At 41.0% G+C, this 282,340-nt stretch overlaps 22 protein-coding genes across 35 annotated transcripts in view; 9 read left to right on the plus strand and 13 right to left on the minus strand.

Moving 5' to 3' along the window:
* Nucleotides 1–15,699: 15,699 nt before the first annotated feature.
* On the plus strand, nt 15,700–51,033 carry LOC113166887 (prickle-like protein 2). Its single transcript, XM_026367086.1, has 9 exons — nt 15,700–15,853; nt 41,200–41,384; nt 45,383–45,496; nt 45,590–45,727; nt 46,174–46,377; nt 47,142–47,328; nt 47,976–48,130; nt 48,273–49,074; nt 49,165–51,033. The coding sequence occupies exons 2-9, from the start codon at nt 41,253–41,255 to the stop codon at nt 50,115–50,117; spliced, it is 2,685 nt and encodes an 894-aa protein (XP_026222871.1). The 5' UTR covers nt 15,700–15,853; nt 41,200–41,252; the 3' UTR covers nt 50,118–51,033.
* A 1,057-nt stretch (nt 51,034–52,090) lies between these two features.
* Nucleotides 52,091–58,283, minus strand: LOC113167088 (periphilin-1). The gene is made up of 7 exons (XM_026367474.1): nt 57,928–58,283; nt 57,117–57,197; nt 56,932–57,035; nt 56,610–56,818; nt 55,114–55,172; nt 53,368–53,526; nt 52,091–52,558 (listed from the first exon to the last, which is right to left on the minus strand). The coding sequence occupies exons 1-7, from the start codon at nt 57,964–57,966 to the stop codon at nt 52,382–52,384; spliced, it is 828 nt and encodes a 275-aa protein (XP_026223259.1). The 5' UTR covers nt 57,967–58,283; the 3' UTR covers nt 52,091–52,381.
* Nucleotides 58,284–58,625: 342 nt separating this feature from the next.
* LOC113167087 (receptor-type tyrosine-protein phosphatase V-like) lies at nt 58,626–63,833 on the plus strand. Its single transcript, XM_026367473.1, has 11 exons — nt 58,626–58,760; nt 59,258–59,329; nt 59,596–59,695; nt 59,786–59,876; nt 59,974–60,050; nt 60,165–60,299; nt 60,693–60,815; nt 60,953–61,113; nt 61,257–61,392; nt 62,021–62,091; nt 62,220–63,833. The coding sequence occupies exons 2-11, from the start codon at nt 59,325–59,327 to the stop codon at nt 62,434–62,436; spliced, it is 1,116 nt and encodes a 371-aa protein (XP_026223258.1). The 5' UTR covers nt 58,626–58,760; nt 59,258–59,324; the 3' UTR covers nt 62,437–63,833.
* Nucleotides 62,906–69,095, minus strand: LOC113167086 (glutamine-rich protein 1-like). Its single transcript, XM_026367472.1, has 12 exons — nt 68,856–69,095; nt 67,918–68,206; nt 67,732–67,827; nt 67,492–67,632; nt 66,628–67,404; nt 66,338–66,515; nt 66,065–66,219; nt 65,827–65,941; nt 65,334–65,442; nt 64,976–65,124; nt 64,800–64,890; nt 62,906–64,261 (listed from the first exon to the last, which is right to left on the minus strand). The coding sequence occupies exons 2-12, from the start codon at nt 68,170–68,172 to the stop codon at nt 64,075–64,077; spliced, it is 2,253 nt and encodes a 750-aa protein (XP_026223257.1). The 5' UTR covers nt 68,173–68,206; nt 68,856–69,095; the 3' UTR covers nt 62,906–64,074.
* A 1,354-nt stretch (nt 69,096–70,449) lies between these two features.
* Nucleotides 70,450–77,303, minus strand: qars1 (glutaminyl-tRNA synthetase 1). The gene is made up of 23 exons (XM_026367019.1): nt 77,106–77,303; nt 76,241–76,391; nt 75,829–75,938; nt 75,662–75,737; nt 75,509–75,573; nt 75,342–75,395; nt 75,205–75,268; nt 75,006–75,080; nt 74,812–74,897; nt 74,630–74,716; nt 74,447–74,546; nt 74,277–74,355; nt 73,954–74,193; nt 73,757–73,849; nt 73,509–73,646; nt 72,736–72,823; nt 72,486–72,632; nt 72,288–72,389; nt 72,113–72,205; nt 71,646–71,773; nt 71,502–71,568; nt 71,286–71,411; nt 70,450–71,152 (listed from the first exon to the last, which is right to left on the minus strand). Exons 1-23 carry the CDS (start codon nt 77,214–77,216, stop codon nt 71,102–71,104), a joined length of 2,331 nt encoding a protein of 776 aa, XP_026222804.1. The 5' UTR covers nt 77,217–77,303; the 3' UTR covers nt 70,450–71,101.
* Nucleotides 77,304–77,569: 266 nt separating this feature from the next.
* On the plus strand, nt 77,570–80,427 carry ogg1 (8-oxoguanine DNA glycosylase). The gene is made up of 7 exons (XM_026367021.1): nt 77,570–77,934; nt 78,034–78,392; nt 78,489–78,668; nt 79,177–79,355; nt 79,612–79,759; nt 79,860–79,909; nt 80,003–80,427. The coding sequence occupies exons 1-7, from the start codon at nt 77,825–77,827 to the stop codon at nt 80,201–80,203; spliced, it is 1,227 nt and encodes a 408-aa protein (XP_026222806.1). The 5' UTR covers nt 77,570–77,824; the 3' UTR covers nt 80,204–80,427.
* Nucleotides 80,428–84,437: 4,010 nt separating this feature from the next.
* Nucleotides 84,438–99,722, plus strand: LOC113166855 (proline-rich transmembrane protein 3). Its single transcript, XM_026367031.1, is given in 5 exon segments — nt 84,438–84,870; nt 92,073–92,926; nt 93,031–93,297; nt 93,299–93,364; nt 95,870–99,722. Coding segments are annotated over 4 exon segments (3,132 nt in total). The 5' UTR covers nt 84,438–84,870; nt 92,073–92,142; the 3' UTR covers nt 97,885–99,722.
* Nucleotides 99,723–100,119: 397 nt separating this feature from the next.
* On the minus strand, nt 100,120–102,245 carry LOC113166849 (cytosolic sulfotransferase 3-like). Of its 2 annotated transcripts, XM_026367026.1 has the most exons (8): nt 102,160–102,245; nt 101,834–101,972; nt 101,602–101,730; nt 101,396–101,496; nt 100,844–100,970; nt 100,650–100,747; nt 100,404–100,578; nt 100,120–100,302 (listed from the first exon to the last, which is right to left on the minus strand). In XM_026367026.1, exons 1-8 carry the CDS (start codon nt 102,178–102,180, stop codon nt 100,190–100,192), a joined length of 903 nt encoding a protein of 300 aa, XP_026222811.1. In that variant the 5' UTR covers nt 102,181–102,245; the 3' UTR covers nt 100,120–100,189. The 2 variants fall into 2 exon arrangements, with proteins under 2 accessions (XP_026222811.1, XP_026222812.1); XM_026367027.1 differs by lacking the exon at nt 102,160–102,245 and having other exon boundaries at nt 101,848–101,940.
* Nucleotides 102,246–103,837: 1,592 nt separating this feature from the next.
* On the minus strand, nt 103,838–107,380 carry LOC113166853 (cytosolic sulfotransferase 2-like). The gene is made up of 7 exons (XM_026367030.1): nt 106,909–107,380; nt 106,678–106,806; nt 105,738–105,838; nt 105,531–105,657; nt 105,348–105,445; nt 104,420–104,594; nt 103,838–104,320 (listed from the first exon to the last, which is right to left on the minus strand). Exons 1-7 carry the CDS (start codon nt 107,045–107,047, stop codon nt 104,208–104,210), a joined length of 882 nt encoding a protein of 293 aa, XP_026222815.1. The 5' UTR covers nt 107,048–107,380; the 3' UTR covers nt 103,838–104,207.
* A 2,253-nt stretch (nt 107,381–109,633) lies between these two features.
* On the minus strand, nt 109,634–112,454 carry LOC113166852 (cytosolic sulfotransferase 1-like). Its single transcript, XM_026367029.1, has 8 exons — nt 112,384–112,454; nt 111,806–111,944; nt 111,576–111,704; nt 111,268–111,368; nt 110,812–110,938; nt 110,601–110,698; nt 110,343–110,517; nt 109,634–110,262 (listed from the first exon to the last, which is right to left on the minus strand). The coding sequence occupies exons 1-8, from the start codon at nt 112,402–112,404 to the stop codon at nt 110,150–110,152; spliced, it is 903 nt and encodes a 300-aa protein (XP_026222814.1). The 5' UTR covers nt 112,405–112,454; the 3' UTR covers nt 109,634–110,149.
* A 2,764-nt stretch (nt 112,455–115,218) lies between these two features.
* LOC113166851 (cytosolic sulfotransferase 1-like) lies at nt 115,219–120,255 on the minus strand. Its single transcript, XM_026367028.1, has 8 exons — nt 119,917–120,255; nt 118,714–118,852; nt 118,484–118,612; nt 116,939–117,039; nt 116,367–116,493; nt 116,196–116,293; nt 115,926–116,100; nt 115,219–115,801 (listed from the first exon to the last, which is right to left on the minus strand). Exons 1-8 carry the CDS (start codon nt 119,935–119,937, stop codon nt 115,689–115,691), a joined length of 903 nt encoding a protein of 300 aa, XP_026222813.1. The 5' UTR covers nt 119,938–120,255; the 3' UTR covers nt 115,219–115,688.
* Nucleotides 120,256–121,077: 822 nt separating this feature from the next.
* Nucleotides 121,078–125,318, minus strand: LOC113166847 (cytosolic sulfotransferase 1-like). Of its 2 annotated transcripts, none has more exons than XM_026367024.1 (9): nt 125,175–125,311; nt 124,770–124,841; nt 124,553–124,681; nt 124,225–124,325; nt 123,716–123,842; nt 123,545–123,642; nt 123,275–123,449; nt 123,063–123,182; nt 121,078–121,644 (listed from the first exon to the last, which is right to left on the minus strand). In XM_026367024.1, the coding sequence occupies exons 3-9, from the start codon at nt 124,629–124,631 to the stop codon at nt 121,367–121,369; spliced, it is 978 nt and encodes a 325-aa protein (XP_026222809.1). In that variant the 5' UTR covers nt 124,632–124,681; nt 124,770–124,841; nt 125,175–125,311; the 3' UTR covers nt 121,078–121,366. The 2 variants fall into 2 exon arrangements, with proteins under 2 accessions (XP_026222809.1, XP_026222807.1); XM_026367022.1 differs by having other exon boundaries at nt 121,080–121,644; nt 124,770–124,908; nt 125,175–125,318.
* Nucleotides 125,319–125,912: 594 nt separating this feature from the next.
* Nucleotides 125,913–132,608, plus strand: wdr46 (WD repeat domain 46). The gene is made up of 14 exons (XM_026367020.1): nt 125,913–126,660; nt 126,799–126,951; nt 127,165–127,245; nt 127,328–127,440; nt 127,528–127,615; nt 128,127–128,188; nt 128,360–128,464; nt 128,576–128,726; nt 129,146–129,381; nt 130,036–130,189; nt 130,837–130,984; nt 131,185–131,375; nt 131,502–131,615; nt 131,714–132,608. Exons 1-14 carry the CDS (start codon nt 126,604–126,606, stop codon nt 131,831–131,833), a joined length of 1,773 nt encoding a protein of 590 aa, XP_026222805.1. The 5' UTR covers nt 125,913–126,603; the 3' UTR covers nt 131,834–132,608.
* Nucleotides 132,609–132,687: 79 nt separating this feature from the next.
* b3galt4 (UDP-Gal:betaGlcNAc beta 1,3-galactosyltransferase, polypeptide 4) lies at nt 132,688–136,601 on the minus strand. The gene is made up of 2 exons (XM_026367025.1): nt 136,485–136,601; nt 132,688–136,328 (listed from the first exon to the last, which is right to left on the minus strand). Exon 2 carries the CDS (start codon nt 134,820–134,822, stop codon nt 133,692–133,694), a length of 1,131 nt encoding a protein of 376 aa, XP_026222810.1. The 5' UTR covers nt 134,823–136,328; nt 136,485–136,601; the 3' UTR covers nt 132,688–133,691.
* Nucleotides 136,602–137,867: 1,266 nt separating this feature from the next.
* Nucleotides 137,868–148,171, plus strand: nr2c2 (nuclear receptor subfamily 2, group C, member 2). Of its 4 annotated transcripts, none has more exons than XM_026368463.1 (16): nt 137,868–138,029; nt 139,629–139,753; nt 140,082–140,177; nt 140,413–140,613; nt 140,739–140,844; nt 140,989–141,168; nt 141,362–141,518; nt 141,642–141,732; nt 142,000–142,145; nt 142,496–142,673; nt 143,335–143,456; nt 143,626–143,797; nt 143,938–143,977; nt 144,161–144,298; nt 144,460–144,565; nt 147,328–148,171. In XM_026368463.1, the coding sequence occupies exons 2-16, from the start codon at nt 139,694–139,696 to the stop codon at nt 147,500–147,502; spliced, it is 1,968 nt and encodes a 655-aa protein (XP_026224248.1). In that variant the 5' UTR covers nt 137,868–138,029; nt 139,629–139,693; the 3' UTR covers nt 147,503–148,171. The 4 variants fall into 4 exon arrangements, 3 of the variants coding, with proteins under 3 accessions (XP_026224248.1, XP_026224249.1, XP_026224250.1); XM_026368464.1 differs by having other exon boundaries at nt 139,669–139,753; XM_026368465.1 differs by lacking the exon at nt 143,938–143,977 and having other exon boundaries at nt 137,869–138,029; nt 143,626–143,765; nt 147,328–147,502.
* A 2,116-nt stretch (nt 148,172–150,287) lies between these two features.
* mrps25 (mitochondrial ribosomal protein S25) lies at nt 150,288–152,508 on the plus strand. The gene is made up of 4 exons (XM_026368026.1): nt 150,288–150,512; nt 151,053–151,159; nt 151,234–151,321; nt 151,981–152,508. The coding sequence occupies exons 1-4, from the start codon at nt 150,379–150,381 to the stop codon at nt 152,168–152,170; spliced, it is 519 nt and encodes a 172-aa protein (XP_026223811.1). The 5' UTR covers nt 150,288–150,378; the 3' UTR covers nt 152,171–152,508.
* Nucleotides 152,509–154,641: 2,133 nt separating this feature from the next.
* On the minus strand, nt 154,642–159,419 carry LOC113167422 (rabenosyn-5). 2 transcript variants are annotated; one of them, XM_026368024.1, is made up of 12 exons: nt 159,339–159,419; nt 158,313–158,601; nt 158,000–158,134; nt 157,805–157,905; nt 157,635–157,680; nt 157,380–157,541; nt 157,006–157,268; nt 156,748–156,818; nt 156,556–156,642; nt 156,374–156,476; nt 155,977–156,081; nt 154,642–155,883 (listed from the first exon to the last, which is right to left on the minus strand). In XM_026368024.1, exons 2-12 carry the CDS (start codon nt 158,473–158,475, stop codon nt 154,771–154,773), a joined length of 2,349 nt encoding a protein of 782 aa, XP_026223809.1. In that variant the 5' UTR covers nt 158,476–158,601; nt 159,339–159,419; the 3' UTR covers nt 154,642–154,770. The 2 variants fall into 2 exon arrangements, with proteins under 2 accessions (XP_026223809.1, XP_026223810.1); XM_026368025.1 differs by having other exon boundaries at nt 158,313–158,623; nt 159,339–159,405.
* Nucleotides 159,420–160,362: 943 nt separating this feature from the next.
* Nucleotides 160,363–162,735, minus strand: trh (thyrotropin-releasing hormone). Its single transcript, XM_026368556.1, has 3 exons — nt 162,634–162,735; nt 161,950–162,157; nt 160,363–161,485 (listed from the first exon to the last, which is right to left on the minus strand). Exons 2-3 carry the CDS (start codon nt 162,137–162,139, stop codon nt 160,869–160,871), a joined length of 807 nt encoding a protein of 268 aa, XP_026224341.1. The 5' UTR covers nt 162,140–162,157; nt 162,634–162,735; the 3' UTR covers nt 160,363–160,868.
* A 21,049-nt stretch (nt 162,736–183,784) lies between these two features.
* On the plus strand, nt 183,785–219,303 carry tmcc1a (transmembrane and coiled-coil domain family 1a). 7 transcript variants are annotated; one of them, XM_026368140.1, is made up of 8 exons: nt 183,785–183,838; nt 184,855–184,935; nt 193,605–193,654; nt 194,824–195,110; nt 213,295–213,552; nt 213,681–214,372; nt 216,123–216,258; nt 217,026–219,303. In XM_026368140.1, the coding sequence occupies exons 3-8, from the start codon at nt 193,648–193,650 to the stop codon at nt 217,338–217,340; spliced, it is 1,695 nt and encodes a 564-aa protein (XP_026223925.1). In that variant the 5' UTR covers nt 183,785–183,838; nt 184,855–184,935; nt 193,605–193,647; the 3' UTR covers nt 217,341–219,303. The 7 variants fall into 7 exon arrangements, with proteins under 7 accessions (XP_026223925.1, XP_026223922.1, XP_026223923.1 ...); XM_026368137.1 differs by having other exon boundaries at nt 193,605–193,650; nt 194,202–195,110; XM_026368138.1 differs by having other exon boundaries at nt 193,605–193,650; nt 194,207–195,110.
* A 1,650-nt stretch (nt 219,304–220,953) lies between these two features.
* On the plus strand, nt 220,954–275,602 carry plxnd1 (plexin D1). Its single transcript, XM_026367503.1, has 36 exons — nt 220,954–222,579; nt 224,372–224,548; nt 227,463–227,594; nt 228,353–228,453; nt 233,235–233,364; nt 235,037–235,214; nt 235,472–235,580; nt 239,795–239,894; nt 241,408–241,506; nt 243,048–243,137; nt 243,474–243,582; nt 244,678–244,835; nt 248,390–248,535; nt 252,108–252,213; nt 253,571–253,710; nt 254,030–254,209; nt 254,618–254,702; nt 254,904–255,173; nt 257,395–257,544; nt 259,595–259,709; nt 260,286–260,393; nt 261,944–262,056; nt 263,063–263,167; nt 264,279–264,409; nt 265,121–265,319; nt 265,413–265,559; nt 265,735–265,891; nt 266,270–266,373; nt 267,701–267,764; nt 269,047–269,081; nt 269,711–269,815; nt 270,008–270,171; nt 270,264–270,411; nt 273,258–273,398; nt 273,510–273,584; nt 274,596–275,602. The coding sequence occupies exons 1-36, from the start codon at nt 221,365–221,367 to the stop codon at nt 274,710–274,712; spliced, it is 5,703 nt and encodes a 1,900-aa protein (XP_026223288.1). The 5' UTR covers nt 220,954–221,364; the 3' UTR covers nt 274,713–275,602.
* Nucleotides 275,603–275,671: 69 nt separating this feature from the next.
* On the minus strand, nt 275,672–278,891 carry LOC113167115 (rhodopsin). The gene is made up of 5 exons (XM_026367506.1): nt 278,531–278,891; nt 278,170–278,338; nt 277,810–277,975; nt 277,104–277,343; nt 275,672–276,735 (listed from the first exon to the last, which is right to left on the minus strand). The coding sequence occupies exons 1-5, from the start codon at nt 278,889–278,891 to the stop codon at nt 276,616–276,618; spliced, it is 1,056 nt and encodes a 351-aa protein (XP_026223291.1). The 3' UTR covers nt 275,672–276,615.
* Nucleotides 278,892–279,622: 731 nt separating this feature from the next.
* The window catches only part of ift122 (intraflagellar transport 122 homolog (Chlamydomonas)), a 21,195-nt gene continuing 18,477 nt past the window's right edge, over nt 279,623–282,340 (minus strand). Inside the window, exons 24-29 of one of the 2 annotated variants that reach the window (XM_026367505.1) lie at nt 281,711–281,876; nt 281,510–281,627; nt 281,300–281,428; nt 280,644–280,720; nt 280,357–280,518; nt 279,623–280,259 (exon numbers count right to left, since the gene is read on the minus strand). In XM_026367505.1, coding sequence (XP_026223290.1) covers nt 280,173–280,259; nt 280,357–280,518; nt 280,644–280,720; nt 281,300–281,428; nt 281,510–281,627; nt 281,711–281,876 — 739 coding nt within the window. In that variant the 3' untranslated portion in view covers nt 279,623–280,172. Of the gene's footprint in view, nt 280,260–280,356; nt 280,522–280,643; nt 280,721–281,299; nt 281,429–281,509; nt 281,628–281,710; nt 281,877–282,340 lie in introns of both variants that reach the window. The other variant, XM_026367504.1, reaches the window with a different exon arrangement.

A 282,340-nucleotide genomic window follows, 5' to 3' on the forward strand; every position in this document is an offset into this window, starting at 1 on the left:
ATTACCTGTATTTTACCAAGTAGGTGCCCTCTTTGTAGGACACACTACACACACACTATTCCTTTTTCGTCCTGTTCAAAAAGCTTTGCCACTATTTATTCATTCTGTAGGCTCAACCAGAGCGCTCATAATAAACATCGCAGGTCAAAAGAAGTGGAGGTTCTCTCAAGCGAGGTGCATGAATAATATTTAAATATCGGCACTGTTTGAAGCTGGCCCATTCTGATGTGTAAAAATGTATTAATATTGATTATGTGAGTGTGTCCTACATGAATGGAGCAAACCTCCAATGTGGTAGTAATCTGCAAGATTATCTTTAGTTCTAAACAAAACTCTTATTCCTGTGTGCCTGTACGAGCAGCACGCCGCAACTCATCCAATTTTCCAGCGCAGATTAGTTTTGGTGGGCCAGCCTGCTTGTAAGTTTTGCCGGCTTTAATCATTGCACTCATAATGATAATGTGGCACGAACAGTGGAAAGCTGGCAGAGATGAGAACATTTGACCAAGATACGCATCAGTGGAGCTGCCTCCCCAAATTTGTGAAGTTTGTCGCCGATTTCGAGGGAGTGATGGGGAGAGGGAGTTTCAAACATGTCTGAGAATTAACACAATTTCCAATTAAGGCTTTCATTTCCCTAATGAGAGGGAAGAACTAGTGCAGATGATGAATTAGGAGCCAGAGGAGTGTGACTGGATAGAGGCTAGAGAATTTACACTGCATTTTCTCTGGGCAATCTGACCTGACTCCTCTGGACCAGACTATTGTATTACCTTGATTTGTGATTAATGTTTTTGATTTTCCTGTAGGTGTAGGTTTGTCCTAAATACCAGAGATAACACTGAAAGGGATCAAACCCTCTCTCTTCATCAGAAGAATTTTGTGTTTTGCTAACTCACTGTTATGAAAGACTCCAGCATCTCTTTCAAGGCTACAGAGTCTGACAGCTATATTTCAGGGGCCTGAGCTAGAGGCTGAGAGTTGATTGAAATCTGCTAGTTAGCCAGAGTTCCCTGCAGAAGCAGCAGGACCAGAAGGCATCAAGTCTGTTTATTAAATTACTTAGGGGGATCTGATGATCGACATAGCAACTTGCCTGCAAGGAAATTGGCTGTGAAAGCACAGGAATCATGTGACTTGGTCTGCAGGTAAATCAAGGAAGGAAGAACATCACTGCTTAAAAATCAAACACACTTAGAACAGAGCTTATTATATGAGCAATTTAGAATGAGACTTTTCAGAAGCAGGGAAAATTAATAATTTGACTCATTAGGGGCATATGAGTACATATTGATTCATTAAGTAGAACAATAAACTGTCTTATATATCATTATAAACTAGGGGCATAGTGTCTGGCGTGCACTGAATATATAAATCTCCATTTTCTAGATCTAGATTCTCAAATGTAAAGATTTGCTATTTTTTATTATGTGTTTTACAGTTTGTTGGACAAAATAAGCAATTAGTGGACAGCAACTACAAGTACAAAATATGTCAGCTAACTTAGACATTCCTAAATCTTATAGCTTATGAATACTCTATTAACAGTTTAATCAGTAATGGGAATAATTATTGCAATTGCAGCTCTACTTAAGTCAATCTGCTGGTCATTACTGCTGCTGTGTCTGTTTATGCAGTTTGCTTCTACCTGCTACATCTGCTGCTGTTTACGCCTCCTCCAGCCCAACCTCCTGCCCCATGGTTCTTATTAATCATACATTCGCTGGCATTTCTTGCCTTGTACATTATGTATTTGCCATGCCTCAGTGTTACATGGCTTCTGATTTCTGCTCCGTGGACATCTGTATTTTCTGCTGCTTGAATGCTGAGTGGAGCATCACTGTTCCCCATCAAATCCAAACATAAAGCCATTTCACTAGAAATGTTCCAGCCTTCTTTGACACAAGTTTTGCCTCATTTTTAATTCTGTGTTGACTGTGAAAAGAGCTAAATATAAGCATCAAACATTGCAGACTAAGAACAAAAATACAGAAACAATGTTCACTGTGTTTTTTGGCAAATATCCCTAAGCTGAAAATGTAACGTTTATTTTGCATTAGTTACATGACAGCTTTATTATTCCTATGACTGGTTTGACAGACAATGACAGGAAATAGCTGCAGAGATGTACAAACATCTATATGAATAACCCTCCCTGCCTTTGGAGATGATGATTATTTCTAACAAGGACGGATGTTGCTTTCATTTTTAACTTCTCTCTGTCCGTCTCCGAAAGGCAAATGCTCTTTACAGAACGCCTCATGTGTTTACGTGTATTGGCTGATCAAAGCTGGATCAGATGAATATTTATCTCTCCCGTGTGCTTTCGTCTGTGCGTTTGTGCATGTGAGTGAATTGAAAAGACTGTCTCAGCAGTCATAAATGAAAGCTGCACAGCATCTTGAGATTCTCCTCATGAGTACAGGCTGTAGACATGTAAAATCATGCGCTGCATACATATGGTACATCTCTCTATCACTTACAGTACAGATACACGTAATTGTGCTTCTTCCTTCTCATCCTACTCACTCACTTAAGGACACTGCCTATACAAACGTGGACAAAATTGTTGTTATCTATCCATTAAGGAAAGAAAAACCCACAAAATTAATTAAATGAGGTCACTAAATTAAGGTGAAACTGACAAAAATTAATGATAAATACAAATTTAATAAAGACTTACTTGTGAAAATCAGACATTGCTTTTAAATTGTAGTTGAACAGATGTTTTTTCAAAATAACAAACTAATGAAACTGGCCTGGACAAAAATGATGGTACCCTAAAATTTATATTTTGTTGCACAACTTTTGAGGCAATAACTGCACACCAGCGATTTCTGTAACTCCTGAGACCTTAAAGGGAACCTTCTCCAGACTGCATGTTTCAGCTCTTTTCACAGATGTTCATTATGATTTAGATCAGGACTCATAGAAGGCCACTTGAGATTAGTCCAATGATTTGTTCTTAGTCATTCTTGGGTGTTTTTAGCTGTGTTTTGGGTTATTATCCTGTTGGAGGACCACAATCTGCAATGAGACCAAGCTCGTTTTGCTCCAGAATGCCTTGACAGTCTTGAGATTTCATTGTACCCTGCACAGATTCAAGACACCCTGTTCCACATGCAGCAAAGCAGCCCCAGAACATAATTGGCCTCCTCCTTGCTTCACAGTAGATACAGTGTTGTTTTCTTTGTATGCTTCATTTTTGCGTCTGTGATCAGAGAGCTGATGTGACTAGCCAAAAAAGTTCCAGTTTAATCTCATCTGTCCAAAGGCCATTCTACCAGAAGCTTTGTGGCGTTTCAATATGCATTTTCTTGCTTTTTTATAATTTGAAGTTCTCCTTGGTCGTCTTACATTAAGTCCACTTTGGCTCAAACAGTGACTGATGGTGCAATCTGACACTGATGTACTTTGACCTTGAGTTCATCTCTAATCTCTTTGGAAGTTGTTCTGGATTCCTTGTTTACCATTTGTATTATTTGCCTCGACAATTACTCATCAATTTTCCTCATGCAGCTTAAACGTCTGAATAATATGTGCCACTGTAGTCACAGGAACTGCTCTCTGAGGTCCATGTTCAGTGTGGTACACACGATGAGACCAAACAGCACAATGATCACTTTTCACCTTTTAAATAGACAGACAGACTGACTGATATCAAGTATAAAGACACACGTGATTCTAATTACAGGACATACTTTAGTTTAGCATGTCATATAATTCTTTTCTAATGGTACCCTCATTTTTGTCCAGTCCAGTTTCATTAGTTTGTTTTTTTAAAAACTTATGTTGAACCACAACTCAAAAGGAGTTTGAGTTGTTTTTCTTTTTTTTCTTTTTGTTTTTTTGTAAATTTTTGTATTACTATTTATTACTCAGTGACTGTTTGCCTTTCATTAATGTAAGGGTACCAACAAATTTGTTCACGTCTGTATCAAATAATTCCTCTTAAATGAAAAAAACAAAAACAAAAACAATAGGATCCCAGCTTGGCTTGGAATAGAACTGAATAACCCAAATAAATGCTAACATGATCATCCAGTACTTAGTTGCGTAAGTGTTAGTACTCAAGTACACAGAGTGGTAAAGTACTGCTGTCCTTCACCCTTGTTCTCAGTTCCTGTGATTGTGCTGCTGCACAATCTCACCTCTGTACTTTAGATATGTTTGTTGCTTGTCTAGGAAGCTGCTGGCACAGCACCTCCCCAAAGCTCTGTGCTCATCCAGGAGACAGAGCTCCTCCCTGTCTGCTAAAATGACCACGTCTTAGAGATCATGGTCAAACAGTGTGCTCATGTCTGCTGGGCTCAGAGTATTACCCTGTATCAGTCTGCCCACTTTAATATTCCAGACACCCACCATACGAGCAGCTGCTGGTAACACAGTCTAAATTCATGCCTTGCTCTGGCCTTATCCTGGCTTTCACTGGGCCTACAACAACAAATGGTGGGTTTATGTACTATGCTCAATAAGTAAAAGTCTTACTGTTGGTTTTGTTCCACTAAATATTAAACAAAGAATGACTTTTACTTTACTTAATGATGATCCAGTAAAAATCAGTGGCTCAAAAAGCATCTGACAAAAAAATGCAGCAGAGCCACTGTGATAAATCACGAGTTATTAGAATATTAAATACAGCCTGGCAGCTTGGGGTCCTTTATCTCTTCTTTCATACTTCATTCTTTCATACTTAGTTACATAGTTAATTTGGTTCTGTGTACATTTCAAAATCAGAAAGACTATTAGACCAAAAGCTGCTATCTTTTGATTGGACGTCATGTCTATTTTAGCATAAATACATTACAAGCCCCTTCAACAGCAATAGTGTACAAGCAATGTTACCTCAAATGACAAATCCTCCTGTGCTGAATGTGTATGCTTCTTGTTACTGTACAGTTGGAGGAAGTCTCTAGAGCAAGCATGTTTTAGAAATTTATCTGAAAGGATTTATCTCCACTTAAGCCATTCCCTGTGGTGGCAGCCGCCTGGGCTTCAGTGGCAGTACAGTCCTTTGATGTCAACTAGCACAAAATAAAACATTTACTCAGCTACATCAAATATTGTTTTTCAAGTCCTCTAAACTGATGCTCAGAGATGATGAGATGGGCGAGAGAAAGAAAGAAAGAGAGAGAGAGAGAAATTCACTCACATCACTCGGTCCTACTGGTCCGCAGCTTGCACTCAGCTGTTGCTGCAAAATGTGACGTTCCTTAATTAGTGTGATATTTTACACACTGGACTTTGAACTTATTGCAATTTACTACAATTAAAGAGCAATGTCACCCCAGGTCTGCAATCACATGGCGTGGGTTCTTCACCTGATGCAAAGCGATCTGATCCTCTATCGTAGCGTATTTTATAGTTCATTCAATCATTGGAGAACCTGTTGGTAGAAATCTAAGAGAGAGGAATATAAATATTATAACTATAAATCATTTACATCTCATAGTGGGCTACATTTTTTAATATTGCTCAACAAATTGAACAACAAAACAGTTTATGACCAATTATGACCTAATAAACTCAACATTTGGGCAACATTTGACCTGAACCTGTGGTTTAGCTTTTTCACCTTTGATGGTTCCTCCTTTCCAAACTCTCTTTGCACAGGTACAAACACACTTTCCAACATTGTGGTAAATTTCCTATTCAGGTAGTTGGCAGGCTGCTGTCTTCACTATGATTCAGAAATTAAGGCTGACATTTAGAGGAAAGAATATTTCTCCATCCTGATGAAAAAATAATAGTTTGTCTTTGGGGATTCTTCGGTGTTACCAGTTATTTATCTTTTAGAATAACTGACTGTTATCTGTGTGACTCCAGTATATGTTAATGTACAAGCGGCACTAACTGAGGCTTGTGCCGATGTTCAATAATCACAATGTCATTTTAATTCAATTTCTTTGATTTGGTACAATAAATAATTTTCTGTATTCCTAAATATGTATGATTTACACACTATAGAATGTGATTCCACATGAGGCAAAAAAAAAAAAACAGTGTCAAATCATAATACTCCATCCACAAGTTTCACAAATGGGATTAACATGGGATTCAACATCATGATGTTGACCGTTCTGCCTGGCAGTCGACTGGTTTAGTCTAAACTCGATATTCAGAAACCTCTTTTGTTTGAGCGACGACATGCTTCTACAACCTGTGCTGATAAAAGGAAGGATCCACGCCTGAGTGTTATTCCATTGATTGAAGCACCTTCTTAATCTTAATTTCCCCCTTTAAATAACTGAATAATCATTGAGGTTCACATACTTTTGCTACATACAAATATTCAACATTGGAACTTTTAATCATGATAAATAAATGATTATTTGTAACTTCTTTCTAATTTGTCTAGTTTTATCCTTTTATCTGGTTTAAGTAAAAGTCTGATTCTGTTTTTATGCACCAGAGTAGAATCTGGACCTTGATTTAGTATTTTTTGCCAAACTAGTGCAATTAATATTTTTGCTAATTATACTCTCATTACGGGAGCTGGGCCCAAAGGAGTGCTTTCATTATTTACTGCATATCCTACAAGAGACATTGTGAGAATGTTTAGTGAATCCTGCCTGTAAAAACTGCAGCTCTCTCCATCTTTTATCCAAAATAGGAAAATGTAATAAAACTCAGAAAGAGGAATGATGATGAGAAAGCCTATCTGGCGGGGAACATGACTGTGCTTTTTCCCACTGACAGTATCATATGACCCCTCCACCCTGGATATAACGTTATTTGGGTGACCTGCCCTTCCTGCTTGATGAGGTAACATCCTACTGAAGCTGTTAATCCATGACCGTCATGGAAACTTGCCTGAGAGCAGACAGAAATAGAAATGCAAATGCTGACAGTTTCATAACTCTCATATAGAAATCATTATCCTGATCTGTTTAACGTTATGTGCCACATGATTTTGTGCAGTGTAGTGTAGAAAACATATGGTTTTCATCAATTCACTGTGCTTAATTAGTATCCTATTTAATAGCAGAATATTCATTCATAAACAGAACATATGGACAGTCTCTGTCCTCTATCCTTTGATTGATTGATGAGTTGATCACATTTAAGGAGGAATTCGTTTGTTCAGTATCATGCCATTAGTGGATTGGAGGGTTTGGAGTTGCAGATGCCAAACACATGCTGCATATGAGATTCAATAAGGGGCCATTTACAGCCCTCACATTAGAGGCAAATGGCAGTATGATAAAATCAACAGTCTCACCACATGTGACTTGCTCTTTTACTGTACTTTGCAGCAGAGAGGATCAAAATCAGAGGTTTCCAGTTATGCTTGTGCAGGCTAATTTGTGCATAGATAGATTAAAGTCGGGCCTCTTGTATAGCTTTGCTTTTATTAAACCTGCTACTGCGCTCATGGCTAGAGATGAGACAGGGAAGTCGACAAACATTTAATAGCCTCTCGTGTGTTTCATGTGACGGCAGCATCTTGTGAAAATGGTGACAGATAGGCGGAGAGGGCAGACTGCCCACAGAGTCCATGTGCTTCCCATCTCCTCCATTGAACATGTTGTCATTAACTGTCTTATCTAATTACTTCCAGCAAAAGTGGATGTGACTTGTCTTTAGATTGCCGCACTGTTGATGTGGTGCAGTGGTGCTAAATGCACAGTTAGCAATAATTATCAGAATTATTGATTTCTGTTAATAGACAAAGTATTGTTCATTGTTCAAGAAAAGATCAAATAGCTGCAGCCAGACTGGATCTTTTGCACTGTGACAGATGGAAAACGGCACAGGATAAAGAAGATGGCATCTGAAAGAAGAACAGCTAGAGACCTTGCCTGTCGTTCCTGCGTTATTCGTTTTAATTTCATGCTCTTGAATGAGAGATCTCCACACAAAGGATTTTTTGTGTGTGTGTGTGTGTGAAAAAAGACTCACATAAAACAACTGCTGGGATTTTGAAGCTAGAGATAATAAACATACAGGAAGGCAGAGTGCGAACTGCTTGTCTCGTATGCGCTCCTGCACAGTGTTGTGCCCGTGTGCATGTGTCTGTGTTGTGCCAGTCTTTCAATTGAGTCTTCTTATTTGAGGGGAAATGACAGCTCAGTAACAGGGGAGTTAGATAAAGGATGATAACATATAAAGATGTCTGCTGGTTGACACACTCTGCTCTACGACATTCTAACACGAGTCCCTCCGGATGAGTGCTGTTTATCAGTCGAGGGCTTTAAAGAGAACACGTGAACATGGGGATATGTACAGGAGATGTGAGTCGATTGAAAATAGTTCGAAGACATAGAGGGATCATGGAAGGAGAATGATGTTTATAAGTAAGGAGAAGAAAGCCTGTTCAAGAATTTCTATTAATTTATTTATTAGTAAACTTGTGTAAATGTACTATACATCTGAGGTTTTAGCACACTAATTCTACCCAGATCTTCTTTTTCAATAGTGTGCTGTGATCCAAATGCTTTTACTGGTCCATGAAAGTGGATTATCTACTGCATGGCTCTCTTCCTCATGGATTGTGGCTGTTGTGCACTGAGCCAACAGGGAATCAATGGCTCATCTACGGAAAGCTCTTAGTGGTCTTAAACAGGAGTAGTTATGACCGAGAGTGTGAACCCCTTAGACACAAAGATGCAGATGGAATCCACAATAGCATCAAATTGAACAGTGTTAAACGGCACATACAGTATTTTAATGCTTATTCTCTTGACTTAAACATGAAATATTGTATTAATTCTTCAAATGCATCTAAGTGACACACAACTGTGCAACATTTATCAGTGCAAATATCTGCAGTACTAGATGTAACTTGAGTCAGTTGCGACAGTTTACGTACATTGGCTTGGATCTCATTACAATTATTCAATTATTACATTCAGTCACACACAAGTGGAATAATTACCTCTTTCAACTGGGTCTCGAGCAGTATAAAAGTGATGAAACATGTAAAGTTTTAATGTTGTTAGACTCTAGTGAATTTTTTTTCCCAGGAAATATTCATAGACCTCTGTCAGCTAAAAGCAGGCATGGTAATTGGAATTGGGACACTGGGATATCATCACTCCATCATAGTCCTGACACACCTTGTAAATATTCACACTTCGTGGCACAGAATATTGCTATCTGGAAATGGTGATGTTTTGTTTAGAAGGAAAAGGTCATTTATAAAAAGAAATAACAGGACAAATAAAACGCAATATAATGTCTCAGGCCTCACCTGTACAGTAAAATGTGTTCCCACCCAGAGGAAATAAGTATTTCTCATGTTTTTCTTTGTGTGCGTTGTGTTTTCTGTATTTGCTGGGAAGAGGAGGGCACTCATTCACCCTTTGAACACTAGTGTGAATTGTATCTGGTCTCAGGTGAATGTGACTGTTTGAGTCAGTGAGGGAATTCTTGCTATTGCTTTTTTATATTAACACATAAAACTACTACTACTAACTAATCTTCAGAATTATTTATTTGAACAAATTCGTCCTCTGGAATTTAATTACATATTACAATTTAATTAAAATAACAATTAAATAGTTGATAAACAGGAAATACACATACAACCAAACAACAAACTTTTTTTGTTAGTTTTTTTAGTACAGCTGTGTGTTTTGCTTAAATTGAACTTGTCATTTGCTGTCTGTCATGTTACTTAACTCGAGCTTTTGTTTTGAAGGGAGTCTGATTGTCAGGTCTTCTTGTCACAGTGACAGTGAAAGATGAGAGTCCTGCTTATCACGCTGTAGAACTGGTTGTGTGATCAAATCAAAGGGCAAGCAGGGTGACGCAGGCTCTAATAGAGGCAACACATCACTGTCATCCTCATTATCTCCCTTCTCCATTGACCTCATCACCTCAGTAACACTGCTCACCCAGCACAATGGGTCATTAGTCTATTAAAAGTGAAAATCATTTTCTCACTGTGGAGCTGGATCATATCTGTAGCTGGAGCTAACTGAACTCAATACAGTGCACATACAGTATAGCAGACATGTCTGTAGCCATAGACATTGATGTGGACACACAAACTGTATACGTTTTATCCTACTGAACACCTACAAATTCACCCACACACTCCATTACACCACTTTCAAAGCAAAGCCTTTAGGCTTGGGTCCTGACAGCTTTTGTCATCCCCTGACACCGCAGTGATGGAGCAGATAAAACCCCCGTGTGTCTTACTCCCAGTTCCCCAGAGCATAGACATTCCCTCAGTAACTGAAATGAAGTATGGCAGGATGCCACTCCCCGCTGCTCAGAGCATTTAACATCAGGATGCTGGTATCAGATGTGCAGGTCCTCAAGGGAGTCGGGGAGTGAGCCAGTGAGCTGTAGGTGAAACATGACAGAGACCCAGAGTCCCATATGTGGCGTGAGAACCTTGAAACCTTGACAAAGCGATACTGCCCATAACAATCTCCTGTGTATCAGATTTTCCAGGTTATTGCATTTGTGTCCAGTGTTGCTGACATTTTTATCGGAGGTGAATCATCTCCGTTTGACACATAGTAATCACTGAAATCCTTTTAATTCAATCTTGCTCACCCAGAAATGTCACAAAAATTACACGAGGAAGAGGTTACATTATGTAGTTAAAGATGCCATTGATCAGGCTCAGGTCAAATAATGTGGAAGAAGTAGCCAAGCAAACTGATATGATTGTGCTGTTGTACGGGCACAATGGCCACTAATGAATGCATGATTGTGAATAACGGTGTTAATGGAAAAAAGGCCAAGGCTGCTGCTTTAATGTAACGGTCCATTGTGATCTGCAGAAAAATGACAAGAAAATCGAAATTGCTTTTGACTTGCATAATATTTTATTTTTCTTCATAAATAAATTTCAGATTCATCATAAATAGCTTGAAGTCTTTCCAACATATTTCCCTTCCGAAAGTTGTTCAATTATATGTCAAGATCAGAGAAACATTACTCCATTAATATTAGGCAGCGCAGTGGTATGACTAATGTCTTCACGTCTTGCTTGATATTTTCAAGTCTCTGTTGTAAATGTCAAACACAGTCTTGTGTTGTTGTTATGCCATCTATCACTCTCAGTTGCTTTTACAAGGTCCAGTGTTGTATAAGGATGAGCAGAGAACTCTTCCCAGCTCTGTGTTTGACCATGAAGCGAATATGTTCTGCCTCAGTCATATTTAAGTCCGCGTGCTTCTCAGTTGCTTTTATGACACAGCTGTGAGACATTTTGACAAACGTCCCCCGAAAGTTTGATACACACATTTACAACCGGCTGCACAAATTACTGCCTCCTTTTACAGACTTTGTTGACTAGAGGCAGTTGAGATCGATGTCAGCGCAACATTAATCTTCTGTGACGTTGACTCAGAAAAAAAGTCGTCCCTGTAATGAGCTTTTTCAGAATTATGTTTTGGTCTTGCTGTTTGTTCTGCTGTGGTGGAAAGTACAGGAACTAAATATATGATCTAAAATACTGCACTCAAATTCAGATTTGAGGTACCTATCTGTACCTTTCTTATACACCATACAGTCAAGCTGTTTTCACAATAGCTCAATAGGGTTGCAACTGTGTTAGTTACTCCTTTATAGACAGAATGCCAGCTGACTGCTTCTTCCCTAAATAGTGCTTTATCCCTGACTATGTACAGCACAATACCCTCCACTGCAATGCTGGTGAGGCATTTAGAGACAGTACAGAGGTCATCCATGTTTCTGAAACTTTTTTGTTTTTATTAATACACATAATTTAAATGATTCCATTCTTTTCATAATTAATTTAATGCTTATTTAAGTTCTGCATATTTGTGTCTCAAATGTAATTATTAAATTGCTGGATTTTATTTTACTTCTGATGCAAAAACACAAAACAAAAAACAACATATTATCATTGCTTTATACAGTATAGCCAGCTCTCTAAAAGTTTGTAGTAGTATTGGCATTTGAACTAACACTAAATGGGTCAGCTGAGGATCTCTGAGGTTTCTGTTTCTTAAACTAGTAACTGTAATGTATTTCTCCTCTTCACCAGTTTCAGGACATCCCACTCCTCCTTCTATGCAGTTAGAGCCAGTTTGCACTGCTCTGTGAAGGGACTAGTACAGAGTCTTGTATAAAATCTTCAATTTTTTGGCAGTTTCTGGCGTGGAATAGCCTTTGTTTTGTCTTTTTTCTGGTGATGTGGCAATTTTTTATTTATTGCTATTTTTTCTATCGAATCTTCAAGTGAGATTTATTGCTTCTTTAATTAGCACAACAGTTTTCATCTGTGCTAAGATGATTGGAAATAGCTTCTAATGAGTTAACTTTTTAACAGAAGATAAAACTTAGCAAACATAATGTGCTCATGGAATACACGACTAATGTTTTTCCTGGAAATAGGCCTCTGCACTCTATATAGATATTTAATTAAAAAAAACAAAAACCAGCCATATCCGGCTACAGTACTTATTTTAAATATTAACAAGGTTTACACTGGCTGGTCAATTTTATGTATTTTTAAACGAAGAAAGAATTTTCTTTTCAAAGCAAGAACAGAACTTTTACACCGGCCGCTGTAAGAAACTGAGTACTTCTTCCACCATTCATGTACAGTATGTCTTGTTGTAGGTATTTTATTTATAGTTCCTAAAAAAAATAAGATACAACATTCTCCCTATTTATTTCTCCCCCTTTAATTGTTTGACTTATTTTGAATAGCTACACCAAAATAAATTAATTCTGCCCTTGAACACAGCAATTTTTTGTGCAAATAATAAAATTAGAGGATAAAAAATGCATGTTAGCAATGTGCGCAGCTCAGCCTTACAAACATCAGGACATTCTATATTTATCTATTTTCAGCCTGCAACAGAAATTTGGAGAGGAAATTGCTTTAACAGCTACACTGCAGCATTTCTCTGAGTCATATAATTCTCCTTTTCCTGTTGTTCTGCTCTCAGATGATCAGCTATTGATCTCTTTTGCCCCCCATTTACCTTGGTTGTATTTCCTCACCTACACCCCCTGTGGCTGATATAATTTGTCTTGCTGGACCAAAGATGACAGATTGAGATATCTGACCACAACCATTTGGGGTCTACACTTATTTATTGAGTTATTATACCTGTATGCCTTAAGTATTGTGTTCTCAATACTTGAGTATACTCTCATGTTTGTTTGTTTTTTCCTTTTTTTAAAAAATATTTCTTTCTTTCGAGTTAAATAATTTTAACATTTTACCACATAACACATAATTTTCATATATTTTCCACAATTAAAAAGAACTCCAGTTCTTACAGAAGTCTTTAAAGAGAAGCACAATGATTATACACATTAAAGTCTGTTAACCTATCATGCTTGCGCAGTAAATTTATTTCCAAAACTTTAATGACTTCCCTCTTTTTAAATGTACAAATACTAGTGGCAGTCATCTGACTTATGAAAAACTATGTAAACCTTTGGAATAATGATCTAAAAAAACTAACTGGAGTTTGGTGTTAGCATAAATTAAGAAAACTGGTTTGGAGGTTTGGACCAGAGCTACTTTTACTGACTTTGCTCCGCACAAGACAAATGTGCTTATGTGAGCCATGCCTCGCCCAAAGGCAATTGTTGATTGACATAAAGCTACAAAGTGATCTCAAAGACCCTAGAAATTCACCAGTTTACAATAAGGCAAACGATCTAGAAATGGAGACACTCTGGGACTGTGGCTACTCTACCACGAAGTGGGTGGTCAGTCAAAATGACCCCAAGAGCACAACAAACACTCATTAATGAGGTAAAGAAGCAACCAAGAGCGGCAGATTTGAAGGCACCCTTGAAACTCTCTAACATCTGTATTCATGAGTCTACAGTAGGTGAAACATTGAACAAGCAGGGTGTCTATTGCAGGACATCAAGAAGGAAACTGCTGCTTAGTAAAAAGAACATTAATACAGACCTGAAGTTTGCCAAAGAGCACACTGACGCTGCACAGCAGTAAGAGCACATACATCTGGCATAAAAAGGTCACTGCATATCATCATGAAACCATCATCCCAACCGTAAAGTACAGGGGTGGACACATCATGATATGGGCCTGCTTTGCTGCATCAGGGCCTGGCCAGCATGCAATGATTAAGGAGAAGATGAAGCGTATAAAAACATTTTTCAGCTTAATGTGAGAGTGTCTGTATGTCAGCTGAAACTGTAGAAGTTGGGTGATGCTACAGGACAATGACCCAAAACACCAAAGAGAGTCAACAAAAGATTGGCTTCAGAAAATTATATTTGTTAATAGTCTTGATTTAGATGAAGATCTGATAAGACTTTATGAGAAATTAATGAAGAAAACCAAAAGATTCACATCCTTTTTCTTGCCACTGTGTAGATCACAAAACAGTGTTTTCTGTTATGTCTGAAAAGAGTGATAAAATATTAATATTGAAGATAATAGGCAATAAGTGTTAGTTAAAGTGTTAAATTATATTTTAAACAGCTGGAGCACAGACTCCGGGCTTTGTAAGTATAATCTTTGCTATTATTTTACTTTCTAAAAACTGTCATCAGTGTAGTTCACTTTTATCCTCTTCATATCGTCCCCTATCAAGACAGAAACCATGTTTGATACAGTTGTTATTTGTACTCACGATACAACCAGACGGATCTAAATCCAAATGAAAATCTCTTGCGGAAAATAAAAAGGAGTTTAACTTCTGGAACCTTGGATGCCCAAAATAACTCTTCCCACTTCACAACACAGAAGGGCACTTGCCACGACAGTCAGTACACATCACAGATCAGTGCGTAGTTACAGATTGCACTCAGCAGCAGCAGAGCAGTGACTTTGGGCTCTATTTTAGAAATTGTATTCATTTTCCCAGGAAAGTTAGAGAGGTCAGTCCTTGTTTTACTCAAATGTGGCTGCGGCCTTGATAGAATGAATCATACTGAATACAACAGTGAGTCACACCAGAGTGATGCAGCGATGAACACTGTACGTTTATAATCCATATATCATACTGTAACAGGTAAAAGAGACATTAGAGCAACATCAGTACCTCCTTGCCTACTTACAGTTATATGAAATAATTGTTTACCTTGTTGGATAAAGCCTTGGAGGCAAATGGAGAAAACATTTACTGTGGCTTACTGTTGTCATTTTAAATAAATCCTGTAGCAATTTTCTTCCACAGTCACCAGATTTGTCCTGCCCAGAGCAAAGTATGTCAAGTCCTCCTAGACAATTCTCCATTTTATTTTCATCTCTTCAAAACAAGAGTGCATAAATACTCCTGTTATTCTAATCAGAGACAGTGCCCTGCTGTACGATTGGCTGATAGCTGATGACTCATTTCAACAGGCTGGTGTGGGGCTGGCAAGAAGAGGGTGGATGGGTGGGTGGGTGGGTGGTAGTGAAAAGGGGGAGCAGGAGAGTAGAGCTTTCTCCCACTGCTTGGGTACACTCGTGTGCATTGTTGTCAGAGTGTGCTGTGTCTCACGCAGAAACACACAACATTAATACTTGGAGAGGGAGTCACCTTAGTCTATATACACTTTCTTACTGATTCTCTGCTCATCTCCCCTCTTACAGACGTGAGGAGCAACACAGACTGAAGGAAAGAGCGCGAGAGAGAGAGAGACTTGTGCTGATCACTGAGTCTGCATCACCCCCCCCCCACCACCACCACCACCACCACCACCACCACCTCCTCCAGTCTTCTCTCATGCTGCTACAGTACGTACGTGTGAAAGGCAGAGAGAGAGAGAGAGAAGCAGCGGAGGCACAGCTGCTGTTTGTCTCCGAGACTCAAAGAGAGGAGGAGAGTGCCGTGAGCTGTGCAGTGCAGAGCAGAGCCGCTCAGTCCTCTGGTATGTGTCCACTGTGAGCGACTCAGTCCAATCCCCGTGCACCTCCACCGCTGTCTGAGCAGCCTCACACTAACAGGTGAGTCTTTGACAGTGCCACTTTGACTTGACAGACCACTGTGATTATTTTTAGGATTTTACAGGCAAAATGTGTTTAGCTGTTGTATTGGGTTATTTTTTTTATCTCAGAGTGTTGGTAGCACATATTTAGTGATTGAACAAATGCCAACATGGTCAGATGAAAGTTTTTCCTAAAAAATGAGATGTATCCACCATTACTGCGTTTATATGGATGTGGAGGGCGGAGGTGCCATTACATGTGCGTTTCAGTTTGTGTGAAGGTTTGTTTTGCCTCATGACTGTGGAAGTGAAAAAAAGACCAGTGGGACTTGGGGAAAGCGTTGACTGTGACAGGAGTGAATGTGTCTGATTTCATCCCCGTTTCCCCATGTGTAGATCCATGTGTCCCTGAAAGAGAGAGTGGGTGGAGTGTGAACTGTTTCAGATCTGCTACTGTTGTCTCAGTCTTGTTTAGAAACAGGAAGAAAAACACACACACACACACACACACACACACACATACACAAAGAAGACTGTGCCATCTCAGATGCTGCGCTTAAGGCGGGCTACAGAATTTGATAGGACACAGATTGTGCACATATTTCGGTGGGTAGTGTGTGTGGACGCAGCAGTTTATCGACAACTGTCAGGGAAATCTGCAGGTGTTTACATTTCAGATTTAGGCTGTTTTTCCTCAGCTTAGTTTGAGCCTTTTGTCTCAACTGCGCAAGAGAACTACTGCATCCATCTCTATTTGTTGGAGCACTGACAGGATGCGATCACTGTGTTACAAGATTCTCAAACAATATTCTCAGTTCAAAGTATAATCGAGAGATTTTCAACGTGTTGGCTTGATTTTCCAAAATGATCCATCTGATGAGCAAGATTATGCCAGATTTTATGTTAATTTGATATATTTATAGTTGTAATCCTGATTTTATTATTAGTTGATGACATGTCCACTTTTTGAGTGACAGTTGTCATTTATCGTGTACATTTTCGTCATATTGATGAATATTCATAATTGTTTTGGCCACGACTGAGCTTCATCCATGACTTCATCATTTAGTTGTCACATGAAGCTCTGTTCTAATCTGTCACCTAAACAAACCATTTCCAAATTCCGCACCTTCTCCTCCATGTTAGTATGAAACACTTGTCGCTTGTACTGTTGCATCCTGGGATGTAATTTGTGTGTAATGGCAGCTCCAGAGTGTTTACTGCAGGAAATCAGCAGGTTGGTCCAGAATGATTTCCTCCGGTGGACAACTTGTTGATTCGACTTCAGTTCTTTTCAAGTTTTCTCTTAATCTGCCACAACATACTTGAAGTCTGTTTCAATTGTATACAAAGAAATGCAGCCTTCTGAATAGGAGCATATGGCTGAATGAGATTTCACAGAGAGACATTGTCAGTGTGTAGATGGTTTAAACCCCTGAGCCATGACCGTGATCTCGGCTGCCATTGAGGGCGAAAAATCCCCTCAGTGTTTGTCTTCTTCACTGTGGATGCTACTGTTGTTTGCCTCTGACTGTCAGTCTGTCACTGGCTGTGATGTTGAGGAATCAGCCCCAGCTCCCTATTGACCCCGCCACATTCCTTTATCACCAATATATCTATCCCCTCATCCATCCGTCCGTCCATCAATCTATCCGTCCCTTCATGTTTCTCCCACCGGCTTTCAAGTGTTTGTCTCTTTGCCTCACACTGCACTTCCCTCCACCCCCCTCCGATCTGGTCGCCACAGAAACGGCTGATTCAGGAAGGGTGGGCGGGTGTCTCAGAGCTCTCGCTGCTCTGCCCCATGTGGTGCTTTCACAGTACATTTCTGCTTCTGTGCTGCTTTTATGGCCCTGATATGCTGACAGTTCAGGTGGCTCAGTCAGATGTTATACAATCATATCAACTACACAAAGGCTGTTTGTTCATTTCCCTCAAAGGACATGTATGGTATTTAGAGTTTAGCATTGTCATTCATGTTCAGTTTTTCTTCTAACAGTGGAGTGATTACAGAGAGCCTCTTCATTGCCCGCTGACAAATCACTAGAGCCGGGAGGTTTCTTTTAAAGGTTTACGTTGCTGAATTTGTGAAGACTTTATTTTTGATTCTGACGCAAATGCCTGTCTTTTGACTGGCCCTCTAATTAAGTATTGACTTGATCCTGGGAGATTTCAGACTTGTTTTTGCCCAAATTTGTATCCGACACTTATGTCGCAGTCTCACTGCGTGTGTTTAGAGACTACACTGAGGTGATTAATAATGTAATATACCATGACCGAGTCATTTAATAATAGATATGCTATGACCTTTCTCTTACATAAGGTCGACGAAGCAGAAAAAAAAAGTGTGATGGAGTACCAGATTGAAATGAATAGATGGAAATGAAAAGAAAATTCTTGGATAAATCACCCCCTTCTTACCCATGTATTACAGTAGCCCTCCCATTCAAAAAATAGCAAGCCACAGATAAAAGATTTGACTCTGTAATTATAGATGGATTTATTAGAAGTGGCTTTTTGTTTCTGTGCTGTGGTTTTATCCATTTTGTTGCTGTTTTAGGATAGCTCTGGTTGCCATGGGGACACTTGTACAGTAGCTTAAAACACTGCCTTTTCTGAACAGGAAATGAAACCTGTACTGCACCACAGTCAATCCAACCAGGACCCCATGAGCTTGTTCTGCTATGCCTGATTAAATTAAAATGGGAATTTGTATTCACTGAAGAGATACGTTGACGGCAAGCATGTACAAATCTGTCATTAATCACAAAGTTGTTCTTTCTGGAATATTATCAATTTATCTATTGAAAAAAGTTATTGACAATTAATACTATTGTACTATTTAATATAATGCAGACACTAAGGTCTCAAACCAACAATGGGATTGAGAAAAACAATTAGATAATTCTACCTCACAGACCCTCTCAGATTATGTGTTTTCTTTCTAGGTTTAGGGCAAAAACAGTATGTATATATGCAGGCTGTAGTGTTTTTTCCACCCTGCAGTGTTCAGCCATTACAGTCAGTGGTGACGCAGCCCGAGACTCTCACAGCACACTGCAGACCCGTCATGAGACACAGCCAGAACAAAGAGCACATACTGTCATCTAAGAGAAATACTGAGCATGGATGATGACACAGAAGCCTCCTTTCCAAAATACATTAAAAGACTGTACGTCAGGAGAGGCCATGTGCTGCTACTTATACGGATGCTGGCCTAGGCACCTGTGGGACCACTGTGTTACTGGATACCTCAGACAGAACACTTTAAGATTAATTTGTTTTCATTGAATATATATCAATTTCTAATCACTCTTAATGATTAGAAATGTATACATTTACAGGTTTAAATGTATGAGCAGGAGTTCACAAATGGCAACAGCCATACCATCAGAAGCTATGTGTCTGTGACAAAGCCATAACTAAACCTCAAAGGTAAGTTTATATAAGGATCAAAAACACTTGATTTCATATTTCAAACACATTAAGTGGATGTGTAAAAAACAAAAAAACTGAAGGAAGACATACATCATTAAATAATGTAGGCACCCCACCCCTGTAAAATATGCATTTGACATACACTACCACTCAAAAGTTTGGGATCACTTGCAAATGTTTGCCAGAGAAAATAACTATTTATGCAATTTACAACATTTTTATCTATTTCTCAAACAATTAAAATTAATCAAATGATTTCTAAAGACTGATCTACATTTTTGCATAGAGGCCTATTATTAACAATTATCAGTTCCCTGCATCAATCTCCTGCTATGGCTGCTAATTCAAGTTAATCATTTTATAACAGTTGTACTAATGGAGCAAACAAGGGAGCCTGGCATTCTTTTGGTTAGTTTAGTATCTAAACATCAGCAGTTTTTTGTTTACATGGTACAATAGGTACCAGTAGCCAGAAAGAGAGAACTTTCATTAGAGACCCGTCAGTGTGTGCGTCAGAGTGTGTAGTTTAAGACAAAGACACCTCACATGTCCTCAACTGGCAGCTGTGCTAAATAGTACACTTCAAACACCAGTGTCGGCATCAACAGTGAAGCAGAGACTTGCCAATAAAAACAAAATACAATGGTGTTGTCTACAGCTGAGTCCGCGTTTGAGGTCTTCGGATCAAACAAAAGAACATTTGTGAGATGGAGAACAAATGAAAAGATGCTAGAACAATGCTTAATACTATTAGTCAAGCATGCTGGAGGCAGCGAGATGGTCTTGGGGTTCTTTGAAGGTGGTAAAATAGGAGATTTGTACAGAGTGCAAGGGATCTTGATGAAGGAAAACTATCAAAATTGAAAGCTAGAATGCCTAAGGTCTATCAGGCTGTAATTGCTGTTTTGAATGATGAAGGAAATGTTTGAACACAATCATCATTTCCATCAAAAACATTATTTCTACTTCTGACAATGTCAGAGTTAGCTACTATATTTCCTAATCAGACCAATTTTACGTGCGTTTCCTTGGAAAACAATAAAATGTCTAAATGATCCCAAACTTTAAACAGTAATGTATATCAAAATAATTCTACAGTGGAAAGAAAAAGTATGTGAACCTTTTGAAATTTCATGGTTTTCTGCATTAATTCATCATGAATGATGATGTACCTAAAATAATAACACCAAATAAATTCTGATCTTGTCTTTGTTGAGAACAACCATAAAAACCTCATAGTGATACTGGAAAACGTATGTGAACCCCAGCTGGTTCAGCTGATGTACAGACATTCTCACATTATCCTGAAAAATGTTTTTTTACACTCAGTCACTGCAAGCTGGCCAGGCACTGATGCATCAAAGCAGGACCAAATCATGATATTTCCTCCACCATGCTTTACAACTGGGATGATGTTTTCATGATGATATGCAGTGACCTTTTTACACCAGTTGTAGTGCTGTGTGTTCTTTCTAAATAGTTCAAAACAGTTTCATCACTCCACAAAACAGTTTGCCAAAACTGCTGTGGAGTGTCAGTGTGCTCTTTGGCAAACTTCAGGCATGCACCAATGTTCTTTTTAGTAAGCAGCAGCTTCCTTTGTAGCGTCCTGCCATAGACACCCTGCTTGTTTAGTGTTTTACCTACTGTAGACTCATGAACACAGATGTTAGCCAGTTCCAATGATCCCTTCAAGTCTTTGGCTGTCACTCGGGGTTGCTTCTTTACCTTATTAATGAGTGTTCGTTGTGCTCTTGGGGTCATTTTGACTGGCCGCCTACTTCTTGGTAGAGTAGCCACAGCCACACTGTGAGGTTTTTATGGTTGTTCTTAATAAAGACATGAAAGATTTGATTTTTTACTTTTAATTTAGGCACATTGTATTTGTTAACTCTTGACTTAGATGTAGATCAGATCACATTTTATGACAAATTAATACAGAAAACCATAAAATTTCAAAAGATTTACATACTTTACCTGCCACTGTATGGTCTAGGCACAAAACCTTTCTAAAAAAATGTATTTGACCAACAGTAATACTGCATTATACTTATGAGGTCAAATACATTAAGTGTTAAAATGCAGATAGAAACAGCCCTGTTTTTGAATGTCCTCAAATTTTTTGAGGGCACTTCCCATGTTGAAGCCTTGAGTACTCTCTGTACTCATACCCCAGTGTCACACACTGCTCCAGCAACTAGAAGATAAAAATGGAGATTTAAAAATGTCACTTCAAAGGGTGTGACATAGGCCTGTAAACTAACTAAAGCTGCAACATAAGTAGACTTGGTGAAACATTGCAGACAAAATAAAACTGTCTGCATAATAAAAAGATCTCCTGTTAGAGATCAGCAGCAATCTGATCTGTTAAAGGTCTATTCATGTGCAGTAGCTTGTCCCTCTCTGACAGAGAGCCTTATTTCTGTCCAGAAACTATTAAAAAATACATCAGTGAGGCTCACTGCTTCACTGGGTGACATGTTCCTTCATTATTATGAACATACATACATAGTTTATTTTGAGTCAGTGCCACATACAAAGTTGCTGTTGGTAACAGAAAGGCAGAGTATCAGTTACCTTATCCTTGTCTGTGTTGAAAAACCATCAGGGACATATAGAAAGGCGAAACCAGGGATGCCATGGCTCCATCTAGGAACTCTTTAGAAGACCTAAACCTTGACTCAGTAAAACCTGTGGCACATATCCATCCAAAAAAGACTGGATACAGCTAGAAAACACAAACATGTCTTAGTTTAAAACTGTCGATGTGCTGAATAAAAGAACACACACTCTTTACATGGAGTGAATTTGCGTTTGATATTTTTGTTTTTGCTGACGCATAGTGAAAAAGCACCAAATCTAGGCTTAGCTGTGCTGATTGAAAAGATTGTCTAGCAATGGAGCTCACTGTCAAGGTTCAGAGATAGTTCTCCTTGGGTGCTTCTTTAATATAGTTTCTCATATTCCACTTAGTTGCCACCAAGACTGATTTTTGTCTTTTAACTGAACATGTTGAATTGGGTAATGTAGGTAATGATGCCTTTGTTAAATATTTCCTAAATGTTACCACAATTACTGAAAATAACTTCCTTTATAATCTTGGCAAGTCAAAAGAGGCTACTCAAATGCTAAAACGAACCCTACTCAGTTCAAAATACACGGAGACCAAATGAAAAGAATCACGCATTATGTAATGTTTGAGCTGCACACAGCTTGATTTGATTTCCATGTGGAGCGAAAGGTGAATATTTAACCTCCAACCAGTCATTATTACAATCAAGCTCCTCTTGAAGTAGATCCTAGATGATTCCTGGCGGCTGCCTGCTGTCTGATGACTAATGTTCCCCCAAGCGCCATATCAAAGCGCCTTAATTGGTTAGAATAAACCAATCATTAACTTGCTCATTAAGGTTTATTGTACTGTGACTCAAATATAGCAAACTTCTATAATTGTTCCCAAAGCCACGTTGTGGTCCTGTCTGCGACATTATGCAGGACTCATCAGCAACAGCATCCTGACTCACTTAGGTTGTTTAAAGATTCCTTGGCACTTAGCGTCAGGGTGTTTCTGCACCGATCTCGCTGTTCTGGCCAGAAAATCCCATCTGGACCCACTCTTGCTGCCATCTGCTCTCTTATTGGCCGGTCCCTTTGACAGTTGTGAGACCTCTAGTTTAAAATGGGCCCCACACACTGTTGTTGGATGAAGAAAAGAAAGGTGAACAAGAGGAGGAGGAGCACACACAGGCAGAGAGATTCATAGCGCTTTGGGTTTAAACTCGATTCATCACAGTACATTTCTTCAGAAGCCGTGGCACTGCGCGTCTCAGCAGTTTCCACCCAATCTCTGTGTATCTTAGAAAGTGCTGACTGGCTTACGATTGGGATCACTAAGAGAACAATATGCAGCTTATGCTTAGTCAGAAAAAGACTGCTTCCCTCAAATTAAAAGTTATACACAGGAAGGAGCTGAGGGGAAAAGAGAAACAGCGGCAAATGGAAGCCTCAGCCAGAGTGCAGGTTTATGGATTATTGCCGGGGGAGAGTGGCAGCGTGATGTAAATGCCATTGCGGGTGCCGTTGGTGTTGATTGTGGTGCTAGTTTGGCCTGACTGATGAATACGAGAAAAGTTAACTCTAGGGGAATCATCTGTGGTGCTGCTGGGCCCTGAGGTTTAGAACTCACTCCATCCTCATACTAATGGCATCATTACCGGGCCTCTGAAATGGCATTTTCTCACTCATCCATGAGTATACACACACAATCCAGCATGCTTACACATGCAAAAACTCACAGATGCGGATAAATACCCAAGGAAAAAATATAATCAGTCGATGCAAGGAATTGATTTATGCACTCATTCATGATTATAGATGGTACTGCTACTTCGGAAAGTAGGAAAAATGAGTTTACTTTCTCCATCTTTCATAGATAAGCCATGTTGAGACAGAGCTCTTTCCATTTGATGCCAATTCAATATGTATAATGTGTACAATCTACAATAGTATACTCAAATGCTATTATACCAATGAACTAACATTTTTTAAAAATGCTTTTGTTGTTTTCAACCTCTCAAAAGAAATTGATGCTTATTCTCACGTTTATTAACAAACACAATAGGATGAAAAAAAAATTAACCCCTTACTGGCAACCTGTGAATTAAGCAATAATAAGAATTGCATAAGCAATTATTAAATGTGGATTGTTACACATTAAAATGTCATTTGAGTTTCAAGTCGTATTGTATTTAACAGCTATAGTTTAAATTCTCAAAAGGGTACTGAAGACTTTTTAAAGGAGAAAGTTTAGAATGAATATTATATTATTGCTCTTAGCTTTTATGAATGGGTTCTTACTCTTTGTTGGTTCTAAAAAATATTTAGACCAATAGGAATGTTTTAAAGATGCTAGGCCTCAATTGATTTCCAGGTCACAAAGAAAATAAAGCAGGGGGAGACATAAATATGAGCTGGCAAACAAAGAAAAAAAGAAAAAGAAAACATATCAACCTAAAGCCTCGGATCCAAATTCTCCTGGACATTTACAATGTGTCATCTCCATCACCTTCTTACATTTTCAAAATTTCAAAATGGAAGAGCGTACAGACAAAAATGCACAAATTTACACTAACAGTCAAAGGTTTGGTTAGAAATTGCCTTGTTTTCATGACAACATATGTTTTCTGCTGTACATATTTGCATAATGGTGTTCTAATGATCGAGTAGGATTTTAAATTAATAAACTGCATTAGCAAACACAGTGTGCCAATGGAAGACAACACTACCATTTGCTGATAATGGACCCCTGTATGTCTATCTACTGTAGATATTTCCTGAAAAAAAGCAGCCATTTCTAGCCACAATAATAATTTCTAACATTAACAATACCTGTACTGACTTTCTGGTCAATTTGATACTTGGAAAACAAGAGTAAACAAGTGGTGCCAAACCTTTGTTTGGTTGCATATAGCTATATTTTTATAGAAATACACATTCACAAACTTTCACACTATATGACTTGCATTATAGTAGAAATCTTTTTTCAATCAAAATCGAAGAGTTATCTTTTTCACAGTTCCATCTGTCTTCTCAAATCAGCCTCACGACTTCGTCTGATACCTTCTTAAATGTGTGAGTTTGAAATGGTATTCATTCTTGGAAAAACTATTTATTATTGGAGTGGTATAGCCAAAAAAGTGATTCAATATATTCTATCGGGTGGTTTTTAGGTGGAGTTCATTCCTACAAAAAAAAACAAACAAAACAACCAGGAGAAAGAGAAAAGAGAACTTTTAGTCTTGTGCTTGACTTTGGATTATACCCTCTTGCCATAAGTATTTCCATTATTCAATGATGACATTAATGCTGCAATAAAATAACAGTTTTGCTACTGTTTAACCTTAATTACAACAATTGTAACATGCTGATCTTTAGCATTTGCTAATACTTGCTAAATAGTACTAAATAGTAACAATATTTGTCCTTTGAGAACCATAAATCTGTAAAAGTGTTGCAGCTATATCCACCAGATATATGTTGAGATAACTCAGTTCAGATAAAAGTGTTGGTCTGACTGACAGACCAACGCTGCCGCCCCCCTCCCCCCTGGAAATAGTTAGAGGCCCTGTGATTCATAATTTGCGTTAATTTGATTTTAGACTTCCTCACAACACAATTTATATTATGTATGTAATTGTTAAAACACCTCTGTGCCCTGGAGATGATGTAGGAAAAGTAAACAGTGCCTGTTTAGAGCCATTAAATCTTCCAGCCCTACGAGGCTGCAGTGAAATCACTTAACAGACCAAAATCTTTGGTTTCCTCTTATGAGCTCTGCGTCACTCCACACGGCTCTGACGAGATCAGAATGTGATGCAGGCAAAGCTGTTAACTATCACGCCTCTTCTGAGAAAACCACACACTCAAATACTTCAAGCCAACAGATCCTCTCCATTGCTGCACCACCTGCCTCTTATCAGCTCCTTCATCGAGCACAATAAGATCACTGCTGATCCTCTTGTCTCAGCCCATGGTGTAACAACAGTGCTCCCACTGCAGGGCTCAGCTGTTTCCCCAGGGCTCCCCAGAAGCCAAGAGTATAAAAATGTGCTCCCCGGCCGTTTTGCCTCTCCTTCTCTGACTTTTTTTTTTTTTATGCACACAGCCATCTTTGCTCTTTATTGTTATTGTAATCTGGGTTTCTGGTTGTTTTCTGTAAAGAACAAGGTTGGGGGCCAGTAATGGAAAGTAACAAAGAACATTTATTATAGTACTGTTCTTCAGAATACTTTTGAAGGACTTGTATTTATTTAGTTTTTTCAATTCAATTTTACTACATTACACAGAGAAATACACTGTTGTACTAGTATTGTACTCATGTATTTGACTTACAGTTGACTACAGTTTTAAGGTCAGTCCTTTAGACCTGATCCTGGTCCTGCCGTGTTTCAGTCTATGAGCAGTTTCACCAAAAGAACATTTTAACTCTACCTCTACAAACAACCTGTATTTAATGTAACGTTTTACTTACTTCCTGTGCTGGCTGTGTTAAACCTATACCGTGTGTGTGTGTGTGTGTGTGAGTCCTGCCCTGCTGTGTGGTCACCTGTGGCACAACAAATAACGGGCCCCTCATTTTGGGCTTGATTTGTGTTTGCTTACTTTCACTGCTCCCCGCTAGCTCCCTGAATGTTTCACTGGGTATCTCTGATTTTGTTGTTGCCTTCGATGGCGGCTGCTCATGCCTGCCCTCTCATCTGGCTGGAGAGTTCACAAAAGTGGGGGTGTTATGGGAGTTATTTTGGTCACAAACTCATCTGGAGGACCATCAGGGGAGATCCAGTGCCACAGAAGTAATTGAATTTGAGGTTTCAGCTAATGATTTTTCCAACAGCGGGATGTTGTGTTGACCCCCCCCCCCCCCCCCAACCACACACACAAACACACACACACACACACCCTTCTCCTGCGCTCACAGTGTCATGCACGGCCTGAGCAGAGCGTCTCTCAGCCAAGCTCTACATCATCCAATAATGGAACTGGAGAAGCTAAGTACCTCCTACTCTTTTAACAGCCATGATTTAATAGCACTTGTTAATCTAACATCACGTATAGAGCTTTCCATTTTGTGTATAATCTTACAGGAACAGATGTTATATTAGATTCATTGCCTTTGGACGAGAACGGCACTGTTAAAAACCAGTTAGAGCCTAATGAATCTCAATAAGCCGAGGATACTATATTATACCTTCACATATGAATCAGTTATTTGGTTATTGTGTATTCAACTAGTAAGGACATGTGTTTCACTGTTTAACCAATCTACTGATATCTTGTAGTGTTGTTTGCTGACAAGAAATTGTCAAGCCTCAAATTAAATGTCCTCTAAGCTTATCTATGACCACAGCACTTAGTTGTATTTGTATATATGTACAAAAAGTAGTTCATTACATATCCTAAATAATATATGATATATGATTGATAAATGCAATGCACATAATATTGACCATAATATCCCACAGTATTAAAGAACAATATCGCCATTTATGTAGGTTGCAACAGGTCTCTGTAAAGCCAGAAACTGACATCTGAGCTCATACAGTAACACGTATAATTAGCTTGAACATCTGTAGGACTATATTAAAGTAAAGTATGTCTTAACTATCTCTGTAACCTTTGAAGTACAGAACTCTGTCAGACTCCTTGCTGTTTTTTTTTTTTCTCAGAGACAGACTGACAGCTTTGAAGTTGCTCTTAAATTTGAAACAACGTTGAGTCCGATTCGTCTCCATTTCAGTCAGGAACAGACCTTTTCCCCTTGGACCTCGCATCTACTCACCTCCATTGTTTATCCATTTATCCTTTTTATGTTGCTCTACATAATCTCCATCTCACTTTCTGTCTTTTCTTTACCAAATCTCATTCAGTTATCTGCTCTCTATTAAGCTGTACTTAATATATTTATTTCTCTTTCCAGCTCACATGCAGCTCTTATCACAAATTGAGTGGGTATCATAATTGTTCCTCTTATCCCACCCTGGCTCAGCCCACTGCGTGCGCACACACACACACCCACACACACACCCCAACACACACACACACACACACACACACACACACACACACACACACACCCTGGCGCTGCGTTGTAACCCATTTAGGTGCAACATCTTGTCATTGCCCTTCAGCTGCACAGGCTCACTGCTAATGGGCACCAGGCTTTACTCATTAGTTAATTATGTTTTGTGATAATGTCTACATCTTTGAGCTGTTAGCTGAATGGCTTTTAGACTAATGGTAACTGATCACCTCTGTACACAGACCAGAATTGGCTTTTTTTTTTGCACTTGTTGCATTGTCATGACTTTCCATTATGAATGAATGCTTTTTTTCTGACAAGCTGCTCTTTGTCTTGGTGAACTCTAGTGAACTTTTTCACAGCATCCCATAGCAGTGTGGTTGAGGTCAGAAGCCAGGAAAAAAGCCTTCATCAGAGATAATGGTGGCACCCACCTGTGTACGTGTAATCATACTCTTACCGGTAACTGCCCAATATAATTTTCTTCTCAGCCTGTAATTCCAGTTTTCCAGTTCGGGAGGTGTAAGTGATTCACAGAGGCTCCGTGAGAACACCTGTAGCAGCTTCATACACAGATTTATTCTTGTCAGAATCTTTGTTCAGTTTTGACTTGATCTATTGAGATCTGAGATCGATTTGTCCCATCTGATTGTCTGCTTCTTTTGTACTCTCTCAGTCAATTTATATTTCTTTGTTCATTTTGGAACCACTCTGTCGTGAGTCATTATATGTCCATTGTTGATCGCGTTGCTGCACAAAAGCACTAGTTTTCAAATAGGCTACAACAGTGACGGAGGGCATCAAATGAATCATGCCATCAGTGGCTACTCGCCACACATTTTTGGGTTGGTACTCAACTTCACATACTGCATTCCCTTTTTTTTTTTAATCTAAGGTATCAGTGCCAGTTTCCAAACAGATTCCAGCACTTCTCTCGTGATTCACAGTTCACACTGTTTTTTTCACTGCACATTGACCTACTACATCTTCTGCACGTCACAGCACAATGATGTATGAACATTTAAACAACATTCAACATAGTGTCCAGCTCAGTGCAAATCATTTTCAACCAATTTGCTGTTTCTTAGAAAATATTGTGAATATTTAAGAAAGATGCTTCCAGTATGCCACTCCTATTTAATTGTGCCACAGAGCAACCGAGTACATTGTAAAGGCCTCAGTAAACTCCTCTCCATTCTGAATACCAAAAGATGTCTCTTTCATATGCACAACATTTTACACATGCACAGAGAGCAGTAAATGCTTCCCATATGGCAGCATCCACACATTTATCAGCCCTTCTGCGTTGGTTTATATAAAAAAAAGTTTGTGGCTAGTTTGCTGCCAGTAAAAGAGAAATTATGGAAATGTATTTATAACATTATTTGTGAAGAAAGTGCTGATACGTGAAATCCACACAGTGCTGTCACTTCGAAATCACATTTTTATCAGTCATAGATGTCAGAAAAGAAAAGGCTTTTTTACTCAGTTCAAAATAAATTACCTCTTCTATAATTATTCACAGTGTGAGTGAATAATTGAACACTGGTGAGAGTGAGAGTGAACACTGGTGTTTCAGGTATGCCATAGTCAGTGATGGATGTAACAAATGAGCATAGCTGTAGGTTTTGAGTGTGTTTAACTCAAGAGTATTAACAAATATAATGTGCCTAATGTAATAACACAAAAAAATCTAATCTTTCATGTCTTTATTGAGAACAACCATAAAAACCTCACAGTGCAAGTGGAAAAAGTTGGAGGTGTAGACTAGAGCTACTCCGACTGACAAGAATCACTCAAACTTTTTAAGTTTGCGCCGCACAATAAGAATACGCCTATGTGAGCCATGCCTCGCCAAAAAGAGCTTTCAGAGGGTCTGCGATTTAGAAATCTTCATTTACATATAGCTGGTCTACAGTTAGGCAAACAATATACAAATGGGGACACTTTACCAAGAAGTTGGCAGACAGTCGAAATTACCCCAAGAGCACAACAAAGAAGCAACCCCGAGAGACAGCCAAAGATTTTAAGGCATCATTGGAAATAAACATCTGTGTAGATAAGTTTACAATGGTAAGACATTGAACAAGCAGAATGTCTATGGCAGGACACAAATCTTCTGCTCACTAAAAAGAACATTGCTGCATGTCTGAAGTTTGCCAAAGAGCACATTGACACTCCACAGCAGTATTGGCAAATTTTTTTGTGGACTGATGAAAGCAAGATTGAACTTTTTGGAAAGAACACACAGCACTACATCCGACGTAAAAAGGTCAATGCATATCATCATGAAAACATCATCCCAATCATAAAGTATGGTGGAGGAAACATCATGATTTGGGCCTGCTTTGCTGCATCAGGGCCTGGCCAGCTTGCAGGGATTAGGGGGAAAATGAATTCACAAGTTTATCAACAAATTATTCAGGATAAAAACACACAACAGAAAAACACAGAACAGAATGGCTCCACATTTTGTCGTTGCCAAGATAGAGCTCAGACCTCAACCCAAAAGACATGCTACAGAACAACTTGAAGAGAGACGCAACAAACATAAGACGGGCTTCAATTCCTCCTGAACGATGTGCAGGTCTGATCCACAGCTACAGGAAGCGCCTGTTTGAGGTTATTGCAGCCAAGGGGGGTCAACCAGTTATTAATTTTAAGGGTTCACATAGTTTTTCCACTATCACTATGAGGTTTTATGGTTGTTGTCAATAAAGACATGGAAGACTAGAATTTTTTGTGCTATTATTTTAGGCACATTGTATTTGTTAATACTTTTGACTTGGATGAAGATCAGATTAGATTTTATGACAAATTAATGCAGAAAACCATGAAAATCAAAAAGGTTCACATAATTCTTCCTGGAACTGCAAAAGCTCAAGACATTATTTAGTGGTGTCTTCGTCGAAACCCCATGTTACTTTATTTACAAGTGGGGAAAATTCAGTGAAATGTGCACCTAGTTTCTGAGCCATTACGTAACTCTGACGTTACATAATAACCTGTATAGCAGGACACTTCACTACAGGTTAAACTGTGAAAGTAACATATTGCTTTGATTCAACGATAAAATACAGTAGCCTCTTTTCCCCATTACTCTCACACTGGAATCCATCACAGTAATGGAGCAATCTGGCAAAACAACAAGTAATTTATGGGGGTTCAAGCCCTTTTCCCTCACAGTATGAAGACGACTCAGGAGTGTGCCCGACCTCTGATGCTGCACTAAGGCTTTTGGTGCTTTTCTGCTAAAGTGTGCCCAGGAAATTGGCTCAGCTTTAGGTGTTCAATTTGTCGCTGCCATGATGTTTCATGTGAAGATAGCAGTGGGAGGACGTGTAAAAATGCATAGCAACAGACTCTTTCTCTTCCTTACACGCTCTCTCCCTCTCTCTCTCACTCACACACAAACACACACACACATACGAGCACAGACAAATAAATATGCGACTGCACAGATATAGCACATGTTACCCCACTCCCGAACACAAAGCCTTGTGGAATAATAATGGCCCCATATTAAACCCTACACCCTCAGGCAAATGATGTAAATGGCATCACACAACAGGAGTCGGTCTCAGTTTGTGAATCACCAGCAGCAGCAGTCGAGGGAGAACATGTGCCTTTGCCCAGCCAGCTGCACCCATCGCACAGGTCACAGGCTCAGTCTGGAAAACCGATCCACTGTCTGTGGATTGATCCACTGTGTGTGTTTGTGTGTGTTGCAGTCACTCTCCCGTGGCAGCACGCTGCTCCTCAGCCTTCGCTGCCATCACGCCCGATCACGACTGTCCGTCAAATCATTTGGTAAAATTACCACAAAGATGGGAAGGCTTGTGAACACAGGCAGTATCCATTTCCCTCATCCGAGCTGCAGGATTGCGCCTGTGCAGCGCTGTAGAAGTGCAATTGGCCTGTTGAAACCCTGCAATTCTATTTCAGGCCATCCCACACACAGTGGGAGAGGAACAGAAATGTGTCACCCTTTAATTACAGCTTTTCAGGTCCTTGTGAAATTCTGTGCATCTGTAGGTAAGAGAGCCCTACTTTGGATTTCAGGAACACACCTCCAGCAATTAGCACATCAGGGACATGAACGGTTGTGTGTGTGTGTGTGTGTGTGTGTGTGTTAGTTTGTGTGCTCTAATTGGTTTGATTTAAGCATTTTGGTTTATTTGTCCATATTTTCAGGATCCACAGCTACAGCACATGAAAATTATGTCCTTTGATGACAATACTGCTAGTAATGCTGACGGCCAATTTCAGTGTGTGTTATGTTCCCAATTATATCACCAGTACTGTCACCCACTCTGAGCTTTTCTCAGTCTGTTCTGCCAGCTGAACCACCAAGCTTTATTCCTATAGGGTCAACCCCTTTCAATTAATTTCTTGTTAGTCCTGATCCAAATAAGCTGCAGTAAGAATTTAATCCTCATAACTGGATTATGAGCTGATTGGTGCTACAAGAGCACTGTTTATTTTTGAAATGAAGGGTTACGTAATTTTGGTTTTGATGGTGTATTGACAGCCAATCAGAGCCGATCGGTTAACGAACAGTTAATATCCGAATCTGGGAGGACAATGATTCCTAGTTTCTGACAGGAGATGCGACTTACCAATGTATTGGCTGTTTTTATTATTGTGTCCTTGAAAAAGATTTTATACATAGACCTCAGAGGACCACACACACACACACACACACACACACCCCTCCCCTTCTGTGTGCATTAATATTAAGATACAAGATGAAGGATTGAAGGACAATTTGCTTGAAAGATTGTATTTTAAATGTCCACCGTTTCTTCTCAGTAAGAACCACTCTAACAAAAAATCTCTTTGCAGTGGTACACTCTATTCTTCTAAAACGAACACACACACACACTCACACACACACTGTTCTTCTACATCTGTGTTCCTACATTTAGATAAATGAATAACATATTTCCTGTTGAGCCTCTTGCTCGGTTGCCATGCTGTTCTGAGTTTTTCCCTTTGATTGTTGTGAGTGTTGGACACAGGTTATCGTGTTAACTCAACCAGCCCGACTCCATGGCGACCGGTTCTCCGTGCTATTTTCCTGTAGGGAAGGTTACTGTGTTCTGGCACATTTGTTCCCCACTGCGTGAGATAATTCCCCTGTCATTGTAGGACGCACTAAAAAGGCTAGAAGTTAAAGGACAGGGAGGAGTGTGAGTGTGTGTAGGCAGTCTGTTGTGTGCGTATGTCTTAAGCCTTGTATTATTAATCAGCAATAACCGTGAGTTCAGCAGGGGAGGGGAAAGAGGCCGAGGGTTGACATTTTGGGCCGTTGTAAGTCCAGCAGGGAGGCTCGCACACCAGCATTAGTAGAGCAGTAGGTTACTGTTTCAGTCCTGCCCACAGTGCTTTGTTGTGTTACTGTGAACCTGCTAGGGTGCAGGATGCCACTTGTTTCAACAGGAATATCATCCATTTTTTAACCCCAAGATGTACCACTGTATGTTTCTCAGCTCAGAATGTCAGTTCACACTGTACCTGTGCTGAAAGCAATTTTCCTCAGGAAACTAGCTGAAGTGAGGAGGATGATACCAGATTTCATCCATCTGTTGTCCCATAAAACTGATCATATAAGTCGATTATGTAAGTGAGGTAAGAGACGAGCCGACAAATTAGTTTCGTAGTGTTGCTCCGGGAGCCGAAGATGAAGGATCCCAATAACAGATTATGAAAAGCAGTATTAATAAATGGATATCAAAGCATATCTGTTTGATCTACCTTCGTGTTTGGTAAAAGCAAAAGGATGATCTGATAAATATCCAAATCCTCTTGTTCTACTTCAAAACACCTCCAGGTTGTTGTGATGTCAAAAGGCACTTATGCAGATAATTACCATTAGAAGTTTACTAAGAATGATTAGAAGAAATTTTGTGAAACAAAGAGGCGCAGTCTTTGAATGCTTACCCCATCATGCGTGTTGAATTGGCAGACAGAAGCATGTCTTCACTAGAAAGATAATAACTCAGAGCTTTTTCAGTTGTGTATTACAGGCAAATTTGTACAACAACTGAACAAACATTGCCAAATGTAAGCTGCTGATTCTGTAATGGTTTTGTCTCGAAGTCCCAGTTTTGCATTTTGATTCCTCGCTCGGTATCTCTGGATAATTATGTTGCCTTAGCAGTTTCTGGAAAATTAAGGATGCCTGGCTGATGACAGGATACAGTACATGGGAGTTTTTATGACATGACTTTGAAACATCCACTCTCTGTCTGAGCAAAACAGAAGCATGTTAAGACCAAAAAAAAAAAAAAGTCCATTTCAGTTTTTCAGTGGTTGATCTTTTCTTCATCTACTCTGCGCATCATGTATTCGTATCATGGACTAAAGTTCTCCCAGGGACATGAAGTGTTTGATGTTTTACAGAATAGGCCTGGGTGCACACTGAACCACTACTACATTTTTAACATTATGTGCACACAGAACTGATAATGTATTGAGTACAAATATATCCTCAAACGTCCGACTGTATAATATAATATCAGAGGTGCTGAGCCTGTGACGTAGTTGAAAGTGCTGCCGTTACTAAAAGAGAGGATGCATATTTGTCGCATCTGATTGTAGTTGTTTCATGCACTGAGTAAGTGGTAAACAGCATTCCTAAATCCTGTTGAGTCCCCAACAGAGTCCACAGGCAAACGATGATGAATTGTTGTGTGCTGGAATAATAATCCCACACGGCGTTTGCTTACAATGAAATAATTGCCTAAACTAGCTGACAACCAACAACCTGTTGGGACAATTATTATCCTCTTTTGTTTGGCTTTTGTGTCTTTGACAGTGTATGTATTCACTCCTCTCCTCACCAGCTTTCCAGATGGCACAGTTTCATGTTGTACATTTAATTTAAGGATTAATTCAAAGCGCTAGTTGAGCTTGTTGATGGGAACTATATCCATAAAAAGCATGATGGGCCTATGTATGCTTTCTTTTTGTGGGTTTTAAAGAGGGAAATTGTCAACGTACAGAGGCAGGGGGTTTGTTTAAAATACAAAATTGTAATTGCTGCTGGCATGCTGCACAGTGGTAATAGATGATAAGCATTATTTCTGCTGTCGTGGAGGGCGTATAGTTGATTTTGATTAGTGTTACTCTCACTGTAAAGAGTTAATAGAGCCTTGGTCAGGCTCTGTGCTTCAGCTGAGCACCTCCTCTCATGTCAGCTTTTACATAAATAAGAGCTTTTTCTCTCCATCACTCCCGCTCCTTCTCTTTCTCTCATGCACACCCACACAGAGCCTGTCAGAGGCACATGAGGATGGGAGGAGGAAGGAGGGAGGTGGGTGAAGCATGACACGTGAAAAAGGAAAAGCGTTGCTCTTAACACTGCATCTACAGCCCTCTATCTATTGTTTCTCAGTTTTTTTCTCTCTCTCCTTCTGTTTTCAGACACCGTATGTATTCAAGAGTATTTTCTCTCACTGAAATCCGAGCTATTGTGATTTAATACGCAAAGGCTCTTCTCTTTGTTCTCAAAATTACCCAGTTTGTTATGAAAATCTTCTCTCCTCTGGCACTGAGTTGAAGGCACTGCTAATTGGATCTAACTGAGGGAGACGCAAATTATGAATTTGGATTTAGTGATGATTTATGATATGTAAAACACAATAAGCCTGTGTACACTATCTATTATATAACATAGTATATAAGAAAAAAACAGAGAAAGCTTCATGCTTCCCAACAAACACTATGGTCGAAAGAAAAATATTATAGCTCTCTCTCTGCTTGTATTTTATTGTGAAATCGATAAAAATCCTACATTTTTTCAGACACTAGTAAATGGGTGTTCAAGACTTTGCACACCAATCTGTTGCCATGGCAACTTGCAGAGTTTTTCCAGCTGACCTACAGTTGGCTGACTGCTGCCTCACCGAGGTACAGTTTGGATGAGTTGTCCTCTCCTCCATATTCGAGTCACTGTTTATGGATAAAAGAGTCATTTTCAACAAAAAAACGTGTGTGTTCCCAAACTAAACTTATCGATTGATTGTGAGTATTTAGGAAGAATTAAATGCTCCAAACAGGTTGCTTCCAGCAGAGTAACTGTAAATTTAGTATCTATAAAAGTATCATATTGGTCATATAAACTGACTCAAGTTGTTGTGAAAGAGATTTTTTTAATCAAATCAAGTCAATTTAACACAAAGTCAGAAATATCTTATTTTTGGTACAACTTTAAGTCAAAAGACCTTAGGTCAACTCTAAAGAAATAACAAGCTTTAAAGTCAGACGCTGGCGCGACAGTACTGACAACAGCAGTTTGCTAAGTGCTGCATCACTTGTGCTTTTATTGGAAGTGAATTTCACAGTTGTTTTCACTTCGCCATTAAAGAGTCTCTGTCTTAAAAATCATAAAATCTACTTTGGCTCAGTTGTAATTAAACACTAAAACACTTTATAGGCACCGTTTACGCAATGTTGGGCAAGTTACTTGAGAACTGTTTTCAAGTCATTATTCATTAAAGCACAATAATGGACTACTTTACCAAGTGCTATGCAGCAAATGGTCCTGACCTCCTGAGCAATTATTTACCCTGGATGACCACTGAATGTACCTGTAAAAAAGATTTGGCTGGAATAAAAGTACAAATCTTAAATCAATTTATGTGGAGTCACATTTCTCTTTCTCACATTTCTCTTTTAGTTAAAGCTACACTGTATCTTAACTGTATCCTAAATCACCCTACCCACTGAACACAGAGACTAAACTGATATCTACGCTCCATCAAACTCTCATTAAGGTGGTGAACGAGCCAACCCCCGAATGTCAAAGTAACAAAGGCATTGCTGGATAATTACTGTAAGTGTAATATAATTACTGCATATCAATTTCTCACTTTACTCTATTCATTATTGAAAAAAAGTAATCAGCTTACTGTAATGCATTACTGCACAACACTGTGTATTCTCATTATTTTAAAATGCTCAATACAGAGACTGTAAATACAAAATGCGAAAGCAGACGCAGACTCAGATGCGGTTGTTCGTGTGTCACGGTATGACCCTGCAGAGAGAGGTTATAATTTGCACATCACCATCACAATAAAAACTTAAAATCATAAAATGTACCATGATGATATTTGGCACATTGTAGTCGCCCTTCCTGACCCAGAAAGCGACTCTGGTATCATGTTATGTAAATTCAGGTCTCATCGTGGTTTAAAAGGTAAAATACTGAATAAAATACTGAACAGAAAATGGAGGGGAAAAAAATGAGATTATAAGAGAGTCTGTTTATTTAAGTCAAGCCAATCATTTCTTCAGGTGATTTCACTGGTTGGTTGAAAGTGCATTGATTAGTAAAAGACGCCAAACACATCACTGAATAATACAGTTTACATTTAATGAGCTTCTCAGTAAATATGTAATAGTTTCACACGTTATAGTGGAGAAGTACATTATTTTTAACTAATCACAAGTTATAAAATAGCTTAATGAATGTCAGTTAAGTGGTATTTTCTCTAGTATTAAAATGATTTTGTGGCTTTTTAACAACAAATAAGATAATCAGTCTTATAGGGACATAAACTCGTAATATGGTTTTCATCTATTACATATTACTATGATGGATTAAAGGAATGTTGTGTTTACTCTAATAAACTATAAAACAGACCAGAAAACAACTCAATACAGAACTGTAAAGATGTGGGAGTAAATACCAACACCATGTTAAAATTCATTTTAATATACAACAAAATACCAAGTGGAGAACAGTGAAATATTCCTTTTCTCCCCAAATATATTACCAATTCTTTCTGAAGTGTGAATTACCCAAAAGTATGCCTCCTCCAGGAAACAGAAGTTCACAACTCGTCTCTGCTCTCCCCTTGTGTTGCTGGGGAAGAACAGAGGAGTGTGTTATGACTAACCAGTCGGCCTGGCGAGTGTGTATTACGTCAAAAAGTCACACACTCATCAGCAGCCTTCTGTACCAGCTGAATGTGCATTCAGTCAAAAGTTTGGGTGTAAAGACGACACATTACGCTGACACAGTTTGACACTAAAGCTGTGTCTTTGTTTAACAATGCACTGTGGAGACTTACTGTACATTTCAATAAGTAGGGTGTGAAGGGACCATTAATCAAAGCGCTGGTGCGCACAGTGACGCTGCCATTCCCTCGTCCTAACAATGTGTGTGCAAAATGAATTTCACATGCTTCACAATGGTTTCGCTCAGAGTGAGACAGAAAGAGGCTGAGCCCGACTTCTGTGACAGCCAATTTGCTACTTTATTGTTAGAATGAATTTCGAAGCATTGACTTTAAAAAAGAAAAAGGAGGTTGCAGGCACCTGCGCTCTTGATAGCTCTTTTTCAGAGCAAACATTTTGACTCACCGTAGCAGGTAAAATACAGGTGTAGGGCTGATCATGGCTCCGTTTCCTTTACACAGTAAGTCATGTCACGGAGTTCAGCATGCAAACAGCCATGCCCAAGGTCATTATTGATGCCACTCATGTTAAAACTGTGGTTTTCCAGTTAATACATATCAAAATGTCTCCAGTGAGAAATCCAACTTGATTTATTCAAAGGGATATTGCAACACCAAGGCAAATACAGTTGTTCTGTAAATGGGATCATGCCTGTGCTTTAGCCCAGCTCAGCAGCCAACACTTACAGCTTCACGGCTTAGCACAAAGACTGGAAGCAGGTAAAAGCGCTCACCTAGCTCTACCAAAAGGTGACCTCCAACACACTGTATCGTGTTGTGTAAATGCTCTATGCACAGTACTTTTAACAGAAAACAAGACATTGTTACTTAACAAGGAGGTTGTTGTTAGTTATCTGGGCCTGTGAACAGCAGCTTCATGAAAGTTTCACCATGAACTTGCTCACTTTGCACACATCATCAGGGGATGTTGCTAGCATTCAGCAACATGTAAATAAAGTGATATTGGAGCTGTTATACTATCTTTTGGTGAAGGCTAGAATATCAAATCATGAATCTGAAGCTGAACTCTGTTAAAACAATGATGACTAAAAGTGCAGCTGTGTATCAGCTGTAATATACATTATGTGCATTAAATATGTTGCACATAGATGATGTCTGCTGAGCTATTACAAACCACTTTACTGGAAATTATATTTATATACTGTGTTGCTAAACTGTTTTCCTAATTACATTATGTTATGTTGACGAGGTAATCGCTGGTTAGATGGTGTTCAACAGCCACGTTTGTTTGTTTTTTAAATAAATAAAGTGCTATAGTGGAGTTGGCAGGATGTAGTCGGGGTTGATGGCAGTCGTACAAAGAGCACGTCTGCCACGTCGTTTGTGAGTAGGGTTAGGCAGCAAGTGCTATATAAAGCTGCAAGTTTGAATTAACATATTTGCCAGTTGCCACAGTTCATTAGAAATAGAATCCTAGCAATTATGTTTCCTTCAAAATGTGTTTACTGTTGCAAATTAGGTGAACAGTAGTGTGCAAAAGTCTTAGGCCGCCATTATATTTGTTGTTTTGGCAGTTTGGCATTAATTAAACATAAAATGACAGACAGTTATTTAGCGTGAATATGAGTGGAAGCCCTGTCAAACTCTGATGAGAAGTTTCTCAGCAACCAAGAAACCACTTTTTGTGTTCTAATGTAGACACTGAGAAATAAAAACAGCATTGCCAAAAACGTTAATTTAATGGTGGTCAAAGACATAATTTCTAAGAGACATGGTTGGCAACAAACATTATGAGCAATTCTTTATTTAGGTTTCGTTTTTTAACAAAAACTACCTGCATGAGACTGAACCAATATGATGACAGCATAATAAGAGCGTAACATCATAGAGATGTGAACCATAGAGATCTGAACTGGTGATGTGCATTATAAAAATAGTGCGCAATGAGTTAGGTTAGAAAAACAGAGCTGAGCTGTAATGCCAGTGAAAATATATATTTATATTTATTCACAGTGACTCCAGGAAGTTACCTGGCAATGAAAAAGTACTGCACGTAACTGTCTCCATATTAACTGAGCCAAAAACTAGAGTGGTATTGATCTTGTCATCTAACACTTGACAAGAAAGCAATTATCTCTGAAATGTCACTCTGGTCTTTTAACCGACCAAAGAATACAAGTAAGTAGAATGATTCCCATCTATTTATCATGAAAGCTTTACAGTTAAAGCAAATGCCAGTGCAACAACTCCGATGGTAGGAAATGATAAAGGACAGGACACAGTTTAAATTTTATCTAGCCTCTACTGATTTCATATTGCCAACATCATCATCAGCATTACCACGTTTGAACTGACTATACTTACTAACTGGTGCAACAGGCTGCAGGTTTCTCAGCAGGCCTGCTCTCTAATGAAGCGCAGCCTTGGGCCAGGCTGGAGGCTCAAGGTTACATACCTGTGATCTCTCCTCACAAAGAAAATCAGCAGCACCCATCTTAGAGAGATAAACAGTACTCAGCTCTGCTTGGATGGAGGCTGACTCACTGGCTCAGGCTGTGGAAATGTCTGCTGTTCCTTGGCCACTGCTTAAGCTCTGGTTTTCTGTGATTTCTAATCTGCAGGAAATAGTGCGACTGCCTGAAACTGCCGGAAAAGACCTGTCTCGTGTTATGGGAGAAATCAGCGTGAATCAGAAATGTCACAGCCTGTACACACTTTGTCGCCGGCCGTCCATGTTGTGTTGTTTCTGTCAGTGAGCTGCTCTGACCTTGACACATGACCTACACGTCTAATCTGCTGTTTTGGTTTTCTGTACTCGCACATCCGCCGTGATCACATTGTTCTCTCTCTCAGATTGAATTACAATGACCTCTGCAAGTTTAATGATCACCATGGATTTTTCCTGTTTTACATTAGGACCTGACATTATTAGAAACCGCGATTGTTTCCTTCCACTTTATTTGACTCCGATGTCTCTCCACTCATCAGCTTTCAAAATTACAAACCATGAGATGTAAACAGAACCCATTCTTGCTCCTGTTGCTGGCTCACCAAACAGTGTAGTCGCCCGTACAATGAGTTGCATTTTCATACTTGTTTGGTGGAGGAGTCGATACCTAGTCCCGTTAATTATTCATGTGTCAGTAATGTGTGCAGCTGTTCTCCGTTCAGACAGAGAGGAGGAAGATCAAACTGATCTCTAATCCATACATAGAGCTAAAGCAGGGAATGCTGATAATTACAGACATTTGGTGATCTCTACTTTTCCTCATTTCATTTTCTCTCACTTCAAATTCTTCGTCAGGTCAAAACTGTGCTGCTTTTTAAATTTTCTGTAAATATGTGAGGCTGAAAAGTTTCCATATGTTTTTTCTTTCTATAGCTCTGGCCTAACTCCTTTCCTGTTTGCTACCTCAACAGGAATACCTGTGTCCACTGAAGCGGTTTGTGGAGAGGAGTATGTTGTGACAGCCATGTCTCTGGAGATGGAAAAGACCATCACCAAGCTGATGTACGACTTCCAGAGGAACTCCACTTCTGATGATGACTCTGGATGTGCACTGGAGGAATACGCCTGGGTTCCCCCCGGCCTCAGTCCTGAGCAGGTACCCAAGTTCTACAATCTTCTTTCTGTCATGTCACAGATATTCAACTGGCACGTTTGGCAACTCTTTCACATCCCGTATACGTGTTTGATTATGTTATGCTCGTTTTTTGTCCAGCACAGTGAGACCATGTCCAATTGAACTGAATCGGTCAGAACAATTGAATTATTTGGACAATAAAATATCTGTGGCATTGTCCAAATAATCCTCAGATGAAAGATTCACTGATCTGAAAACAAGAAAATTATTATTTTAAAATCCCCTTCATGGTGTTTAAGTCTCCTCGTTTTGGAGGGAGGAGAAGGAAAGGACAGATGACATACAAAGCTGTTGGGCATTTCATGAAAGAATAATTGTAAGGACATTTTTCAGCAGTCAGCGTTAAAGCCGATGCTGTGTAGGACCCAAGTTCACAGTCAGACAGAATGACAACCATAACCAAAATCATGACTGGGAACCACAAACTGATTAGCTGATTGCACTGGAACAGATGCGAAGCGATGACTGAATTAAGTAAACGTCTGAGTCGCTTAATTAAATGAGTTCAAAATACAATATTTTGTATTAGCCTACTGTATATTCAAATAAATGATAGTTTGTTTATCCAGCAGGGAGAATAAACCGATGTCTTTAATCACCAAAAAGTAGTATATGATTAGTTATATCAAAAAATAGCAAACATTTACTCCATACTCCTGTATGCATATATTATCAATTCCCATTTAATGATGCCTTCTTATACTAAGCTTCAATTTGCTCTGTAATTTTTTTGTGTATTCTTGCAAATTTAAACCCAGAGGATTGGAAGTCATTTAAGTCAGTGAATGTTTGGATGAATTTAATTGAAAATGTGTGGCAATTTGTTTGTGCAGCAGGTTTCACAATTCCCTGACTGAACTCATTTGCAGTTTAAATGCATTTTAATTGCATGCATGACCAAGCTAATGTAATCAATTGTGCACATCGAGAGGAAGAGAGCGCCTTATCATTTCTTATTTTTGGGCATTGTTTTTGCTTGTTCTGACATAAGATAAACACGATGTGTTCAACTATATTGGGTGTAAACACTTAGGTCTTTATTTAGCAAGAGCAGCACTCTAATGCAACAGACCTCCGAGGGCTCTGTTAACAGATGACAGACTGGGCTGATAATAGTCATTTTCTCCAGTCAGCCATCTTGACAGGATGCTGAAAGAGGCTACAGCCTCTCTCTCATCCAACAGGAGGTGCAGACAATTGTAGCTGCCTGTTGCTTTTTTAATGCACTTGAATGTAATGAGATGTAATCCTGTCACTTCTGGTTTCTGCACTGCACGATGCCATTAATGTGACCTGCATTTTAAACTAAAAGTCACCACTTCAAGTAGCTCAGTCCATGAAGCTGCTAGAACTCGCAATCCCCTGTTTTGACTGAATCTATGTCACAGTATGGTTTATTGTGTCAGGACCTATGTGGTTTATTACTCATGATAAGGGACAAAAGTTCTTTACCTGATGCCCCCCGCTGAACTCTCTACTACTGACCAATTATGATCCAGTATACACTAAAGCACTTGTCATTCGTCATGCTTCTTAAATGTGATGATATTCTACTTTTCCTTTTACAAACCAAACAATCAATTAATAATAAAAATAAAGTAATACACTGCCCGTCCAAAAAAAACGTCACCACCTGGATTTAACTAAGCAAATAGTTAAGAGCCTTCTGTTGGATAATTATTGCATGGATGATTATGTTTCAGCTGGCAACAAGTTATTTAACCCTAAATGATGCAGTGTGTAGCTTTTCATTTCTTAAATAACAACGTCAGAAGACACATCCTGTGGTCATGGAAAAGATGTTAATCTGCTTAAGAAGGGTCAAATTATTGGCATCAATCCAGCCTCTAAGGACACTAATGAAACAACTAAAACTGGGTTAAGAACTGTCCAATGGGAGAAGGTCAATGAGTCCAGATTTACCCTGTTCCAGAGTGATGGTTGCATCAGGGTCAGAAGAATGGGTCATGCCTAGTGCCTACCGTACAAGCCTGTGGGGGCAGTGCTATGATCTGGGGTTGTTGCAATTGGTCAGTTCTAGGTTCAGCAACATTATGTGCCAAAAGAATGAGGTCAGCTGACTACCTGAATATACTGAATGACCAGGTTATTCCATCAATGGATTTTTTTATTTCCTGACGATATGGGCATATTCCAAGATGATAATACCAAGATTCATTGGGCACAAATTGTGAAAGGGTGGTACAGGGAGCATGACACATTATTTTCACACATCGATTGGCCACCACAGAGTCCAGACCTTAACCCCATCGAGAATCTTTGCAAATCTGGACAAGAATGAATATGTGTGTGGTGGACAGTGTATGATATACTGTATAACAGTGGATATGGGCCATTTTTCTGTTTTGACTACTTTTGATTCTTTCAAGTACATTTTCCTGATCATAATGAAAAATTCAGAGGTAGCAACTGGAATACTTTTGGATGGATCGCTGAAAACATCACCCTGTGCTCTTGAAAACTGCAATGGGCATTTGTCATCAGAAAAGGAAACAATAATGAATTAATCAATCAAATTCTCAGCTCAAAACATAGGAGAACTTTGTTCTCGTTCATTCCTTAAAGCGTACACATTTCCTCTTCTTCTGAGCTCTCTTCACTTGACTCTAGCAGATTTTAGGGAGAAGTCTCTCACTTTAAATTGCCCTGATTTGGTGTCACCCTTCACAGCACAGAATAAAACAAGTGGATGGGCTACAAAAGAATCTGAGAGTCAACACTCAGAGATGCTCTTCCTTCCCCTCATGTTTGCCACCCCACTGATTATGTAAATTGGACCACAACAATGTCGGCAAAATAGTTTTTTACACTGCAGTGAACACTAGATCACTTTGTGTCAAAGGCTATTTTGCTGAAAATCAGAGACAAGTGACAAGATTACTTTCATTCCGTTTGAGTGTTTACTTCTCAAACACCAATCAAGGTTTTTCTCTATTTCACATCCTAACATGCAAAACAAAAAGAGGTTCAGGCCACAGATATCAAGTGCTACTGCATCATGAATTCTAATTACAGTACCAATATGGATAACTGAGATTTCCTTAAAGCAATGTGAATATTAGCTGTTGAAAATTTAAAGAACCTGATGTTGCTCAAGGCTGGGTCTGCTGCAGCAGCACACGGCTCATTGTGCCACACACTTTCATTTGCAGACACTGATTTCCAAGGGCAGCGATGGCTGAGGGCATGAAGACCCATGATAAATTCATTTGAAAGTAATTTCAGTTTTATTCAGGTGGGTTTGTCACCATGAATTAATAAAAGAAGGTAATTTATGTAATCTAGTATGCTGTTAGCTTAGCATAATGAGCACGTACTGAATCGGACAACGCTGTGTAAGTGGGTTTTATGTCATAATTAAAGCTGCTTTAATCAGTCATTTTATATTAATAACAGATCATGTGATAACTTGTATGACGTGGGTGTGTGGTTGATATAATGAACTCAGAGAATTATCACCCAAATCTGCATTTCACCTCAGATATTAGGGGCTTTTCAATGACAACTTTACTATTTTGGTCTCTTAAAAAAAAGAAGAAGTAGAAGAAGAAGCACAAAATGTTCTAAAAACATAAAAAACTACCTGCCTGCAAACAGAGGCAGATATTTATTTCAGCATCAGTATAAATGAAAACAGACCTCGAACACAACTTCAGCTGAAGATTAAAAAGCCCACCTCAAGTGTTCAGCCTTGCTCATCCTCTGAGACGACTACTGGACAGCCTTCTTTTGCTGCACAATGTCCTGCATTCTTTATTTAGCTGTATCTGGACCTGTGATGCTGTTACTTCTCTGTCTGTTAGTAATCAGGCATGATGATGTTTTTACTATTGGTTTTCTTGATCGTGCTTTGGATGAATGTGTAAATTTGTTTGTCATATCAACCAAGTGATAATATGTTAATGTCAGAACTGCATCTTTGACCTTGATTGTTTCAGGTGCATCAGTATTATAACTCCTTACCAGAAGAGAAGGTCCCCTATATAAACAGCCCCGGAGAGAAATATCGCATCAAACAACTGCTCCACCAGCTACCACCACATGATAATGAGGTACATAGTTTATATCATATCTTTTATTATGACTTTGAATCACTGAAGCATTCTGCTTTTCATGCCGACACCTGATGACGAACTGTTGTTCAGGTGCGTTACTGTAATGGACTCGATGAGGAGGAGAAACGAGAGCTTAAGCTCTTCAGCAACCAGCGGAAGAAGGACAACTTGGGCAGAGGCAATGTTCGTCCTTTCCCCCTCACCATCAGTGGAGCCATCTGTGAAAAGGTAAACCCCACAGAACGGCTTCATTCCCTTTGCCCTTTTGTTCTCATGTTCTCTCAGTCAAGGCATCAGTGGTCAACCCAGCAACATTTCAATCTGTTTAAATGCACAGATTGTATTTTTTAATCTGTCTGTACATCTCAGCTCATGTATAAAATTTATTCCAGGTTCTGCATGCCTTTTTTTTTTTTTCAGATAGATGAAACTGATGTGCAGAAAAAAAACATTTCACTATTTGAAAAGATCATAGTTATTTCTAGTACCATCTTCTCACCCTCCCTCTTCATATCTTAGACTTTCATTCCTTTTCTCTGCCTCGTCTCCCTCCCCTTTTTATACCTTCTCTTTTTTATATGAATTCTTTCCTCTCCTCTTCTTCTTCTTCTATTTAATTTCTTTCCTCTGTTCTCCTTTTCTCTACTCCTCTGCTCCCCTATACTCTGCTGCAGTGTGGTGGTCAGATAAACGGAGGAGACATTGTGGTTTTTGCTGCCAGGGCGGGTCATGGAAAATGCTGGCACCCTCATTGCTTTGTCTGCAGCATGTGTGAGGAGCTATTGGTGGATCTCATCTACTTCTACCAGGATGGCAAGATCTATTGCGGCCGGCACCATGCCGAGAGGCTGAAACCCCGCTGCTGTGCCTGTGATGAGGTGCGCCTGCCTGGGCCTGGAGCCCTTTGAGTTGGAAATGACTGAATGGTGCATGGCTCAGAGAGTTGGATGTGGTTAAAACTGGTCTGGAGAGAAAAGATGTTTCAGTATTCTTGCCATGTCCCTGAAAGTTTGTTTGTTTGCTAACGATAATGTGTGGCAAGCAGGTTCGAGATACCTGTAATAATATATTTGGCCATGGTTCCTGCACTAATAAAGTAAACAAACCTCACCAGACTTCAAAGTAAAATGTATTAGTTCACGTGTCCATTTATATTTAATATAGTTTTAGTTCAGACAAGTACAAGCCCTACTCTCATTCAAAATTCTTACTTAGTACAAGTACTGAAGTATTATTCTGTTACTAGTACTACTACTACTACTATTATACTGTAAATGACGTTATTAATTACAATAATGGAGTTAGTTTTAGGTTTTCACTTTTAAGGGGTCATATGGCAAAAGGTTAAGAACCAATGTGTTAGGGGTGTGTTTATTATTTTCATAATATTTGTGTTCAAATATTATGAAAATATATGATGGACTTTATGTAACATAAACATCAACAGCACCCAAGGTGATTTTACTTCCTTAAAAGAAGCAAACATTACAAGTCCCCCATGCAAATAGATGCAAAACTAGCTTAAAGCCAGTTAAAAGTTAAAAGGTTTACATGATTGCTTGATTTTGTGATTTCAATTCAGTTTCATGGAATAACTGCGTAGGATATCTGTGCTGATGAAAGTAATATCTGGGTCACGCAGATAATCTTTGCTGATGAATGCACCGAGGCAGAGGGCAGGCACTGGCACATGAAGCACTTTTGTTGCTACGAGTGTGAGACCACCCTCGGCGGCCAGCGCTACATCATGAAGGATGGACGACCACACTGCTGCAACTGCTTCGAGTCACTCTATGCAGAGTACTGTGACGCATGTGGAGAACACATAGGTACAGCACATTTCCTGCAGGGCCTTTTCTTTTCTTTTTACTGCTGCTCTAAGTCCTCTAACACATATGAACCGGGACCAAAACACATGGACGTGTTTTTCTTACGCTCGCATAGCATCATAAAAAGAAAAACCTCTGACAGCCGTTTATTGTAAGTGTGGGTGTTATCAGCTCTGTGAGCCTTGTGTGCCACAGCTGTGGAGAGGCGGAGCCAGTGCAGTGAGATGTGGATAGTTATTATCACCAGCTCCAGTAACAGTGAAAGAGTGTGTTACAGAGGATGCTCCCATGTTGTATCCAGATGGGAGCTGTGAAAGATGATTACTTCCCCTAGCCGGGGAGCAGCACTGGTGAAATGTATTTGTGCAATCTTACAAATCGAGTGATAAGGTATGGGCAAAGAATCACAAATGTCTTTTTACTCTATCTCAGCACTCTGAGCAAATCTGGCAAAAAAGAATTGAACCTACTGGCTAAAGTCAGTCTATGGCCTGTGTTCATTAGCAGCAGCCATTTAACAGCAGTGTTGGAGATAGCTGCCATCACATTACCATTTTTATGCAGTTAAAGTAAGACCCCTAGTGTATTTACTAATAAACTTGTTTCAGATATATGCCAAAATTCTGTATTTTTCCATCTTACCAAAGGCATTGACCAAGGCCAAATGACGTACGATGGGCAGCACTGGCACGCAACTGAGGAATGTTTTTGCTGTGCCCATTGCAAGCGCTCTCTGCTGGGCCGCCCCTTTCTGCCAAAGCAAGGGCAGATCTTCTGCTCACGTTCCTGCAGTGCTGGACAGGTAAGAGGATCAAAATTAGAACTAGAATTATATTTATTACCATTTTTAGGGCATTTTTAGTTAACTACCTACAGATTGTTCCCTGATTTTTATGATATCAGCTGAATAATTGTACAATATCTGTTTATTTTGACTCAACCAGGATCCAGATGAATCCGACTCCTCAGACTCTGCCTTCCAAAGCGCCCGTTCTCGTGAATCCCGCCACAGCACCAAGATTGGGAAAAAGGAGCGCAGGAATGCTGAGCAGGAGCGGCGCACTGCTGAGGCCCGCCAATCTGCTCCTCCACCCATGCCTGACCGCCTGTCTGCTGAAATTGATCCTCTGTCTGTTCAGATGGACCGTTTAAGCGTCTCATCTAGCCAGACCCCAAGCAGGACACCTAACCGTACGCCCAGCCGCACTCCGAGCCGTGCACCGAGCCTTAACCAGGTGTGGATGAGCCGGGATGAGCCTTATGTCCCAGCTGCCTATGAGGGCCCACAGCGGGACCCCTCTCCTAGCCCTACACCTATACATTTGCTGGGTCAGTGTAATCCCAGACAAGGCTACAATCCCAACACAAATGCTCATCCTACAGGCCAGAATCCTGCCAACCAGGGAAAGAGGCCTGATTCCTGGGGGAAGGAACAAGGCAATGCCAAGAGGACCCCCATGGCTGCTCTGAGGGGCCACTCCTTTAATGAAAACTGGATGCACCACAGCCAGGATGAGTTTAGGCCCAACAAGCTACGCACCCAGATGAGCTTCAATGAGATGTCTAGCCAGAACCAGGGCTTCTCTGACAAGAGGAGTACCAGCCTGCATGGATTCCAGAGAGATGGCAGACCCCCGCTGACCAGGAGGAACCCCATCAATGCCATGAGCTTCAATGAGCCCCTCACTCCTCTAGAACAGACCCCTCGTGGATCTGTGGACTCCCTCACCATGTCCAATGCTACAGGTATAGTGGTAAAAACAACATACTATAACAGAAGATGATGTACTTAGCAATTGATATGAAAATTTGACAAATGATTTTTGATTTCAACAGGTAACTCTTTGGATGGGGTCAGTAAGCGTCAGGAGCATTTGTCTAGGTTCTCCATGCCAGATCTAAGTAAGGATTCAGGTGTGAATGTGTCTGAAAAGAGCAACATGGGCACCCTCAGCTCCTCAGTCCAGTTCCACAGTACAGAATCACTATCCTCCTCTCGCCCCTACAACAACAACATGTATACTCCACTGAGAGTTGGCTACCCGCTGCAGTACTGGGATGGTCCACAGCCACTGGGGTTCGACAGCAAAAGTCGCGTTGGGGTGATGGGCAGCAGTGGAAACCTGCGCATGGCTCCCATGAGCGACAGAATGCCCCGCAGGCGCATAAACGGACAGGAACCCGTGTCCCAACAACAGCAGCCACAACCAAGACGCCGCAAACACCATCATGGGAACCATGGTAATGGGCTGCATCGTGGTGGTCGCCACCACAAACGCTCTCGCCGTTCTCGCTCTGACAACGCCTTGCACCTGGTGGCAGACAGGCCCGCTCAGATGGTGGAGCTGCCCTACCGCCGTGTTCAGGAGGATTATGATCGCTTCCCCTCTGGTCATGCTGCCCGGGAGTTGTATGGTCTGGACCCAGGTGGGTATAGACAGCAGTCCCACCGGCCATGCCCCCGCACCACTTCTGATCTCACGCTGCAAAATGCTGGTTGGCAACCTGTGGGGCTCGGTGGGCCTTGCTGGGGCGATGGTTACATGGAGGCTGCTGATCCCTGGTGCTCCAGCTGCTCCTCTTCCTCTGAGTCAGAGGGAGATGAGGGTTATTTCCTGGGTGAACCAATCCCTCGGCCAGTGCAGCTGTGCTACATCAACAACGAGGAGCTGCGCCATCGCTACAGCCCCTCTGGCATGGGGGGCCATCACGGACCTCTGCATGGACCGATTCATGGCCAACTGCACACTCGCCAGAGGAGGAAGAGCAAAAACTGCATAATTTCCTAGATATAGAGCAAAAAGATGGTGAGGGATGAGCAGGAGAGTGAAAGAGAGACAGAGAGAGAGGTAAGGATGTGGTTAAAGCAACAGAGGAGGAACAGAGGGAGTGGGAAGGTGAGAGTGAGACAGTTGACAGTGAGAATGAATAGAGTGTGCATGTGTGTGTGTGCTTTTGTGTGTTTTGAGGTTAAAGAGAGAAGAAGGCCTATTTTTTGTGCTTGTGAGCTTACACAACTCCACACTGGGTAGTGTTTGTGTACACCTACACAGAATGATCTAATCATGAGAGGAAGCTCAGCTGGCTTACACAACATAAATGTTTACAATGATGGAAACCAACTCTACTGATGGTCCTAGGAAGCACTGATGAATTCGACTACTAAATATACTGTGGTCAAGGTAAATAACATGATGTATGTGCGTGTCTGTGCGTGTGTCTATGTTACAGAGAGATTGAACATTTCCTTTACACTTTGAAAAGGGAAGTAACACTGGTCAACACTGCAGTGATCTGACTGTTCATGTCGCAGCTCAGTGATCCAAACCCTGGGCAGTAAAACTTACTCTTTGTGGACAAACCAGAAATTGTGTTGGGATAGTGAAAGCTACGTGCTAGATTCCAAGCTATGTTATTGTTTACCTCAGTGGAATCCAAATGCTGCTGGAATATAGTGTTGGCTCGCTAGCCCTGTTATCACCTTGTACAAATAGTCTGAACCTTGTGCTCTACATATCCGGCTCTCCATGCTTTACCAAGGACAGAGCGCCGGTCAGCCTCTGCTCCTTGACCATTCAGGCACAGTAACGTCAGGTATGGTCCTGTTTTCTCTTCTGCAACATGCTTTGTTTTTTGAAAGTTACCTATAGATGATTAAGAATAATAATAATAATAATGAATCAATGCTAACAATAATAATAATAATAATAATAATGCAAACAATAATTATAATAATATTAAAGAATAATACCTTTTAAATGTATATATAGTAATAAACTTAATAAAGTAATGGATGGAGTAATGTAAATGTTATGTACATATGGTCTTAAATATTTATATATTTTGTAACTAAAGAATCATTATTTGTATAACATGATGTAGAGATAGGGAGACTTGCATGTTAATTTGTTGTTGTTGTCTCATACTGAAAATAAAGTGTAATTTAGTGAACAACCATGACGTTGTATCTGTAAGTTGCATTGAATTATATATATATATATATATATATATATATATATATATATGCATTTTCCTAACCATGACATACAAAAACTTGTGCTGTGGAAAAGGTCTGCCACCCCTCAGGTCTGCCCACAGGTGCATTTGTTAATCTAGAGGATTATGCCAACAATTCACCTCCATGCAATTGGACTGCTTTCATTAGACCCATCATTCCTAGTAAAACAGCTGTTCGTAACTCAGGCTTTCTGTTTTAATTGGTAGTCTACAAGCCCAAGCTGAGATATCCCTGACGACATTGTTAGTTGTTTTGACAGGGTAAGCAGGACTCCTTACGATATGCACAGAACAGGACATTTTACAGTTGAAAAATAAACTTGGACGTCTGCCATGTTCTTGAATAATCTGAAACACAACTTCAGCATTGCTGGGCTAATTTATCAGCTTACAATTACACTGATATCAGTATTTGTGCAATAAGCCTCTATCAATCATGCACTGACAGAAATGTGAGAGTTCTCTTCTCTGAAGAATCAAACACAACGTGATGTCCCACTATTAAACAACACATGGACCTGTAATTTTTCTAACCCAATATAGTGCATTTCGAACAGTATCCATCAGTGTCTGGCATCAAAAACAATCTGCAGAGCTGTTAATTACAAAAGTTTTTCTCACCCAAAAATTAGGACATAAACCCTAAACATGTTGTGGCCTAGGCACCTATTGGCATGTGGATATATTTCCTGCTGTCCCCTGATTTTGGCTTGCCCTTCTACTAATGAATGAGTCAATGAGAAAATATTTTCAACACATATTTATTATGCTGTAGACAAAATGAAATTATCCAAAAGCAACGACAATAAATTAAGCATGTCAGACAGTCATCAAAAGGCATTTCCGACTTCTTCAGGGCATTTAAAGCAGGAGGACCAGCGTAATTTTTAATCATCACAGTGTCAAGCAAAAACAAAAAATGACAAGCGGTATCAAAGGTTCTTATCAAAAGCAGGAAAGGCACTTTGTTCAGGCAGCAGATTCAATGTACAAAATTACAAATGTCAAAAAAGGAAAGTTGGGAGTGTGTGTCTGATTAGTGCTCCTTGGAGTCATAGTCCTCTATAAATTTCTCCATGGCCTCAACACAGCGCTTACCGATATCCCTGAGGTTCTCCTGCAGCGAGGACTGGATGGGATGCTCCAGGGATGGATCCTTTTCTATAAGCATCTTTGCTACAAGGCCAAACATTTCACAGTCCTCATAGTACACCTGAAAGACAGGCATGGCCGCGGTTTTAGGATGGACAAGGCACGAGGAGTTGTAGGAAAACACACAAAGAGAAAATAAAATGGGAAGAGAGCTGAACAAATGAATTGAGTGAGAAGTCTTGTCATACATTTCCAGTTACCACTGAATGGATTAACAATCTGTGGAAATGTTCACATGCAAACTGTTCACAAGTATTGTGTGTGTCTGTATTTTTCTTTTTTTGTTCTATTATTATTATTATTTTTTTTTTTTTTTTGCATCAGCTACCTGTTACCACACTGCCTTTGCTCGCAGTGCCTCTATAATCCTGCAACCATGGAGATATGAAAAGCAAGGAGCCATTTTTTCCTTCAAGTGGGTGGAAACGCACACAGCATCTCCAGCACAAACACACAGTCGATGAGCAGAGCTTCATGTGATGTCTTTCACATTGAAGACAGCATTAAAGCATGTGTTGCAGCCTCTTGCGGTGCAGGTGAGCCAGGGTAAACAGTCAGACTTTACATTTTAGCACAATTAGCAAAATGAAAGAATAACACCATCCATCATGTCAAGTGATAAATAAGACCTTATTTGTCAGGCTGAGAAAAGGTAAATACAGTAATGACACTCAAGTTGCCTCGGGCTCAGCAAACAAATCTCTCTTTTTTTTCCTGTCTAATGTCTCCCAGCACTTTAGAAGATCTTTCCTCTGTCAGTCTTTCTCTAATCCTAGCTTCTCTTATCTCCCCTTTTCTTCTATCTATTTGTAACTATCCCCTCTCCCCTGGTGTGTGCGTGTGTCTGTGTGTGTAGTGACAGTCCTCTACCTCATCTATCTCTCTCCTCTTCTGTTGGATGGCTCTGTCTCGTGCCACCGTCTGGCTCACAGTTGAAGGGAGCTCCCCGTCTCTGCTCCTCTCCCTTTCTTTGCTTTTTGCCCCCCTGTGATCTCGCTCCCTGCTTTGGTTTCTGTCGCTCTGACAAATCTGCAAAAGAACACGAGACCAGAGTTGGACTGTAGTAATGAGACAGTTGGCTGAAACCATGGGTACAAACACTGATGATGACTGGGCTGCTAATGACTAGAAGATGACTAAAGTGAGGTTCCACATTTCGACTCGTAACAGAGGCATGAGGACTATACATCCAGAATTTGTTGTGACTGCACATGTATTCAGTGACACGCAAGTGTTCAATAAAAGGGCAAGATTGATGCGATTTTGGAATAATAAAAAAAAAACATTATGTGAGTTTCGTCATAAAACTGACTACTAAAAGCAGTGCAGCTGTAGCCTCCAGCACGCTATGTCTCTGGCCTCCCAAGGTAAAGACACAAACAAACTACTAAGCACGACATCACATAAACTGTGGGAGAAAGTGCCAGTTGTTACAGGAACCTACTAACTAGCTCTGCTCAGTTGGACCAAAAACTACAACCAAAAGAAAAAAGAAGAGTGAATTTGCCAGCAGACAACTTCAAGGAACCGTTTGTTTTAGAAGAGGATAACTTGCTTTGCTATTGGTCTGTTTCCTGAAGTGAATAAAACTTCAACAGCATCAGAAAAAAAAATCATAACTAATCTGATGAAAAATAAAAAGATTTTATTTGTTGTGTTAATCCTTGTAATAGCAGAGCTGTTAATCACTGATCTGTACCTCTAGGCAGCTCCTGGTTATCAACACAAACAAAAGGCTGATTAGAAAAATTCCTAAGCCTCTTTTCACTTTGGCTTCACTGCAGCAGTGCCCAGCAGTGATTCATCATGTGCTGCTCCTCTCCACACTGTGTTTAGGTCAGCCATCCATGCCATCATTTGATTTCAGCCTTTTCTGCTGCACCTGGACTGCCTGCATTATAGCTACATCAGTCTATGCTCTGAATTCACGTCTGATGAACAAACAAAAACACAGCTAATATGGATTTATATGTTTATTTTTAACATTACTAGTGAGGTTGGTGGAGTGGCTGGTTCGTTAATCAATAGAAAATCTATCAATAACTATTCTGATAATCTATTAAATCCTGTAGTTTTCTCAATGTTTAGTGCTTCTTACTATTTTAGACTATTATAAAGTGAATATCTTAGGGTTTTAGACTGTTAGTGGACAATATCTACTGATCATTTACTAAACAAGATATTGAGAAAATGATCAGCAGCTTAACTGATAATACAAATAACTATTTCTACCATGTTTTAGTGATGTTTTTAATTATTTTTTCCATTATGTTATTTTATAAGACATAAATAAACTATAAAAATTCACAGTTTAAAACATTTTATTTTTTGATATTAGTTTAAAAATGTGCTGATTGGCTTATTGTTGCAATTATAATTCACAGCAAAAACAGAAAAACAGCCATTTCATTCCAGTCTCTGTAACCTTTGAATGTTTTCATTTTTCCATTAGTGTAAACCGTCATAAATCATATTACAAGGCATTTAGGTTGCTGCACCAAATAGCATTAATATTTGTGATGGAAAAACAGGATTAAATCGTTTTAAGGAATGGATGGAACATTTTATTTATAACAAAACTGGAAAGCAGGGCAGGGTGCCTGCTTGTGAACTTACAGTGAACTGCATGTCCTTGTCTCTGCTGGAAGTGGACCTCGGTAAGAAAGGTCTAGAGGCTGGAAAACATGAACCACAAGGTCAACACCAACAAGAGTATGTATGTCTAAATGTCTAAAACAAAATGATTGATACACATTAGAAGGATCTCCATGCCTACAAGTCCCCTTATTGATCTTTACAGCCTCAAAATCATTCCCAATCATTTTTTTTAAAGTATCTGTGTCTAAATCAATATGACATCAAGCAAAATCCACTGATATTTGGGAAATGTGCCTCACAGCGTTGGACTGCAGCATTCCGACGTAAAGCTTAGCATAGCTTTGTTATGGTTCATTATATAGTGCTGGCTAGTCTCTCCCCTCTCTCTCCTTCTCTCATATACACACAAATCGGCGATGAGTCACCATCATCGCACCATCACTCAGGCACAAAAAAACCTGTTCCACACTCACACATACACAAGCACACACCTCCACAGTGCTGCAGTGTGCGCACAGCTACAGTGCCTGAGTGGAAAAGAAGATGAAAACATACAGTACCAACAGCTCAGGCATTTGACAACACACCATACCAAGTTACTCTACAGAACCAAATATCTGGAACATTCACGTATCATTATTGGTGCAAAAACCAATGTAAAATAGCCACGATAGAATAAAATCTCCCCAGTTTACTTCCAGGGATAATTTTAAAGTGCTATAACAGTACTGTATATAATAAATCTATAAGTGGCTAACTAAATTACACAGTTTACATGAGACAAACTGAGGTATACACTCTACAGTTTGACTATTATCAGTTTACTGGTGATATAATCCATGTATCGAGTCCAGAAAAAAAGGCTTCTAAGTGATCAGCATTATGTAACACTGATTTGTTGCGACCATAGTGCGACTACCTACTAATGACTAAATACTAAGATGAGCAAATATAAGTAATGCTAAGTGGCCATGAAAATGTTTGGTGAATGCCTCTGCTTGTTTATACTGCCACACAATGGTCATTTCCTGAAGTGCAGGAAGGCACTGTAAAGCTAGAGTACGCTTTGTAAATACAACATTAACATGTACAAATACATACAGTTGTAATTTAGAATATTTAGATTTTTGTTGGGACTGTATTAGAGGCGTGCGTGTGTTTGTAGAAGACATGTTTTCAGGCTGAAAATAAACTTATTGCACTGCGAACCACGTGTCCAAAAGTGTGTTCACACCCAAACATTACACTTATATTTGGTTGTTGAGCATCTTACTTCAAAACCATGGGGGTTCCCGTTATGTTTTGGAACTGGCTGCTTACAATATCCTATATTATTCTTCTAGAGTTATTTATGTAATTTAACATTGGTGTCTGTGCCAGCACACAGTCTACGTACAGTACTGACTAAGTTTGAATCAGTTATTAAGCATTTACTGAACATATGAAAATAAGTTGTAAAGGCTCAGCGGGACTAAAAGTGGCATTTTATCCATATTTGCAGAAACACTACATACTGGAGTTTTGTTTTGGAGGTGAACTTCCGTCAGCGCCCTCTCTTGGCTCATACCGCTCCTTCTCCTTCTCTCGTTCCCTCTCTCTCAGTGCGACATGGTGAACTTTGTGTGGGTGATCTCTCCGGTGGAAGTAACCCCGGGGGCTGAAGTGGTGGTATTTATGGTGGCCAAAGCCAGGTTTGAAGAATGAATGGTCATCCCTTGGAAACCTGCATCATTAAAAGAAGGGGAAAGCTTTCAGAGTAGTGTCAGTCATCCTCAGTGTTATTATCAGTACTTTGCATGTAACTCTACTCTACTTAGACAAGGAACGCAGTCTCACTGAGGTCGGTAGAATCGCCCCCCAAACTTCGGCTTGTATGTACTGGACAGCCAAGCCCTGGGCCTGGAAGGACTTCGCACTCTTCTGATCGGCCTCTTATCGTCCTGGGTTTATGGAATAAACCAGCTTAAAACGCTGTGATACGGTGATGTCAGTTTGAGACATGTCGTGACAACAGGACGTACCTGAGAGGGAGATGCCGAGCTGTCAGTGGGCCTCTTGTCAGCGGGCTCATCGCTTTGTTCTCTTTGCCGCGACGTGGAGCCCTGCACAGAGAAAACACCATGCTAATCACAGTCCAAACAATAACACAGCACAGCTAGTAGATGATATAATCAAAGTAGAAACAATTACACTTAAGGCTACAGGAAATTCTGGATGACATTTTTTTACTAGCTTCCATAATAAAATAATAATAGACAGAGACAGATTACATATGGAAATAACAGATAACGCTGAAACACTAGCACTGCAGACTTTTACAGAAGTGGAAGTTTTCAAACTGTAGCACTGGAGCAAATTTAATTTACTAGTACACCAGGTTGTTATACACAGTGTGTGCAGAGAGTGATAGTCATACACCACACACTTCCTGGATAACAACAGAGAAATATAAATAGCCATCCACACACTTCACACTACACAGTCTTGTGTTGAAATAAAATGCATTATAATAGCTTAGTTTCTTGGAGGTAAACAACTATTTAACGCTTTAAACATTTACCACAGTGTGTATATGTGTGTGTTTCTCCTCATTAGTGCCCTCATGTGATTTTACAATAAAACTTCTAACATATTCTGCGGCTCCATTAAAATATATTCCTGAATTTGTTTAATATCCATGAAATCACCCCAGGTTTCTGAAGGTGTCTCGTCCTGGACTTTTGCAAATGATCAGATCAGTTTCAAGTAATTGAAGACACATTGGGAAGGAGGCAGCTGAGCAGCGACAGGTGTCACTTTTTAACGTGTTTAGTCCGAGGACAGCTTTTTTACCTTGCTTTGCTGGGGGTCCTGCGGTCGTGCATGATCCATTTCTGCCCGACTGTGTGTTTTTCCTGATGACACACTGCTTCTTTATTTCTCCACAGAGTCCAACAGACCAGGAAGTGCTTTCCTCTCTATAGAAAGTGAAACTCAGTGTGTACCTGCGCGGCTCCTCACCTCGCTGACTGCACCGTGCCTGACAGTGCAGAGGTTTAAAGGTTTACCCTGTTGTAAAACAGCTTTTGTTGTCGACATATAAATCTAAAGGTGTCTGTGTTTAACGCAAAGAAAAACAACGCAACTTGTTTTCACTTCCTTTCCCCGGAGTGCGTGATCGAAAACCACGCAGGCGCAGTGCGCAGCATCTGCTGCTGTTTAGTTCACAGGTTTATTAGGAGCCACTGTTGACATCATGTCACCAAATGATGGCGCACTGTTGTCTGTTTCACACGAACTATGGCTGTCTTATTGTGATCTAACAAATGTGTTCACGAATCGTACGAACAGCAACATACAGCTCACGGTGTGGTCTTCACTGGGACATGCGCCTGTATGTATTCAGATCACATGTTCAGCCGAAATATGAATAGAATAAAATAAATCTGTGCACAGCACGAACATCTGCTAGAAGTACAAGCTGAGACCATTATATATTGACAAGTGCGTCTCTCTCCACCCACTGTCTCCACCCATCTCATGTCTTCCTGCCTGGAGAGAGACAGAGACAGAGAGAGAGACAGAGACAGAGACAGAGAGGGAGTCATTATAACCAGACCACTTTAAAATGAGTTGGAGCAGTGTTGTCTCTCTTCAGACCTTTCCTTAGAGACCTCTTCACAAAGGTAATCCAGAAACATAAATTAAGTTCTCCAGCTGCCGGGACTCTATTTTGTCCTTCTGCTGTTAGTATTTAGGGTGGAGAACTGGTTGGAGCAGTTTTTTTTTTTTTCTTCTGTTTGGATCAATGTCACTGTTTGTCTTGTGTCAGTGTTTGGCTGTTCTTGCCACATAGCTTATACCTTTATATTATAATGAGGTCAAATGTTGAAGTATATTTTTATCAGGAAGAATATTTTCTCTTAGTCTGGTAAAGTAAGACTGCTGAGTGCCTAACGCCTTTACAGTTGTGTGTGTGTATAAAGTATTTTCTCTAGTGTCACGTGCCTCTGTAAGTAGGTAAAACTCATTGCACAAGTAGATAAGGGCAAAACAAGTGGCCCACACTGATTGTCTCAGCTCTTCAGCTTCGGTTTGCTCCAGAACTTCTCCTCCGATCATTTCTTTTTTTTTTAAAAAGAAGTTGACTTTATGAGACAGGATTTGGTATCTTTTTTTACAGTATCACCACTGATTTCGTTCTACCTGGACTCCACATTTAAAGTACAAGGTTCACTGCAAGAAAAGATATGAGGTAAGGATGACAACATTACTCCTAGTATCCTGAGAATATGCCTAAAGAACAAGGCTGATTAAATTTAATATTCGTTTGTAAGTAACAACATCTGTGAAAACACATGGTCTATGTGATTTCTACTAAGGAGTGATTTTGTTAGGGATTGTTTTCAGCTACAAAGTTGGTGCACTTGTATATAATAAGTGTATAAGAGAAGGAAAATACAAAATATCATCACACTTATCATCACTGAGGGCTCTACGTAATATGAAGTTGTTTTACAGGGTACAAACTTTCTCAAGAACACAAATTCTACAGGAGTTTGACTCTCGGTGCCAGGCACTTTCTGCTAATGACAACAGGGGCTTTAAACAGGAGTTCGAGGTAACTGGTAAACTGAGAAATTGAACTTGGATTAGATTTATGATTGGTGAAGCTAGATGTGTCCGTCACATGTGCTAATGCTCTCTGAAGGAACTGAACGACGTTGGCAAAGACCTTCCCACCAGAGCGGGGGACTCAGAGGTCAACAGATTAAAGAACAGATACCCATCCATCGTGCCATGTAGGTGCAAAACATTTCCCAGGACTATTTCAATTATGTGTCCGTGCATATATGGAATTTTGTCTGCTTTCTATTTCTTGACCACATCTGGTTATAGATGACCACTGTCGAGTGAGACTGTCCGTTCAGAACTTCAATGCACACAGCGACTACATCAACGCAAATTTTGTGCCTGTAAGAACAATTCACCTCTCCAAATAAATGTATTTTGTTATTTTTATTAACTGTCTGTCACTATATTCGTCCACATTTGGTAATGAGCATGCGTATGTGTGTGTGTGAACTCAGGGTGGACATTCTGAAAGAGACTTCATCTGCACCCAGGGTCCTTTGCACAACACCATGGCCGACTTCTGGAGAATGGTGTGGGAGCAAAACGTCAAAATAATCGTCATGGTGACACCGCTGAGACACAAGGATGTCGTAAGGAAAATCTGTGATGACATGTGTGCCTGTGCATGTTCATTTCTATGTTCCTCTAACCTTTCTAGTTCTACATTATCAGACTTATTCTGAAATCTGCCTTCACACTAGTAGCTGGTAATGAAAGGATTAGTACCACTCTCATTAATGTAAAGTCAGTATGAAGCTACTGCCAGCTGCCAGTTACCTTTACCCACTATAGGGTATGAGTCATGTGATTTGAACCTGTCATCCCAAAAAGATGAGCGCTTTAGTCAACAGTGACAAAAACGAAAGTGACAAAACCTGTAAGCAGCAACAGGAAATATGACTCTTGTACATTTCCCTAGAATTTGAAACTATTTCTTACACATGCAAACTAAAGGTAACTGTTCCTTATTTGTGTCTGTACAGGTGCTGTGTGAAAAGTATTGGCCTCTGGACCGAGGGACGGTTTACCACGGACTGATCCAAGTGACAACAGTGACCCGTAAACAAGGTCCAGATTATTTTATCACCACTATCAGCCTCAGACAGGTGAGAGAAAAATACACCTTCCCCTTTGGGTCCTGCAAACTGCTGCTGTTAAATTTTGTGTGTCCTGACCGTACCAGTAATCCATCAAAGAAGACTTGTGTGGTTTGGTTCCAGTAAAGTGTTTGTGTGTGTTTCAGAGAGACTGTCCAACAGACAGGATAATCACCCACTACTACTACCCCTCCTGGCCAGACCAGGGTGTTCCTAAGGACTCACTGTCTCTATGTGCCTTCACAGACCATGTGAGGCAACATTTGACAACCATTCCTGCCCTGGGGCCAGCTGTGGTGCATTGCAGGTCTGACTTCTGACTTTCTCCTTCAGGAAACCCATTACTTGCTAATGAAAAAAACCCTTATGGCAGTAAAACTGTAGTTTTCACATCAGTCAGCCTGTGCATAACACAGTGGTAAAATTAAGTCCTCTGTTTATGTGTTTCAGCGCAGGTATTGGGAGGTCTGGATCATTTGTGGCATTGCTGTGGCTGATGCAGTTGTGTGCGAGAGGTATCCGGCCAGAAGTTAGGGCCGCTGTGGAGGACCTACGATTACATCGAATGTGGATGGTCCAGACACTGGTTAGTCAGCACCAACGCCCATCTGCACTGGTGGAAGATATATTAATATCCTTTACATCATTAACAGAGAACGATGTTCATTCAAAATTGTATCATATTAAAAGTACAAAAACTAGCAGCAACAAAATCGACTGTATCAAAAGCATTTGTTTTGCCAAATGGTATCTTTCCAAATTTCCTTTTGGAATCAACCTCAATACCAATTAAATAATATCTGAGCAACACACTACAACCTCATGTTTTAGAAGCAGATCTATTAAATATAATAAACGGTACCTGTTAGTGTGAGCAAATGTAAAGTTTTATAATGTAATGATTAAATGTTATTTTAGAGTACATCCTTAAGAAATATGCAGTAGCATGCTCATTCATCTATTTGACATATGCTTATTCACTTTCTTTTGGAGAGTTTGTGTTTGTGTGTTTTGGAGCACATTCCAGTTTAGACTGCAATAAGTATATTTAAACACATACCTGTAATTCACTTATTTACATACATTCCATTGCTTTCTATGACACACATAAATCTGCCTTCTCCCTGCTCATTAATATTATGTCCTCTGCTAGTTTTCCCCCAATAAAAGATGGATTATCTTTATTAACTGCTCGATCCTTTGTGTGCATTCAGGAACAGTACATATTGGTACATCGATGTCTGCTACACTGGCTCGGTGGAGGAACAGGAGGAAGCTCAACAAGGTGAGAATATGGAAATAAGCTGCCAGAGAGCACAAACACACGCTGAGCTCAACTTCAGGACAGGCAGCATATTATTAGTCACTGTAATATATAAGGACATTTTTAATTATGTGTCTTCTCTTTCCCAGCTGTCTACAGACTCAGAGGGGCAGTTCAAAAGTGAACCATCGCGGTAAAGATCGACGGGGAGACCGATCAGGGAGGAGGAGACATCACCAGCACAGAGCAGTTCCTCTACCAGACCCACCACAGAACACTATACAGCAGATTTTACACCCTGGGAACCTACTGAGGAGGTTACTGCCCTCCTCGTCACTCTTTAACCCAGGCTCACACCCCTCCTAACTTCACGTACTGTTACATACGAAGGTACGAGCAAGACATTGGGGTAAAAATAAAACAAACCCTGAAAATGCCCTCTTGCACTACAACTGAGCGAAAGGGTAAAGACTGCATTAATAATGTCTTACAGCTGTGTATGCAGTAAAGTGACAGGCCCTGCAGGCAGAAAACTGGGCTGACAACATGCAGTCAAATGGTAAAGAACCACAGACGCAGCAGATCGCATTGTTACAAGCAAAACTAAAATCAAGGAAGCTGCCTGCTATTCAGGTCAAACCTGTTCTTCTGTGAATTGGTATTCATGAGAACACTTTGAAGCTGCTATTTGTGCATGCAGTTTTAGACTAATAGGACACATCAGGGTCAGGTCAACAACAACCAAAGAAAAAGCATCGAATGTGTGTAGCTACCAAAATGTTTGGACAGTTCGTGGTTTTTTTTGTAAGTTTACTTGCCTCCATTACTGATAAAGTGACGTTGTGAGATGACTTTTATTTAAGAAAATCATTGTGCATCAATTTATATCACACAATGCAATACTATGAATACGTAAGGATGCTTGTGTAGGATTGATACCAGACTTGCTATAAAAGCAGACACATGGAATAGTGGCTGTACAAAAAAGGTCATGTTTCAAAAACACACAGGCACTGCCATTCTCCTTGGATGTCTGATACTCATTTACAGTACATGAAGGAGCTATGATATTGTTCATTATACAACATTAAGTCTTTCATCTGTCATGTAATAAACATGTATAAGAGACCCCACTTCAGGTCAGTCTTGGATTTGGGGGTGTACAGAGGAGACAAAAGAGGATCCAGCGGCATGCAGCATCCTTCACCCTTCCTCTGCCACAACTCCACCATGTGGCAAGCTCTGGTAGCTGCAGCTTGAGTGGTAATCAAGTCCATAAATGCATTTAAGTCCTGATGGGATTCAGTGCTGCTGAGCTAGTCCAAAAAGAGGCACCACAGCCCAAGCAGCATTCATTTAGATGCGAGTCATCTCCAGATTTTAGTGTGTCCACACAACTCAACACAGACAAGAGTGAAATGCAAAGAAACGGAGAGTTCACACAAGCTGAAAATGAGCTTTTAGCCTATGTTTGGCTATTTAATACAGTCTTAATACCACTGAGGTATTCACTGTGAGACTTAACAGTGACCAAGGCAGATGAGGGAAGGTACAGCAACAAAGAGGGCTGTCTAAGAAAAGCAGCATAGCACAGGCCAACCCCCTTTGAAAATATATATGAAGTATTTTACAGGTTACAACAAATCGAAAAAGAAAATTAACAGTTGTTCCAGACTATTGGTTAGAGAACCAACAGTTAAAATTTAAATTAGAGTTCAGGTCCAATAAAAAGATTAGACACTACATCCTTTGGCCAAAAAAAACAAACAAAAATACTAAGATTGCCTCAGTGAGACAAATTATTATCTGTATCCGTTCTATGTGTATGTACAGTCCACGTGTGTAAGATATGCTGACACATAATGAATATAAACATATACATGCCACCCTTGAAGACCACAAAAGGGTGTCAGAGAATAGAAGACTACTGATAATAAGCGATCAAAGGCTGGGTGAAGAGAAAGAGAAGGAGTCTAGTCCATTTGTCGTTCTCCTCCATTCAAACTAGTGCACGCTCTCTGACATGTTAATGGCTTCCTGGATTTCACGGACGACGAGGATGCGGGCAAGCATCTGCTCCAGCTGTTCTTTTGGGATTGGCTGAGTTGAGTACCAGATGGGGCTGTTCGGAGCCACCACAGGCTCAGGAGTCAAGTAGAAAGTGTCGTTGCGACCTTTAGCAGTCTGCGGACTGACAGAGAGACACGGTGTGAGAAAACAGTTTTAGGATACGTTCATTACTATATGTTCATTAGGCATGTTTGACTTTTTTTGTCTTATCACTACAAGTTTGATAAGCTTCTAGGAGAGATGCAATGTGCAATAAGATACACAATGTTCTATGTCAAAACACAAATCACAGTGACAGAGGCTGTTCCATCCAGTTCTATTGCAATTGATAAAACAATGAAAAGTAAGATTAAATAAGCATGGTTACAGCATGAATAACAGTAATAGAGGGTTTGTTACTTAGAACACTTCAAACTGTGGTTTATTCTCACTGGAACAAGGTGTCTTTAATTTTGAGTGAATTGAGATTTTTTTTTTGTTGTTGCTGCAATTTTCACTTGCTCACTCCATTGCACTGAAGAACAGGCTGCGACAAGCATCACATTTTTCACAAAAGCTGCTGCAAATTCTGCCATTTTTCCAGGTCTGCCAAATCCTGGGGTAGTGAAAAGAATCCTCCAAAATTTCAATCACTCAACTTTCTTTAACTTTATATTTACCATTTGAAGAGGTAGAAATCATAGAGTTTGATAGGGCATCGAAGCGGGTTGTCTGGGTCCTCCAGCTGCTCCGAGTACATGTCATCTGTCACTAAACAAGATAAATATTTATAAACATGTATTATCATATCAAAATAGGGGATATTATAGCAAATCAGATTGAGATATCCTCTTACCTTTCTGTCCTATGAATCTCTCTGTTGACTTTAGGTATCGGATGCTGGTGCTCTTGTCTTTGGGGTTATTGGGACTCTTTCTGGTGTGTCTAAGCACCTTGGAAAAGGCCACTTTTAGATGCTGATCCACTGTTTTCAGGTGAAAGTACCTGTTAAACATATGGGAGCAAAAAGATGATGAAGGATAACAACAGCAGTGTAGTTTATAGCATAGGTTAGTATTTTGCTAATACGTTGGGGTTTAAAGTTATTTGTGTTGTAGATTTGAGGTACAGAAGTGTGTTTATTAAGAAATAAGAAAAATAATATATAAGATGCATGAAGAAAAAACCAGACACAGGAGCACGGATCAACTCACTTTGTATTGAAGAACATTAGAGTTGTGAGCAGTGTTGAGGGTGAATGAGCTCCTAGCTGTTTACATTCCCACAGCATTTCCTCTGTCACATGACTGGGGATAACATAACCTGATTGGAAAGGTAAAGAGCAAATTATGAAGACAGTTTACAAAAGTGGGCAAGCAACACAGTGTTTAATAGTTACAAAGAAACAAATCACCACTAATCTGTACAAAACTATTCTACCATACTCCATAGTTCTAGTAAGACAGCAGTGTTTAAATAAAGTATTGTTTATCTATCTAAATTTTAAGGCCTTTAAATTTGCCACTATCACACATTTAATGTCTGAGCCACTGAGTGATGCCAACAACTAACAGCAGCCAGAAGATTCAGTTTAAAAAGTTCAAGACAAAAAAAGAATATACATAACCAGACATAGACACATACATAGAGAGAGAGAGACAGATGTACAGAGGAAAACGTTCTATGAGGAGCAACTTTTGTTCTCACCTAGCGGATGAATGGATGGCTTCCAAGGTTCCAGGATCTGGTGCAGGCTCTGAGCAAAACGCGTGTAGTACTGATCTGAGAAAACGTCATCCACACGACCATTATCAAAGAGATACTGCCGGAAAGTAAATGGACAAAGAAAGATGCACTGAATAAGTGGCTCAACATTACAATAATGCATCAACAGAGATAAAATGGATAGTGAACCGAGAGTGTGTTTTGTGCACAGTGCACTTACTTTTTGTATGCATAGAAATACATAGTAGAGAACATCTGCCTCATAAGACTCCCCTTCCATCCCCCGAGCCTCTGTTGTCATCAAAGACAGACCCATGCAGAGCTCAGCAACTGCACACGACACCAAGTCCTCCTGGAAACGCAGTGCCTGGCGTCCTAACACACACACATATCAGTAGTTGGGTTAAGAGATGATGACAGGAAGCATGCATGGAAATGCAAATGTATATCAACAACAAAATATTATTACTATAATAAATATCTATGTACTCACGGCCAATTGGGGCCAGTTTATTTTTGTCCGATTTTTCCAACTCTGCATTTTTTCGTTGAGCCCAAATCCGCCAAACATCTAGCCCCTCTTCTGGTTTCAGTGTGGCAGGCAGCAGCAGCTCCTGCACCTGAACCTGCTGTTGGCCTTGGCCATCTACCTCTGCTACTACTGTCTGACCCTGCACATACACAAATACCAACACTGTTGCAGCATGCAATAAAGACAAACATATCTACGTGTATCTGGTCAAGTTAAAATACCAACCAACAGTTCAATATGTGTGGAGGTACCTGTAACTGCTGGCCGTCCTGCCCTGTCAGCCCCTGTGTGTGCAGCACTTGCTGCTGCGGGTCCCAGATAAGGGACTGTGTGGCGTTGGAGTAGCCTTGTACTGCTACTGGGATGTGGATGTTTCCATTCATCAGCTGCGCAGGGAACAATGTGTTTGCAGCCAGTGTGTGCACCACTTCTTCCTGACCTCCCATTGCTCCAGAGCTTGTTATGCTGGAAACAGCCTGTGCTGTCTGACTTTGACTGGCAGGGATTTTCAGCTTGTCATTTTCAACAGTAACTTGTGTTGGCATTGTGGTCATTGTTGTAGTGTTTGCTCCAGCAACCTGCACTGTTCCATAAGCCTCCTGGGGGATGGCAATGTGTGTGACCTGCTCACGGCCTCCGGACCCAGCAGGAGCAGAATATACAGGGATGGTCCAAGTCTCCCCTGTGGGACTGGTGATAGTGCCTGTAGCACTGTAAAGGTGGGAGCTGTCCACAGTTAGGAGGTCTGGCCGTAGAGACACATAACTTTGCTGCTGACCCTGTCCCTGGGGGATAGCCAGAACTGTGGCTACCTGCTGACCAGGCAAAGCATAGGACACAGTGATGGGCATGTCCACCTTACGCTTCTTTGCTGGCTGGAGGACACCTGCTCCCTGGGATGTGGCAACTGTGGCTCCCAATACCCTCCTCTCTGCACTGTCCTGCTGCTGGGTGGGAGAGAGGGCACCCACTGTCTGTATCTGAATCTGTTGCCCTCCTGCAACAGCTGCCACCAACTGGGCTTGTAGCTAAAAACACATGAGAGGAAGATGAGAATTAAATTCAAATTCTGTCAGAAAACCACAATCACAACATCCATGTGAGCTTATGCATACCTGCTGGTGCTGTTCCTCAGTGAGTTCCCCAGGCTGAATCAGCTGTGCAGTAGTCACACCCTGAAGCTGTTGATGTGAGCCAGAGGGAACTTGGAGGACCTGTCCCAGCATCTGACCTTGCTGTTGGCCCTGGATCTGCACCTGAAAATAGTCATAACCAGCCATAATTGAGGTGAAACAAATCAAGATTTGTTCTTTATTAAATTAGATTAAATACAAATGTGTAACGAAAGTTCGAACCTGCACTATCTGTTGTTCTGTACTCTGCTGTACAGGTTGTTGCTGAGATGTTGACTCCTGAATCTGTTGCTGCTGTGGCTGCACCTGCACCTGCACCTGTGTCAGAAGACATCTGTCAGAGAGCTTCATTTCAAGGGCCAAGTACTTTAACAAATTACTGTATAAACACCTAGTTCACCGATTTACCGGGCAAGCCAGTTCCAACAGTGATCCTGCCACCTCTGTGCTGTCTGTGTAGATACAGTTGGCCTCTTGTTGGTAGACCATAGTAGTGGTGGTGGTCGTAGCATCTCCAGTTTGCTGGTTGAACTCCTGCAGAGCATCCGGACCCTTGTTGGCCAAGGACTCCAGGAACTCCTTCATGCGGTGCTGAGGGATGCTTCGAGCTTTCTGCCTCACCAGCTCCTCATAGGAGCTTGCACCATCAAGGGAGTTATTCATTGTTGCTTACAAGGCCCTCTTCTGCAGGGGGAACCTGATAAAAAGGTGACTCTTTATTTAATTGTCCATGGAAAACACTGCACTAACTCTGACAATGTGCATTGCAAAAACAAGAAAATAACAAATTGAATAAAAGAAAAATATTGAATCTAAAAAGCATGCGCTGAAATCATTGGAGTGTTTACAAACTGACCTACGCCTCACTGTCCAGTTGCAATACAGACTGATGGTAATACGAAAGGGTTAATCTAGCTGAGTGTATACGAGCTGGGACAAAAGCGCGGTCACTTTCCAAATCCGATGCAGTATTCAAAGCGGCGATAGAAGGTGCTGCATAATGAAAACCATCACACCTCGAAGCTACACTATTGTGTATATGTTTCAATAGGTCTATACCAGCAAATCCAACCGCTGATTACACAACAAGCTAAGTTAGCCAGGTAGCTACACGGCTAACTAGGGGCGCGTTGTTTGCAAATAAGATCCAGCCACTGTTGTTTATAGCTAATTTAATCATGCCGCCATATCCGTCACCGACAGCATAATAACGCATCAGATGGCACATAATGATCACGAAACAACAGATGTTCTGGTAGCTCTCTTGTGTCAGTAACGTTACACCGACTGTGTTTTTCAGGTAGCTCCAGTGCTAGCAGGCTAACGTTAGCAGGCGCGTTAGCTACCTCTCTTCCTCAACCGGGCCGAGGATCGAGCCGCCCACAAGCGATTCTCTGTCTTTGAAAGACCGCTCCTCTTCTACCACGCAGGTGATCCAAGTGCTACTGTGGTTTTCTTGTGATGGCTTTGTCTTTTGTTTTTCGTGATTTTCGTTAGACGGCTAGCTGTAGTTTTTTTTTCCGAACCACTCATATTGCGCTGGGCGCCATCTTACAACAGTTCCCTCAGACCAATGAGCAAGCGATTTGTAACTCCACCGCGCTATCGCGGGATGTCCGCCACATAGTATCGCGGGAATTGACACTCAGACGAAAGGCTGTTAAAGGCGACGCGCACTGGCCGGCTGTCTGACAACTTCGAGTAGATATCAGGCCACCTTAAAACCCCGTTATGCCAGACAGACGCTGCGAGTGGTTCACTGGCTTCTGATTCTTTTAAGGTGGACCGCAGGAGATGCGCTGGACGTGTGGTTGATACTCAGAAGCGTCTGGGAAGGTGAGGGTTAATTCCCACGCACTACACTTCAGCATGGTCTGCACCTACCACACGCATTTGTGTTGTGGGTCAAATGTGTGCTTGAGTATTTACTTTAACTTTGTATTGCTCATTGGGAAAACAAGAGGAGAGGGTACATCTTCTCATGGAGAGATTTTCTTACTCAAGAGGCCCCCGCTGATTCACACTGTCCTGTAACAGAAGGCAGTTTTATTATTTTAACCTAGAAACCCAGAGCTGAAATAATAAGTCTACTCTACAAGAATGGGAATAACTGATCTTTAGGATATATTTATACATTTGCTAGTATTCAATTATATATCGTAGTAAACTCAGTATAATCAGGTTGATTGGGAAATAGTTTTCTTATATTCTTATATAAATGTTTTATTTTTCAACTATTTATTGTACATATTTCTTCAACAATACTTACAAGTACAGTTTTACAGGTCTCCTATGATTGAGTGATACATTTACTTTGTAAACTTTGTGTTTTAATACCTTGAAATACAATCTGAAACGTACAGTAAGCTACATTATAATGACTAAAACACCACTGCAGTCAAAAATAAAAAAACAATAGTTCATTGTTTCTGAGTTTGAGTACTGGCTGGGAGTCTCCTCTGTTCAACTCAACTATCATTTAGGAACATTAGTGCAGTTTCTTCTCTGTCTGGATAATGTGACATTTCTCTCACAAGCTCGCACTTTGGTTGTTTGCTCACTAATTATCTCCTGCACACAATCTTTTAGAAACATTTGCAATTTTTATCAAATAGCATTGAAGCTACTTTATTGTCTCTGCAGGAAAGTGGTTTATTTGCTGTCTTATCTGTATTTATTCTGTTTTAGAATCACGCTTACATTCACACACTCCCACAAGAGGAAAATGTGTTTTGGAGTTAAATCCACAACTATGTGCAATAGCAGCTATCACAGGCAACATGATACAACTGAGATAGGTTGACTAGTTGTGTTCCTTGAGAACCACAGCGCTGCTTGGTTAACTATCAACTATCATACCAGGGTTAACCACCCCAGGACTAGGACAATGCAGGTCTTGCTCAGATTTTAAAGCTAGATTTTAACACAGAGCCCATATGCAAGAATGAGCCAGTAAGATTTATTTTGTCTTGTATTAAATCTTTTGCGTTAAACATTTTTATTCTGGTTATTAAAAAGCATATAAAAAGGAGGTGAGTGTGCACCTCATAATTAACACATAAAAGCATTTTCCCCAAGTATTATTTTATTTCTTTTGAAAAGCACGCATGCACCCCACTTAAAAAATATTGGCAGTGACCCACTACCTTCGTAAGAAAGTCATTATTGGCATTTGAGAGCATCTCCTTTGTGTAACGGCAGCATAGAGTCAGTATGAAAAGTGTGATGTCCTTGTTGACCAATAATCAATAAACGTTGCATACAGTCAACAAAGGACACAAAAGTCTAAGTGAATGCTACTGCAGGAGATATAAATAAAACCAAGAGGTCTCTAAATGGATAAGCTCGAGACTGATTAAACTGTTACAGCAGTAATTTTGTAGGGTGCAATTAACTTATTAAGAAATCACAGCTGACAATCAAGATATGAAACTACACTTTACAATTCCAGTGGAATAAATGGAAAAATAAGCACCACAGTATCTGATTTAAACCAAGCTCTTGCTGATGTTACACTTTAAGTGATGCAAACAATGTGGACATGTGTGAGTGGGCCCCAGGGAAGCAGGAAGTGCGCCTTGATCTCATTCAATTAGATCTTCCCTGGGTCTTCCTTAAGGGTGACGGTTCTGTTGAAGATGAGCTGTTGTGAAAGAAAGATTAATTCTCGTATTAGGTAGGTGCAGCACATAATTTATCAAATTGTCTAAAATCAGAGGCTTTTTTCAATTAGCATTTGTATTAAACAGTGGTGTTGTTGTTTTGTGTTACTGTACCTTGTCTGCGGTGCTGTCGGGATCCAGGGAGAAGTAGCCAACTCTCTCAAACTGGAATTTGTCAAAAACTTTTGCTCCCTTGACTGAGGTATCCACTAAGGCACTGCTGATCACCTGAAGTGAATTCTAAATCACAAAAAGAAGAATCAAAGTTACAAATCACATCTTCTTATAATGTCAACAGGTCTTCTGTCACAGGGATGCTCAGGTACTCACGGGGTTGATGTCACTCAGGAAGCCATTGGGCACTTCAGATGGATCCTCTGGATGTTTGTGCTGGAACCTACAAAGAGGTTTTGGTTGAGTGAGTTTTCAACGTGGAATGCTAGTTGCGAATGACTGTGGTTGTTTGTGACTTACAGTCTTTCGTAAAGGCGCACTTCACACTTGACCGGCTGGCTGACCCAGTGGATGAAGGCTTTTGGTTTCTCTGCAGTATCAGAACTACAGCAGCTTACTTCCAGTTCGACCACTTTACCCTGAGCATCCTGAGGAAGAGAGTGGAACAAAAAGGTACACAAAGAACCTGAGATAAAGTACTGCACAAAGAGAGAAGTCTGTTTCTGCTAGTGAAAAAGTAAAATATTATGAGTAACTTTTCTTCGTGTTTAATTTGAAATGGTGGACCTGGGCTTCTACCCATAAGTGAAGGCTTTTACAGGGGGAAGCAAACTCTGCTGAGGTGTAAACCAAAAGAATACAAGACCCAGACACACAGACAGATTCCTTAAGTAAGAATTAAACAACACAAGAGATTTTGAAATAAGCCTTGAAACTGGTATTGGCATGCACAGAGATAGATAAACAATTTGACAGGTAAATCTCACCTTGATGACCTTCTGCACAGATATGACATACCCAGCATGCCTCAGGCCCACAGGCTGTTCCGGTGTCAGACGCTTGTAGCCCTTCTCCATCACCTGCACACAAAACAGAGACAGTCATCATGTACAATCCTGGACTCTGACATATAATGTAAGAATATAATTTTTTTTCTCTCACCTCTCTGAAGTCACTCTGTTCAATGAAGATTGTGCGTGTGAATGGAACCGTGTGGCTGCCCTGAGCCTCATTGGCAGGGAAGTCTGGTACCCGTACTTGTGACTGACAGAGAAGAGGATGACAACAGAAAGATTAATTGATCATGATGGTAAATATTATATCAAACAATGTCTGTGCATTTGGAAGTCAAGTACAAACCAGTGAGTTCTCGGGGAGGTTAATTATGGTGACTTTGAGCGGTTCCAGCACAGCCATGGCTCGAGGCGCTGTGTCATTAAGCACATCCCTCACACATGACTCCAGTAGGTGGGGCTCTGTTGTCGTCTGGGAAACTGTGACTCCGACCTGCAAAAGGATTTGACACCTTATTCTACAACAGCATCAACCTCTTGCACCTAATTAGAAGATCAACCATCCATCCATTCGTCCTCCTATCCATTCTGCATACCCGTGCACAAAAGTTGTTAATCGCCTCTGGTGGAAAACCTCTTCTTCTCAGCGCAGTCAAAGTGAAGAGACGGGGATCGTCCCAGTCTCTGCAATGAGAAAGGATCTTCTACAGTTAACAGGCCTTATGAAGCCTAAAGAATGACACGCCACAGTGAGAGGTACATGGGATTGGATTTGGATTCCCTCATAATATTTGACTTATCTTTCTTCTATAGGAGATTGTTTTAAACATGAAATATTAAACATTTCAGTGCGTAAAGCAGTCATAGAAAATAGCTGCTTAATATTTTGCAACTGCTATATAAAAGGAAGTGGTATCACTGCAGGAAAGCGTGGTGAGCCGAACTTTTTTTGTTGTTGTATGTTTTCTACCCAGCTACATCTGTGATGCATTTTAATGAAACCTTGATTACTTAGTCAATTCAGGGTATCTGGTGATACAGAATTTTTAACCCATACTAGTGCTCTATTTGATCATTATATTTTTAAATGCGTTAACAACACTGATTTATGTAGCACTAAAAATATTCTCTGCAGCCTGCTGTGACGTTAACATTTGACTAATGTGTATATTGTAATGCCATGAATAAATGAAAATCCATTTAATAAGGCCAGTATCAATATGCTGTTGTGCTACTACTATACTAAACACTCTTCTGAGTGAACAAATGTGCTTGTTCTATTTGGTAATAGTATGTTATGTACTACATATTATTTAAAATAAATAACAGCATGGAAATAAATAATAAATAAAAAAAATATTTATTTTACCTGACAATGCCACTCTCTACCAGTTTAATGATTTTTCTCTTAGACACAACAGTATATGTGAGGTTTAAGCGTCCATATTCCCACTGAACAGGGCAGTACACGTCCAGGGCATTACATAGCCAGTAATAAGACGAACGCCTGCGGGACAATCACAAAATAAAGAAGAAAAAACAAACAAAAGCGTTAACAATGCTATCACACTGCATGCCATTAATAAATTGTAAATAAAGCAGGTCAAAAAAGTATACCTGGCCTGAAACTCTTTGGTACACAGCGAGTGTGTGATATTTTCTATGGAGTCGCACAGACAGTGAGTGTAGTCGTAAGTGGGGTAGATGCACCTTCAGAAAGGAAAAAAAGGGCCAAGTGTAAATTGAACGACTGTTGCAGGACAAGTGCTTTATTTGATTGAAATTATGTATGTAAAAAAATAGTAGGTTTATACCATTCATCTCCTGTGCAATGATGTGGTGTGTATTTGATTCGGTACGCCACTGGATCCATCTTCCCATCCTCCATGACCATCTTCATCCTGAGCGTAGCCTCTCCCTCAGCAAACAGGCCTTTCTTCATCCTCTCAAACAACACCAGTGACTCTTCAATAGGTCGGTCTCTCCATGGTGATGGAGGAGCATTATGGCCCTTCAGTTCCTCCCCTTTCTGATGGCACACATACGCATGACCCCTGATGGGAGATAAAAGAATGGAGCATCATTTTTTAGCTTGTGCACATTTACCAACACGTCACATGCCCAATTCACAACTCACCTGCGAATAAGGTCCACAGCGAGATCGTAGAGTTGCTGAAAGTTGTCTGATGCATGCGTGACTGCATAGGGTTTGTAGCCTGTGCAACACAGTACTGATGATGAGGAACTGTCTTCATAAATGTATCTGACAAACTTTTATCAGGTAAAAGCTGTGTAATTTAAATTTACCAAGCCACTCCACCATGTCCTTGATGGCAGTGAAGTATTTTTCCTCCTCCTTCTCAGGATTTGTGTCGTCATACCTCAAGAAGCAAATTCCATTGTTTGCCTACAAGAACAACCAAAATTACAGAACACACCTACAAAAGGGAGAATTAAACACCTTGTGAAAGATGATAAAACAAGTCATACCTTTGCATAACCAAAGTTGAAGTTAATAGCTTTGGCATGGCCGATGTGAAGGATACCGTTGGGTTCAGGAGGAAAACGAGTACGTATCTAAAAGGAATAAAGAAATGGGAAGGAGGAGAAGATAAACACGATCATTTTAAATTAACATAGAGCTAAAACTCTAACTGATTTCAAATACATACCTGTCCACCAGTGATTTCCAGGTGCTTTTTAAGTAAGGCCATTGTGTTTGGTGTGACCACGTAGCCCTCAGTTGTATAGTTCTCTCCTGCATAGTGGAAAGCAGTAAGTTTAACTCTTTAGACCACTCTAGTGGTGAAGCATGATGAAAGAGAGTAACAAACTGCTTCTAATTGTTCAGGTGGTTCTGTCTTACCTGGTTTATGGAACTTCAGTGACTCTCCTCTGAGTTGCTCCATTAAAGATTTAAGTTCCCCGGTCGCGACTTCTCCTAAACAACCAACACACACACACACACACAATTAAGAAGATAAACCAAAAAACACACACACACCTCTATACACAACACCTGACACAAACATGTAGATTCACTCTTTTTGCTGTCTCCTGCTTACCATTCACTGCCACATCTTCCTTCTTCACCTTCACCTCATTCTCTGCAACTTTAGCTTTCTGGAGCTGCAAGAAGATTGCATATTAACATATTTCCTACCAAATTTTCAAACTATTACTTTAACTTGAACTGCCTTACCTTAGGTTTCTTCTCCAGGTCAGCCTCTGTCTTGGGTCCTAAGAGGTGCAGGACCTGTATGACAAGTCAGAGTTAGGTAAAGCACACAATGGGTACAACCTAACAACAAACCAAGATTAATCGATAATGACAGACATTATTAATAAAATTCTCTTTTTCCAACGTACCTGCATGTCCACCTCATTTTTGATGACCTTGCCATCGGCCCATTTAAGGGCAGAACGTGCCTCTCCTTAAACACACATGAAAGCTCAGTGAGATGTGTTCTTGTTTTACACTTTAATAGTTTCAGAAATACTTAGTTCAGTGTGAGCTCCTACCCATTAGCAGTCCCATATTGAAGCGGTACCTCTCCTTTAACAGCTGTTCCTTATGCTTCTTGATCACAGACTCCACCTTTACAACAATCCACTGTCACTGAATGCACTGCACGCAGTAAAGCTCATGTAATGACATAGTTCTGCCCAGATGAGGCTCATGCACTTACTGCATCTTCAATCTGCTCCGGTGTTATGACCAAGCCCACTCCACATGCTTCGTCAAACTCTTTCTGGTTGATGGGGTCCTGAGGATGACTCTTAACAAAGTCCAGTGCAGCTAAACAAAAAGAAGGAGTTTATTGAGGAGGCAGGTAGGTTGTCATTTTATCTTTCATCTAGAATATATTTTACAGTAGATCAATTCCAGTTATTTCTTTTGCTTCTAAACTTAGATACAATCCTCCTCCCCAAGCATAATTTGCTTTAGGCCGGCTGAATGCTAAAAATAGTTTTCTTGTATTTGTTTTAAATTGTGATCACTTTAAAACATTTCCCATTAATTAATGTCCCTACAATGTAAGTGATCACACAGTTTTGACGACTCATTGCTATGATCAGCTAGGCTGCAAGAGAAATTACCTGTGAGCTGCAGCTCTGTGCAGATTTTGCGCTGAGCTATGCTGTCTGAAAGGAAAGCCAGGCGCTTGGTGTCTTTAAGGCGAGATGCCATATTGTACAGCAGTACACCCATGGCTTTGTCCACTCCTGATACCCCATGGACATGCTGGGCCTGACGAAACCAGTTAGAAAAGAAAGAAAATCTCATTCAAACTGTGTGCGTTTGTGTCAAAGGATGATGAGCTGTGTTGAAGTTAAAACAGACAGGATGGACTAGTACAATCAACGTTATCTTTATCTTGGTGGTCTGCACAAAAAGAGCTGGATAAATCTCTAAATGGGCTCTGGATCAAAAAGCTCAGTTGCGCCCTTGCTGACATGTGCCTGACACTTTCATTAGTTTTCAAGGCCCCCAGAAACCAAACAGTACAAAACACTGAAATTATAAATTAACCGATGAGATTACTGTCAGTTATGTCATTGTGGTAACTGATTTATTATTAACACTCTTCACTGGATACAAATAGTCAAACAGGAATACTTTGTGTCTTGCTCAGGTTTTGCGTTTCTGGCAGCTGATCAAACCGTTTGAAAATGTTTGTCTGGGGTTTGATCTAAATTTAAATGAGCAAATCTGGAATTTATGGGGCCTGGACAGCTGCTTTGTTTGTAATCCAGCCTTGGTGTTAAAATACATGTAAATATTTAACCACACCAGCTATTCAAAGCTGTATTATTTAACTCTCTATATGAATAAAGAGAAAACCTTTAATAACTAAGAACAGAAGAACGAATGTGAAGTGAATGTCTGTCATATTTCACATCTGTACCTGCACACAGTTTCCTGCATAATTTCCTCACATCGGTCTTTGGGTCGTAACATTACCTGAGTAATTGCGTCCTTCAGGGCAGAACTCAGCGCTTCATTTTTCAGCGTTTCTTTCGCTTTTTGTTCACTGAGCCCAATAGAAGTAAAAAGTGTCAAAGTATCCGCCATTTTCCCACCGTACTCGCCGGCTAAACCGAAGCCACACAGACACGACACCGCCGAGCACGATTTCTATCGGGAAGGGGCATGGAACCGACTTCCTGTAAGTGTCACGATAAAGAAATGACATACACAAATATTAACCAATAGGGCACCGAGGGCTGCGATGGCATTGGCCAATCACGTGATAACTTGCTTAAAAGTTACCGCCTACTACGATTTAGAGAACCAATCAGGGTTTGTGTTGACATCAGTCGGGAGAGGCTATTGGAATCTGGGTGATGTTGCATCAGATTGACTTTGCAGTAATTTGGGGTAAAATACATAATTACTGATATGAAACTATAACTAGTTCATATTTATATCTGATATAATTTTGAATTTCAAGTACGCCGACGTTGCAATCTTTGCATTTTTTTCCTAAATATGTGCCGCCTTGCAACGCTGTGTAAGGTTTTTGTTGTCCATCTCAATCAAAGCTAGCACAACAACTCCGTGAAAGTTATAGTTGTAGCTTTTCCTGAAATTAATTGGGATGAGTCTGAAGGGACTTGTTCTTAGTTCTTATTAAAACCTTCCACACAACCAGCAAGGTAGCTGCTAGAATCAAAGCAGCTATGGCCAAACATGCGGTTCTGTCATCGCAGGCAAAATTGTGGAGATCCCTGTCTTGCCCAAAGTCCGAGCTGCGTCTGGATCTCACTCTTGCCTGTGGTCAGACTTTCCGGTAGGTTGGCTGTCACACAATCTGTCATCAACAAGAGAGCTGTAGAGCATACTTTAGATAATATCCTGTCTTTGCATAATGGTATATTTCAATCCACAGTTGGAGAGAAACTGCAGAAAACCATTGGAGTGGAGTGATGGGAGGACGAGTGTGGACTCTGACACAGACAGACGACACTCTGTGGTACTATGTTTATAAAAACCAAGACAGACAGGAAGGAAGTGACAGGAAGAGGAGAGCTAGTGTTTCTCTTCAGAAAGAAAACCATTCTGAAAAGAGATTCAAAGGGGCTCTGAAGAAGGAAGACGAGTCAGTGGCCGTGACAGTACAAGACACTGAAAGAAGAGAAGAAGAGCTGCTGAGAGATTACTTCCAGCTGAACATCAAGTTGGCTGATCTGTATTCAGAATGGGGAGCAGCAGACCCCCACTTCAAGCGCATTGCTGACATCTTCACAGGTCAGCGCATGTGTGTTTGTCACATCCTTATTACAGAATAAGTAATGACAGCAAATATGAATTTTATGCTTTAAATCTAGTTTGATCCTGTCTCAGGTGTGCGAATGCTGCGCCAGGACCCCACTGAATGCCTCTTCTCCTTCATTTGCACGTCCAACAACCACATCTCTCGCATCCAGGGGATGGTGGAGAGACTGTGTCAGGCTCTGGGAACCCCACTGTGCCAGCTGGATCAAACGTCTTATTACGACTTTCCTTCCTTGGCTCTGCTTTCAGGTGCTATAGTTTTTCCCTACACTGTTTTTTCTTACAATCTAGTCAAGACAATTTGAATTTCTTGTGTAAGTTGTGTGTCTACTGAGTTAACAGTTATGTTGCAGAATACAGAGAAGTGTCCTCACTATTAGTTCATGTTACCAATGATTCAGTGGTGTAAATGCAAATTTCACTATTGCTATTGTACAACAGTGGATTCTTCAATCTTGTTATAAGCTTGTTTTGTGTGATGTGATACTTAGGTTTCATGAAATGAAACAAGATAAAGTTATAGTGTGGTTATAACAAGATTCTTGTTATAATAAACTTAGGAAATTGTGTTATATGAAATTAGTTGCTAATAAGTTACTATAAATGGAGAATTGTGTTAACATTTACTAATATTTTGACAGACCAGCCTTTTGTATCTTTCATAACCAATGAAGTGCATATGAAATGCACCACATTGTCAACCACATAATCCTTTCATGTTATTGCCATCGCATGTTTTCCATGTTGTAATTGGCAGACAGCAGCGTAGAGGCACGTCTCAGGGATCTGGGTTTTGGATACAGGGCTCGGTTTTTGCAGCAAAGTGCGAATCAAATTCAAGACACCTATGGGCTCCAGTGGCTTGAAGGTCTACGCAGCGTTCCGTATTTGCAGGCCCGCGATGCTCTGCGTACTCTCCCTGGTGTGGGCACCAAGGTACAGCAATCTCACATACATTATACATTTACATTTAGACATTGCAGAGGCTTTTATCAAAAGTGAGAGTCATACACACACACACACACAGGAGCAACTTGGGGTTCAGTGTCTTCTTCAGAGACATGACATTTGGATGGAAGCTCTTCCAGTTGATGGAGAACTTGCTCTACCTTCTGACCCACAGGCACCCTGTGTAGTTTTTCAGAAATGTACTGAACACATGGAAAGATAATGTAATAATGTTGTCCTTTAGGTGGCAGACTGTGTGTGCCTGATGTCCCTGGATAAGGCAGAGGCTGTGCCCATAGACACACATGTGTGGCAGATTGCTAAGCGTGACTACAAATATGTTGCTGGCAGCGGGCAAAAGAGCATCACAGATAAACTTCACCGGGATCTTGGTTCGTATTCATGCACCTCATCAGTGTCCAGTGAGTGTAAACATAATAATTTAACAATTGTTCTCTGTGATCTTAAATGTGATGCTTTTTTTCTATGCAGGTGATTTTTTCAGAAAACTCTGGGGTCCTTATGCTGGTTGGGCACAGTCGGTGAGTTTTACCAATTACCATTTAACATTCAGTATGTTTCATGTTTTACACTCTCCCTTTCTGCTACAATCACAGAGTCTCTTCCTCTTTTAGGTGTTGTTCTGTTCCGACCTCAAGAAATTCCAAAAGTTAAAACAAGTGCCACATCTGAAACAGCTAAAGAAGGAGGAAGAGAATGAGGATGAAATGTGCAGTAGCTTGCAACATAATAAACGAAGACATAGCATACAAAACAACAAGAAACAAGCACATCAGAAGAAAGTAAAAATGTGTGTAGAGAATGATTCAGATTAAACACATATTTTTACACAGTTATTATTAATTCAGCTTCATTTAATACCTCACTGAAATGAAATATATAGAAGAATAATTATGCAGGAACATGGTATAAATAAGAGTGCTGTAAAGATGCTTAGTGAATGTGTTTTGTGTATTTTGCTGTGACCTCTCATAATTCCTCTTCCTTATGAGTCTGATGTTATAAATGCAGCACGGTTGTGTGTTTATTTTTTTACAATAAAGACAAAATGCATAACGTGATGTTTTCTCATGTATGTATTTTGGGGAAATTATAACACTTTCACTACAGAAGTATCTTCAAGCACAGTCATGACTCTTACTCCTGATAAATGTCCCCAGAAGTGGCCCCCAGGTGGCAGTATATATATATTGGGATGCTTAAACATCACAGTGGATTTGCATTTGCCTTTCCTGAAATTTAGGGACAAATTGCACTTTTTTTCTTCCATGAATGCTTTCTTTAAACCCCCCTGGTTATTGTTACACCATGTACTAACACGGCTTGGCGTGTATACATATCTGAATAGGTCACAGAAAACTAAACAGTGTTTTCTCCTGAATCAAGGTGCAGGAGTATCTCTGTCTGTTGGATCACAAAAAGCTGTGTGGTTCGGTTGCTGTGAAATGCTATGGTGTCTGTATGTTTATCTATAGACATTAGTTGACTGTGTCAGCTGGTCTTTTTATAGCAGGGACTGCAGTTATCTGCTGTCACTGCTTGGGGCTAGTGTGACTGTCTCTGATGACAGCATAGACATGTCTCTTGTGATGTTTGACCTATTACTGTCCCTTTGCTGCAGTGACTGAGCAATATTTTAGATTGTTTAAAATACCAAAAGAAAATTTATTCTAAAAAGTGTTGGGGACTACCGGGGCTCGTGCCATTTTTTGAGTGGCATTCTCTGATGTTTGGGCATTTGTGAGCAGGTGCATCATGCATGTACAGTAATTGTAACATCTCTTTGCGTGTTCATATGTGCATGTCTTACATCCACACACGTGTTTCATTTGTAGAAGAGTGCAGCCATGCGAGTTAAATATGTGAGTCAGCTTTCATCCCCACTCCAGTTGAGCTGGATAGAAGCAAGGGCCCAGCTTTAGGGCCTCTTTAGAGTCACGCAGAAGAAGAAAATACTAAAAATAGAGCTGAGAGACAAGGAAAATAATAAAATAGGTGAAAGTGCGCCGGAGGTTGGGACATGAATTTTAAATAAAGGCTATCTCTGTGCACACGACTCAAACAAACCAACAGCGGCCTGAGCATTATATAAGAGATGGGTCTCAGCTTGTGTAATGCCTTTAGGATTTGTTTAGTTCAAAGGACATCTCCCAGTGCGCCTCCTTTCTCTAAGAGGGCATTAGTATTTCGTACAGGCACCAGGGGGTGCCACTTCTGAATTCCCAGCACAGTGGAAAGGTCTCTTTCCAGATGTGCAGCAGCCAGATTGTATGTGTTGTATTGTATTTGCATCTGGGTGGCAGCACGTGAGAGGTGTTTTGTGTTTGTTGAGTTAGAGAGATGTGCGGGACCTAGTTGGAAAACACACAGCCTAATACACACTGAGATAAAAAAATGACAACTACGACAGTATAAATGGAACATACGACAATATGCTCTGGTAATATACTGTACATGGTTAAAACAAGTCTTATTAGTAGTAATACTACATAGTATACTACATTGATTACTTTTTTAATTAACTATACAATGGATCTATATACACTTTGCAAACAGAATGTAAAAGTAAGGATATAAGTTAAAAGAACAAGGAAAACTCAGATATGTTTATTATTTGACAGTGTAAATCTCACACAGTTCACAATTTTATATTTTAGTATTTTTTTCACATAGATGTTTTGTTATTATTATTTCATTACCAAATGATTAATTTATCACATGCAGGTTGTGAGGGTGTTTCTCTCCGCCGAGATCCCAAAAATGGTCTCCCTGCACATCCACACTGTGTTTTCCACTTGAAATGATGGATGGTTGTTATTCCTGAATAGTAACAGATGTATTATATAACAGCATTTGATACAATACCTAAGATGGATAAAATTTAAAGAGAGTTGTGATGATTCACCTTAGATGTGGTGAAACCCAATGCTGTTGGAGGCAGCCGTGGGGGAGTCTGACAGACCCACATGGGGACTGTCTTTGGGGCCCGGAGATGGGGAGATTGTTCTTTGGTGTCTAGACAACCACAGGATGAGGGGAGAGAGTAAGACCGAAAGCACAGAACTGCAGAGGCATTTTAGATCTTGTCTGACTCGTGTGCATGCAGATGGATGCTAGCATATGAACATCTTGGCTGTTCTTAATGAAAGAGGCTTATATTGTGTTTGAAAATGAATACGTTCTACCATCTGATAGTTGGCTGGCTGTGATTAAGGTTCAAGGGCTTATAGATTGAGAGGAAGAAGCAGTTCCGTCTGCTCCAGTGTTGAATTTCAGAGCCTCTACCACAATCAGTGGAAATGACTAGGTGGAATGTTATTTGCCACATTGCTGGACAAAGATGGTATAGAAATGCTACCCATAGTGTGTATATATATATATACGGGTCTGGGATTCCATATGGGGTTTTAGTCTATGACAGTATCAGTGCAGCTTGGGTCTTCCTTTCTAAGAATATGTCTCTCACTTGATTTAGATCCCACTAAAAATTCCCCATATGAATTAAGAGCTGTCAGTCAAAGGTGATATACATGTGAGTTACAGGGTTGACATGCTTTAATTTTAGGAAAGTGAAAGACATGTTGCAAAGTAGCTAGTCAATGTTATTAACTGCTTGTTTATCGTACTTGATAGTGCAAAAACTGCAAATTAATAATGAGCATAAAATAATATCTAATAGTGAGAATGCTAAAAGAAATTAAAGATTTGTTTATTAGTGTTTTTCTTTTTCTTTCTAATGAATCATTTCACGACCCCTGTCTTCACTGGACTAAACCATCTAAGTATATACTGTAGCGTGGACTTGTCACCTCATTAACAATCTCATCATACACAGTAATAAATAAGCCACTGGGAATATTTTAATTTATTGCAGAACTGCTGCGTTTAACTTCAGATACTGCCAGTGCATGAAGCTGATAACACTTAAGTAGGCTACACTGGTTTTGAAAAGACTTGTAACAGAATCCTTTCATTCAGTAGTTTCCTTTTGACATTGTTATTCTTCTATTATTTTTACTCTGGGATCTGATTAATTCTTCATTGGTGGAGCATGGTAACATAGGCTATTGTACAGGATTACTTTGGCATCAGTACATATGTGGAAACCTCTTCTGAAACCTGCTGATTTGAGCACTTGAGACACTAGAAACACTAGAAAACTGGGACAGGAGGACAAAGCCGCCCCCTCACTCCTGAGATTACAACAGATTTTAAACAACAGTTATCGTGTTACAGAACAAACATAAAGGGATTTGCTCAAATATAGTAAATACTGTGCAACAGATAAGAGGTGTGCATGCACACGCAATCAAACACATGAAATGCCTACATGTGCCTATAATCTATATCACAGGACATCTCCTGCAACAAGTTGACATGAACATTGGAGGGTTTATATTTCAATATGTTGGATCGCTTATCCCAGACTATTAGTCATAATCCGTGCTCAGTAATGTGATAAACACCTTGAAGTGTTCTCACTGTTGTTGTCCAAACCTCTCACTGGATCTCCTGCTGGCTCAGTGGTAATGTAATGGCATTAAGACAATCCTCTGAGCTCCACAGGTTATTTATAGTCTTAGCTGTACAGAACAGACAATGTAATGAAAGTGACCAATAGTGAGAGTGAGCTGTTTACCTTAGGTAACCAAGTTCAGAGTGTGCTGTCTATTCTTTGTCAACTTACACCAGCATTGTTCTCAATGGGGACAGAGCTGCAGTCTCAGTAACATGTCCAAACTAGAGTGTTTGTGCAATACAGAGAGACCATCAGGTGGGGGGGTGAAGAGGAGGCACAGAGCCAAGGTGCGGCATGAGGAAACAGTATCATGTTGAGAAGAGAGGGCAGCTAGAGTTTCATGAACACTTCTGTTCCCAGCTTATTGTTTTCGTTGCCGTCACTCACCTGTCTCCAGGTGAATCCCCGTTTACTTTACCGGCCCACGTTTAGTAGATAACATCTCGTAGAGGGGAGGTGTTTAAGGAAACAACCCAGAACCTGCATACTGCGTGATGATGTCAACACCAGTGTCGTCACATTTCCACTGGGCACTGTCTAAACAGGCAGCTTTGTAAAATTCAGATGAAGTGATCCACGGCATGGTAACAACCGTCAATCTGCTGTTGCGCAACAGACGAGCCCGGCTGCAGGTTGGTAGGTAGGCTGTCGTGTTTATCCGCTTGTGAGGAAAAAAAAACGGAGGGAGGGAGCGACGTGAGGAGAGATGGAGCGGTTATAGGGGGCGTAACGTTACATCTCCTTACTAGCTCACGGCTACAGAGCTGGAAGAGAGACAAGGCTGCTGAACGCAACCCCCTGTGTATGTCGACAGAGGACCGCTTTCGCCTCCGCCGGCTGTATCCTGCGGTTAAACATCGGTGAACCTGCACAGCACTCCTCCTGTGGTGAAGCCGGTTATGTCCTAGTGTCCGTATCCTGCCGCAGAAGACGCCATCGGAGAGGAGCCGCACAGATCTGCAGGTACAGTTGTTGGGAACGGATGGACTTACTAACATTTGTGGAGTGGCTGCTATGCGGCGATACTTTGCGCAGTGATTCATGTGTCTCTACCTGTGCCAGGCTGCCAGCCGACGGTCCGGATTAACGTTACATGGCCATTAATGGCAGTCTGACGTTCACGTTTACCTATCACGTTAGTTAGTTTCTTTACTTTGTGTGTCCCGCGTTACGTTACTGGGAATACGCGCTCGTTATGTGCAGTTCCTTTACAGTGGTAACGAGCAAAGTAACGCCGTTACCGATCCTATGCGTAATAACGTCGGAATGTGAATAGAGTGCACAAATTAAATCGTCCAGTCTATCAAAATGTTAAGTCATTGTGCAGTAACCACGATGAAGCTGTGACTATGTTTTAGTTTGTAATTAGCTGTTAACCTTCGTTAAGGCGGATATCACATGGATCCCGGTGTGTCACTTCAACGTCAGCTGCTTGACTCAGCCAACTTCAGGCTACTTCATTTGAATGGCAAACCTCGATGCCACCACATATCCCAGGACACCTGAAAGACTCGACTGTTCAGAACGTGGAAACAAGCGTGTGCGCTTTGGTAAAGTCCCAACAACTGGAGGACTGTTTCTCCATCTCCCGCACCGCGTTGTGTTTGTATGTGTTTACAGTGCAGTTGACTTCGAGGGTTGCTCGACCTCATCATGTCAGCACAGGGGCTTGTAGTGCTTACAAGAGCTGCATCCACCTGTTCCTCGTCAGAGTTTGAATGCATCCAGCAGAGAGAGAGAGAGAGAGGGAAGGGAAATGCTGCGCGCCGGTGCGCCTTCACCGAGCGCGCACGCACAGACGGAGCCGCTCCACAGCGATACTGGATGCAAAGCCCTGCTAGATGACTTGACACTCAACACTTCAAGATGGACTCGCTGTCTGCTTTGATTGCGGTTTTCAAAATGGGGCTTTGAGAGCATTAGTTTAATGACTTTAATTGTTTTTTAAAGTTTGGACTGGAGGAGAGTTAAAGGCTCCACTCCAGTGAACAGAACAGGCTGCATTGAACATTCCCCAGAACAGACCTGAGCTTCCAGAATAGTGGAAAATATACACAAATCCACACAAAGACATTAGTTTATTTATGGCTACACTTAAGTAAATGTATTGATACATTAAATAAATATGCAGAAGGGACATTCATGCACAAGATTGTGTACGTTCTCAGTCTGTTTGCAAATGAGGTGATTGCCACACAACACACCACTTAACACAGTTGTTTTATTGCATCCAGCTGTAACAATGTGAGAGTCTCCGGTTGACTGTGGTTTACTCCCCACAGCAGGCAGGGAGTTAACACTTTATGACTCGTGGTGCCTGTAATCTATTTTCCTGAAAGTGTTTCGTGGCTTGACTTAGCTTGGTTTAGCAGCTGTCTCAATCAGTCATCACTCTCACTATCTCTCTGGGCGTCTTTCTGGGATGGGGTGAGGCCTTATTTGAACATCTGAACACACTCAGATCATAATTAATCACTGAATCTGTGTAGACTTTCTTTCCATAATCACATTTTTGTGCAGAGTGTTGTGCCTGTCTGTCACAGTGCAGCTAAAGTGCCTCACCCTCTTAACGCTGACCTTCAGCCTTTGATCTGTGACTCGCATGAAGGAGGAACCTCAGTCAAAGAGGTTGTGGGGCTCAGCTCTTTTAAGCTGGACATCTGCTTTAACTAGGGATCAAACACATCCCCAATTGGTTATGGAGCCTCCGCTCTCCGTGCAGCATGGCCTCGCTGTGTGGTCTGATGTGCCACTGTACAGTTTTGACACCCCCCCCAGGCAGCAGAGAGCCATGAGGGAGGCATCTTTAACAGGCTTTGGATTGTCCTAAGAGCTAAGTCAGAGGCATAGGTCTCTGAGTTGGGTGACCTCGCCTGGAAAAGCTCCTGGAGAACCCATAAGGCATGTTGAGACCTTCTGTATCTCTTTAACATACTAATATTATAATGTAATATACTATCAGCTCTTATAATCCGAATGATTAGGTGGCTGTTCTGTGAACATTATGTCAGGATGGTAGCTATAATCAAAATGAACCAGAAGATATTGTGGGAGCTGTTTGAAATCCATGTTATTTCAAGGTGTGGAATTTTAACGGTCAAACCAGCGACCTCCCCCAGAACCCGCATACCAGTACAACCACATACACTCCCTCTCCCATTTCCCCTACTCTCTCCGTGCCTCACTCCGTCTCACATACACACAAATTCACATATGTACACTGCTTCACAGTCTCACCTCTCCCTCTCCAGAGTTCAGTACAAACAAGTTATAGACACGTGTGGCAGTCTGAGGGGCAGGCAGCAACTGCCCTGTTAGACTGAGGAACTGTAGCAGTGGAGAGGTCCCACAATGTCGTATAATTCATCATCCACAACTTTGTATAATTCATCATCCACAACTTTGTATAATTCATCCCAATTTCTTCATATTCTGTCTTCTCCTTTCTTTTTATCTCTACATCTATCTTGCTGTTTTTTTTGTTTGTTTTTTTTTTTTTGTCTTTGCTTGCTATGTCTGTCCAGTTCTGCTGTGACTGCATAAACCCTGTTACTCTACCTCTCTCACCTTGTAAGTCGATTCTTACTGTCAATTTCTCTTTCAGAGTTTTGTACGTTATTTTCTTCCGTCCCATTCAAGGACATCGCCGTCCTCCATTAACAAGCTCTCCTTCTCAGATGAGCAGTTCTTTGGTTATGACTTTGCTCATGAGGGAGCTATTTTGACACTGGATACTACAAGTCAACTGAAGTACTGGACTCCCAGTGAAAGATTTGGCCTTGAAACTTTTATGCACTGAGACATACATGAGGGAGACTAGACCTGGGTCATTTGGTATTTGAGCTTTTAGCTAAGGTGGTGTGACAGTAGAGATGGTAATGATGATTAGTTAGCCCGCCATTCGTGATGACTCTTTCAAGATGCATTGTAACAACTTTGGTGAGTCCTTAACTTATCTATATTATATATTTTTAATAAAATACCTTAAAATGATCATTTTCCTATCAGCCTCAATGTGAAATCCACCTTGGAGGTGTCCAATCATTATTGCAGGGTGGTTTCGCCCTGGTTCTAAGCTTGAATCACAACAGATAAGCAGCTCAAATATACCTGCTTTTGTTGTGCTATGTGTTTGTAGCACTTTGTTACTAAATGAAACCAGATAGAAACTGTGTATTTTATCCCAAAAAAAGTAGCAGAATTGCTTTTATGTGATTATAAATATTTTTTTTTATGTCAAACTCCAGATATATTCAACCCATGTGCTGGCTGCATATAATTTCAGTTTAAACAATACGATGCCAAATAAGAGTTTTGGTAGCAATACTAAATTAGTATTTTTATAAATTATACTCTATTTATAAACTTAAATAGAGTAAGTACATTCTTTAACTCAGTTCTTATTGCAACAGGTACATTGCTGGTACCAAAAAGCCCTGAGGCATAATACCCAGCCCCAGTGGAGATAAGCGTACAGTTAACCAGTCTTTGTTGAAAAGACACAGATCCCTCTGTCCACAAACAGACTTACTTTATGTGTGTCTGTGGAAATATTCACCCAAATTAATGGAAGTTGTGCACTGCCAGACTGTCTGGAATCTAGCAGTGAGACAGGACATTTACAAGAAAGACAGATCTTCTCCGAAACGTTGCCTGCTCACCTCACCCCGTTTGGCTCGCTCCTTGTATGTGTTCAAACATTAGCTGGTTGTAGTAATACACTAGTGTAGACATGACATCACTACTGCAATGATTAGCTGATTAGCAGCAGCTGCTGGTGCACTGAGTCATGTGATTGTATAACCAGTAGCTCCACGCAGAGAGCGCGGAGTTTATAGTAATCTTCAGATTGTTGCTTGCTGCTGTACTATTCAATATTATCCGTGGGCATTTCCTGCTCTGGATAAAGAACGCATTGTGCCAGTGAGAGTGACGACATCGAAATAACACGCACAACCCAGCGCAGGTCAAATAGAGAGTGATGTGTCCCTCGGCCCAGTGGGTTCTCAACATAATAAAAATACTCCGACTGAGGGAGCACCCATCTGCCTTTTCCCTCTGGACAGTAACAGAAGGATGATCTGTCTTGTTTGTGAGTGCATGTGCGTGGATTTTACTCACTGTTCACTTGATTGTGGCATGTGGCAGTGAAGGATGTGCCATGGAGGGCTGAGAGTATCCAGGTTTTTATTCCAGCTAAACAAACCGTCTGATTACACTGATCTGATCTTTGTTTAGCCTGAATCAGTTTGCAGCTACCATCCTGCCTCAGTTTACTCCACTTGTATTAGTTCAGTGGAAACCTGTAGTCAAATTGTGTAATTACAGTCAAGAAAAACATTTTGGGAAACCACTGTGTGTGTGTGTGTGTGTGTGTGTGTGTGTGTGTGTGTGTTTCAATACAGCAGGAGACTGTTTCTCTCCTCTCACTCGAGCTTATTCAACCATATGCCTTTGAGACTCATTAATACATACTACCTACGCTTATACACACACACACACACACACACACAACCTGACCTGCACCAGATTACTTTGGATAAGGGCAGCGGTATGTTTACAGTAAAAGGCATTTCTCAATGGTCAAGTTGTTAATCTCAGTCTGTCAGAGATTGCACATCTGCCAGCTAAGTTCAGAGGAAAGGTGAAACAGGCACAGTTTCTCCGCATGCCTTCCTGGACCATATCCCTGCTTGGGTCATAACAAACCTGTTAATCCTGAAACACAGTTTCCTTGTGACTCGTCCTCCTTTTTCTCAAATATTCTACTTAGGTTGTGTCAGTTCCTCTTAACTCGCTACTCATGCCCTTCTGCGTGCTCTAAATTTACTGCTCTAACTGCTCCTCTCAGTCTTAATTTTGTCACAGATCTCTTTAATTCTTGCCCTCTCTCGTTGCCGTACCCACCACTGTGAGTTTGATTACCATCACTGTGCCTTCTCCACCTTCACTACCCTTCCATCTCCGAATCTCTCTTCCTGCCCATCTGCTCTGTGTGCCCCTTTCTTATCTCCACTGTCTTGTATCCACCTTCTCTGCTCTGACTTATCACTCCATCTTCTCCGGCTTTATTTCATCCTTTACTTAGGAACATGCTGTAGAGCTATGTCGAGATAACTCGACTTAAGTGGGGGACAAGAGGAAAAGAGAGACGGGGGAAAAGCAGAGATTAATCATGCGTTGGCCAACAGCCGACTAGACTGATAGTTGAGAAAGGAAAATAAACATTAAGGCTACTGTGAGTGGGTTGAGATTGAGATATGCAACCCTAATTTACAAAAGAAGTTGAGATGCTGCATGAAATGTAAATAAAAAATAGAATTAATTTGTAAATAGTGCAAATACGTATTTGATAACTAGTTTTGATGTTTTCCCCCATGTTTGCCTGACAGTTTGGGGTCTCCTTTGTTCAGTCGGTGACAGAACTGAGCTGCAGACAAGCCCGTTTAACATGGAGCGGAGCCATGCTGTTGGAATACATGCAGAATGTGGTTTGGCGTTGTCGTAATGAAATAAGACAGGCATTCCCTAAAAAAGACATCGTCTAAATGGCACCACATGTTGCCCTTAAACATATATATTGTTCAGCATTATGGGTGCTTTCACAGATGCACAACTTACCCATGCAATGTGCAGCACTACTGCACCACAATCCATCAGGGATGCTGGCTCTTAAACTGTGCATTGATAACAAGCTGAATGGTTCGTCTCCTCATTAGCTTGGACGCTGCAGCATCAGTGATGTGCAAAATGAATATAAAAATGTGACTTGTCAGGCAAACGGACTGTTTCCTAATTTGCCTCAGTTCATCTTCAATGGGCCAAGAGAAGGCAGCATCATTCCTGGATCTTTTGGATCTTTGTTTTTTAATGCAGTGCCACCTGAGGGCCAGGCAGTCATGTCCATTCAATATTTGTTTTCAATCTTATCATCTGAGTACAGAAGATAATGAAATCCCAATCCCAGTTTTTACACTGAAAACAGCTTGTCTTCATATTTCAACACTTCATATGTTGTTTTTGTACTATTGACAGTCAAATATAGGTTTTAAATGATTGAGCAAATTCTGTTTTTAATTATATTTTTACATTTGAAACATTTCTCTAAGTCTGCTCTTTTATAGCCCCACTGACATTTAACAAACAAGGAAACTAAGCAAAGAAATACAAGACGTGCTCAAAAGGAAGCCGAGATTATATTTGCTATGTACTAAACTTTCTCTGACTTCCTGCTTGGTGACTGACACCTTGTCCTTACACACAAATTCTTAAACACATTTTTCCATATAGTCACAGAAATGACTCAATGCACGTCCGTCGTAGTGCAGTATTTCTCTCTTAACTAGACGTTGTGGCTGTGAGTGGCCCCTTGGTGAGTCATGAGCAGCAGAATGAATTCTGCCATAGGCGCCGATTCCTATTTTCTGTGCTTTCCCTCGTAACATTTGAGCTGAAGTTTCAGTATGATCCTGACTCCATTGCCTGAGGTTATCTCCCGCTGTGAGTCATAGGTAGAAAGTAGTGCGAACAAGGGAGGTTTATATAAGTCAGAAGAGACTGTAACATTAAAAGAAAAGGGGTGTTTTTTTGATTAGAAGGGCATGTTAAGGGGATGCGACTCGCAGCTGCTTAGTGAAATGACTCGTATGATTTTGCTATCCTCAGGGGCTTGGGGGTTTCTACGTGTCACTGGGCTCTGTGAGCGTCACCATACTCCACGTTACAGCTGTCTGCTCCTGGCACCCACGGCCTCTGCTTGGAATAAATAACTAATGACTTTGGAAGAGAAAGAAAGTGCTAATCATCCAAAGAACATTTTATGGCAGAGATAATGTGGAGAAAAAAAAGTGAACGTGTCCATCTGCCACTCTATAAAACCATCTGTGACTTGTGTTGGTCATTTTGACAGTGTGACTTGTTATGTAACTTTACAAGATGAACTCTTGTACGTTTTGTTTGTTTGTGTGTGTGTGTGTGTGTGTGTGAATGGTAATGTGTGAAGGCATACTGTATGCCATGTATTCTGAAACCACACCCTGTGTCTTATCTGTTGTCATGCTGCTAAAATCCCTTCAGAATCATAGTAGCAAAGGTTGCTTTAAATATGTGTGCTTTTGTTGCATGAAACTTACACAATGCCTGTTTTCTCTGTTTACAAAGAACAGTAGAAGGATGGAGTGACAGTCACAGAGGAAGACAAAGGGACCAGTTGCTGCTCTTCATCAGAGGCAGACCATGGCTCAAAAGTCTCTTCTTTTCCTGGCCTTCCTTCTCTCCTTCCTCCATTCTTCAGGCGCTCAGACCATCATCGGTTCCTCCTCCTCCTTCTCTCGTCTGGACCTGCCTATAAATTCTCCATCTCCACCAACCAAGCAGACTGTTCGAATCTGGGCCTCTTTGCCCCCCAGAGGGCGTAGTGATGTGCCTATCAAACCTACCATTTGGGATAGGCTGACAACTGCCAATGCAGTGCAGCAGGGACAAAGAATGACACATCCCACTTCACAGTCCCCTTCTTTTACATCCGCCCTCTCTTCACAGAATCTCAGCAGTGGGCCAGTTTTAATTAAACCAACTGCCTCTAGGCCGAGGACTGACACAGCTAGTTTAGCATCCAGCAAGCACCATGTAAAGGGTGATGCTACTACAAAAGGCTTAACTCCCCCTTTGCCCACTTTGTCCCCTACTACTGTTCCTACAGAGGCAGAGGAGGCATCCATAAATGAGAGCGAGGATGGTGATCCACAGGGGTTAGGATCAGGTAGTACTCCAACAGCAATGCTTGTGAAGGAGGAGTCACCTGTTCCTAATGAAATGGCACAGTACCGGCCTCAGGCACAGACTGCAATATCTAAAATTCTGGATGCAAAGACACCACCGTCAGACAGGCCGACTGTGAAGCCGGACTTATTAGTGCTGACAACAGCCAGCAAAATCTCTACAACACCTCAGACTGAGACGAGAGCCACGTTGTCCCCTGTGGTCACGCAGGCGACACCTCGGACTGTAGCATTAACAGGTGAGAAATCAAAGATATTAGAGCAAGTGCTTCATGACAGTAAGGGCTGCTTAGGTCAACATCTTTACACCATGTTATAACTGTACCTTTTCCACCATGTTTAGGTGAAGTGACCAGAAACACTTCTACTGTCAGAGTTACTTCAAAGCAGAGCTCCACTGCTGCAACCCGACAACCCAAGTCCACAGCTACCACCACTGGTTCTACTGATATACAGCCACAGACATCAGAAATGGAAGCACTGGGTCAAGGCCAGAACAGTTCACATTCAAAAACCACACTACTGCAAGTGACAACCACATCTGCAAGTAGTATGCTTACCACTACTACTACACAGGAGGTTGTAAGAAGCTCCTCAAATGCAACACAGCAACTCAATCCAAACAGCCCAGCTAGGAAAGAATACAGCTAGCACAACTGTGCAGTCATCAAGAAGAGGTAAGAGACAAAGATCTTGTGTTCAGTAGTTGACTGTTGTTTTTTTTTTAATCCTTTGATAATTTAAGATGGAATTATTTGTGCAGCTGGGACTTTTTTACTGGAACAATCTGGAAAGTGCTTCAAAGGAGGGGAAAGCAGAGACGCTTTCCCATGGAAAGTGTGGTGGTAGTTGTGCGGGGCAGACTCAGTGAGGAAAGAAAGTATGAGGTAGGAGGTACGAGGGAGGGTTGAAGAGGGGGTGGATAGAATCTCAGCCAGCCAAGGAGATAGACAAGAGGAAAATAGGCTCTGAAAAAGAGACTGTTGGGAATACAGATGAGAGAGTAGACAGGGTGGGTGAAGTGTGGTAGAAGAAAGGTATAGGCATAGAAATGCAGGGAGTGGGGAAGGTAATGAAAACCAGATGCAGTGAAAAAGGGGTGAATGGAAGGGAGTTGAGGAAAAGTAGATGGAAAATGAAACGCATGACACATGGGGCACATGAGGCGGTCTCTAAGACACCATGAGAACAACATCTTAATGACATTTAGGCTCTTCCACTCCTTCAAGTAGGCTCATTGGCAGGTCATGGAAAGTATTAACAGCCTGCAACTGTGACAATGCCAGATTGTACGATGTTTATATTTTTGGTCCACATTTGCATCAGGGCCATAAACATAATTTCCTATGAGATGGAACATAATATTTATTTTAGTTTTAGTTCATTGCAGCATTTGGACCTGCAGTGTAAGCAGTGTGTGTGTGTGTGTGTGTGTGTGTGTGTGTGTGTGTGTGTGTGTGTGTGTGTGTGTGTGTGTGTGTGTGTTAGAGAAAACTCAAGGGTAGGGATACGTTTAAGTGCATCCAGCTGTGAAATGTGATCAGCACATCTGGAATCCTGTGCCTATTTTGAAAAAAACATTTGAGGGAAGGAAGTGAAACATACCTTTATGTAAATAAAGAAGTGTGTCTGTGATCTGCCTGCAGAGCTTGCCCCGGTGAATTTGAAAGTGAGATGTGTGTGTGTGTGTGTGTGTGTATGTGTGATAGGAGTGAGGTAGAGAGCCAGAAAGTAGACACATGTTTGAGTGAGTCATTAGTCAGAGTGTCAGTTTTATGGGTGTCTTCTAGAGAGTAAGGATGGGTTTAAAGTCTGCAAAGTGGCTGATAGTTTTATTGTTTAAGCACTGATAAAGTTGTTCCACTATCTATCAAATAAAATGTAGGAAACAATTGAATTGAATAATTCTAGTTACCTTCAGGCTTCAGCTGTTTCAGTTTCCCAGTACATTTTTTCACATTTCCTATAAAATAGTTCACATAACGTCGTAGTACTCAGTTATGCTATGTTGTGTTTTTTTTGCTTTTGTGTGTACAGTTGAGTAGCTCACAAAGAGTGGTGGTGAATAACCCTACGATTATCATGCTGTTGGGTGTTTCCAGGATATTGTGAGAGGTTAAGGTGGAGCGTGTTGAACAAATAGAAGTATGTGTGTGCATGAGAAATGAGACGTGCAGAATGAACATGAGACGTTGTTGTTGTGCTGTTTTGTCCCATCAGGTAGTCAGGTAGTATTGTATTATACTGTGAATTTGAACTGGGAGATTTCCCTGTTTATAGATGCATTGTGACACTGTACTGTGTACTGTGTTATGTAACGTAGATGTTCTTGTTAATTACATAATCTAATCCAATTAAGGCGCACAATAGCTACTCAGTTATCCAGAGGAGTTTTGCTCAGCATTATGTCTGCTGCATTTATGAATATAATTACATTGTATTCAAGTCATATTGATAATGTGTTATTATTGCAGTTTCAGTTGCATTACACGAGTAAATACTTTTTATAAGTTATGTTCAAATCCTAGTTAGAATTTGTATATGTAAAGATTTGTCCTGTACAATGGTATTACATATTACACAATATCTTAGATTAGATCAGATTTAGATTAGACCTCATTGTCATTGTGTGTACTGGTACAGAGCCAATGAAATGCAATTAGATGAGTTGTTAGCCTTGCTTTTTATTACAACTGCAATGTGTGTGAGTACATGTAGTCGGTACATTCCTGCTTGCACTAAAGGCTTTGTTCTGGGTCTATTATTTTTTATAGTGTCACGTGTTGGGACACAATATTCCAGTTGATGGGTAGAGAATAGAGAAAAGGAAATTGAATACAATGTTAACAATAGACATTGTTAAGACAGTAGAAATTGGCTAATATCATTATACCTTGTCTTTATATTTGTATTATATATAGACCTGGGGCAATGTGTGCAGAATTGATCAAGTTACTTCAAAGAGCCAGTGACTCTGGCACATGATGGTTAACTACACTCCCCTAGTGGCTCTGAAAAGTACTTCTGTAGTGTATTGTTGCTCTGCTTTTCAATTGAATTACACTAGTTGAGAAATAATTTTTTTATTGATATACAGTATGTTGTAATATCTGTTCATTAAAAGTTTGACTCTATATAATTTTAAAAATCTAACAGTCCTTTCTTTGTTTCTCTCCTTCTAGGGACCTCTTCCTTCCTTACTACTGGTGTTGTACCTGTTAACCGAAGGTTTGGCCCCACATATCAGACTGGCATTATCCAAAGGAACCGTACTATTCTTCTGGGACCTCCTCAGCAAGCCCCCCACTCCACCTTTAATCCAGCCCCTTCTCCCAGCGCCAATCCCTTCTCTAATATCACACTTCTCTACTGGGGTGACCTGAGCCAGACATTGGCTGTCGCCTGGGAGCTGCATGTCTATGGTTCAGCAAGTCTCTTCCTTCTCATCTTTGCTGGAGCTGCTCTTGGCCTCACTCTGGCACCTGGTGCAAACTGTCCTCATCGCGGCGCTCTTGCACTCGCCAATGCACTATTGTTTCTAGCTGGAGGCCTTAGAGCAGCTCTCTTTCTAATAGACCCCTATGGCACACGGAAATTCCTCCCTCGCCCCGCAGTTACAGCTCTCTACAACTTACCTCTACACCTGCTGGTGTGGACACAGGCGGCCCTGGCACTGCTGGCTTTGAGGGTGGCAGGTGTAAGTGTGCTGCCTTCAACTATGGAACGTCCTCCTCTGGTAGCTGTGTTGGCTGTGTTGCAGTGTACCCTGCTGCTGGCAGCTGATCTGCTGTCCCCAGCCCTGTCCCCTTTGGTACCCGTCACCCTACAGGTTCTGTCCGTGTTCTGGGGACTGGCACTCTGTCTGAGCTTCCTCTGCTATGTCTTTCCACGTATACGCTGCCCTCCTGTTCCTCATCCTGGACTACCCGAAGAGGCCAGGAGGAAGGCTTGGACAGGAAGCAGAAGGATAGGCGTGACACTGGGGAGGGTACTGGCAGTGTGTGCTGTTCTGGGAGCACTGTGCTGTGGGCTGCATGTTCATGCCACGTTATGGTTTTATGGATTGCTAGGCACCTGGACACGATTCAACTGGGGGTGGTGGCTGGTTCACTTCTGGGCCCGGCTCCTGGAGTTGGCCTGGGGGCTCTCTCTCTTATTTCTGGGTTCTTGGGTGTTCTGGAGGCCTCAAGGTTGCCGGGGAAGGGAGGAGGGGAGACCAGATGGCAGAGCAGCAGGAGACCTGCCGTCCCCTGGCCAATCTGTAGGTTCCACTCAAACACACACCTGCTGGTCCAAGATCGTGCAGAGCCTGAAAGGGAAGCCTTGTAGGAAGTCCGACAGTAATGGTGTGGGAGGAGGAGGAGGAGGACCAGGAGAGGTGCCAAACAACTGGGCTGGCCATGAGCGCGCTGGAGCTGATATCAGTAAAAATCTAATTAGGAACCAGAACCACGAGCAGGTCAACCTGCAGTCACGCTGTGTCAAAGACAGCAACAGGGGACGCAACTATAGGGGCCACTCTGCAGAACGGCTTAAATCTGATGGCTCCACAGGTTCCCTGCTGAGACTGCAGGCACTGGGTCATCCCCAGCCGCCCTCAATGAGTGTCAGTCTGGATCAGGATAGAGACACTTCCTTGTCTCTATATGAGTTTGACCTGCGGCCCCCTTCTCCCATTGACTTGACCCGCAGCATTGATGAGGCTCTTCACAGGGAACACCTGCTGGGTGGAGGCAGCCTGTTTCATCCCTTGAACCAAACATTACAGCCCCCCTCCCCAGGCTCTGGGGGCAGCCAGGGGCCCTGGCTCCGCAGGAACAGTGATCCTCAGTTGCTCTCTGAGAGCAGCGATGCCCCAACAGAGTCTTCCATGCCACTGGGTGGAAGCGTACTCAGCAGTGTCCCTAGCAGGCAGGTGACTGCTCCTCCCACACCTTCCCATCAGGGTCACAGGTGGCCCGCAAATGGTGTGGCAAGTGTCCCTTCATCAGTGTCCTGCCCTGTGTCACTTCGTCCCTCCAGAACATCAACAGGACACCTGGGGGAGGACGGCATGGATGACACACGGCCATTTATCACCCCAGACTCAGACAGGGGGAGGGCGAGGGCTGGGAGACCAGTGGGGTCACGGAGTTACCTGGAGGTCAGCCGACATGACGACTCTGCAAGTGTCAGCAGTGAAATCATTGACCTATGAACCAAACCGTGTACCTGAGGAGCAATGATGCACATCACATGCACCCATTTAACAAGACTTCCCAAATGTTGAACAAATTTAATCATTGAACTGCCTATAAATTAATTATTTTTTGGAAAAATCTGAAAAAAGAAGACCTGGGTGACGAACTTTAAGAATCTCACCTAGTTGCCTGTTGTCTTCTTAAAGGGTTCAACAGCTGTATTTGTGGAGCAGATATGGTATACCTTTTACTCTGGGAGTAAAACTGGGAGATATAGCACAGATGAAGAACACAACACACTCATGTCTCTCCATTTCATTCTTATATACACATTATCTGCCACTCTTTGTTGTACTCTTTTCTCTCAAACATTTACCTGCATAACATTGGTACAACTTTAGTACACTGGGACCATACACACATTTCGGCTATTCTTAAGAAAGGCTCTGCAGCAAGTCCCTACTTGTCATTCATGTGAAATGTGTGTGACATTATACGTTATCTTCCCATAACCCATAAAATAGGTTTAAGATCCTGCCTGTACTTAGCACCGCTCAGAGTTGGAAAGTGAAAGTTTGAAGGGTGAAAGAGAATGTGGCTGTCTTTAAGACCTATTTCTATTGTTTCTGTGAAAAAATGTCTGCATATAGGCTAATTGTGAGTTTCAATTTTTCTGTTTATGTGCTGTCTTCCATATTTTAAATTGCTTTGTGATGTAAAATTGTGCCATATATGACTGTGCTATTTTTAATGGCGCTATAAACCTATTAATTGGGTTAACTCTCTATGGTATCTTACAAGCATCATAGTGACTCAGCTATGGATTACTGCTTCAAAGCTCTTTACATGCTGCTGCTGCTGCTGCTGTTCTCTGGTCTGCTTTGTGTGTTAATGTGAAGCTGGTTATATAAAGGGGCAGGCGGTAAACAACAGCTAGAAACATGCAGGCGCATGCTTACAATTGAAACTGTTACTGAGGCTTTTACTGGTTACCGATACTGTTTAAATGTAAGTCAAGCATTCAACTGTAAGGCTCATGCATTTTACCTTGTCATTTTGCTGAAGCTTTTGCAATCAATAATTAACTACGCGTATTTACAAAATCTAAGAATATTAAACATAATCACGATCCTATCAGTTGCAATGAACCAATTCAAAGTGCTAGACCTCATATCTAATCAAATGCACCTCAGCTTTGTATGACTGCAACATGCAAGACTTGCTTGGCATGAACCTCTGAACTCATATACAGTACTAGACCTAACTCAATAACGTAGCACTTAATTCTAAGCCTGAGCACTAGACTGAAGTATTTTACTACTCAAGAGGAAAATATCTTTCAAATATATGATGTATAAGCGACAATGTAAATATTGTTATTTTTGATGTTCATGAAAAAAGTATTTGAAATAGTTGTAGTTGTTACTGTGAAAGACAATCTAAAGCAGTAGCTATATGTCTGAGCTGTGTGGACAGTTATGCTGTTCTGATACGCAGAGCTGTGACAGTTGATACCTGACTGCAGAGGTTTTGTCATGGACTTTCTGGGCTGTGCTCAGGATCGTAATGATGATGCTAGGTTTGCAGGATTTCAGTTCTAGTATTTTCTACTTTTGCCATTATTAAAATGAGACAGAGCACATATTTAGTCTGTTAGTTCATTCGAACTAGCTTGGTATCCTGAAAATAGCCCAGTGGTTCACTTCCCAGTTTTCCATTTGAATGATTTTTTTTCCTAAATACAGATTATTAAACAAACTCTCAGTACGTGCTCTCAAAGATTGATTGCTGTGTTGGGATGCTATTGTGAATATGTGCTAATAAAGTGACCAGTTTGTAGATAAAGAAAACTTAATTTATGCCTCAGTTTCTATTTCCAACTTGTTTTCCAGTTACCTGAGGGTGATTTTCAGTACCTTTCAGTGATATGAGTTGCTTGACTTGTTTAGTATTTACAGTACAATGGCCTTGTGTTGTCTACATTCCAACGGACATGTAAGATTTCACTGTATCAGTTCTGTTGTCTTTTACTTCTTGACCAGGGTGAACCCTCCAGCACCTCTAGTATTCTCTCCTCTATGAAGCAGTACGTGCCATAGGTAAAATGTCGGATTGATCCCTTCAATCTGTAGTCACAGTGCAAACGTGTTAGTTTCATTTGTTTCTTTTATTCAATGAACATTTGTTTGTGTATTTCCTGCAGCATTTTGTGTCTGGATTCAAATAAAAATGAGAAGACTGAAAACCCACAATACTGCTGATTTTCTTTACTTTCAGTTCCGTATTTCATGTTACGATAAGGATGAGCGTGAGCGTAATCAACTACAATATAGTACGAAACTGAAGATCAGTGTTTTTCATTTTCTTCTCATAGTCTTCATCAAACTGCTCATTCTGCTGAACGGTGAAATGATTCTTCCAGTCACCAACTTTTCCTGTATAAACAAAAGCAGCAATAGAGTTGATTATCTTTTCTTGCTTTCATCTACCAAGTGTTCCTCACATACATACAAGCATGCGGGTCAATGCACCTAACCTTTGCGCATGAAATGAGAGACGCTGAAATCCAGCACCTCATCCGTGCAGCCGTTCACCATCCTGTTGTGCTTCATGTTGTCAAAGAGAACTTTTTCTGTGACTTGTTTCGTCAGCTCTGCAGTGGCAGACAGTCCCAGGAACGAGCACAGTCGACTGATTTCTCGTTCAGTATCCTGCCAACGGGGAACAAGTGTAAACTTGTGCTCATGTTTACAATCCCACAAACAGTCACTTTAACATTCACCTCAATCAGGTCTTCAAAGAACAAATAAAAGATGTTAGAGCTGGTTTGTTTTTTCTCCCACCAGCCTTTCACGTGTTCGTACCACGAACCAAAAACCACTGTAAGATAACAGCAGACAAATCACAGGTGGTGAAATATCAACAACACATCTTTTACATTATCAGTTATTCATATGTTTTAATTGTCTTACTCACTTTTTCCCTCCATAAATCTCTGGAGGAAGCTGTTCCAGTCTCCAGGCTCTGGCTGCGCCATGTTCATGCGATCAAAGTGGAAATACGACACTACCGTGTCCTTCGCATTGCGGGCCACATAGATAATCTGCAAGCAGAGAGAAATCAGAAAATAATACTGGCAAACCATAGATTTATGTTCCTGATATCTTACTTTTTATTTTATCCATCAACATTTACCATCACTCTGCGCCACTTAGGTATATAAACAATTAAACATATTAATAAATAATAAACATGGGAACTGTAGTTTATTATCAATCCCAGATACACCTGCCTGCTAATGGAAATGCATCAAACTAAGGCAAATGCACAGTTCATATTCATGCTCAGTAACAGCTGTTGGTTTGGGAGAGAAACAAAAAAACGTTTGGAAGCTGGAAAAATACATGGTGATGGACTAACATACTGCTGCTTTGTATTTTTTTATTAGATTTATTGACACCAACAAAAGTAACGAATGCTGGAAGCCTTATCTTTTAAAAAGTCATTAATGAATTCACAGTAATTTACCTTGGAGTTCTGTTCCCAGAAGGATTTGGGAATAAACTGAACTTGCAGGTGTGTCTTGATGATGCGTGGAAATGTGGTTGACTTGTTTAGCTCATCCACTCCTGATGCAAGACAGTGTGACTATTAATGAATGCCACAATTACTCTGACTTTCTAGTTATCAATACTGCGTCTTTGTCACAGTACGAGCCTTTTTAATAACCTTACCTGAAGGGAATCCTGGAATCTGTATTTCCAGGAAGGGCACTCTCTCGTAAAGTGGGACTGAGTCCTGGCGTTCAGGCGACATGTCGCTGAAATACAAAAGGTCCAAGATGTAGGACATCCATGTGTTTCCTTGGAAATTCAAGAAAGAGTTAAGGTTATTCATTTGGATAATGGCAGGTGAAACTGCCACTGAAATCATACAAAAAAAAAAATATAGGTGTTCCACATAAACCTGCTTTAGGATACGCAGCTATGATAATATCATCTGGTCTTGCTTTGACATTTTGAATGTTTTCCCAGTTGTCAGTGAAGTACTTGGTCATGGCCACTCCATTGAAGTCAAACAGTGTTGGCCGAGGTGGCAGCTCCATCTGCGGGAGTGGTACAAATGCATCTTTTAATCAACAAATGACTCATGATCAGACTTCTACCCAACTTAACATACACGTTAAACGGAGATGTTTGATGTTTGGACATGTTCAGACCTTCAAATTGCATACAATACATACATTTACACACATGCACATATTTAATATGTGCTAATTAATTATTACTTACATTATTCAGTATGGATAACATTGTTGTTGCCTTCTAGGGGTATTTCTGTAGTTATCAAGTGCCTCTCTGTCTGTCTGTGTTCAGCTCTTAAAAGCAGTCCAAAGTCAACTCTTTATTAACGCTGGCTACTTGCCCGCAGCTTTAGAGCTACGGCCACATAGGTGGTTATCAGTGATACCTCGCCTTAAAGATCTGTGAGGCAGGTGACACATGCAGGTGTACCTGTTAGAAAACCTGAGTGTACTGTAATATCGTGTGAGGTTCATAAGAAATGTCCTGGACTAGATCCTAGATAGTTTATTATACTGTTGTTGGTTATTTAAATTTCAAACCTGTAGCAAAAAGGCAAAAGTCATCTGCACACAAACTTTAACTGTAAACATATAATACATATACATAATATACATATTATAATATACATATTATGTATACATATGTCCATGTAGTCTACATCTATATTCTGCAACTGACCAACCAGGAGAGCTTCATAACCAGAGATTAACTTTCAGAAACTTTAGTTTACGCACTAACAACACCGCCAGCAGCACCACACAACAGTGCACCGACACAAGCCAACAAACAAACAACAAATGCACGAAGGCAATGAATGCCTGATAACTAGAGTCGAAACTTTAGAGACTCGGATTCACTGTAATTTGATCGCAGAGCTTCAGCGGAGGAATTTGTACTTGCGTTTTTGTGGATGTTGCAGCTTCTCGGTGTTGAACAGATGACGCACAGATGCCTGCAGCTGTGGATTTAGAAAAGAAAGTCCAATCGCTTGTAGGTGTGGCCCACGTCAGAAAAGAACCATTTTCTCAGTGTCACTATTTGGGCCAAATAGGGACACTGAGAAAATGGGGGAGGCACTTCCGCCAGATGTGTAAAGACATTAAGGTTTAAAGTCAGCCTACGTTTACATAAATGGATTAAAATGATATCAAGAAGCGCATATGATATTAAATGTAAGTACTCTGAGTCCTCATGCACGAGTCCCTTTCATGCTGGAAATGCTAGAGGAAGAGGGGAAGGAATGCGGCTGTGTATTTGCCGGAGTGAGCGTGGGGGGAAGGATGGGGGGAAGGATGGGGGCACCGAGGGACCGTCGGGTCTCCTTGTATGGTTTGCGTCCATCATTGCGCACACTCAACTCTGGTATAGATGCCAGTCACTGCTGCCGATCCTCTGTCCTGGTCACCTGGTCACCTGTGTTTTTTTACTTTTAACCTTGTTATTTGTTTTTTGTTGACTCTTTTTATGACTGCTCTGCCTGTTTGAACTGAACTCTGGTTTCTGTTCTCCTTTCCTGACGTTACTGACCTGCGCTCTGTTTTCACTACATCCGTCAAGCATGTCTGCAGTTTATGACCCATTCATGGAAAGATTAGTAAACTGCTGTTTTTTTTTTTTTTTCACAATAACAATGTATTATGTATGTAGAGACACAAACATGGTGAAGGCAGTACATACAGTAGTTCCTGATAATTATTGCATTTAATCACAGAGGGCAGTTTGGCTTAATCTTGTATCCTGTTTGAATAATCTTCCTATCTTTAAATTTATATGCAGTATATCTACATATCTTTATATATGTTTGTTGTTGATATCTGTGTGGCTTTTACATGTTATGTATCGTAACCATAATAATAATAATAATAATATAACAAATGCAAAAATGTATAGCACAATATATTTAATATATAAATCCATCTGCCCAAAACTACAATTCATGCCAATAAATTCCTTCCACATTGTTATTACTGTGATACTATTGACTCCAAACACACCTGTTGATGCAGTTTTGCCCTGTTCCAGCTAACCACCACAAATTAATGACATAATACTGATTTTTTTAAGCAGTACAAGGAGTGTCAAGCAGATATATTTGTGAAGGTCGGTTCATCCTTCCTTTATGATTTTATAACATCAGTCAGCACCATGGTAAGGGGGAATGACCCTCAGTAATACTACAACATCCTTGTCAATCAACTTGTTTAACACCTGCCTCGGGACCATCAATAATTCGTTTCATCACACAGCCCAGGCCTCTACATTTCAGTCCGAAACTTCAGTGTGGGATTCTTCATTTTCTCCTTGTAGTCTTCATCAAACTCTTCATTCTGTGCCACAGTGAAGTGATCTTTCCAGTCACCAACTTTCCCTGCAGAAAGAATCATTTGGTTAAATCAGTAAAGTCAGTAATAAAGTCTGTATAGTAGGGTTTTGGTGCAAAAATCGAATCAGACAGTTTTCCCCGTACCTCTTCTCAAGAAAGGAGAGACCGTTTGGTTCATGTATTTGACAGTGGTAAAACTGATCATCTGGTTTTGTTTCATATTGTCAAACTTCACTGCAGTTTTGATTCGTTCCTTCTCCTCGACTGAAGGAGATAAACCAAGGAAGGAACAGAGCTGGTCGATCTCTCTTCCACAGTCCTGCACCAATCAAAAAATCTCAGCGTCACATACAGTAAATCAAAGATAGCACATACTGTACATAGTTATGATTGTGAACAGTTGAGAAAGGCTTTATCATCCTTATTGCTGCATAACATGCATATCTATCTAAAAACAAAAGTTTGGTGTCGAAGGAATAGTTTGATATTTGGGAAATAAACATGCAACCTGCTTTCTGGCCCAGAGTTGAATGAGATGATTGGTCACAATGGAAAAATTATATAATTTCTAAAGATTAATTTTACACAGACTTACTACATCACATGATGTTTGTTTAGTCCAAAAAAAAAGAGAGGGTGGGGGTTATATACTGTACAGCCCACTCCAGTCTTTCTGTTTCTCTCTTTGACTAGTTTCATATTTAACACATACTTCTCATATAACAAGAAAACGAAAGTATATTTCCCATGATGTACTGTACGTTTCTAAGCAACAAGCATCAGGACAGGTCATTTATAAAATATTTAAATTAAGGAGCAACAGCATTTAAACCTTTTTAAAATTATATTCCATCGTTAAATAAAGACAGTGTTTTTTTTGTTTTTTGTTGAACCTGCTTGTTTTCCAACCATCTCTGCACTTACAGTTTGGCTGAACACTCCTGATCCAGGTAAACAGAGGGACCGGCAGGAAAACAAGCAGGTCTGCGGCTCTCTAGGACCTAGGTTGCCTACTGCTGGTACAGACAAATGCAGCTGCTGTGTTGACAGTCACACACAGACGTGAACACACCTCAATCAGATCTTCGTAGAACATGTAATGTAGTTTTGAATAAGTCTGTTTCTTCTCCCACCAGCCATTCACGTGGTCATACCAGGATCCATACACCACTGAACAATAAATGAGTAAATATTTAGACAAGATAAGAGAGGAAATTCAGCCTCCTTCAGAGTAAAACGAAAGCTTTGAACTCACCCTTTCCGTCCATGAAGCTCCTTAAAAAGGTGCTCCATTCTCCTGGTTCTGGCACAGCACTGTTCATCCGGTAAAAGTGGAAATAGGACACAGCATTGTCCTTTGCATTACGGCCCACATAGATGATCTACAGGATGTGGAAACTGTCAGTTTAAAAGCATCTAATAAAACAAATGTGGCTTATAAATTAGACATTATGCAGTTTACCCTGCTGTTCTGCTCCCAGAAAGACTTGGGTAAAAACTGGACCGGTAGATGAGTTTTAATGAGACGGGGAGTGGTGGGAAGCTGGTCCGCCAAATCTTTACCTTTGTGAACAGAAGGACGACTCTGTGACTAACTGCAGGTTTGTTCAGCAAAGAATGACATAGGTAAAATAAAACACTAAACATAAAAAACGTTTCTCAGACCTTTTAATTGGATTCACGCGTTTACACTGAAAAATAAAAGTTGTCATTGCTACAAATGTTTTACAACCAACATAACAACTGCAGACGTATCACAAATAGAAATATCCATCAATTGTTCTGCTGCTACTCCAGGCGTCAGACAATGAAGCTCTGATTCTCGTGCCCACAGCTTCACACTTGGCTGCTAACAAGCCGTGTGTATGCTGAAGGTTGCAGTTTGATGAAACCAACAGAACTGATCCACAGATACTGGAAATACTTGTCCAAAGGTTTTGCTGCTAAAGACAACAACTAAATCTGAAGAAGCACTTACTTTTTCCACCACCACTGTAAATGATTACTGAGTGTGTTCAGTAAAAACACAACAGATTGTAAATGATTGTGTGCTGCATGTCATTAGTGCATTGCATTTGTCCAAAACTGTGACCTAGATAAGACATCATTTCCTTTTTTTAAATGCTTAATGTAGAAAACCAGGTAATTTCAAAGTATGCATATACTTCTCATAATGATGCCCTTTGACAGAGTTTTATAGTGACTTTGTTTAACCTTCTAACTCATTTTACATATCAGTTTGTGCCAAGTGACTATGGTTCAAGACTTTGCGCAATATCTGTAAAATAAATATGACTATAGCAATAAACACGCAGCAGTCATAATGAAGAAATTATGGAGGCAAAGTGCACCAATCAGCTAAAACATGTTTGGTTTTTATAACAATATAAACATCATTTAACCTGTGGGTAAAGAAGGTAGGCTGATGTCCAGGAAGGGCACTCTCTTCTGAAGAGGGATGGATGCCTGACGTTCTGGGCACGTCTGGCCAAAATACAAAAGGTCCAGGATGTAAGAGACCCATGTGGTTCCTGAGATTAATAGCAAATAAATACATGCTCTTTGGTGGTCTGAACTTTGATCAACATAAAATGATGATGACTTTAAAAGCATAATTATGCCAATCGTTCCACCTGCTTTAGGATAAGTAGCTATGACAATATCATCTGGTCTTGCTTTGAAGTTCTGCACATTCTCCCAGTTGTCAGTGAAGTATCTGGTCATGGAGACTCCATTGAAGTCAAACAGTGCTGGTCGAGGTGGCAGCTCCATCTGTGGGAATGACTTATTTGAAATTGAAAATATCTGCGTGACCTTTTTCTGCTCGTTGCAGTTGAGTGGGGAAAAACGTCCATAGAGTGTTTCTAGTAGAGGGGAATCCAAACATTACAACATTTCCTGTTCAGCTACATGTTCCCCAGCCACACTAAATGAAAGACACTAAAGTACAATGATAGACTATTGCTTACTTTTCATGCTTTAATATCAAATTCAACATAAAAATTTAATTTGTTCAGTTCTTTACTTTTTACTTCCTTAAGTATAATAAGGCAGATTTATGAACGACAACCTGTGATTGTGAGGCTTGTTTGCTTTTCTGGTTCTGCTAGACGTAGGTTTGTTGTGCAACACTCACTGATACATGCAAAACTTCCTGATATGACTGATTGCATGTAGAGACTGTTCCAGTGTGTCATTTTGTCAACTTTGAGTCTAACCTGTGAGCCATTGTTGTCAGATCAGAGGTAATCTAGGTTGAATCAACAGTACATTAGAACATTGTGTACCACAAAACGTATTTGCCAAGAGAGGAGGGATGTGGTGTCAGCTACATGTGGGATGTGCAAGACGGTTGGGTGGGGGGTTGTGTCATTTTTTTTTTTTTTTTTGAAACTGTGACATGAGACTGCGAACATACAGTTAGGTCCATAAATAATGGAAACATTTCTCTCTTTCCATCATTTATCAGGTATAAGTTCATCTTGGTTTCATCAGTCCAAAGTTGTTGAGTGTTACCAGTGTTTAGCACCTTGTTGTGAAGCCTCTGTATTTACATTCATCCAGAGTCTCTTGACTGTGGACTCTGACAATGACACATCTACCTCTTCAGGAGTGTTCTTGACTTGACTACATGTCATAAAAAATTCTTTAGCAATTCACTTTAGTTATCTTTATGAACACCAGGACTTTTACTGTTGCTGAATTGTTTGTTGTTTTTAAGATGTGCCCAATTGCTATATTGGCCACTCCCAATGGTTTTGCTATCTCTCCAATAGGTTTATTTTGTTGACAACCCTTAAAGCCTCTGCATCTACAAATGTAACACTCAGAACCACCTCCAAGCATTTTATCAGCTTAGTTAGTCATGGAGTAAACAGGGATATGGGTATAAAATGTCTGCAATTCCTCAATGGTTATTGAGTATTTAATATTTTGTTTGGTGACAGTACTGTGATTTCAATGCATTTGAAACAAGCACAGTGGTTAATCTGCTATAAAATACTGTAACAATTTAAATTAATTTAAATAAATTATTTTAAATAATTAAAAACATATTTCTGTAGTTGGAGACATTCAAACCTACAGAAAAGGGCAAAGGGAAAATAGTCTTACCTGCACATCTCAATCCCACTTTAGAACAACGCACTTTCACCTTTTGTCCACTCGACACTTGTAACTGCGGGGAAGTGGTTTTAGGACTTTCTAACCTGTCAAACCACGAGGAGGAAACGCAGCCACCGGAAAGCGTTTCGGTTTAGTGACAGTGTCACTTTCTGTACCTCGCAAAGCACAAAGTGCAGCAGGTAGGTGGAGATCGGGGCTACACAAGCTTTGAAAACAGCTGATCAGAGCCAGTTTAATGCACTCTGAGTTTGATCACTCTGGGTTCAGCCATTTAGCGAAGATTGCAAACAGACTTCATCAATGGAGCACCGATACAATGATTCAATCCGGTGTAATTTGAAATTTCTTAATGTTTGATATTAAACATTAAGAAATTGAGCACATTTAAACTGAAACATTAAAAAAAAGCTGTGATGGATAGAGTTATTTAAATATAGTATTTTATAGACCTATTTCAAATGTTGCTGAGCAGCTTTGAATTGCTTTTAATGTGCTGTAAATTTAAATAGAGTTACTAAAATCTTGCTAAAACTAGTTAAGATGTCTTATATTCAACAACTCATTTGAATGATAAGAAGAAGAATTTGACTTTATTGATTAAATTATTAATTGTTGTTGAAATATAACATAGATTAAAATAGGCATTAAAGTAAATAGAGAGTTGACATTAACTAAATAGCTTGAAGCAGTGTCACATGAGAAAGCAAAAGACAGTGCAGTTTTTAAAACTTAAAGTTCAACAGTGCTACTAAAGTATGAAGCAACTGGGATTTTTATCTTCTCTTCCCATTATACGTGTCCATTAGTTAATGCACTCCATATTAATAAGGAAATAATAGGTCCTATTGCTTCTGAAGATTGTTTGTAAAAGATTTAGTAGGATTATCATTTCTGTTAGCAACTCAGATTATAAGTAATGTAAAACTTTTAAATAAAATGATTAAAACAAATTATTTAACTGTTCAGATGTGTTTAACTCAACAGAAAAGACATGGCTTCAGTAGTCATTTTTACAGTACACCACTGCTCTTAGACAAAAACTGAAGATTAGAAACCTGCCCGTCCACATCAACTGATATACTGGCTGCTACTGGTGTCTGTGCTGTATTTCTGATACTCTAACCATAAAAATAACTTTCCATCCTCTCTCTTTTTGCTGTATGACATGGCTGCATGGTTCAGTCTCAGAACAGCAAAGCGCTTGATCAAACAGAAGGCTTGTTATCTATCAGATATGACTCATTTTGTGAAATTTAATGAGCTCAGTTTATCTAGAGCAGTTGAAGAGCAGGCTTTGGAAAAAAAAATCCAACCAAAGCTGCAAGATCTGTACAAAAAGAAATTAGACAGACTTGTCTGACCTCAAGACTAATTGACTGCAACCAGTTTTGCTAAGTTGTCCTCTTCCTGTTTACATACCTTATTTTGTCCACATTCACTTTTAGACTCACTGCCCTCATACATGCACCAGTCTTTGTTTCCATTTATACACCCTCCTCCTCACCTTCACCAAGCAGGAAAAGGTGGAGCTGTTTTAACCACTTTATGCACTGACAGGTAAATAAAAGAAGGAAAATATGCTGGACGTATTAAAGTCTATGTTTACGTAAGAATTATTTGATTAATTTCATAATTTCACAATTTCACATTTGATCAAGTACACATGATTTTCTTTTACTAATGCCACATATTGTCTACATTTAGTGAAGGACCCATCATCACATATTAGGATTATTTGTCCACTCCTATTCAAATCTCAGTGCGAAACTGTAGTGTGGGGTCCCTCATTTTCTTCCTGTAGTCTTCATCAAACTGTTCACTCTGAGCCATAGTGAAATGGTTTTTCCAGTCACCAACCTTCCCTGCAGAAAATCAGTCAGGTGTGTTAGATTATTGTACAAAGTCTTTTTCTTTTGCTGTAACATATTATTGCTTACTGTACCTTTTCTCATGAAGGGGGAAACTTTGAAATCCATCACTCCAATCGTTGAATAGTTGGCCATGTCGTTCTTTTTCATATTGTCAAATTGCACTTCACCTGTTATTTGTTTCTTCTCCTCTGCTGAAGGAGACAAACCAAGAAAGCTGCAGAGTTTGTCTATTTCCCGTCCAGTATCCTGCAACGACAAGATAGAAATCATCAATGAATTGTTACCAGCTAAAGAAAGTAGAAAAGGAAGAGAACCACTACAACAACTACCTCGACTAGATCTTCGAAGAACATGTAATGGAGTTTTGAATACGTCTGCTTCTTCTTCCACCATCCGCTCACATGGTCATACCAGGGTCCAAACACCACTGAACACACAGATTAATACATGATAATGTTCAGTATGTTCAGTAATGTGGATGGAATCTGGGCATCTTTGTTCCAATAAAAAACATCTCCATTACTATTATTTCATACGTACGCTTTCCGTCCATGAATTTCTGGAAGTAGTTGCTCCAGTCTCCGGGATCTGGCTCAACCCCATTCATGCGATCAAAGTGAAAATAAGACACCATGTTGTCTTTGGCATTGCGTGCCACATAGACCATCTACACAAGAAAAAAAAGACAAACTCTTTAATTATCAGGGGACCATGATCTTATTGTATCTGGGATAATTTACCTCAGATTCTGCTCCTTCATCATACTTACACTTTACTGTATGTGTAAACACAAACGAATTCTCCTGTTCCTTGATTGCTTTCTTGGTAGCCATGCTCAATCCTCATTTATATGCGACCACATAAGCACATACAGAGTGGTTACTGCTGTATGTAAACACTATACAGTAATCCCATTGTTTGCATCAGGATCATCCACATCCACTCTTCTTGTAATCAGACACTAAGATACTGCAAATAACACGCAGAATACTCTACCCGGCAGTTTTGTTCCCAAAAGGACTTTGGCACAAACTGGACTGGAAAATGAGTCTTAATCAGTCGAGGAGAGGTAGAGAGCCCCTCCGCCAGATCTGTTCCTATATAAAGAAAGAAAAACAAAACTGTGATCAAATAACAGCTAAATTATAGTAGCTAAATGTTACAGTGATAAATGTAGTGTCATGTTAGAAATGCTGCTCAAATAAAAGCTAAAGGAGCATTTCAGGTACAGTAAGTTTTGGTGTTTGTATTCCTATAATGCATGTTCTTGAAATGTAGTGAGTGTGTGTGACTGTCTGTTCAACCTGAAAACAAAGGTGGGGCAAAGAGCTCCAAGAAAGGCACTCTTTCATAGATAGGGATGGATGTCTGACGCTCTGGCATTGTCTGACCAAAATACAGCAGGTCAAGGATGTAGGAGACCCATGTGGTTCCTGAAAATAAAGGTGGGGAAGGAGGGATTAGATGATTCCAGCTCCTACACATACAGAGTTGTAAAACATTTATGGTGACTGTTTGGTGTTTGTTGTCTGACCTGCTTTAGGATATGTTGCAATAAGTATATCATCTGGCCTGGCCTGAAAGTTTTGAACAGTCTCCCAGTTGTCTGTGAAATAGTGAGTCATTGAGACTCCATGGAAATCAATCAACTCTGGTCGAGAAGGAGGCTGTAACTAAAAAAAAAAAAGGTGTGAATAGCGAAATAATAAAAAAAATATATGAATAAAAACACAGATAAATAAAGATGTTATCGATGTCACTTCCACAACACATTCCCTAAAAAATCATGCATGTATTCTCACACACGCTGACTTTGGACCTTTAAGACAGAAAGCAAACACCAAGTCTCTCCCTGATGTGGGGAGAGAGAAACATGGTTTTATGGCTATGTGTGTAGTCATATGTTTAGAAATCCAACGTGTATCCAATGCGTAACCTAAATAACACAAGGGTTAAAATGTATAAAATGTGTGTAAAGACCTAGTTCAACATTACATTCTTAACAGAAAAATTACTAAAAGAAAGTAAAGTAGCTTTTAAGAAAGTAGTAATAAGTAGAAAACGTGATTAATCAGTAATAAGTAAGAAAGTACAATGAATTTATGGACATACCTTGTCTGGATCAACTGACATGTTGCTCACTTCTGGTTTCTCACTATTATTTCCCTTTTCCCAATGTGTTTTTTCCACGGCTAGCAAAGAAATTTTCTTTCCCCTCCCTTCTTGTTATATAACAATGCCCTGATGGCTCACGTCCAAATGTCCAACCCCTCCCTGTATGTTTAGATTTGTATTACCCTTTATCCCAGTTTTCTCTCAAAACACACAGAACACATATGATGCACATACTGTACCTGCACACCTTCACTTTGTCACTTTGTTCATACCATTTGTTTTAAAATTTGCAGCACAAAGAAAAAACTGTTTTCAGATTATTTCAAAAGCTTTCAGCTTCAGCAAATTGCATCCACATACCATGCCTGCTTCATGGGAACTGTCTTCACAGTGTGCAGTTCAACTCGAAGTAAAATAAAGAACAGCAAGTCTGTGGTGTGGAATTCATCTATTTATGTAAACAGGGTCTGATGTACAAATAAAAGAGTCTTTGTCCTGCATCAAAAATATAATGAGTGCACGGGAGGATAACAATAAAACACTAAAACACTTGCCCAGGCCACTAAACGGATGTTAGTGACTATTCCAGTTAGTGTGAGTAACAGGGTTTATTGTGTGGCATGTCATTGTGCTGCACATTATACACTACACTCACTAGACCACCGGCCTAATTGGTTGTTTTATCTGATTGCTGCTCTATTGGTCTTACAAATATTCCCATTTACATATCATTCTCTAACCTTAGCACTGTCTTAATCTTGCCCAAGCAAAGAGCAGATAATCAGCTTCTTGATCAGTTGACTCAGCAGATTATATCTGGCGAGGCTGAGGTACAGTGAAATTAAATGGTTTCTCAGCTCACTGATCTCTGTCTTCTAGGTTTGTGAATGTTTGTTAATCTAATAACTAATAACCAGATAAATGTAGGTGAATGCTAACTAAAATAATAAACAGGTCTGAATAGATTACTGATAGTAACATTAAGTAATGGAGTTTTGCATTTTAATTCTGAACATCACCTTTCCAAAAGCAGAAACAACAGACCAGTGCTGAGTTTGCCCAGTCTGGTGTTCACATTTTATTTTAGCACCATCAATCTGCAAGTGTCCTTGAAAAGATCAGGACTATCCTTGGGCAGAAAAATGTGCTAACAGGCCTTTGGCTCAAGTCTTTGTGGTGTGTTCAAGTGTCACTTTGCTCCATGTCCTATTTGTCAACCTGATGTGTTTCTACCCTTTGGAAAAAGCCAGTCAGACAGAGGCTGAAGTTCAGCCACTTTTACGTGGGTGTTAACAGTGACTATATTAAAAAGCAAATACCTTACAAAATCTCAAGACCTACATAAAAACACAAAACTTATACTACAGGCAAAACAGCAGTATGTTTTTAAAAGCACTGCCAACAGTTTTGTGTCATAAGATGACATTCATGAAAACCCTTGGATGAATAGTTCTTTGACACTAAAACCTCATAAATATGAAAACTGCAAGAGGATAAAATGTATAGAAAGACAATAGCAATGCTTCAGTCTGTTTGGCTTGAGTAGATTGAACATTGTTTTTGAGTTTTGTTCACTTAAACTTAAGATGTTAAGTTAACTGGACTTGCTTTCCTTGTCCATTTCTCAGTTTAAGAAGTCAGTTCACTTTTTTTTTTTTTTTTGATAAAGAACTTCCAGCTTCAGCTTTAAATTATTGTTGGAAGTAATTAAGGCACATGTTCATATACTTTTGCCACACACAAATATTGAAGACTGTATCATATTCCACAATATATAAATAAATTAGTGTTTTTTTTATTGTTTTGTTTTTTATGCCTCTGCTACTACTAAACTACTACATTTGTTTTTGGAGGCACACAACTGCTTGTGATAATTCTAGTATAAGACTGTTTTATTATCTAACAAAAAAGCGTAGTGTATTTGGAGTGAGCTGCCAGTCTCTTGTTGCTTCTACCTTTGATCACAAGGAAGCAGTATTTAGTAAGATTTTCTTTTTTTTTTTCTGCCGATGTGCAATACCACTTATTTCCTTTCCAATACTATGTAAGAATGTGGTATCACGAATATAAAAATGACAAGGAAAAAGAGATGGAGAGACTGATAGCCTAAAGTTTAAAGAGTCTTGCATTCATGATGAGAATTTGATTTTTTAAGGTGAGTGTTGGAACTGATTGACAATTGTCTTATGAGTTTTGGCACAAAGTGGTGAGTTGAGACCCTTCTCTTGTAGAGACCCAGCCTGAGCTAAATGCTCCTTTCCCGACACCCTCACCTGCAATTAACCTGCTTATTTTGGAATCACCCAGAGTGGTGTTGATTAAGTTTTTGTAAACCCGTCGTATTGCCTGTGTTCCACCTTTCATTGTGTTACTTTTTGTGACTGTGCGTGGTTGGGATTACCATGTTAGTTACCATGAAAGTAGCACTGTCTACACCCGACAACAGGTAGTCTGCTATTAGCTATTACCCCGGCAAAACACTGCACCAAGCAGAGAGACCTGAAATCCAAATTAAGGAAGTAGAGCTGGAGTAAAGACAAATGGACACAATCGCGCTCCAGTAAAATGGAGTTATTGGGGTCAATCATGTAGGCAAGTATTAAAACCGAAAATGAATAAAAAGGAAATACAGCAAATCCTAGATCTTGAATGAACAATTACTTTATTAAATTACCTGACAATTACTTTTCTTTATAAATTAATCTATTAATCATTTGGTTAATACATAGATAAGATAAGATAAGATAAGATAAGATAAGATAAGATAAGATGCTTTATTAATACCCCAAAGGTGAAATTCCCGTCACAGCAGCCCAGTCAAACTGACATTAAAAGTTAAAAGCAGCTGAACTAATCTAGAATAAGTCTAAAATATAGTACAACAATTCAGAGTAGATCAATAGTGAAATAATACGATACAATTAGACAGGTGAGACACAGCAGATAAGTCTGTAAGAAGCAACAAAAGGAACAAATTGACAGGTGCCCTTAAGTGAAAAAAATTAGCAGATCAGTATGAGTTTATCTACATTACTTAAGTTTGCTGGAAGCAATAGAGACTAAGAAGTCAGATGGCAGCAGGTCCTTCTTTGTCTGTTCATCAGCACTACATTTCTACAGAAATGTCCAGTCTGGTCCGCAAGTGCCGATGACTTCCCGGCAGCACTTCCCTCCTGCTCCAAAGCTCACAACACGAGTTGGCCGAAGACGACAAAAACTCAACAAAACTAACAACGAGACGAGTTACTGTAACTGTCTCCTACCCAACAGGCGTCATTGTAGAACATTTAAACACCTCTTTTTCAAATCTCAGTGCGAAACTGTAGTGTGGGGTCCCTCATTTTCTTCCTGTAGTCTTCATCAAACTGTTCACTCTGGGCCACAGTGAAATGTTTTTTCCAGTCACCAACCTTCCCTGCAGAAAATCAGTCAGGTGTGTTAGATTTTTACAGAAATATATATTATTAATTATATTAAAAATATATCATTATATAATATTGAATCTTATGTAATGTATTACTATATAATACTGAACCTACCCTTTCTCATGAAAGGGGAAATTTTGAAGTCCATAACTGGGAGCGTAGAATAGTTGGCCATGCCGTTCTTTTTCATATTGTCAAACTGCACTTCACCTGTTATTTGTTTCTTCTCCTCTGCTGAAGGAGACAAACCAAGAAAGCTGCAGAGTTTGTCTATTTCCCGTCCAGTATCCTGCAACAACAAGTTAGAAATCATCAGTTAATTATTACCAGCTAGAGAAGAGCTTTGCAAAAGTAGAAAAGGAAGAGAACCACTACAACAACTACCTCGACTAGATCTTCGAAGAACATGTAATGGAGTTTTGAATAAGTCTGCTTCTTCTTCCACCATCCGTTCACATGGTCATACCAGGGTCCAAACACCACTGAAGACATGACAGTATCTCAGTGTTGTGGAGAAAATCTGAAAACAACTCATTACTGTTGTTTCATACGTACTCTTTCCCTCCATGTATCTCTGGAGGAAGTTGCTCCAGTCTCCAGGATCTGGCTGAATCTTGGTCATGCGATCAAAGTGGAAGAAAGACACCACGTTGTCTTTTGCATTGCGGGCCACGTAGACCATCTACACAAGAAACAAAAAGAGAAACACTTCAATTATCAGGGGACCAACATCCCACTATATCTGGGAAAATCTCCCTCAGATCTGCTCATCATCATACCTGCACATTAGAAAGTAACTACGGTTAACTCTGTCTCAGATCCCCCCCTTTGGGTGTTACAACTGTCGCTGAGAGGGCCATAATTAGTAATTTCTTGACCATCTCTCCCTCCTTTGCAGCAATATTGTTGATGTCAAGTCTCTAGAGCCTCTGTCTCTTCACCCATGGTTTGCATAAAAAACAGAGAGTTTCTTGTGCAAATTGACTGGAAGGACTGCAGCTTTAAAAATGACAACATATAGTGTATTTGTTGACTTTGTAATTCAGTCACTGCTTTAATTAAACACAGAATTGTCCACTCTCTTTTTCTTGTGATTAGACACTGAAAATACAAGCAGGCTACTTTACCCGACAGTTTTGTTCCCAAAAGGACTTTGGCACAAACTGGACTGGAAAATGAGTCTTAATCAGTCGAGGAGAGGTAGAGAGCCCCTCCGCCAGATCTGTTCCTATATAAAAAGAGGATAACCAAAATGTAATCAAATAGGAATCATAAATATATGATAATAATGATAATATAACACCAATTAAAGCCATATTAACCTTTCTTATAAAAAATTATAAATTGACTCTGGTGACAGCTGAAAGACACCTCTGTGGCAAGAAGATGTGAACCTTTTGGAATTTCTTGGTTTTCTGCATTAATCTATCATAAAATCGGATCTAATCTGTATCTAAGTCAAGAGTATTATTTTTCTTTTCTTATTCTTATTCTTATTCTTTCATGTCTTTATTGAGAACAACCTTAAAAACTCATAGTCTTAGTGAAAAGTATGTAAACCCTTGGAATAAAAACCTCAAAGAAGGTCAAGTCAAGTGTTAGCATACCTGGAGTCTTGTTAAGAAATTAGTTTGTAGGTGTGGCCTAGAGCTACTTTGACTGACAAAACCAATTAAACCTTTTAAATTTGATCAGCACAAGAAGAATACGCTTATGTAATCCATGCCTCCCCAAAAGGAGCTTTCAGAGGATATGCGATCAAGAATTTATGATTTACATAAGGTTGGAAAGGGTTACAAAGTGATGTCAAAGACTTGAGAAATTCACCAGTCTACAGCTAGACAAACAATCTACAAATGGAGACACTTTGGGACTGTGGCTACTCTACCAAGAAGTGAGCGGTCAGTCAAAATGACCCCTAGAGCACAATGAACACTCATTAATGAGGTGAAGAAACAACCCCGAGTGAAAGCCAAAGATTTGAAAGTATAATTGTGACTGGCTAACATCTGTGTTAATGTGTCTATAATAAGTAAAACATTAAACAATTGCTGTTTACTAGAAAGAACATCGCTGCACAAAGAGCACATTGACACTCCACAGCAATATTGGCAAAATGTTTTGTTGACTGATGAAACTATATTGAACTATTTGGAAAGAACACCTAGCACTACATTTGGCATAAAATGGGCACAGCATATTGTCATGAAAACATCATCCTAATTGTAAAGTATGGCGGAGGAAACATCATGTGTTGGGCCTGCTTTACTGCAACAGGGCCTGGCCGGCTTGCAGTGATTGAAAGAAAGATTAATTCCCAAGTCTATCAAAACAACCTATCACTTCCAAGGGTGCACATACTTTTTCCATTAGCACTGTGAGGTTTTTTATGGTTGGTATCAATAAAGACGTGAAAGATCAGAGTTTTTTTGTGTTATTATTTTTTAGGCACATTATTTTTGTTAATACTCAGATCACATTGTATGATAAATTGATGCAGAAAACCATTAAATTTCAGTTCACATACTTTTTCTTGCCACTGTATATACCGCTGCATACAAGTGGGTGTTTGTAACCAAGTGTATTGAAGTTTAACTGTAAGTTAAATTTGTTTTTTGTACTGTATGTTCGTTACGTATGTTCAAGTAGTATAGTGAATATGTGTATTCAACCTGAAAGCATATGTGGGACAAAGATTTCCAAGAAAGGCACTCTTTCATAGATAGGGATGGATGTCTGACGCTCTGGCATTGTCTGACCAAAATACAGCAGGTCAAGGATGTAGGAGACCCATGTGGTTCCTAAAAAGAGGGAAATAAGTTGATCCCACCTCCTCACCTTGATAAACACATATGTTTGACAGCTGTAGAAACAAGGTGACTGAGCATGTTTTTGTACTGACCTGCTTTAGGGTATGTGGCAATAAGTATATCATCTGGCCTGGCCTGAAAGTTTTGAACAGTCTCCCAGTTGTTTGTGAAATAGCGAGTCATTGAGACTCCATGGAAATCAATCAGATCTGGTCGAGAATCTGAATTAATCTAAGAAATCATTAGAGAAATTAAAATTAAAAAAAAGAACACTTGAACTGAAAAAATGTTCATATTTAAAATATAAAATAAGGATATTTTGACTTTTAGTAAGATGTTAAATGATTCAAGGAAAACATGTGAAACATATTTGGCAAAACAGTTGTTCACATATTACCAAAAGGCAGACTGGAGTGCACTGGGGTCATTATAGCTACACAATTGTTGGCTAATACTAATACTAATATTGAAGGATTTCTGTAAAAGATCATCATTTAATTATCAGTCTAAAAAATAAAGAAATACCGTTAGCCATACAAACAATAGAACTTTTGTCAGATGCATCTGGTTTAAAACTGAACTTGGATAAATGTGAACTTGTGAGTGTACACGATTGTCCTCCATCATCCCTCTATAAAGTATCCATCAAGAAAGAATTTGGAAAACTAAATGTGTTGAAAGACGTGAAAAATAATGTTCAGAAGACTGTGGTCTAATGCAAAGAAATATTAAGCATTTGGTTACAAATCTCACATTGTTGGAAAGAACAATGCTCACGAAAATGGAACTTATATCCAGACTTATCTGTCCTGTATATTCATTAGCCCATAAATTATTAAAGATGCCAATTCAATTTCTATTTTATTCAGATAAACATTGTATAATACATATCTACATATTAAATATATAGATATGTTAGACAAAAAGAGCAATAATATATTTTTAAGGGAATTCCTGTATCTTCCTTGTTCGACAAGAAATTCACTTTCAATTTGAACTACGTTTCCAAAGCAGATATATGATGTTTTAGAACAAAATATTCCCAAAAATATAAAGAATTACATTTTAAATGTTAAATGAGTTATATCTATTAAATTAATATATAACAAAGACATTTAAAATGGTGGTTGACAATTGTTAAATACGCTATATAAATTTTAGAAAGAACAGAGCAGATTTACTTTCTTTCCATTTAGTTGAGCATGGCATAATCTTAGGTAAGAAAAACCTAAAAAGATAATAATATCTTTTTTAATGTCAAAATACTACATACATAGATTATTTTACAGACTTACCTTCTCTGGATCCACTGACATAGCTGCTGTTATTTGTTCCTTTTCTTTTGACGTTTGTCCGCAACAGGCAAACTCTTTCCAGCTCTTCTCTGGCAGTAGCTCAGGTGGTGGAGCAGTCGTCTACTGAATCCCAGGGTGAGTGGTTCAATTCCTTTATTCTTCTGGCTACTTGCCGAGTAGTCAGAGTTGATTTTGTTGCGTAACATCACCTCTATGGCTCAGGTTCAAATAGGGAGAAAGTCCTGACTCCAGCGCCTTCTCAGTCCTTCACCTTTTATTCCACCTGTTATCTCAAACAAACACCCATGACTGAACCACACCAATCTACTGTCATTATTCTTCAATCCAGATGAGATTATTTATACCTGAGATGAGTCAGAGGCGCTTTTAGAAGATCCAGAGCCAAATGGATTTTAGAGGGCAACAGAATTATGTCTTAGAAAAAAGAAGACAGGAAAGAAATGCTGTTAATATGCTTTAATTGATAATTATGATTGTACCAACCCTAAATAAATAACCTTAAGAAGTCCACAGATATCATACAAATGTATATCCCTCCTCTTACACTAGAGAAGAGTCTGCTGCCGTCTTTGAGAATATAAAACCTCATGTTCCAGTAATTGGCACAGACTTTATGGAGATGTGTGATTGAACTGAGTACTGCAATCAAACACATTTCTTTAAAGAAAGTTCCAGGACAGGAAGATTTATCTACAATATAAAACTACTCAACACTACTCTCCTAACTGTTACATTGTAATAGATTACAAATCTCCACATTATTGGTAATGGACTAAGAGGGAATGACACAAATGATCAGTCAATCAGTGTGTGGTTTCCTCAGTGGTCCATCCATCTATAACATCATCAGATTAGTACTGGACTTATTGGATTGTAGTGAAAGAATTGAAGATGAGGCTTATATATTATTACTAGATTTTTGTAAAGCTTTTGACTTCTTAAAATTGGTATAATGGTTGGGCTTTGGTTGGTTCTTCTATGGACTGTAATTCCCTAAGTAATAAAATCTATCTATGTAGAGAATCTTTACAATTGAAGATTAATACTGACTGTCTTATTATTATTACTTTTTATGGAAGACAGGAAGTTGGAATATTATTTAAAAATGTAATAATACTGGGTAAATACTTGCACAAATGTAAATATCTAAAAGTCACCCCACATTTCACAATATTTATAAAACATCTCTCTTCTTAGATTCCTTGAAATGTATTCGATCCTAGAATGCTATATATCTCTGAGATTGTTCAGTACAAATCAGTATCTGGAATCTGGAATAGCTTTTTTTAAAAGGAAGGAATTTCATTACGTCAGGCACAAACATCTGCTTGAACTCATATAAACTTCTTGGAATGTGAGTCAGGACAGACGTGCCTCTAGACTACTACATCAGTGGTTAACAGAGGCACCAAACTACATGAGGTAATTTTTATGGTGAGTTTTTGAACTGATTGACAATTGTCTCACAAAGTTCAGCACAAAGTGGTGAGTTAAGACCCATAAAGACTAAGCCTGAGCTAAATGCTCCTTTCCTGACACCCTCAGCTACAATTAACCTGCTTATTTTGGAATCATCCAGAGTGGTGTTGATTGAATTTGTATGAAGGTACACAGTTGATTGGTGACATTTTACCTTGTTATTTTGTGCAATGCAGTGTTGGCTTGCCTTCCTCATGTGACAATAGGAATGAAGGTAAATATTAAAACCTAAAATGATTAAAAGGAAAAGCAACAAATCCTGTAAAAACTATAAAATAGTTGGCATCTCTGTATGAGCTATGTCACTGTTCAAATTATCTGACATGAATTTTCCTTATAAATGATTCTATTAATCGTTTCATTAATTTGATTAGTTAATTATTCTGCCTAATAAGTCTGTCCACCTTCCTCCCTTACGCTTGAACATGGTTCGTTAAGGACAAGTTGTGACCAGCACAGAAGTCCAATAACCTCTCTGGAGCATATCGGTGAGGACATTCCTCCTTGTCACTGTTGTTGCCCATGTGGGTGTTGAAATGCCCCAATAGATCAACTGAGTCCCCAATCAGAACAGCTTCCAGTACCTCTCCAGGGAGCCAAAGAAAGCTGGGTACTCAGTGCTGCTATTTGGCCTGTAGGCACAAACAACTGTGAGACCTATTCCCTACCTGAAGATGCAGGGAGAGCCTAAGGTGCACGTGTAAGTTAGCCGGATAATCCCTAGCCAGTACTACTTGACTAACCACACAAGCTCAGGCTCCCCTACACCCCTCTAATCTGGGTGACGTAGCAGTCCTTGATCTTACGCTACACTTCATAAAGGTTTGTGACGTGCTCTTAGTTTGGCTCATCACCTAAGATCTGTTTGCCTTGAGAGACCCTAATAGGGGCTTTAAGTCCCCAGCAACATAGCTCCTAGGGTCATTCGGGCACAAAAAACCCTCCACCACTATAAGATGGCAGTTCAAGGAGGGACTGAAATCTTTATCTATAAAATAACTAGTAACTAAAGCTCTAATAGTATAAAATATGCGAAAGCAATAGAAATACTTAAGCAGCCATAAGAGTTCTACAAGTATCTAACAATCTTATTTGTAATATAAGTAGTAACTGAAATCCATCTAATGTTATCTGTTCCTAATTTATGCTACTCTAATGGCAACAGCAGCATTTTACACTGTTATGTGCCTTATGCTAAGTTCGGCTGTGGACGCTATGTTGGCAAGTGTGACATTAACAGAAATTATGTCAATCCAATATCTATCAACATAGATATTTGAGAATGTTTGACATCCCAAGAAACTGATACAAATTAATCCTTAATATAAAATATAAAAAAATGTATAGCAATAAATAGCACTGAATCACATTAATGATTTGAAAGCATCAATAAAGATGGTGTAGTCACACAGGTGTAACATTTATTTATTAATAATATGTTATTAATTGATGTTAAGAACAGGATATTGGGTTAATAATATTTAAGGACTATTTGGTTGACTGCATTATTCACTTTTGTGTTGTCTATACACACATTTTGTGCTCAATAATAGTATGTAGTTTACCACCTTAAATCTGCTTAAAACATTTGTGGCAATATGCTTGATTTCTACAGTGCACGTGTTGTCAGTTGAAGATTTAAACACCTTTTTTGCAAATCTCAGTGCGAAACTGTAGTGTGGGGTCCCTCATTTTCTTCCTGTAGTCTTCATCAAACTGTTCACTCTGGGCCACAGTGAAATGGTTTTTCCAGTCACCAACCTTCCCTGCAGAAAATCAGTCAGGTGTGTTAGATTATTACAGAAAGTCTTTTACTTATATGATGTATTATTATATAATATTGAACTGCTAACATTACCTTTTCTCATGAAAGGAGAAATTTTGAAGTCCATAACTGGGAGCGTAGAATAGTTGGCCATGCCGTTCTTTTTCATATTGTCGAACTGCACTTCACCTGTTATTTGTTTCTTCTCCTCTGCTGAAGGAGACAAACCAAGAAAGCTGCAGAGTTTGTCTATTTCCCGTCCAGTATCCTGCAACAACAAGTTAGAAATCATCAGTTAATTATTACCAGCTAGAGAAGAGCTTTGCAAAAGTAGAAAAGGAAGAGAACCACTACAACAACTACCTCGACTAGATCTTCGAAGAACATGTAATGGAGTTTTGAATACGTCTGCTTCTTCTTCCACCATCCGTTCACATGGTCATACCAGGGTCCAAACACCACTGAAGACATGACAGTATCTCAGTGTTGTGGAGAAAATCTGAAAACAACTCATTACTGTTGTTTCATACGTACTCTTTCCCTCCATGAATTTCTGGAAGTAGCTGCTCCAGTCTCCAGGATCTGGTTGAATCCTGTTCATACGTTCAAAGTGGAAGTAAGACACCATGTTGTCTTTTGCATTGCGAGCTACATAGACCATCTAGACAATAAAAGAAAACACTGAAATGATTAGACCAAATTCATATGAAACATCTTTTCATATGTTGATGACGAAAAGCATATGAAGAAAACAAAATAGAAAGTAACAGCAGTTAATTCTCTCTCACAATCTCGGATGTTTTCTGACATCCCCCCCTTTGGGTGTTACAAATGTCGCTGAGAGGGCCAGAATTAGTCATTTCTTGGCCATCTCTCCTTCTTGGCTTTGCAGCAATATTGTTGATGTCAGAACTCTAGAGCCTAGAGACACTCTAGAGAGTGTATTTATTGACTATATAATTTAGTCACTGATTTAAAACACAGAATTGTCCACTCTCTTCTTCTTGTGATTAGACACTGAAAAAACATGCAGGCTACTTTACCCGGCAGTTTTGTTCCCAAAAGGACTTTGGCACAAACTGGACTGGAAAATGAGTCTTAATCAGTCGAGGAGAGGTAGAGAGCCCCTCCACCAGATCTGTTCCTATATAAAGAGAGGATAACCAAAATGTAATGAAATAAGCATATTAAATGGCTGAAGGGTACAGTGGTGAATGTGATGTCTTTTTAGAGATATGACCCTAATAAAAGCCATATAAACCTGCTAGATACAAATAATAAAGTTTAGTAAAGTCAAGCAAGTGATAGAAAATCAAGTTAAATAAGATGTGGTGTTTGTATGTTCAAGACATGTATGTTAGCGTGTTCAACCTGAAATCACAGGTGGGGCAAAGATTTCCAAGAAAGGCACTCTTTCATAGATAGGGATGGATGTCTGACGCTCTGGCATTGTCTGACCAAAATACAGCAGGTCAAGGATGTAGGAGACCCATGTGGTTCCTGAAAAGAGGGAAATAAGCTGATCCCACCTCCACATCCTGATAGACAGCTGTGAAATCACGGTGACGGTGCATGTTTTTGTACTGACCTGCTTTAGGGTATGTTGCAATAAGTATATCATCTGGCCTGGCCTGAAAGTTTTGGACAGTCTCCCAGTTGTCTGTGAAATAGTGAACCATTGAGACTCCATGGAAATCAATCAGCTCTGGTCGAGAAGCTGAATTAATCTTTAAAAAATAAAAATCATACAACTATCACAGTGTGGAAGGAAACAAACTATGGCAGTTTAATCGGGGGGGTAATGTTAGGAAAACTGTCTTAAACAGGAGGAGAGAGTTTAAACTGTTCAAATGGGGAAAAAACTGAAAATACATTTGCTTCAGCCTGCACAGATCTGTTCTTATTGTTTCCGCATTCGCGTGCAGCTTAAAAAGAATCAAAGTAATGCACGGTGAAGCTTTCATAAAACAAAGCTGAACTAATGTGCACTCACCTTGTCGGGATCCACTGACATAGCTGCTGTTGTTGGTTCCTTTTCTTTTGACGTGTGTCTGCAAAAGGCACACAGTTTTCCTGCTCCTCTATCTTTTGTTGTGTAACACCGCCTCGATGGCTCCGTCCCAAATGGAGAGAAAGTGCAGAGAGGAAAAACAAATTGAATAGAAAACAAAAAGTTTGATAACTGCCACTAGATGGCGCCACAGCCGTGCCACAAAGACACTGACAGGTTATTACTATCCACCGGTAACTGTAATAACAGGAGTGTCTGATTCGCAATGGGAAAAGTAATATACGAGGGCAAAATATCTCTTTATGTTTTTATGCTAAATCTGGTGCAGATAAAATCCTGTCACAAAGGCAGATTTGCAGATACAATTAATTGCACAAATGTGTCAAAAGGAATTTATATAATAATAATCGCCAGAAATATGTTTCACAGGACAAATCTACAACCTAATTAAAGATTTACAAATGTATAAAGACGACTTTCTGTGTACTGTTCTCGCACAGATGTACAGATCACCTGGCAGACGCATCGCACTTGCGTGTCTTCGTTTATTTCCCCCCTCTCAGATCCACAAATGTCTGCTGAAAGGACCTACCCACCTCCACACAGTCTACATATTCACTAACAATTGTCAAAAACTGGTGAAAACTGCAACTTTCTCTGCACTTAAATCTTAAAAAAACAAAACACGCAAACTTGCACTTATACTACTACTACTAATAATAATAATAAAAAAAAAACATGCCATGTAATTCCTGGATTCATTAAAGCAGAGGTTTATCATTAATACATGTTTTGTTCTTCAAAGTTCAACCACATTACATTTAAGGAATAGCTTGAGAATATGCATAAATACATTTAAATATGTCCTGATCACTTAAAATGTACATGCTTTCCACAGTGTCACTAAGAGTTTTTACCTGGACGGCAACTTCCCTATAAGAAATCAGGTCCACCATGTAAAGTACTCAAAACTCTGTATTTTCTACTAGTGACAGGTTGAAGGTGAACAATAACCTACATCACCAACCACAGTATGTGAAACTGCAGATCTTTTCTCTATGTTGTCAGTGAGATCGCTGCAAGTACAAAGAGAACAATGAGTTGATGCCCAGGTGAAATCTGAACGTTCAGGGAGTGGGCACAGAGACTAAATACCTGTGTGGATCCTTAAACAGCAACATCACTGCCCTGCACACATGAAGGGTTCAATCCTTCATATCATCATTATGGTTGTAATCTGTATTTATTAATTATTTGAGTAGTATTGCACCTGGTATTTGTAACCATTAAGTTAATTTAGCTCTTTTGCTATTGCAATTGGATTTTATAAAAACAAGCTCACGTAAAACCAGAAGTGACCTAATCGCGTCGCATGTGACGTCACAGGAAGTGAAAAACGTATACAATAAACATGGCGTCTCCCGGCGAGGCCACGGTGCAGGAAACACACGTGGGGAAAAGGAAAAAGGTAATTAAGGATAATTTATTAAGACACCCGCGATGTACCCGCGTTTTATTTTTGGTATAACCAGCTAAAATATGTTAGCACATGATTTAAAACTGACAGGCACAATGTTAAAGTCATCGATTCTCCTCTGTGATACAGAATCCAGCTCGGTATTGGCAGGAGCCACGGGGCGAGGGGAAAGACGGACAAACGACTGGACAGGCTCCGCATAAGAAGGAGGAAAAAACACAGGAAACAAGGAAAAGAAAGCAAGACGAGCAGCAAAATGATGGAAAGAAATTCATCTCAGGGGTGAGAGCATGAAAGCGATGGTTGCAATACAGAGCGGTGGGAAATGTGCAGTACTGTGCGGGTGTTTGGGGAAAAATAACCCCAAGTACGTCTCAGTTAACTTTAAGTGTAGTGAATTTAAAAAATAATGTGTGGAATTACATTTTACATCTGCCATTAGGGGAGTCTAAAGTTAAACAAATGACATTTTTTGTATTTTCTCTACTCCCTCAGAAGTCAGACCCTTTCCCTGGACCTGCTCCTATTCCAGAAGACAGAGTGCAGAAGTTCAAGAGGAAAGAAAAGACTAAAAAGGTAAGAATTGTTATTTTAATTTCTGTTACAAGTAATAAGCTATTGCTGCCTTTATCTTTATATCTTTATTTGTCTGTCCTAGCCTCCTCGCAAACATTACAAGCTGAGAGACATGATAACTCGCTCCGAGGAAGCTTCAGAAATGGCCCAGAAACAAGCTGCCCGGTTTGACCTCCTTCTCCCAGAGGATGCGGGGTAATTTCTTCTAAACATTGCCTGGAAAACTATCACTGTAAGCCATGATGTAACCTTTGGTTGTGACGTGTTTCCCTCTGTTCTCAGGTTTCTAGAGGGAGATGAAGCGGAAGACACATGTACCATCTCACAGGAAGATATTGCAGATGCTGTGGATATAACATCTGGAGCCAAGGTAGGACACTGACAGCACACTAGTGTAGAATGGGAGATTCGAATTCTCATAATTTTATGGGCTGGATAGTAAAGTGGTAATATCACCACCCTCTGCGCAGGAGACAGGGGTTCAAATCCTGGCTGTGGCCTACCTTCAGTAGGGGTCCTTAGGAAAGACCTTCTTGTGCTTACACTTCTTTACGTCGCTTTCGATAAAAGCGACGTAAAGGCGTACAGGGCAAAGGCAGTGTCCAAATGACTAAATGTAAATGTGATATAAGTGTATGTTTATCATTTATATTGGCATCTTGTTTTAGGTTAAATGTTTTAAATGATTAGAAAATGATTTACATAAAAAATAAGGATGGTCATTTTTTGTCAACTGTAGAAATTTTTGTCTGATGCATATTTGAGTCACTGGACTGATCTTTGCTGGGTGCATATTTAGTAGCCACAGTAATAAATGGTACTTTTGTGGTCATAAGGTTGTGTTAAATTACTTTCTTTTTGCTCTCAATCTTCCTCCTCAGTATTTTAATCTGAAACTGTCTCAATTTGGACCATATCGAGTGGATTACAGCAAGACCGGACGGTCAGTGTCTCACACTGTGCTCACATGTAGTGTATGTGTATCACTGTTAACATCACCAATAAAATGTACACCATGAACAAAAGCTTTTAACACATCACATTATAATTTGATCCATCATTGATATACAAATAAAGTTAGATTTTTTGCTGTGTGTTGCTCTCTTCACTTCAGTCACATGCTGCTTGGTGGGAGGAGAGGCCACGTCGCTTGTGTAGACTGGCAGTGCAAACAACTGATGTGCGAGATAAACGTGATGGAGTCTGTCAACGATGTAAAGTAAGTCAAGCAAAGGGATGCCGTACTGCACCATACAATGTACAGAGCTTAATGATTGCACTCATGCTTCACTTACCAGTTATTTTGAACATCTACTTTGTCTTTATTTAGGTGGCTCCACAGTGAGACCATGTATGCTGTGGCTCAGAAGAAGTGGCTGTACATCTATGATTCCAATGGAATAGAGCTTCACTGCATCCGCAAGTTCAATGACGTCCTGCGTATGCAGTTTCTCCCCTACCACTTTTTGCTGGCTACAGCGGTAGGTTGATTAAAGTCATTATTAAAACTGTTTTAAACACATTACTACAATAACACAATTTGTTCTTCTGACAGTTTTATTTTTTATGTATTCAACCAGATAACATGCAGACAAAGTTATATTTGTTAACATTTAGGTGAAATTTAACTATTAAAATACTGCGATGCCATGTAACCTGTTAGAGGTTATTACTGTCATACTTTATACTGAAGAACACTTAACATACCGATTCTTTTAATTTAATTTAATTGAAAAACAAAGGTCACTGGAAAGGCTGTATTCAAAGAACCCCTTTTTTGTGGGTGGGATTTAAAACACTTTTTTCTGTCTTTGTTCTGAACTTCTTCTTGTGCACTCCACAGTGTAAAAACTGTTTTTAAAAAATGAAGCAAACATGTTGACCTGTTCTTGCTCATCAGAGTGCTACAGGTTTTCTGCAGTACCTGGATGTGTCTGTGGGAAAGGAGGTAGCAGCCATTTGCACCAAGACTGGCCGGCTTGATGTAATGTGCCAGAACCCTCAAAATGCCATCATCCACCTGGGACACCCCAATGGCACAGTCACCCTCTGGTCACCCAACCAGAAAGAAGCTCTTGTGAAGATGCTCTGTCACCAGGGCGGTGTGCGATCCGTCACTGTAGACAAGACGGGGACGTGAGTCACTTTAAAACTCTACACTAATGTAGAACAACATGAATAATACATTTCTTCCAGACCTTTGTAGACTTGTAGAAAGGTAGAACAGTGAGCATGTTGACAGAAGAAATTCATTTATGATGGGCAGATTTATCATCTGGCTAAAGAGGCCATATTATGCATAATTTCCTGTTTTCTATCTGTAATCTTTATTACGTTACTGTTGACAGACGTAAGCCTGGTAGCATATAGACAGTAACAGCTAACACAGGGGGAGTCTGTGAAAACAGTAAGCTGGAGCTGTTTCTGTCTCTAAAAATCAAAGAGGTGTGTTTTAAAAAATTTCACTTTTAAAAAGAAAATTTTGTGAAAATACTTTCTGTTTAACATATCGAGCATTCTCCAAACAAACAACTACTCATGACCAGAGTGGTGGAAAAAACTTTACTGCTTACAGTTTATGGACTGCTGGCTTTAATTTGTACCATGCAGCATAAAATAGAAGTAGTTTAAAAAAAATCCAGAAGGTCTTGCAACAGCGTATACAAAACAGACCAACACCAAATAGCTTAATATGGAACAGAACAGTTTCTGTGAAGACCTGGGAACTGCAGTTCCCAGTGGTCCACTAGAGGGCAGTCTGTTATGTGTTATGTGTTTTTCTCTTGGCAGATACATGGTGACATCTGGCATGGACAAAAAAATGAAAGTATATGACATTAGAGCTTTCAAGCCTCTCAAGTCCTACTTCCTCCCTGCTGGAGCTTCCTGTTTATCACTGAGCCAGAGGGGACTTCTGTCTGCAGCCACAGGGGATATCGTTCAGGTCATTATCACCTCCACACTGGATGAGTATTTGGATTGGATTGAAATTTACCATCAGCAGCAACACATTGTTGTTTAGATGGGGAAGTGTAAACTACAGACGCATGATATTGGGTAAAAACAGAGTTTGCCTAAATTTGAAAAAATATGGAAAATGTTTTTAATGTTGTAATATTTCTGGACAGTGGCACTTCTTCTACAAGTAGTAAAACAGTCAGACAGGAAGTGAGTGTTAAAACAGAACAGTGACTTCTGTTTGCCATGTGTTAATGGATTGGTTTAATTTCATTTCATAGGAGTGGGGACTCATAAGTAATTACCAATGCACTTCTTTCATACATTTATTTTAGTTTATCACATCTTATTCTTATTTAATTTGACATATTTATTTTACACAGTTACTTACTTGAAGCAGGTTTTTGGGCCAATTCCAATAAAAATGTGCATGTGTCCATCTCCCCCACCCAAAGTCTTGTTCACAATTGTGTATTTATTTACAGCTGCTAAAATGTACTAAATTTACTGTACTACTGTGTGCTTTAAATTGCCCCTTGAGGACAAATATGTTTTGAATTGAACTAAAACTACTGCTAACTGCTTGAATATCACCTTATACTGTATGTTTCTGTAATGACCGTCTCCCTGCAGGTCTACAGGGATGTGTGGAGCACTCCAGTGTCTAAGCCCTACATGGCTCACAGAGTTCAGGGAACAGTTTGGGGGATGCACTTCTGTCCTTTTGAGGATGTCCTTGGGGTTGGCCACGGACAGGGTTTCACCAGCATGCTTGTGCCAGGTGTGGCTTGGTTTCACTTTACACCTAATTATTTAAAAGTAGTACATGAACAATGAGGGAACAGCAAAGATTTGGGCTAAGATATCCATGACTATATTAGCTATTCCATCACTAAACTTAATATATGGGCTCTCAGTGCTTTTTTCATGTACTACGTTTTATTTGCATTATTTCAAAATCTTCCCCAATTACATTCTCAGGTGCGGGTGAGCCTAACTTTGATGGTCTGGATGCGAATCCATTCCGCAGTGCGAAACAGAGGCAGGAGTGGGAGGTCAAAGCCCTTTTGGAGAAGATCCAGCCAGAGCTCATCAGCCTGGACTCCAACGAGCTGGGAAAAGTTGACCACAGCACCTTTGAGCAAAGGCACCAAGACAGGGTCCAAGCTCTGGTCAGTGTCAGGAAGTATTGGAAGTTGCACACATTTTCTTTTAATTTACACATCTGTTTGGACTTACTGATAAGGATTCTCAGTGAGGTATTATTAACAGACTTCTTTTTAAATAATTCTTCTCAGGGCTATGACCCACTTGCCAAAGAAAAATTTATTCCCAAATTTAAGAAAAAGGGTCGTAGTTCTGCTGGAGCTGTTGAAAGACGCAAAAAACAGGTGGCTCATGAGGACCAGAGGGTGAGTAATCCATAATATTAGTGGCCGTTTGATTAAATCACATTATGATGTTTCTGCTGTAGTGCATGGCTTATGTTTTTCACAATTTTATTCTCCAGGATGAAATCAGGGAAACTGTGGAGGACAAAATGAAGAGAGAAAAAGAGAGGAAGCAGAGGGAGAATAAGAAAGCAGCATTATCTGGGCAGACATCTGCTCTGGACCGTTTCAAAAGATAGAAGAGGAAGAGACTTTGTGCAGCCAAAACCCTAATGACATTCTGTGGGACTGACCTTTGAACTTAATATAGAGGACAGATCTTTCTCTTTGTGGCAGCAAAGCATGATCTGCAGAAAGCTTTTTAGGTCGCCTGCTAATGAGGACTGCAATAGATAACATAATGTGTAATCAATGATGAGTGCAGTTGCATGACAGCTCGATTCTAATTTGAGGTGCTGTGGTTAGCCACAATAGAGAAGCTCTGAACAGGGGTCAGACGCAGTATGTGTTTTGTATTTTTTTTTTTTTTTTTCCTCTACTGAGAAACATTTTTTCACTCATTTTGTCCTTAGCTGAGCTGATTATAATGTTCTATACATATGTTAAATAAAAAACATAATACAAACCCAGAGACGTCGCACCTGAATATAAACCGCATGAATACTCCTGTGTTTGTTTTTGTTTTGATACACCAATGGACAGTTGCCGTTGGACAGGCACATGCATGATGATGGTACTACTTGGGGTTTAGTGCCTTGTCCAAGGACATGTCGATGTGGCTTTTAAACAGAATTACATTTCTGGCTCTACTGACACTAATAATCATGGCTGGATAGTGTAGTAAGTTGTAAGTCGAACCTCACTAGTAAGTCGCTTTGCCAAATGACTTAATGTAAATGTAAAAGGAATTCTGTAATTAACTGAAAAGAAAAGACCAATAATTCAGAAAATGGTAAAATATACTTCGAAGTACTCATTGTGTTAAACTGAGAGATGCTAAATCACTAATAGCATTTAGTTTAGCAAGTTAGTTTAGTTCAGTGTAATGAGAAACAGGAACTCAAAGTAGGTGAAAAAAGACAGAAGTCGTGACAATGGAGGAACATGAGGGTAATTTATTGGGGACAATACTCGATTCATACAAGTGTTTTCCTGAGTGTGAACACAATAACTTCCTCTTTTACATGATGGGTGCAGCAGGATGCTTAAGCCTACAGTTTACACTGTGAACTGTCTCTTAAAATGTACTCATCTCATCCTGTCCTAGCAGAAAGTAAATCCACTCCAAACATCACTGTCAAATCACACTCTCACACTAAATGTTCAATCTCACTGTTGCAGAGAAAGGATAGAAGTATTACTGTTTAGTGGCATTATAGCTGTATACTACGTCAGTTTTGGTGATGATTCTCTACTATCCAATCCTAGAATGGGCTGCATATACAGTATCTCTATGTCTCTTACAACTTGTCATTGTCATTGCTATTTTTCATTTCACCATGTCCTTATGATTAGGAATTACAACATGATCTTATCTCCAGAAGCTGTTTTAAACATAACATTTTTTTGTAATTACTTTCTTCCTACTTGGTATATGAAGCCTGTGATCTGATATTTGGTGTAATATTTTTGGAAACATGCATTTCGGCATCTTATTAGACTAGCAGCTACATTTTATGTACCTAATGTCGTACCATATAAATGACAGCAGCAGCCTTCAACTGTGTCTTAATGCAAATATTTGTTCCAGAGTGCACTCATCACAAAAGCTGAAGTGTTTTTCCCTAGTGTATACTATCAGCATGCCAACGTTGTTTGTTCTACATCTACAGAAGAGTCAGTGTAACAATGCCGGATGCTCTAACAGTCTAAAGGTATGTTAAACAGTACAGTCCTTCATACCAGCTGATTTCTGCAAAAAGAAAAAAAAAAGCTGGTCAAATACATGACTGTGTTTAAAAAAATAAAGCTATAAAAATAAAGTGAATTTTCTCAGTGCACACAGTAGCTTCACAGTTTGAAGAGCACTTGTGCTATTCACAGTATTGAAAGCGAGGCACAGTCCCAGAGAGTCCAGTTAGTCCTTCTTAGTAATCCTCATAACCCCTGCTCCAGCCCCAGAGCTGTCCCAAGCATCGCCCTGACTTTGCACATCCCCAGGGAAGCGCGTACACTCAGCCAGGAGCAGGGAGGAGACGAATGGACATCAGCCCAATAGTGCAACATTTCCCTAGGTGGGGTGTGATGGATGGACACCATGGCCTGGTAGCAGCAGCGCCCGTAGGGTACAGCTGGGCCACCAGAGAAGAGTGGGCAGTGTGAGGGCAGCACCCCAGCTGCCCGGGCACACAGGCCAACAAACACATCCTCAGGCGGCAGGGGGGTGGACAGAGGTGATGCAGAGGCTGCCAGGGAAATTTTGAGCAATGCAGAGCGGGACAGAACATAAGCTGTCCCACTGCAATAGTCTGGGAAGACAGAGGGAGGGTAGGCCCCTGCAGGGAGGTAGTGCTTGCTGTCCGGGTCACGGTCTGGAGCCACATGGAGATGCACCCGACCAAGGTACAGGTCCCCTTGCTCATAGGGGTTATGGCTCTTGTTCAGGAAGTGCAGGAGGGCGCTGGGATTGAACAGGACATCATCGTCCACTTTGGCCATAAAGTGAGCCTGAGGACAGAAACGTCGGGCCCAGCCCAGCAAGGACAGGGTCTTCAGGGTCAGGTTGGAGTAGGTATCCAAAAAACGCCCTTGAATCAGATCCCCTTTCTCCCGGGCCTCCTCGATCAGCAGTTTGGCCAGTCCGGGGTCACTCGCTACACCCACCATGAAGACGGTCATCACCCGCAGGCCTCTCACCTCCACTTCCCCTCCCCAGGTGTCCCTGATGGCTTGGCGGGCCCTCTGGTTGGCAGGGGCCGAGGTAACCATGGTGATAAGGTAAGGCTTGGCACGCTGGCACACGAGCGGACTGGGCATGAGCAGGAACTCGTCGGGTCTGGATGGAGGGACGCTCTGCAGGGGGACGATGCCGGCGTGCGGCTCCCTCGCCGTGTTCATGCCCATGGAGGTGACCCACGACTCGATGAAGTCCACAAAGAGCAGAGCCAACAAGGCTGCGGCCGCGGCCGCCAAGCAGAGATAAGGCAAGACCGCAGGCCTGCTGCCTCGCTTCCCAAACCGGTTCTTCCATGCCCACAGTCCACGTCCGACCATGACCGACCTCCACATCCACTGCACCGCTCTGAAGACCGCTGTAGCTGCTGCAGCTCCCCCGTTTCTCCCCAGCTTTCCTTGCCTTGTCTCCACACCTACCTAAACGTACCCCTCAGTGGTTTCGTTATTGCGCTTTGCCGCCCCCCCTCCCTCCCTCCCTCCCTCACTCCGGACCCCTTCCCTGCCGCGGTGACAAATTGGTACCCGCGGCTGCAGCAGCGCCTGCGTAGCGAGGATGCGGTAAAGGAGCTGGCTCTCCTGTGTGCTGCAGCCCGGTCTGCTTTACTGAAGTGGGATGTGCAGCTGCGCAAATCAAACGCTCGATTCGGTAGCACCCCGGAGATATTTGTGCCCTAGTTCGTTCTCTCCTCTTTCCTGTGTCGAGCTATCTCAGGTCGACGGCGAAGCACAGAAATGTCCCAAATGACATGACTGGGATTGAGCTTATTATGTGTAAACCGCGCTCTCAGGAAATGATGGCTCCAGGATGCAGGCTGCGTAATTCCATGATTGACTGACAACAAACAAGCCCACACATACAGTAGATGGAGGAAATGGAAATTCCCATTCGCTTTCTCACTGACAAATGTGGATCTAATTGATTTATGTTTGGATTAACTGTACGATCTAATCTACATAGTTGCCCAACAGCATTTGGTGATGATTAAAAGACAATATAACGAACCCTATTCTTACTGTATGTCATATTAACTGAAACTGTAATTGGCACGGTGTTATAGGCTGTAATATAAGTATAGTATACAATTTATACTTTGATAAATAGTTGAATTGTATCATAGATAAAATACAGTAAATAAAAACGATGCAACTAGATGTGTCGTCAAAGAGAGATAAACAGAGGTAATGTTCAGTATGACACAATGGGACTCGCGGAAAGAAGACAAATGTTCCTATATAAATACTGAAACCGAGGGAAGCGAGTAAATAACAGAATTATGTGAGATATGTTGTTATTTATCAGTACTTTACTGAGCGCACTGCGCTGCGCTTCTTGTTCTCCTGAAGTACCTGCTGGTAAATTGCGACATCTGGCGGTAAGTCGGTGGCAGCGCTTTCTTCCCGTCGATTAACCGTTCCGCATTCTTTTCCCTTTGTTTTAATTTTTCATTTTCATATTTTATTTTATAAGCGCGCCCGATCTCTATGAATTAGCTCACAGCAGATAGATGAACGTTGCCTTGAACAGATCAATGCGAAACTTCTATAGGTCGCAGACAAGCGTGAAACATGCACGAGGTGAAGGGGCAATTGAATTGAGCAACTTTGATGTTTAAAATAACCATAAAGTAAAACCTAAAGTGGTTTCACTGTGTTTGCGTTGCCTACTCTGAACATTAAAGCAAATCAACTGTAACAAATTATAAGAAGCCACTGATGTCGGTCATCCTGCTGCTGCCGGAGTTATTCCAGCACCTTGAGCGTCTGTATCCCGGAGAAAGTTCAGATGGAGTTTACACTTTAAAAGTGTGGTTGTTGTACAGCTCTTCAGTTTTCCACTTCCTGGTGTGTATTAAGTAAAGTGTAAGTGCACTTGTCATAAAAGTCAACATTTCTCAAGTTTGCACTCTTAATAGCACGTATCTCAATTCATGTTAATGTAGCCATCACCTTTAAACAGCAAGGCAATTACCATTTGATTAAAATATTTCTACATACCTTGAGGACCATAAAAAGCATAGATCCTGTTGGAAAGTGAGCGACTACTTCACACATAAGCTGCATCACTCTGCACCGCCTGGTAAAGAATAGCCTTCACGTTTCCTTATGATTTTTTTAGCATGTGCTGTAAATGTCTAGGGAACATGATGATTAACCCTTGAACTGCCGTTGCCATTAAAACATTCAGGTGTTTCTTACAGACTGCACCCAAAGAGACTTTGGTGTAGCCTAATCCCTGCTCACTTAACCTAAACGCAAACTATTTCCACAGCATGTGAAGCACATTTGACATTTACCATTTGGTTTCGGTGAGAAAGTGTAATGTTTGTTAAAGGAAACGGTTTTACATATACTACATGTTCGTTTTGAGGAAATTACGTTATCTAATGCTTTTATCATTAGTGGCCCGCGCTGGTAAATCAGCGTGATCATCTCTGTCCACTTCTTCATTTTTTTATTTGCTCGTGGTCTCTGATAAAATGTTCTAGATCTTGAACCTCATATGGTGTAAAAAGGTCATAGCCTCCATGTAGGTAGGCTAACTGGAAGAAAGGCAGACTACACATATCTAATCTAAAATCAGTCAGTGTACAGAGGCTCATACAGGAGTAATGTGGTCATGCCAGTTCTTTACAGTCTGTAGCTGATTTTTTTGAGAGATAAAAGCGAGCAAAATGTCAGAGATGCCAGGAAGATGGTGAATGACCTCAGCCACCCCAGCAATGGACTGTTCTCTCTGTTGAAGGCCAACACAGAGAGACTGAGGAGGAGCTTCTTCCCACAGGACATTTCTATTTCTATTTCTACTACACTCCTTCCCACACAAAATTTCAAATTCTGTATTTTTCTACATTGTTCACCTAGGTACACCCAGGTTTTATTGTTTTATTATTTTCTTATATTCTTCTCATATTGTTTTATTATTTTCTTATATTTTTCTCATATTGTACATTTGTACTGTACAGATATTTTTATTCTTGTACAGATATTTTGTTCTTTATTCTTTTATTCTTATTCTCAGTTAAATCTACTTCTACTTCTTTAGTATATTTATTTCCTATAAACAGTCTTTAATAGTCTTTTATTTTTTAAGGTCACGGGCAGTCGCCTAAGCATTCCACTCCATATCATACTGTGTATGTGACAAATAAAATTTGGATTTGAATTTGAATTTGAATTTCAGATGTACAGTAGAGATGATTCTCACATGACAGAAACATGCTTCAACCGATTGGTGATAAGTTTAAATAGTGAATTCGCTGCTGTATGGACATCTGTCTCCAGTGGAAATCATCCTGATAAAACTTGACAGCTGAGTCCCGACGGTCAGACATTATGACGTCAGTCCTGTCTGGCTCGCGCAGAGGAGGGAGGGGTGGAGGCGCGCGAGGACCAGAGAGAGGAAGGAGAAAAAAAACCGAACCATCGTCAACGCTCCGGCGATGCGGGGTCACGAACTATGACCTTTAACAGAAGAAAACCAAAACAAATATTTTATAAAATAGCAGAGAGCCCCAAATCCGTGACCGCTGTTCCCCGGAGGTAAGTCTCAGCCTCGGACTGAAAACCGTAGAAAGCCCTCTGAGATACTGGATGATAAAATAGCGCAGCTAATCTCCCGGCTAGCCTGTTAGCTAACCGATGAGGAGCTCCTTCCTGCCCGACTCCGGCAGCTCGTGATCGGCGGAGCGACCACGAAACGCTGTGCGCAGTCTGGCTAAGCTGCTACGCTTTTACAGACAGTGGAAATATGCGTGTGTGTGACACCACTGTCGACATGAGCTGAATCAATTCATAGATGCTGAAATGACAAATCCAGGGGATTAGACGGGTACAGTCACTGCGGCTCTTGGTGCGTTTAGCTTCTTGTAATAACTAGCTTAAACAGCTAGCTAACGTTGGAAAGCTATAGTCGCTGCAGATGAACTCGACCCTTTTACCTTTGCCATCAAGGGTCGAAACAACAAATATGACAACGCCTTTTTTCATCAAAAGCTGCATTTTTACATTTACTACCAGCATATAAGCAGCTGTCCAGTTTATTCTCTAGAAAGAAAAAATCTCAAATATATTTATCATAAGGAGTCGTCTCCAGTGTTACTGGCTAAGTGCCAGATTCTCCATTTTGTTCTGTGTTGTGACGTTTTTGGGGAAATAAGGTAATGATGGGCATTGTGCTCGGCCAATCGGGGAACAAAGTGAAGCAGCATGCTCCTCCCCTTTGAAATCAAGTCTGTGCAAATACAATTGAGCTGCGTGGGGAAAATGTGCATTTGGATGCAAAATGAAAAAGAAAACACCTATGCTGATTTTAAAAGTGAAAATAAATAGATCTAAACCGTCAACAAACAGACATTGAACATGTGTGGGATGTCCTAACTTATATTCAGCATCACTGCACTGATTTGATTTACTTCTGCAAACTGCCTCCTAAGATTGCAAGTGTAGTGATGCACGAATTAAAACATAAAATGTGTCTGCTTAACCATTCATGATTCGGGTTCTTTAATAAACGTGTAGACACTGAGTTCAAGAAGTTCTTAGTTTTGTTTCCAGGATCTTTTTTCTGTGGTGTCAGCTCTTGTTTGTGAATAGGCTTAGATTCAAAATGTATTCAGTAATCATTTTATATAAAAATGTGTTATGGAGCACAGCACGTTGGTTTCATATTCATTTATGAATAAAGTGAGTAGAAAGTAGCCATGATGCGCAGTACTTTTTTCTAAAGGAATTACTTTGGACTGCAGTGCTGTCTGGTTATCAGTGCTCTCTCCCTCTCTCCCTCTCTCTCTCTCTAGCTCAATGAAACACAAATCTCACATTCAGGTCACACTCAAAGGTCATCAGCCTGAGCTGATATCACTGCAGTCATATCATGGTTGGATTTAACACACCTCTGTTTTGCTAAGGTGTCTGAGCATTTGTTGTTTTGCAAATGGGAATTTAATTTGGACATTTGTGCGACAACCTCTCAAAACGCGTTATTCCATTTACAAATTCGGGTGCTACTGCAGTTCAGTCACATAAATCAAACAGGAAATAGAACTTTTAATGTTTAAATGTTACAATGCATCCTCTACAATACTGCAGCATTAAAATTATATTTATAGAAATAACCCAGTGTTGTCATGCTCTTTGCAGGTTTGTTGTTGATTCATTTCTGTGACATCCTTCCAAACAGACCTCACTAATGACTTTGCATCATCATGACAACCAGCCTGAATCTGCTCTCTCAGCAGAAAGTAGACTCTGAGCATGAGGCAGAGGTGAGTGTACGGATGGAGAGTTTCATTATGTATAGTTTGCTGGTAGTTTGAGTTATTTCATATAGCCAGTATGGAAGTGTTTTTTTTTTTTATTGTATATATACCACTATGAAAGTGTTTTTTTTTTAAGTGTAAGACCTGTGTTGCTACTATCTTTGACTGTGTGCATGCAGATGCCATCTTAATCTTTGGAAGAGAAAAACCTTCACCTCAATGTTCCATGTTGTATTTCTGTGAAAGTGTGTGTGTAATTAGCTTTGCACAGGCCCAAATTAGATATATTTGTTCCGCAGTCTTATTAATCAGTGTAATTTGTGTCAAATTGTAGGTGTCATCCTCTCCGTCAGAGTCAGTGATGAGTGCATCTCCACAGCGCTTTCAGGTCATCTCTGCTGAGCCTGCCCCAACGCCACAGAGGATACAGGTAACTGCTGTACTCTCTAGTTGACTTCAGAGAATGTGACACTGATGCTACCTGTTGATGCTGTCCTCTTTCTGCGCATTAGCAGCAGCAATTAAAAAGTTGATGTTAGAACATGTGACATAGCTCTCTTGCCTTCAATGTCACTCTCTGCTGTATTGTTTTTCAAACCCACTGGTACATGTTCGTTGCTACCTCTGTTTTTTCTGTCTCCCTCTTCAATCTCTAACACACTCAGATTGTAACTGACCAGCAGACAGGTCAGAAGATCCAGATAGTGACAGCGATGAACCCATCCAATGCTCCTAAGCAGCAGTTCATCCTGACTACAGCTGACAGCTCAGGGGCAGGGAAGGTTATCCTGGCCTCACCAGACAGTCATAACACTAAGCAGCTCATTTTCACTGCTGCAGAGAGCCTGATGCCAGGAAGGATACAGGTACAGTTTTCCTCATAAATTCACTTGCTGGTACAATATGTGATGACACTGTTGGCATTAACAATTTTGTGAAAATGTGAAAACTAACACAACATTGGAGGGCAGTGATTGACTTTTCTTTTCAGATCGTAACAGATCCAGTGTCAATGGAACGATTATTAGGGCAGTCTGGGGACTTGAGCCGACCTCAGCCTGTAGAGTACTGTGTGGTGTGTGGGGACAAGGCTTCAGGTACTAAAGCTTAGAGTTATATTACCTGCAAATATAATACTCTGTGTTTTATTCTGATTGATGCAACCTGGTGTCAAACCAAACAGTATGTTCATCTTAACACACCCTGACTCAAAGACTCTGACAAGTTTTGTCTGTGCTCAGGACGTCATTACGGAGCAGTCAGTTGTGAGGGGTGTAAAGGTTTTTTCAAACGGAGCGTGAGAAAGAACCTGACGTACAGCTGCCGCAGCAAACAGGACTGCATCATCAACAAGCACCACAGAAATCGCTGCCAGTTCTGTCGGTTGAGGAAATGTCTTACGATGGGAATGAAGACTGAGTGTGAGTTTGCATCCCAATCGCGAACTCAGTAAGCGTAGACAGTTACACTCAGAAACAATTCAGGAATTGTCTGTCTGTATATACACTGACACTACTGACAACTATAACTAGGTCCTAAAAGCACTGAATATTTTCTAACCTTTTAACCTTCAAAAAGGTATAATTGGTTTGTCTGCTTGCTGTTTGTCTTCAGCTGTCCAGAGTGAGAGAAAGCCCATCGATATACTTCCCAGAGAGAAGCATGCTAACTGTGCTGCTTCCACCCAGAAGATCTACATTCGCAAGGATCTAAACAGTCCACTCATTGCCACACCAACCTTCATCTCCGATACAGAGACAGATGGCTCCAGGTCAGTGGGAATAAGACCTATAGACAACCACAGGCCCTGGCTCTAAGTATTGTTCCATCTCTCAGTGGTTCTATGTTAATGTTAGGTGAAGTACATACTAACAGTGTGCTGTGTAATGTACAGATCCAGCCTGCTGGACCAGGGGATGCTAGTTAATATTCAGCAGCCGGTCATCCAGAGTGATGGAACCTTGCTGCTGGCCACTGACTCAAAGGTACAGATGTTTTTACAGTCACATTAAATAACCCTTCTGCTATTTGTAGATATATAGAAGAAGAAGTATTCTTTTTACTTTTTCCACATTTTCTTTGCTAAATTATTAATTGGTTTACTGAAAATATAAACAGAAGCAGATTAATCAGTAATGAAAATAGTTAGTCGCAGCTATATTTGCTGCAGTGTACAACTCTAGTTTGTGTCTACAATTGTGCAGGTGGTGAATATGATGCAAAATAAGGTGCTTTCTTTCATGTTGTTTCAGCTGGAGTCCGGACAAGGGGATTTGGGCACACTAGCCAATGTGGTGACATCGCTGGCCAACCTTAGTGACTCATTAAAAGAAAATCTAAACAACGGCGATACGTCAGACAGCCAAAACGAAGAGCAATCTGCCAGCGAGATAACACGGTTAGTGAGCAGTGCGCTGAGACAAAGAGAGCGTTTGTAAGAGGAATCACTCTCTTCTCACAGGCCCTCTGAGTTTTTTTGTTTTCTATGTCAGCTTTGTCTTAATATGTCACATTACAAGCCTCTTTGGATCCAAATTGCTTTAAGATAGACAAGGACATGCTGGATACCAAGCAACAGTGACTGAGAGCTTAGATTAGAAACTTGATGCAGAGTTACAATTATGGAAATGTTTGATGAATCATGCCTTACATAATATGTGCACATGAAAAATTAATTATATTTGTGTTTCACAAATATTTAATAAGACATTTTTCGGTTAACTGAAATGTGTATGTGTGTGTGCACAGTGCCTTTGACACCCTGGCCAAAGTCTTCAGTCCTCCTGAAGCTGGGGTTGGACAGAGTATGGCTGATAAATCACAGTGTGTTGGAGGAACAACAATTCAGCTCATTGGTCGAGACCAGGAAACTCCCATCATTGAGGTGGAAGGACCACTGCTCACTGACAGCCATGTCGGCTTTAAGGTCAGTGTTGTTTTTTTCCTTTTTTGATGATCGTAGAAGAGATTCAAATTAGAATATGGGCACAGAGAGGGGGGTGTAACCAGGAGTCAGACTACAGACAACTTTTTCAGTTATGATTTAAAAGTTTTGTTAAATTTTTTGATCCTTCCCAAATCGTGATGGACGTAATAGATCTAATTATGGGGACTAATATCTATGTGGTGATGATCATAACAATGGTTTTCAAAGAAGCTCACAGCATTTATTTTTGGTGAGTTTATTTTGAAATGGCCAATAGCGACTAAAGTTAGTGATCACCTTTTACTCATCTTTAATCACCTTTTTAATTACCACCAATACGTGACATCTACCATCGTAGATGTGTCTGTGTCTGTGGCTGATTGTCAGAAAACCCCTCACTGCCACTGCTGAGCTGCACACACAACAGTTACCCTGCTCTTTATATTGTGTTTTTAAATGATTTGGATATACCAACCAGACCTAAACCAAAGGTGTAGTACCTCTTTAACCATTAGATTGCTGGTGACATACATCTGATTGTGCTGTCTTTAAATTTGGCTATGATCTGTGGGTAGTCATTTGTCAGATGTTTTAAATGATTGTTAATCTTCATATAATTTGAAGAATTATATAATGTGGCCTTCTTGTTTCTATCCTCTAGCTGACCATGCCTAACCCTATGCCAGAGTATCTGAATGTACATTACATATGTGAATCGGCATCCAGGCTTCTCTTCCTCTCCATGCACTGGGCACGCTCCATCCCTGCCTTCTCAGCTCTTGGGTAAGAAACATTTGTAACATAGAGTTTAATGACACCCAGAAAATAACACTTCAAGCTCATATCTATTTACAGTGTATAATTTCAACAATAGAAGAATTAGCTGTTTTGTCTATCTACAATCTCACCACCATTATCGTCATCTTTATTTTTTTGTCTCTGTCTTTTTCAGTCCAGAAGCAAACACCAGTCTGGTGCGAGCCTGCTGGAACGAGCTATTCACTCTGGGTCTGGCTCAATGCGCTCATGTGATGAACCTGTCGACCATCTTGTCTGCCATCATCAACCACCTTCAAAGCAGCATCCAGGATGGTATGGACCACAGACCTCGTCATCACCTCACAGTAGGGCACACTCACATAAATGGGAGTCAAGACATATAATTTTAAAAGTTTTTGTTAACTTGTTGCAGATTTTGTTTATTAAATTGTGATGAAAAATGTTCACCAGTCTATTGTTACATTTCTTGTATTACACTAATGAGGTCCAGATGTCATCTCCCAGCTGGAGTTTTGTTGACTTAAGTGAGTTAACTAAATGTTTATAACAAGTATATTGAACTCACTGTGGTTGGAAATGGCAGCCTTTGGTGATTGTGTCATGTTTTTGTTGTTTCTCCACGTTACTTTAGTGATTAGATTAAACACTAACAAAAGTAAGTAAATTATCATACTGTACACCAAAGGAGTTTTTTTCCTCTGTCTCAGACAAGCTTTCAGGAGAGAGAGTGAAGCAGGTGATGGAGCATATCTGGAAGTTCCAGGAATTCTGTAACAGCATGACGAGATTGGAGACAGACAGCTACGAATATGCCTACCTGAAGGCAATAGTGTTGTTCAGTCCTGGTGAGTGTGCTAAGAATTTTCTGAATCACGTTAATACTCATTATAGCACAGACATACAATGTTATCATACAAATCAAAGGAATACCACAGAATAGTGAAATTTGAATGATCTATTTTTATTTGGATTTTGTTGAATGACCGTTGTGTGTTTGGCTCATAAGATCATCCAGGTGTGGATAGTGGTGGGCAGATTGAGAAGTTCCAGGAGAAAGCCCTGATGGAGCTACAGGACTACGTGCAGAAAACATATCCAGATGACACCTACAGGTACAGTCATACTGGCACATCAACATTCTTTTCATTCTTCTGAACCCGGTAATTACATTAACGTTCGTCACAACAACATTATCTCCACCATCTCCACAGAGATCCAAAACATATGCCAGTCTTGTTCTTGTGAAATATGCTGCTTCTTCATGTTGTCACTGTCAGTTTTTGCCGTTCACCTGCTGTTTTACCAGCTTAGAGCATTTTTATACAATATGATGTTTATGGCTATTTCCCATAGTCTTTAATTCACATGTAAAATAAAACTGGTACATGACACTGTCCCCGAGAAAATACAAGTACAAACCTGTATTATTGTTGTGACTCTGTGTAGTAAAACTGGTCTAACTGGCTCATATTCGTTATTGCACAATGATTGTTCCTTAATCATAATTAAGTGAGCAGTTAGGCTCTTTAATAATGGAATGATGAAAAGTGTTTTAACCACAAAGGTAAGTAAAGTGTATCAGGATGAATTCTCAAGTGTGTGGGATATACTGAAATAAGCAAAACTGAAAGGTGCACTTAAATCTAATCTAAAAGAAATATCTCTGTCCCATCTTGCACTTGTATCTCATCAAATGGAAACTTTTCTTCCTACAGCTTTAATGTTTTCTTCATGACATAGATATTTTTCTTGCCTTGTACTTCACTTGTAAGTCAACTTGGATAAAAGCATCAAATGACTGAAAGTAAATGAAAATGTAAACTGGTAGCAGAGCAGCACCACACTAACCAGCAGCTCTTGTAAGTAAGAAATTTGATGCACAAAGATATCTGCCGGTGGTTTACCGCTGGCATTGTCACATACTACATGTGTCACATCATGTGTAGTGCATGTAAAATGATTTGGTTTTAGCCCTAAAGAATTTAGCCACTTGTAACCTGTGCCCACAACTAACAAGCTTTGCATACAAGAAATACCTTTGAATTGAAACCTTGGTGCTCTTGACTTTTCATTGCTCCAATTGTTCCAGCTGAATCAAAAGGTGACTCACTCGACCACTCCCATGCATCTACAGTGGCAAGAAAAAGTATGTAAACCCTTTGGGATTATGTGGAGTTTTGCATGAATTGGTCATAAAATGTGCTCCGATCTTCATCTAACTCATCTAACAATACAAAAAAACAGTCTATATTATATGTTTTCATGTTTTTATTGAACATAACATGTAAACATTTACAGTGCTGGGTGGAAAAAGTATGTGAACCTTTGGACTTAATAACTGGTTGACCCGTCTTTGGCAGCAATAACCTCAACCAAACGTTTCCTGTAGTAATCTGAAGTCATTTTGGACCACTCGTCTTCACAAAACTGTTTCAGTGTAGCAATATTCTTGGGATGTCTGGTGTGAATGGCTCTCTTAAGGTCATGCCACATTTCAATTGGGTTGAGGTCAGGACTCTGACCGGGCCACTCCAGAAGGTGTATTTTGTTCTGTTGAAGCTATTCTTTGGTTGAATGACTTGTATGCTTTGGATCATTGTCCTGTTGCATCACCCATCTTCTGTGGAGCTTCAGTTGGCGGACAGGTGGTCTTACGTTTTCCTGAAAAATGTCTTGATAAACCCTGAAATTCATTTTTCCATCAATGACAACAATCCGTCCAGGCCTTGAGGCAGCAAAGCAGCCCCAAACCATGATGCTCCCTCTGCCATGTTTTACAGTGGGGATGAGGTTTTGATGTTGGTGTGCTGTGCCTTTTTTTCTCCAAACATAGTGTGTGTGTCTCAATTTTGGTTTCATCTGTCCACAGAATATTTTGCCAGTAGTGCTGTGGAACATCCAAGTGCTCTTTTGCAAACTTCAAACGTGCTGCAATATGTTTTTTTGGACAGCAATGGCTTCCTCCGTGGTGTCCTCCCCTTTACTCCATTCTTGTTTAATGTTTTCCTTATTGTAGATGTGTCAAGAAAAATGTTAGCATGTGGCAGAGATTTCTGTAAGTCTTTAGCTGACACTCTAGGATGCTTCTTTACCTCATTCAGCGTTCTGCGCGGTGCTCTTACAGTCATCTTTACAGGACGACCACGCCTAGGGAGAATAGCAACAGTGCTGCAACAGTAAATCCAAGACTGGTGTGTGTTTTTAAAGGGCAGGACAGCTTTCAGCAACACATCCAATATCATCACACTGATTGGACTCAAGGTAGGGTCATTCCTGGCTCCAATTAGCTCTTGCAGAAGTCATTAGGCTAGGGGTTCACATACTTTTTCCACCCTGCCCTGTTACATGTTATGTTCAATAAAAACATGAATGTTTGTGTACTATTATTTTCAGCAGTCTGTGTTTTTCTATTGTTGTGAGTTAGATGAACATCGGAGCACGTTTTATGACCAATTCATGCAAAACTCCAAGTAATCCCAAAGGGTTCACATACTTTTTCTTGCCACTTTATGTCTCTACTCTCACACTTTCCCCTGGCATCTGCCCTTAGACCAGGGTAATCAATCCAAAATCATGAGTGCCATACCACCAGGAAAATTACACGAAAAACAAGAATCGCACACTTATGTGCTGGTGAAACACAAGTGGCAAGCATTTACAAGTATCGCATAGCAGCAGTTATATCATCATAGCAGGACTTATGTAAGTAAGAGCTGGTAACATCAGCTCCTTTTTAGTGTTTCAGTTAGGCTTTGTTTAAGTGTCTGTGACCATACAATGATGAAAAAAACTATACGCTTTAAAAACTTTTTAATAGTAAATGTGCACTTAAAATATCAGAATAAGTGCATCAGTTATATGTTTGCCTCCCCAGGTTGACTCGTATCCTCACCCGTCTCCCCGCCCTTCGCCTCATGAACTCAAGCATCACAGAGGAGCTCTTCTTCACTGGCTTAATAGGTAATGTCTCTATTGACAGTATAATTCCCTACATCCTCAAGATGGAGACAGCTGAGTATAACAGCCAGGACTCTGACCCTACAGAATGACACACGTCACTCAAACATAAACAACTGCCTATTTAAAGATACAACAGTGCAAAATTCAACAGCAGCCCATTGTTTTCTAAAGATGCATGGTGCAACATCATTCAGGAATCCTTAAATTACGATAATCTGACATGGAAAAGCCAAGATGACACATGGAATGTTTTCTCTGCTGATGCAGTGTGGAAATCTTGAGTTTCTGGACTACACTCAGTTGCTTTGAACTTAATGAAAAAAGAAATCTCTGCAGCTGCATCTGTGCTTATCTGGTCTACTGTCTTTATAGCACTTCAAGCTAATTACTTGTGAACTTTACAGTCTGACCTAAACCTTTCATATTGTTTTAGTCTTATGTCTTGTGTTCCATGCACTTATGTTCACATCAGTACTTATTTTACCACTAGCTCGTTGCCCACCTCAGCTGAGGTATTTTGCAGAAATGAAATTCCTTTCTTTTAAAAAGTCCAAACAAGACAAAGTTGATCAATATCAATAAAATATCTATAAAAAATAAATAAAAATGTATGCTAGTACTGTAAAGTTGCTGTTGATGTGGGCATGTGAAAATATTTGCACAGTATGAGCTGGTATGGTCAAAACGTTGGTTTTCTTCAAATTCAAACTTTGATTAAATTAGACTATGAATGTTTTATTAAAAATATCTGAAACATGCTTTGTAATTATTTTCTTTATTTATTTTGATTTTCTTTTTGTGTCTTTTTATTTTGAAACAGATGTAATTGGCATTAATGTACAGTTCTTTACTGTAATTAAATGCAGTGTAGTGAGAGTAGAGCACTTCATGTCAGGTACAAGGACTAACTCAAACCTCAAACCTTAATCTGTATTCAAAAAGACTGGTTACCATGCAGTGTATTCTTGGCTCATTTCTGATTTTATTTTGTCGTTAAGTTTTTATTTCTAACTTACATTCATAAAATCATCTCAACCAAATTATCCAGTTAAACTGGCCATTTTTAACTGAATGCCATCCCAGAGATTTTAGGTTTCAGCTAATGTTATGACAATTATTTCTGGGTTATTATTAATGTATTGCTGTCTTAACCTGTGCAATCACCTCATCACCTTTCCCTTAATGACAATCAATTTTGTTATTTTCTTTCTTTTTCATCAGTGTCATGACTGTTCTTCTCAAGCTGCATTTTATATGTGTATTTATCTGTGGCACTTATTTCTGTTGAAGAATTAGAGGTCAGAAATGTTACTTAATGTATGTGTAGCTATGCTACTGTTGTACATGTGTTTGCATTTGTATTTTACTAAGTGCACATCAATCAGCTTCTGTGGCGTTCCTCTGCATTCATGCTGACTAAAACTTTGTGTTTTGTATGTTTCCTAAAAACTTTAATTTGTTGTGCACAAATTTGCTTGCTTTATACTAAGTGTACTTAAAGTACTTTTGAGCAGGTTTCCCTTATTTAAAAAAAAGAGAGAGATCTTAGTGGAAGGCCATTGTTAAGTGTGTTAATGTCTTGACGGCCATATAGAGATATGCACCCACTTATAAGAAGGTTAAGAAAAGGCATTCACAGCAACATGAATGCAACCTGAAGAATGATGGGAATGTAAAAAAAGCAAATGGTGAGCACGTCTTGTGAAATAAATGTTGGTTGTAATATTTGGGTTTAAAACCCACGCAGACTGTTTGTGAAGCCGATGGTGTCAAATTCACTTTGTACATGTCATTTCATTAAAATGAGTGCATGTTGTTTTTAAGCAGGGTTTTATAATCTTGTCGCTGTCTGCCCCAATAAGGAGCTTTGTTATAATTTTTATAGTGCATTGCAGTGCATGAAGAAGTTGCTTAAATGCATTTTAATAAATGCTGTATTAAAAATATTGATATAAATGTTGTGGCTTTAAAATATTTACTATGACCACGAGCAGCTCCCACATTAGAGGATATTAGAATAGAAGAGATAGTGTTTTTTCAGTATCCCATATTTAAAATTTTATACTGTTTAAATGTTTTTTTTTTTTGTTTTTGTTTTTTTGCTCATGTAAAATGTATTTCTTCAAACACTGACAAAATTCAAATAACCTTCATGTTTTGCTCAAGTTTGTCAAAACCCTACATTTCTACCTCACACCAATGAAGTTATAAAGCAAATGTATTAACGACTGAGCTCCTGTGTAGGCATTCCAGTCTCTGAGGCCGGCTTCTCAGAAGCCACATATTATTATTAAATAAATAAATAAATATTCATGAAATATTATGTGACTGAGTCTCTTCATGCAGAAAATGGAAGTTGAGTTTTAGTCAGTAACTGGGTTTTACTGCTAAAGTGAAACTGATTTCATTGTACTGTATCTTTGCCTCACTAGCATCCTGAGCAGCACCGCACCAGTACTTTTTTTATCAGTGGACTGGACTTACCCTGGTCCTGACCCTGTTGTGCAGCTTTGTACGTACAGGAAAAGCTTAGAAAACTACATCAAGCTACAAGGCATTCAAATTGTCTAAACAATGACTAACTGTGAAGCTGTGCAGTATATAGTCAAATACTTTTGCTCAAAAGTGTTGTTGCTATGTGCTGTTTAATGTCTATGGATGTAAATACCATCAAATGAAATCAGAAATGTCTTATATTCATCTTTTGATCCTTTTTAAATTTTAAGTATTAGCTTTAGATTTTTGTATTATTTCTTTTTTATTTTTTTGACAGGATGTAAGCAGTAGTGTCATTTTTGTCTGCAGGTTTGTTGAAGCAAACAGCAGCTTCAGTAAAAACGACAACTACCAGGATGCACTTCGAGGAGAGTTGAACGTCATCAACACGCGTCTCTTGCCGTGTGACTCTAGTCCAGACACAGGCTTATTTCAAATGGTATTTTTGTAAATATTAAAGTAGTTTAAAATGCCTATGAAAGGAAGGTTTCCGATCAGGAGGACGCTGGATTACCTGCAGAAGGGCGATATCATTTTTAAAAACAGGGTGAAGATCATGACGGTGAATTACAACACACATGGAGAGCTGAGCGACGGAGCAAGGTCAGAGTTTACAGCTAGCTTAAAGAAATGTGTGGCCGATTTAATAATCATTTTCTACTGATATAAATTCACATAACGCCAAAGCGGGTTAGCACGTAGGTCAAATAGTAGTACAGTATATATATTTACCTGCTGATCCGCTTGGAACAAAAACCAAAGCAAAGCATTGCAGACATGTCTCAGAAACACTCTATCACAGCTAATTTCAGACTACAAATGTGCCTGAAGTTGTTCAGTAGAAGCACGTTTTTGTCAGCAAATTAACAATTAATGTTCAGACATTTTAAATTTAAAATAGTTAAAACATCAGCAGCTCTACATACACAATACCATGTTAACACGACTCATAGCATTTATACACATTCACAGAAATACAGTGTTCAGAGGTCAGTGTAAGGTGCATTAAAGGTTTGCTCCACTCAGGAGCAATATGGATTTTGAAAAGCTTGACTTTGAATTAAAATTTACTTCCTAAAACTGTGTTATTGTTATTATTTGACGATGGATCCTTAACATTTATACTCTCTTCCTGTTTTGCAGAAAATTTGTGTTCTTCAATATTCCTCAGATTCAGTACAAAAACCCGTGGGTCCAAATAATGATGTTCAAAAATATGACACCGTCACCATTCCTGAAGTTCTACCTGGGTGCGCTTTCTGTTCTTTCTGTGTAAATTTCCATCTGTTGTTTCAGTTGGGCTAATCTCTCGTCTCTCCCGCAGATGATGGGGAGCAAGTTCTTGTGGATGTAGAAGGGAAGGACCAAAAACAAATCTCACAACATGTGAGGAAGATTTTGGGCAAATCAGAGTAAGATATTCAGTGTGAACCTTGTAGATGTTGGTTGATATTAAATAAGTCAAATATGAGACTCAACACTGACATTAATGTTTATGTAACAGTGGCTGTCACATTAACATAACACATTCAGGAGATATTTACATAAAACAGTGTTTGAAGATCATTAATAATGTGGATATAGTTTTTTAATTCACTTGGGTGGGGCAAATAACTTGATATCATGCAGCCGTAATTCATCTGTGAAGAGCAGATAAAGAACATCATTTTAGCCAGTTGATATGCCTACGGTATATATATATATATATACCGTGTATATGGCAGTATTTTTGTGATAGATGTTTGGTTTGAAAGGTCAAACATCCATCCACTCAGTAAATAACTATTAATTAGCTTAAAGTCGCTGAATTAGTTTGAGTCATAGTACCGGTAGTAAAAGAACAGATATTACAAGTATCATAAACAGTGGTTCAGTTTATTTGATTGTCCCATAAGTCATGACAGTAAACAAACGCACCAGGACCCTGAATCTGAAGCAGCTACATGGAATTTATTATGTCACTAACACCTGTGCCTTTTCTACTATGTCAAATGTTTGTTTGAAACACTATTCCCACCAGGTACCAGACAATTTGTTTATGGTCGTCATTTTAATCTCGTTCTACTCACAGAGAAGTGCTACAAGCTGAGGCCCAAGCCAAGATGCAGGCCTCTAACCCCGCCAACTTTGGGCCAAAAAAGTACTGTCTGAGGGAATGTATTTGTGAGGTGGAGGGCCAAGTGCCATGTCCTGGCACCAGGCCGCTGCCCAAGGAGATGACAGGCAAATATCGAGCCAAGATGGCAGCGTCACAGGAGTGAAAGGCTGAGAAAGAGAGGAGACTATTGTTGTGTTGATTTACAGGACAATATTATTATATTGTTATATTTTATTTGTACGATAACACAAAAGGACTCCCACAATTTTGTTGTAATATACCAAACTGAATGACCCACTATACGAGGCGTCAGATTACCCTCCATTCTGCCGTGAATCCAGCCTGAACAACAAGTGTCTGGGCTGTCAATAGTATGGGCCACTTTGTACATGTTTGAACTATCATTACAACCATTTGCAGTTTACATCTGTCACAGTGTCAGCTCAGAGCCGAATACTGAATTGTAAACATTCAAATAAAGCCGATCTTTGCCTGTGTGGACATAGTAACCCGACTCCTTTTTTTACTACATGTAAATCAGGAAAATCCAAAGAAAACACAATCTTTTACTATGAGAGTTCACCACATGTAGGAAAAAAGGAGAAATACAACCTTGTTATTTTGTAGACAACAGTTTTTATTGATGCTGAGATGAATGCTGAATTTCCAATGTTAATAAACTAATGTCTGTGTGTCTAAATGTCTAAGCTTTAATTTGTAATTTCTGTGCAATGCAGAGGTTTTACTCAAATTTCTTCCAATGCTAAAATCAAGTGTTATCACAAAAGAACCTCTACAAGTTATTTACACTGTCACAAAACATTTAGTGTCATAATGTTTTGCTTAAAATCTCCTGTGAGATCAGATGATGACACAAAATACTGTTATGTCTATGAAGAGAAATGTGGACATTCTGACTGACAGGAAAGCACTGGACAGATTCATGTAGGGACAGACATAGCAGCACAGTGAGTAATAATACTTGCTGGCATTTATGTAGTGTAAATATATGTAAATTGTTAGTAGAACTTTGCAAACAATTTCTGTAGACAGCAGGATCTCAGTTCTGGTGTCTTATCTCTTGACTTGAAGTTGCCTGCAATGTGCTCCGGCAAATAGTGTTTAGTATGTACATTGTGAGTGCTGGGTGAGCTGGTTGTCTGCACTATGAAAGGACTATAACTGCGGATGACTATGAAGCTACTGAACAGATAACATGCTAGATAACAGCCACTAGCTCGATATATCTGTAGGGATCAGCGTCAAACAGCACTTCATCAAAGACACACGGACACATAAATCATGCAACCCAAGTGCTCAGTAGTTGGATCAGTAGTTCCACTGTAAACAATAAGATCACAACCTGTAGCGGTCACACAGAAGGACGAAGGAAACATTTTGTTGGCTCTTGCCCACTAGAGCATTTAAGCTGGAGCTGTTCAGATAAAAGTCTCAAATTCAACCATGACACTGACAGAACGAACAAAAAAATGTTAACACATTTGCTGAAAGAAACTAGCTGTTAGAACATGTACTAATTCAAATTCTTATACTGATATTGTATTGCTCAAGTACCCGTCAGCAGTGTGGTTAATGATTAAAAGCTTTCGAATGGCAAGCAACAGAAATGGCTTGATTTTTGTGTAATGTGCCTTTAATTCCCACTACTTATCTATAGGAATGTCATAGACGCTGCAATGACAAACAGCGCAAGTGGTGTATTAATAAAATAGTAATTTTCTCTTTCCTTCAATCACTAGACTGCTCAAATGTGACTATTTCCCTCTGCTGTTCCTTACTAATGCTCAGATGGTCATTTGGTCTGAGAACAGTTAACTGCCCGGTCAACCAAGTTATGCAAAGTTCAGCTCTTTGCTGTCAAATTAAAAGAAGAGCAGACAACTGATGTTTGGCCTAATAACATGAGTGGAATTACTCCACTGATTTGAACGTTACGTGAGTTAGAGAGTAGTGATACGCATATGAAAAGAGTTGTTAACAGTCTTCTGTGCTTCAGAGGAAGTGGCGCACTACAGAGATTACCTGATGTCTGCCGCCTGCTCCTCATCTCTGCCTAAAGAGGGTCGAGCCTATTTTAGTGCATAACAGTCAGCACTATGACTGCTAGAAGTCGAGTTGCATTGTGGGTAATGTAGACACTAGCCTGTGACAAAAACATGTACAGAATCAAAAAAGGCAGTGTTTTAGTTTCTGCGGCATTGATTTGTATCCTTTTCTTTAACTCCCACTTCTGAGTGTTATGCCAGATGTGATATAGGACTCTTTCATTCAGCAACATAAAAAAACCCTTGAAATATTTATTATTTAACCATAGATTTTGTGCATTAATCAGTTGCTCCCATGGCTCTAACTTGTTCTGGAGTCCTGGAGACCAAAGACTCAGAGAACCATCACGTCTGTCGCATTAAAAGTGTTTAAGTAGTATCCTTCTATCTTCTACTGAAACAAGAGGGTTCTTCCTCTGCATGTACAAATTGATTTTTACTTGCAGTGCTTAAAAATTGTGCATGCTGGCATAGCTCTAGCCCTCACCCGCCCTACAGAGGGAAGTGGTTTAGCAATATGTTTAGAAATTAAGGAGTCGCGAGTCTAGTACATTTTTTCATTTTAGGACTAAACTTATCTTCCTATCTGTGCAGACCTCATCCAAACTAAAACCAGTTGGCTCATCGGTCTTGTAAAGTGAGCTAGCCTCGCACGATTTGGTAAGTAGCAGATTAGAGGAATTTTGAGGGAAAGATGTTAGTGCTTCTTTTTCTTTTGTTCTTGTAGGGTGTGCTGTAGCTCTCTCAAGTTTTCTGACAGGAGCTCTACTTCGTCAAGACGACTGCTGAGCTTGGCATCGAAAATGTAGGCCCTAATGTTGTCAATCTGCTGCAGCAGCAGTTCTTCCTCTATCATGTCCAAATCGGGCAAATTCTCGTCATCATCATCATCCCCATCAAAGGGGTTGGTCGAGGCTTCTGGAGAATTCCCAGAGGCCTCCATGAAAGGGTTACCTGCATCAGAGTCATCCTCCTCCTCAAAGGGGTTGCTAGGTACAGTCTCAGCCTGTTGGTCCCCCTCAACATCTTCATTCTCATCAAAGGGGTTGTATTCCTTCTTCCCATTGGCTACTTCTTTGTGTTCCTTCTTGATTTCCTCAAAGAAAGGATTGGATGGATCCTCCTCAAGGGGAGTAGATTCCTCCTCATCAAAAGGATTAAGAGAGGTGCTATTCTGTCCTTCAACACCGGGGGGAGTTATGTGCCCCCCTAAGCTTCTCAACCTAGGAGGTGACTCCTCTTGGCTTGTGAGAGCAGGAAACGCTCTTACAGAAGACGGGCTCCTCTCAGCTTTAGGAGTCAGATCCTCTGCTGCAGTGTCGTCTTCTTCCTGGAAGCCCTCTGTCGTGCTGATATCCAGTGACCTCTCCCAGGTGAAGGAAGGCTGGGTTAATTCCACAGTTTGACCCAGACGCTCCCTCTCCTCCCTTTCCCGGGCCTCCAGGCGATGGAGCTCACCCTGCTGCAGGCTCTGCTCGTCAGCCAGCTTTTGGGAGAGAGCGATAGCCAGGCTGGTCTGCTGCTGGTCGTATTCATCCTGCAGCTGACGCAGGTTCTCCTCCAACATGGCTACCTCGTCTGTTCTCTTGGCATCCCGCGCCTGACGGAGGAACGACTGAATGTTCTCAATCTGCTGCAGGAGGGGGTCTTCCAGCTCGCTGCGTACATGAGTGGAGTCTGCAGAGGGCAGCCAACCACCAGCTTTGGTTATGCGTGGTGCTGTAGGCCGCTGTGGCAGCTCTCCGTTGGCGCTGATAGGCGGACGGTTTCTCTCAGATTCCTGCCTCCTCTTCAGCGCCTCCTGCGCTGCCTGTTGAGCAGGAACACATATATATAGTAGACAAATTTAATGACTTTGTGACAAATTACAAATCATTGGAGAAGTATCAGTTCATAATCTCACCAGTCTTTCTTGCTGGAGTCTCTTCTCTTGTTCCTGTTTCCTCTGTTCTTTCAGCTCTTCATATTTCTCCTTAGTGGGTAAAGACATGAGACCTAACAACTTCTCCTAAACCAGGAAGAACACAAAGACAATAATTAACTCAGGGGAAAGGATTCCCAGAGGTTTCCATGAGGGGATATACTTTTTAAAGTGTTTCTCTGAGTTATTATACACGGAGCTGTGTTTTATCAGCTTGTAGAAAGGGATTATACTAACATAACAGTTTACTTATTTATTACTTAAAAGCATGATCTATGACCTTGGTATAGCTGAAATGATTTTATTTGTAGTTCCCATGTCTATGTATATTTAATCTGAATGCAGGGTATCATCTTGTTTGATGTTGAACTTGTCTCACCTGGACAAATAGCGTAGCTGTATATCGAACCATCTTCTGCAGCTGGAGTGCCTTTGGATGTGGTGGTGGATCATCTTTCAATCCCAGCGTTAAAATCCTCTTGCTAAGAAAACAACACAAAACTCTGTTTGATCTTGAAAAATTCAGTGTTTGACAAACTGACATCTGGGACTAACATCTACCTTAGAGCATCGATTAGTTCGTAGTATTTCTGTACTTCCAGTCTCAGTCCACCAGCAGTGTCAAGATTGTATGTGGTTTCTCCAGCACTGTAGAAGTATAAAGCAATAACAGTAAGCAATGAAAAACTCTCTAAACATTTCTATATCATATCAGAAATATGGCTTAAATTCCTATTTTTTAATGAGGCTTACTTAAGAGACTCAGCCATTCTGATGTATTCTGGAGCTTTTTCATCTACCTTCTCCATGCACATCCTTAGCCTCTGACAGGAAAACAGGGTATGAGAGAGTGAACAACAGGAAACCTCAAAAGGAAAACACTGAATGCTAGGAAGAATTCAACAAAACAACTCGGGACAGCTTAAAAAAAAACACAGAACTCCACTTCTGTTAGAAACTGGAAATTGTGAAATCTGAAATGACTCATTTCATCTCACTTATTTTACCAACCTCATAAAGTTTCACTACATCAGGCACGTGGTCTTTCTCTTCCAACTTCTGCTGTCTCTTCAGCAGTGTGTCCATGCAGTGGTGGCAGCAGCGGATCTTCTCGTCATCCTTTTCCTCCAGCATGGAAGTCACACTGCTCAGGCTGCTGATGCTGCCTCTCCTGGATCCCATCCCACTGCTGCCACCTCCTGCTGGAAGAAACGTTGACTGACCAGGGCTTCCAGGTACACACAGGGCCTCGCGTGTCCCATTAATCAGCTTTTCTGTAAATGGACAAAAAACATTTCACAGCAATGACACATATACAGGAAAACCGAGGCTTGGATCCAACATACAGTGGATATTTGATTTTTTTGAGTTTTGTTTATACATACGGGCTAGAGGTAAGGGAACAAATTCCATGCACTTCCGACACATGATGGATCCACAGAGGCGACAGTGATGCCGTCTGTTCCGGATGTTGAACTTGTTTCCACAGTCAGGGCAGAACGGGACATCTGAGTCACTGACCCATGACACCACAGACTTCTCAATGGCTACAAAAAGACAATGAACGGACATCAGTTTATGACATTAAGTAACACAGTGACAATTAATATAGAATCTATAATAAAAAAAGACAGACAAACCTCTGATTTTGGCAGCATCTGAGTTGGTCCTGTCAAAAGATGTCAACTGAAAGGACAGTTTAGAAATGGTAAATGCCTGGCACCACTATGTCGATGTCAAGTCTACTCTTAACAACAGCAGGAAAAAAATTACGATTTGAATGAGTTGTGATATGCTATTGTAGACGCACCTTTTCTAGTCTAATTATTAGCTTGTTGACCTCAATGACATAGTGATCTATCCTGGCTGCCCGGTGTTTTTTAAACAGGTCCAGGTGACTTTTTGTTGCCCCTACAAAAGAAAAGAGGACAATTACTGATCTATTATATAATTTAAGACCTGAGAAACCTGTAGAAATTTTGTAGCAGTACTTGTCAGTGCTCACCCAGTTCCTGAGGCTCCCACATGTATGGGTCCACACCTCCATAGTAGAAGGACTCATAAGTGCCAGTATCTGGTCTGTCGTCTCCATCCCTCTTTAACAGCTTGTCTTTAGCTTTCTTTGCCTTCTGAACCAAACCTGTGCACAGAATAATTGGAGGTAAAGGACAAACTGCAGTGGAGTTCAGTGACTTAGTTTATATCAATGCTAGTAAGCAATTTAGCAATTTTAGACTCTGTTTTGAGTGAGAACATGAAAAGACTTAAATGGCAGAGTGTGTGGGGGTCAACTAGTTTAATAAACAAAAGTCACTCACTTTTGAGCTGTCCTCTAACGTGGCGATCATCCCCAGAGTGCTCCTCTTCATAGTGGTCTTGGAGTTGATAGAATGACTGAAGGTCTTTCAGGCAGAGTGGGCAAAGAAAGCCCTCCTTCACTTCCCCTGTGCCCTCAAAGGGAGGAGGATAGCTGGAAGCCATGATAGAAGTTGGCTGCGATGTTGAAAAAAAGATGCAAGGTACGAGCTTCCTGCTTTGCCACACATGTCACGGGGCGTCCAGCCCACCTCATGTTAGCTCCATCATGCCAGAGAATCTTCTGGGACACTGAAGAGAAGAACAAAACAGACTGTGGCTGCATGGATTAAACAACAATCACAGATGATCTGTAACTCAATTTTAGAAGATTGTGAAGCTGAAATATAATAAACTGATTGTTTTGAATACTAAAACATAGTTGGTTGTTACACATGAGCAGATTCACTTAATTACGGTGTAATATTAATCTTATTAGTGAAGTAAACATGTTCAAATGTACTCACACTCAAGTTCACTTTTAGCTAATGATTCAGCAGTCAGTTTAATAGTTTGCAAAAGCGTTACTCATCCAATATTTTGCAGTAAGACTAATCTTTCATTACCACATGCACATAAAGACTTTACACGTTACACCAGCTAACATTAACATTAGCTAAGAGCTTTTTCTCTAGCTCACTCAGTCCATCTGCAGCTATAACGTCACCCAACCCACGAAGAGAGCAAGACACAAACTTGACTACTAGATAGCTTTTATTCGGCTACTTGCAAGCGAGTATTTTATTTGGTGTGTACAGTCTGCACGTTAACTGTGCCATGGATAAACATATTGTTTATTAATATGGGAACACTGACGTTATCCTGAACAGATAATGTAACGTTAGCTTAAGAATGCTAGCAGCAGCTTCGCTTTTATGAGCCCATCGTTTCTCTAATCTATTTACTTAAATCAAGGGGACAGATAATTACCCGTTCCACAAAAACAAACAGTCGCTGAGCTATCAACAGTGTGGACCATGTGTACTTACAAATATATTAGAAACTGTGCTGGTGACAGTTTAGATTCCCTCTGACAACAGCAGCAGCAGCAGCAGCCCTGCCTGGTCATGTGATTAGCATTCAGTCCGTACGGCAAGCGACGAGGAACGAAAGCTGCAAGGCTGTTGTGCAATGTGGGGAACTGCTTCATGGACCGCAGGTTCACTGTGCCTCACTTGGCATGGAACGACTGATGGACAGCAAATGAGAGCCTTAAGGTGAGTGCTTGAGACTCAGTGATGGTGAATGAAAGTTATTAAATAATTGTTTCAGTTGTGGTTTATAGTTTATATAGCTGCATGTGCAGCTTAGTCTACATCTCTGACGCTCTAGAGAAAGAAATACTATTAAGATGTACTGTATATTGTGCTTAGTTGGAAAGGATATACACAAATTATACATGTTTTGGATGGTACATATTTTGTGTCATCTCTTGGCTTTGGAGCATTATAGTTCATGCTGTATACTGTAATTGGCACTTTCCTGCCTAATGGTCTATACATCTCCTCCAGACTAAAGATTACCTATGCAGCTGAAAGTTGTGCATGTGTGTTTCAGAGGAGCGTCACTACCATTAGGCCTCTGTCTCTAACTCACATATTTTGATGAATAAATTGCATTTTGATCAAGCCTGTGGACAGCTGCTCCCGTGAATCTGATGGACTGAACCCAATTAAACTGAGAAGAGGCTCCCTGACACCCCCTCTGCTACTGAATTGCATTAATCATTCTACATGCAACTTAGGTAGGCTCACTGCTTCATTGGACTTAACACTAATTAGACATAGCTATAGTCTAAAACAACAGTTAATAGACTTTAATTGTACAGCAAATGTGTGTATTTACTGCAAATAAAGCATGTTTACCAATACTTTTATTGTCAGACAAAACAGCAGTAGCTGACTTTAATCAAATGCAACTTTTAATTTCCAACATTGGGTAAATAAAACTTAGTCCATGCAGTAATATCTAGAAAAATAAGCAGTGACACAGTTTATTTGCTGTGGTATTCATTATATTTTACATAAGTAGAAAAGAATAGCACACAAATCAGTCAATGAAGGGATTTCCTAGGCATTAATGTAAACTTTCATTGAGACTATCATACTTCAAGCATTAGTACTGTACTGACCAGTGTGTGTTGCCTCACAGAGGCAACATCGCAAAAAGCCAGTAACGCTTCCCTTGAACTTGATTTTATTAGGTATCCTAATCAATGGGTCAATAATAATAATTAAATAATTAATAATAAGACACGCACTCTTGTGAAAAAAAAAAAACATATTTACAACGATTTGGTCAGTTTGGAGGTCAATTACGGACAAGCTCTCTCTCTCTCTAAAAACAAAAAGTGTTTCGCGATGATGATACAGTTACTGCCCGCCAAAGAAAAACTGTGGCACAAAAGGTTAAATGATGTAAATTATTTTTTCATTTTTAATAAGTCATTGTCACTTAATTTACACATTTATTTGTTTACAATACAGCAGTGCACGCACAGCAGAGCTCGCGTTTTGGACCTACTCTCCTTCCTCTAAATCATCCTCGGGTGCAAACCTTTTACCCGGGTGTTGTCTCTTCTCCTCGGCGTGATTCTTGTTAATGTTATCTAAAAAGTCGAGCAGCAGACTGGCCTTGCTGCAGCTCGTAGGCTCCAAAACATCACATGGACTGTTTGTGCCTAAATCCGGACTCGAGTTATCCAAAAAGCGTTTTCCTGGGTGTTGACGCTTTTCCAACTCTGATGGGTTTTCGTCTCCCTCCACATCCCAGTCCTCCTCGCCATCCTCATCCTCGGAGTAACGCTTACCTGGGTGCTGGCGTTTGCTGTGCAGCACCAGATAGCGCTTGCCGGGGTGCTGTCGCTTAGAAAGTTCACTCAGGAACATTTCTGGGTTGTCTGAAATGAGTCCGGACGTGGTGCGCTTTCCCGGGTGTTGCCTTTTCTGGAGCTCCGTGAACGAATGCATTTCATCTTCGCGTTTCCCCGGGTGCTGTCTCCTTTGAACATCCAAGTACTCATCATCCTCGTCTTCTTCTCTCCTCCCCGGATGCTGCCTCTTCTCCAAATCTTCGCTGTACCTTTTTCCTGGATGTTGTCGTTTAGTCACCCATTCTGGCTGAGAGGAAAATCCCACTGGGAAAGAACAAAATGATGTTTAGATTACTTCAAGGAGCTTGAGGACCTTGGATGCCCATGTACTGCGAAGTGGGTTTCCCTAGCCTTTCTACACCGTGCGTAAATTACGCATATGTGTACTTGACGGTCCATATTCTTTGCATGTTTTGAAGCACAGTTATCGTAATTATCCAAAATGAGACATTACGGAAACATCAGATTTCCTTATGCATTACCAGAAGTGGAGCGCAGAACTTATCTGAGCATCAATGCTGCCACTTTACAGACTTTCAGAGTCAGAATATTAGATACCTCCCGCTTCACTCCCTTCCCAAAATATCGAGGTCGTGAAAGTAGAAGTACAACTGCTGACAAATTTAAAACAAAACCTCTGGCACTATTATTATACACCTGAGACACATCAGCTCAGTGGTTCTGGGTCGCCAGTAAAAATTCATCTATAACATTGTAATTTTACGCACCGTTTCTGTCGTCTTCATCCTGCATCTTTCTGAGAATGGACCGTAACAGGAGACTCTCTGCTCTCTGTAGTATGATATCGTCTATGGTCCTGTGGTCCGCCTCATCCTCACCAGCGATGCCCTGTCCTCCAGACAGCGCCAAGTTGCAGAGCACGAGAGAAGCCAAGATGAGGAGACATGTCGGTTTCATGGTAATTTAGTTGATCGTCTGTTGGAGAAATATTTTGTGGTCGGTGGGAGATATATTAGTCAAGTGAAATCAAAGCGTGGTTGATGTGCACTAGTCTGCAAACACTCCTCCACTGCTGTAAGTGTATTTGACTGAGTGTCGAGAACGTCTTATTATTCTGAAAGGAAATGTAAAACTATCAGGGGCCATCTTTTATACAATGCAAATTGCAACATGATTCAATTATAGTTATAAAACGTTTTCTTGAAACGTGTCTTTCTTTTGCACCTGAACTGCACCGCAATGGAAACAAATGGAGTAGATTGAAGTTGTTTTACAGAAGGAAAGCAAATGGCCAAAACGTAGTGTCATGCTGTCTGAAAACCTCTGAAATAACCTAAATAGTGGAGCATAAATGTGATCTACAATACGATGAAGCAAAACCACTAAAGTCAAATATGTATTTGACTTTAGTGGTTTTCGTCAGTATTTGTTCTGACGTGCGTCAAACTCACCTGAGAAGTATCCAAGTTCTGCTCGTTCCCAGTCACCGTTGAGCGCAGTGATGATAGTTGATCTCAGCCTCTGTCAGCAGTAGGTGACCCGTAAAGGCCAAGACGAGGATTATGAGCAGACAACTTTCCGTCTCAGCATTTATACTTACGGAACACTGTCGTCACACCAACGCTGGCTTCATTTTCAGGATCCCTCGTCCACATTGATGTCACCAAGTCGTGCGTAACTGGATGCGGTGAATGATCGCCCTGTAGGGGCCGCTGCCCAATTTGTCGTTTGAAAAACAAAATCAACGTCTGAATGTGAGATGGACAGCTGGCTCAGCTGCGATGACCGGATAAGATCAAATCCATTCATAAAAATCTGAACTAATTAATAATTCATCTTCCTGGTGCGGCTTTAATTTAATTGTATCGTATTTCACCAGAATGGCGACGAATATCATCTCATTTATTTTAATTGCTCTGTTTAAAACAGGCAGCTGATTTGGATTGCTGTTTATCACTCGACGACGTACATGTTGTGAGACTGTAACAGAAACGTGGGGCGCTAGTAAAGGCTGCAGAGAGATGCAGTCATATATTTCATAAACACCCTAAGGTCACAGGACGTACTGGGAGAGCTGAACCCATCTGCTCTTTCTATGTGCAAATAATGCACTTTCCGGTCACGACGCAACACAGTTGTATGTATCAGTGGTGGATCTAACAAGAGTAAATGATTTCGACTTGGCACTTTTCATTGTTGAAAATTCTCAAGCATAGCCTCTTTGTTGTTACTTTAATTTATGTTAAGTAGATTTAAAGTTCTTACACCACCATATTGTTCTGCATCAGTCTCATACTTTCCAGATCTTTACTGACACTATTTCCACAGTGACTAATTAAATCTCAAGACTCCATGATTGTTTAGGCTACATCATTCCAATAAAGCATCTTCTAAATTCATATTTACATACCTTGTGTGCTAATGTAAAGTTGCTGCTTCATGCAGCTGCAGTTGATCTGCAGGTGAGGAGAGATGGCGCAGTAAATAACATCCCAAGGATCAGTTCACACAAACACAACAACTCAATTTTTCTTTAATCCACATAGCTGTGATTTGATTTTCTGAGCCTTCGAGGTGTATACAGATGTATGCCATCTAAAAAAGATTTATTTCCAACTGTCTATTTCTGTGCAGAAGGAGGTGTTTTGTGTCAGTATCAACTTGAGACCTCCACAAGGACACACAGTGACGTGGAAGTGGATGTAAACACACAGCTTTCGCCTCAGCTGGACATCAGGTCAGTGGTAGTTGGTGTGTTGTCACGACTGAGCTGGCCTTGGTCATCAGTGTGGATTTTTGTGAGGAACTGGCTGGATTCCTGCTAAGAAAATAAATATTTTTGGGAGATGTGGGCCCATAAACTGCATGATATATGGCACTGTGCACTGTAAGTCCCATGTTTAATCAGAACCTCCTAAAAACTGCCTGTACTGTATTAAATTATCTGTTCTTATAGTTTGTTCTTGTTCACTATCACTCAGTCTTGGTATGATTAATGATATAATGCGTTATTAATTAATTGCTTTCACACTGCATGCAGTGAAAAACTGTGGAATATAGTTATATAATACATAATTTTGTGGTAAAAATCATTATTTTTTTAGACTGCACCAACTAAGAAAGGTTTCTGTCGTCAATTCAACTCAGTAGCAGTGTGAAGGAGCATCCACATAAAGAATAAAGACCACATTCACTGCCTATTAGTTATTTCTTTCTGCACTGCATCGCTTCAGACTAACAGAGAAAATGGCACTGGCCCAAGTCAGACATGTCTGATCTGTATGGGAAGCCACCCTGTTACATCTGTCATGTACCTCCCCTCCCTCCCATTAGGGCGAGTGTGTAATGGCATGTCCAAAGAACCCAATTAATTGCCCATGAGAATGTGTGTGCAGGATTTAAAACAGTTTTAAAGGCCAACATGTGCTTCAACAAGTGAAAGTCATGCGGAACGTGTTCCGAGCGTGTGTGGCTTCCTCATACTCAGGATGAGGGATGATTGCTGCAGGTGCTCCAGCATTTACGTTGTCACTTTTTTCCCTTTGTCACTGTAAGACTGTGATTAAAATACACGCTCCTTTCTCTTGATCACTCTCACTCATCCTGCACACACAAACTTGCTATCAGAGTCTTTCAAAAGTGGGAATTAGTATTCCAGTCAGCATCATGTACCTCATCTTCTTTGAAACAAGACAGGTTAAGTATACACTCAGTGCAGTGGGAGAAAATAACAAGACTCATTAGCCTTTGTGCTCTGTTTACTCTTGCTGGTGTTAATTATACATGTACAGTATCTCTTTTACAGTTGTGGCAAACTTCTTTAGCGTGTAGAGGAAGTTTCTGCAATCCATGGCTACGTGTCACCCTGCACATGTATTCAGATTAACACAACACATACATGTATACATACGTATATGTTAGTATAAGTAAACTTATTTAAGCAGGTTTACTGTCCTGTTTCCTTTAAGTATTTAACAGTTATGCAGCATGGTGTAGCAGGTTTGGCAACAATGCAGCTAACGTTGTTCTGTTGAAGAACCACACTGCAATAACCCATGAACCACAGCGGTGAACAATGCAGTTCTGAAATCTCATTGAAGCGCAGCATCTCATGACTTACTGCTTAATAACGCTCTAGTATTTCTTTCAATGCTGAGAATGAAGGATGTCTTGGTTGCACAGCAACAGATGAGTTCAGAAAAGAAGATAAAAAAAAAATTTCCCCACAAAGTTCAGTGTAACTCACTGAAAGTAGAGATCAGATCTGTAGATAGGAGAAACCAAACACCTCTGTGTTTGTAGGCAGAAAGTCAGAGCCGGAAAGTTTAAAGAGACGACGTGACCGTGACAGCAGTGACGCGTTAGGACCGGAGAGTAGAAGACAGACAGGATGAAGGCAGACACCAGAAAGCGGAGCGACACAAACAAATAAATAAACAACTGGAAAAGCGAGTGTGTGTGGATGGTGTGATAACCCTGTCCCCCAAAAGTGACACTGGTCTGACAGGGGTCACTGCGGTGGGAGAGGAGTGACAGCTTACAGGGTGCACTGGTGGAGATGTCTGGCTGGAAGTGTGTGTGTGTGTGTCACAGTAAGACAGACTCAGTCTTAGGAACCAGCTTGTTTTTTTTTCGTGCATGTTAATATCATGCAGAAATTCAAAGAAAGCTTCTCGGTGGCAGTTCTCTCCTTCTGAAATAGTTTATGATCATTCATTGTTCATGGTTCTGTGAGTGGTTTCTCACTGTCTTACTGTGAAAAGATGCAGTTGAATGATTGGAGTTATTGGTGAATAAGCTTTGACCTGCAAAACAGCCACAAAAAAAGGTTGTGATATCAAGCGAAACCGTATTTGTCACACAGCTTACTGTGTGTCATCAATGTGATAAATCTACAAATGTTAAGAAAACCACCTTTCAAAGCAGGATCTGTGCATTTTAACAGAAGTGAAGCAAAGCTCTTCCCACAGTAAGATATTCATCTTTAAGCTATCTATTCTTTTTCATAAAAATGTACAAAAGTTTTGTTCTTTTCTCAATAGGCAGTAGCTGTTGTCTGAAATCAGATACATATGTATTTATTTTTTTAAATGTACCTATTCTTTTTCTCATAAGTATTTTTCTTTTTCTAAAATCAGAGCTCAAACTCTGAAGCTGGGGTTGTTGCTGTTCCTGTATTTACCACTGCCTTATGTCCTCATTTGTCATCACACAGAACATTTAGTCGAGAGTCACAGCATAAACACACATGTACAGACTCAGGCACAAATACGCACAGAGACACACACACGCGCAGCAGGAGAGAAAGAGGATTTTGCATTATTTATTTTGAAATTTCATCTCTGTCTTTAGCTGTGTCTGTTGCCCTGAGAATCCCATTATCTCTCAATAACCCGTGAGGCGCCTGTGTGTTTCTTCAGCCGGAGACCATGATTAGTGCACTACTACCACATACTACAGCTCACTTATCATCATGCTCCCCCTCTTTTCCTCTGCGTCTGTCCTCCCTCGTCTTCGCACTCCTCCGTCATGGTCAGGTCGTGTCTGGGACCGGTTATAATCATGGTAGATTGAGCTGATCTTTCAGTCTCTTGCCCGGCTGAAATGGCAGATGTGAGATTTTAAATATTTCATTCTTTAGGAGTGATGAAAAAGGAAAATGCTTCACGGAGAAAAGTCCCACAAAGAGTTCCTAATGAGAGCACTGCAGATAAAAATCTCTATCTTATCAAGCCTGTTTTTTTCTATAATTGAGTCCTAAACCCTCAATTTTATAATAACAACTAAATCATGTCAACCTGTCAGCCTGATAACCAGACTGAATTGTTGAATTCAATCCTATTTCACTTGACCATTCAACAGAATAACAGTTTGTACTGCTGAGAAAATGATGAGACGTGGGCAGTGGTTCGGAGGTCTGAAACCAGGCTCTCAATCTGTTGCCAGTATAGGTAACCATGTTTCAGTTTTTCCAGCCATGTGTCATATAATGTACGTTCTCTAAGTGCTTTAAAGGAGCTCTAACAAATATGCTCCTATCAGCAGTGTATCACTTGGTTACTAAAAACATTATTCTCATGAATCCACCGAGAATTATCAATTATCATTAAATGGCCAGAAATACATCCCAGTATAAAGACTAATATTGCTCCGCATCTGCTGCATTTGTTAACAAGCAACTATAAACATCTGTATGAGTGTGGTTTTACTGATCACTGGTTTAGAAACAGTATAGACAGACAAGATGTCTGAGACTCTGCACGTAGTCTTGTGTAACAGTTTTATTTGATTGAGAAAAAGAGACTGTGCTAAATCTTGGTATGGGGCACATTAATCAAGACTTTCATATTCTTGTCCATGATCACATTTATGTTTTGGCAGCAGTTTATTAGTCCAGGTCTCTATGCTTTCAGCCACTCATCATAGTTTTCATAACTTATGAGCCTCCAGATATTACAGAGGTTTAGACTTTCCAACTGTAGAGCACTACAGCACTAAATTATCCTTCGCGAGGCAATACGACCCTCCGAACATTCACATGCATCTCGGAGAGGTGCTTGAGTTAGAATCACTCGGCAGTATTTTCATCTCTTTGTGGTCCTCAGCGCCTGTGTGGGAATGTGCGAGGATGTAACCGAATAGCAGTGAGCGCTCCGTGCATCGCTGTCAGTGAAGTTTTTAGTCATCACCTGAAAACTATCCATCTTGTGTAGGTAATCAAAGGGGGATCTCTCTCTCTCTCTCTCTCTCTCTCTCTCACACACACACACACACACACACACTTAGTCCTTCTCCAATGTCCCACCCTGAACATTCATCAGCTTACTTAATCTAATTGGGGAAAAAGGTAGGCAGTTGCAAAGCATATCTATCGCCAAATTTAAATGCCACATTCAAATGCTGTTCCTCACTGTCATCTTCCTCTGCACGGGGGGAGTAGTTAAATGATATTTATTGCACATGCTCTGAGAAAAAATACTTAAACTATATTTTCAGCAATGGCTCATCAGAAACACGATGGGTCTTTTATATGTATCTGTCAAAATAAGAGCTGGGTAGTATCACATTTCCCTCTTTCATTCTGTTTTGTGCACTTTGGTTAAATGGGCTGGTTGTTGCGAAACGGGCAAATACAATCTATCAGCTTGAAAAATCTCACCCCCTGTGATTTAACAATCAATTAAGTCATAACTTTTGAAGCTGCACTCACCAACTCTTCCTGGTGCCAGCTGGGATTTACGGTGAGGGGGCCTGAACAGATGACTGAACCAGTGACTATACTCTGAGCAGCAATGAATGAATGTTGCTCATTTTTTGTGCTTGTTTCCTCAATGTTGTTCTTTTAGTCGCAATCTGAACCTCACCTCATGAACCTCCATACCTTATAATAATATAAAAAATTACTCCAGAGATCAGAAAAGCCCCTGATACAGCGAAAGTTATGCTTTAAACAGGAGAATCAAGGTCCTCGAAGAAGAGGACTTACTGGTTTGAAGGTGAGAGAGAAAGAGAATTCAAATCCAAAAATTGTGTTATATTGCTGGGAGGAGGTGTGTGTTAGTTCACTACGCACAGTTTTGGACATGCTGGAGCTTAGTGACAGACTTAGCAGGGCCAGATGAGAGAGAATTACACCATCACTTGATGTTGCAAAAAACTGTGTTCGGCATTCAAGTCTATACTAGTACTAACTGCAGAGACCATCAAAACTGCACATCACATGAAAAACTGGAAGTATGGGCAACATAAGACACTTCAACAATGATAAATAAAAATGGCTGGCTTCATTGCTGCTTGAAACAATCCTAACATTGCTTCTACTCTCTAAGGTGTAAAGTTGAAGATTCAGAATAAAAAGGTTGGAAAATAAAAAGTGTGAACCAAGCAGGAAAACAGAGCTTTAGCAGCAGAGCTGTAGACTTCAGGCTGCGGGGTCACACAGTCAGTCGGCAAAGACAAGATTCAGTATTATCAAGCTTATGCTTCCTAGGCCTTACCAAAGGTAAGGCCTAGGTGTCATAAGCTTCCATTATTGCTATTTTTTAGATGTGTTTTTTAGGACTGTTGTGATCTCAATCTACATTCATACATTTCAGTCAGTACAGTAAAACTTCAAACTCACTGTCCACTTTTAAAAATCTCCTTTAAGCTTTTTTTTTTTTTTTTTTGCTCAACTCCTGATAAGATTTGATGAGTGAAGTGTGCTTGTGTCATCATAAAAGCAACAATTTGGGACTTGGCTTGGACTTGACTGTCTAAATTCTTGAATTGACTTGAAAGCAAAATCGTGGTCTTTCAAACTGAGAATGGAACAAAGCAAGCACAGGATGTAAGAAGTAAACACATGGTTGGTCCTCTGTCTACTTATTGTGTTCGAACACACACTGGGGCAAGTTATCAGCAGAAGGTACTCTGTTTACTCTGCTTTGCTTTTTTCCTCTTGTTCTCTTCTATAAGCATATTAAGAAGAAGCAAACAAACACGTATGCTACACGTGCACTCACCCTTCTCTCACCTGTTTTTAGTCGGAAGATGGACTTTAGGGAGAGACATGCTAAGGATTTGAGGAGTTTGATTACATCTTTGGAGAGCAGAGTTCGTGCAGCTATTTATATCTGCCGTAGTGGTCAATGAGGGAAGCAGTGTGATTGTCGGGCTGGATGAGCAACACATTGATTCAAGATCTGACATCAGATCGGCAACAATGTTTTCCACTCCCTCACCTCAAGGTAGCAGACGTATCCCAAGTGTACGTCACACATAGAGGTGAAGGGGGCTCAGGCCAAGTGAGCTGAGAGATGACAGAAAAGGCTTCCGTGTGAAATCAAATCAAAATGAACCTCACAATCAGAATAATCAGGTATGTCTGTATGGCTTTGCTTGATTTTACCATTGATTTCAAACAGAATCATCCTATACACACATACATGGAGGAGGATTTGCATTATCTCAGGATACCACACACTTCAGCTTGTCCAGCTTGTCTCATGCTTGGAAAGGCCACCTGGATAGTCAATCGAATCACAGAGGAACCCCCTTTAGATATGTGACTGCTGCAGCAGGTGGTGATTCTCCCTATTGACCTATTCCCAGGAGACAGCAGACAGGAAGGTCCTGTCTGCGCTGTCAGTTTTGGTGAGGCTGCAGCCAGAAAACAATACTACTCATCTTCATTTGCTGTCAATTCTGTGAGAGATGCACCTGTATCAGTACTAATAACATTGTTTTCATTATGTTACGGTCAAAGAAAAGCACATTCTGTGAGGTCACAGCTATTACTCTTCAGCGTTATCTTTGCTAAAGTGGTTGTGCTCAGTTGATGCTCGCTGCCATTTCCAACAGTTATTGTCATTCCATCTGAATTTGGACCATATTGTATCACTTCAACAACAAGTCTGTGGACTCCTGGGACGACAACACAGCCATTGTTTACAGTAAAAAGCAGCACTGACAGAGTCATTTGTTCCACCAACCTAATTGACCACAGGCGAGGATGAAGATGCACTGTCTCTCTGCGATGTTTGGAGAGGTTGTAAAGGTCAGACAGCAAAGAGTTGATCTAAGGGGCAGACAATCGTGTTTTGTTATGATTGAGCTCTTGTCACAGCTTGGTAGGATGCCGAAAGAGCTGTACAGCCCTAGAAGTCAGATGCAGGACAGGCAACAATTCATCAGAAGTGCCATGCTGCTTTAACTACAACTGTGTGTTGGCCAGAAAGAAGATCAGACAAGATTTTCTATATGAATATCAAACAAAATACATTTGGAGTACACAGCAGCACAGTGTATGAGATTTACTCAAAATCTCTAAATAATATCCTTGTTCATCTTAATTAAAGAAGATATCCCCAAGAGATCATCAGTGTGACTCACTGATGTGCTTCAGCAGATTTTGGACATCAGTGGAAAACAGTGGCTGAGAGGTCTAAGTTATATCAAGTTTGCTGCACAGGAAATTCTTGTTTGTGACGTCTAATTATTGCTGATGTAGAGTAGATACATTGAGAATATGACCATCCTCATCCATTGTGAATAAGATGCTGGCCACTTCCTGCTCTTCAAAATGAACTAAACAGGACAAAGGCGGATCAATTATCGGCATATTCAGGACTTTGGATAGCATTTGAATAACTGAAACAACATCACTTGGAGATGGCTGCTCATAATAAAGTTGGACTAATTAAGTTCAGAGTCTTTGTATAGTTGAATGAGATGGGCATGTTGTTGTTAGGGCGTTTGGAGTGGGAAGACTGACAAAGGTAGGACAGATGGGATCTCATCACATGGGAGTCAACTGAATCACAAAATCACTTTACTTAAGTCCTTTGTCGCCACTAAAACACCATTGAGCTGCACAGAAAGTAAGCTGATTTCAGTAAAAAAAAGCCACTAAAGAGAACAGAATGGCCTGGTGATTGTGGTGTAAGTGGCTTCCTTATTGTCCATGCAGCAACATAAACAGCTTTCCACAGCCTTGCTCATATGGCCCTTCCGCACAAGCACACCATCTCATGCGACTGCGGAAGTGAAGGAGAGAAGCACATGAATAAATTAGTTGTCTCCATTTGATTTTAAAAAAATGAAAGCGTCTGTAGCGTTTTGTTTACTTGTGGCTGACCTATTCTCCTGTCTATGCATGATGCACTTATTTCCCATGTGGAGGAAAAGGTCAAATGTCACGTTAAAAATAAAACGTGATTCTGTGACAAAGAGTGAACTTCTTTAGTATTCCCACCATGTTTTGCCTTCTTCATCATTTTCTTGCTGCTTCCAAACTGTAGGGATCTCCCTGCTTGTTTTTAAAATTAGTCAGCCTGATGGATGAAGGTGAATAAGACCTTTGACTGTAAAGTGAGGGACACTTGTGGCAGTTGAATCTCTGGAGTTTATGTGATTAACTTTCACAGATAATAGCTTTGCGATAAGGTCCAGTGCTCCAAGAACAGAGGTTTCCAGTCTCTCACCACAGCCATGCTGAGATTGACTCTGACACCTTGATTGGTTCTCAGTCTGCTGTTAAAACTCTGATGGACTTTTTTTCTTAAGAGCCATTGAAGCACTGAGTTGAGATGATAGTTAAAAAAAAAAAACACTAGAATTGTTTTACTGTAATTGGTTTCAGTGAATGGATAAACTCGCGAAATCACTGAAACAGAAATTGGTCCTTTTGTACACTAAATCAATGTTAGGGCCCATTTACACCTGATATTAATATGTGATCTGTATCTGGATACATGATCTGGATAATGACATCTAATTCATAACACTTGGCATTCGCAACCCACACACATTAAATGTTTTCTCATTATCTCCATTCAATCTACGTCGTGATCAGATGCCAAATCACGTCCGACAGTGGACAAGGTCTGTCCAAGACAAAACAAAGCAATGTCTTGAATGGATGTCATTCACTTTTTGGAAAGGTAGACTTGTCGGGTGCTGCTGCCATAAATACCATATACAATTAGGATATTTGTCATTTTAGTCTGACATTGCATTTCACAAATGTGTGTGTTAACAGCCATCTCACCTTTCATGCCCCATCGTGTCACTAGACACTCTGTCCACTCTTATTTACCGGACCACCATAAGATAAGGTAAGATGGATTTCTAACTGCTGTGTGACCAGTTTCAAGTCCCCTACACCATTGTCTGTTTCTCTGGACTCCTGTCTCTGCTCACTGTCAGACACTCCCGTCACAGTCCTGATGCCCTGCCACCCTCCCAACCAAACCAAAGCCTGCAAGCTGCCACACAGAGGGCCAGAGAAACAGTGAAGCTGACAGTCAGGGTGACTCATCAGCCCCAATTGGATTCTCTAAAGACACCCCTAACCTCTGAAAGTACAGTATGCACAGGATCAACACCCCCAACCCCTCTAAAAATAGGAACAATACTAACTGTGGAGACCAATGCTACAGAAAAGCTGGAGCATTATTCTTATTGTGATACTTTATGCTGTAAGATTGTTTGTATAGAACAAAGTATCTTAACAATTATGATCAAATTGGTAAAGTTGAGGGAAAACCAGAACAATGAGCCGAAAAGATGTAAAGCTCTGTATAATACTGCTCTATCTGATAATAATTGTCAACGAATTTGGCACTAGCTTACCATACACATTATTTACACTTAGTCATAAAACATTAACGCTTTGTGCTGTTGTCCAGATGAATGTAAGATTTGGGTTTAGGAACATAATATAACGCACAGTTGTTGTTTTCTGGCTGTGAGTAAAGGTGCCAGGGACATTTGAAGCAGGCTTGGACAAACACACACAGGCAGGTCTGTTCACAGATCTCACAGCAGCACCAGTAACTGAGTGTTTTAATGTTAATTCCACTGTGGGATTTTGCTGTGAGACGGACAAATATTCTCCGCTCTTTCACCCACTAATTCTCCTCAATCTCTACTCTGATAACATTACTTATCACACTCGCTGTGGGCAAAATTCATGCAATCAATCCACTCATGTCCTTTTAGGCTTGCTATTATTATTTTATTTTTAAACAAAGAGTTAAACTCGGTCCTGTTGCTGTCCTGTTAGAATAACTCCCAGCTCAATCAACCAGTATAGCCTCTAACTACCCGCGGCTACAGCTGTTATGATGGTTTGTGGTAGCTGTTCCACTTTTCTAGCTCTGTCAGACAGAACATACAGTATGTGTCAGAGCAGCTCATCTCTCTGACCTCGATCTGACTTAGTACATCACAGAGGGATAAACGGGGAACTGGGTCACATTTCACCACTGGACACAACAATCACAAATGATAGTCCAAAAGGAGGCGGGATTAGTCATTAATCGACTATCTCTGTTAAATAATGACGGGATGTTTTACAGGCCGGCTTCTCTGAGCTGATAACTGACCGTCATCACACGAGCCGATGGCTTTCGGTCTAAAAGTGCTCTGTTTTTTTTTTTTTTTTTGAGGTTATAATGAAGACAGGGTTCCAAAATAAACAAGCCACGATTTTCTACTGGTATTTTTCTATGATACACAGGTACTCAGAGGAGAAGTTGTCTCACACTGTGAAGACTGACGATGACAACAGCTCTCGCCTTGTCAAGCTTACACACTTTATATATGTTAAGAAACTAACTGTCTGCCACATTGAAGCATACGTATCACAATCTTACCTTCTTACTGTATTAAACACCTTCATCTGTCTTGCTACAGAATCTGTGGAGTAATAGTGCCTGGTTATTCCTACACCACATACTGGAGCTACATAGTAGCTATGTGGCACCTCACATCTGACAAAACTGAAACATTTCCTCTCTTATGGCACTTTGCTTCCGATGTCATGTCCCTGACTGAGCTATTTTTTGCTCATTTGTGAGTCGCTTTAGATAAAAGCGTCTGCCAAATGACTAAATGCAAATGTGAATACAGTATAACAAAGTCCATTAACTTAAAGATCTTTAAAAATATGTGGTGTACAACAAGTGAAAAATATATAATAACAGTTTCTGACATTTCCACTATCGTGTATATTTTATTAACTTATTTTATTGGTCTAATTAAATTACAAGCCTGCTTGTCTGCTGCGAAAAGGCAGGCTGACTGACACAGACATAAGGAGTTCAACCTGTCTCTCTCCCATTTTTACTTGGCCTCTCAGAGTCGGGCTATCCATTGTCTTGTCTCGCATTTCCTTGCCTAGATCAAGAGGGACAGATGGCCTCATATGCTGTACAGCTATTTGACTAAATAAATAAAATTTGACCTAATTTGATATAAGTGGCTGTGTACAGATTTGTAGGGTGTGTAGTGAATGAAGCACGTCCCAGTTGTTGGATCATATATTTCAAAGTCTTGATGCAAAGCACACTTCTTGTGCTTTATTTGAATCATCAGTCCTGCAGATGAGTACTGGATCAATCAGAACTATAAAAAGCTATAGTTATTCTGATTTTGAAGTCTTTTTCATGCATCACAAATGATTATGAATTGGAGATTTTATTTTGTTCTCCTGAAGGTGTTGGAGTTCAGTTAGAATATGTAAAAATGCCTATAAAACTTAAATCGTGAGTATTATCTCTATAAGAACAATAGTAGCGTGATCTCAAGCTCAGCATCTGCTTCTCCCTTTATAGTTCTTCGGTGTTAGCCTAACTTAGCTTATAACTAATAATTAACAGGGTTTCCTGACAGCAACTGCCACCCACATATCACTTTACATTAACTACAGGGGGAGAGAGAAATGCCAAGCAGGATCTTGTATTGTTTGGAGGCAACACTACGACATCTGCAGGAGAGAATTAAAGACATAAAGATAGTATGGGCTTGTTGTTGTTGTGTGTGTGTGTGTGTGTGTGTGTGTGTGTGTGTGTGTGTGTGTGTGTGTGTGTGTGTGTGTGTGAGTGTTTGTGTGTTTGTGTGTGTGTGGTGTTGAATGTGTGTGTGTGTGTGTGTGTGTGTGTGTGTGTGTGTGTGTGTGTGTGTGTTTGTGTGTTTGTGTGTGTGTGGTGTGTGTGTGCGGGCGCGTGATGTGGTGATGGCCGCAGTTCTATCGCTGTAATGGAGAGGAGAGAGCATTAGGCACACTCAACACTGAGGCAGCAGGAACTTGCAGCAGAACTCCACAGAGTCCTTTCCAGCTGTAATCAGTGCAGTGAGAGGGGAGTCACACCTTCTTTATCCTCCACACAAACAATCCCTTTTTCTCCTCCACCTCTCTCCCTCTTTGTCACTGCGTTTCCCTCCTTTTTCTCCTTGTATGCTGCCTTCTTTAACTTTATTTTCCATCCATTCATAGCAACTCAATACTTTTGGTAGGCTTCTGTGTTGCTTTTTTTGCAACCTCAACATACATGCGCCTCCTTCGAGTCAAGTCAATTTAATTTATATAGCAGCTTGTGCGTACAGAGGCATACACAGGAGGGTATAGGAGAACGCAACAATAACAAGCAGAAATGTGCAGGGTGCACATATCTGTCTGCTGTGACATCATTCAAAAGTGACTTGTGAGCGTATCTTGCTCCAACACAAAAGCTCACAAACTGTGTACTTCACATTTAAAAATAAGCCTGTCACTTTTAACTCTCTTCCCACCTCTTCTTCTCGTCTAACGCTTCCCCACTTGCTGAGTTTTATATAACAAGAAATGGTCCTCAGTAATATTACCTACTGTCCCCTTAGTCTCCCCCATCTCTCTGTCTGCCTGCTGGTCTCAGCAGGGTTTTCTGTATTAGAGCATTCATCTCTGTCCCAATAGTCATCCCCTGGCCCCCTTAAGGAGCTGATTCATGAATAAATGAATAGAACCAGCAAATGATAACAAGATTGCTCATTTTCATTGCGCAGCATATTGTGTTTGTGTGTTTGTGCATTTATGTGATGAAGACTCCAATTTAGTGACTGCAGTCACACAAACCTTATGTAAAACAACTAGTGCCACAATATGTTGACTATCAAATCTTCTCTAAATGATGATTTAGATGACTGTTTAAATACTGAATTATTGTAATTATTTAAACAAACCCTATTAATATTAAAATAAAGTTGCAAAAAAAAGTCTTCCTCTTGTGAGGAAAAGACTGTAAATGTGGCTTTTACTGTAATTGTCCTCACCATTATGGCCTGAGAGGACTTGCAAGACTTCAGCTGAGGGGTTTAACAGGACACAATATAGCTCTAACCCAAAACTGCATGTCTTATTAGCACTACTTAAAGCGAGTGGGAAATCCAAGTGTGTCAGTGGGAAAGACTTACACACATTAGGTAAGCCAGCCTGTCGCCTGGACAGTCTCAGAAAACTGTAGCTGAGGCAAAGAACAGGTATTATCCTCATTCCTGCTCATTTTGTAGGTGTTATCCTGACACATTGACATTCAGTCATCAGTGGATTACTTAAATTGGCTAAATTACAAACAGGTTCACACTAGCTTGGGCTAGAAAAATGCCTGATTAAATATAAAAAACACCAATGCTGTCTATTAAAGATGAAGCTTGAGCCGAGATTAGCCAAATTTAACTTAAAGACTAGAAATGCACATGCTTTTGCCCTTCATCATGGTAATTGGTGAGCTTTAGGGGAACCGGTAAGTGGATTTTGTTAGTGCTGGACAGAGCTACGGTACCCATTTCTATGCTCTATGCTGAGCTAAGTGGCTGCTGGTTTTAGCTCTTGTAAAAGTGTCTATTCATTACATGATTCCCAGTCAGAAAGTGAATAAGGATTTGTCTGTCATGTAAATTCAGGACAATGTTCTGCTAATGTTCTGCATTTTACATTTTGTTCAGATTTTGTCCAAATGACATTGGAAATAGTGAAGTGATGCTAGTTGCCTGAAGGGGGGTATTATTTAATTTTCTTCCAGCTTCAGACATTTCAAATACTATAGGCAATAAGTAACGTTGAATTTTAATATTAAAATAATCTTTACTGCACATTTATGGCATATTACATCTAAAGACAACTTAATCCTTGAATCAGAGTTTATCAACTGTTCCTGCAAATACAGTTTCGTGTATAATCCCAGTTTTGTCTGTGGTTTGATATCTGGTAATGAGAAGCACACGCTGCCTCTGCGTTTGTTGTCACATTAGGAATCACAGACTATCAGGTTAGGTTTCAGCGTCAACTGTTGTCATTAACCCTGACTCATCGTTAAAATCAGATGTTGTTTATACTACTGTCTCCGAAGCAACACCTGGGCTTTTTTATTAGAAATCTATTTTATTTTGTTTTAAATTGCTAAATCATTTATTTTTTATTGACTATCTAAAATAATTATGTCAGATGCCATATGGATTGCTTCTCTCATTACATTATCTCAATCAATACAGTACAACACTGTTTTGTGACCCATGTAAACTATTTGTAAATTTGCTTGGGAATAAAAGCCAATTAAACCCACAATTAAACCAGTTGTCCAGTAGCTATGTGATACTAACACCATTAACAACAATGAACAACAATGTTTTTGTCATACAAAAACAACATGTGAACATAGAGAGGAAACTGATGTGAAGTGATGCAACTGAACCTTGTATGTTGTATGTACAGTGGCTTCCACATTTATACATTATCCTGGGTTAAAGTTTTAGTTTTTGTTAATCTTATGCAGTCAAGGGGTTTGCAGGACTCATTAATGGAAGTCCTTTTTGTCTAATCTGATGTATGATATAACTAATACAATGACTCACTGTATTGGGAACTATTTATATCACGGCCTACCTCTATTCCCCAACGATGTGAACACCCGTAAGAGCCCATGGCTGTAAATCAGGTTTAAAGAAAGGCAATTAGGCCTCATCTTCACTGTGTTTCTCAAAATATCTCACCAGGCTCTTCTGTTTCATTCCATGACTATCAATGACTTTACATTTACCCTGGGAATATTTGGCTTTATTTAGTGTCTCAAATTGAAATTGATCATTTAGAAAAGCTCCTGGCGCCTCTGATGTCTCTCCAAAGGACTCAGCGAATAATTCATCTTCCATTTAAGTCATGAATAAAATCTTTAGTGGGGCATTGAGCGAAATGTTCATGCTTGCGATGACAATAATAACATGGGTACTAAGTATAATACACCAGCATCTTTAGCATGTTGGCATGTTAAACACAAAGTAACACTGACGCCGGTAATGTGATTAGAGGTTAATAAACTTTGTGGTGACAGGACATTTTTCTAAAAATGTTACATTGTTTTGATGCTGCTAGTGAAACAATCTCAAGATTCATCCTCTGAGGAACATGAATGTATGTTCAAAACTTCATAGCAATCTAACTTGTAGTCTCTTTTTTAGTTTTGACCAAAATGGCAAATCACCAGACTGACAAACATCAAAACAGACAAATATTGCCATTTAAAGAGCCGCGTCTTCAGCATGACTAATAAAATACCATGATGATGGGGCCGATTTATTAATATTTTGATTAATAGATAAAGACATAAAGCATAAAGTCAGTCTCTGTTCCCTCACTTATGGACTGTTGTACTTTACTTAGACCTCAGGATTACCAGCAGAATATGCTGGAATATCTTCACCTATGTTAGCATTGGCCAAAACAGCTGTCAGACCTGCTGCTTGCTTTACCCTTTGAATACTAATCCTAAACTAGAATTACCAATTAGCCCCATTAGCATGATTAGTGTGGGGATGCGGCAACACTGCAGAGCGGGCAGAAGGGTCCTGACCTTATCAAAGACTGAGAGGCTCTAGGCATGGTTAGAATATAGAGTATGTATGTTTACCAAAAGTGAAAAAACATAAAAACTATTATTTTTCTTTTTTCTTATTGTCAAGAATTATGTTTATTCTATTTGACCTAATATATTACTTTTCAAAAAAACAATGACATTTTTGAAGCTTGTAGGTATAATGATGTAATCATATGTAAATCATTGCATTCTACTGTATTCTGACTTACACTTAACACAGTACCCCAATGTTTTTGGAAATAGGGTTCTAGTCAGAATAAAAATGTCAGTCTGCGAGTGGTGAAAAGAAAAATCCACAAAGCCAGTAGTGTTTTTATTCTGGGAACCGTGAATGTCTAAAAAAACTTTATGTCAATCCATGTTCAACATTTCATTGAATAAGTAAAAAGTGTCTACACTCCAGAGGAACAATTACTGCTCTTGGAGGATTATTTTAAGAAATATGAGGCTTGCAACACTCAATTTAAGCTTAGTTTAACATTACAGAGCTGGAGGAACAAGAGACTTATAATGAGACAGACCAGCATCCATCTCAGACATAACTATTCATGCACTTTAGAAACTGACAAAGACAAAGAGGAAACAACACATAACACATGAAAAGTGTTAAGTCTAAATACGTGGTGAGGTCAAACAAGGGAAGACAGACAAATATGGAGCCATATCTCCCTGGTGGTGAACTATTTATGCTAGAAGACGAAGATGCTGTCGCTAAGTCCCCAGGCTTTCCCATGTCGACGCCCCAGCTGTGCCCTCACCAGGCTGGGGATTGATCTCTGTCTGCCCGCCTCCACTCCCATGTTCCGGACTCTTCATTAGGCCTGGCCTGCTAGAGTGGATGCTCTAATTGGCGAGGGCCACTGAGAGCCAGCATCCTCGTCTGCCGTGCTCTCAGAGAAAGGGTTTCTAGGCATCAGCCGCTCACACTAATCTTTCCCATTATCCTCTGCTCTTCTGTGGGAGAAGGAAAAACAGCCTGCCTGTGGTTTGTGTGCTTTTTGTGTGTGTAATGTATGTTATATTTAAGCATATTTCTGTTTGCGTGTGGTGGTGAGTGAGCTTGTTTGAGTTCTTTAGCTAATGGGAGCATAGGTCTGATCAGCTCATGTGAAGCACAGAACATCGTTATACCGAGATCTCTCAAGTGCGAAAACTTGAGCTATATTTATTATTCTGCAGGATGTTTTTCATGTGGACCTGCTTTACTGCTTAGCCCTGCACTTCCTGTTGTGTGAACAACTCTGACACGTTCATTAAGAGTTTTTATAGGAGAGAGGTAAATAAATCCTGCAAACCTTACCCATCAGCTACGCCTGTGTCACCGCTGAACTTTCACATAACAGTAGACTAATTACATCTGCACTCACAGTTCCTCTGGTGATTCATACTTGTCACGGGCTTGAACCTTCACTTAATTATCATGATTGGACATTTTAATTTAGAAATTAAAGTAATTTCTAGCATAGCAATATCTGATGGACTGGCTATTTTTACTTGCTCCAACCAACAGTGATGTGAGGACTTTCTGGATGTGGGACAACAGACGGACAAAGGGCGCTGGAGTCAGAGAGGGTCAGGGCAGCACTGGAGGGAGTATAAACATTATAAATTTGTTTTCTGTTGGGTTTTACAGACTAAAGTGGTGAATTCAACTTTTCACATGTTTGTAATTAAAGTGTTTCTTTATACTTATTATGTCAACCAACACATAAAAAGTAACTGCAACACAAAACTGTAATATTATAATAATGTTCTACTTTCCTCTTGTAGTATATAATAATAACTGTGTGTGTGTGGGGTGTGTGTGTGTGTGTGTGTGTGTGTGTGTGTGTGTGTGTGTGTGTGTGTGTGTGTGTGTGTGTGTGTAATTAGCTCACTTCATCTCTAACTGACCACTGAGCATAGTCCTTATACAGTAATAAAGTCAACAAACTCTTACTGCCTGTTAAGCCAGAATTTTTTATACAAACCTTAACCATGTCTGCCATGATTCATACAGGACAGTTCTTATCCTTGTTTAAATGAACAAATTGTTCAAAACCCGGCTGTATTCATGCTTGGTACTACTTCTACTGGTCTAAGGAGGGCAGCAATGTCTTTTCAGCACTGTATGGAGAAATAGGTGGTAGTCTAATAACAAAGTTTTCTTACTTGAATAAAGTGTGTGAGTCATCCTGCCTATGAAATAAATTAAAATAAAAAAATATCTAATCCGTCCTTCTTTTTCTCTTACTGATTTGAAGCCTGTCAGCCACTAATAAGCAACAGATTTTAAACATACCAGGACACTCAGACCCACTCATTCAGGATAAAATGTTAAATATGTACGAGCTTAAGCTTCTGCTGTGTGGATTAAAATGACATACTGTATAGGACTAATGGGGATTTGTATTAGTATTACAAAAAACACATAAACAACTAGCTGAATAAATTTACATTAAACTACTAATGAATTCAACCAACCAATTCATTTGGAACAGACATATAATTGTAAATTACGAATCTGTGTGTAAACATTAAGGATATTAAGAAAAAGAACACAATATATGCTGTGATTTACATACAAGACAAAATTACAGCGAAGTTCAAATTTTAACTAACAGAGCTGAACCATTTAGGAAGGTATGGGCTACGTGCTGATGCAAACCAATCCACAAGCACTCTCAACAGCATGTCTGAGTCAATGTTGCCATCTAGTGTAAAATTAGAGTAGAAGTACATTGGCAAACGTGATCACATAGCATTCGAGTAACAAATGTATTCCTATATAAATTACAATAGTCATTTCTCTAACTACACTCATTATTGGATTATATTCAATTAAATGAATGCTTTCAATTTTTCTCCAGGATCAAGCTAAAATGATGAATTGGCTGTGCCACATCGTGTGTACAAGTTTCATATTACTTGAAGTCAAGTTTTTGGTTGGTTTACCCAAAAATGTCCTTTACCCTTGAAATCACCGTCATGTCTTCATGAAAAGAACCTCTCTCGGCAGTGACTTTGGAGATACTGTACATTTTGTGTTGCCATAGCTACCATATGAGAAGGAGAAAATGAAAGCGATCTACCGGCACATCATGCTGTCCTCTGAGTGTAGGGGGTGAGAGAAAAGGAGGACTGGGTCTGACGTGGAATCGCAGGAGCTCTCGTATAAGGTATGACAATTCATCTGCCAAGTTTCAGTACATGCAAAAATTGGGTATAAATCCGTGAAGAGGGACCCCTACTGAGAAGTACTGAAGAAAAGATATGTGAACTGATAAAGTGGCCTCTGACAGATCATTGTCCAAGTTCACATCCTTTGGTCTGTTACTTATGAAACCCTGTCTGTGTTTCAGCCTTGCAGGAAGAGAAGTGGTGCTGATCTGGGACTACCTGAGAGGATGAGCCACTGTATTAATTTCTTCCCATTCACACTTCACAGGCAACTTTACTGTTGTCGTTTCCCTAAACTAATACTCTGATATAGTGATACATCAATATTATTTAGTAATTAGAATGACTTTGCAGGACATTTTAAAAAAATATACATTTATGAAGTTCCATCATAGGCTTTGGAAAGTTTATTTCAAAGTTGAGTGTCTTAAATGGAAGTAACTAATATCACAGGATATTTTGTTATCCTTTGGGATGATAATGATAATATAGGATCTACAAATGTTATTTTCCTGTTGGAGTAGTAGGTGGTTATATAATTTTGTTTGTTTGTTTTTTGTGGCTGCTGTATAGAGATGAAGCCCTTCGAAGCACCCTTTTATAACTTTTAATCGTGCATGTACAATCTCACTGATGGTTAAACAAAATATCCACCCTGTGTCACTGCTGCAGTGTCCCATTGTCTAGGTAAGACACATTTTTATTAGGTTTGTCTTGTGGTTTTTGCATAACCAAAGAAAAACAATCACAAATGTAGTAGTAAGAAAAGTGCACGTCATTGCTTGTTTTGTCTAAACAATAATAACAAAAGCAGAAAATTCTCATAATTGAAAAGCTGTGTAATGTTTAAGCATTTACGTTTAGTGAACAACTTGATCATCTGAGCATTTTCCATTGACTAAGTGATCAGTCGACTATTTTGTGCGCTAAATGCTCAATTAAAGGTGCAGATTGAAAGATGGCGAACCTATTCTTTAATGTAATCAGCTTGGTTTGATAGCCTATAACAATTCATTTTCCCACCTGATTCTCCAAGTCTGAAATAAGAAGAATTAAAGCATAACATGTGGTCATTTTGTGTACATGAGTTTCTTAATTAAACTACTAACAGCAACATGAAAGTCTGTTTTTGCAGGCGGTTTTTAGACATGCGAGTGATGCATCCCGGCACGACGACAATCTTTGGTTCCGTTCACGCTAGGCTGCGTCTTACGCCATTACGTCAGAATGGGGAGGCAGGGCGGACGGAGGGACGTACGCACTCGGAGGAGGGGGATCGGCCGCTGGACGTCTGTGTCGGCTCCAACAGTTTGCTATCACTCGTGTAAGTGTCAAATATGTGTTTAGTGTAGTTTTTTTTTCGGGCTGTTTTCCCGTCAGCGGACGCGTGTGCGTGATTTGCCGCGGCGCTGTGTCGTGAGGAAAGGCTGTTAGTGAGCGGTGTGTCGATATTTGTGTCATTGTGCACAGCAGCTATGTCCAATGACACTAACGGGACTGTGAAGCCGCGTCCGTTAACACGCTGCTGCTGCTGCTGCTGCTGCTGCTGCTGCTGCTGCTGCTGCTCACTGACAACACTGACAACACTGACATAAGTTTGAACATTACAGCTGTTTGTGATTCAGCTTTACAGGCCATGCTTCATGTCTCTTCACAGCAACACACGAAGGGTTAGTTTATATCTGCAGCGTGTTATCTGGCGAGTGTTGAGACTTAACTTAGCTATATTTCATAACTGTCATCAGTCTAATGGGGTGCGTTTAGCTTGGGTACCTTAATAACAACATAATTGCGAGGTTGTGGAATAAGCTACTACTGTTTTGATATATTACACATATAGTAGGCGATCCAATGCAAAAACAGTATGTGTTTTTTTCTTCTTCTAAGCTTACCTTCAAGTTGTGTAACTTTACTAGCTAATATGGAAGCAGAATTAATTTGAGCTGCTTTTATTTACTATAGTGCTGTCATTGTTGATATTTCCCTCTGGCTCGGGACATTAGCCAGGGGCTTGCCAGTTTCTTGCAACCTACACAAATTTTAATAAACCTTCAGCTGAGTTTATTTTAGTCTCAACTGGCTAATGCAATCAACTGGACTAAAGACTTTTCATGGCCTGGAGAGGATGGACATCCGCAGCCTCATTACATCTGATGCCTAGTATTCTTCTTTTTTGTGCAGCCTATTATTATCTGTGTCTGGGAGACAAATAGACTCATGCACTCTCTCACACACAGGCATACAGGAGGCAGGCAGACGCAGAGTAAAGTGCCAAGGAAGCATTTAGAGGATTACAGTTTCCATCTCACTTTTTTTTTTTTTCTCTCTTCTTTGTTGAAGACCTGTGGGCCTGATGTTGCAGGTCGTCATCTCCCCTGCAATGAAGGAAAGCTGCTCCAGCATCATAATTATGGAGTGAAGGTTTGTTTTCATCTACTTACTCTATTCATGCTTTCTGTTTGCTTGTCTCGTCTCTGACCATTTTTATAACCTGGTGGTTTTGACACTGCACTGCATGTACAGATGCACACATGTAAAGGCTGGGAGGATCTGATATGACATGATATATCCTAATATCTGTTTAGCATACTCTGCTAAGTCGCTGAGAGCTTGACTGCCCCTTCAGGGCAATGCTAACGCAGCCATTCATGTCTCACTTCGATGGTCAGACCACCATGATGACGCTTCCCTCCTCCTCCTCCTCCGCCTCCTCCTGTTCCCACTGCACTCACGTTGTGCCTTCCCTGTTGGGAGCTGAGCGCAGAATTGAAAGTCTTTGTATGAGTGAAATGTGTTTGTGTGTAGATGTATGTGTGTTTGTGTATAGGATGCTTACAAAATAGAACTCAGTAGTTTTTAAAAATGGAGTTGCTTCTTGTCTGTTTTGTGCTCAGCTTCATCTAATGCTTCAGCAGTGGATTTGGTGAAGATGTCCTTATCCTAGATCAGATCACACAGCTTGCTGTATGCTTGGTTGGCTATCAATGCTGCTGATTAATTGGTTGTGTGTACAGGAAGCTTCATCACAACAAAGCTCCAAATACAAAAATAATGCATTGAGTGCATTCAAGTTAAGCGTTTTTCCATAGAAGAGAAAGGCAGTGATTTATTGGTGTATTACATCATGTCTCATGTAGACTGACTGTAGTCTTGTGATTACATTAAATATAACAAGGTACAGTACATGTGTCTAGTAGGCTGTGCCATTAACATTTGGTTACAATACAGTGAAATTATTAGGCAACCAATGAGCAATACATTTCTCCTTGTCATACAATTGTTATAACAGTAATATATACTGTAATAAATACTGTTGTCCTATATACAATTCCATTTATTTTTGTATATTGTCAATGAGAAACTCTTTTTTCGATTAAGAAAAGTTAAACAAAAGATATTAGTATGTTTGTTTAAATACGTTTTTCTGAGAGGAAAGGGAAATTTGAGTGTGTTTATCTTGCACAGACTCATTTGCCCTGTGATAGATTGTAGCATGGCCAGCATGTATGAGACATCGGTCTCTATGTCTATCTAAGTGTGTCAGCAGTTGCACCGCCAGCTTGTTTTGCATTCCATTGGACGTAATTGTGAGTTTGGAAGCCAGTGAGGGATTGTGTTTTTGTTGCTCCAGTAGTAACTTTTTCTGGTTGGTAGCGCACAGATGAACCTGTTCGTGTTACCTCATTTTTCTGTTTAGTTAAAATAATATTAAATAAATACATTTCTTAGGCTATCAGATTTTTATTAAATATTATATATACCTGAAAGGTATAATGTGTTTAACCTCTAAAAAGATGTTCTTGGAAATGTTCACTGTCACTTCCATTTTTACTGCATACACACAACACTGAAGTGAAACTGTGTCACTGAAACTGTGACGGGTGATGCTCCATTATCTAATGATGTTTTTGTGAAGTTGAGCTTTGCAAATTTTCTTTGTCTGTTTTTCCGAACAAATTATGCTAAATGTTCAGTAAGAGATTTAAAAGCTCAAGATAATTCTTTTCACATCGGTAGAGCCTAAACAATGTCGGCATCGTTTGGCCTCTCTCTGACTCCCCCCCTCTCTTTCTTTTTCTCTCCCCCTGTCCCTCTGCCTTCCTCTTCCAGCAGGGCTGTTTGAATGAGTAGAGCAGAGCAAAGGTGACATAGTGCAACTTCATTTAGATGCTATCGAAAGCGATACAAGTAAAAAGTTTGTATCATCCATGCCATTTATGCTGTGGACAGTCTGGGCTTCTTCTCTTCAGTAGTACTGACTCCCACACTTGAAGGTGAAATTCCTTTATAAAGACTGTGGTTTCTAGTAGCAACGAGCTGTCGGTTTCTCTCTGATCCCTTCCTGTTTAACAGTTGAGGCAGAAAAGAGGCAGGGGTCACACTGTGTCACAAGGGTTTGCACTTCAAAAAAGGGCAGGGGACCATGTTTTAGTATTATGGTAGATTCACAATATTTCAAGTGTTCCTCAAACAAACAGTTACGTGGTAATATGCTTTTACTTACTTGGCTGAAATCATTGCTCATGTTCATACTTGCCATTAAACGATCCCTTCCTGACTAATCTAAATGAGGGGTTACAAAATCCACAGTCCTCGTCTCTGAAAACATGTATTCCTGCTGCTAATGTGGGGCTCAGGCAGTTTCTTCAAGCATTTTCTATGTGTATCTTTATGCCCAATGTGTTGATGAATAAACAAATATCATATAGATTGCTTTACATACAGCATGTGAGAGGAAGAGGAATTACAGAGAAAATCGGACATCCTCTAATCCACTGAATGCTGTGCTGGCCATTGTGAGTCAGTGAATGATCAAACTACTGTGGAAATATATCAACAGTAGCACTGTGAGAATTAGAAGCAAGCTTTCCTTGTCTCCTGGTGGTCATTAACATGTTAAAATAAGTTTTAAAATCCATTAGATTATCCAGAGACTTGATTTGTGGCTACTATAGACAGGATGACTTATTACTGCAGTCATTGTTTGAATGGGCACCTGACTATTTTTTAAATAAACTTAAAAACCTGTCAAGCTGTTCTTTAAAGTCACTTTTATTGGATTAATTGATGGAATATAATGTGATCAGTCAGTTCTTACCTTACAGTAAATTTCACTCTTTGTAAAAGTTTGTCGTTATATGGTAGATGTCAGATTTTAGAAGAGAAGAGAGTATTCTATTCAAACTAAATGGATTTGATATTGTTGACCTACAGCCTACGTGCTAAACCCAATATCACGCTCATAGTAGCAGCTTCAAGACCAGAGCTTGAAAGTGCTGATTCCCACTATCCCATTTAGTGAGCTACAGGGGTGTCTGGTTACCTGACCTCGGGGATGTGACTGAAGGTATTTAAGTGACGATGAGGTGATTGTGTAATGTGTCATCATGCACTGGTGCCATGGAGAGCCAGGTACTGTATGGCCTGATAACCTGTCTATAGTCACACAAAGTATGTGTTGACCCCGACACACATTACCTTTCCCATTCCTTAGGGCTGTGCGCCTTTAACACATCTCTGGTATGAGATTTCAGCTGGTGTGTAGGTGGTTTCCAGCCTGTTGACAGATGATGATGCTCTGCCAAAGCGGGTGGAATATGAGCTGTGTTGGCCAAGTTGGAGGCCTGGCCACTGTTAAACACCTAGCAGGTTAGTAAGTAAGGGACACTTTGCAGTGCTCTAATGTATTACATAATCTACTTACCTCTGTCATTGTCCACTGGAAAGACCCTTTTATATACATCTGTCTGCAACATTAAAACCACATGGCTAATGTTGTGTAGCTCTGACCTGTCGGGGCATATATGTTGTAAAAGTCCTGTAAACAACATACAGTATATGTAAGTTGTGAGGTGGGGCCTCCATGCAACACCCTGATGGCAATAGCCATTAAGTGTGAACATGGCCTACAACTGTTTAGATAGGTGGTACACGTTGAAACTTTATTTACATTAGATTTTTCATAAACAAGTTACAAAGTGCTTTACAACTTAACATCATTACTCAAACGTATTACAGAATGCAGCACATATTTCATAATATTCAACAAAAGGCTTTTTTACATAAGTGGATTTTCAAGAGAGATTTAAATATTGAAACAGAAGCAGCCTGTCCAATCTCCTCCCCAAAGTCATTCCAGAGTCTAGTCCTAACTGCTAATGCCCAGCTGTCTCTGGTTTTTAGCCCAGACCTACAGGTGTAGATATCACTAGATCTCAGTGAGAGGATCTCAGACTGTGTTTGAGTTAATAAGGTGTTGGTTACTCAAAGTAGCATCTGTATCAATGCCTTGAGATGCTCTGACCCATCTATCCATCACAAAGTCAGATAATAAGGTTTGCCCATTTTTCCTACCTCCAACACATCAGCTTCAAGAACTGACTAGCTGCCTAACATCTCCCACCTCTTCACAGTTGCCATTGTAGCAAAATAGTAATGCTATTAATTTCACCTGTCATTGGTTTTAACATTGTGGCTGATCGGTATGAGTAAATACCAAGAATGTGTTTCTGAAAACATCACTTTGCATTAGGGCAGACCCATTAGTGTTGCAGTAAATATGGACATGTCAGTTCTGTGCACATAGTGAATTATTCATTAGGTGTCCTTTAAACAAGCCCTCTCTAGTAAACATACAGACCTGTCAAGTCTAAATTTTTAATACTCATAGACAGTTTCACATCATTGTCCTGCTGTTGATATTTGTCAACAACTGCTCTGTGCAACCTATACATCAGAGATTTGTATATTTTTTATGGCCCTATACAGTCATAAAAATATTTATTATATCCTATATTATATCCTCTATGGAAATGGAATTTAAATAAATTTCTTAGAAAGGTTGTCTTTGTAGCTTCCCACTCCACAGACTGTTGTAGATGACTCAGACTTGCTTCACAGCCAATATATCACCTGTAGTTCCCTTTGTGTGAGTGTATGTGTGTCTATTGAGTATATGTGTGCATATGTATATTTCCTTTTGACATCTAGATTTAATAGATATTTGCTGTAAAATTAGTGGGTGGTGGTAGTAATGGATATAGTTACAGATGGTGTCCTGTTACCTAAGAGACTATATCAAATCAGTAATATTAAGACATATTTTCACACGTTCAAGACAGAACAAATGTAGATAGTTTCATACAAATACCAAGTGTGAACTAGTTGCCACTAGTTGTCTTTTTGACAAATGTACAAGCAACCAACATATTTCCTTCTAAGTTTTGAAAACCTGTCTGGGATAAGATTAAGCAAATCACATTAATATTAGGCAAATGTTTTTTTTATGTCCATATGAGGTAATGAATATGTAATATCTTCTGGTTTGTCCTGTTCCTGGAAAGCTAAGTGTAACTTTGGCAGCAAGGCCTCCCTGTGGGTTTTATCTTGCACAATAGGGCGTTGTGCCTACCTCTGTCAGGGAACTACCTGCCATTCACCTCCTTCTTCAGATACACTTTGTGCTTAGTGTCCAAGCTGAACCTGACACTGTCAGGCAAAGCATGCTGTGGACCGTCAGATGCTATTGAGACAGTCTGACCTGTTTTACTCCCTTTGTCATCTATTGTCTCTCTTTTCTTACTTACCCACTCTTACCATCTTATCACACATTTTGCAATATGCTGAAGTCATCTCCTGCATTGTCAGAACTGACACAACTGTGCTATGCTCTCCCTCCCTGCCACAGACACACACACACACACACACACACGCACACACACACACACATACAGAAATACAATAACGATTGTTCCCGTTTCCTGCCTATGCTGTCATTATGCAGCTGCTGAATGAGATATGGTACAGTTTCCATGGTCAAAGACAACACACACACACACACACACACACACACACACAGGTTTGTACACATGTACACATTTTCACACAATTCAAATGGCTCCTTTTCTGACACATATACAGACACGCGTTCGTGTATGCGCTCACACATAAATATTGCTGCCAGAACTCTCTGGCCTAATTCCTCTCTTATTGATGTGTGTCTGTCAGTGAAAGAGGCACAGCACAAAGAGTGGCAATGGACCTGTGTGTGCCCGAGTCGAAACAAAGAGTGGTCTATTCAACCCCAGTTCTCAGACTCTTCTGGAAACACTGCATGGGCTTGTTTAAGCTATGGACATACTTTGAGTTAACTGACTGTATGTTCAGCATTGAATAACATCATGGGTGCTTCAGTTTCAGGTCATGCCTAGATGTAACACATTTTTTGTGAAGATTATATTTAAACAGAACAGATAGACAAGAAACTTTTATCAGGTTGTTTTGCAGATAATTGATTTGGAAAATTCTGGGAAATATTACAGTGTGTTTCATTGCTTAGCTATTTGAGCTTTCACTTTTGTATTTGTAACTCTGGGGCTTAGCCACCTACTAAATGATCACATTCTCGTTCGGAAATGAAAATGGATTCGATTTCCGAATATTTATGTAGCATAACAGTTTGTTTAAGCAGAGACTTACTAAGGTATTAATCACAATACCTCTATGGTTTATTTATAATTTCAAAATGAATGTGTGCATCATGTTTTTTTCTGCTAGCACCAGAGCTCTGCTGAGCTTTCACCATCTCTCTGGTTTAGCTGGCCAAAGACAATGACAGCAGGACCAGACAACTGACAGTTTAATTGAATGGAATGAGCTAGGGGACAAGGGTGTGTTTGTGTATTTGTATGAGGGCATGGGTAAGTGTGACATGGTTCTGTTGAGGCCATTGTCCGCAGGATTTTTGCCATCCGCCTTTGATGCCATTGTGACATATATGACAAACATACTGACTCATTGAGGCTACTGACCTCAGCTGCCAGTGCCACCTGTTTATCACTGAACAGTTTCTGTGGTGGACAAGGCATAGATACACCAAGATACCGAGGGGTGTGAAAAAACTGTGATGGGAGGATCACCTACTATACCGACTATAACAGTTTTGATAATCTGAGGTATTTAAAGTTTTTTGCTATATTTTCCGTAATTTTATCAGATTTTTAGAAGTGTAATATAACACTCCTGTTGTATACACTGTCAAAATAGTAATGTTGTGCAATGAATTAGTTTTCAGACAGCACTGTCATCATTCGAAGACCCATCTGGTGTTCTTTCTGACCAGCCTTGCTTAAATTGAACAAAGGTGCAGAGCTCTCACACATACACAAGCATCCATACCAAGTCTGACAATAAAGCTTTGTCCTCTAAAGGCTCATGAAAGAGGATTTAGTTTAAATATAAAAACGTAGACAATCAAGAAAACATCCAATCTAGCATTGGGATCAGCTTGGGGATGAAGGAGGGATTTAGAGACAGAGAGGGAGGGATGGGCACAGTGGTTGCAACAGGGCTTCAGGTTCAACTTTAGCTTCGGGACAGGATTAACTTTCGTTCACCCCTCGGCCAACCAGATCCAAAACAACTGCACAGTGCTCCTTCATAATAATTCACACGTCAGTGTGACTGAAAATTCTGTCTACTACTGTAGCTGTGTGTGCATGTGTATATGTGTACTTGATTATGTTACATGTGTATACTTGACTGTTAATAAGTGCTTTTTCGCTTGGACAAACTGGTATATGTATAAATTGCAGGCATCTGCAAGTTTTTACTTATTTCCACATTGGGCTGTAGAAAGGCATTTCACAAAAAAAAAAAAACAGAGGCAAACAAAATTTGATTCAGGCAGTTAAGAAACCAATACACAGTGATGCTAAATCAACTACTTTATTAAAATGTTAACATTTGTATATATGGTCTGGTACACTGATATCGCTCTTTCTATATCTCATTTTGTGAAAAATGTAGTAACACAGCAGTGTATTTTTGATAGCTTGATGTTAATTTGTCATGATGATGTAGGCCTACCATACATTCACTGAAGAATGAAAAAAACTAATTAGTTAGCTGTAATCAGTAAGAATACAAAGTTGAACCTGTTATTATCAGTATGAAAGACTCTGTCTTATTGTTGATAGCCCAATATCTAGAGTCCTAGAGGCAGCAGCCAGCTAGCAGGTGACTAAAGTGAACCTGTTCAACACCTGCTCTGCTCACCCACACCCACCAGCCACCATACCCCCCATTCTCTTTGTCTCACTCTCTCAGACGCTGGCAGCAACTTTCACTTTTAAATGATTGGCAGCACCATACTAACATGCAGTCTCTGAATTAAGCACATCAGTATCTTCCGGCATGAATGTGCTTATTTAACTGAAAAGATCACACAAGAGCAGAGTTGAGATCAGCTTATGTAGACAGTAAAAACTGCTGTGTGACTGTGTTTTGTGTGCGCACACCTTTTCATGGCAGTGACAGTGTGGCCATTATGAAAAGAGATAATGTTACCTGCAAGTAGCTTCATGCTCTGGACCTGGTATAAAGCTGAACAACTGATTGTATTCATAGTGATGTGATCAATTCTGTTGCAGCAATATTTGCATTTCTGCAGTTGTGTATATGAGTGTGTCTGTCTGCCCAACTTTGTTATTCTTCATGATCTGAGAGTTCTGTAGTTTGAGTATGTAACAGTTTGTTCCAGGCTTTAAATGTTTCTACTTCACTTGTTTTACTTGTGAGCATCTATTGATGTTGCAGGGAAGCTCAGTCTGTCTGTCTGTGAGATCACATTTCCACCAATAAGATTCTGTCTTGAGGAAGACAGCTTATATTTTATCAGCTGTCTATTCTTTTTTCTTTTTTTTCTATATTCAGCCAGGCAGTGTGTAAGACTACAGGAGGTGATCATGCACTGTGTTCTGCGTTTGTGACACTGCATTGTTAGTTTTTACTAACCCAGAAACCCTTTTCTCTTGATAATATAACAGGAGAAGAAAGAGATGCCTTTGGGGATATTGAGTCCCTGAAGGAACACACACCAACACACACATCTCTCAGAATTACACATATTCTGTGCAATATTCTCAGGATGTTTACAGCTTACAATGGAAATAGTCATTCATTGCAATTTGAGTGAAATATGCAATGGTTTGAGTATCTAGATATCAGTGAATGCATTAAAGTTTGAAGTTATCTTAACATTTGTTGTTCTTCTGTCTTTGTTTCCCCTTCGTCTACCCACCCCCTCTCAGGTAATCCTCAAGAGTGAGTCACACTAGGCTGACAGCTGGGCTGATGGTAGGTGGGTTTTTCTTCTTCTCATGTGAACCATCTTCTCTTTTTCACTGTTACTTCTTTATTCTGCTTTGCGTCCTTTTCTTTAGTCTTCTCACCCCATCCCCCTCCTAGTTGACCATTTCCTTATCCTACTTGTGTCAACTTTGAATTGTTTTATGCTTTATTTTTTATCTTTGTGTCATGCTAGCTAACTTCTTTATAGCATGCTTACCTTTATTACTGTATGTGTGTTTACTCATGAAACATTGTCTCAGTAAATGCTGAATAATTCAGAGGACTAGCACAGCTGTAATCAATGCAGCCTGTCTAAATGCATCTTCAAGTGATGATGGAGAACTAATATTATATTCAAATTACAAATGGAAAGTTACTTATTCTTATTAATATTTTAGTTCAGATTAATGCATTGTAGCCTTCAGACTACAAAACTCCATTTGTATGAAATTTCATGGATACAAATGGTCATTAATTGAAGTGAAAATCAGGCTTTGCACGTCTGTGGATTTGGGCAACATTCCAGCCTCTCATAATCTCCTCTCTCTTTGTGCTAGACCAGCATGGCCACTTCTTCCTGAATCAAAGATGCATGCACCCTCATTGGATTCATCCCCCTGACTGCCACTGAGCTGACCAAACCCATCAGACAATCCCATCTCCACTTCCATTGTTCTTTGTTGTACTGTACCCTAGTCCTCTCTCCACACCACACTGTCCTTTTCTGCATGCCTGACAAATAGAAGGACAAGTGTTAGTGTTCTGTTTAATAGGACAAATCCTCCCAGCCATTCATGAGAAGTCAGCAGGGCCATATGCCGCAAGGGAACAACAGTCAGAGGAAGCCAGTGTGGGTGGGCCCCACTTCAGGTCCTGAAGCTCAAGCAGGGGGTTTTCAAGGCCCAGGGTTGAAGAGGGCCTCATCCCAGTCAGAGCACCCCTCGTTCTGTAGGATGAGCCAGAATGCCAGGGAAAGCATGGGGGTTATTGGCCAGGGACTGAGACAGCTGTTCCAGCGTAGACGCCTCTCCCTCTCCCGCCCTACCATCACTTCCTTGTCTTCCTCCTCATCTTCCTCTCTAGTGTCAGCAGGTGGCACCTCGCTCTCTTCCCCTGAGGATGCCTTGGGATCCTGCTGTCCTGACTCTGAATTATATGCTCCTGTGGTTCCTTCTGCAGCTGGCCAGGGCTCAGCTGCAGTGGGCACGATGAGGCGTGGGACCAGCCTACAGAGCCGGCGCACTAAGGGGTCTGGGTCAGGATCTGGGAGCGGAGACCGTGACCCTCTCCTGAGAGGTAGCCCCCAGGCCCCACACCGCCGCAACACCCACGATCCGCAGCATCATACCACACGCCCACGCTCCTCTTCCACCACTGACACCACACCCAGCAGCCCTGCCCCTGGATACGTCAGCAGTGATGTGGTGTTGTCATCGGGATACCAGTCCACAGAGGAGACAGACAGGGTAAGTGACAGAAACTGTGACTAGACGTTTTTCCAAAACTTAATTTAAGACAGCAGCAGTCTGGCTTGGACTAATCAAGTACCTAAATCCATATACCGTATGTGTTACAATACTTCTACTGAAGCTCAGTGCAGAAACAATAATATGGTTCAACTGAATCAATTTTGCACTAAAACTGTTTTAAAAACAAAGTATATATATAGGCATCTGTTGTTTAAGAACAAACTTTAAGACAAAAACAGCAAACGTTTTTTTCATAACCTTACAGTAAATGCCAATTTGAATTTTTTTAAATCATATATTTTTTCTTCTGCTTGGATAAATATCTTTTATTCTAATACTGAAATAACATTTGATTGCCAGATAGCAGGTTTATAGAAGACAGCACAGTGTGTTTTATCCTGATTATCAAGAATAGTGTATGGACTGCTATTTTTTAAATATTTCCTTTGGAAAATTAAAAGCAAAGAGGTTTTATGATTGTTGATATTGGTTTCCTAAAACCTCACAATACTTTACAGTCTTTTGGTTGTTTGTTGTGTCTGCCACCAGAGGTCACTGTCAGATCAGCTAACTGTCAGGTCACCTGCACTGGTGCTAGTTCACGTGGAGGCTGCATTAAAACCTTATGTTTGTTGTAGGCTAGCATGATCCTTGGGTTATGATTAAGCCATGCCAAGGACTCAGTATCACTGTGTCACAAAGTGACAACCGGGTATCTGTTCACAGGTAGGAATGGATACCTACCTTAGCTGATAGCTTTAATACGTGAGGTAAATTTGACAGACCTCACTCAGAGTGACTTAGCAGAGCTAAAAGCCACTCATCTGTGCTCCAGTAGTTATGCTGCTGCGATACGACCATCAACCTTTTTGTGATCAATTGTTCCCCCTTGGCAGATATTAAAACCTGTTTCATTCATCTCTAGCTAGCATCACAGCTCTGTCTCTGCGCAGCAGTACAGCAATGTCATTAAGGTCAGCCAAGCTGTCACCTTGGTTACGCTGAAAGTTGTGGCAAGCTGGCTAGAACTACACCCTGCATGTGTTGCCATAGAAACATTGTGGTGACCTTGGAGGTGTGTGACATCCTGCTGTTAGTGTAGGCTGATGGTGGTATATGGACTGAATTTGTGATTGTATGTCAGAAGTGATAAATATTGTGATCCTTGTCTTTTCATAGTCACCCTGTCTGTCTTTTTTTCCTTCTTCCTTTCTTTCCATTCTACACTCCACTTGCATTATCTTCCTTGTTCTCTCCCTGCCTGTCCCCCTCTGTCCCTGGAGAGACTTAACACAGTCAGCCAGTCCCTCCTCCTCTTGCATCTCCTCCCTTTTCTTCTGAACCACAACCTCCTCCTCACCCCACCCTTCAGCTCTCTGACAGGAAGCTGGAGGCAACCTTGCCTCGTCCTAGATGAGTGAGAGCTGAGCGCTAGCTCTGTGTGAATGTGTTACCAATGCTGTCTTCACAAGAGGATGTGGATGGGTGTGTATAAGTGTGACTGTAAAACCTCATTTTTGTCTGCATTACAGATACTCTGAGAATCTGTGTACAGGGGATCATTTGTGCATTGAAAGCCATGTGGTGTGAGCATCTTGTGTGAGTGTATCAAGGAGTAAAAGCGACAGAGCTCAGGGGATCACTGTGAATATGAGGAGAGGGTAGCACAGCTGAGCTGTCTTTATATCTGCTCCCTCTTACTGTCTTCTCATTTGTGTTTGCATAGTAAAGCTGTGTGGGCTAGAAATGTGTGTGCACATCAGTGTTTGGAGAGGAGGGTAGCATGTGTATTTCCAGTATGTGTGTGTGTGAATGTGGACTGTACATTGTGAGATGGTGTGTACTTTGGAAGGATGGGAGTGAAGAGGAGTAGAACAGGGGGTCCAGCTGTAGGTCCGTCAGTTAGTCAGGATGGTGCAGCGCTTCAGTCTTCGTAGACAGTACTCTAAGGTAAGCATAAAGCACACAAACCTGTTTCTTCATCAAATCCATGTCTGTGTCTTCCCATCTCCATGCTACAGCTCTATTCATGACTAAAGTCTTTTATTGTCTTTGCAGTGCTTATGTGGATGTTTTGCATACCGTTTCCCACTTCTCTTTCTCTCTGTCTGTCGTCCAGCTTTTTGGTATTGTGCCAAGAGCTTGTGTTTGTGCCTGCTTGATCAGAGCTTTGAATTCTTCTCTTGTTTAGGACTGAAGTCAAATTGGTAGAAATTGGCTCTGCTTGCTCATGAACCTGCACAAACCATGCATGTATCAGACAACAGGAGAGAAAGCATTGTATGAACACTTCATGCAAATCTATATATTTACCCTAACCCTTACATACTTCGTATGTAAGATTTTTTATTTATTTATAAAGAGAAGTTTTGTAATTTTAGTTCAGTCCATGCAGTCACCAAGTTGTCTGTCTTTGCACTTTATCTCCCCTCTTGTTAAACAGTAACTCGTGCTGCAGCAGTTAGAGCAGTAGCCTCTAAGGTCAGTCGGAACCGTTGCCAAGGGATATAATTATTGGTGAACATTATGTTTGATTATTGCTGATTGGGGAGCTTTTAGGATGCATTTACAATGCCAGCATGCTCTTCAATTGTCAATGCATTTGATATATTTATCCCCTGGTGGTGGTGCTGTTAAAGAGAGTGAAGCACTGTGTTAAAATACAGCATTAGGTCTGTTAAGAGCCTGCTGTTCTACAGCTGGTGCTCAGCCTGTGGGATTAATTACATTTTGCTGCTGATTAATTGATTGACTACACCCTCCCTATTTATCTCTAGTCCTGCATAATGGTGTTGGTAGATGATACGCCTGGAGGCATCAACATGTGCCAATGCACAGACAGAAGCATAGTCTTACTTTCAGAAAAGAATGTCTGTACCCAGATTGATGGAGTTTACTCTGGTCTGGTCTTTTCTCTCTTATCATAGGGATAGAGACGTACAGGTAGAGATAGTGAAGGTGGGTGGAAAGGTAAAATGATTAGTGTACGATGGAAGACTTGTGTAGGACAACAGATAAGGAAAACCAGAAGACTGGGTTCTAGTGTGTTAGAGCTACAGAGCTGAGATGCAACAGAAGCCAAGCCTTGAGGATAGTCCTCTCACACAACAGGATTTTTGTGTGAGAGTGAAGCTGTGTTTGTCTTTGAACAACATAACCTCCTCCAGGGCCTGTCTGCAAATGTTCAATAACCTTGTCCTCTCCAAAAGTGGGATGTTGAAATATTGGACAGAAGGGGGGTTGACCACAGTAGATGACCCCATCTCTTCCCCCGAGGCCACATCTCTACACATCCACCTGTCTTTCTGTGCATCCTTTGTTTTCTGTTGTTTATCATCAGAGAGAAGGAGTTATTTTGTAGTATCTAACAAATTTGAAGCAAAATTCAATTAAAACAGTTCAGGGGAACAATATTTAATAATCTGAGCAATGTGGTTGATATTAAATACCATCATTCATTTAACTTGTATTTACTCATTATGAGATCCATATATGTTACAGTGCCCATTTTAATAATAAAAAAGAGGATTTCAGCAATACTTTTTGCCATCATCCATGGTTTACTCCCTTTTTGAATCCATGTTTTGTTTGAGAAATGATCTCTATTAATAAATGTGTTTGAAATTAATGCAATGGCCGCAGTATCAGAGTATTTATAAGATATTAATAAAAAAACTAACTAAACTAACTAATTAATAAACTAATTATTTATTCAATTTCTGTGTTGTCTATCAAACGTCACTCCATAAATATTAATAATGTTAATAACTCTATAATTTCATTAATCCTGAATTTCCCTTCAGGGACTTATAAGGTTGATCTTATCTCATTTATCTTGTTGTTGTTGTCCTGTGTTTAGTGTGAGTTGGAGTCACAGAAAATCACCTGGTCCCCTGGGGCGTGTTCTGTCCCTGCCAGTTTAACATCCTCATCACTGTGCTCTCATCAGTTCTCACCTCCCCAGGCTGCTGGCTGTGTGTTGATGAAAGCATTTGTGCCCTTTGAAGCAGGACACAATGACTTCTTCTGTAACTATTTTGGTGACTTTGCCATATTTGAAAATCTGTAAAAGACTAACATGGGGTATTTCTATGTGACATTTACTTACGTACAAATCAAATGCTGCTACTGCCATCTAGTTAAGGTGAACACAGTCAAACCCATGTATAATCGAACAACTGAGTTTTGATTGACTTTCAGTTAAGAGAGAGAGAGAGAGAGAGAGAAAGAAATGGGGATATTGAAGCAGGTGCTTTTAGTCCACACTAAAGGTGATGTCATCGCACTGCTCTGTTTGCCAACTACCAGCCTGTAGCAAATTGTTTTTCAAGCACAGTGTGTGTTTCTGCCATCAGTGCACCACCATGACTCTCTGTGGTTCACCGTTGGTAATATTTACTTTGAGACCTTATTACGGTGCTAAAGTCACACAATGAAGTTGTATAAAGCTGCAGCTAATGGTAGATCTGCGGCTTGTGGTTTGTACTGACTTTGATAAAAAGACCAAAATATTCTCAGATGTGATAATCTCCCTTCTCTGCTCTGTAATCTTTTTCCATCTCTTATCTTCGGTACTCGTCTTCTATGCCTCAGCGCAGACAAACACAATTCTTCTTTTTTCTTTTTCTTTTTTCAGAGAAGAGGAAACATTGCCTTGCCTACCTTTCTCTTAAAGCCAGTTCTTTTTACTGTAGTATGTGTATTAATGCCAAGTCGAGTCAAGTTCTGTATTTGCTTTTTGCACAGGTACAAACATACACATACATAGGAATTCTTGCACATTCACTGATTGCTGATCAATCATTGCTCAGCATAGCAAACAAGGGTGTTGACTTTGAATTAAACACAAAGGATTTCCTGTTCTGGCCCTTTATTCTTCTATTCTGCCCTGTTTTGTGCTCTTCTTGCTTATATTACTTACACTGGATTGTGTTTGTGACTTGGTTCTTGTGACTTAGCTTCCGTGACACTGAATATAACAAGTCTCTAAATGTTTAATTTGTTCCGAAAGACACCTTCTAATTTGGTGTCATCGTGGTGCTGCATATCTTGCAATTCTATCTATCTATAATCAAACAAGAGGTTTACCTAGTTGAACTAAATGTGCTGTTACTCCCATTCTTCACTACTTAAGCAATTTTCTGTCTCTACAACCTCACAGTTTTATCTTAGTTTATATCTTTCTCTCTCGCTCTCAGTCTCTCCTTATGTCTTTCCCTCTCATCTGTGTCCAGTGCACCTACAGTGGAGCTGGTGGCCTATCTCCATGGTAACTGGGTGATGTTCAAAGAGGGCCACCACGCCTTTACCCAGCTGAATGTACAGAGGTTCTCCGTCTGATCTTAAAACTACCTCATCAGGCTGTTCGGTAGAATCAAAAACGTCTTAGAGTAGGGTGAAAGTGCCTTGTAAAATTATACTGAATACAATGAATCCCCTTTTCTGTAGTTATTGTTCGTTCTAAACCTCATAATTAAACTTACTTGACTTGTATGTCAACTATTTTGAATTGAACAGTTATACAGGGGAATGTGTTGAAATGGCACCCGAGGTGCTAGTGCTTAGACACCACAGTTTCCTGTTCTTCTTACGACACAGAATTATGAGCTTTTATTATGTGATGCACACAGAGAGTTGTGAATTATGAGGAGATGTTAGTAAATAAATATTTGGGCCTTCTGTCTTCCACTTCAAATGAAATATAGAATGAACACAGTAAATAGATGATGTGTAGTTTTTGTTGTACCATGTAAATCTGGAAAATCATTTGTGTGCAGGCATGAATGTGTATGCTTCATGTGTGTGTGTGTGTATTTGTGTGTGCTTTCCAATTCTTCACCACACTGTTTGTGTTCCCCGTGGAGCATAGCCCCAGTCTGTTTAATTAGGTTGTTGAATATTCATGTGATTTTACAAATAGACCAACGCCCTTATCCGGTGCTGGCTGCTGTTAGCATTCACAACACTGGGAACACGTAAGGCTACTACCAACACACATATGCACACATTAACACTACAGTTTCGCAGTTAATGCAAAACAAGCTATTTTGTGTGTGAAACCTACAGTAATAAGGCGGATGTGATGGTGTGAGATGATAGACTAAGAGATAGATCTAACTTTTTTTGTGTGTGTGTGTGTGTGTGAGGGAAGGCATCATCATTAGGATGTACTGGGTAATGGGGAGGGAATAAGGAAGATAAAGCTATGAGATTGAAGGTAGTTCTGTAGGTGTCTAATCTGGGTCTGAATGAAAACTGAGTGTGCTGCAGCTCACTGCCTGTTTCTCTGTTGCTATTAATAGACAGATGTCTGACCCAGTCCTGCTCAAGTTCAACTTTCAAGGACATTTAAGCGATTAATACATTTTAAGCTAATAAAAAGTATTTTAGGCTTCTTTTATTTAGGTTTATTTTCCACCCTTGTAGGAATGTAGTAAGTTTTATCAAATAACGTTTTTACCTAATTGATTTTCTTTCACGAAAGGGTCTGATATTTTGGGAATGTGATGCTTTGAGTAATTATTCAGTTTGCTGTCTGTGCATGAAGTCATGTACATTTATGTGCATATATCAGCAGTAAGTCACTATGGGTCATCCTTTGTGTATTTATTTTTGGCCTGCAGCTGGTCTTTCCTCCTTGGGCTCTTACGCTTGCGTATATGTGTGTGTGGAAGGACAGTAGTGTAGACAAACACGTGTATCTGTGCTGTTTTCTCAGCCGTTGCAGGATTGCCACATATTTGGTCACAGAGGGTGCTATCCTCAACCTTGACCCACAAGTCTGTTCCTCAGACAGTGTGCCTTGGCTGGATTCAGTCTACAGTGTTTTCTTTGACTTAGGCAACTTTCAGTTCTAGCTCTGAAAATGACTTAACCTGCCTTCCTTGTCTTGTCAAGATTTGCTATCATGCTACCATGCACTGATCTGATTGTGATTTGTTTGTTTTACCTTTTCTTTCTTGGAGTGACCAGTAGATTGTTTTCAAAGGGAAATTGCTCAGTCTGCAGAGAAGGCAGACAGTCAGAGAGGGCATGCTCTGCATCCCTGCCACACCCTGCTCTATGTCATTTGTGTGATTTTGATGAATAATGGATGAGGATATAGATCGCTGAGCTCAGCTCTGCTCTACTGACCCACTTTGAACACACACACACACACACACACACACACACACACACACACACACACACACACACACACACACACACACACACACACACACACACACACACACACAAGTCAAATTTGATCATGACCTCTAGGGAATTGTTGTGTTTTCTGAATTTTTCATTTTTTCACTATTTGAATCCCATCAGAAAGACATTACTTTCCTACTGTAAAATTACATCTACATCATTTCAGTATACTTCTGGCAGGTTTACTTGAAATGACATCAGAAATAGGCATTTTCTGCACACAGACATAAACCTTTCATAAGCTGACATTATCTATTGTAACTCCCACTTTTTTTTTTTTTACCTCCTCTCATGTTCTTCCGTATTACATATTAGATAACAACAAGGTTAACACCACTTGCTGCCCTCACTCTAGTCAATTCTGCAATTTATCTACGTGACATATCCTCCCTTCCTCCCTGTTCACACTATCAACCCACAAGGCACCTGTGAGCTTCATGTGACTGCCACATCAGGTCTAAATTATGTTACATAAAGGTCTGCATGTCTGTCAGCTGAAGCAGTGATAAGAAATTATTTTAAAAGAAAATTATAAAAAAAAAAAAAAACAGGTTGTTGACAAGAAACCTATCAGGAAATGGCTGCAGTTAAAAGGGTTCAGACCAGTCACAGATTCAGTTGTCTATACAGCAAGTGACACACATCAGGTAGCATAGTTTGTGCTCTAGTTCCCCCTGGTGGATTGAAACTGTAGTTGGTTTTCTCATTCTTATAGTAATACTCAAGTTGACTGTACTTGGATGTGATATAGTCTCGCTAAATGGTCTCCATTTTGTTTGTTTTATTTTGTTGATGTTGATGTATAATAGTATGCATTTATTCCTGAAACAACAGTTCACATCTATTATGTGTTGAAGACAATACGATGCATCATGTGTAGAGTAGTAAGAACTGTACAGTTCTGTTTCAACTCTGGTCCTAACGAGTCTCATATACCTTTTCGCATTCCTGTTGGGATAACAGCATGAGCACAGGTGTGTATTCCAATTACATTGTGTTCTACAATCCTGTAAATGTGTATGCTTTGTTTCAAAGCATCTTATATTTAGCCTTAGTACACAAGCCAGCCACCATTGTTTTGTTAGATAATCTGATTGGGCAGTGGGTCTTCTAAGATATTTGTTAGATAATAGCTGTCCAGCACTGGTGGGAACTTCTTGTTAGTCAAATGCCATTCCTCATTAACTGTTATGAAATGTACTGCTTCCTAGTGTCCCAGTTCACACCGCGGAGTCTCACTAAAAATCACAGACAGAGTTCAGACCCAACAATGCCCAAAAGATTTCCGTAGTCAGATCACAGGGGTCACAATGTGTGGTGTGGTGTTAGGCTGGAAAGGCCAAGAAAACTGAGAAGGTGCCAGAGCAAATAATCTTTTAGTGCCAAAAAGCTGGTGCTGTTCTAGATTCTTCCTCTTCTTGCTTATGAATACACTGGCAGTGTGTTTTGGCCTGCATACCACCTTGTGGTATTGTGCAGCACCCAGTTATTCTGCGTTTTGAGTTAGTGCCCTTTCTGTTTTCACATTGCATAATCACAATGTACTAAACGTATAAACAGAAGCAGCTCCAAAAAATATCAGTTTCTACCAGTAGACAAACATTGTGTCAAACATTGTGTCTCTCCTCTTCTCTGTTTCCCTTCAGTTATAGACATTGTGCCACTACATGTACACACGCTGGTTCACTTGCACATACACTCAGCATACACACACATTATACACTATCACCTGCACATTCATAATCATACATTTAATAAAAATAATACTCTACAGGTTATTACCGGACCATTAGTGGTTATTTGAAACTGATTCCAGTATTGACTGTGTGTACTGAGTGTATTTATGTATGCTGATAAAAAATATAGTTGCAATAAGCCAATATTACGAATGTCGCCCTCTATAAGCTTGGCATGCTGATATCTTAACATAACAATGCAAATTGAACACAGTATATTTCTACATGTTAAACATACTTTTTAAACAACTGTATTACTGGCACCAGCATGTTTACTTCTCTGACGTAGAACTGAGTCTGTTTACTTTCTGTTCGGTTTTCAGACAGAGAATTTAACTGCACTTTATTGTTTGGATTGTTGTTATTGCTGTTTATTTTACTTCCTGCCTGGTTCTTGTGGATGCTAGTGTCAGAGTTGGCTACTAAAATGTTCCACGCTCTCTGACCTTGCTAGCCATAATGGCCCCTGTGTATAAAGTAGTTTATGTAACTGCTAATAGGGCCATTGATTACACTGAGTCTTAGTCTGGGAAGGTCTGGACAGCCGGAGTTGGACAGTTTTTTATTGTTGTTGTTGTTTGTTTGTTTGTTTGTTTTTTAATGGGGAGTGTACTGTTTAGAAAGGCCTGAGCCCCTTGTCATGGTTATCTTCTCTCTCTGTCTTGAATTGCATCCAGTTCCTGCAAACAATGCTCTCGCTTTTCTGTCTTTACGTAACCTCTCACACTCCTAAAGCATGCCTGTGCGTACCACATCACAATTTGTGATAACATAGAAGGAGCTGTGATACAGTTTAACAATGGTTTGGTAAATTCTGTACTTAGATGTATCATTTTGCAGAAAACAACTTCTAGTATTGAAAATATCATGTAGTTCTTTTTTTTTCTTTCACTCTATGTGAATGAGTTGATACTAGCTCAATTTGGCTTTTATCCAATACCAGTCAAGTTACATCAGATCCAGTCACTTCCCTTTCTCTTCTGCATTCTTTCAGAACATTTTAGCTGTGTCGCTGTTAGGTTGAATTAAGCCCTGTCTTCAGAATGACAATGGGTGGTTGAAGAAATATCTACGCACAAGTTGTTCTGTGTTTGACCAGAGCATTGTCCATTCAGTCTGTACAGTACCTTTTTTATTGTAGTTGTATTTTAGCAATGAAGAGTTATATGCAGACTGTAGCCTTAAAATTAGAGCTTTAAAGTTGAGGCACATTTTGCATGAAAATTATGTACAGTACATAGAGTATACTATACAGTATATATTATCTATGTACTGTTTAACCTGATGTCCTGCTGACACTTGATGTTCTCATTCACTTAAACATTAAGGTTCCTCTATTGTATATACGACACATTTACTACACTGCAGCATAACTATAATTACATGTTTCAGGACTGGGTCACAACTCACAACCCAAATGTGCCTCTTAAAAAAATGTCTACTCTATTAAGTGAAGAATAGAATAAGATACATGATTTCTTCTAAGTGGTATGCATAGTCATTAAAATGATAAAACTTTACTTCAGATCTCCTCCTACAAATTGGACCCATTTAATTCCAGTTCGTTTTATTTAATTGTAGTTCACAAGACCTAATATTATGTATTTTTCAAACACTTCAATACATTGCAAAGATAAATTTTCATTTAAAGACTTCTGTTACTGTCTTAGTTAGCATAACTGGTAGAAGATTGATTTTCAGCCAATTTAAGCCACAGCTGTGAGGTGAGACTCCACTTGAGAGGATCTCCATTTTCCATGTCTTTTCAAGCATCACTAACTTGTAAGAGCAGTATACCCCCCCCTCTGTGATTTTGTAATTGTGGGGCCACTCTTGCTTTTTAGAATATGTTATGAAGGCATGCTAGCAGCGAGTGTGTAAAGATGTCCTAATCACTGTGAAAGCTTTATTCCTGGATTGACAGGAGCTGCTGGAGGCCATGTGTCCTCTATAGGAGACTTGATGCTGAGAGCTGTGCATAGAATGTATCATATGCATTTGTGTCTAAAAGGAATTTGTCAGCAGATCCAGTGTAGGATTCCCCGCACTATTGCGTGACTGATGACTGATTAACAAAACATTATGGTTTTAACTTTCGTTCGTTCCTTCATTATGCTTATTTCTTTATGAGGGCAGTATGTACAGTCCACAAACCAGTTGCCACAGTATTTTTTAATTGCTTTTTATCATGGATGGAAATGTGCAAAAATCTAGCAACTCAGTGAAGGTGTGTTTGTGTGAGAGAGGCAATTTCTTTAAATTAATTTATAAAAGTATTTTGTATATTGGTGAATGGAGACTGTTGTTAGTGGATAAAAACTAAAATAAAGAGAATTTTAAAGTGCAGTTTGGGAATTTATGTTGCAGAGTTGGGACTGAATTTTAAACGACTGATGCTGCCATGTGTGGGCTGGGGTCAAAACTACACAGCACACAGTTGAACTTTCATCTAAGCAAGCAGTTTGTTGTTATATAATGAGCCTTTTCCCTAAATCCTACCCTCTCTCTCTCAGCACCCTAACCCTCTTAAAACCCTAGTCTCATTTTAACCTGAGGTTTTACTAACAAACTGGTGTCTGTTCACATAATTTAGCACACTAGTGATTTCAATAGAATGTAAGCATGCTGAACAACTTCTCATGTCAGCAGACAAGTATCACAGTGACACATTTATAGGCCAGAGGAGTTTGTGCACACATAGTATTGAGTAGCAGCCGCATAGTCATCATATGACTATGTAATCTGAGTTTTTTCTCGTGTTCCAGTTTTTAAACCAAATCTGTTCACTTCACGTTTACCGTTAAACAGCCTATGTGGAAGAAATGCCACTTAAAGCAGGCACAGTTTGAGCAACTTCAGTATGTGTCATGTTCAGCAGAAACACTGTTTGTTAGTGCACACAGGCAGCAGAAGGTGAATCATTACAGCATGATCACTCAGGAAGCTGATTGGTTTCGACAGTCAAACTGTGATAATTTAAAGTTAAGAGCGGAAGATTTTTCTTCCTTTCTTTCTGCCTCAGCTAGCTACTGTTGTGAAGCTAAGCTGGACTAGAAAGTCCAAGAGAAGAAAGGCCCCCCTCCCCTCACAAAGCTTTCTCACAACCCCTCTCTCCTTTGCTCCCTCTCTCGCTCTGTGTCCCTTTCAGTGACAGCTCCTGGTGGGCTCTTTTTTTTTCCCCCCATCTCTGCTCGCTCGCTCCCCTCACATCCGTTCTGTGGGTGTTTTCCCATTCTGAGGATTTTATGCTCGATGGACTCTTTCAACACTTAACCTCACAGTAAACTTTTCCTTCTTTTAAACTTGCAAGTCCGATTAACTGCCGCGACTCTGTTCAGACCACACCCGCATCAGAAGGACTGTTTGCTCCAGAGGAGTCCCTGCTCTCCCGCTAATCCATGCAGTCTTTGGGAGTCTTGGTTGTTGAAGCGCATATATACACAGCCTCTTTGCCAGGTGTACTCGCTAGAGTGTGTGTTTGCACTGAAGAATGGTCATAGGCTTTGAAGAACGGCTGATCTGTAAACCAGCACCACAACAGTCTGCAGCTTTAAATAGCAATGGTTAATTGCTGGAGCGACTGAGCACTCTATGGATTTTGGATATTCAATTAAGCCAACAGTAACTTCTAAGAGACTCTGCATTCTTTTGTCAAATGGAGTCTTTGTCCAGTGGACTTTGAGTCAGTTGGAACTTGTTTGTGAGAAGTGTCTTACGGGATGAATGCTCTCCGAGGGCCACACTCTTCTGCTCTCCCCTCGCTGTGGTTGTCTACCAAGGAACAACCAAACTGATGAAACAGCTAGACAGAACAAACAAATCAGTTCAAGCCACATGTGTGCATCTTCCTGCTATGGAGGTCATTCTCAACCTGGTAACTGCTGACACCTCTCCACTTCCTACTCCTACCATTGTGAGTGCTCAGAGCTATCGAATAAATCAAATGAATTGTTAGGTGTTTATATTGCTATTAACCTGTTTGTTACGTGTCATGTGTTTAACTAAAAACAATATTCCAACTGTAAAAGGCTTTGTGGAAACTTAGAAGGCACAATATCTTGTACCAGACCAAACTCCTGGTGTGAAGTGAATTTCAAAATCATAGTAATTGGATGTTGTCATATTGATGTGCCAGTGTTTTCTCTTTCTCTTAGCTGCTGATTTGAGTTTTTTCTTTCTTTTGGATGTAAGCACAAAGGGCTTTTTCAAATGTGTGTGAATTTTAACCTGTCTTCTGTGCATAAGTATTACAACTTTGCATGGTGTGCTAATTCACAAGTGCATGTGTTAAGTAAACTGTTTCCTGTCCAGCATCACATGTCATTTTCTATATCTGGTGAATGGGGTTCATTGTTCAACAGTATGCCACAATGGATCCCCTGAAAGGAAACAAAAAGCAGATTGCTATTAGAAACATCTCTTTTGGGATCATTTCAGCACTGTTTAATTTTACTATGTGGGAACTAAACCATGAGAAATGAGAAGGGGTAGTAGAAACAAGCACTATGTCACATACACAAATGTTTTTTATAAAACAGAAAATGGATAAATAAATATTGCATGTGCACTTAGGTCACATATGCTATCACTCCAATATGATCAGGTGCAAACTGAAAAAAATATTATCTTAATGAAAGATCTTGGGATGACTCTGTGCTATCATGTTGTTGCTATGACAGCCATGTTCACTTTCTGATCCCCGAACTATAGGGTGAAAGATTAGACAACTAATCAGGTGTGTGAAGTTCAGTCAAAGATTTAGCTTCGATAAATAGTGAGTGATGTTAGAGAGTCAGAAGTTGTATAAATGAACAGCAGACACCCCTAAAATGCAACGATACTTTTTAAAAGTCGATGAATTGCATTTAAATTGCATTTAAACACAGGCACAAGCAGCAAAATATGCTGCTTCTTATGCTCACAGTGGATTTAAGGTTCCATCCCTCATGGATATTGGACTCTAGATAAGAGGTCAGAAAGCCAGTTATGCAGACGATAAGTACAACACTGTTGTACCGAAACAGCTCTAAACATTTTCCGCCCTCTGCAGAATGCTGTAGACTATGTAATAGGAGCGGTACAGAACAAGAGAGACTTCCTTGAAAATAACTTTAAGTTACAGTGTCCTATTAGTATCACCTTCCTGTTTTGGCATAAGAAACACCAGCTGACATCACAGGAAGCTCAGAGCCACTCCATGCAAGGCATAACCACCAGCAAGGTAGTGTATTTTTTTACTCACAAACAAATAGCAAAAGTTTGACCTTGACTACAGGGAGCTTAAGAGTTTTTTTATGTAAATGAAAATAGAAATAAGGTAAGATAACTCAGCTGTTTCAGATGAAAATATTTCTATTCAAAACAATCACAGCACGTCTTAATGCTATGGTTGCTGATTGCCATGTTTAGGCTAAATACTACGCTCAACACCATTATGTAAGTTTTAAATCTAAAACATAACAAATGTTGTTTCATCAGTAAACATGGTGTGAAAATATATTTAACAACTAAGCAGCAGTCAAGGGAGTTTGACCTGGTTATCTCTCTGACCTGGTTCAGGTGTAACTATCTATCAGTGTGTGGCAATAGGCTAAAAACTGTGTGTCTCTCATGTCCATCAGAACATCTTGACATAAACTGAACCTGAGCTCACCTGAGTCATCTGACAGAACTCATTAAAAGAGATTTAGAGGATGGGAAAGGCAGGCAATATCGAAAGAAAAGAGAACTGAGAGATTGCCAAAAAAAATCGAAAAGGTCTTATGATAGTATCAGTCCATTTGCTGTTCTGTGACCTACATTGAGCAGACCGAAATTTGGGGCATATTGTGTGCCTGTGTAGGCTGAAAGATTGAGATGGAGCATTACAAGATGTTCTTGTTGTGTGTATCTAATTGTGTGTGGTGCATGTCTAACAACATTAGCTTGGCAATGTTTTCCAAATCATTCTTTGTGTGAGATGTACGCTCAGATTTGAGTATATAGGTTTGTCTGGTAGATACATATATATAGATAGGTCAGGGTTTCTGCTTCACAGCTCTAACCAGCTTTTCTTTAACTAACAAACAAATCTGCTGCACCAACAGGCGGACCCAGTTTATAACGGGTGGAGTGAGAACAGGCTCTTGTAAGACTGTGTGTGCATGCATGCAAGGAGCCATAGAGGACAGGTCCACTCAGATCTTTTGTCTTTCGGTGTTACTGATAAAGCCTAATCAGGGTGAATCAGGCAACCCCCAACTGCAAACACACACATACTCAGCCTCCCACATTTGGCTACACAGGCTCCAGTGATGCAGTGCCTGTCACTTCTTGCTTCAGTGGCTCAGAACATCAACATGTTTGACTCTGTTAACCCCAGGAAATTAGCCTAATCCTTCAGATCACCATCTTTAATTATATGCATGATTAGTCGCAGTAAAGCTCTACCATTTGGGGATGACACTGATCGTACAACTTGTTTGCTAACTGGAATAGGGATTGGGATGAAGCATTTCTTTGCTATGCGTGTTAACATATCTACACACTGAGCTTTTTTTTTTAAATGACATCATGACTGCGACCATTCATAGGCAATGTATGAGTCATCTGTAAAGCTGCAAAAGTCAGGGTACATCTTTGGAAACCACCTGACTGACCAGCTGTGCTTCCTTTGCTTATGTAACTGAAGTGAATTTTGGATCAGTGCCAAAGTGTACAGGTAACTGGGCTTTTCTTATCGCCATACCTTAAACCTCTGTCTGCTCAGCATTGCAGGATTTCTTCAGTTCAAAGGGTTCAACTAACTCACTGTTCCCCTATTTATCTATGTCTTTAGTCAGAGAGCAAATTTGACTATTCTACTTGTCTCACAAACAACTGTCAGACTAAGAAAGTAATCACATTTGCTCCTTGACTATTAAATCCATACAGTAATGAATGAATGAAACGGTCACATATTAGTGCTCGCCCTCCTATTAATATGGTTTGGTTTACAGTTAAAAACAGACCATGTACTTCTCTGAAATGTCACTTCTCAGTTCTCTTCTGTTCCAACCCAGCAGGCTATTCTAGTTCACTGATTCATTTCATCATCTTGGCTGCATGACAGAAGCTTGATGAATAGACTGTACACAGCATTTGTTAGGTAGACTGATTAATAGATGTAAGCCCTCTCCTATTTACTGTAACTTCATCTGTTTGTTGTACAGTAATCGGCACAATGCAAAAACCTTGAAGCCGAGTTACCTAGAAATTGCCGCTCTGGTATTCCCCAGTACTCAGAGGAATGTGCCCTTAGCTAAGTTGGAGATGTTGGACTGGTTTTTCTTGTCTCCTCGCTTTTGGCTGGCACAAACAAACTGAGAATTGATAATATCTCACATTGCACATTGCCCAGATTTTCAGTTTCTACGTCAGCTGTATAAGAACTGTACATTTGTTTTGTTTAGCTTGATATTTCTGTTTGTATGTCTTTATTTGTATGAACTTGGGAATTGCTCCACTGATGGAAAAAGTACTTTGATCCCTTACTTTGGCAAAAGTAGCAGTACTGCAATATAAAAATACTTGCATACAAGTAAAAGCCCTCTATTCATCACGTAATTATGGGTTACAAGACATTCATGTACTTTCTATTTATGTGTGTAAAATCTGTACCTGGAAAGTACCTTAAATGTGTCCTGTAGCACAAAAACAGCTTAAATGTAGTTAGTTACTTTGTACCACTGCTCTTCACTGTATGTTAGTAATTTGGGAGCTACTGAGACAGTTGCATGTGACTATAAAAATATGCCGATTAATTCATTTCTGTTAATGACAGCCAAAGAATTTATAGACAACTATCTGTAACAGTGTAGAAGAAGTATGCATTTCCTTTCTCATAGCGTAAAACAGGAAAGTCAGTTACCGTGGATCTAGTTTTGCTTCTTGAGAATGATTGACGGCTGCCTGCAGCTTACAGGATGATGTCATCCCTCAGCTGAGGGGGCGGTCTGGGGGGGGGGGGGGGGCGGGGCCTCCCTCTGTGCCAGCTGACGGAGTTTCAGGTGAGCTGCAACTTTCAAAACAAGCTGGATGAGTTGGAGCGGCGGCAGTGTCGCGGACAAACTTGAAGGAATCGGCATGACTGACTCCGATTTAGTCGTTTAACTTTTTAATTCGCCGGAACCGATGAAAATACACAGCCCGCCGTCACTTTGGGGAAATGCATTGGGAACAGTTTCTCCGTTTGACGAATGGAAAGGTGAGCGTCTTTTTTTTTAGTGACGGAAGATAAGGCATCTAATCGGTTGTGGTAAACTCTCTGCACTTGGCTGAAACCTTTGTCCAGGCTTTAAGTTTCCTCCCGGATGCGTTGTAGTTTCTGTTGTTGCGAGCGGCTCTGTCATCAGTTACTCATGCTGATGCGCTCATATGTGAACCTGCAGTGCGTTATGTTTTTCTGTTATATGTGTGTGGTAATAAGGCAGACCTATTCACAATCTAAGAGATGTGGGAGCGGTGAATGCCAAGGTGAATAACTGTCACCGATGAGTCTCTGCTCTGACTCTTAGGTTTTCAGTGCTCTGTATTGGCCTCGGAGCTCTCCTGGTGTCATATTCAGCTGCGTGTTTTATGTGTCAGTGAGAAAAAAGGATATTTTGATCACAATCCCCAGCTTTGATTAGATGCAGCAAAATCACGGTGTACTGTGTGTTCTTCCCCTGAGGTGTTGAAGCACACTGTCTGTCTGTGATTGAAGGTGCTAGTTGCATTATCTACTCAGGTTGACTTTGAAATTGTACTTATTAAAATAGAGGACTAAGTCCATTAAGATAGTGACTTTAATTTTCATACAACTTTTTTTTATCGATGAAAATGTTCTAAACAAGAATAAATCTGTTACCCAAGAAAAAAAGTCTTGAGCATAGCTCTAGATTCACACCTGGTAATGTAGAATTTTGTATAGCGGTCCTGGAGATTATGAAAGTTAATTGTCTTTTCCACTTTCTTTTCTTTGTAAAGCCTTAAATATCAATATCCTCATTCTTTCACTCTTCATAAACACTGACCACAGGTGACCTTTTCAACTGCCTCAATTTGCCCACGTCAGAAATGCAGAAGTCTCTGTTTTCATTGTGTGTCAGCAAAATGACTAAGAAATGCAACCAATACTTTTTCTTCTCTGCCTCCCCTCTTTTATTTTTTCTCGTTAATTCCTCATTCTATCCTCTGTCCCTCTACCTACCTTAATTGTCCTCTTTTCTTCTCCTGTCTCATTACTTCAGATCGACCGGCTGGAAGTGAGTGCGCTGGGCCAAACACCCCTAGCTGTATCATGTGGGGCAGACAGTTCATTCCCAGGGGGTGAGGATGGCACCCCAGACCCTCAGCGCACCAAGCAGGTTATCGCCCAGCTGCAGCAGAAAATCCTCAAGCTCACAGAGCAGATTAAGATTGAGCAGACGGCCAGGGATGACAATGTTGCAGAGTACCTCAAACTGGCCAACAATGCTGACAAACAGCAAAGCACACGCATCAAACAGGTCAAATGAAGATTTTATCTAAATGGCTAATTGACTCCGTTGTTCAGTTGTTCGTAATAGAAGAAAGCGCTGAAGATTGCTAAACGTGTCTTGCCGTAACTAACGAAAACCTTTTCTGTGGCTGACAGGTTTTTGAGAAAAAGAATCAGAAGTCAGCACAGACCATCCAGCAGCTGCAAAGGAAGCTGGAGCACTACCACCGAAAGCTGCGGGAAGTGGAGCACAATGGTATCCCACGCCAGCCCAAGGATGTTCTGCGGGACATGCAGCAGGGCCTAAAAGATGTCGGAGCCAAAGTCACAGGCTTTAGCGAAGGTGTGGTGGACAGTGTTAAAGGAGGTCTCTCCAGCTTCTCCCAGGCCACCCACTCAGCTGCAGGGGCTGTCGTTTGCAAACCTAGGGTGATTGCCTCACTGATTCGCAACAAATTTGGCAGTGCTGACAACATCCCCTCACTCAAAGACTCTCTGGATGACCCCTCAGTGGAGGAAAGTGTGCCAGTCGCTGGTGGACATTCACTGGGCAGTGCTGGGCATCACCTCCAGTCCAGTCCCAAGTATGGTAGTGAGGATGACTGTTCTAGTGCTACATCAGGTTCAGCAGGGGCCAACAGCACTACAGGGGCCCCTGGTGGTCCCCCCAGCTCTAAGGGCAACACACTGGAGAGGAGCCAGAGCTCCAGCTTGGACATGGTATTGCAGGAGGTGCAGGAGCTGAGGGAGGGTCAAACAAGGCTAGAGGAGAGCCTTGATGGCTTGAAGAGCCACTATCAAAGAGACTACACTGTAATAATGCAAGCTCTGCAGGAGGAACGTTTCAGGTAAAGACACGACATATCAGAATGTGTGTATCATAGATTCCTAAAGCATTTAACTGAAAAATCCCCTTAGGAGCTTCTATATTTAGAAAGATATGCTGGTCATTCATATCAGTGTACTATCTGGTGACGTAACATCTTGCCCTGCTTGTGCTGTACAGAGCTCTTTCTATCAAAGCTAGCACACAGTACAGCACACAGTAAACCAAAACAAGACCTCAATCTGAACCTCATCTACTAGTACACAAACATGGACAGCTTGTACATGTATTATGCAGAATTAGAGAAGTAGTCATATCGTTTTCTATGTATCCCTTATAAACAGGACTGGTAAAATCAGTCTAATACACAGTTTTTAAATTATGTATTAGTTTGTTACTAGCCTCTGTGCTACACCTGAGACTAGTTTTGTTGAACGACAGCAGTTTACGTTTACAAAAGTGGCACACACCTGCACAACTCACAAGTGTCCTCTGAGTACAAAGATCTCAAGGGTTATTTCAGCCCATCTCCCGGCTCTGCATATAGACACAGAGGTTTCTGTAAAGCTTTTGTTTGTCTTTGGACAGTTTGCCTTAAATACACACATCCTTAAAATACACACATAGCCCCAGCATGCAGTGACAGGAGGACGCAGAGCTTGAGAGGAGCAATAAAAAGCAGATCAACTATAAGGATGGCATATAGTGAACAGCTTGCATAATGAACGAGCATTTTTCTCCCTAAAATGTCTAACTTTTTCCAGAGTGATCTTTGTTTGTCCTCTAAGACCAAAATAATTGCGAACAGAATGTCCACTATTTAGCTTTTTCCAGCTTGACTGCAGGGGATAATCATTTATAAACCAGTCATGTTGCTAAAAACCTCCACTGGGACTGAATTCATCCTTAGCATGAAAAAGAGTTGCCAAAAATGTGACTCAACTATGGCGACAAATAAAACAAGAAAATGGTTTTCCTTGTTCATGAATTAGGAGCTATAATAAATAATTGGTTTTAACAAAAAACAAACAAATGGCAGTTCACTGGGTCCACATAGTCAGACGTAAATACTTGTTAGTTTGCTTAGTCTTCTCTGATAGTAAATCTTTAGGCTTTGAAGATGTTACCTCAGGCTAGTGCATATTTCCTAGACCTGCTGCTAGAATCACATCTCTACATGTAGATTAACGCACTGATTTGTTTTTTTGAAGTTAGATTAATTGTATAACATTTATAAAATAACGTTAAAATCGAATGTGTGCAAATGATCTAGAGGCCAACGTGTCTTTTGTTAATTTTGGGTCCAAAGTATTTGATTTATAAAAATAGGAAAGTTAGAAAGCAAAGCAAAGCTTTTTAATTCCTGCCACCACATATTCTATATGGTTTATATTGCCTAAACTTAATTCAGTTCTACAGGAAACAGACTTACACATAGGCTGTATCCTATCTGTTCTTATCCTGTGTTGTCCATCCAATTGAATGTGCCCGCCAAATAAACAGCATTATGATCCCTCTCCTCCTGCTGCTGCCACCCCATTGGCCAGTCTGATACTGCTCACTCTTGTGATTGGCCCGTTGGATCAGCAGATGAGTAAGCATGTCCTAATCTTGTCAGGGCGAGTCATCAGTTCAGTCAGGTGCCATGTGGTCAGATGCCTTCAGGCTCTGTTTCTAATAATCCCTGCAAGTGTTTCTTTGTCTAAGCTAATTATGTGTTAGACTCTCACGTGTGTGTTTTGCTTTCTGTGTGTGTGTGTGTGTGTGTGCAGGTGTGAACGTTTGGAGGAGCAGTTGAACGACCTGACAGAACTTCACCAGAATGAGATCCTAAACCTCAAACAGGAGCTGGCCAGCATGGAGGAGAAGATCGCCTATCAGTCATATGAAAGAGCCAGAGACATTCAGGTTTGTATATTATGTTAACAAGAATTATAGAAACAAAATCTGATTTACTGTATGTAGTTCATTTCAAAATGCCCTTTTCTACAGTCTACTATTATTTTACTGTTGTATTTTCCACAGTAATGGGTTTATTTTATGATGTCACTTGCTGCCATTAACCCGTCAGCCAATCATGTCTTCATCCTCTCACTGCACTAGCACCTGCTAATGAATTTAGCCAGGTAGCTTCTGTTAGCTAGAGCAACAATGACACAATAAAATTTCACAATAAAAATTTAGTTTGAACTATTTAAATTATGTATTACCCTCTTATCAGTAGTCTGACACTAGACATCAGTGGCGTCAGTATTAAGTCAAAACATCAACAGTTAAATGCATTACTTCACTGTACATGTTGACACTGTAAACAGAAATGTGAGAACAGAATCCAATCTGGACATGGACCTCTTTAAAACAAGTCTTTGTAAATGACTCACATTACGCAACGTTACACCTCCTGGGTTTGCTTATATTTGTATATCTGTAGGAAGAGTACTCGTAGCTCAGTTTGCCCCTTGCAGCATTTCTTTTTCCTGACAGCAGAGGGTGGTAAAAGTCTGCAAAGCATGCACCTCATAGCCATTTCCAAAAAAATCTACCAACAGCCATCAGTTCTGCCTTTATAAAGCACAGTAGTGTCCACTGACTGTGTAGTTATGTTGTTGGTTTAGTTACATATAAATAACAAAGGTGACTTTGCTAACTTTTCGTGTTCTGTGGGTCATCTGCAGGAGGCGTTGGAGGCGTGTCAGACCAGGATCTCTAAGATGGAGCTCCAGCAGCAGCAACAGCAGGTCGTCCAGTTGGAGGGGCTGGAAAATGCCACAGCCAGGACCCTCCTGGGAAAACTTATCAATGTGCTGCTTGCCCTCATGGCTGTCCTTCTGGTTTTTGTCTCAACTGTGGCTAATTGTGTGGTCCCACTGATGAAGACACGCTCGCGTTCCTTCTCGACCCTCCTCCTCATCCTTCTCCTGGCCTTCTTGTGGAGAAACTGGGATGCTCTCTCGGGGTACACACACCGTGCTCTGCAGCCCCCAGGATGACCAGATTGAAGACAGCAGTTTGTTGACACCAGGCAATGTAACTGTAGCTGCAGTCCTGCAGGAAGTTTGAAGGATGTGATTGCTGTTAGGATGGCTGTGTGGCCGAGCACTGAAAATTCAACTGAGCACTTTTGGACGCAGCCCGGAACCAAGAGAACGTGGAAAAAACCAGAGTCCGGTGGAGAACGCTAATTTTTATTCATGAAGGATGAGACTGTTTACATTTTGAAGTGAACTGTTGTTATCCCTCACACAATGCAGCGTTGTTCTGTTTTTATCTTTTAGAGTTTAATCAATTATAATGTTATTATTTCTAATATTATTTTATTTTAAACATTATTTTATTCAGTACCATGTAGCATTAGGCTCTCACTCTACTTGAAGTGGAGTCTAGTCAGGAAACTGGACTGGTGTTTCACCACAGACCCAGTCCAGTTGTAGAGACATGCAGATGTGATAATGTGGTTGATTGCCTATAGGAAGAAAACTCTTTCCTAGCTGTGATTGGTAGATTTGAATCATGGCTGAAAACCTTTCTAGAAGTTGCTCCTTTCTTGCTGTGATGAAATTTGTTCAGAGAGAACACGTTGAAGGACTGACCATGAACTTTAAGTGTCAAACTAACTAGAGACTTTTCGCGCTTCCTTACCACTTCTAATAGTAAAAATCACACGCTTTCACTTCTTTTGTTTTTAAGTAAAACAAAGTCAATAGGGGAGACTGTCCGTGAAACACAAAGACAGAATGGGACAGCTTTTGGATGAAAAGGTACAACACGCTGCTCAACATAGAAATGGCACACAAACACAAAACATGTGGTTATTGGCAGGTTATGCCAAAATGTGCAACATGTATACAATGCTATATGTTTCATTAAGAAGAGGAAGCAGTTTTAAAAGCAAAGACAAAAGGCCACTGTCAACATATAATCACATTACCAGGATAGCTGCCTCTCACCATATTTGATCAGGTTAGGAAAAGAGACCACTGGTGCTTTCCAGCCGCATCTCAGCTGGAACAGGAATGCTGCTGCTTCATGTTTATAAGTCGTCTCCACTGCCATGCCATTCAAATGCACACTGCCTGTTTGCGATATTCACCTGTTCATCAGACACTTTCCCACTGTATTATCTCTGTCACCATCCTGGTTTTTACCAAAAGTACACTATGTTATGGTGTAATCACCCAGTGCCAAAACTTAGTTAACCCAGGGCTGCCCAAGCACCCAAAGGGTCTAAACTGAGAGGACAGAAAGCTGAGGTTCCTCAGGAGGTTTAGCTTCTCGTTAGATATGTCATGAATGTCTCACCTGGATGTATGATTTTGCAAGGGAAATTTAATGAGAGACTTCACAATCTGAACACGAACCTGATTCCAGAGCTTCAGTTATGTGTTTCTGCACTTTGCTTTCCTTTAGTACAGTACCTTGGCACAGCATCCAAGTCTAGTCTAGTCAAGGATGTGACGAGATGACCTAACATACTGAATAGTCCATCCCTCGTTTCATGCTGAAAAGCTGATATCCTAACAGATAGTGAGATCATTTGAACTGTACAGCTGCACTTTAGCACACTTCTAGATACCATGTAGGTCAGGCTGCGGCTTGAGGAACTTTTTATAAAGACGTCAAAGGTTGTCATTCTTAAGACTGAAGGTCTCAGTGGGATAAGAGGAGATGACTCAGGTCAGGATCACTGTCATCCTTGTCTAAAGATAAAGCCCACACAGGAGTTTAGCTCTTTTCTTGTCAAAATGTTGGTAAACGTGGTTGAAAACGGCAGGAAGTAGACACATTAATCTATTTCAGTATTTCCACTGTGGGTGCAGCAGACAAGTTGAGAGTTGAGCTGACCTTTGACCCTAGCTTGTCCTTGCAGTAACTCCTGTGACTTAGGGTTGTGTGCTAAACCACTCCAGTGCCTTCTGATGTCCTTTTCTAAGTGTGGAATAAATAAAATGCATTCCTGTCTAACCCATGTACTGTTATAATTTGAAGTAATTGTGTGTGTGTGTGTGTGTGTGTGTGTGTGTGTGTGTGTGTGTGTGTGTCTTCTTTTAAAAAGCTACCATTTGCAGATTCGACATGTGACCACTAGATGGAGATATGTTGCTTTATATGCCCTTGTATGTTTTGCCATGACTGTGCAGGGCTGTGTTTGTGTGAATGGTCTGTTATGAGAGTGGTGGGGTTTTGAACATAAGGAGGTGTCACTCGTTATCAGGAAGGAAACAGGTTGGGTGGAAGGTCTCTTTAACCGTAGTCTTGCTGCCAGGAGTCCAAATGGGCCACCGGGGACAATATTTTGATTATAAACACAGCAGAGACCACGACTCCCTCACTTTACTCTGCCATTCCTCTTTGTCTCACTCACTCTCTTTCAAACACACGCAGCTTAATTCTGTTTGAATGTTGGGTCTGATTGAGCAGGACCAAACCGCAGCACTCAGTCACACCTCGCCGGTGATATGTGATGCTGACAGCTCTGACCCACACCGAGCCCCCGTCCCTACAGGACCCCGCGGAGCCGACGCCTCCACACTGCCTGCTGTTGGCGCTTCAGTCATTGTTACTGTGCAGTTGGGGGTCATTATGTTGCACTTTATCATAGCGCTTCTCTCCTTTTCCACACTGTCAGATTTGACGCGCATGGCTGTGCGCCAAGGTAAACACGGAGCGCACTTATCAGCCCTGCTGAAAGCTGCAAGTGGTGACAAAGAGAGCCGCGAGAGGAGAGAGTGAGTTTGTCCCCAGAGGAGTCCACAGTAAATAGGCACAGGCGATTCCGCATGATTTAGGATCAACTTTAATTATTGCATGTATTCAGAGATAACACTTCAGGCTCGCCCGCAAACTGATTTATGCAGTGTCTGACACGTTCGTGGTCGTTTCCCTAGTAGGGATCATTCGTTTCTATTCAAAGATGTGAGCATATGCGTGCACCACCCAGACAGAAAGAAACGCTAACCATATTCGTGCATTTTGGAGTGGGGGCGCATGTGTTGCGCTTGAATATTTATGAGGTAAAGCGCGCAAGAAAGCTATGTTGGATGGATGTGAATGTCAAAAACCGGAAAGGTGTGCTGATGTGCCCATCTGGTAGCACTTTCACGGTGCTTACCGTGCCGTATGTGCCCAAAACGGAACCCTCAGGATCTGCAGAACTAATCTAAGAGCCGAGGGACTGGGGGGGGGGGCACAGGAGGTGGGACTGTGACCTGTCATTAACCCCGTGATGAGCGGAACCACACAGAGGCGGAGATAGATCAAGTGACCCATCTTGAAAGCAAAGCTGGACGCTCATTACAACTTTATATGGCACCGCGAGTTCGCATTATATCTTAAATAGGTTAATATCTCAAATTAAAAGTCAGTGTCCGACCTCATATTTGATCCCGGCTTTTAATTTCCTGTTCAGATGTAAGTGGACAAAATAAAAATAAAAAATGATATCCAGGATAAACTGGGTCTAACAGTTTATTGATCTGCATTCAGTACTTGAGCAAATCGTCTTCATGACGCTTTGAAGGGAGGTGGCATCACTGGATGGCAGTGCAGCACCCAGGGTTAATGAGTTGGTACCACTGTCCTGCAAAAGTCTGTTCTTTGTTGATGCTTTACCTGTGAATCGGGTGTTAATTAGACAGAACTAAAGCACGACTCCAAATAAGTCTGTTGCCATCTGTGTGGGCATGACATTATCCATAAAATTGCGCATCAACAAGTCAACTTTAACTAATTATGTGTAGTAGTGTGTTGTTTCAAAATCCCCCCAAAACTCCACTAGTTATTGTGGCTCAGTGTGCCTCAGGAGAGAAGCTGCTGAGCTGCACAGTGGGCAGAGAGGGACAGAGGAGGCAGCCTGAAAGGGAAGCACGACTCGCTTATCACGTCATTCTGGGTTTAGGCGTTGAGCAGGAAACAGCCTTTCCTCTCGGATTGTCGCAGTAGGAACAAACACACAATTTTGTCTTTGCTCAATGCACCCCTCGGCACAGAACACGCGGAAGCCGGTCAGAAGGAAAAATGCCTCCTTCGATAGAGATAGCTGTTCTGCTCCTCGGCGTCCTGGCTTTGGAGACGCGCCGGAGTGCCAGCGCGCTACACATCCAACAGTCGTTCGCGACTCCAAATCAGACCAATAACTTCGTGGTGGACCCGGTGTCCAGAAAGGTCTACTTGGCCACCGTCAACACAGTGTACCAGCTGAATGGGACCTTGAGCGTCGAGGTGGAGAAGAGGACCGGGCCGGTGGAGGACAACCTGTTGTGCCATGCGCCACAGCTGCCCCAGGCTCCGTGCGAGCATCCCAAATCCCTCACTGACAATTACAACAAGCTCCTGAAGCTGGACCGAGAGCAAGGGGTCGTGGTGGTGTGTGGATCCGTGTACCAAGGCTTTTGTGAGCTCCGAAAAATGGAGAACATCTCGGAAATAGCGGTGGAGTTCCCACCTCAGGGCGAGAAGACTGTTTTCCCCAGCATGCTCAACATTGCTGCCAATCACCCGAACGCATCCACTGTCGGCCTCATCTTCAAGAGCCACGGGGGAAACACCCGGCTTCTTGTCGGGGCGACGTACACAGGGGCTGGTACCCAGTTTTTCCCCAAGAACCACAGCAAGGAGGACCTGCGCTTTGAAAACACCCCGGAGATCGCCATCCGCTCTCTGAACGTCAGGGATTTATCTCGACTTTTCACCTATGACATTAACCCTTCAGAGGACAATGTATTCAAGATCAAACAAGAGGTTAAAACCAAAAACAAGCTGAACTTCGTCCACGTTTTCATCCAAAAGACTTATTCATACATCGCGTTCAACAATGACGCGAAAATGGGCCACAAGGAGAGCCAGCCCAACAGCATCCTCGCCAGGATCTGTCTGGATACAGACAACCCCCGAAGAAATCCCACCGGGCCGGAGAGCAGGAAGCTCACCGAATCCTACATCCAGATGCCTCTGCAGTGTGGATTTAACGGGAACATTTACAACCGGCTGCTGTCCGTGTACTCGGCCGACATCCACACAGGCGACGGGAAAAGCGCAGAGCCCTATCTGTTCGGAGTGTTTTCCAAAGCGGACAGAAAGTCTGCTCTGTGCGCTTTCAAGTTTGGAGACATCGAGGAGGAGATCCGACAGGGCCGCAGGAACTGCTCCAACTCCCCCAGCAGTGATGTCCAGGTGCTGGACAGCGTCATCCAGGGCTCCGGGGCAGCGTGCATTCAGAAGGGAAACCTGGTGGTAAGAGCTGCACATGTATTTATTATGAATCAACAGGAAAATGTGAAATATAAGGTGAGATTTCATGTGCTGGTGTTTGCGCATGCACGTTTATCAAGTGAAATTGAGGTGAAAGACTCCTCTAACAGGAGATAAAGAGGAAATAAGCAATTTCACTGAGATAGTTCCACTTGGCTCAAGGTTTTCCATAAACAAATGTCACAAGCTAGATGGAGCAGAACATTTCCAGCAGGAGAACAATAAATAAATTATGTACCTCACTGATTTTCCGTCTTATTGAAAACATGAAGTGCGTCACTTCCTTTAAAGTCACTAATACTTTGATTTCTCATCTGTTTGAGTTGTTTTCTAAACATCATTTGATTAAAATGGTTCCATTTATACTTAATTTGGCAAATACATGTGTTCCACTGTCTGAGTTAAAGCACCTGTAACTGTTGAGAGTGGATGGAATAAGCTGCTACTCCCTCTGACAGTTTCTATCTGTGCTTACAAGCTGTCCTCTGTAGCCCTGAGGCTCATGACTTGGAGAGAGGATCTCCCGTGTCACGAGTGGAGGTCATGACAGCTGGAAAGATGCTCCAGAGCCACGGTGGGGGTTATGGGAAGGGTGAGACTCCCATCACATCCAGCAACTCCCTGTCTTATCAAATATGAAGAGAGAAAGGGGTCAATAGTTGAGAGTGTTTTTCATTTCTTCCTTTTTTTTCTTACTGAGTGTGCGCTGCTTACTACAATTTAACTACACATTCAGCACAGTGTGCGAGAATAAATAGCTGCTTTGTCATAAACATATCGCCAGATGTCATCTTGTCCTTATAACGGCATACTCTCCACTTGCATACCAAGAGGAATATACACCCTTAAGGAAAATTCAGCATTGTGTACTATATTTGGCCTCTGTCTGCATGAATAGAGTCTGCTAATAAAGGCAGAGAAAGCTTTGCTCAGTTTCATAGGAATGAAGTGAAGTTCGCACTTTTGGTTGTGTTGATTTTAACTGACAGAGCTGAGGTCAGAGGCGTCCGTCCCACGACCGCTGTGCTGTCGGGTCAGAGACTCGCCCTAGTCGCTGGCACTGTCCTGCCCCCCTGATCAGTTTTCTGAATACTGTCTCAATTGGCCAACAGTGCTTCCTGAAATAGACTGCTCAGTTCAAAATAGTCTCCTGTGAATTGTTTTTGCTCTTTTTTCGTTATCCACCTCGTAGAAAAAGGGAGAGTTGTTCTTTAGGTGAGTACTTATGTTGCCATGACCGGTGAAATGTGATCGTTTTTGTAGTCAACAGTCTGAAGGCCAACACTGAGGGAAAGCTACACACAATTTTTGATAAGAGGCGAAGCTGCGAGCAGAGGGGCCCGTGGGAAACGACTCTACAAATATCCACTGTGCTTAATTCTTTCTTCTTCTCCTTTTTTTATTTTTTATTTTTTGACTCTGCGTGCTCTAAAATATTCAGAGAATTCCCAATACATCCTGGTGCTCATCCAAGCGTGGCACTAATGTTTTATCATTGCCTTCTGAGGATTTGACAAAAGCGGAGTCTTATGAGTGTTGTAGACTCTTGTAAGCCCCTTTCAAGTATTCAGTGAGATGTCTAAAAAGTGATTTGGAAAAAAAAAAACGAGCGGCACCGCTGTGATAGCCGCTATCAGCTCTGCTTTTCCAATTTGCTTTCATCATACGGTGCTCTTTTTGTGCTCTGTTCTCTCCTGTTTTCTAATCTTTGTGGCGTGCTTCCGTATGAAAGCTGATGACAATTCATCTCCTTTTCATTTTGTCTGTGTTCTAGTTGCAACCCGAGCAGCTGGACTGTGGTGCGGCCCACCTGCAGCACCCTCTGGCCTTACGGAGGCCCCTGAGGGCCATTCCTGTGTTTGAATACTCAGGCCTTAGTTCAGTGTCTGTGGACAATGTACACAACCACACTGTGGTTTTTCTGGGAACCAGTAATGGACGACTTCGTAAGGTGAGACACAAAAATGAACACACACACACACACACACGCACACACACACACATCAATGCAGCCTATCAGCGCATATATCCTGCAGCACATAATGGTCACTGAATGGAGTTAATGTATTTAATGTGATCAAGCCCTCAAGCTTGGAAAGACTATAACAGTAACATCTATGTAGCGCTGCTCTGATGTGGCTGCTGAGTCTTTCAATAAACCAAACATACTGTAGGTGTGTTGTAAAAGATTCGGAGCTTTCATCTCCTGGGTTTTCAGCACTGTCACTCCACCAACCCCCTCGCTTTGTTTGTCCATGACCCACCCTAGCCTGCTCAGTAGTCCTAATCACGCTCTGTGACGTACCTCAGACCTGGTTACTGTGTGAGAAATCACCAGAAAGATGTTTAACAGAAATGGTAAATGACTCAGCCGTGCTTCGCGTTGGTCCGCGACCTCGGCTTCTGAACATCTGTAGCAGCTCCGGCTTGTGAAAAATCGTTCCCGTCCAATTAACAGCATTCCTTAATTCTGTTGCAGCCACATTCCTAGTCGCCCCTGACTGGGCTTGTTATGCCGCAACTTGCCTGCGAGCGCCACAAACTACTTCTCATCTGTCTGCGGAAACAACATAAACTGACTCTGAGAGCTTTCTGGCCCTACTGTTTTTGCATTAGCCTCGTACCTGGTACCTTTTACAACATTAAAACCGTTCTGCTGCAGGGTGTTTCAATGTGGGCCTGCTAAAAGAGCTCCTTGTTTTCCTCCCCAGATGAAGGCACCGCTCGAGCCCCAGCTGAGCAAGCAGTAATTGGTTTTTGGATTGTTTATACCGGATGCACAACACTGGTTGGGATGGTGCAAGAAAACCATGTGTGTGTGAGTGTTTGTGTATGTCTGTTTGCTTGATTGCAGGTTTGACTGGGTTTTTAGGTGTTTGACTCTTTCTGTAGGCCAGTAGAGTGGTTTAGTGATTTCATGTGTTTACTCAGATTAATTCACGCCCTGTGATCATGTGCTATATGTCTTCGCGTGTTTGTCCACCTTGTTATATGTATTTACTGTGACCTTGGGCAACAACATGTTCGAAGGTTTCTTAGCTGTATGCGTCTTTCATTGTTTGTGTATTTATCTGAGTGTGTGGCAGCAGAAGTGAATGTCTCTGTGTGTGTGTGTGTGTGTGTGTGCCCCGAGGATAGAGTTGTTACAGAGGTTAATGGTGCTGTTAGTGTGTGTAATGTGATTCTGACTGTGAGTTTGGCTCAGACTAAACACAAGGGAACAGTGGTTGAGATTAAGTTAGGCCTATTTTACTGTCTTTGAGAGAGCCCTCAGTGAAGTAATTTGTAATTACATGCATTTTTTTAATGAAGTCCCTCCCTCCCCACTACAGCTGACTTCCATTTTCTGCCTCTTGCAGTGTCTGCCTTTATCTCACTCACTCTTGTCCAATTTTAGTCCCCTCAGTCAGTCGGTCCACTCCTCCACTCCACAGTTCATCGCTTCATTGTCCCTTCCCTTTTATTCCATCTCAAATATAAAAGACCCTTTGATTCTTTTTGCAAAAACAAACAGACGTTATCTCTTTGTCTTTCTTGTTCTTTCTCTCCTGTCCCACCTGTCTTTATTCTCTCTACTTTACGCCCAGGTACACACGCACACGACCACACACACACACACACACACACACACACACGCTGATAGATAATGCACGTACAGCAGCTGAATGCTCATTGAATAGGGTCTTTCATGTGTGGGCAGATAGACAGAGACTACAGTCAGAGCGACCTGCCGGTACAGCAGGTGTTTTGTTGCTTGGCCTGGTGGCGCACTGTGCCACTTCTCTCCTCACCACTCCTCCTCTCTGCTCCTATTCTGCTCCCTGTCCAGGTGTGTGGGCTGCTGTTTACTTGCTCCTCACCGTGTCACTCTGTGCATGTATTTGTAGCCACTGGTGTGTGGGGTGAAGACATACCGCAGCTGCTTACGATCTCCAAGGCAGAAGAGTGAGTGTGTTGATGGCGTTATAAAAACAACAGTGAGTAGTTTTGGAGGTTGAGATAATGGACCAGAAGCCAATGATTTACTAAGCTTCTGTCTGCTCTCCCTTAACATTAACCAGTGTCTCAGTGGGTGGTGACGCTTTTGACTTGTGTGTGTGTGTGTGTGTGTCTTGTCTGTGCATGTGACAGGGTGTTTGTGTGTTCAGCGAATGGAGAAGTGACACAGCCCGTGCTTGTCACCAGATGCTGGTCACTTTGCCAGTTCCTCAGGATGGCAGGATGTCTCCATTGGAAGGAGACCCGACAAATCACAGAAATAAGAGCTTTTGCTGTCTGTGTGACAGGAAGTCTCACTCAGCACAGTTTGTTTTTCTATGCAGCTCAGTGTGTGTGTGTGTGTGTGTGCGTATGTTTGTGCATACGTGAGAGTATGTCGCTCTTGAGTTGTGGGGAGGCCAGTGTGTGCAAAAATCACTGCTCGGTGGAACAAGATTAGGCACAGTGCTAGAACAAAAGACCTGCCAAAATAAATTTGAGAACCCTGAATGTGTAAAAAGTAAAAGATGGAAACATATATACTTGACTAAATCTGTCTATCTGCTTTTGTTTACTCATTATTTTCTCAACAGTGAGTTGCTGGTTGTGTCTTGTCAGTCCTGGAGGAGCTAAAAGGATGCATGAAGTATATCTAACGCTATCTAAGACACCACAGTTGTTTTTATGAAATTATCTTGATGTGAACTTTGCAGGTGTGAATTTCCTGTGAAATAGTGGTGAAGGAAGTGGAAAAAAAATTTAAAAAAAGACGCACTTAGCAGCTTGATCAACAGCAAATCAACCGCGGGCAGCACAGTTCCACGTATTTGAGAAGTGAATGGAAAAAAGCTGAGCTGCTCTCTTGACTTGATGTGTCTTTTTCACAGCTGACCCTCCTGGCAAACATGACCTTGGCCAGTCAGCGGACACTGAAGCTGCCAGCAAGCGAAGGCGTCCACCACATCATGACCTTCGACCCCAGTGACAGGAACTTCCTTTATCTCATGACCTCTCACCATGTAAGCATTTAGTTGAGGGCAAGACCGGAGTCTTAAGATGTTTTTCTTTTTTCACTCCCTCCACCTCTGTCACTTGATTTATTCATGAAGAAGAATCATAATAACCACAATCAGACTTCATTTCACATCCAGCGAATCCTTCTCACCCCAATTTACCGGAACACTCGCACATTTGTGGTGAAGATAGCCACGTGTACAGACCATCAATAGGTTTCGATGCATTTCCAAAACACTGTGCTTCATAGTAGGCGTGCTTGTGACAGGATGTGGAACTTGCAGGTCTGCTATACAAAATGCACCTGAGTTTTACTTGGCTGTACTGTGACTAAATCACTGCACTTCCTGTCTTACAAGACAAGAACTGATGTTTCTGTATGCACACTGATGAGATACAGCACTGACATGACAAATCTAAAGATCTATGGTATCTTAAAATGCAACATGTACCGTGTTGTTACAGACTTTCTTTAACTCACAACACATTTAAATTTTAGCTTCAGATACATATATTTATCCTGTGTAATAGATTACTCTAGAGTAGTTAGGAGATCAAACCAATTACTAATAGTGTCACCAAGTCAACCAGGGCCAGCACTATATAAATGACATAAAACAATCATTTCATTTTAAAAACAGTTTTTTATTGATTGGTTTAGCCCTGTTTTGATCCGCAGTGATCTTCTCTAATTTGATGACGTACCAAGAGTCTGCTAAATTTCATATGTGTGGGTATTTTATCTCTGTGCTGCGGCGTGCAGATGCTGAGGGTGAAAGTGGCAGATTGTGACCAGTGGAGGAGCTGCGGTGACTGTTTGGGAGCAGGTGACGCCCACTGTGGTTGGTGCACTCTGGAAAACAGGTAGGGAAAACACACACACACACACACACACTTAAACACACAAACACTGCTTTTGTTTCTCTGTTTCTCTCTCTATGTGTGTAGTTAACTATCCTCCTCTGACTTGTTTTCCTTCCCTCTTAGCTTTTCTCCGGCTGCCAGTAAAACATATAAGTCAATCACATCATCATATGCTTTGGTGTCATGCACAAACCACATGCTTGACGTAATGTGTTGAGAAAAAGGAGAAATACCCACTGTCTCTACTGTTTGCATCTAATATGTGATCTATCCGAGGCTGTCTGAGTGATTGACTGAGGTTATCCCCATATTAAAGCAATAACAGATCAAATTGATGGCATAATAAAATGATTTGAGCCTGTCGTTTTGATACTTTTAGTGTTTGAATCAATGAAACCACTGAGGCTTGTTTGCTGGTTTTCATCATTCTCATTCTCAATTTCAAAATGTAGCTCGGCTGAATGAGTCTTGGCAGTGACAGTGTGTGTTTTTGGGTAGGAAGGCTGTTGCTGGATCGAGCAGCATTGATTTGCTTTTCATTAGGTTTCGTATTGGGGAGTAACATCATTGTTTGGAGCGGTCCCCTGGTTCTTTGGTGGTTTGGGGCGGGAGTGACAGGCTGGAAGCGCCCAGCGAGGAATGACTTGGCTGAAGTGTTACTGTGAGCGAGCAAGAGTACACTGTGATTAATGTGGCTCTGTCAGGACTGGCTCTCTGGCTCTGTGTTCGCTGGCTTTCAGGGAGAATATGTGTGGTGTCAGGCTGTGTTTATTTGTGTGTTAGCACGCGCGCGTGTGTGTGTGTGTGTGTGTGTGTGTGTGGTTGGTTGCTTGGTGATTAAAGCAGATCAGACGAGATAGTGAATTCTGCGATGAGTCGTGCTGCAGCTCTGGAGGCTCTGGCATTGCCAGGGGCCATTTAGAGCTGGAAGAGTGGAACTGATGAGAGTTGTGTGTTTGTGTGTCAGTGTCTGTGTGGATGTGGTCGGACTGTCTCGTTGTCATCTTCCTGTCTTCTCTCCTTCCCTCTATCTGTTGTCTCTTCATCCCAGTCCCCTTCTCGCTTCACTGCTTTTTTTTTTACCCTCGTGATTCCCTCTCTGTCTTCGGCGTCCCCCTTTTTTTCCCATTCTCGCTCGCGTATTTTCCAGTATCTTTTTTGAATTTCGCCATCCCTCTCTCTCAACCTCCCTCTCTCTCCCTAGTCATCGGCTCCTCCTCCCCCAGTGCCCTTGTCCTCCTCTCTATCCCTCTACAAAGAAGCGCTGATTGTGATGATGGTGGTGGGAGGGAGAGTGCACACTGGTTCTTTTGACAAGGAAATGTCAAAGTGTGTAAGCGTGAGTGTTTGCCACTGTCTCGCTCTCGGAGGCCAGGGAGCTGATGTCATTAGTGTGTATTTGTGTGTTTGATGCACTGTTTGGCCAGTCATGCTGGCCGCTGGGCTGGCACTCTGGCCTCTGAGCCCGGGGGGATCAGAGGGTTGATGTGTGGGGGTGGATGGTCTCCTCCATCACCTCTCGGTCTGATACAAGTACAGACACTGAGAACCGAAATAAAGGACCACTAGAGAGCTATCTACATCTATCTCTGAAGCCACCAGTGTCTCTGCGGGTGTCTGTTTGATTTTATGCATGGCTCTGACGTCTCTCAGCACGTCCGCATGTAGAGCGAGCATGAAAACATGTCTGTTTGCTTCTTGGAGTTGGCATTGTTGTCTGAAAAAAACAGAGAGTTGGTTTCTCTGCCACAGAAAAGCTCGGTCCTTGATCACCCCTTTTGATGCGGGAAGCTGGTTTAATCTGCCACATGTCACAAGAAAGCACTTTAATATCTTTATTTGAATCAAATTATGCGTCATGTGCGCTCTTCGCTATTCACGAATTATCATGCTTATTTGCTTGTGCTCGTCTCACATTGACTTGGTGTGTTTGTGTGTGGTTTGAAGCGCTCGTGTTCTCCTGCTATTTAACAGTCTCACTGTCTTTCCACCTTGTCTGACGTGCAGACACTTAGGAGGTGATGAGTTTTCTCAGGTCATATTTTAGCTGCATATGTTGACTCTGTTTATTTTAAGGAGCTGTTTGAAAAGCTTTTAAAGGCAGCATGCTGCTGTGAGGCAGGTGAGAAGTGTGTGTGCGTGTGTGTGTGTGTGTGTGTGTGTCTACCTTATGTTTATTCTATGTTAATTAGCTTTTCCAGCCTTTTGGAGAAGAGAAAAAATGCTTTGAATTTATTTGTCCTCACTGCTGCACTTGATCAAGCTGTTGGTTGAATTGAATTTTCAGGCAAGTCATGAGCACGTTTTAAGAAGAGGTCGTAGTTGTAGTAACTCGCATGATGTCTATTGATGTTCATTTGAGATTGCATTTCTTTTTAGGATGAGATGTTAACATGAAGTTTCCCGGATGCCTGCTTCAGTTTATAACAATGGCTTGTACGAGGTATCCAGTACTTATAGATAAAATCTGGAGTTATCTCTGTAATCAAAATATATTCTTCTAGATGGAAAACAAGCAAGGTAATTTAACCCGTTCCAACCCGAGAGGAAGTTGTCTTTCAGTTTTATGCTGTCAAATAAATCTCTATGTAGTCATGAACACACATTAGAAATGTTTGTAAAGACAGGCAGTGGTGGAAGTAAGTAAAAGTCCTGCTTTCAACATGTCACTTACATAAAAGTACAAGAGAATTAACTCAAAAGCTGTTCCAAAAGTCAAACGAATCTTTGTGCAGTGTCATGTTGTTGGATTATAATTAATGATGTCATGTTTGCGTTAAGGTTGTAGCTAATAATTATAGAGCTTATTTTAACAACCTGGCATGCTGTTTTGATGATTGTATGCTTTGAATCTAATAGTTATAATTTGAATTTCTTTTCATACTGGTGGGTGGCTCGTGAAATTCACGCTGGAGATGAATGAAGAGTTATGATTATAGTGTATTTTGTTTTGTGAATCAGATTCAGAAAAGTAACTAGCGCAAGTATGAAGAAGCAGAAAACTACTCGAGGAAAGTAGATATTCCTTAAAAACTGTAGTTAAGTAGATCCACTACTAAAGATAGCACTGATGTATTGAATGCCAAATATTAAGAACAGTCAAATACTGAAAGAAAGCATCAGATGTCTGATCAGCTGTAAGCCATGCAAGTGTACAGATTTCATACAGTTTCACTTCAGCAAAGTTTTTGTGGTGAGAGAGGTTTGCTGTATGTTGTAAAATGGAAAAATTTGGGTAAGGGGAGTTGTCTACAGTCAAGCTGCACTTCAGTAAGACTCTTCTTAGGTGCAGCTAAAAGCAAAGTCAGCATGCTGCCATTCTCACAATGACAACTGACAGATGCAGCTAAATAATATTTACCATGTTGCATCTGAGACTTGAAGAAATGTGACTAGTTTCGCAGACATTTAATCATAATCAAAGTAATCCGTGTTTTGGCACGTATTCATGTGTCGTTATTTTTCTTTTTTTTCTTTTTTAATCGAAACAAACTTTTGAATACTGACAACTTTCAGAATGGAAATGAAATCTGGAGCTAAACAGGGACATTCTCAGAGCATTAGACTCTGTAAATCCACCGTGTTGTGACTTGAGTTTGCTGAGTTTGTGTTCGGGGGTTTATGAGTTTGTTTGTGTGGAGTGGATTTTATGTGTGGTTTGCAGAGCCACTCAGTTCTATTTTTAGTTCGGCACATAGACTGTATATATGGCGGAGCAGCTGACCTCATGGCCCCTCTCTGTCCCTCTGTTCCATTGGGATTGAAAAGCTGGACATTCACTTTCTTACAGACACAAATATTCACACTTGTGCAAGCATGCAGGCAAACAGACTCACACTTTATTTTAAAACAACTGTGAAAGTGTGAGAGGGAAGTAAGATGTGCCAAACTCTCTATGTGGCACGCTAGGACGTTGCTAAATAGGGACCTCTTTGGTTTCCCCATACTTGGAGTCACTTTGTCCTCCCAGCCTGTACTGCAGATGAGCTCTGTGCCAACAGCTGGTGAAGTTCATTAGTGAAGCAGGAGTCAGAGTACCAGGCCACCTTGCACACTGAATCCACTCTTCAGACACACACAGTGTGTCCACACAAACAAATAGGTATATTCACAGATATGCAGACATTAAGAAACTGTTATTTTAACATTTTTATCACAGCATTAGTAACCAGGCCCCATGGTCGTAGTGCATTTGGGATTGGTTGCCATAGCAATGCAGATGACCTAGAGTCTAGTAGTCTCTTGTGTTGAGCCAGACAAACTGACAGCCGAGGTCTGAATGTGACATTAGGAGACCAGAGCACCTCATAAATCTGTGGGAAGCGGACCATGAAACCCAGCAGTGAGAATTCGTCAAGTCCTGGAATGAAATGAAAACACAACAGTTAGTTTTCTCCTCACCAAGGATAAAATATTGACCTGGAAGCACAGCATTCACACACCAGTGCGGTAGGTCAGCGGCTGAGCCGGTCTTGATGACTGACTGCAGTACTGACAATAAGTCACTATACATGCGATGATCATGATGACATGATGATGGAAAATCTAACCCCACAATGTTACAGCAACTTTTCAGCTGCAAAGTTTTCTGTGCAGGCTAACAAGGACATGTACAGATGGTCATTAAATCCTGGATGTTGGTGTCTTCACTTTTTCTGGCATGCCGTCACACATTCATCATGTCATATGAAATGCAGTGAACCTCCAAGGACTTTTATTTTGAGAAATATGTTATAACAAGATATTACTTGTAAACTTTCAGTCTGTTGCTTTTTGTCCAGATGTACTATCCAGAAGGAGTGTTCCCACGGGCTGTTGGCACGCTCCTGGATCAGCATGAGTGAAGGCCCCCAGCAGTGCCCGTCTATGACCCTGACACCACCAGAGATCAGCATCTCCGCAGACATCAAGGTATCATGAACGTACTCCATATTGCTGGCCATCACATGATTATTTTTACTCAAGGTTATGATGGTAATGAGGACAGTGTATTTAAAGCTGATGAACCCAAATGAGTCATAGTGACATTTATAATCTGACACCTCTCTCTATTATTATAACATTTATTGTTACCCTGCTGATAAAGTGCTGCCTCCACGTCCTCAGCCCCTCTTTACTGGATCAACTCTACCAATGTTGTAGTAAAACTGATTTAAGTAAGGCATGGTGTTGAAGTAGCTATGGTCATTTTTATAAATAAAAATGGATCAGTTGGCAACAATGAAACAATGCAACAATAGAGTTTACAGGTTCCCTCTTACTGGGCTTTTGCAATCACAACCTGCTCAACACTAAATAATACAATCAAGCATTAAAAGCTAAAGAGTCACACATGTTCCTCAGGAGCGAAGACCAAAATAAAATCTGTATTGCGCTAATACTCATCCAGTAGCCAAAAAACAGACAAATTATTGCTAGAGTTGCTCCATAACTGCTGGATGTGTAGCTAATAGTTTTTAAAACTAGACAGGTTTGATTTATGAGCATTAAAAAACCTATTACCTATTTATTATTTTTATTTCTAAATATTTACCTCTGGTTTAAATTAGGTGGGAGTTGTGACAAGATGGCTCTAATAGTGTTTATGGTAAAAGCTAACTTAATTAAATGTAATTTAATGTAGGGATTTTCCTAAATCAGAGTTAAACATTATTGTTTGGAGTATAAATTCATCTTAACTGACCACTGCAGAGCAAAACAGTGTCAGCGTATCGGGGCACAGAGAAACTGTCCAATATGTCTGACTTTGATCAAATCTGGCACCGTATATCCTGTCATAGAGTTTCTGCACAATACTTGGGCTGTAACATGCAAAACATGTTGTTTTCAATCATTCCTTGCAGCCAGTTTATCATGTAACAGAAGCATAATAACAATGGGATAATTAGCTCACTGAATTTTGACACTTGGAATATATTTGACCTTTAATTACAGCTCATAATTAGACGAGACTGAGAGACGACAGGTCATTAATCGGTTCATTAATTGTGGATATTTGCTTGTTATGTAGCTCCGACCGGCTGCGCTGTAATAGATCCACCAGCTGCCTGATCCGCAGGCATCCTTCAGAGCGACAGGAAGCGCAGCTCAAGGTTGTCTCACCAAGCAGGAAGCAGCAGGCAGGAAGTCAGGGCCTTAGCCAGGAAATGATCACTTCCACTGGACAATAGAGCCGTTTTTGAGACGTATTAGCACATGTTGCCGGCCACTTGCTCTTCCTCTTCTGCCTAACAGTCTTCGCTTTCATACCCCCCTCTTATTTTTTTCTCACATTGAAATGATTTAACTGAAATTCAGACATGTCAGTGAGGTGTTATGTTTCTCATTATAGGTCTGTCATACTTCATCACATAGCCCGATTTAGATGTGAATGTAGCACTGTGCCATCTGTTTCTTCATTGCACATAGTTTCCTTGTGTCTCTGCCTGAACTCCTGAACAAACTAACAAAGTGATGCCAAAGTAATGCCAGCGTCATTTGGCCCCCGTGTGACGAACTGTACAAGTTATACACGATATGTGAATACGTGTGCGGGCATGCGAAAATGAACTTGTGATTGCACCTAAATCTGTTCTTGTCGTAGGATGTCGGCATCCTGATAAATGGCAGTGTTCCTGATCTGGTCGGCTCCCGAGTGGAGTGTGAATACGGGCCAGGTGTTTCTACAGCTGCTACAGTACACCTGGACTATGGTCCTGCTCAGATCCAGACCTGTCCACTGCTCCCTCGTGAAAACTACCAACCAATCCTCCCTGGCACAGGTGAGGCTGCAAACAGGCTTTCATTTGGCTGTGTGCCATTTCCCTCAGCCATAAGACTCACACTGCCAGTACAGTTACAGTATGTGATTATTATTTTTTTAATGTTAAGCTGTTGAGAGCTGCGTTAGAACAAATGTAATTTCCTCTTTTGTTAGTCCAGCTTGAGGACGTCTCGCTGTCTAGTTTGTGTTATGACACCGATACCATCTTTGGTGCTTGACACTGGCAGCTTTGTTTATTCACCTTTGTTCCTCCAGATCATCTGACTGTTTCAGTGGCAATAAAAGTGAATGGCACATCCGTGGTATCTGGGAGCTTCATCATCTATGACTGCGAGAGGACTGGAGCAATACACCCCAAGACATCGTGAGTCGCACATTTATTGTCACAGCTGTTAATCTCAAATCCTTGATTTATTCAGAGTTAGTGATCCCTTAAATCCACAGTCATTCATCTAGTGGGTGAAAATAACTTTCAAGTAGGGTGCTTGAGTATACTGTACTACAGGATACATTTATCAGACAACTACTGTTCCGCGCTACTTTACAGATTGAGCTTTCACGTTTATGTTGATATCTTATAAAATGATATAACATTTAATAAAAAAAAAACAAAATATACAATAAATCAAGACAAACCTGTGTAGCACCCCTTCTGTTTATTATCATGAGCCCATTGTGACACTGTGACAGTACCTACCTATCTGTGGGTTTGACTCACTGATCTAAGCATAAGTGTGAAGTAGTTCATATAAGGTCAACACATTGATTATTAACAATATATTATAATATATAATGTATCAGTCATTTTTAGAATGAGTGCTGTAATGTCTGAAACTTCAAGTAAGTTCCTCAGATAATAAGCGCTACTACTAAACCAATTTCAAATGCAAGACTTTTGCTTGTATGGATTTTACTTGTGAGTATTTTTACATTGTGGTGTAGAAACTTATGTACTGGATGTGAGTGCTTAAGTACTACTTCTACTTTCACATTCATCCTGTGACCACTTGAGTTGCAGGAGATCCCTCAAAACAAAACCTCCTTCTGAGAAATAAATACCCATAAACCACTATTATTATTGTCCCTAAACAGAGGCTTTGCCAAACTATAGCATCACTCAAATATCAGCCAAATGTCAACAAGTCTCTGTTGCATTGAGGATGTGCACATATATAGCTGGGAGGTGAAAGAACAGCAAAGCTTCTCTACTCTGTTTGTCTCTGAGGCCTTTCCGCTTTGTCCCTAACGTCTTCCTCTCATGTTTTCCCCCTGGTTTCTATTTAGGCCTCAGTGGGTAAATATTACCAACACGTACTCCTGGGGGGCTTATTGTGTGTTTGGCTTGCTCAAAGTTTCTCAGTGCAGGATCAAATGTGGGATTAATATGCTGTAAACGTTAAGCCAAAGGAAATTGGATATGTATGTCTGGCCGGTCCTGTTGATGTTTGTTTTTGTGAAGGACTGTGACTTCTATGGCCTGGTCACAAAGAAGGTTTTCTCATATCTGGGAGCAATCCAGCTGGCTTCCTACTGCATGTTGGACCATGTCAGGGGATCAGCTTTATCTGATGGGCAGATCCTAGGCTTACAGGGGCATTTCTGTGTGTGAGTGTGTGTTGCCTGATTCCCTGAGACAGAGATTGTTTGGGCGTGTCCCTTTTGTTCCATTTTCGAAAGTGGTTTGGATGTGGGAACTCAGAAGTTGCAGGTACATGTGTGCAAGACTGCACCCAGACTGTGCACGTGCCCTCGGTGCTCTGTAAGGTCCAGGAGTGTGAAATTAGACGGCGGTTTGTTGAAGGTGATAATGAGCAAAGTGCCATTCTCACAGGATGAGCATTGAGCTGCAAACTGCGCAGCCACTATACTCTATCAGATTTTAATCACTTCAAGCTGCTTTTTTTAATAATCCCTAAAGAGGGTTTTATGAGCTGCATTCGAATGAAACTAGATAGTGGAGTCTCTTTGTTTTGTGCTTTATGAAAAAAAAAATCCATAGCCTAGGTTTTTTCATGCGTTAAAGCTAAAAGCTTAACCTTTTAATGGTTACGCAGTTTTAGGTCATCTGCAAGTGGAAGTGTGGTTAAACATAATTGCTAATAATCTATCTTCTAATGCAAAATATTAGCAAGAGATGTCAGTGGAGGACATTTTTATTCAGTTGCATAGCTGATCACAGTATACTCATGTCAGTGAGTCAAAATCAGAAGCGAGACTCTGGATCATCTGATACAAAGCTCAACAATAAAAGAGTTATACATCTGTAATTTATTGATTAATCTTATTTATTTTTTACATATGCATTTATGGGGGGGGGTGTTAAATCAGTGGGTGGGTGTGTGTGTGTGTTTTTTTTTTTTTTAAGAATCGGTGTGACTGTGTTGGTGTGCCTCATGTTAGTATGTGAGTGTGTTTATACAGTTCTCCCATGACCCATTAAAAGTGGTCACTACACAAAGTGTTAATGACAACCAGACGACAGCATTCCTGTCTTACCAAACAGCCCAGAGGGACTAAACACCTAATCTGCTCTCTCTCTCTCTGTTTTCTCTCACTCTCTTTATGTCTCTCGACCACAATCAAGCTATGTCTCAAGCTGGATCTCTTTCTATGTTTTGTTTGCTCTTCATGTCTCTTCCTGAATGTCAGGTTTTTGCAGTTTTACCTGATTTCTCGTCTGTCTCTGGCGTTCGCTCCTCTCACTCTAGCTTGAAACTGGTCTTTTCTTCTGGATCTCCTTCTCTCTGACAGAGACATGATTGAGGATGTGTGTTTAACCGCTGTGTTCACTGAGGGGCCCTGAGAGTGCGAGCCAGACTGTGTGTTTAAAGTGTGTATGCATGTGTGTGTGTGTGTGTGTGTGTGTGAGTGAGTGTGTGTATGGTCATTATGAGTAGGGGTGGGCAGTGTCATAGGGTATTTACTGTCAGTGTTAGGTCAGGCAGAGAGTGAGTGAGAGAGTGTGCAAATAACCTGTGTGTACGTGTGTGTGTATGTGATTGTGGGTGGATGGTAGTGTTTAGGTGTTTTAGCAGGACAGAAAGGGAGTCATGGAAAACAGAAAAGCTGCGGCTGATAAGAGCCCTGAGGGGGCCGTCTGCTTCTAATAAGAACACACATACACACACATTTCAATTACGGCTCTACATCCTCTTGCACCCACTTTACTCCCCCCTCTATCTGCAGACCCCCTCAGAGCGCTGATATCACTCGAGGCGCTATCATACCTAGTGTGGGACATCTGTCCCTTCCTGAAGGCAATGCAGCGACACACACACACACACCACCCATACACACACACATACTGTATATTTGAGGTGTTCCACTTTAGGTAGTTTACTGGAAACTCCATCCAGAGCAACACAATTGAAAATTGAATGCACCTACTCTTTATCATTTCATCTACATGTCTATCCTTAACACAGGTTAGAGCTCAGTAAACAAAAGTAAAACTAAAAGAATGGCTACATACCATCCAGAGTTAGTGATCTGAGTAAATCAAGTTTCTAAACCAACCTTAATTCTAAGCTTAAAGCAAAAAGACACAACTTTTGCTAAATAGCTGCCCCCCTGTGATTTATGGGATAACAAGAAATGCCAGAAAATGCTGTAAAAACACTTTCTAACTTGTGCCATGCCCTTTTGTTTATTCCGCCAAAAAACCTCTCACAAACATAAAGAAAATATAAATACTAACATTTCCTGACAACTAGGCGCTGTAGTTTATAGCAAATGTTTCTCAAACTGCAGAAAATTGTGTGTTTGTTCAGAACTATTTTCAGCTGTGGATTTGCTGTGCTTGTGAGTTTACAACAATAGGATGATGTCTTTGGGATAAACTCACAATAAACTGCTGTGCCCGTGTTAATCATAATGAAGGGACAACAGTACAACCATGTGATTTACTGGACACTTAGAGATCTATGACAAAAGACAATAAATAAGATTATGTTTTGTGAACACTGACAGTACTGACAGTGATTCTTTGATTCCTCATTTCACAAAAACAGACATTTTCATTTTTGAGACTTGCCACATGTCACTCCCACCCAACAGTTTTTAAGGAAGTTATCTTTAACCTGTATGTGGACACGCTTTGGGCCAGTGGACATGCACTGTAGGGCGTCCACTAGCTGCTGATGTTCCCACTCGTCCATATATCCTTACTTAGGCAGAGTAAAATTCAAAAGATAGAAATACAGAAGACAGGACTCGCACATGCACATCATCATTTACCAGTCTGAGTGTTTATAGAGAAGTGCTTTGTTTCATCTCTGCAGATTTGGCCCAGTTTGACCTCCTGGCTGGCTGTGGCGCAACTGTGGAATGAATGTGTCTGCCACTGTGACTAATCATTACTTCCTTTTATTAAAGCTAAACTTTGATGCCTGTAATCAGTCGGGCCTCTCTGTTTGTGTTACACTCCAAATGAATCACAGTGTGCCACGTACTCATACATTTGAAAATAACTGTATTTGCTGCATGGGAACAGATCAAAGGGAGATATAGGAGAGAAAATAGTGGAGATATGGCAATATTTGATCCTTGTTTCTCAACTGTTTCCCACGTTCGTGCCAGATGTGAGAGCTGCCTGAGCACCAGGTGGAAATGTTATTGGGACCAAGAAAACCACCTTTGTGTCTCCAGTAAAGATGAGTCAAAGCACAACCTGCTAGAGGTAAGTAATTCCCCAATTTCTAATCCATCAACCAGACACACACCTAGAGTATGTCATGATGTTAAGATCCCACTAGACAGGGGCCTCAGACAGACATGTGGTCTAGACTCCGCTGTCCAACATCTCCAAGTGTGGTGTAATGATCCCGAATCCAGCAATGTTAGGCAAGAGGAATCATGCCAATTCAGTATGAGGTTATAAGTGTCTCAACTACAGTGTGGAGAAATATTGAAGCCAGCTATAAAATCTCAGGAGGTCCTGGTTTCAGCACTCATAACAGGGTAATGTACCATTTTAAAGTTCCTCTGACCTCCTCTAAAGTTTCTCCTTTTAGCAGTTTAGTTTTAGTATTGCAGCATGTGGAAGAATATATTACTGTGACCCTGTTCTTGTAGGGAAATAGTGTCATGACTGCTTGTTGCCAGCAAAGAAAATCTACACCTACATTTTTAGCTATGGTTTTAAATCTCTGTTAATTTTAAGTAGGTGACTGTACAAATGGATTATGTAGATGTATGTTTGGCAATATAAAGCCCATGAGGGTGTAAAATACTCTGAAAAACAAACAAACAAGCAAACCAAATAGTGTAAAAAGCTTGGCACAAGTGCATGAAAAGACTGTGAAACTGGGAGATTTATTCCGAACCAGTGTAGCCTCATTGAAACCAATTAAGACTCCCCAGATACCACCATCCATTGTGCATGTTCCTCACAACATGAAGACTAAAGCAGTCATGTTATTATTCCTCCCCCATTTGTCCAGGGATTTTTTTTTTTTTTACTGCCAAGCTAGGTCTGTGGCCTGTGTAAGGAGACATGATCCCAGCAATCCCAGACGCTGACCCTCAGGATGCGGGGGTCTGACTTTGTCCACTCATATTAGCGGCCCCAGTTAGAGGAGAGAGGATGTGACTCACAGTGGTCTGGTCAGCTGCTCGTCAACTGGTCTTGTTCTGGTGTTTAAGTGTTTTATTGCTGTGAGTGTTTACCGTTCAGCTTACTATCACAAGGGAGAATCAAAAGGGAAGGGGCTCTTTTTGTCAAACAACTGAAGTGATAAAGACATCACTGCATTTTTTTAAGCAAACACAACAAATCTCAGTCAGGCGTGCTATTTCAGATCCCAAGATAGAGACAACAAACGTAGAAAAGCCCAGGAGACTTGTTCTTTAAAAGTCACTTTTAGGTATTTAAATGTGAGGTTCTTTTTAAACTATATAAAAAAAAAAACTATATCAGGTCTTCGTAATGTAGGTCATGAGGAGAAACCAAAGGGGGGGGTTCCTGTTCTGTTGAGCCCATCACAGCGTCCGGTCAGTCTGTTTTTCTAATCTCTTATCATCTCTATGTGAAGCTATTGTTGTTTCCCTCAGAGCGAGACTTCACCCTCTCATTTCCTCCTCCTCCAGATAAACAGGACAGGTATTTCGGGTTGCGGATATGTGCAGGGGAGTCATTGTTTTCTTTAACTCCTAAATGTCACTTCCTGACCCTACACTCAATCTCACCACAGAACCCAGCTTCCTGTCCCAGCCTGGTTGCCACAGAGGTCCCTCCGACACCATCAGGAATGTCCCAGGACTTCACCTTATCCCTCAGAAACATCCAGGAGGTATGACAGATGACAATCAGCTATGGAGCTGGACTTGGACTTTATCCAAAATGCCTGTTGTGAACGTGGTTGGAATGAAACAGAAGCATATGGCGTGTTTGCTTCAAGTGGAGTTGAACACAGATGGATGCTTGTGTTCTGTGATTTGGGTCAATGAATGGGCAAAACCTGAGATTGGGTGATCTCCATGTTGTGAGACAGAGATGAAAGAGAAGAGCGGGCGAGTATCTTTATGCTTATGTTGCTCACCGCTCAGCTGTCTGGGCCAACCATGCCTATGGCATCTAACTGTGACTAGCTGAGCTGTGTCTTCGTCAGCATGATGTACAATGTGCAGTCGGTCTGAGGCAGCACAAGTGGCCGCAGCTTTATTTTGCTCATGTTCCTTTTAAATTCAGCTAGCTTTCCAGATCAGTATTTTTCAAACTCCTATTCCCAGTTTATGCTGAGCCAGTTAAAGTCTGATGGGGACATGATTGGTGTATTCTAAATTCCAGTGTCGACTAGTTGCCAGGTGTGGACTGTCACACGCCTAAACCCGACTGGCCTTTCAAGCCCTCCTCTGGTGTGTTGCTATGGCGACAGACATTGACTCACATATAACCCCCCCCCCGCACACATGCACTTCCTCAGGGCAGCCTGGATGTGATTGTGTGCTAGTCATACTACTCGTTATTATGAAAGTTTTTAAACTGACGTCTGAATAATGTCTGTCCTGTCAGAGAGTCAGCAGAGCAGGAAATATGTGGTGGCGGCCATCTCTCTAGAGGTGTCGCCATCTCTCAGACCCTTGTGAAATCTGTGGTTATTTTTTATTTGGTTCTAACATTTTAAGGACAAACTTAAACTCTTCAGACTTTGCTGTGATGAATATACAACTATTTATCACAAGGCGTTTAACAACAGGCAGATGCTTGTGAGCTTCTCTTCCACTTTCTCTTAGTTCTCACACTAAACATGAATCCAGTGAGAATTTCCAAGTGCGGTAGTTGTTTTGTGAAAAAAAGAACGAGCTAGATGTGAGAAACATCAAGGTGCTCTGGTGTCAAAAAGCACTGAGAAATGTCAAGTCCTGAAGAGGTCGATCAAAGTAGACCAATTTAAGCTGCTAGGATGATTTCCTCCACTTTAAGGCCTTATCCTCTGCTGCTCTTACCTATCTTAGCTTCTTAACTTCACATAACTTGGCTCAGTTACACTCAGGGCACTCCTTTTATGAAGAATGATTTCATATTCATTACTCTGGCTCCCAGATGACTTGCTGAGGTGTGGGAGTCCAGATGTTTATGAATATGAATTTTGAATGGATTGCATCTTTTCCTGGCAGGGACAATTATTGTGGGTTACTTCAGTTTCCTGGTACTTTTTGCGAGTTGTCAATTGTTCCCAGACATGTTTTAGGGAGCATTTCTTACCAGATGCTTTCTCCAAACTATCTTATTTTGATTCCCTCATTACAAGAACAGCATAACATCACATTTTGCTTGCTTGTTATTGTTGAAATGCTGCATTTTGTTTAAAATGAGTGCTCTGCCTGACAGGGGGAAAAGCTGTACTGTGACTTCGGAACAGACCAGCAATATGAGGCCACATGGCTGAACAGCTCATCTGTCAAGTGCAGCGGAGTGACAGTAAGTATAGACAGTCACCTACCCGAAATTACTAGTGAGTCAATTTGCCAAGTCTGAACAAAGATCAGTTAAGTTCTAACTCAGCTACCGCACATTAACCGGTGCAGAGTGCTCATGATTGCACATGATTGTTAGATTTAAACCCTGTTTGTAGGTTGTTTTTATTGCAATTATTTTAAACCCATGTTTATGAGTTGACTGAAAACCCATTATTATTTAGAGCAACCACTGTGAGTTATGTGGAAGCATAATTAAACACAATACACACACATTCACCTGAAGAGATGCCCAACACAACCTCTTTTATTTTTGCCACCTACCTACCTGCCCGTGTAGCTGTCCAGTAATCAGAGGAGTCAGATTTACCACCTCAACCTGAGGAGGAGAGGATACTTCAGTGGACAGGGGGAGGATATTTTTGTTGACAGCCCTCAGCCCATGAAAGGTAAGACAATACATCCATGGCTATGTAGACGTGTTAAAAAAAACAGATGGAAAATTGCTATCTGCCACGCTTCAGCTGTTTGCTCAGCGCTCCTCTATTTGCAGTGTAATTAGACATCCACAAAAACTAGACAAAAGCTGACATGGCTGCCACTGCTACTCCCAGAATACATTTCATCTGTGCACAATTTTTTTCTGATGAGATTGGTGGATTTGATTAATGCTGCAGAAAAATAAAGACTCGCTTACAGGGACAAACAGTGTTAGATTGCCTTTCACTTGGAATAATAGTAGTTTGTGTATTACAACACATAATTTGCCAACAACCAGTAATTTGCCATAATATCATATGCTGCTACTGTCTAATTACACATAATGGTTATAAAACATAGGGAGCTGCAATTTAAGGTGTTATCAATGCCTCTTATGAGCCATGTCCATATGTATTGTTGCAAATACAATTTGAGCTCCATGACAACAGTGAGATGAGGAAAACTTGTGTGTGTTGTTGAACTTGGCATGTTTTAAGTGCCGCTACAAGCCAATTGGTTGCCTATCCCAGTCCCAGATGTGCTGTTCACAGACCATGTGTCTACCATGTGAACAACAGCCCTGGGCCACTGCCAAGACGCTCTGCGCTGTTAACAGACATGACGGTTGCTTCATAACCTGCAGAGTCATCAAATTTTAAAAAAGGCACACTCTTAATCACACACGTACAGACACACACACACACACACACACACACACACACACTGTAATATGCATACAAATGGATGCGTAGATGCACATGCAGTGAGACAAATGGGACTTCTCACTGGGAGGCACATTGGAACATGAACATAATCATCTGTTTCTCACTGGCTTTGTTCTCCTCCACTCTCCTAGCTCTCCTTTTTCTTCATGGTTTATTTTTATAGCTATGAATATATCTTCCCATCTTCTTATGCTGTTTATTTAGAGCATGTAGCTCAGAGGGGCCATGTAAGCTATAAAAGAATCACAGAGGTCTACAGCGCCATAGGTTAACCAGACGAGGCAAAGCATTCCAGTGATGTTGTATTACAGCAATATTTGTCCCTCTGTCTCTCTCTAGTCGAAGTGTACAACTGTGGAGTGGGTAGTTCGGACTGTTCCCAGTGCTGGGGTCGCGAGGATCAGGGCCACCTCTGTGGTTGGTGTGAAAACAGCTGCCGGCCACGGGATGACTGCCAGCCAGTTAGGGATCAGTGTCCTCCTCCTGAGATCCACAAGGTAAGATCACAGGTTAAATGTGCTTGATTGCGAACTACAAAGCTCACATTCATCCTCCCGCTGCCCTCGCCTCCTCTCTGTAGCTTCCAGGCTCTATTTTCAAGCCATAAAGCGGTGAATCATGGGGTCACTCAGCCGGTGTGTTGCCTCCATGCCCTGTCTGTCCAGCGTCGGCTGCTGGGGGAATGTTTGAATAGAGTCTCATTAAAACAGTTCACTCAGCAATAACACTAACACTCACTTAGCCACAGCCCTCTGGGGACACAGCTGAGTTGATCTGCAATCACTCAGGAGGGCATGGGAACACCTTTGGCCCAGAGTAACTACAGTATAAATGTAAAGACTGTGTGGATGGGGAGTGAAAGCTACATGTGTATGACTTTTTGTGTAGAAAACCACAGAAGCTAAAAGAAAGCAAATCAGAAACATGAGGGATTTTAGATTCATGACCACAATAAGAGCAAAACCACACTGGTAAAGGAAATTAAGAAGTGTTTATCTTACCCCACATGTGACTGCGGTCGCATCTAAGTGGTCATCACGATTACCAGCAGGGCCTTCCTCTGAACTATGGAGCTCATTTGCATGATCACATTCATTTAAAGTGCATTTAAAGCCACCCTCCAAGTCCTTTTTCACCACTGCTTATAACAGCGCAGCCACGACAGGCGGTCATGGGAAGCATGGCTCACATGAAACCCAGTCGGCCTGAACTTCCTGTAGATAAAACCTGGTTGGCTCAGGAGAGTAAGCAAGCAGAACAAAGCAGGAAGACACACACACACACACACAGACGCGCACATAGACGCGCAATCTGTCACACAAATAGGCCATATTGAAGCATTCATGATTATTCCTCATTCTTTGTAGCTGTCAGCATACTGTGACTAACAGGATGCTCTGTGAGAGCCTAACTTATGTGGACTTCTTACGTGACTGAAGTTAGCTGGGCTGAGATGTGTATGCGTGGGTAGACCATTGTTGCAATACTCATTCTTACTCTCTGTCTCTCTCCCTCTCACGCACTCTCTCACACACGCACACACACGCACACACTCCCACCGGCTCTCCCAGGAGAGCGGGTTGCAAAAAAAGGATAGTGGGGCTGTGGTTCAGTGGGGTGTGTGATGCAATGCTTTGGCAGCCATGTTTTGCCAGAGAATCCACAGGGGTTAAAGCCCGAGTGCTCCGGCTTCCGGAGGAAAAGATCTGCTCTCCCTAAATATTCACACAGACTCATACCGCTGCAGCTCTTTGTTGTTTAGTCCTGGTGACTGTGTGTACAGCTTAGATAATGAAACAAGTTTATCTTGCTCTTCTTTGTCTCTATCACAAGTTACTAGCAACAACATATCAATAATATGGAGGATCTCACATTATTCAGTGTGGAGCCTAAACTCTGACACATACCATGTAATTGTGAAAAATGCCCTCTATTCAACGCATTGATGTAAGACAATGAAGACATTTATTATCTCTGTAGGCTCTTTATTCTCATTTTATGTGTGGGCTCGTCCACTGTTTAAAAAAAAAACATCGATTAGAGGTAGTTTCGCCATCCACAACAGGAACTGCCAAACATAGTTTATCCACAACACGAAAAGAAGAAAAGAACAGAGGGATATGGGTGAGACATAAAGGGTTTGAGAGAGAGGATGGAGAGCTAGTTGGACACAGAATGGGCGGAGAAGGGTACAGTATAGCGAGACGCTTTTTCCTGTTTTTGTCCTCACGTCCTCCTTGATTAGTGTGATGCGGTGGAAGTGGAGTGAGGAGAAGCAGGAAAGCTCTGACCTTAAAGCGGCCTGTGCTGAGCACATAAATAACAAAAATCCATATGGATTTTATCGGTCACAGTTTGTCTGCTGCTGGTTATACATATGCATGTACAGTATGCAGTCGGTAGAGTTTTTTGTTTGTTTTTTGTTTTTTTACTTGAATAATTTAGTTCTCAACTGTGTTTAATACCTCCAACATTCCTTGTGGAGGTTTTCAGCAAGACACATTCACACCCTGTGATCTCCCAGGAGGCCTGGCGGAGTTTGTGCTGTAAATCAAGACTACCACGACTTGTAAGAGGTGTAAATGAACAGCATGCCAGCTGATGTTGATGTCAGTGCTCAATGGTACCACAGAGACACACTAGGTGCTATAAGACGCATAGTGATAATAAATAACTCTGCTTACTGCTTAGCTCTGCAGAGAGGGTGGGTGCTTTTGTGTGTGTATCTGTCAATCCGTCTCACGCCTGCATTTATGTCGCGTTTGTACATTACGCTTGCATGAAAGAATGTGGGTTTGTGTTTTTGTAGCAGGAAGTTAAATATTGTAACAAAGAACCGAGTAGTCTTAATATTGAAGCTTAATATAACCACAATAACATTTACGTCATGTCTTTTGGCTTCGATCCCACAGAAATACTACAAGGAACGAGTTAGTTGCCCAATAGTTTGTTTTCACACGATATTAAATGTAACTCGTTCTTTCTTTGCTTAACCATCCCTCTTTTGGCTGGGAAACATGTGGTGTATTTATTTGTGCTGTCACTCTCTCTGGCTTCATATTATCTGGACTCAGAGACAAACCTTGTTCTCTTACCTAGACCAAACAGGAGTGCTGTTTTCATTCTTTAGCTCAGTTTCTGATAGAGCCGGAGCCGCACAGGGGTCGCGGTGACCTTGGCACAGCTAGGGGGTCATTCAGAAGAGCATGCACACTGCTGTGCTAGCTCTGCTACAGTGGCAGGATGATGGTAGATTGCTTCTGTCTGGCTGTCGGAGATGCTATCTATAAAGCTGTGTTTCCGTGGTGACTGGAGAGGTGATGGTCCTCTCCCTTCTTTCCGTAGCCACTGAATGGAAAGTTAAGAGACCAAAAACGAGGCCTGAAATGAGGCGTGAGAGTTTGACTCTGAACAACTGCCGAAATTGGACTAAGGAATTTGACAGAGCAGACACAGGGAAACAGATGAAAGGGGAAAGCGCTGTGCATTAATTTGCTCTCTCTCACCGCCACCATCAGCATTCACTCTCCTCATGACACTCAGTTCCCTAAATTGCCTCCCCACTCATCCACCTTTCTGCTGTGCTCTCCACCTCGCCTCTCCAGCCCTCACTCTCTCACTCTGTCTGTCTCTTATGGGATGTGAAGGGGGCTCTTAGGCTGCTCTTTATTTGCATGTGCTGTTGAGGATTAGAGGCTGAAGAGTCTCAGACTGGCACAGTTAAGAGTCTGCTTTGTGTGTGTGTGTGTGTGTGTGTGTGTGTGTGTGTGTGTGTGTGTGTGCCCAAACCATGTGTCTATTCAATTAGATCTCAGTCTTCAACACTTACACGGACCACTTGTCCTTGTGTCTCTGTGTGCCACGCTCCGTGTCAGCATCCGAGGCAGATCTCCATTCTCCTAATTCTCTGTCATGTTCATTATCACCTATCATTAGTAAAGCATTTTTTGGGGGGGTAATCTACTTATTAGCCCTAATTTATTGTGCTTATTACAGGGATTTCACAGGCTTCTCTTTCTCCCTGTTCATTACTTCACTCTGTCTATGTCAGATCTCCCCCCTGAGGGGTCCAGTGGAAGGAGGCACGCTGCTGACAGTACAGGGCAGGAACCTGGGCCGCAGGGCAGGAGCAGTAAAGGTCTTTATTGGAGATGTGTCCTGTAATCTACAGCCTGAGCACTACACTGTCTCTGTAGAGTAAGTATGGCGAAATTATCATCCATTAATTTGCACACGGTGTTTACGTCAGCGGTTCCTAAAGTGTTTGTTGAAGCGTAACAGTGTGCAGGCACTGCTTTTAATTTTAATGACATTGTATTTATTTAGCTATGTTTAAAAATTATCTGCGTTGTCCTCTGCCGTACATTGGTAACATTTATATTTATAACTAGTTAAATTATGCAGTTATGTTGCAGGTATGTGAGATGATAGCCAGCAATTACCTGTTGTTATGGTAACATGCTCTCAGGCAGGTAAGTGTACAGGTGGACAGCAGGCAGAAATAGAGACAGAAGAAGTGAATGGAAGATTTTTCCCATTTATTAAACCTTTATTAGACATCCTGATATGTAAAGTACATCTCAGCCATTAACACTGTGTGAAACCAGACATGAACTAATGAAAACAAAGCTTAGATCAGACAACACATGTTGTGTAGTGAAAGCTGACAGTGTCTGACCTGTGTCAATGTATTAATACTTGTAATTGACAAGCTTTTATTTTAAGAAAACCTCAGATGATCCACGTTTAAATACGTTTGTAAACTCCATCTCACAAGCCGCCATCGTGCATCATTAGTAGAATCCATCTCCCTAATACATAGGTGGACATGGTGTATTCATGAGACATATGTTCAGCTACATTAAAATGCAACACGCCTCTCATTTTAAATAACTCCATCGCCATCTCTCTGTAGCCCAGGGACCATCACACTGTCACCATGGAGACAGGCGGACCCTGTTCAATGGAAGTCAGAAACTTCACAATTATATCCAAACTTTCATTCAGTATCTGTAATGTTCCTTGAATGGAACTGTTTATCTGGTCTTGCTCCACTGAAGCCAGTCATTGTATTAAGACCAGTTCCAGGGTGACCTGCGGGTCTTACCTGTCACTCCACCTACCTGACACATTCCCCCAAACCACACATGTCGAAAACACTGAATCACATTTCACTCCCGGGGTGATCTCATCTTGTGTCGTCATTCCTCACTGGCTCCCGAGGCTGGTTGTTATGACAGCCAAGCATATCCTCATTGCTGGAAGTGGCACTGACAAATCATAACATGTCAGTGCATCTGACAGTGTCAGCACATTTGACTTGCTTATACACAAGCACATCTTTACGCTTCTAACCTTATGGGGGCCTTTTGTGAAGGTACGTTAGATTTGATTTTATCTCATCACATTAATGTAACGAATTTATGTTCAGTCTTCAGACATTTATCTTACTCAGCTCAAACCTAATTTAGAAAACAAATTGGAACTCACCTAAAGCCCTTTGAAGATGCAGTGACGTCACAGAAATATATAATATAAAATTTAAACGAGGTCTCTCAGAAATGCCAGAGGCACACACACACACACACAAACACACACACACACACACACACACAGACACACACACCTGCACATTTGACCTCATTCACCCGTGTTGTTGAGACAGGTGTCTGCTCGTGTGCTGAGAGGTTAAAGTTCACATCTGCATGCCACAAGGAAAATTGGCAGCACGGGAGAGATGGTGCTCCACTGACTTGGTGTCAACATTTTAATTAATGGCACAGTCAGTCTCGGCACACCTCATTTACTGGAGTACTTCTCTGGATATTTGGCTCCGATTCTCCATTCTGCCCTCTCTATCATTTTCATATGAGCCTTGAGTGGCCTTCGTCCTGTCCATTTAGCAGCACCCAGACATTCAACGTTCACATCCAAACACGTGGACTTGATTGTTTATGATGCTCATCATCCACTTCAGGGAAATTATCAGAGACTTTTCAGTGCTAGCCAAAATATTGTCCCCTGACACCCATAATATCTCCACAGCGGGGCTGTGGTACAATGCAGAGCAGGGGTCAGTCCAGGCTCTGTCTGTTCCTACTCACAGTCTGCCTGTCCTTTGCCTGGGGTTACATTGCATCAACATCACTCTGCTCACACACACACACACACACTTATCACAATGTCTGCAATCCATGAAAAGTCTTACAAAATGTGGAGCTCAGCATCTTTTAAAAGCCCTTATGAGTTATTGTCAAATGAAAATCTTTCCATGTGTATTTGTTTCTCATGTTGACTAAAAGTGGACTTGTTGCACCGGTGGATTCCACATTCAGGAAGCTGTTCAATCCTTTAGTGAGGACCATCAAACCTGCTACAAACATTGTCACAGTAGCTAGCTTATATATTCAAGCCTCAATTTTAACAAAACATAAATGAAATAATTACTTTTACTTAATTCCTCTGCCCTTTTGGTGCCACCTAACCGGGGTCAGGTTATCGAACTCGATTCTCAGCTTGTGTCCAGTTAGGCCTGAAGCAGCCCCGCAGGTTCAGGCTGACTCTGGCTCTAATTTGTTTTATTTCCCTCAGGCTTGAATCTGTGAATAGTCATGTTACATTTTATTTTAGTCCTTATTTTTCTTTATTCCCTGAATCACTGCATGTGAAATGATGCATTTTCTTCAAACAGGTGCAAGCCTGCCCTCATGCCACGCAACTGACAGGAGTATAATTTGAGTGTAACGACAGTCTTTACCTGGTGCTCCTGTAATTAATTAGCACAAATGTAGATCCTGCAATCAACAGATGGGTGTTACTGCAGGTTATTGTAGTTTATTTTTAACAGCTATTCAGGCTTATAAAGAAAATCCATGTTTTAATTGGGCTCATTATATGCCACAGTGGTTCATGCTTTGGTTCGATTAAAACAGAAAACACATGAGTCGGTTAAGTTGGATGAAGCCTGACATTTAAAAACACACTCAGATACAGCTCCTTCGCTGGTCTCAGCCCTTGCAGCCTGACCCTAGCCAAACCCAAATCTGTCCAGCCAAGTCTCGTCTCACCGTATGTCCTGCCAGGTCCTCCTACATAAAACACTGCTCCTCCACTTATGTAAACTCCCCACAGCTCCTCTGTCAATCATTCTCTCACTAGCTGAGAATACAAAACCACTGTAGCACCAAGCACCTGACTAAATAAACCGACAGGGTGTCAGTCTGGAAAGGGGATCATGTGAGGTGATAAAGGTTGGGCTCTCCCTAGTACGTTTATCCCAGTGAGGCCTCAGAACAGTAGATCCCTATGTCTTGGTACACCACCGTGTCATTAATATGAGACATCCCCGTAGAGCGTGCACTGATGACACAAGGTTTAGTCGCAGCCAGGAGGCCTCGGCACCCCCTTAATCTCCTCCGTGGTTAGACACATCTGGTCTGCGGAGCTTTGAACTTTACATCTCTTAATATCTGATATCTCAAGGCTTTATTAGATTGCGTATGTAAATGCAATATGGTTTGATGAATTGGTTCATAACCACCATTCTCCAAGATGAATAATATCTTTATTTAGCAGTCATAATGAAGATGTCTTACTTCGTCTTTGTATTGGTTCCCGTCACCTGCAATTTGAGCCAAGCAACTCATTTTTAAATTAACTAATTTAATTTATGAGCTGCATTTCTTTTTTTTTTTTTGTGAGCTTTCTGATTACACTTATTATGTTTCTGGCAATTAATAGGAGGATACATTCTTTCTTAAATTCCCCAGGCTGGTGTGTGTCACTGGGAGGTCTGCACATGACAAGACAGATATAGTCCGAGTGGAAGTGGAACAGAGTGGGACGGGGTCGTCAAAGGAGAGCTTCTCGTACTTAGTGAGTATTCACCAGACATCTATCCTCCCGCTGATCTTTGCTTTCTGCTCCAACAGCCTCTCCCTCCACATTCTTCCTCTTCTTCTTCACTGTCTTGTTCCTTGTTCCCCGCTGGGAAACCCTTTCCCAAGTGTGTTAGTTAAGTGTTAACAGATGAGTTATATGATTCAGAAGAATGCAATTGTGTGGGAATCTTCAAACATTCAACTGAGCTGCAACTAAGCGCCATTGTCATTCTACTCTTCCTGCCAGCAAAAACAAATATGGCGAGTAGTGGAATGTCCCTTTGCTCTGCATTCATCATTGGGTGAGGCAAGCAAGCCAGCATTGTGTTATTTGACCTCGACCCACACAATGTCCCGTTGGATTAAGAGTAGCCAGTGGAAATACCCATCTAAGAGCTTTGTTTCTTTTTGTTTATAGTTGTTATAATTAGGTTCAGGAACGGGTTTTCATTTCAGCTGCTTCTGCGGCTCTGCCTGTGAGTCATCCCACAGACAAATCACCCCTATCTTGAAGCTCTACGTTAGCACATGAGGACATGAGTAAATCCAGAACAACAAACATTCGGTCGGGCTGTGGGAACTCCTCTCAGACTTCTTTATCCAGCACAGAGATGCTCATCATGACAGAGGTTTCTATTGCAGGGTTTGTATGGGGAAGATGCAGGAGAAAGGGAAAGCTGTTTCAGAGACAGGATATGTGCCTATAGAGCATCTCCTTCCTCAAACCTTTAGAAGGAAACATCTGCCTCCTTACACCCACTTTGACACACAAACATACAATAGGTCTCCTCCTTCCGCGCAAACTGAGGAAGTGAATCCTGTCAGCGAGGATAAGAGGCTTCCCTGGAGGCAAGGTTCATGGCGGGATAGAAAGTTCAGAAAGGAATGCTGATGTTGGTAGTTGCAGAGCTGGACAGGGCTATTCATCTTCGCCTGAGGAGCCTTTATTTGTGTTTGTGTGTGTATGCTGTTGTGTATGTGTTTGCATGTGCATTTATGACTGTGTGTGCATGTAGTTTTTCATCTGTATGTATTAACATTATTGCCTCAGTGTAGCTGTCCTGGATGCTTCAGCCCAAAGGCCTGTTGGCTTCAGCAGCACTTCAACATACTGCAGCGTGGGCTGTCTTCACAGTTTTCTTCACTAATTTACTGTTATAGTCAGCAGCTGCCTCGGCCAATCTGTAAAGACGAGCTATTTCAACCTCAAAGAAGGAGAAAAGATTTTCATTTGTGTTTGAAAAAAACATTATGCTGTAGACCACAAATCACAGATTGAGTAAGCCTGTCTTTTCCCATTAACAGAAGCTGCCTCGTTACTCGTGTGTTGTGTCTTTCCTCTGTGTATTCAGGTCCCACAGCTGCTGTCAATGGAGCCGAATAAGGGCCCTCGTGCTGGAGGAACCAGGGTGACCATCAGGGGGGAACACCTGGACATTGGGTCTCAGGTCAGAGTCAAGGTCAACAATACACTGGAATGCACCATCACAGAGTAAGTATGACTTGAACAAAGTCACTGTTGACTGTTTGAGTCAAGTCCAGGTCAAGTATTAAAGTATGTTTTAGCATGTCCACGTATTAATGTAAATACAAAAAGCTCTAAATGCTGTAAATACATAAACCTAATACTTAAATATTCACAGACCCACTTGAACCATCTTCATCAGGTCAATGGTCAAACGATAATGCTTAGTCCTCATTTTTATGACTCTTGCCTGACTTGACTCCAAAGAGGAGCCTAAGAGGAAACATTTTTGAGCACTTGCAGACATCACAAGATGTGCGGTTACAACAGTTGCCTAATTTTTTAGCAAAACAGATGAAACCATTGAGTGCACCATGCCTCCAGCCCCGCAGCCACACACGGAGCCAGTGTCGGTGTGTGTGGAGTTCGAAAACCTTCCCTGTAAAAACGAGGAGCTCAGCACCACATACAGCTACGAGAAGAATCCCACTATCAGCTTCATCCACCCCAAAAAGAGCTACCTCAGGTACGTCGTGTACCACACACGCCACAAACACTTAACACCTAAGTGTGTAAAATATCTCAAGCTGGATGATTGTGTGGTTCCCCGCCCAGAGTCACTGACACAAGTCATTACTGTAATGTCGTCCTGATGTGCAGCATCTTCTATCTCTCTTTGTGTTCTAAATAGCACAGCATGTGTGTGCCAGGGCAGCGGCGTGTCTCTGATGACGTGTGTGTGCGGATTTTCACTGCAGTGGAACTGTTTTGCATTATTATCTGGTCCCCTGTTTCTGTCTCATTTTGGTGCAGTGTTCCAATGTATTTGCTAAACAGTATGAATTTGGCACACATTATTCATGACTGAGATGTGACTCTTTCTCTCTTTCTCTGTCTCTCTCTCTCTCTCTTTGTGTGTGTGTGTGTGTCACAGTGGTGGCCGGACCATCACAGTGACAGGCCAGGGATTTGATCTGGTGCAGAGTGTCACCATGCAGGTGCTGGAAATCGGAGAAACAGTGAGTAATGAGCTGCACATTGGACACTTGGTATACCAAAACAATTCCCTTAATTTCTCCATTTCTTTTTCCATTAAGAATGTCATAACAGTTTAAAGTGCATTAGGTTACAGGTAGACAATGTTTCTGAACGTCAGTTAGGTGATATCAAATCCATTTTAAGTTAATTAAGCTAATTTGTCTTCTTTGGCCCTCCTGTAGACTTGTACAGTGCTCTCCGTGTCCACAATCACCTGCGCATCCCCGCCGTCCAGCCAGTCTCAGCAGACCTCAGTGCAGTTCTTCTTGAATGGAGTCCTCTACACAGGAGACAGCCCCTCATCGCCTGGCACTGATCCAGAGGAAGAGGAAAGGGAGCTTCACAAAGGTCACTTCCTGTTGGAGTATGTGGAGGACCCTCAGTTCTTCACCGCCAACAAAGAGAAGCTGATTAAACACCACCTCGGAGAGCCACTCACACTCATCATCAATGTGAGTGAGACTGCTGGGACAGGAAGTCCAGATTAGTGCTTCGCTGACATCTTGATTTGCTGATAAGTCATGCAAATACTTCCTTCATTCGATTAGAAAATTGATGTTTTGCAGTCAGTGTTGTGCAGCTAAATTAGATGGGAATACTTCTGTTTTATTATTTATATGTATTTTACAAAACAAGTTGATCAGATTCAACAAAAATGACTGATGGGAATGACCGATCGTCACTCTGAGAGCCATACTGCCAGTATGGCTAGAACAGCACAGTCTTTTTGTGACTAAACAGTCGAACTTTAAAATACTATAATCAGAAAACACTGGGTACTGACAATCCTGGCTTTTAAAACCCATATTCAGTTCACACATAGAACAAATATATTTAAGGTTGCTTGTTCCTTGGCTCCAAAAGAAGCTCTGCTATAAACTGACTGCCCCCACTGTGCACAGCCGTCAGGGCTGAACGTTTCTTTATTCATATTAACATAAACCACAGGCACATAAAACACATCAAAGGTGTGTATTTCTGTTGGTGGCCTAAAGGGGGGGACGGGGTGATGGCAGCTCGGTGGGAGGTCCCGTGTTCCCGTGTTCTGGCTGAGCTAAGCACCTGTCTGCAAGGATTTATCATGCCAAAGGGCTACAGGCTGTGGCGCCATGCAACATGCACAAGCTAACAGCAGAGACAGGGAAGTTTGAAGATGATGCAGCTTCCACTTTCTGTGTTTATGTGTCAGGATGAGGCCCCGTCTACATTGGTCACTATTCTGTTATTTCCAGTTTCTTTAGGAAGGTGGATTCCACTTGTGGACCTGAAGGGGGGGGAGAAAGGATGGAGAGATGGAGTGTGTGTTTGTTTAATAGGGAGCTTGTTAGTCAGCCAGATCCTATATTAAGGACCTGAGCTGGAATGTGGGTGGGTTCTGTTTGCTTTCATCCTGTTTTGGCCTTCAGATTTCATTGTTTTGGTGCAATGAGTTTAAGTGTGAAAACTGTTGTGTGTGGAGGTTATACACTATATTTTACAATACGCTCAAACATATTTTCTAATAGTTTGAGGGTCTTTGTGTCTGCATGTGCGCACACATACAGTATGTCTATGTGAGCATGTGTTGTGTCTGTGCTAGGAGGAATTTGTTGACAGAGACCCAGGGGGTGGCATCCTGCAGTAGGGACAGGACAGGGGCCTAAGGCTGTAATCAAGGCAAGGAAGCGCAAAGGAACAACACACATACAAAAACAAACAGTTCCTCACTTGTCACTTTTATATTAAAGTCAAATTATAGTTTCATACAAATTGGGTGTTATTTTTCTAGTTTTGGCCATCAATCCTGTTGGTGAAAGCAACATCGTACATAGGGAAGTAATTGCAGAGATCTGTGAATGCTACAACATTGCTAAAAGGAAAACTGACAACTGAAGAAACATACGCTGTCAGATGATCAGACGTAGGCAAATCCACAAGTTTTAACTCTGTCAGAGTGTACAGACAAACCTCTTGAAGAAAGAAAATCTAGCTAATCTTGACTTGGTTACAATGTGGATGAATGTTGTGAACGCCCTGCCTCTAGTTTGTAACGCATACAGTTCCTCCTCTAATAAACGTGTATTGTCTTAGACTAAACTGGAATAGCCTTGATAAAACACTATGGTATCATCATTTTTTCAGACTTTACAAATTTCCCTCTAACTGTTTTAACAGTCTGAGTCGGACTCACTCACTAAACACTTTAATTAATCTAGCGCTCAGCAGTGAGAAGCAGTGCTTGGATCCGACACTTGGAATGATAAAAAAAAGGGGCTGGGCAGGTAATTCTAACAGGCTCCTGTAAAGACCCTGAGAATGTTATTTTGGGCAGTGGTTGGGATGACTGTCAGCGGGTTTGTTTGTAGAAACTTCCCTGGCCATGTAAGAGAAGCAGCGGGATTGTTTGCTGCTTTAAGCTGAAGTCGAGCCCAGACTGGAAGAGTTTTCTGCTGGCTTCCTTTTAGTGACAGCTGTGTGACCACGGCTCAGCTTCCGAGTGTGTGTGTGTGTGTGTGTGTGTGTGTGTGTGTGTGTGTGTGTGTGTGTGTGTGTGTGTGTGTGTAAATGTGTCTTCATGTATGTGAGTATTAAGCTGCTGTGGTCTTTATGAACGTTATCTGTGCCTGTTCAAAGGCCCCTCTGGTCTCTTACCACTGTCCGGATGACGGCTGTTTCTGTGTGTTTCTGGCGCAGAAAGGGCCGAGCGATCTGGAACTGGTGCCGGAGGAATACTCTGTGATGATTGGCCCCTATCCCTGTAATATCAGCTTCCATAATGACCAGCTGTTTCACTGCACCATCAACGAACTGCTGAGCACCAGTGAGAGGGAGCTGCCTGTCACTGTAAGTATTCAAGCATGTGAAACGCCACAATAAATAAAATACACACACAACCTTGTGTCAGAAATATTGCTGGATAGATCCTGTTAATTTTAGGTTATCACCCATCATCTGTCACACAGAACTAAAGCCAAACATTTTGCACATTCAGACGAGAGTCCAGGCCATCTGTGATGTTCACTGAAACAGATTTCAGATCTGCACAAGTCCATGCGCAGTCAGTGATATATGGGTGTCTCTCTATATGCATTATGAATGGCTTGTGGTCTCTGAGCATGTCACCGTGAATCAGCAATTAGTGGGGGTGGCGAGCTGTCACTCGGTGCCACATTGCAACAGGGAAATAGTGAAAACTGCAGCACAATGTCACTAGCACACAGACACTATCTGCTCACACCAAAGCCCGAGTCCTCTGAGTCAGTGATCTCACTTCTCGCGTGTGTTTTTGTTTTGCCTCCATGTTTTTTCCATCACAATTAAAAAGTCCTGATTAAGACCTGATTATCAAGCCCTGTGCAGCCCTGATAAACCAGACATTCCCCTTCCTCCACCACATTTCCGATCTGTTGTTGCCCGTTCTTGTGTGTTCTGATAGGGCTTTAATTAAGGGGGGCAAAATGCTCATCTGTATTTAAAAATGACGAGACTGGGAGTGCTGAAATAGCTCAGAAATATATGCTAGTTGAGTTGTACTGTAAGACCCGTTTTCTCCTCTTTGACTCAGAAATAGAAGAGGAGCTCTTTCATTTCTCAAGCTCTCACTCTGCGTCTCTCTCACCGGGTGTACCTGTGGCTCGCTCGATTACCCACCCGCCCCCGTCTGTCAGGATGTCTGAGAATAAACACAGGCAATTAGCAAAGACATAAATGCAGGGCAAGGGTCAGATGAGATGTCATAACACAAATGGGTGGGCTGCCTGTACGTGAGCAGCGAGGATGATTTGTGCGCAGGTTCGACAGGGGCATAAATACAGAGCGCGTGTATATTTTCCTTTGCGATGGCACATTTGAATAAATGCACACATGTTGGGCTGTCGCATAGCTTATGGCCATTCGTGTTTCTTCACTTACTTTTCAGTGGCAAATCTATTTTTACACACGTGCTACGATTGGCTCTGAAGTGTAGCTGAGCTGCAGAGGTGGATATGGGGAAGCAATGTTTTTGTACCCCAAGTGAAACAGGAACATGGAACAATGGTATTTTCCTCTCCATTACACCAGAACTAGCTGTTGCAGTCTCTCTCAGAAGGTTTTTTTCTGGTCTGAGTAAACAGAAAGAGAAAGAGTGAAGAAGAAAGGAAGCTGGGAGTCCAGTGAGCCAGTTTCTCCCTCAGAGTAAGACCAGTGTAAGAAGGATTTGGTCTGAGGATTGGAGGCTTTTTATCTCAGTCTCTTTTATGAACTATGTTCAAATAGGGGAAGGAGGGGAGAGGATGTGAGGAGGGACCAGAGAGACCCTGCTGACTAATCAGAAGGCAGAAGTGAAAATCCCTTTCTTGTCACATCTGGGTTACTCTGAACTGGGTGACTCCTTCAGCTGGTTGTAGCAAGAGACTATTTTTCAAAATCCACAGTGTGTAATTTTTTCTGTGTCTGCACCTGTGCCCATAAAAAAAAAAAAAAAAAAAAAAGGTGACGTGTGTATGCATATGTGCCCGTGTGCAGGAACTTGTGTTCCCATTAAGAACACGTTATACTGTGTGCGTTTTTACACTTTATTACAAAGAAAAAAAAATGTCCCAACTGTATCTGCTCATTAGTGCTCTGTCTGCTATCTTGGTTTCTGTCTTCATCTTTGTCTCTCTCAAAAAATCTAATGTGCATTGTTGGCATAATTACAACCGTCATTGCTTCCACTGGACTGTTAATGAACTCTAGGAAAGTTTAGAGAAGACTGAGAAGTGTTTCCAAGCTTTTGCGCTGTGCTTTAGCACGTACAGTAAAGGTAATGATGACAACAATAGAAAAGCAATAAAAAGAAACAAACAAGGAGGCAGGTTTTGGAGACCTCATTACAGTTTTAATGTGTTGTCTCTTCTTTTTCTCTTTCTAGGTGCAAGTGGGAAACTTTCATCACACCATTGCCAAAGTGCAACTTGGTGGCAGTGAGCTGGCCATCGTGGTATCCATTGTGGTGTGCTGTGTGCTGTTGCTGCTGTGCACTGTGGGTAGGTTGTGTACACACGCTCGCCATCAAATGAGAGATGTGTGCCTGCCGTAGCGATGGATGCTCCAGATGTGGAACAGATAAAAAGGAATTTGGGGTCATAGCTTCCCGCACGTCATCCCTCTTCAGTACTCAGTGCACAAAGACCCCACTGTTCCTCTTGCTGTCTACCCTCTGTGTGCTCTCGCGTGTCTGCGTGTGTACTGTATTCACACTGTAATCTTTGTGCAAGTGGGTGTGTGTGTGTGTGTGTGTGCAATGCGGGGCTTGTGCATGAGTGCTAGTGTGGATTTTCTCACATTTTCCTTCTTTGAATCTGTTCTCAAATAATCACTTTTTTTTTTCTCAGACTGAGAGAAATTTGTGCAGAAACTTCATTTACACATGTACTAACTTGTATTTCTGAGAAAATGTTCATTTAAATATTCTCAGTAACTGAGCTATTCATGCACATACTTTTCACAGATTCACAAAAGACAATATACAACCATAATATAATAAACGCTAAATCTTTTTGACCATTTATGATCAAATTATTAAGTTCTGATTTATTAAAAGGTGATTTTGTCTTTCTCAGCTCTCGTAGTGTATTGTACAAAGAGTCGACGGGCGGAGCGCTACTGGCAGAAAACTCTACTCCAAATGGAGGAGATGGAGTCCCAGATCAGAGAGGAGATCCGTAAAGGTGTGCTTCCACAACACACACACATGCATAGGCATGAAAACACACCCTGTACTGCAGGTTTTGCTATTTGTGTTTTATATCTAAAATGATGTTTTGAGTAGGGTGCCATCCAAAGAGCTTGTGGGAAGACAGAAATTTTGACCACACATATGTGTGTATTTGTCTGTCTGTAAAATATTTTTATACTGTTTTGTTTCTAGTCTGAAGTGTGAGGGAGATACGACAGTTAGGTTTGTGCCTAGTAAGGGTGACTCATAAAACAGTGTCTGACAAATGATCAGTCACACGCAGACACAGTCAACGGCCACATCACCTCTGCCGTGTTTGCCGTGTAGGAGCAAGGCCTGTGTATGTGCGTAGATCTCTGTGTCGGTGCATGTTTGTGTGTCTAGGGCATTAGAGTAAAGCTGTGTGAAGGCCACTCCACATCAGAGCAGCCAGATTTATGGCGCAGAGATGGGGGGATGGATAGAGAAAGAGAAATGGAGGGAGGAAGCGATAGGAGCCGGAGTCAGGGCTGCAAGTCCGAGGAGAAGCAGAAGCGTGGGAGAGAGAGAGGAAGGGGGGGGGGGGCGAGGTTATTTAGTCGGAGGACGGGGGTAGATGTGTGGTCAAGTTCAGGGTGAGTGTGCACAACGTGAGGAATAGTTCTGCTCAGAGCAAATATGTGATAAAAGCAGAAGAATGGGAAGTGGAGGAAGAGGGAAAACTGACGTATTGCATGTTCCAGAAAGAGGAGGAGGTTGGGCAAAGGGGAGGTTGGGTATTTAGGCCTTCTGTGTCTACTCAGGAGTCTGTGGTGTGAACTGACTGGTTTATAGGACACTTTAGTGAGCACAAGGATAAATAACCTGGAGGAGTCATGAAATATGTTTTAAATCCCTCGTGTCTAGTATTTCTTTCCTCCACACCGATACGTTGGGAAGACACTGGTATTGTAACCCAAATACGTCTCTCATCCTGCAACAAGAAGCCTTTTTCCATAAAGCGATCTCCAGCATCTCATTAGAGGAAAACATTATCCTCTCCCACTGTAGAACACGCTACACAATAAAGTGGCTACAATATTAGCATGCAGATTAAAGCCAGTGTCTGGACGTGCGGATACTGTTTCTGCACGTAAACCTCAGCCTGCACACATGTTTTGGATGAGGGCCTCAGACTGGATTTGGCTGCGCTGATTAACGTTTGGTAAATATTTGCCTGCGTGCCGTGTTGAGCTGCATCGTCTGGCAAAGAGAGGGAGAGGAAGAAGATCAGAGGAATGGTGGTATATTTAGTATTCAGCCAGAACATGACACTCAATCTAGGAAATTAAATGACACAATTCTGTGTCTCATCTTGAAATCTCTTCCGCTGAAATCAGCCAGGTGCTCTCAGATCCCACAGCTGCCTGAAAGAATTGGATGGTTATTGCTCTAGCCTGAAAAAAGATTTTTGGACTCATTTTGCTTAGCAACAAAAGAGGCTTGGGGAGTCAGATGCTAAAAATCCATTGTGATTTTAAAAACAGTCCCTGGATGTGTCTTTCCTTTTTGTTGTCCTTTCAGGTTTTGCAGAGCTGCAGACGGACATGACAGACCTAACCAAGGAGCTGAATCGCAGCCAGGGCATCCCCTTTTTAGAGTACAAGCAGTTTGTAACACGCACATTCTTTCCCAAGGTGAGAAAACCCATTTCCCCCCCGCTATCAGATTTTTGAATGGCAGTCTGATAATACCATTTTTCTCAATGGGGTTTTCATTTTTTTCTTTACTATTCCACATTTCCCAACACGTGTAATATGCAGGATAAACTGCATCTTGGAACTTTTAAACATATAGTAGACATCTAGTGGAGTGGAGCTGTTTGGCACCCTGTAGGACAGTTAATGCGTTCTCTATAGGTAAGCACTTTTCTGATATGCTGTCCACCCCTAAGGTAGAGTGCGGGTCTGTCTGTGGGTGGGAGTTTTTCCACCAATACAGACAGAGAACTCAGCAGGCTTTGTCTTCCAACCACAGGCATGGACGTTCAAGGAGACAGAACAATGGCAGGCGCTGAGACAGGGAAACTTTCCCCCTGATTTCTCAAAACACACTCTTCACTCAGCTCCCACGCCCCCACACAGTTTTTCAAGTATACATATTCTTGCGCAACAGCAGCCTGACTGGTTTGTTGCACTGGACTCTGGAAACTGTTTTTCAGTGTCAGCGAGTGAGGAGAGCTGCATAGAGGGGAAACAGGAATTCAAGTGTTGCTCCTTTATTGTCATCTTCCAGCTTTCCGCAAAAACAACAGTCGCTCTGCTCGCAAGCCTTCGTGGTCTGAGCTTCTGGTTCTCTTAGATTACTCACATTCAAAACCGAAGAATACAAGCCAAACGTAGCTGTCCTGAGATGACAGACTAAGCTGAAAGGCTGCCTCTTGGCTCTGAGTCAGTTTGTCTCCAAAGCCATTAAGGCTCATGACGTTTTGTGTCACGGTGTCATGTTTCCTTTTCACAGTCAGTCAGCGCCTCTTCAAGGCCTCTTCAACAAATTCTGCCCTTTGGTTCCACACTGCAAATTTACCTCTCAAGTCTCAGGGCCAGATCCTTTTGTCTTACTTGTCTGCCTGTCTTTCTGTGTTTATGACCCAAGCTGGCTTCGTCAGAAAGTTTTTTCCTCATGTGTTTATGTGTGTTTCAGATGTGCTCCGATTACGAGAAGAGCCTGGTCCAGCCTGCCTACGAGAACGATGCTCTGGGGCCTCGAGCGCTGCCAGAGACCCACCCGCTGCTGCAAGACTGGCAGGTGAAGGGTTAAGCCATTAGGACGTTAGGCTAGGTTGTGCTTCCTTCTGCCAGAGTGCCTTGATTTGAGTCCTTTTCACTCCCTTGCTTCTCAACTGGGTCACTCTGAAGCTTATTAAGGTTTTCCAGTGGGCTTGTTGTTGCTGAGGAGTAAAGCATATTGTGCACTTTTCTCTTTGTGTGCTTGTTTTAATATATGTGAGGAACATCGTGCCGCACGTCTGTGTGCACTCATACTTTTGTGTATGTATATGTGAGTACTGACGCTTGTCACTCAGTGGTTTCTTGTAAGTGAGACAAAAAAACATTTCAGCTTGTCAAACAAACAAGCTGCCCACGAAGTTGATGGCCAGTTGCTGACACACTTCCCACTGGCTCTTGAACAAGCGAACAGTCTGCTTTTCATTGAAATCCAGCTCTAGTTGTTGTGTGTGTGTGTGTGTGTATGTGTAAAAGAGAGGTGGACTGGAGTGAGAGTTATAAAGAGCGAGTAGGAGAGGGAGCGTGCACTTTCACACATCTCTGCGAATGCATGCCGAAAGGGAAAGCACGTGCGTGTGTGTGTGTGTGTGTGTGCACATTAGAAAGAGAAAAAGTAACGATCGCGGCGCTAGTTTTGGGTCGGCAGCCGGGGGAGGCTGTCTAACGGTGATGAAGTGCCTTGGATCCACATCGTCTTCCCAGGAAGTGTTTTCCAGGTCACAGCAAATAAATCTCGCAAGCGGGCATTTATCTTAATGGACACCTCTGTTCTCCTTCTGTCAGGCTGCAAACCACACCATATGGCTGCAGTCCAGAGGGAAGACTTCATCACACTGCTGCTTAGTCGCACCCATAGATAGACCATACTCATTAAGTCGACTCTGCATATTTAGACACAATCACACATAGTCGGGGACCGAGGCGCGAGATACAGATACAATAGAGGGAACCCGAGAGAGGTGCTTAAAGAAGAAGCAGGAAGAAGCTGTGATGAAAAGGTGATGCCTTCACTAGATGGGTCACTCGAGACAAAGAGCGAAATAGATTAGGGAGGACTCAGCAGGTGTGTAAAGCATTTCGTGGAGGCGTCACACAGAGAAATAACAGTTCCATCCCCTTTCTGTCACCAGGCCACCAACACAACAAGGCCTAACGTTGAGGAGGGCATCACCTTGTTCTCCACTCTTCTCAATAACAAGCACTTCCTGGTCACATTTGTCCACGCCCTGGAGCAGCAGAAGGACTTTGCTGTACGAGACAGGTAACTGCATTAGATGATATGTGTAATAGAAACGGAGAAAGCAAACATCCAGAACTTTTAGATTTAAAGGATTTGATGGGATCATTATCTAGGTTGTAGCCAGCCGAAATGATTATGAGTGATGCCAAAGATGTTTGGCGTGAGCATCGCTGCTGGAGAGCCAGTATTACAAACAACAACAGTACAAACTGTACTACAACCAAAGCAGTTCAGTCTTGGTAGCACGGTAAATCTTCATTTCTCATGCACGGCTGTCACATTCACAGCACAACAACATCAGTAGTGTTCAGGAAACTGGTTGCTCTGTCTGTGTAAATGCTTCATCTCTCGTTGTAGCTGCTTTAGTTTTTTTGCGTCGTGAAACTCGCGAGTCATCGTGGAGAATTAGAGAGATGTTTCAGAGGTAAGACCACATTGCTGTCCCAGCTCAGCATCAGCACTTAGTGACTGATGTAGCCTCCTTCCCCTGGATTAAAGGGGGTTTGTTAGGGAAATCCCCTGCACTTCTGGATTTACTCACCCAGACACTCCTTACATTAGGGTTTTTTTTGGCTCTTCGGTCACAGGTACTTTAGGGAGAAGTGAACCATGTTGTTGTCTCTGTAATGCGGTTATTTTTAAATCTCCACTGACCACACACTGAGGGTAGGTTTTAAAGTGCATGCTTTAACTCTTTTGTCTCCTCTGCTAATCTGTTTCCTCGTCCTTCAGATGCAGTCTAGCATCTCTGCTCACCATAGCCCTTCACGGTAAGCTCGAGTACTACACCAGTATCATGAAAGATCTGCTGGTGGACCTGATTGATGCTTCAGCTTCAAAGAACCCCAAACTGATGCTGCGCCGCACCGAGTCTGTTGTGGAAAAAATGCTGACCAACTGGATGTCCATCTGCATGTACAGCTACCTCAAGGTGAGCATATAAAAGAAGCTCAGCAAAGCAACAAGACACGATTAATTACCACGGCTCAGATTTTTGACTTCTCCGCTCTGCCACATTCTTCAGGAAACAGTGGGTGAGCCTTTCTTCCTGCTGCTGTGTGCAATCAAGCAGCAGATCAACAAGGGCTCCATAGACGCCATCACAGGCAAAGCTCGCTACACTCTCAACGAGGAGTGGCTGCTCCGGGAGAATATTGAGGCCAAGCCACAGGTCTGATATCTCACACACTTAGTTCACCTTTGACATAGTTGGTTTTGCATTTTAGGGGTCAAATCCAAACGCACACCTTCATTTGTGTTGGCTGCCAGAAAGTTTTCATCATGCTGAAATTCAAATCTCACAAGTTATTGCAAGGTGTGAAATGTACCGCTGTTTGTTTTTGCAGAACATCAACGTGTCCTTCCAGGGCTGTGGCATGGACTCACTGTCTGTCAGGGTCATGAATACAGACACAATCTGCCAGGTGAAAGAAAAAATTATAGAAGCCTTTTATAAAAACCTGCCATTTTCCCAGTGGCCCCGGGCAGAGGATGTAGACCTGGGTAAGAGCATATTTTCTCTGATTATATTCATCCTTTCCCCTCCCTAACCCTCCAAGATATAGTAATCTCCTTTGCAAAAGGTCAATTCCTCTCATGAAGCTCCACTAACCTGAGGCTGTAATATAATAAATGACAGAATGCATTGAGGAGAGTGTACAGTCATAATCACAAAGAGTTATTGCTTTCAAAGCTGTGGAGCCTGCAGAGCTGATTTGATTAATGGCCTGAGAATATTTCCACAGGTCGCGACACAGAGAGTTAAAGCACGCCCGCCCTCTGTCTCGCATAGATTCTTTTCTACCAAATTTAGGATGAAATTGTCTAATATTGCTTTCCTCCCATCTCCCGTCTCCTCTTTCCCACTTCTGCTTCCTCCAGAGTGGTTTGACTCTGGAAGCAACAGTAAGCTTCTGCGGGACCTGGATAATTCATCAGTGATGGAAGACGGTCGAAAGAAGCTCAACACAGTCTTTCATTACCAGGTGTGTGTGTGTGTGTGTGTATTTGTGTGTGTGTCTGTGTGTGTGTGTGTTTGTGGGTTGACTCTGGTTGATGTTGTCATGGTTTACCTTTACATCATTGTAACAGCTGCGGCGGGTAGGTGAGAACTCCCTGTTAAAGGTGTCACTGATGGTCCATGGGTGGGTGGGGTGTAGCTGTACACAGTTAGCTGTGACACAAAGTACAGTATGTGTGTGTGTGTGTGTGTAATCTTTACACTCTACACTCATAGTTCTTTGTTTTCACGATGAAGTGAATTAACCTGCTAAATATGATGAAAAACATAAGAAATACATGGACAGATTATCTTGTGTCCAGTGGTCTTACTTGTTAAATATACCTTTCACAAGTTGAAGTACTGGACACAGCATGTTTTCTATTTCACTGAAAAGTTTTTACGTCTCTACTTCACATCCAGGTCCTTTCATGTACTCACACATATGTCCTAAATTTAGATTTAGAATGAGTGCAGAGAAACTTTCTCCCCTCAGCAGATGAAAGTACAAACAAACTCTGCACATAAATCATTCTGCGCAGCAGAGATCAAATATCTAAGTGAAGTAACAATAAGCAAAACACTGACAAGAGTGACTTATATCCCTCATTAAGTGCTATGATAATACATACATACACATTATATATTATTCAGCGAATGTGTACTTTATTTGCATATACATTAATCAAAGTGCACCGAATCATTCATCAATCACTCATTATAATTAATTGGATTGTAAACCTGTTGAGATTCAATGTGAAGTCATCCTTTTAGTCAAACTGTTTTGTGACAAAAAATAACCAAGGAACAAGTAAGAAGTCGTGCTCTGGTCTGGTCTGGTGTCCCATTAAGAATATTTTCATGCGTACGTGTGTCTTCTTACGACTATGTTCATTTGTGTGTGAGTAAACAGACGTTCAGTGACCCTCGGCCTTTGACCTATTACCTGTACTTGCTAAGTGCTCTGTTTAGTTTTTGCTGAGCCATTGGGACATAGCTGTGAAAGCAGCGAGCTGTAGCCTGTACTAACAGTCTGGGTTCACCGGCAAGGCTGCTCCATCCATTTCACTGCAGGTTAACTTTAATGAGCCGAGCCAGGCTTCCTCAGACTTGTTGCCACCACTCTGGAAACACACAAGACCAACAAGCATTCATTCGCACCAACATATGAACCTCTCAACACCATGTCCCCCTCGAGGGCGAGCTTAATGACGCTGTTCTGTTGCACCCGGACTCACCTCTGACCCTGCGCCTTGTGTCCTCTCTCCTCTTTCCCCCCTCCCTCCCTCCCTACTTCTTCTCTCCCTTCTCAGGTCCCAGAGGGGGCATCGCTGGCCATGAGCATGAAAGACAAGAAAGAGAACACCCTGGGGAGAGGTACGTCACCTTCAAACGCCCACACCCCATCGCCTTGTCACCCACACTTGGATAACTACGGGCACTCACTCGATCAAAGGAAGCAACACATGCTTAGTTGATCATGAACACGATACACTCATGTAAACACGCATGAAACCACACACCCTCCCCTCCACAAAAGACACAGCGGACATCTAAACACACTGGTACCTCATAAATCACATAACATACTCTCCCTGGAGTTATGCTACCACTTCATTCAGGACTCCTTTTCTATGCTATAGATTTATTCCATTAGTATGTGTCAGATTGTGGGAAAAAATGCGACACAAATTGGCGCATTGTCCAGCCTCAAGCAGAAATATAATGACTGCTCCGCCTGTTGACAGATGAGTTTACATACAGCCTGTAATGGGCTTGTCCATTTGTTGTCCAGGGTCTACCTTACATAATCAGTACCAGACCAGAGCTCAGTCCTGCTCAGGCTCTGTCTATCAAAGCCTCTCCTCTCATTCATTCTGGGCCAAAAATAGGCTTATGTGGACCAAACCTGGCTCTGGCTTCAAAGCGTCGAGGGGGTGTTATGAGCCTGTAGTGCTCCCTGGCTAATATAAAACACTGTCCTGCCTGCCTGTGATCAGAGTTGAGGGTCTGGACTGAGGCCCGCTGGGTAGGAGCATCTCTGGCAGAGTGGACTGTAATGAGAACACACTCGCCATGTGTACTGTATGTTTGTGTATCTGCACAAATGCCTTACTTTGTTTCCACTGCTTTGTGTGTATAATAATTCACTGTATTTGTTTGCCTTTGTGTCCGCGTTCATTTTTGTGTTTGGACATGCATCGTCATATCTCCTCGTGCGTGTGTGCGTGTGTATGTGTGTTTATGTTTAGATCTATATATAAACGAGTGGTGTTTAATGCTGTTTCTCAGCGTTGCCCGAGCATTACCATCTCATTACACTGGCTCCACAACCAATCACAGACTCTGTGTGTCTGTCTCCCATAATCTCCCTCTTTTCTCTCTCCTTTCACTCGTAATCTTTCTCCTTCATTCTCGCAGACAGCTCCCCTCCCCTACCGACCCACAGTCCACCTTAATCACTTTCTCCTCTCGCATGTACTCTATCTCCCTTGCTCTCCTGTCAATCTCCCTCTTGTTTTTTTCCTCTCTCCTATCTGTCACACTCCTCTGTGCTCCCTCCTCCTGTCTCCTCTGATTCCCTCAGGTCTCCACCTTAGTGATTGCACATTGTTTTATGCTATATGTTTCCTTTTTTTTTTTGTCTCTTTCTCTTTAGTCAAAGATCTGGATACAGAGAAGTATGTACACTTGGTGAGTATCTGCTTCTACTGTAGATAATCAGACTGTTTCTATGAGTGCTCTCTGAGTTTATTGTTGGAGCCTTTCCTGTGTGTGCCAGTGTTAGTCAGCTTGGAGCAGGTCTGATGACAGAGAGAATGGGGGTGAACGGAGGTGAAAAGGAAAGCTGCTGAGAGGACATGACAGCACTAATGCCGCTTAAGCCCTTTTACAAACGTCAGCCAAGATATGGGCCCTTTGACTTTAGAATAATGAGTTCTTTGGAACACAATTTGCCGGGTGAATAGTTAGTTTTACAGAACAGGTCTGTAGTTCCCTTTTTTCTACACAAGTAGGTGGAATTTGACTTCTTCTTTCTTTTAGCTACCCTTATTTTGACATGAATGAGCAAGGCAGAGACATGATCCTGTACACAGCCAGAGAAAATCTTGAAAAATTTCCAACTGCCATCACTTCCTCAATTGTGCATATTATTCAGTGCTTCAAAATACCCCGATGTGGTTTCTGGATCATGTGTCTAATACATGAAACAGAAAATTCCCCTCCAGGATCTGAGACAGCAGAGACAGTAGAGCATTCATTTATTGCTTCAACTTGTTTGCGCCTTGTTGCGTGTTGATCTTTGACCTCTGGTGTTCCAGGTTCTACCTCATGATGAGCTAATGGAGACCAAGAAGTCACACAGACAGAGCCACCGTAAGAAGGTGCTGCCAGAAATCTACCTGACACGCCTGCTGTCTACCAAGGTAAGAAGAAACAAGGGGCTGTTTATGTTCTCAACTCAGAAAGAATTCAGCTACAGCTGCTGTAGATATCCGTGTTGTCTTTCATGTTTTTATAGACCCATATTTGCCTCAGGAGTTATCTAGAAATTCCCATATCCCTTGAATCAGTGACTTTGAGAATGCAGAAGTCACCTTTTTTTGTTTCCTCCACAGGGAACTCTTCAGAAGTTCTTGGATGACCTCTTTCAAGCCATCCTTAGCATCCCTCCAGATCGCCCCCCACTGGCTGTCAAATACTTCTTTGACTTCCTGGAGGAACAGGCTGACAAACGGGGCATCACAGACCCAGACACCCTGCACATCTGGAAAACCAACAGGTAGAAGCTTAACTCCGTGATTAAAGTCCCCTTTGGTCACCTCTCTGTGCAAGTGCAAGGCTTGAAAAGCTTATCTTTCCCTGTCTGTGCAGTTTACCTCTGCGTTTCTGGGTGAACATCCTGAAGAATCCTCAGTTTGTGTTTGACATTGATAAGACGGATCACATGGATGCCTGTCTGTCTGTCATCGCCCAGGCTTTCATAGATGCCTGCTCCATTTCTGACCTGCAGCTAGGCAAGGTGAGTCTGTCTATCTACCTGTCCAACACAAGGGTTTTCAAAGGACGTCACTACAGGCTTCCCCTTAGACAATTAAAAGCCATTGTCTTTATGTATGTAAACAGGAAGTATAGTGTTGCCATGTAAGCCAGTTATCTAGTGCAACCAAATTATGCTAAATGCAGTGTAGTGCCTTTAGGGACGTACAAATGATTATACATTAACCCAAGCATTACTTTGATCCTGCATTAAATATAAAAAGATTGAAAATAATAATAAGAATATCTATAATAACATCTTTTTCCTAACTTTATACCATATCTAAGCCGATTTATGGATATTTATTCATGACATTGAAGGTATCTCTGGAGATGTAAAGGTTATACTAAATCTAAACCAGTGTATCGTGTCTGTGTGTTCAGATTTAACTGAGTTATGACTCTGAGAAAGAAGTAAAAATTGATTTACAATTTGACACACCTATTCCACCTCACACAGCATATATATGGTTATATATCAATGCCTCTCGATCTGTCTCCTTCACCCCCTGGGGAGGTGCGCCCCTCAACTTGAAAATCTTTGATCAGTCGTACTGTATGATATCTGTTATAGCTGTCTGATCATATTTTAGATTTAATAAAGGTTATATATCTATGTATCCATCTATCTTTCTGCCTATCTAGTCACACACACTCACACAAGCATACCTCCAGAGTCCTTCTGTGAACCCTCATCTCAAAGCCTTTAGACTGTCAGCTCCATATACCTCTGCTCATGTTTTTTCGGCCCAGTCGGCTGATCCAAGGTCATGAGCACCAGGGATCTCTTTCTGTGGAGTGTCCGCGAGCGCATGTGTGTGTGTTTGTGTTCAGACATGCATATGTCTGTCTGTCTGTGTGTGTGCTTGCATGTCAATGTCCTCACTGCTCACAAATCCGTCTCATCGCTCAGACACCGTGACCCTGAGCACGCTCCGCTTCCTGTCTCTCTCCCGCCGACTTCCTCCCAGGAGGGACTCAGGGACTCGTCCAAATAATGCTCCTCTTTCACTGAGACACAGTCCGATTTATATACTTCACTTCAGCGAGCCAGTGCACTCATGGCAGCAATAGCCAAAAATAGTTCCTATGGATGCGTAGACATACTGTAGATGAAACCACTGTACACAATGTGTCTGCAGCTTCCTCATTAACATGTCACATCTGGCTGTGTACATACAGGTTCAAGGCTATGGCAACATTTTCTATAGGTCAAGGAGACTCGTGTGACACAGCTCTACTCTCTCCTCAAATGTTTACAGTCATTTGTTTGTGCATGCTCATGAGTGTGTGTGATGGCCTCGGGACAGGGCAGAGGAGGGGTCTGGATTAGCAGGAGCACAGCAGGGAGGAAAGAGAAGGGTAGGAAGCTCAGCAACGCTCACTGTTTCCACGGAAACCCTTTCATCTGTTGAGATGCAGACATAGAGGGCCAAGGGGTCACAGGGGGGTTACCAAGCAGATGGGCAAACAGCAGGAAGTGACCTTGAGGACAGGAAGAGAGAGGGCTCCCTATCAGAAGGAGCGAATGTGGCCACAGCCCTTCAGTCCCCCAGCCCCTTTAACACACAGTCGCAAACAAACACACATTAGGTGACACAAATAACTTGTGACACATAGAAATATTAAGGTGCGCTGTAAGCACATTCACTGATGCTGAAAGCTGAGGCTGCCCGTCTCTTTTTCCCTGTCCTACTTTCTCTCCATCCCTTTCTCTTTTAGACACACACAGCGCACAAAGGCCCGCACAGACTCGCTTGCAACCATAGTCACCACTAAAACCCAAATATAACCCCCAGCCTCTTAGCCTCGCTACTTTTTGCCTGCTTGAATAAGCACCAGTGCAAGAGCCTGAAGTGACTGTGGAGAGAGTGGCAGCAGTGTGAAGGACTATTGGTTGGACTGGAATGTTTCCTCTCTGCCTTCAACAATTTGAATCTCCTCTTGCATTGAAAGGAAACTGTTCCCTTCCTCTGTTGTCTCCTTTTACGCTTCCATGCTGGTTTAAGTAGCATTATCAAAACTTAACATCCAGTTCCTTATTAGGACATTAGTGCCAGTGGTGAGAGAAGTACTTTTTACTTAATGCCATTCTAAATTACAAAATTATTGCTAATAAAATTATTATTATTAGGTTTTGAAAGTAGCATCCACCAAAGGCTCAGTCCATGCAAGCAAACATGCGTAGAAAGTCATTGGAGACACGTTCAGTTTCTTCATGCCGATGATGAAACGTGCCATCCAGCAAAAATGAGAGACATATGCTGCCATTACGTCAATGTGTTTTCGCTGCAAGTCAGTGGATATTTCAGCAGGACAATGCTAGGCCTCGTGCGGCTTGCGCTACAAGACGCACTGCTTCACATTACAGAAGTGTGTGGCACTTCACATATCAGGCAAGAATGCAAATATTCAACTTGCAAAACTGCAACAATTAGTTTTCTGAGTTCCCACATGTTGCGGAGTGTAATTAAAAGGAGAGGTGATGTAACACAGTGGTAAGCATCCCTCCGTCCTAACTTTTTTGAGTTTGTTGCTGACATCAAACTCTAAATTGGCTTTTATTTAAAAAATGCGATGAAGTTGGTGAAAACACAAACAAATCTTTTCTTCATAGTCAGAAAAAAAAGGGGACAAGCAAATTAACAAATCACAGATTTTAGCTTTTATTGCATTCAAGACAAAGTCTGTTTTGTAAAATGATCATTAGCCAACCGTACTCCCATCTCCACATCTTGTATTAACATGTAGCTCAATGTTGAATAGTTCATTTAATGTGTTTATGACTTTGATGTGAGTGCCCTGAGCAATATGTTTTTTTTCTTTCAGGACTCGCCTACCAACAAGCTGCTATATGCAAAGGAGATCCCTGAGTATAAGAAGAGGGTGCAGTGCTACTACCGGCAGATACAGGAAATGCCGCCTCTGAGTGAGCAGGAGATGAACGCTCACCTGGCTGAGGAGTCGAGAGTGAGTACGGCGTCTAGAAAGTGTCAGAATTGCTCCACAAACGCCTGCAATTACATGCACACGGTGTTTTATAATTGAATGTCATGTAACACGCTGTTGTTTGTCCTGTAGAAATACCGAAATGAATTCAACACCAACCTGGCCTTGACCGAAATCTACAAATATGCCAAAAGATACAGAACCCAGGTAAGGGAAGAGATTCTTGTGTGTGTTTCCTTTCTCAGATTTTGATTAGATTTGTTACTCGTGTTTAAACTGGCCCTTCTCTGCAGCCAAGACGCCACAGTCAGCCCTGTTTGTTGTATTGAGTTTCACAGATGGTATCGGAGCGTGACGTATCAGTGTGGAGGATCGTGTGCATGTGGAGAGATTTAACAGACTGTAAACAGCCTTAAAACATGTCACTCAGCAATATTCTCCGAAGCTGCACGTATTGTCTTTCATTAAATGTTTTTAGAAGAAACATGAATATCTTCCGAGCCGCAGCCGCCATTTAGTGTCTGATCCTCCCTCTACAGCCCGCATATAACTTTCACTTTAAGCAAACAACAAGCTGTTTACCTTCTCTGTATCCACCACCCCTATCTGCTTAATGACACTGTTAAGTTACTGCTTCATATCTCCAGTTTCACTTTGAACTAGCCCTCTTCAAGCCCCTGCTGTCCTCCCCCATGTTTCTTTACTGCTGTGACTATTCTCTGGAGAGGCTTAGTCAGTGGTGACTGTGCCTTAATGGAGCACCCTCATAATACCGTTTAGCTGCTTTCCTCTGTCATGCTACTGTACTGACGTGGGCCAGGAGCTTAGACTCTGATTCACAGAGCTCTGTGAATGGCCCCTGATTGCCTATTCTCTCGCCCCAGCTCAGTTCGCTCTGCCTGGTAGCACACTGCTGCTAAGAGCCCATAAATCCCACTGACACGGTGACAACTATTGGGCATGAAAAACAGAGCAGATGTGGGTTTTGTAAATATGTGAAGAGCAAATGCTTTTGTGGTGTGGAGGCATGCGTGAAGACAGGAGAGAGACTGCAACGCTTCACCCGTTCCTCTCCTGCTCTCCCTTACTCTCTCATTCGATTTTTTGGTTCAGGCAGGTGGCAGATTTTCACCTTCTCATTGATAGATGCAATGAATGCTTCACAGCCACTGAAAGTCGACTTTGTTGTGTTTTTCTTCTCTATCTGCCCCCGGTCAGGTGGTGAGCGCTCTGGAGTCGAACCCCACTGCACGGCGCACTCACCTGCACCACAAGTTCGAGCAGGTCATTGCCCTTGTGGAGGACAACATCTACGAGTGCTGCAGCGAAGCCTGAATCTGCCAGTGTCTCCTCGCCGTCCCTTTCTCCTGCTGACAGCTGCCTTTCTCCCATCTACAGTACATGGTTACCTGGGAATGTCAGCCATTAAGGAGTTAGCCTCCATAAGTGTCATTATTATTTTCAGACTGTACCGAACGTGAAAAGTGGCAGAGCAAAGGACTTAAACCTGCCTCTCAAGCTTTATACAGTGCGAGGTGTTGCTCCTCTCATCTGGGAACGCCACGCAGTTTTCTTAAATCTTTGTTCATGATGGGAACAGATTTCCAGTCTGGCTCAGCTATGCTTTAGAGGGAAGGCTTTTGTCTGGATGTCTTTGCAGTTATTGGGACCTACAGTAAGCCCTGGTGGCAATCTTACCGCACTGAACCCTTTTCCGAAGGGAACGAGCCAATGATGCACTGTACTGTATTATAATGTCCATAGCAATATTTATAGATGTGTTCTAATACTTTCAAGTGGCCTGTTCATCAGGATGAGTAGAAAGGACCGTGACACACTCCTCTTATGTCCTAAAGCCTGCAATGTTCTCAGGTGTTATTGTTAAAGATGGATGACTCGCTCCCATCTGTGGTCTGAACAATGTCCCAATGTGCTTTGCAGGCTGATGATGGGTTGAGGAGGAGTGGACAGAAGTGAATAAATGATGGATTTTAATGAAATCAAATGCAATGTAGTTCACTGGGAAGAGCTGCATAACTATAGAAGTGTGCTTGTAGACAAATGAATATCATGTTGGATTCTGACCAGTTTAAAAGAGGGAAATTTACATTTATGGAAAAAAAAAAAAAAAGTGAGCTCAATATAACCTGAAGAGAGACTGTATTTGTGATGCCAAATGACTTGTCAGAGTTTGTGAAATAAATTACAGTATTTAGGATTTTAAAGTGTCTAATGATGACAACATTTATTGTACTAAGTCTCAAAGTGCTTCATTTGTAAATGCATTACTGCATGGTGGATTTTAACATTTGATAAGCATTAACATTTGGCCTGCCACCCAAAAGCCCGCAAACTAGCATCTGGAACTTCTCAGAAAGCCTTGTAAATGTTTTTGTGTAAAAGCCAATGAGGGGAAAGTCATGCAGGCATTTAGCTTTGTTTTTATTGCAGGACACAGAAGAGCTTCCACAAGATCTTAGTCTTTATACAGTGAACACAATAATATTTCCATGTCTATTTAATGTACACGCTGACATCTCGACATCCATTCAAACACAAACGTCCACCACACACATGCACAATATCTTACAGGGGGCAACTTCTCCCTGCAGAGGCTCTTCTCAGGACCATCTGTTTACACTCACGTCTCAAGTCATTGCCAAGAGCAGACTAACCACCTCACTTTTGTTAACTCAGAGAGAGAGAGAGGGGAGACAGAAAGAGTGGAGGACAGCCCCATCTGATCATATATCTAAACTAATTAGTGAATAAAATCTCCTAAATATTCATACAATTAATTGTTTAAAGCATGTGTTTGGAGAAATATGGCTGCAACCATAACTTGAAACTGAGGAACTTGAAGAGTTAATGTGACTGAAACAATGTGTGGTTTCAATTACATTTTCACCAATTGTGTTTTCTTAGTATTTTTGTTTGTTTGTTTGTTTGTTTTAAGTAGTGGGGATCATGGAATGTGTTCAGCTGGATTGTCCCACACCCCTTAATGTAGGGTTAAACTGTAAAGCCAGCTGAACGTGTTCCATAAAAATACACATGCTGGTTCTTGATTATGTCAGTCCAACCTAAAGAGTGGTTGTTCCACTTCAGTGAGGACATACGGAAAGGTAAGTCAAGAGTGCTGGCCAATAGACTGTAGTGCTGCTTGGCAGTGATGGTGGGTCCCTAGGTGTGAGGGGACAGATGGAACATTAAAGAGGAAGAGGTGGGGGGGCACAGGTCAAGCAGGGGCCACCTGGCTAGTAGAGACAGATGAAGTCTGGGTTTTGGAGACAGCAGCCTCATCGTCCCCAAATGGATTCTTTCCGCAGCACACCGTGGTGATCATGCAGTTTCTGAACTGGATGCCACAAAAACAGAAGTATATTAAATTCACAATTCTCGTCGTTGTGGAGGAAGAAGAATTCAGATCTGTGTTATAAAGTAGAAGTACCAATGCATTAATGCACCCAAAATAATCGTACTCCAAAGAGCTGAAATAATAAGTGCAAAATGTAAATAGAGCATCAAAAGTTCATTGTATATACTGATACAGTGGCATAAACACTTACTACTGATGTAACTTGACTTATTTTAAACTCTTATACACAGATTAACTTAACTTTAACCCCTTAACTTCGGTGCATTCGCTTACTTTCCGCAGCTGCCTTCACTAAAGCTTTCCCTTACACAGGAAAATAACCAAAGCAGGACATATGTCTCGCATACTTGTCTGTTTAGCAGAATGTAGATGACTGGATTGTACAGAGCAGCACTCTTGGCGAAGAAGGCCGGAGCAGTCATGAATACCGGTCCAAATTCAGCTCCCTGATTGGCAAAGATGTACCAAGCCACGCTGGCATAGGGCAGCCAGCACACCAAGAAGGAAACCACCATGGCAATAACCATGCGTGTCACTTCTTTCTCTGCTCTCTGCGTCGTTTCAGACTCCTGCTGCTGGGCCGCAGCCTGAACACAGATTGATAAACAGTATATGACATTTTTTTAAAGGACTAAGGACTGCATCAACAGTAGACTAACTAACACATAAACACAGATAAAGTAAGTTAAGTCATGATTTCTCATGCCATATGTGTCAAAAAATTAAAGATTGAGCTAAAAGCAGTTATTTTTTAACTAATTGTGACTTTTAATGCATTATTAATGTTGTTATACCATTATTAATGAGGGCAGCAGGAGGACACAGTGAGCATCCTGACTGCCCTTCACATGGTGGACCTGAGCATAAGCTGCCACATTGTGTCCTTGAGCCATTAAATCCCTCAAATCTCAAGAGACTGTGCTCTGTGATGCTCTAACCTTCCCGTGTTGGTAAGGTAAAAAGAACAAGAAAAAGAATATCTCTACAGGGATACACAAGATATCCCATCTTTCTTATTAATAGTGCATCAACAGTAGCACGTCGTGTTCTTACCGCTCGCACAGTGCAGAGCAGGCGACTGTAGCAGAAGAAAATGATGAAAAGGGGGATAGAGAAATGGAGGATAAACATATAGATGACGAATGAGGTGTTGTTGATCTCAGGCTTGGGAGTGTAGTAGTCAATCCCACAGGAACACTGCATTCCCTCTGGGATGTACCTGCATCCACACGCATGATAATAATCCATCAACACCATCACATGCAATATTTGTTACTACATGTTTGTGCATGTAAGTGTGCTGCAAGAAAATAAAATCATCTGTGAGGTGTTTTATTGTGCAAATGTTTTGCACAATATTTGTATGGTTTTAAAGCTGGTTAGACAGAGTGTAGACACTAAAACACACAGTACCGGGACCATCCAAACAGAGGGGGTGTAGCACAGGACAGGGCCATGATCCATGTGAACGCCAGGCCAAAAATGGCATGTTTTTCTTCAAAGCGGAAGTTGGTCATTGGCTTGCAGACCACAATGTAGCGCTCAATAGCCAAGACCACCAGAGACCAGAGAGCAATTTCTCCTGAAACATAAAATACAGCATTTTTCTTGATATGAAACACTGAGTGATCTATCATGACAGATATTTCAAGGACTTTCACATGTATATTGTCTCAAAAGTGCTGATTTTTAATTGTAAAAGTGACGCACCAAAACATTTACATCACTCATCATCAGAATAAAAACATAACACACACATACACTCCACACTTACCTCCTAAGGTGGCGAAGAATCCCTCTATGTTGCAGCCGGTGACACCCAGGCTGAAATATCCATGCAGGGATGTGTAAAGAGTGACTGTGAAACCTCCAACCACCATGAAAAGGTCAGCCACCGCCAGGTTAAGCAGAACGTAGTTCAGCGGGGTCCTCAGCTTTTTGTGTTTGACAGTGACATAGAGGGTAAGGAAGTTGATGGGGAAGGCAGTGATGATGAGGAACAGCATGTACGCAGCGAGAAGGGAGTACTTCCAGGGCTCAGCCAGGTAGTACTGAGGGTACTCAAATGGGCTGAGAACCACCCCAGTCTTGTTAGACATGGGGACGTAAAAGTTGGGCCCTTCTGTGCCATTCATGGTCGTTGTTGATGTTTCTTCCTCTCAGTCCCTGACGCTGTGCCTTCTAAAATATGCTGAAGGAGTCTTGTTGTGAGCTGATGTGCAAATAGGGGCGAAAGGATGGATGGATCTAGTGGAGGCAAGATTTGCTCTGCAGCCCCCTGAGGTGCCGCGGCACCTTTTAACTGGCCGGTCGGATTAAAGACACGCTTGGAGTTAAGTGTTAGCAGAGATGGAATTAAGACACTCAACCTCAGCTCACGCCTCCCTCGCTATCACACACACACACACACACACACACACACACACACACACACACACACAGAATTAAAGCATTACAGGAGAAAATGTCAGAAATAGCTATGCAGTATATTGAGTGTATTCAAGGTGAAAGGTTACAGCCATGGTCACCTGTACCCTGTCATTACTGTCATGTGCATCAGTGTGTCATCAGAATAAAATGAGTGGAGTGAGTAGAAGAAGAGCAAAGAGGGGGCCACTCTGTCTGTGGTTTGAAGTGTTGAGTGGACTAACTACAAATGAAATTTTTTGAGGAAGCCAACTTATTTGCATCCATGGAAGCCTAATCCCTAACAACTGCATAATGCAGAGCCCAACTCATAGCCTTAAGTATAATCAAAATCAGTGGGGCATACCGCTCAAAGCATGCACTCTCACTCCAGCTCTCCATTTCAGACAAAGTCTGAAAGTGTAAAAACTCACTCTTTATAACATTACTAAGACCACCGTAATAAAAAATACCAAAACATTTTATTGATAAAGCTTTTTTTCATTGCAGAAATATAAAAAATACATAGTCATGATAAAATAACAGATGATGTATTGTATAGAACAGCTTCAGTATATAAGCCTGTTGAATGCACTTGTGGGCAGATGTATCTGGTCTTTGTGAATAAAAACGTTCTCTTCATAACAAACAGATGCATTCGATGAGGTTAACACAGTGTTATATAATACTAATACTAATAATTTATTTTAGTGTTTTTTACACTGTACCCTCATGTTTTCCTTTAATTAGTGATAGCCCTGGATAATCTGATCCTAATAATCCTAATAATCCTAATAATCCTATCTAGTTGACTGGCTTATCTCCACTTTTCTTATACCCTATCATGACCAACACACAAACACTACAGGTTTTGCTTCAGCCACTTATCCTTGCGCTTCTCCTGAGATTCTGGGATAGCATGTAACACATACTCATCAACTCAACAACTGCAGTATAAAAGTCCAGTATGGGAGTACAAACATTTATTTGTTAAAGGTAGCTGTTCTAGATCAGTTTGGTTCATCGATGGGTCTGCGACAGTACGGACAGCAGTTGTGCTGAAGCACCAGGAGCTCGTAATCCTCACTGTGAAACATCTGGGGAAATACAAACACAGAAACATTACAACAAATGTGAGAGATGAACTTTGTTGTTAACACCAGGTTATGCTAGTGTGTTTTGTGAATGCTGTACCTTGAAGCACGTGGGGCACATGGTGATGCTAACATCAGGCAGCAGAGAGCGGAAGTATTCCCATTTGAGCGGTCTCGGCCAGCGTTTGATCAGGACGTCCCTCCTGCTCATAGAGCGCAGGACTGAGTGACTCACCTTGACAGGGACAAAGTTCGACCCTCCCTGCTGTTTGGACACACACATAAACACATCCAAGCTCTATTATGAAGCCTGTCCTTTCACCCTGTCCAGCTGGTTTGGCCAGTTGGTGGAATATTAATCACCTCATCTATTTTGTCCTTCATTACCTCAAAACTCATTTTAGCTGTAAACGGGTCTTCCTCTGCATTGTCAAAACCATCATCCATCCTCAAAGACTGCAGCTCTGATTAGTGTTAAAGAACAAAGTCCAAGCAACATTTCTTTTACTTGTTATGTATTTTAGGATGGGAAAAATATTAATAAAATTCTCTAAGAGTCCTTCAGAGAATCTTATAACACTCTCTGAGGGAGACTTTCATAATAGCAATGTTGAACGCCCATCAGTCGTGCCTGTCAATCATGTCATGGCTGTGGAAGAACAGAACAGACCCCAGTGCCCTTGAGTGTGTGCCGGCTAATGCAGGTTAATCCCTGCACTAGGTCTGTGGCTATGGCTCTCAAAGGGTTAGTGTTATTAAGATGAGACAGCACAGCCTCGCTAACCCTATTAGCTCAAGAGCTAAGATGACTTAGCTCTGACAGCTTACCCACCAGCACAGAAACGAGGCCAACGCAGACTAAACAGCTTCTTAAAACTGTCACAAGGAAGAGGAGGGTCATGTGCTTTATTTTGGAGAGATGCGCCATGTGTCAGGGCAAGAGTACAGACTCTCCGAACCAGCAGGGTGACGTGTTAATAATTCACACAGAATGTTAGTCATCTGTTGCTTTGTGTGTAGTTCCATCTCCGATCAAAGGATACCACCATTATCCATATCCTGCCAGCGTGCATCCCCCTGATCCATGTGAGGAACTTCCAGGTCTATAAGAGACACAGCCTCCTCATCACTGATGCCTTCCTCCAGGTAGAACTGCACCAGGGGCAGCACCTCTGTACACAAAACAATACATTAGAAACACAAAGAGGGTCTCCTGTGGCAAGTACTACACATAATGTGTGAGTGTCACTAACCATATGATGATGCTGAGTAGATAAAAGGTTGCCTGCAATTGATGCACACACTCCCCTGGTTGTTCAGCAGGGGGTTGGTAGTAGAGCAGCGGTAGCACATCATGCCTTCAATAAGGTCCTGGAGTTTTAATATATACATAGGTATTTAGAACAATGTCTTAGCTAAGTAAGCCAGCATGTACAAAAAACACTTGAACACACCTCGTTGTCATGGAAAGGTTTGGAGCGGATGGTGAGGCTGCCCAGTTCTATAGACTCCTGGAAGCGTGAGGGAATGTGAAGCTCCTGCAGCTTCTCGTAGGAATACCTGGCAAGCTTATATGCACCAAGTTTTTGACTCTGTTTAGCCAATGCATACAAGGTGTTCCTAATAATCTTGTCAAGGGAAATACATGTAGGAGAAAGAGCTGGCACAAGCATATCACTGTCTATAAATCTTAAGAAATCTTATAAATACATTTTTATATGAAAAAATGTCCACCTACGTTTGTGCATTTATAAAGAGGTATCATGAGCAGAACAACCACAGTGCTTGATTGTTTGTGGGTTTGTGTGTGTGTGTGTGTGTGTGTATGTGTATGTTCTTACACAAACATTCATGTCTGTTTTTGTATTGTGAGTTGAGGAAATGGACGCTTATTTGTATTTATATGGAGACGGATTGTTGGGAGTGCGGCTCTGAGGGTGGCAATGACAGGTCAATGAGCTGCAGCTGCAACAGCTCTACACTGGCACTTCTCCATCACCTAAACCTTAACACTACTCCTCTCTTTTCCTCTGCACTCAGCTACTCTCCAACTCCTCCCACACACCCAGTTCTGTTCCACGGCT

Source organism: Anabas testudineus, chromosome 7 (assembly GCF_900324465.2).
Source record: "Anabas testudineus chromosome 7, fAnaTes1.2, whole genome shotgun sequence".
In the NCBI taxonomy this organism is placed as follows: Eukaryota; Metazoa; Chordata; class Actinopteri; order Anabantiformes; family Anabantidae; genus Anabas; species Anabas testudineus.

Excerpts from the sequence above, each read along its gene's own strand:
- LOC113166887 (XM_026367086.1), top strand. The coding sequence starts at position 41,253 with ATGTCTCTGGAGATGGAAAAGACCATCACCAAGCTGATGTACGACTTC. Across the intron at positions 41,385-45,382 it reads CCGGCCTCAGTCCTGAGCAG|GTGCATCAGTATTATAACTC; the intron begins GTACCCAAGTTC and ends TGATTGTTTCAG. Across the intron at positions 46,378-47,141 it reads GCTGCTGTGCCTGTGATGAG|ATAATCTTTGCTGATGAATG; the intron begins GTGCGCCTGCCT and ends TGGGTCACGCAG.
- LOC113167088 (XM_026367474.1), bottom strand. The coding sequence starts at position 57,966 with ATGGATCATGCACGACCGCAGGACCCCCAGCAAAGCAAG. Across the intron at positions 53,527-55,113 it reads ACAAGGACATGCAGTTCACT|ATTTGTCAGAGCGACAGAAA; the intron begins GTAAGTTCACAA and ends GTTCTTTTGCAG. Across the intron at positions 52,559-53,367 it reads AGAGGAGAGAGATAGATGAG|GTGTACTATGAGGACTGTGA; the intron begins GTAGAGGACTGT and ends CCTGTCTTTCAG.
- LOC113167087 (XM_026367473.1), top strand. Across the intron at positions 59,696-59,785 it reads GCTTTAAACAGGAGTTCGAG|GAACTGAACGACGTTGGCAA; the intron begins GTAACTGGTAAA and ends TGCTCTCTGAAG. Across the intron at positions 59,877-59,973 it reads ATACCCATCCATCGTGCCAT|ATGACCACTGTCGAGTGAGA; the intron begins GTAGGTGCAAAA and ends ATCTGGTTATAG.
- LOC113167086 (XM_026367472.1), bottom strand. The coding sequence starts at position 68,172 with ATGAATAACTCCCTTGATGGTGCAAGCTCCTATGAGGAGCTGGTGAGG. Across the intron at positions 67,828-67,917 it reads TGTTGGAACTGGCTTGCCCG|GTGCAGGTGCAGGTGCAGCC; the intron begins GTAAATCGGTGA and ends CTTCTGACACAG. Across the intron at positions 65,125-65,333 it reads CTAATGTTCTTCAATACAAA|GTACTTTCACCTGAAAACAG; the intron begins GTGAGTTGATCC and ends TATGTTTAACAG.
- qars1 (XM_026367019.1), bottom strand. The coding sequence starts at position 77,216 with ATGGCGGATACTTTGACACTTTTTACTTCTATTGGGCTCAGTGAACAA. Across the intron at positions 75,574-75,661 it reads CAATATGGGACTGCTAATGG|GAGAGGCACGTTCTGCCCTT; the intron begins GTAGGAGCTCAC and ends TGTGTGTTTAAG. Across the intron at positions 75,396-75,508 it reads AAAATGAGGTGGACATGCAG|GTCCTGCACCTCTTAGGACC; the intron begins GTACGTTGGAAA and ends CTTGTCATACAG.
- ogg1 (XM_026367021.1), top strand. The coding sequence starts at position 77,825 with ATGGCCAAACATGCGGTTCTGTCATCGCAGGCAAAATTGTGGAGATCC. Across the intron at positions 77,935-78,033 it reads GCCTGTGGTCAGACTTTCCG|TTGGAGAGAAACTGCAGAAA; the intron begins GTAGGTTGGCTG and ends TTCAATCCACAG. Across the intron at positions 79,760-79,859 it reads TAAACTTCACCGGGATCTTG|GTGATTTTTTCAGAAAACTC; the intron begins GTTCGTATTCAT and ends TTTTCTATGCAG.
- LOC113166849 (XM_026367026.1), bottom strand. The coding sequence starts at position 102,180 with ATGTTATCCATACTGAATAAT. Across the intron at positions 100,748-100,843 it reads GAGATTTATGGAGGGAAAAA|TGGTTTTTGGTTCGTGGTAC; the intron begins GTGAGTAAGACA and ends GTTATCTTACAG. Across the intron at positions 100,579-100,649 it reads TCTTTGAAGACCTGATTGAG|GATACTGAACGAGAAATCAG; the intron begins GTGAATGTTAAA and ends CCCCGTTGGCAG.
- LOC113166853 (XM_026367030.1), bottom strand. The coding sequence starts at position 107,047 with ATGGAGCTGCCACCTCGACCAGCACTGTTTGACTTCAATGGAGTCTCC. Across the intron at positions 105,658-105,737 it reads TCTGGGAGCAGAACAGCAGG|ATCATCTATGTGGGCCGTAA; the intron begins GTAAACTGCATA and ends CACATCCTGTAG. Across the intron at positions 105,446-105,530 it reads GAGCTTCATGGACGGAAAGG|TGGTGTATGGATCCTGGTAT; the intron begins GTGAGTTCAAAG and ends TTTATTGTTCAG.
- LOC113166852 (XM_026367029.1), bottom strand. The coding sequence starts at position 112,404 with ATGTCAGTTGATCCAGACAAG. Across the intron at positions 111,945-112,383 it reads TGTCAGTTGATCCAGACAAG|TTACAGCCTCCTTCTCGACC; the intron begins GTATGTCCATAA and ends TTTTTTTTTTAG. Across the intron at positions 111,369-111,575 it reads TGCCCCACCTTTGTTTTCAG|GAACAGATCTGGCGGAGGGG; the intron begins GTTGAACAGACA and ends TTCTTTATATAG.
- LOC113166851 (XM_026367028.1), bottom strand. The coding sequence starts at position 119,937 with ATGTCAGTGGATCCAGAGAAG. Across the intron at positions 118,613-118,713 it reads TGCCACATACCCTAAAGCAG|GAACCACATGGGTCTCCTAC; the intron begins GTCAGTACAAAA and ends CCCTCTTTTTAG. Across the intron at positions 116,494-116,938 it reads TTTGGGAACAAAACTGTCGG|ATGGTCTACGTGGCCCGCAA; the intron begins GTAAAGTAGCCT and ends TTTCTTGTGTAG.
- LOC113166847 (XM_026367022.1), bottom strand. The coding sequence starts at position 125,195 with ATGTCAGTGGATCCCGACAAG. Across the intron at positions 124,326-124,552 it reads TGCCCCACCTGTGATTTCAG|GAACAGATCTGGTGGAGGGG; the intron begins GTTGAACACGCT and ends CTCTTTATATAG. Across the intron at positions 123,183-123,274 it reads TTCTCCTTTCATGAGAAAAG|GGAAGGTTGGTGACTGGAAA; the intron begins GTAATGTTAGCA and ends GATTTTCTGCAG.
- wdr46 (XM_026367020.1), top strand. The coding sequence starts at position 126,604 with ATGGCGTCTCCCGGCGAGGCCACGGTGCAGGAAACACACGTGGGGAAA. Across the intron at positions 126,952-127,164 it reads GAAAGAAATTCATCTCAGGG|AAGTCAGACCCTTTCCCTGG; the intron begins GTGAGAGCATGA and ends CTACTCCCTCAG. Across the intron at positions 131,616-131,713 it reads TGGCTCATGAGGACCAGAGG|GATGAAATCAGGGAAACTGT; the intron begins GTGAGTAATCCA and ends TTTATTCTCCAG.
- b3galt4 (XM_026367025.1), bottom strand. The coding sequence starts at position 134,822 with ATGTGGAGGTCGGTCATGGTCGGACGTGGACTGTGGGCATGGAAGAAC.
- nr2c2 (XM_026368463.1), top strand. The coding sequence starts at position 139,694 with ATGACAACCAGCCTGAATCTGCTCTCTCAGCAGAAAGTAGACTCTGAG. Across the intron at positions 140,614-140,738 it reads TGATGCCAGGAAGGATACAG|ATCGTAACAGATCCAGTGTC; the intron begins GTACAGTTTTCC and ends TTTTCTTTTCAG. Across the intron at positions 142,674-143,334 it reads ACAGCCATGTCGGCTTTAAG|CTGACCATGCCTAACCCTAT; the intron begins GTCAGTGTTGTT and ends TCTATCCTCTAG.
- mrps25 (XM_026368026.1), top strand. The coding sequence starts at position 150,379 with ATGCCTATGAAAGGAAGGTTTCCGATCAGGAGGACGCTGGATTACCTG. Across the intron at positions 151,160-151,233 it reads ATTCCTGAAGTTCTACCTGG|ATGATGGGGAGCAAGTTCTT; the intron begins GTGCGCTTTCTG and ends TCTCTCCCGCAG. Across the intron at positions 151,322-151,980 it reads AAGATTTTGGGCAAATCAGA|AGAAGTGCTACAAGCTGAGG; the intron begins GTAAGATATTCA and ends TTCTACTCACAG.
- LOC113167422 (XM_026368024.1), bottom strand. The coding sequence starts at position 158,475 with ATGGCTTCCAGCTATCCTCCTCCCTTTGAGGGCACAGGGGAAGTGAAG. Across the intron at positions 156,477-156,555 it reads GAACTAATCGATGCTCTAAG|CAAGAGGATTTTAACGCTGG; the intron begins GTAGATGTTAGT and ends TTGTTTTCTTAG. Across the intron at positions 155,884-155,976 it reads GACTCCAGCAAGAAAGACTG|GCAGCGCAGGAGGCGCTGAA; the intron begins GTGAGATTATGA and ends CCTGCTCAACAG.
- trh (XM_026368556.1), bottom strand. The coding sequence starts at position 162,139 with ATGAAACCGACATGTCTCCTCATCTTGGCTTCTCTCGTGCTCTGCAAC. Across the intron at positions 161,486-161,949 it reads GGATGAAGACGACAGAAACG|TGGGATTTTCCTCTCAGCCA; the intron begins GTGCGTAAAATT and ends GTTCTTTCCCAG.
- tmcc1a (XM_026368137.1), top strand. The coding sequence starts at position 194,439 with ATGAGAAGTCAGCAGGGCCATATGCCGCAAGGGAACAACAGTCAGAGG. Across the intron at positions 195,111-213,294 it reads CCACAGAGGAGACAGACAGG|ATCGACCGGCTGGAAGTGAG; the intron begins GTAAGTGACAGA and ends TCATTACTTCAG. Across the intron at positions 214,373-216,122 it reads CTGCAGGAGGAACGTTTCAG|GTGTGAACGTTTGGAGGAGC; the intron begins GTAAAGACACGA and ends GTGTGTGTGCAG.
- plxnd1 (XM_026367503.1), top strand. The coding sequence starts at position 221,365 with ATGCCTCCTTCGATAGAGATAGCTGTTCTGCTCCTCGGCGTCCTGGCT. Across the intron at positions 241,507-243,047 it reads CCCTCAGAAACATCCAGGAG|GGGGAAAAGCTGTACTGTGA; the intron begins GTATGACAGATG and ends TCTGCCTGACAG. Across the intron at positions 254,703-254,903 it reads TGCTGGAAATCGGAGAAACA|ACTTGTACAGTGCTCTCCGT; the intron begins GTGAGTAATGAG and ends GCCCTCCTGTAG.
- LOC113167115 (XM_026367506.1), bottom strand. The coding sequence starts at position 278,891 with ATGAATGGCACAGAAGGGCCCAACTTTTACGTCCCCATGTCTAACAAG. Across the intron at positions 278,339-278,530 it reads ATTCTTCGCCACCTTAGGAG|GAGAAATTGCTCTCTGGTCT; the intron begins GTAAGTGTGGAG and ends TTTATGTTTCAG. Across the intron at positions 276,736-277,103 it reads ACATTCTGCTAAACAGACAA|TTCAGAAACTGCATGATCAC; the intron begins GTATGCGAGACA and ends TGTGGCATCCAG.